This window comes from Eumetopias jubatus, unplaced genomic scaffold (genome assembly GCF_037043125.1).
Source record: "Eumetopias jubatus isolate StellerSeaLion01/CBP00866 unplaced genomic scaffold, mEumJub1_p1.0 scaffold_8, whole genome shotgun sequence".
Taxonomy (NCBI): domain Eukaryota; kingdom Metazoa; phylum Chordata; class Mammalia; order Carnivora; family Otariidae; genus Eumetopias; species Eumetopias jubatus.
In genome coordinates, this window is record NW_028274814.1 from 78534922 (window position 1) to 78778147 (window position 243226).

The 243226-nt window shown below is 43.4% G+C and overlaps 4 protein-coding genes and 2 non-coding genes across 9 annotated transcripts; 2 read left to right on the plus strand and 4 right to left on the minus strand.

Annotated features, from left to right (window-relative positions):
• The first annotated feature begins 13174 nt into the window (after nucleotides 1-13174).
• On the plus strand, nucleotides 13175-162506 carry SPATS2 (spermatogenesis associated serine rich 2). 2 transcript variants are annotated; one of them, XM_028125719.2, is made up of 13 exons: nucleotides 13175-13335; nucleotides 91145-91413; nucleotides 128288-128367; nucleotides 132230-132338; nucleotides 133459-133508; nucleotides 135331-135592; nucleotides 137334-137513; nucleotides 140511-140646; nucleotides 150739-150797; nucleotides 155475-155584; nucleotides 158668-158770; nucleotides 159992-160206; nucleotides 161252-162506. In XM_028125719.2, the coding sequence occupies exons 2-13, from the start codon at nucleotides 91389-91391 to the stop codon at nucleotides 161561-161563; spliced, it is 1641 nt and encodes a 546-aa protein (XP_027981520.1). In that variant the 5' UTR covers nucleotides 13175-13335; nucleotides 91145-91388; the 3' UTR covers nucleotides 161564-162506. The 2 variants fall into 2 exon arrangements, with proteins under 2 accessions (XP_027981520.1, XP_027981519.1); XM_028125718.2 differs by having other exon boundaries at nucleotides 13175-13331.
• LOC114225893 (U6 spliceosomal RNA) lies at nucleotides 48541-48648 on the minus strand. The gene has a single exon (XR_003612628.2). It is a non-coding gene; the product is annotated as a U6 spliceosomal RNA (small nuclear RNA).
• Nucleotides 98877-98983, minus strand: LOC114225894 (U6 spliceosomal RNA). Its single transcript, XR_003612629.1, has one exon. It is a non-coding gene; the product is annotated as a U6 spliceosomal RNA (small nuclear RNA).
• An 8489-nt stretch (nucleotides 162507-170995) lies between the features above and the next one.
• On the plus strand, nucleotides 170996-188256 carry KCNH3 (potassium voltage-gated channel subfamily H member 3). The gene is made up of 15 exons (XM_028125628.2): nucleotides 170996-171071; nucleotides 172580-172813; nucleotides 173290-173424; nucleotides 174494-174627; nucleotides 175065-175308; nucleotides 175688-175845; nucleotides 175932-176139; nucleotides 179906-180187; nucleotides 180473-180672; nucleotides 181109-181358; nucleotides 184780-184997; nucleotides 185737-186068; nucleotides 186455-186561; nucleotides 187154-187230; nucleotides 187348-188256. The coding sequence occupies exons 1-15, from the start codon at nucleotides 170996-170998 to the stop codon at nucleotides 187945-187947; spliced, it is 3255 nt and encodes a 1084-aa protein (XP_027981429.1). The 3' UTR covers nucleotides 187948-188256.
• Nucleotides 188257-188261: 5 nt separating this feature from the next.
• On the minus strand, nucleotides 188262-197429 carry MCRS1 (microspherule protein 1). Of its 3 annotated transcripts, XM_028125630.2 has the most exons (15): nucleotides 197322-197429; nucleotides 196016-196135; nucleotides 195344-195482; nucleotides 194838-194976; nucleotides 194065-194223; nucleotides 193805-193914; nucleotides 192755-192863; nucleotides 192370-192508; nucleotides 190179-190254; nucleotides 189865-189893; nucleotides 189650-189742; nucleotides 189444-189526; nucleotides 189199-189286; nucleotides 188825-188952; nucleotides 188262-188706 (listed from the first exon to the last, which is right to left on the minus strand). In XM_028125630.2, the coding sequence occupies exons 2-15, from the start codon at nucleotides 196023-196025 to the stop codon at nucleotides 188620-188622; spliced, it is 1389 nt and encodes a 462-aa protein (XP_027981431.1). In that variant the 5' UTR covers nucleotides 196026-196135; nucleotides 197322-197429; the 3' UTR covers nucleotides 188262-188619. The 3 variants fall into 3 exon arrangements, with proteins under 3 accessions (XP_027981431.1, XP_027981432.1, XP_027981430.1); XM_028125631.2 differs by lacking the exon at nucleotides 196016-196135 and having other exon boundaries at nucleotides 197322-197427; XM_028125629.2 differs by lacking the exons at nucleotides 196016-196135; nucleotides 197322-197429 and adding an exon at nucleotides 195684-195931.
• Nucleotides 197430-211204: 13775 nt separating this feature from the next.
• FAM186B (family with sequence similarity 186 member B) lies at nucleotides 211205-227700 on the minus strand. Its single transcript, XM_028125403.2, has 8 exons — nucleotides 227605-227700; nucleotides 226545-226770; nucleotides 221955-222137; nucleotides 218115-219783; nucleotides 217418-217610; nucleotides 216405-216583; nucleotides 215367-215552; nucleotides 211205-211748 (listed from the first exon to the last, which is right to left on the minus strand). Exons 1-8 carry the CDS (start codon nucleotides 227698-227700, stop codon nucleotides 211661-211663), a joined length of 2820 nt encoding a protein of 939 aa, XP_027981204.1. The 3' UTR covers nucleotides 211205-211660.
• Between the last annotated feature and the right edge of the window lie 15526 nt (nucleotides 227701-243226).

Sequence of the window (243226 nt, forward strand, 5' to 3'; positions counted from 1 at the left end):
TTTGAACTAAGTGTCATAAGAAGTATAGAGTGTGGGGCGCCTGAATGGCTCAGTCGTTGGGCGTCTGCCTTTGGCTCAGGTCATGGTCGCAGGGTCCTGGGATCGAGCCCTGCATCGGGAAGCCTGCTTCTCCCTCTCCCACTCCCCCTGCTTGTGTTCCTCTCTCTGTCAAATAAATAAATAAAAATCTTAAAAAAAAAAAGAAGCATAGAGTGCACTGGAACATTGGCGAAGGGGCAGATGACATTGTTTTATGGGGACTCATGGGAAAATTCATGATTTTATATCTCATGTGCCTTTATGAGGACTTTGGGGAAACTCTAGGGAACCAGCAGCTTGAGCATCTCAACAGGGTCTTATTTAGAGCCTATGTAACCAGCCAAGTGCGGAAGAAACAGTCTAGGATACACAGGGATAATGGAGAACAGAAACATGATGTTAAAATTATATACCTTTAGGGCGCCTGGGTGGCTCAGTTGGTTAAGCGACTGCCTTCGGCTCAGGTCATGATCCTGGAGTCCCAGGATCGAGTCCCGCATCGGGCTCCCTGCTCGGCAGGGAGTCTGCTTTTCCCTCTGACCCACTTCCCTCTCATGCTCTCTATCTCTCATTCCCTCTCTCTCAAATAAATAAATAAATAAATCTTAAAAAAAAAAGAGAAAGAGACTTAAAAAAAATTATATACCTTTACTCTAGCTTTCTTGCTCTTCTTTTGTGTTTGTGTACATCCCTCAAGCTTTTTTTTCTTCTTTTTATTTCCTGGAAATTAACTCTGAGTGGTATATATATATATTTTTTAAAAGTAGAATTATTTTGGCTAGTATTCCTTGCAGATTAAAACAAAATATAGTCTTATCAATGGAGAAGAATGAAATTTGTAGATTTTTTTCTTTGTATTCATGTATTAAAAAAATTAAAAATTTTTTGCCAATGAATTTATATACCATGATTTTAAGACCAAATTAACTTTTACATCTTTTTAAAGTTGCCAAAAATTGATATACACTTCTTCTGAAAAACACTTACAATTTGTCAGATTATCACATGGAATTTTAATGAGGCATTTTCATAGGCTATTGATTAGTAACTTATTAACATGATATGTAGTAGTATTTCTGCAAAATGTAAATATATTAAAAATAGTCTATAAGGAAAAAGACACAAAAGAATGATTAAGGGCTTTACTTGATTTGGAAAATTATTTTACTGTTCTCAAATTTTGTTATGAGCTTTTGTTACAAAAATATAGCTATATTTTGATTTATTCAAATAGGAACTATTGATGAGCAGTTTCTGTTGTTTTAACATGAGCAATGCTATAATAAATATCTTTAAATGTGTATGTCAGTGCTTTTTGTTTTTTGATGCTAGATTCCAATAAGCATAATGTGTGTTTTATTTTATTTTTATTTTTAAAGTTTTATTTATTCATTTGAGAGAGAGAGAGAGAGCATGAGCAAGGGGAGGGGCAGAGGGACAAGCAGACTCCCTGCTGAGTGCTGACTTGGGGCTCAATCCCAGGACCCTGAGATCATGACCTGAGCCCGTCAGATGCTTAACCGACTGAGCCATCCAGGCATCCCCCAGAATGTATATTTTAAATTTTCACTGATACTGTATCAGGTTACTTCCAGAAAAGATTGTAGCAATTTACACTTCCACCAGCAATGTAAGAAACTGGCCCTTTCCTTGTAACTGGAATGGATTGTCATCACTCTTAAATTTTTGCCAAGATGATAGGTAAGGAATAGTATTTGATGACTTTAATTTGCCTTTCCCTGACTCACAGTAAAGTTCAGCATCTTTTCAAATTTTTCTCGGGTACTTGCATTTCTTCTTCAGTGAATGCCTGAATGTATTATCTCCCTTTTTTAAAAAAAAAATTATGTTTCTGCTTATCTTTATGAAATCTATTTTGTTGGTATCCTTGCTTGTTAAGAACCTTAACCCTTTGTCATAGGCGTTATAGATATTTTCCCCCAGTCTATGATTTGTCTTTTGACTTTAAGCATAGGTTTTATGATCACAAGGATTAGTATTAGAATTTGAATCTGGTTCCATTATTTTCTAGCTGTTTGTTATCTTGGGTTTCTTTAGTCTCTGAGAGCCTTAGTTTCCCCTGAAAACTGAGATACTAATTTGTACTTTTTTTTTTTTAATGAAGTGGGCTCCATGCCCAATGTGGGGCTTGAACTCATGACCCTAAGATTAAGAGTTGTGTGTTCTACTGACTGAGCCAGCCAGGAGCCCCCATAGTATGTACTTTTTTTTTCTTCCAAGATTTCATTTAAATTCAAGTTAAACAATAGTATATACTTTTAAAGGATTGCTGGGATAAAGAAGCTACCATATGTAGAGTGAGCAAATATAACTTTATTTTTTTTTTTAAGATTTTATTTATTTATTTGAGAGAGAGAGAGAACGAGAGATAGAAAGCACGAGAGGGAAGAGGGTCAGAGGGAGAAGCAGACTCCCTGCTGAGCAGGAAGCCCGATGTGGGACTCGATCCCGGGACTCCAGGATCATGACCTGAGCCGAAGGCAGTCGCTTAACCAACTGAGCCACCCAGGCGCCCAGCAAATATAACTTTAATGTAACACTTTCCCCTTTTCAGCCCATGTAAGGAAATAGGGCTTGAGTGTCTAGGGAGTTAACTGGTATGGAATGAAGGTTCTACTTGTAAGGCTGCATTTTCTTAGGGTGTATTAGTGTATTTTCTATTTTTAAGAAAATTTCCTCTTGATTTCTTGAAAATCACTGTAATGCTTACAGATAACAGTTAGAAGTAAATAGGAATGATGGATTGGTTGTGTTGTGGGGGTAGGGTTGTCAGTGGTCCCTCTCCCTCACCCATTCTTTCCTAGACTCTCTCGTTTTTTTTTCTTTAAGATTTTATTTATTTGAAAGAGACAGAGTGAGAGAGAGAGCATGAGCAGGGGGGAGGGGGAGAAACAGAATCCCCTGCTGAGCAGGGAGCCTGATGTGGGACTCGATCCCAGGACCCTGGGATCATGACCTGAGCTGAAGGCAGTCGCTTAACCGACTGAGCCACTCAGGCGTCCCTCTCTCTTGTTTTATAATTAAGAAAAATTCCAGCCTTTTTTTTTTTAGCTGTTTATGGGGAACCAGGGAAGTGGTTTAGGTTTGGCTGTTCTTAGGCTGTAGTTGTAAAATGGGGCAGAACTCTGGGCCAGTTGTGATAGCAGAAGTCCTCAGAATGAGACAACTCTGAGGGTAAGATGAATCTCTGGGAAGAAGCTGGGGAACTGCTAGTAAGATGGCCCTTTTCACCTGCAGATTCTCCTTGCAGAAATCTCTTGTCATCCTTTGGCAGGTTCATTTCGATTAGGGAGGCTATTCCCCGACATCTGGAGTCTCAGTCCTTCTATGCAGAACAGAGAGGTAGTTATACTCTCTGAGGTGCTACAGCATGGTGGTCTCACACCCAACTCTTAGCCAGGCCACACTGGTCACTTTAGTGTGGATTGGTTTTACACAGGAGAAATTTTTGTGGGTATGGGCTGGGGCACTAGGTTAGAAGTGAGGAAGAAGTTAAAGAATGTTTACCTCTTAGTAGGAAAGACTGGTTAAACCATATTTGGATTTCATCTTCCTTCTTGTCCTGGCCTGTGAACAGGTACTGAAATTGAGTCCTTACCAGGATTAAACTACCTGCACCTCTCCCCTCCCCCGACTCCAGGGACATCTGTTCATATGCCTAATAGCCAATGGTGTAGCCCAGCCATTTTTTGAAAAGAAAGAAATGGTACAAAGTCATGTGACTTGAGAACTTCTGGAAGGGAATTCTGCTTTGCCACCAATGCGGGGACATTGTAATCACTAAGAGACCTTTCTGGGGATGTGCTTCCCAAAGCACCTGACATAGCAAAAATCAGCTGAAAGTAGAAATTCATTATAAAATAATTATGTATTTATATAAACCTAAGACATTAGCAAGTGTGAGGTCTCCCTTATTCTCTACCTGAGCAGATTTAATGAAATTCAATGATTTCATATTCTCCCGCTCCCACAAATAAAAAAATGTATAGACCCTTTAAAGAGTTGGAAAGGAATTGAGAAGGCCTCTTTGCCAAGTGCTCGTTCAGTGCAGAATCTTGAGAACAGCTTACCTCAAAGATTTCCATTTCAGCTTTCCCTTCAGTTGGAAATCTGCTCCCTGTTTCACCTTTTGGGCATCCTTAATTGTTAAGTTCTTTTATTGGACTGAAATTTGCTTCCCTGTAATTTCTTTCTAGATCTGCCATCTCTTGTTACAAAGAACAAAACCCAACAAAAAACCCTTTCCTGATAAGAACCTGCCCTTCATCTCCTATCCCTCTAAATCTTCCCTTTTCTGGCTAAAACATTGCCTTGTTTGCAGAAGCACTGTAGTTTAGTAGAAAGAGACGGAGAAGTGAGGTGATGGGCTGCTCCCTCCACCTCTTGTGGGAACAGCCTGCTGCTTTACCACTCTGGGCCTCAGTTTTTCCTTTGTAATATGAGGAAGCCAGACTTAGATGACCTTTGATACTGCTTTCCACACTAGATGCTGGGTTCTTAACTTTTCAGCTGAGGCTTGTGCTAAATGGTTCTGTTTTGTCATCTTCTGTCTGCCCTCTTGTGGACACTGTCTTGGGAAGAAAATAAAATATTCAGTTGCTTGAAGAACCATATAAAGGCCACCCACCCCCCCACAAAAAAATTCACCTACATTAAACTGTTTTCATGTATTCATGTTCTATTCTAGTCCTCATCCATAAACGTACATAATTAATTTTTACATGATTGAATCATATCAAGGACACAATTTGGTGCGGCTTTTTCCCCCTACTGAATCATATGCATTATATATATTATTATGAAGGCATATATATGTATATATATATATTACTATGAAGACATACATATATTTAATTGAGATGTAATTCACATACCACAATATTCATCCTTTTAATGTATACAGTTTAGTGGTTTTTAGTATATTCATAAGGTTGTGCAACCATCACCACTATCTAATTCCAGACGTTTTTGCCTTCCCCAAAACCAACCCCATACCCATTAGTGATCACTCTCTGTTCTCCCCTCCCCTAGTCCCTAGCAACCACTAAGACTTTCTGTCTCTATAAATTTACCTATACTGGACACATTATACAAATGGAATCATACAACGTCTCCTTTTGTGTCTGGCTTTTTTTTTTTTCACTTAGCATAGTGTTTTCAGGATTCATCCGTGTTGTAGCATGCATTATCATTCTGTTTCTTGTTTTATTTTTTCAAATAGCATATCGTTATATTTTAATGCTGTATAATATTCCCTTTTGGGGAGACATTTAGGCTATTAATATATATATATATATATTTGTTGTTATAAAGAATGCTGCATCAATATCTTCATGTTTCTAATTCATCTGTTCTCTGAATTATTTCAGAATAAATTCCCATGGGTGGAATTACTGGGTCAAAGGGTATGAACATTTTTATAGGTCTTGTCAATACTGCTCTTAAATTGTGCCCAGAACTAAATGCAATTCTCAGATGTGTTCAGACAGAACGGGGTACTGTGGGGCTATTAAGTTCTCAAGGTCTGGACAATATATCATCCTTTAAATCAAGCAGTCTAAGAATTTATTAGCTTTTTTTGGTTGCTCATTGAGCTTATAGCCAACTAAGGCCCTTAGATCTTTTCCTAGGTACTGTGTCTTAAAGCTATGCTCGCATCTACTCTAGGACCCAGGAGGCTTTTTAGGACTCCCTGACTTGAATTTAGTATTTCTTTGTTTTCTCTTTTGTTTATCGGTAAGTGGTCCTAACAAGCTAGCTGCAACTTTGGGTTTATTGCAGTCTTAGCTAAGAACTGCAGATGGCGCCTTAAGGCTGTCGCAAGGGTCAAATAGGTCCCTTCACTTTTTTTTAAGGATCTGTTCGTGGTCCTGCTTTAGCAGGTTCATTACCATAATTCAGTCCTCCCCTTTTGTTGGGAAGGAAAGAGCAACTGTGAAGTTGGATTTGGGTGTTGTTCAGGGCAAGCTCCAAATGAAGCGTGTTTCCTAAATGTCTTTTGATCTCCTGGGGGACTCTGGGGCAGTCTGTCTCATGTGAGAGCTTTGCTTGAACACACATTTCATGCCACTGAGTTTTTGGCTTTTGAAGTTCACACCCTGAGAAGCTGATTTCTTGGTTTCTCTTCATATTCCTTTCCATCTTTCTCTTGGTCGCTGTAAAAGATTGGAACATGTTCAAGTACCTGGTTTTGTTCATTTGTTTTGTTAAGGTGGGTTTTGAACAACAAAAGGAAAAAATTTACATAGGGTCCTGCTAAAAGGGACTTCATTTCAATAATTTGTTGCTCTCTTTATTTTCATTTTCCTTTTCTTCCCAATTCTCTTCTTTCTCCTCACCTCTCTTCCACCCTTTCCATAGCTCATATTTGCTTATTTGCAAACGATTATAACTTTTAGCGTCACCTTTGATTTTTCCGGATTTAAACCTCACTGACAAGTTTCAACAGTGCCCTGTGTAGGAAAGTTGGAAGGGAATCATTTTAAATCCATTCTGTACCCGACCTTAGTCCCATTTCTGGACTGAGAAAAGTTGTGGGGAACGTTGTCCTCTGGGCAGTGGCTGAGTTAGCACAAGAACCTGGCTTGCAAGCACCACCTGAAGGGACATTTTTCCTAGCATCCATAGGTCAGGCACCTTTCAGATGAATTAGTATAAAGAAAGGAACAGGTAGGGCATGCGGGAAATATAAATAAATGTCTTCTAGGGGCACCTGGGTGGCTCAGATGGTTAAGCATCTGCCTTCGGCTCAGGTCATGATCCCAGAGTCCTGGGATCGAGTCCCGCATCGGGACTGCTAGGCGGGGAGCCTGCTTCTCCCTCTGCCTCTGCCTCTCTCTCTCTCTCTCGGACTCTCATGAATAAATAAAACATTAAAAAAAATAAATGTCTTCTATTCATATGTTTCCAAGGCATAGATCTGACGGCCAGGGAGGCTCCTTGTTACTCCTTTACCTCTCCCTCTATAGCCATAACCACCAGTTTGGACTTGGCTTCTCTTGATACTTTCTTCTTTTCACTCCTGGGGTCCATGGCAGAGAATGTAAATTTATTGCTTTTCTGTGTGATTTGGATTGGCAAGCAAATAGCTGCTCCATCTGGGCACATGGTGACATTTTATTTATATTCAGTGACTGGGAATTCATTGCCTCTCAGCAGTTGACTTTTCTTGCACAGTCAGAAGACTGATCATTCTAGACCCATGTCCCTTCCAACTCTAATTCTTTTCTATCAGTGCATTCCTTGTTCTCATGTTCATCCCTTTGCTAATGTCACCCTTCTTTCCTGTAATTATTTTTCCTCTCTGCTAATCCAAATCTTTACACTTCTTTTACATCCAGCTTAAGGTTTATTCCTAAATGATGCCTTCACTGATTAATTCCATCTCCAGTAATCTTTCCGCCTTGAGTTCCTTCAGCATTCTTGTCTAGTTTGGACCATTCTATCAAGCATTTTCTTACATGTTGCCATATAATCATTCTCTGTCTCCTGTTTGTAAGTCTTGTCTCCTTAACTATAGCAAAGCCCCTTAAGGGCAGAGACTGTCTTCTCTCCATGCAAATAACAGGACATTTAACAGTGCAAACAACAGGACATGTTATTTAACAATTTAAAGCCTCCTCTTTCTCATTTGTTACATGGGGATAATAATGCCTATATCACAGAGATGTTGAGACAATCAAATGAGACAATGTGTTGAGACTACTTTGTAAACCATAAAACATTTTACGGAGGGTAGACATTATCAGTTTTTTAAAAGATTTTATTTATTTATTTGAGAGAGAGCGCGCCTGAGTACACAAGCAGAGGGAGGGGCAGAAAGAGAGGGAGAAGCAGGCCCCCTGCTGAGCAGGGAGCCTGAAGCAGGCTTGGTCCCAGGACCCTGGGATCATGACCTGAGCTGGAGGCAGATGCTTAACTGACTGAGCCATCCAGCATTATCAATTTTTCAAACAATGGTCACAGACTGTATAAATGAAAGAGCATGCTTAAATTCCATGAATGAAGGTACAGTAAGGCAGTGTTAGTTATAAGTCTCACACATAGAAACAAAGTGACTAAAGATCAAATTCCGGGCTCCTGGCTTAGTTGGTAATCCATGCGACACTTGATCTCAGGGTTGTAAATTCCAGCCCCATGTTGGGTGAAGAGATTACTTAAAAAATAAAATCTTTTGGGGCATCTGGGTGGCTTAGTCAGTTGGGCGACCGACTTTTCATTTCGGCTCAGGTCATGATCTCAGGGTTGTGGGGTCGAGCCCCATGTGGGGCTCTGTACTCAGTGTGGAGCTGGCTTGGGCTTCTCTCTCTGCTCCTACCCCTGCTCGCTCACTCTCTCTCTCTCAAAATAAATAAAAAAGAGAGAGAGAGAATCTCAAGCCAACTCCCCGCTCAGCGAGGCAGGTAACATGGGGCTCCATCTCGAGGCCTTGTGATCATGACTTGACCTGAAATCAAGAGTTGGACTCCCAACTGACTGAACCACTCAGGTGCCCCATCTTTTCTTCTTTTTAAATAAAATCCTTTTTAAAAATGTCAAATTCAAGTTTTTAATGAACTTATAAGGCACTTTTGCTGAACTGTTTAAAATATGAGTTTTTGTTTTGACATTGCCACTAATTTTGTGATGTAACAATTCAACCTTTGATAATTTAAGGCCAGCCCCAGCCATAAACATCTGATACACAACTGAATTTGTCTGTTACTCATGTCTTTGGACCTCAGTTTTGTTATCTGTAAAATGAGAAATGCTAACCTAATAACCTAAACAAACCTCTTTTTTATTTTTATTTTTTTTTTAAGATTCTATTTATTTATTTGACAGAGAGAGACACAGCGAGAGAGAGGAAACACAAGCTGGGGGAGTGGGAGAGGGAGCTGGATGCGAGGCTCCATCCCAGGACCCTGGGATCATGACCTGAGCTGAAAGTGGACGCACAACTGAGCCATCTAGATGCCCCTAAACAAATCCCTTTAATAGAACTTTATTTTTTATTTTTTTAAGGATTTTATTTATTTATTTGACAGAGAGTGAGAGAGCACAAGCTGGGGAGCAGGAGAGGGAGAAGAAGCAGGCTCCCCATTGAGCAGAGAGTCTGATGTGGGGCTCGATCCCAGGACCCTGAGATCATAACCTGAGCTGAAGGCAGCGGCTTAACGAGCTGAGCCACCCAGGTGCCCCTTAATAGAACTTTAGACAATGAATGCTCAAAGAAACAAGAATCCCATAGAGAAGTCTCTTACGAAGAAAAACTTTCCTTGGGGGAAAGCTGCATACTATATAGTGCATTCATTTAATTATTAACAAAGCACATTACCATATTAAATACCCTGGGAAGTAAAGAAACCAGTTTAACTTTATTTTACACAGTGTTATCCACATTTATTTGGAACTGGGATAGTTTTTTCAGAACTATTTGAATTTCCATGAAATGAATTTTCTAAGATACACAATTTGGACTGTCCATGTGAATATTCTTAGGTATTAGAGGTGGGGCAATCAAAGGGAAAAGTACACCCTTATGAAATGTTCTCTGGTGGTCTTCGTGCCTATGGTGGTTTGGAGCTTCAAATTTAGACAACAGAGACTTCTAAAAGATCATGGTCCTTAATCACAGTATTCATTATCGTCTTCAAGATAATGAGTAAAATTTTTGTCTCTCAGACTAAATTCAGACCTTTTTGCCTAATGAAAATATAGAATCTGGCAATCAATCACTTCAGATACAAAAAGTCAACTCAAACAAACATATGAGAAAAATTCTGACCTCCAGGATCTATTTCAAACATATCAAATTAGATCTTATTAGTATTTGCAAAATATATCTGCCGAGGTGAAGATTATGTCATGATTTATCTTTAGTTCTAATTTTGCCACTAAGTCATTAGGTAACCTGGGATAAATTAATTCCCTTAAGGCTGAACTGAGATATATGGGTGTTATATCAAAATGATCTTTTGTAATCCTTAGCAGTTACTTTAATCATTTCAGAAATTTGGTTTTTTCTTTTTCTTCAAAGTATGTCACGTATTATATGTTGACTTTATTACAGCATTTCTTGTCCTCCAGTATAATTAGTAGATAGACTTTAAATAATTTGCAATCATTTCAAAGCAGGTAATTATCACTTTGTTTTATTGTGAAGTATGGCATATGAAATAGAAAATGTATATGTAAATAACAATGATAAAATTTAACTTAATAACTTAGGTCCGAAAGATATTTTTGAAGCATTTATTCAGTGTCTTTTTGGAGAGATAGAGTACAGCATGGAAAATGGGTCAAGGTGGTCCATGAGCTGCAGGATCCCTCTTGCAAACCTCACTTAGCAAGTCATATATGTGACACACCCTCCTTGAAGGACTATTATTTTTTGAGTAAAATTGTTTTTTGCAGAGGAATTTGTCCCAAATGAAAGAACAGAACAAGGCCATGGCTAGGAAAAACAAACACACACACAGAATTCTTTTTTGAATGCACCTACTGCCTCCCCAGGGACTTAGCAAAACGTTCCTTTTGATCACATTCAGAACTCTCCCTTAGAGACCTGTTAAATATGATATTCTTCATAGCATTAGATTTCCAGTCATGTTTTGACAGCTCTCATAGATTGGGCCTAGGTATGCTCTTTAATTCACCTCCCTTCCACATATCTACATATGGAATATCCACATATAAAAACTGTCTCCCATTAGACCACTGGCTCTCAGGAAAGGCATCAAGTGTCTTTTTTTTTTTTAAAGATTTATTTATTTATTTGACAGAGAAAGACACAGCAAGAGAGGGAACACAAACAGGGGCAGAGGGAGAGGCAGCCTTCCTGCTGAGCTGGGAGCTCGATGTGGGGCTCGATCCCAAGACCCTGGGATCATGACCTGAGCCAAAGGGCAGACGCTTAACGACTGAGCCACCCAGGTGCCCTAGGCATCAGGTGTCTTTCCCAACACTATAAGATTTCCAAGAATAGACTTTACTTTCCTCCCAAAGAAACTACGTTGGTTTTGCAGCAATAACAGGGCCTATAATGAAGGTGTTTCCCAAGCAACTTTGGTAGGTGAAATCTGTCATTACGGGAAAGATCTTAAATCCTATTGGTTCAGGTCCCATTCTTCCACATGAAGTTTCCCATTAACCAGGGCCGTATCATCCCATCCCTACTCTGTATGGGAAGGAAGAGAAATTGTGGAAGAATTAATCATTCATTCCTGTGTTCCTACACCACTTTGCACTTTTCTGTTTCAACACTTATTACATGCTATTTTAGTTAATTATTTAATGGCTTCTATCCTCCTTTACAGTTGGATACTCTCTTTGGGGATAATCTTGTTCTATTCTTCTTTATAAGTGACCCAAAACCTAAAATAATGCCTACCTCTCGACTGGGTACTTAAGAATTTAGTAAATGAAAAGAGAGCCGGTATTTGGACAGTTTGCTTCTATTTGAATCTTTGAGAAAATATTCAATAGTAAGCATGTATTTGAATCTTTGAGAAAAGATTCAGTAGTAAGCAACATATGGTATAGTGCCCTAACTAGCTGGATGACCTTGTCTTCTGTTTCTTTAGATCTGTAAATGATATGGTTGGATTAGATCAGGCATTATTAACCAGGGGTCAGTGGGCTCCAGGGTGTTTCGACTCTCCAAACTCATGCAAAGTTAAACACAAAGGACCAGATAACTTCAGAGAGATCTTACTCCATTACAGGTACTGGGACTTCAATAGCTAGCGAAAGCGTGGAAAACAAACATGTGTCTGTGGTGTCTAACTATACGCACTCATGTACACTTTCAGGCCTGTTGCTGATGCCAGTCCAGAGCCCCTTATGCTTTGGCCTCAAAAGCTAAGAACATGGGGACAGACTCTGATTAATCTTTTCAGTGTTAACTATCTAAATCCCCAGGCTCTGGCCGCTCCTAATCGACCACTGAGCAGCTGACGGTGGGGTGAGTACTTCACACATGCCCGACACTACCTAGAAAGGTGCGCTGATACTGGAGATGGTTCTGGCCCTGGGGAGGTTGGGAATCTGATCACGAAGCAAGAGGAGTATTTAACATAAAGATTCACCGGCGGCCGGACTGCCCACAGGCGCATGGAGGGAGGCAGACAGCTGAGCAGACCAGAAAACCGACTCAGAAACCGGCTTGGGCAGTGTGTCTGGCGGACGTGGTAGAGAATCCTCAAGTGGTTCTAGAGCTTATCCTGCCCCCGACCCCGCACCGGCCTCTACCGACTCCCAGAAAGCTGAGCGGCCGCGAAGTCCGGACGTCCGGGAATTTCCCGAAGTCGGTGGCTCTGAAATGGCCTTTTGGAGTCAAACTTAGGTCGGGAAAGAGGGCAAGGCGAGGGGCGGGGTCATGAGCCGCGAAAGGGAAGGCCGCTTGAGACAGCCGGTCCCTCCCGGGACCTAGAGATTAAAAGCCCTTTGCGAGGCTCCCCTCGAGGCGTCCGCCTTCGGCAATCTCCGGGGAAGTTTCGGCTCTTTCCGGCAGTTCCAGCTCGGGCCCTCCACTCTCCGAGCGCGCTGTTCCCCCTCCTCACGCCGCCCCGCTCCTCCTTGGCCTGGGCTGTTCTGCACATGGGCACGAGCTCTTGTCTCATCCGTCCCCACTCCCATCTAGTTTGTTCCCGACCCACTCCTCCAATCCCTACTGTTCGTCGTTATTCCCAATTCCTGGCGACGCCCGAGCTCCCTCAACTCAGGCGCGCAACCCGGCGGGCGGTGAGAGGCGCGAGGGACTGGGTCACGAGAGGAGCGGCAACCCGACGACTGGAGCCGGCCTCCCGCCCCGCGCCTCTCCACTCGCAGATCCCAGGCGCGCGGGCCGCCTAGCGCCCCGGCCTTCGCGCGCCGGTTGGCTGCAACGGCCTCGAGCTCGGCGCGCCGGGTTCGCGCCGGCGCGAGCACGCGCCCTGTGCGCTGGCTTGCTGGCGCGCACGCGCCCGAGCGGGCTCCGGGGCGGGGCTAACAGCGCGATCCCCGGCGAGGTCGGTGTGGATCCGCTGGCACTTCGGCCCCCAGCCGCGGCTGCGATCCCCAGCCCGCCGCCCCGCCGAAGCGGAGAAAGGGGTGGTGGGGGCGGTGGGGGCGGTGGGGGCGGGGCGGCGTCCGGCTCTGGGAGAGCTGGGGGAGGAGCGCGGCGGCGACGGCGACCGCTCTAGAAGAGGAGGAGAAGGAGGCGGAGGAGCTCCTTTCCTCTTCTCAGACCCTGGAGCGTCCGGGACGCAGAGCCCGGAACTGGAGGGACGCGGCGACTGCGGGGGCCCCGGGTAGGTGAGGCTGTGGGTACTGGGTGGAGGGGTTGGTGGGGGACAAGGGGGACACAAAGGTGCAAGAGAGCGGGCTTGAGGGAGGGCACGGGGGAGGGGGTAGTTGTTGGGGGTTGGGATGTGGAGAGGAGGGCGACTTGAGCCCTTCGGGACCTGGAGTACCCAGATGGTGAAAGGCTTCTGGGGTCAATGGGGCGGACCGAAGCACACGGGTCCGAGTTGGGGGGGTTTCCAGAGGCACAGGCCGGGGAAACAATGGAGTAAGGGGGGACTCTGGTGTGAGCGTGTGTGGGGTATTGGATTTTGAGAAACAACGAGAGATCGAAAAGAATGAAAGAATGGGTCATTTGGGATGAGAAATACAATGAATTGGGAATGCAGTGGGGATGCGTAAGGTCATCTGCGTGGGTGTCCGAGGTCCTCAGGATTTGGGGGCAAAGTGGGATTTGAAAAATAAAGACATAGGCATTTTTGGAATGGGGAGGGGAGGACGGAGAGAAAATAAGGTAAAGGGTAGCAGAGAAATAAAATAGATGTGGTTTGGGCTTGAATTAAAGCGGAAGAGTAGATCTTTGAGAGTATAGGGTAGGTGGACTACAGTGGCATCTTTCTTCTAATTTATCCAGGATGATTGGGTTCTTTTGGAAGGTGGATCTTTCTCAGGTTGGTCCCTCTGCTGAGCAGTACAAGCTGTTCTTTTAATAATTCGGTTATCACTTATAGTCCGTTTCATTGATGAAGCATGCCTGTAGTATTTATTTCTCCTATGATCATCAGGTTACTCTATGTAATTTACCTGTGGTTAATGAAGCAGGGGAGAACATATCACCAACAGTAGGCATCTTGCTTTGAGTTAGGTCAGTGATAATGCAGAGTTTAGGGTGTTTGGGGGGGAGAACCAAGAGTTGTTTTCATTTAGACTAAAAGGTGATGAATAGCCTTGATAAAATCGAAGTTATCTATACTTTGTTAGAATTGCAGTTTCTCACTGAGAAATGTTCATGTACCATCTGCTACTGGTTTTATGCTCCTGGGAGAGTTTGGGTTCTGCCTCAAGAAATTCTTGATGCTGGTACCAAATTATCAGGTTGCTTTATACCTTCCAGTTTGAATAAAGGTGATTTGAAAATACTGTGGGAAAGTATTTCTGGGGTTATGATCTTTGCATTGATCTCCTTGATACTTGGATTTCCAGACCAAATATTGAGTGGTACTAGACACAAGATTGCTGACTTTGAAATTGTAGTTACCAGTAAGTGTTCATAAATAGTGTTAATCTTTTTATTTATTGGGTATTAAGTTTTGCTGACTCACCTAAGATTTCTGGGAATTTATTCATTTATATTTCTGGCTAGGTCTTGGATGGTAGCATTAGACTACTTTATAAAGACCCAAATATAATGATCTAAATTGTCACTTTTCGTATATCTTACAAAAACTGAACAAAGCAAGGAGTGTCTTCACTGGTGATAATGTGGCTCTTTATTGACCTCTTACAGTGGACTAGGCAAGGTGCTAAGTTTGTTTTGCATGCATTATCTCATTTAACTTAATCCTCACAGTTATCTCCTATTTTATAATTAAGAGGTTAAATAATTTACTAGGGTCACAGAGGTAGTAACTAAAGCCACATTCAGACCTAGCTCTGTTGGATGCCTTCTTTAAATCTTCACTGCCTGGTTGTTGTACCTGCTATATCCCTCCTCCTAGTCTTGGTTGTAGTACAGGCATCATGAATTGGTTGAAACTTGGGTCTGATGTGATAATGGTGATTTATTTATTTATTTAGTAAAGATTTTATTTATTTGAGAGAGAGGAAGGGGAGAGGGAGCATGAGCAGGTGGAGGGGCAGAGGGAGAAGCAGGCTCCCGGCTCAGTGGGCATCCCAACTCCCGGCTGGATCCCAGGACCCTGGGATCATGACCTGAGCTGAAGGCAGATGCTTAACCCACTGAGCCACCCAGGCACCCTGATAAGGGTGATTTATTTTTTATTTTTTATTTTTTTTTTAAGATTTTATTTTGACAGAGACACAGCGAGAGAGGGAACACAAGCTCCGGAGCTGATAAGGGTGATTTAGATGAATATTGGGTTAGTGGGCTACATCTGTAGAGTTTATAAATGTTTATTGCTCCTGTGATTTAACAAATCTTCTGGGGTCCAGATAGTAGAGCTAATCTTGCTAAGGGTTTGATCTGTGAACACTTAATTTTCCCTTTGGTCTAGTGTACTGCTGAGTACTGTGCCTAGGTGGCGCTCTCCCTTGTAGAAGTCAAGGCAGCCAGTTGTGGAGTCAGAACCAATTAACTCTGAAAACAATCGAAAACTGCTGAGAGCTCAAGTGCCCTCCCAAGCACCTGTTGAGTCCACAGTTGGTACGGGCATTATTTCTAAATATAGACAGGATCCTCTTAGAAACCAGGAGTGAAACAAGTAGAACTGAGAGAAACAGCTGGGGCCTGAGGGAGGAGCCATAGGTTGCTGGCCAAAACATCAGCATAGCGCTGGAGGGTTGATCCAGGAGTGGCAAAGGGCCTCAGGTACTAGTGCATGGCAAGAGGGGAGGGAATTTTTATTTGTTGAGCATTTATGTATTCTAGGCACTGAACTCAGTGTTTTATATATATATCACTTCATAAGATCTTCAAACAACCCTTACAAGGTAGGTGTAAGCATTATCCCTATTTTTCAGATGAAGCTCAGAAAGGTTAGGTGACTTGTACAGATTGTTTAATAAAAGCAGTGAAGGAAGTTTGTATATATTATTATTATTGCTGCTTGCTGTTTCCCATTATAGAGCTAAATATTAAACACGGGAACTTTAAGTCAGTCTTTAGGATCCACTCTGCTTCTTGTTAGTACAACTGATTATTTCAATCTTGTTATTTCCATTGGAGACTGGAAGGAAGAGCTTTGTTTTTTCTGATTTAATTGTTGGGAAGGGGAGCCCATTCACTATTTAGTAAATGACCTCTTGTAGAATATAATTCATCTTCCTCAGTTGCTTGGTATAAATCTGTAGCAACATGAAAATGTCCATTTTCATTTTGAAAATGGCAGGTCCATCCCTCCTATTCTGAGGTCTTGACTTTCAGGTAAGTCTCTGGAGGATGACGTAAAGCATGCCTGTTACAGACTCTTACCACTTCATATATTTTTTCCACAAAGGTTTGACCATCATTCTTGCTCGGTTACTTTTAAAAAGTTGTGGTAAAATATAGATAACATAAGATTTACCATTTAAAGCATTACATACAGTGGTATTAAGTACATTCACATTGTTAAACAGCTATCACCACCATCCATCTCCAGAACATTTTAATCTTCCCAAACAAACTGTCAAACAATAACTCCCCATTCCTCTCTTTCCTCAGCCATTCCCCTTTCTGTCTCTATCAATATGACTACTCTAGGAATCTCATATAAGTAGAATAATAGTATTTGACCATTTGTATCTGGCTTATTTCACTTAGCATGATGTCTTTAAGGTTCATCAATATTTTAGCTTGTGTCAGAATTTCATGCCTTTTTTTTAGGACCGCATAATATTCCATTATAAGGGTATACCACATTTTGTTTATCCATTTAGACACTTGGGTCATTTCTACCTTTTGGCTGTTGTGAATAATGCTGCTGGGAACATTGATGTACGAGTATCTGTTTGAGTCCTTGCTTTCAGTTCTTTTGAATATATACTAAGAAGTGGGATTTCTGGGTCATATGGTAATTCTGTTTAATTTTTTGAGGAAGTGTTACATTTATTTATTTAAAATATTTTATTTATTTATTTGACAGAGAGAGACACAGTGAGAGAGGGAACACAAGCAGGGGGAGTGGCAGAGGGAGAAGCAGGCTTCCTGCTGAGCAGGGAGCCTGATGTGGGGCTCAATTCCAGGACCCTGAGATCATGACCTGAGCCGAAAGCCACCCAGGCGCCCTGAAGTGTTACTTTTAAAGATTTATTTATTTATTTGAGAGAGAGAGAGAGAGAGAGCGCAAGTTGGGGGGGAGGGATAGAGGGAGAGAATTTTCAAGCAGACATCTGCTGAGTGTGGAGCCTGACTCAGGGCTCCAACTCACAACCCTGAGATCATTACCTGAACCGAAACCAAGAGTCGCATGCTTAACCGACTGAGCCACCCAGATGTGCCCTGTGAGGAATTGTTACTTTTAAATGGTGGTTTATTTGTGTTCACCTGAAAGTAGCACCTGGCCTTATGTTTGAGGAATGATGTTTCCTATACTGACTTTTTCTGTACTGTTCATAGGACACTTGTACTGGAAGTGATTCAAAAGGAAATGATTTACCTAGTTTTCATGGCTCTCTCTTAGCTTCTGCCTATTTATAGTTATGTATCATGACATCTGGCAAGCATATTAAAATACATTTCAACTTAGCAATAAAGTACTTTTGAAAATCTTTCAGACAATTCAGCTGATGAAGAAAATGGGAGTATCTGTTCTAAAGTGTGAAATATATCCAATGTGGAAGGAACCATTTGTTATATATAAATCTTTCTAGTCATACCTGTAAATGTGGGTAATCATCTTAAAAACATTATCTGTATGTGTATTTGAAAAATGTCAGTAGTATAGAGCATTTTCAGTTCACTTTGCTGCCTTTGAAATCCAGGGTACTTTTTTCATTTAAAAATGTTTTTACATGTATGAGCTGCTGGTTACTGCTTATCTTGTGCATCTCTTCACTGAAAAAGGTTTGAGTGCCTGCTTTGTGCTTTAAATATTTCAAGAAGGTCGCTGTAATGCAGGAAGTAAAATTGGCTCAAGTTGTTTATTTGACTCCATTTTTCCTCTATTTGTGTGTGTATATGTATGTTTATTTATATACACACTCATATAAATATATATATATATGAGTTCTATAGTACCAAGTATAGTAGATTGGAATAGCTGCAGACTGATAGTGGACTGCCTCTTAGGACATGTCTAACCTCCCAATTCATTTTTTCTAAATGTCACAAAGATATTAATTATCCCTGCATCTTGCTTCTTGAGATTATTGTGTTACAAAGGGACTTCAGGCTCACATGCCATTTTCTGGAAACTTCGTAAAAGAGTTAGCCCACACTTACCTTGGAGGTGGTCTGTTGGTTCTGAAATAGGGTTGACCCTTGAACAGTGTGGGAGTTAGGGGCACTGGCCCCTGTGCAAGTGGAAAATTTGTGTATAACTTTGGACTTTCCAAACACTTAACTGTGTATTATATATTGTATTCTTACAGTAAAGTAGCTAGAGAAAAGAAAATATTAAGAAGGCCGGAAGAAAGAAAATAAAGGCCGTAAGGAAGAACAAATACATTTACAGTACTGTATTTATCGAAAAAAATCCATGTATAAGTGGACAAATGCAGTTCAAACCCGCGTTGTTCAACGGTCACTGTATTTCTAAAGATTTAAAGTTTGTAAACACCTTATGTTTAAGTTACTGGATATTAAGGATTGGTCAGAGGCCAGCATTTTGCTCTCCATGTTCAAATCTACCATAGTCGTCTTTGGGGGTGGGTGCGTGAAATATGCATCATCTCCTACATAGATTCTGCAGGGTTTGAGGATATAGCTATTAGCTTAAAGGCAACTTCTACAGTCATTATCCTATGATTCATTTGTGGTTAGGGGTTACGTAGCGATTCGTACTACTTCAAACCCTAAATAACAACATTGGATTACTGGTAAGAAGGAGGGATTTTTAAATATTACTTAATTAGCAAAATGACATGATTACTAGTTGTGGAGTGTGTGTGTGTGTGTGTGTGTGTGTGTGTGTGTGTGTGTGTGTTTACAATTGGCTAAAGGATATTTGGCCTGAGGAAAAGATTTGTGATGAGGCCATTATATGATTTAGATGAGTCATGATAGGTAAGTGAAGACACTGCCAGTGGTATTACGTCCCATTAACCTGTATAAAGGCCTGGAAAGACCAAAGTGTACAACTTGCAGTCTTCTCCTCTCTTGAGTACATGTGATATGTCCAGCAGTAAATTATTTGCTGCTGTTTTAAGGCTACCATCAGTAGTAGAGCAATACTTGTCTCTAAATTATCCTCTTGCGGGGCGCCTGCGTGGCTCATTTGGTTAAGTGTCTGCCATCAGTTCAGATCATGATCGCAGAGTCCTGGGATCGGACCCCACATCTGGCTCCCTGCTTGGCAGGGAGTCTGCTTCTCCCTCTCCCTCTGCCCCTCCTCTCCCCCGACTCATGCTCACTTGCTCTCTCTCTCTCTCTCTCAAATAAATAAATCTTAAAAAAATAAATTGTCCACTTGGTCTCTGGTATGTGTCAACGTGGTCAGCTCACTGTTGGCTCTTCCTGGTTATCTTCTGTTAGCATTGATTTGAAATGTGCATTCGTGTGTAGTCGCCGTGACTCTTCTGCTTACTTTGTTTGGTCATCCTCTTAATCTTTATAGTAAATTGCCTTCATTGCCTACCTGCATATCCTGCACAAGTCCTCAGCATAAGGATTTCATCATGAGAAGCTCTTTCATATTTGATGAAAGCAGTGAAATGCATCTATAACTAAGATGGAATTACAGGAAGCTAAAGTATTGTACCTGAATGGCAGGTGATACAGAACCACTACAGACTAAATCAGCTAAAGCTTAGATGCAAGCTTGATGTTTTGTTGTATCTTACTGGTCAGTACACACTAGGTTTCTTGAGATGGTTATCTGATTCCTTGTTGACAATGCTTTAAACAAAGCTTAGTTGGGTAATTTTTTTCATCTCTGTCACTATGCAAATGTTGTATATTTTATGTTGGTTTTTTGAAAGTTGATATATTTGGGGCACCTGGATGGCTCAGTTGGTTAAGTGTCCAACTCTTGATTTTGGCTTGGGTCATGATCTCAGGGTTGTGAGATCGAGCCCTGTGTTGGGGCTCTGCACTGAGCACGGAGCCTGCTTGGGATTCTCTCTCTCCATTTACCTCTGCCTGTCCCCCCTCCCCTTTTCCTCCCTCCCCCACTCTCATGCATGCGTGCTCTCTCTAAAAAATATATATAATAAAATAAATAAATTAAAAGTTGATATTGGGGGGCACCTGGGTGGCTCAGTCGTTAAGCGTCTGCCTTCAGCTCAGGTCATGATCCCAGGGTCCTGGAATCGAGCCCCTCATCGGGCTCTCTGCTCGGCGAGAAGCCTGCTTCTCCCTCTCCCACTCCCCCTGCTTGTGTTCCTGCTCTTGCTATCTCTCACTCTTGTCAAATAAATAAATAAACTCTTAAAATTTTTTTTAAAAAGTTGATATTTGTCATTTGTCTGCCTGCTGATACGTAAATGTTATGATGATCCTATAAGTTAGACTACAAGGCATCATTATTATTTCATGTTATTGTGATTTGGGAGCACAGGAAACAGTGCAAAACAATAGTGATTACCAAATTTGTTTAGGCATCTAACCTGAAGAAGTAGAAAAAAACTGAAAATGGAGGGATATTTCGTACCTTCATCCTGATTACTTGTTACCTGAAATCTTAATATTTAAGTAAGATTAGAATTATATTCAATTTTTAAGTGATTACATTTTTGATCGGGCAGTAAAGCTGAGAACACATGATCCTTTCACACTCTACTGGCTAATTATTTCCATTGTGAAATAGCCCTAAGCATATTATTAAACTTCCTGGCAGTTGAACTTTTTGATGCCTGAAATGTGGATCTACTGAATGGTGTTGGTTATGATCAGGCTAATACTGGTAATTGTAACATTTCCATGTATTATTTTTCTTATTAAAATAGGGAAGCTGTATAACATGTTTGTTAAGAGTGCAAACTGTTAGTTTTATCGCATAGGAGTTGCTAATATGTTGGATTATAGATAGCTGAGCATAAAATTAATTGTTGGTGAGAGGGGCTATATTCTGTCAACACCAAAAAAAGAAAAAAAAGAGGATCATAAATCTGGCACACAGATCCGGCTTTGAATCTCTCTTCCTCTACCGTCTGTGGACTTGGTCATCTTTTAATGTCTCTGAGCCTGTGTTTCTGAATTGATAAAATTGGTGCAGTAGTAATCCCATGGCAACAGAGTTGTCATGACTGTTGACTATTTTTAGGTGAAATTCACATAACATAAAATTAACCCTTTAAAGTATATAGTTCAGTGGTATTTAGTGCATTCACAGTGTTGTACAGCCATCACTCTATCTAGTTCCAGAACTTTTGCCTCACCCCCAAAGGAGACCTCATACTCATTAAGCAGTCACTCTTCATTCTCCTCTTGTCGTGTTTCTTGGTAACCACAAATGTGCTTTTTGTCTCTATGAATTTACCTATTCTGGATGTTTCAAATAAATGGAATCCTATAATATGTGATCTTTTGTGTTTGGCATCTTTCACTTAGCGTAATGTTTTTGAGGTTCATCCATGTTGTAGCATGTACCAGTATTTCATTCCTTTTTATAGCTGAATGCAATTCTCTTGTATGGATATATCACATTTTGTTTATGCTTTTATCTGTTGATGGACAGTTGTGCCATTCTCACTTTTTGGCTATTGTGAATAATGTTGCCATGAACATTCATATACCAGGGTTTGATTATCTGTTTTCAATTCTTTTGGGTCTATAGCTGAGAATGGAATTGCTGGGTCATATAGAATTTTTTTTTTTTTTTAAAGAGGGAGAGAGATGGGGGAGGGGCAGAGGGAGAGGGTCTCCGGGCTCGATCTTACAACCTGAGCTGAAATCAAGAGTTGGATGCTTAACTGACACCCCCATATAGAATTTTCATATTTAACTTTTTGAGGAACTGCCATGCTGTTTTTCACAGAGGCCACACCATTTTACATTCCTAGCAGCAGTGTTTGAGGGATTCAGTTCTCCACATCCTTGGCAATACTTGGAATTTTCCTTTTCATTGTAGTGGTCTTAGTAGGTGTAAAGTGATATCTTATTGTGAATTTGATTTGCATTTCCTTAGTGACTACTGATGTTGAGTATCTTTTTATTCACTTGTTGACTATTTGTGTATCTTCTCTGGAGAAATGTCTATTAAGTCTTTTGTCCAATTTTTAATTGGATTGTCTTTTTGTTGAGTTATGACCATTGAATTTTAATGGGCATAAAATAGTTCAGTAAGTGCATGTAGTATGCACTCAATAAATATTAGCTAATAATGTAGTTAAAAGTATTTTTGCTACTTGTGGCCTGAAGGGGACTTTGCTTAGCTTTTGCAAATCAGGGTGCAAAGGCAACAAAATCTTTGTTATCAATAAAGTTTTGACTGTGTCAGTGTTCGTGCTTTGCTTTTAACTGATGCCCCCAAATCAAGAAATTAGAAACACTTATGCAAAAATCAGTTTATCTTTGTCAGAAATCAGTATATCATCAATGTTTAATTTATTCCTAAGAATTTTAAAACAGTAGTGCCATCTAGTTATATCTGAGATTTAGATCATCTTTCTTCATTCTACCATGTATGAGACATTTGTTATGAATGCCACAATCAAAATTTTTTGAAAACTGGGTCAGGGAAACCTTCTTTTTGTATTTACTGCTATGGGTTTTCCCTTTTATCTGAAAGTAGACATTCTTATGAAACTTTTTTTTAAGTCTACATGGCATAAAGTGAAGAAGCATTTACCATTAATTTATATGGAAAATTTTTCTGCATTTCCAGACCCAAAAATAACCTCTCTTAGGCTTTTCTGCTACCTTAGGACACATCTTGCTAATGGATGCACAGAATAAATCAAGATAAAGCACAGATGCTCACAGACACAGTTCAAAGCTGTGGCAGCTTGATGTTGAGATGCTGAGTGTAGTTCCCAGGGAAGGAGCTTAAGGGTGCCCTTCTCACTGCTGGTCTGGGCGCTGCTTTTCTAAGAGCTTGCTGCAAAACAAATGTTGAATGCTGTGTTCGCTTTTCACCTTTTTTTTGTAAAAGCGAAAATACTCTTCGGATTTCCTTCAGTTAGTGGAAACAGGTACTAACATAGATCTTTTGTAAAAGAGATGTGGTGTAAGGCAAACTTCCAAAAAGCAAGGGATTACCTGTGTGTAGCTGATGCATTATCATTGTTTTTATGTTTATTGCAACTTGGCTTTATGGGCTGGTCAAAAGAAGATAGATGAGAATAGGAGATCAAAGTAATTAATTTAGGATTACTGTCCTGTCAGGATTGTACCATCTTGAACTGATGAATATATTCTGGCAGGTTTATAGTAGTTTTTTTTTTTTTTTTTTTTTTTTTTTAGTATTTTATTTCAGTATGTCATGATTTGGATTGGGGCAGTCGCTTTAGGCAGAACATACTGAAAACTGTGTGCAAGTCTAAATATGGTTATTTTCTTGGGAAAGATAACAAAGGGAAGTGTATGCTTTCAGGGACCGGTGATTATTCACATCCCCCCTAAGGCACTCACCCGCTGTGCTCTCAAGCTTTATGTTCTATTTGCTGCAGCTCTGAACCCTCCTGTCTTTTTTTTTTTTAAGATTTTATTTATTTATCTGAGAGAGAGAATGAGAGAGAGAGAGCACATGAGAGGGGGGAGGGTCAGAGGGAGAAGCAGACTCCCCACCGAGCGGGGAGCCCGATGCGGGACTCGATCCCGGGACTCCAGGATCATGACCTGAGCCGAAGGCTGTCGCTTAACCAACTGAGCCACCCAGGTGCCCCCTCCTGTCTTTTTGATTGACTCTGTGCCTTTGCCCATTCCATAAACGCTGCCTGGAATGCTTTCTAAATAAATCCACTGGTGACTCTCCTAAGTCTCTCAGGCAGACTAAACACCCCTTCTTTTGAGCTTTGCAATCTGTTACATACTTTCATAATAACACTTGTCGTAGTGTACTTTAAAAAATGCACACTATTTATTTTATTATTGTTATTATTTTTTGTTAGAGAGTGGGAGCGGGGGACAGGGGCAGAGGGAGAGAGAGAATCCCAAGCAGGCTCCATGCCCAGTGCAGAGCCCGATGCGGGGCTCGATTTCACGACCCTGAGATCATGACCTGAGCCGAAATCAAGAGTTGGATGCTTAACTGACTGAGCTACCCAGGCATCCCTAAAGAAATGCACATTAAATTTTAAAAAATTTCTTAAATTTTAAACAAAATTATTAAATAGTACAGAGGTAAATGGTGAAAACAATTTCTCCAGTTCTCTTCCCCAAAGGCCATCATGGATAGTACTTTTTTTATATATCCTTCCAGAGTTTTTCCTGGGCTGACACAAGACTTTTTGTAGTATATGAAATGCTTATTTATCTCCTTATTTTTTATTGCCGAGTAGTTTAGAAATATAAAAATTCAAGTATTATAGAAATATACAGACCAAAAAATGAAAGGTTCCTTTATTTTGATCCTTAGCTCTTGTCCTTACTAAAGAATAACTCTCCTCTTCAAGAACATTCCTCTCTCCAGAGGCAGTCCTGTCATAAGCCTATTGAGTACTCTTTTGAATTGCTCCATTTACATTTATGTATTTACATAAAAATTATTTTAGGTATGTATTGTTTTTATGTTATTTTATATATTCTATAGCTTCTTAATATATCTTGGAGATTTTTTTCACATCATTATATACAGACCCATTTTATTCTGTATGGTGTTTATTCTATAATATGCACATGTATTTTATGTAATCATTTTTCAGTTGATGGATAAATTGTGTGTGTGTGTCCCCCTTGCAGTTTTTTTTTAAGATTTTATTTATTTATTTGAGAGAGAGAGTGAGCACGAGCAGGGGGGAGGGGCAGAAGGAGAGGGAGAAGCCGACTCTTCACTGAGCAGGGTGCTGAATATGGGGCTTGATCCCAGGACCCTGATATCATGACCTGAGTCAAAGACCTATGCTTAACCGACTGAGCCACCCAGGTGCCCCTCCCTTGCAATTTTCTAACAATGCTTCAATGAACACTTTTTTATTAACTTCTTGTTGGACCTATGTGAGTGTTTCTCTAGGTTGCTAGAGGTGAAATGCTGGGTAAAAGGGTATAAAAGGGTATATTTTTCTAAAAATTTTGGTGCATCCTGTCAAATTGCTTTTAAAAAATTTTTTTTGGTTTGAAATAATTTTAAGTTTGCAGAAGAGTAAAGATAGTACACAGAGCTCCCATATACTCTTCCCCCAGCTTCCCCTAATGGTAACATCTTTCATAACCATACTACATGTATCAAAACTAAGAGATTAACATTGGTACAATATTATTAAATTATAGAAACTATTTGGATTTCCTCAGTTTTTCCACTAATGTCCTAAAAAGTTCTAGGATCCAGTGCAAGATCCCACATTGCAGTTAGCCAGCATGTCTCTTTATTGTCCTGCAATCTGTGACAGTTCCTGTTTTTTTCTTGTCTTTTTCACTGTCTTGACACTTAGAAGAGTACTGGTCAGGTATTTTGTAAAACATCCCTAAGTATAGGTTTGTCTGATGTTTTCTGATACCCAAAGGTTATGGGTTTTGGGTCAGAATACCACAGAGGTGGTGTGCCCTTCTCATTGCATTGTATGGGGGGGATAGACGATATCAACATGTCTTATTATTGGTCATGTTAACCTTGATGAGTTGATTAAGGTGGTGTCGGCTAGGCTTCTTCACTAGAAAATTTCTGCTTTTCTCTTTCCATACTCTGTTGTTAAAAGCAAGTTGCCAAGTCCAGCCCACACTCATGGGGAGGAGTTTTAAGTTCCATCTCCTGGAGGGAGAAATATCAAAGAATTTGGACACATGTTTAAACCTCCACAGTCATAAATAAATATTTTATGGAGATACTTTGAGACTATCCAAATACACTGTTTCTCTTTAAAAGTTCCACCTATTAATTTTAGCATTCCTCAGTGGATCTTGCCTATAGCAGTTATTACTATGCTATTGAAATGGTTGTTTTCTATTTCTCTCATTACTTCTATATTTATTAATTAGAAATTTTTTTGTAAGGAGACTTGTACTTTGTCTCCCATTTATTTATTTAATTTAATTGCATTATTATGGATTCAGGAATTTATTCTTTGGATTATAACATTTACTTTGTTACTCACTAAATTACTTAAAAAAATCTTCCAAATTACACTCCAACCAATAGTTGTAGATAACAAACTTACACACTTAGAACATTGGCTATTTGATGAATGAAAGCATTTTTTCCCCAATTAAACGTGAAGTTGAGTGTGTTTTATATGTTTATTGACTATATTTCTTTGTGAATTGTCTTTTTATACACTTTGCTCATTTTTAAATTGGGTTTTTTGTTTGTTTTATGGAAGTTTTTTACACTCTTGATATTAATCCTCTGTTAAATACAATTTTTTTTTCCTCTTGAGAAGAAAATGCTTTCCTTTTCTTTCTCTCTCCTTTTTTAAAGATTTTATTTAGGGAGAGCCTCCTTCTCCCTCTCCACTGAGCAGGGAGCCCAGTGTGGGGCTCCATCCCAAGACCCTGGGATCATGACCTGAGCTGAAGGCGGACGCTTAACTGACTGAACCACCCATTTGCCCCTCTTTCTCTCTTTTTTAAATTACGAAAGTATTATGTTTGTTGTAAAATGTGTAAAGTGAATAGCAAAAGTCTCCTCACCCTCTCTTCACTCTCATTCCCCATGCATATTACCTTTCTTAGCTCACAGGCCAACAGTTTGGTATTTTTCCTTCCAGATCTTTTTCTATAGAGCAGAAACATATATATATGTATTGTGTGTGTGTGTGTAAGTGTGTATATACATACAAAAGGATACACTTGATAAAAATGGAATCATAGAATATTCTTCAGTTTTGCTTTTGTCACACATTTAACAAATTATGGAATCCTAATGTGTTGAAATGTATGTTTCATTGTCTTTCACTAGATTACAAGCCCCTTTATACAGAGACCATGATTCTTCCCACTCTACAGGTATAATTTTTCTGGGGGCTCCTGGGTGGCTCCTCCGGTTGAGCATCCGACTCTGGGATATCATCAGCTCAGGTCTTGATCTCAGGGTTGTGAGTTCAAGCCCCATGTTGGGCTCCATGCTGGGCATAGAGCCTACTTAAAAAAGAAAAAAAGAAAGGTATTCTTTTTCCTGTGTAAATGACGCCATTTATCCATTTGCTCATGCTAGAGACATTTCATGTCTTTAATAAAATTTAATGAATGTCTATTTCTCTGATACACAGGAGTGAACTGAGCATAAAAATCCTTGCCTTATTTTAGTTGCGGAAGGCAGATACTAAGCAAAGGATTAGAATGTTTAGTATTTAAGTTGGTGAAAATTAGTATTAAAAACACCCCCCAAATAAAAAAAAGAAGAAAGGAGATAAGGGACACTCTCTAAGCATGTGACTCTATGTGTGTGTGACAGACAGACACTGAAGGTGGTAGGGAAGGCCTTGTTGAGAAAGTAATATTTTAGCAAATACTTAAAAGTCATCCTTGATTCCTTTCTCTTCCTCATACCTCACATCAGATCCATATCCAAATCTTACTGATTACATCTTCAAAATATATCTCAGACCCACCCATCAAGTAGGTGGATTGATTTGGTAGTAGAAGTTTGTGAAAGTTTTCTTCTGATTGTTGTCATATTCTCAGTGAATTAGGAAATCAGAGTGCTCAGCTGAGAGTGAGGGTGGGGTGGAAATGATGGAGGTTTGTGGAGAGAGGAGAAGGTGTGAATGTTCAGGAGAGTGGGAGAATGGCTGCAACAGGGAAGTAGTGTATGATTTCCAGGTGGCATGAAGGGGCCTTTGAGTCTTGTGGTCATGAATTTAAAGTGAGATTAGTGAGTATGTTTTTTTTCTTCCAGCCATATTGAGCTGAAGGGGTGTATGTTTGGAGTGGATTTAACCAGAGAGAGATTTTTACCAAGATAGTGGAATAAAACATGAGAACGTCAAGGGAATAGAGCATATATGTAAGGGAGTGATTATGATAATATACTCATTTAAATTGTGGAATTTAAACCAGGTAAACAGGAAAGGGAGGACATGAAGTGGCTAAGAGGTGGTGAAAAGATGGTAGAATCAATGAATTGAAGGTCCCATTGAGATTCAAAGATGTTGGAATTTGGGTATGTGAGAGACAGAGCTGTAAAGATAGCTATAAAGGTTGTAGGTCATGGTCAGGCAGTAGGATACAAAAATAGAGATCATGGAGGCATTACCATGCATGGGCTTCGTGGGTAAAGGACAAGATCATTGGAATCAAGGAATTCAGAGACATGGGGTATTAGAAAGATCATGTGTGTGAAATCACTGAGACTTAAGACAGGATCTGTGTAGTGGAGAGTCAGAGTATTAGGGTTCTCCAGAGAAAAAGAACCCATAGGATCGATCTCTCTCGTCTGTATCTTTATATCTGCATTTTTATCTGTATCTCTCCAGAATGAGATTTATTATATGGATTGGCTCACATAATTATGGGGGCTGAGAAGTCCCATGATCTGATGTCTGCAAGCTGGGGATTCAGGAAAGTCGGTGGTGTAAATTCCAGTCCAAGACCAAAGGCCTGAGAACTAGGAACACCAGTGGTGTAAGTCCCAATCCAAGGGCAGAAGACTGATAGGTAGTTTAGTTCAGCATTCAGGCAGAGACAGAAGGAATTCTTTCTTTCTCTAACTTTTTATTCCATTCAGGCCTTTGATGAATTGGATGATACCCACCCACATTGGGGGGGGGCCAGCTGCTTAACTCAGTCTGCCATTTCATATGCTATTCTCATCTAAAACACCCTCACAGACACATGCAGATATGGTCTTTACCCACATATCTGGGTACCCCATGATCCAGTCAAGCTGACACACAAAATTAACCATCACAACCAGGTAAGGGGTAATAGAGTTTTCACATGATATTCAAAGTGGAGGGTTTTTTTAGGGAAAAGGGAAGGAGACTGATTTAGAAGCATCAGTGAGGAGCAAAGAGGGCACTTTCCTTACCCCCAGGTCCAATGGTATATAGGGTTTGGGAAAGAGAACTTTCACTACTTGAGGGCAGCGAGAGAAGTATCGCCTCAGAGAACCAGGTTTTATTCTTTTTTAATTTTTATTTTTTAAAGATTTTATTTATTCATTTGCTAGAAAGAGACACAGCAAGAGGAGGAACACAAGCAGGGAGAGTGGGAGAGGGAGAAGCAGGCTTCCCCAGATGCGGGGCTCGATCCCAGGACCCTGGCCAGGATCATGACCTGAGCCAAAGGCAGCTGCTTAACCCACTGAGCCACCCAGGCACCCCGAGAACCAGATTTTATTTTATTTTTTTTTAAAGATTTTTTATTTATTTATTTGAGAGAGAGAATGAGAGATAGAAAGCACGAGAGGGAAGAGGGTCGGAGGGAGAAGTAGACTCCCTGCTGAGCAGGGAGCCCGATGCGGGACTCGATCCTGGGACTCCAGGATCATGACCTGAGCCGAAGGCAGTCGCTTAACCAACTGAGCCACCCAGGCGCCCCCCGAGAACCAGATTTTAATTAGAACAAGAAGTAGAAGGAAATGTTGAGAGTAGAAGTTGAAAATGTAGTGGAAGAATTTCAAAATTTGGGAAGAGATGTTTGGCACATGGGGACAGAGCAGAGGATGTGTAGAACTGTGTGGGGATTAGAATATGGGAGATGAGAGGTCTGAAAGTCTGGGGCTTCTTCTTTTTTTTTTTTTTTTTAAGATTTTATTTATTTATTTGACAGAGACTGTGAGAGAGGGAACACAAACAGGGGGAGTGGGAGAGGGAGAAGCAGGCTTCCTGTGGAGCAGGGAGCCTGATGCGGGGCTCGAGACCAGGACCCTGGGATCATGACCTGAGCCGAAGGCAGATGCTTAACGACTGAGCCACCCAGGCGCCCCTGGGGCTTCTTTTGATGGGACCACATAAACAGAGATAAAGTACTTGATGGCAGATTCTGAGGTAAGGGTTGAGTGTTGGGAGGGAAGGAGGGGCAAGGAGTCCTGTATCCTAGGGAAGAGCATGCTTATTTTAAATTTTAATTAGTTTTTAAAATGAAAATTGTATTTAAGGTGTATATCATGATGTTTTGATATACATAGGACAGTGAAATGATTACCATAGTCACTACCATTTTCTCACATAATTACCTTTTGTGTGTGTGTGATGTGAAAACCTGAAATCTCTGAGCAAATTTCTGGTATTCAGTATGGTGTTATTAACTTTAATCATCATACTGTACATTAGATCTCTAGGTTTATTCATCTTATGTAACTGCAACTTTGTACCCTTTGACCAACATCTCTCGGTTCCCCCCACCTTCCTGCCCCTGGTAACCACCATTCTACTCCCTGCTTCTGTGTGTTTTTGACTTCTTTAGATTCCATGTGTAGGTGGGATCATGCAGGGTTTTTTTGTTTCTGGCTTATTTCACTTAACATAATGTCCTTCAGGTTCATCAGTGTTGTTGCAAGTGGCAGGATCTCTGGAAGGACATTTTTGTTCCAAGTACTTAGACCCTCTTTTTAAGTATCTGTGAATGGGACGCCTGGGTGGCTCAGTTGGTTAAGCCTCTGCCTTCAGCTCAGGTCATGATCTCTGGGTCCTGGGATTGAGTCCCACATCAGGCTCCTTGCTCAGCAGGAAGCCTGCTTCTCCCTCTGCCTGCCACTCCCCCTGCTTGTGCTTTCTCTCTCTCTCTCTGACAAATAAATAAAATCTTAAAAAAATAAAAAAAATAAATATCTGTGGATGGCAGGGAGGGATGTCTCACTCCAGAAGTAAGTAGTTTTCTTGTGATGAATCCTGTGGGCTCTCTCCTGATGACTACGTGTTAATGATTTTTGCTTTAAATCTTATTTTGTCTCATATTAATATTAATAATATTGAGATTTCTTTTAATTAATATTCGTGTAGTATATGTTTTAATTTCCCAAATTTCTGGCTCACTTTGCTTTAAGCTTACCTTGGTAATCTGTACATAGTTGGATTTTTTAAAAAAATCAATCTGATAGTCTGTTTTTTGTTAAGTTTAATCTTTTCTTAGTGTAATTACTGATACTTTTAGACCTTTGCCATTTTAGTTTATTTTTTTAACCATCTTTTTTTTTTTTTAAGATTTTATTTATTTTTTTGACAGAGAGAGTGAGAGAGCACAAGCGGGGGGAGTGGGAGAGGGAGAAGCAGGCTTCCTGCCAAGCAGGGAGCCCGATGTGGGGCTCGGTTTCTGTTACACATATATAGAGAGAGCCCTTTTTCCTATCATCTTCTTTTTTTTTAAGATTTTATTTGAGGGGCACCTGGGTGGCTGAGTCATTAAGCCACCTGCCTTAGGCTCAGGTCATGATCCCAGGGTCCTGGGTTCCAGCCCCACAACGGGCTCCCTGCTCAGTGGGAAGCCTGCTTCTCCCTCCCCCACTCCCCCTGCTTGTGTTCCCTCTCTCGCTGTGTCTCTCTTTGTCAAATAAATAAAAAAAAAGATTTTATCTGAGAGAAAGAAAACACGAGCGGGGGAGGGGCAGAGGGACAAGCAGACTCCTTGTCCAGTGGGGAGCCTGATGCAAGGGCTCCATGCCAGGACCCCGAGACCACAACCTGAGTGGAAGTCAGATATCTGCTCAACCAACTGAGCCACCCAGGTGCCCCAAGAGCCCTTTTTTCTTTTATTGATTTTGAAGTTGAACATCGTATTTCTCTTTTTAGTAATTAACTCTTTAATTTTTAACATGCAGACATACTGATCTCTAAAATTACTATCCCTGCCTTTCTGAATAATACAAGAACCTTAGAATGCCTTAAATCACATTCCTTCCCTCCATCCCAGTCTGTTTTTATTGTTTGGTATTTTAGTTTTACTTTAAATCTTGCTTACTATAAAGTATTTCCAAATGCACAGATTAAAAATAAAGAATAATATAGAAACCCCTGTGCTTTGTCTCATTTTATGCCAATTTGCTTCATATCTTTTTTTTCAAGTTGACTTATTTTATTGTGGAAATTTTCAACATTCCACACATGTGGAAAGAATATAATGAACTTCCATGTATCCTCATCTAGCTTCAGCAATTATCAACATTTTTTCCATTCTTAGTATCATCTATCCTTCCCACTCCCTTCTTTTGATCAGTGGGTTTGAGTACTGTCAACATGATCCATCCTCTTCTTAATGGTCTTTTTTTTTTTTAAGATTATTTATTTATTTATTTGAGAGAGACAGACAGCGAGAGAGGGAACACAAGCAGGGGGAGTGGGAGAGGGAGAAGCAGGCTTCCCGCGGAGCAGGGAGCCCGATGTGGGGCTCGATCTCAGGACCCTGGGATCATGACCTGAGCCGAAGGCAGACACTTAACGACTGAGCCACCCTGGCACCCCATGGTCTTTTATCTAATGTTTTTTTTTATCTAAAGATTTTTGCAGCCACTGATGGCTGTTACCTCGATCCATTCTTTTATTAAGGCTTGCAAAATAGCGATTTTCTAATGCTATTATTATTCTGTATTTATGAGCTGGAATCCTTCTATAAAGTGGTATTTTCTTCCATTAACTCTTTGATTACTCTGAAATGTGGTTTATACAGAAGAGGCAGAATAAATGCTTTGGTTCTTTCTCTTCATCAATATTTAGAATAATGAAGTGAGTTAGTCCCTACTAACCTCCAAAAGTGAGCAATGAGTTTTTTGTTTTAGAGTATGATTATGAGTCAGTGGATTTTTATATATTTCATGTATTTCAGGCACTATAGATATTATTCTTATTGGTGTTCACATTGTCCTATCTTAGTGTAGTGGGACCCATTTAAAGTGACTTCTGTGTTCTTTTAATGAGACCCCAATAGTTGTTGGATAGCTTTCTTGCTTTTAGGTACAAGAAAATATCCCAGTTTCATCTGTTTATTTCCTTCTATAAACCTGGAATCAGCCATTTCTCTAAGAAGTCCTAATATCTTTATTGGGAAATGGTATTTAAAGACCACAATTTGGGGGGTGCCTGGGTGGCTCAGTCGTTAAGCATCTGCCTTCGGCTCAGGTCGTGATCCCCGGGTCCTGGGATCGAGTCCTGCATCGGGCTCCCTGCTCCACAGGAGGCCTGCTTCTTCCTCTCCCACTCCCCCTGCTTGTGTTCCTGCTCTTGCTGTCTCTCGCTCTCTGTCATATAAATAAATAAAATCTTAAAAAAAAAAAAAAGACCACAATTTGGGCATCAGATTTTTTTTTTTTTTAAGTATGCTCCCTGCCCAGCACAGAGCCCAGCATGGGGCTCGAACTCATGACCATGAGATCAAGACCTGAACTGGATCAAGAGTCGGATGCTCAACCGACTGAGCCACCCAGGGTGCCCTAGATTTTTTTCTTTTTAAAGATTTCATTTGGGGCACCTGGGTGGCTCAGATGGTTAAGCATCTGCCTTCGGCTTGGGTCATGATCCCAGGGTCCTGGGATCGAGCCCCACATCAGGCTCCTGGCTCGGCGGGGAGCCTGCTTCTCCCTCTCCCTCTGCCTCTCTCCCTTCTCATGCTCTCTCTCTCTCTCTCTCTCTCTCTCTCTCTCTCTCTCTCTGTATCTCTGTGTCTCAAATGAATAAATGAAATCTTTAAAAAAAAAGATTTCATTTATTCATTTGACAGAGAGCACAAGCAAGGGGAGTGGCAGACAGAGGGAGAGGGAGAAGCAGGCCCCCTGCTGAGCATGGAGCCAGATGCGGGGCTCAATCCCAGGATCATGACCTGAGCTGAAGGCAGACACCCAACTGACCTAACTAAACCGATTGTTTATTTATTTATTTACTTATTTTTATTTTTTCAAAGATTTTATTTATCAGACAGAGAGAGGGAGAGAGTACAAGCAGAGGGAGCAGCAGAGGGAGAGGAGAAGCAGGCCCCCCGCCGGGCAGGGAGCCTGATGTGGGGCTCGATCCCACGATCCCAGGATCATGACCCGAGTGGAAGGCAGATGCTTAACCAACTGAGCTACCCAGGTGCCCCACCTTTTTTTTTTAAAGAAAACATGGCAGTTATGTTGCCCTCCTTTCCCCAGAGGCAGCCACTATAACATATTCAGTGACAATCTCTTGCATGCTTTTAAAAATTTTACTATGTATATGTACACAAACTATACAGAAGAGTATTTTGTTGGTTCTAAGATGCATATTTCCCCAACTCCCCATTTAATCTTTGCATTTGTGATGTATTTTTACAACTGATTAACTGGAGAGTTTTTTCTTAGTGGTTTGTCAGATAATAATGTGTCTTATCTGTGGCTTCTTAGAAGGAAAATAGTATTTTAATTTTTTAATTTTATAAATGCAGTATCATATTGTGCTTATCTTTTGGCAGTTTGTTTTTGTTGCTCAGCATGGTTTTTGAGATTTGTTCCTTGTTAATACATGTAGCTCTAGTTTATTTTAAGTTTTCTGTAGGTGTTTGGTTATGTGGCTATACATTTTATTTTTAAAAAATTTTAAGAAGATTTGAGAGGGAGAGCGCATGTGTGTGCAAGTGGGGCGGAGGGGCACAGGGAGAAGGAGAGAGAGAATCTCAAGCAGACTCCCTGCTGAGCACAGAGCCCTACATAGGGCACTATCTCACAAGCCTGAGATAGTAACCTGAGCTAAAATCAAGAGTTGGACACTTAACCGACTGAGCCACCCAGGAGCCCCAAGTTGTTTTGTTTTTTTTTTTTAAGATTTTATTTATTTGAGAGAGAGAGTGAGCACAAGCAGAGGGAGGGGCAGAGGGAGAAGGAGAGGGACAAGCAGATTCCCCGCTGAGTGGGGACCCCGACATGGGGTCGATTCCAGGACCCCAAGATCACAACCTGAGCTGAAGTCAGATGCTTAACTGACTGAGCCACCCAGGTGCCCCCCACCCCCTTAACCAATTTTTAACCATCACAAACAGTGTTGTAGTGTGAACCTTCTACATGTTTCCTTGTGCTGATGAGTGAGAGTAGAATTTCTGGGTCTTAAGGTTTATGCATATTTAATTTTCTAGATATCATCAAAATGCTTTCCAAAAAGGTTGTTTCAATTTATACACTCATCAGTAGTATATAAGAATTCATTTTACTCTATGACAATCCTGAGTTTTATTGGTTCTTTATAACTTTTGCTGATCTTATGAGTGTCATACTATTTTATGTTTTAATTTGCCTTTCCTCCATTGTTAGTGAGTTTGAACATATTTCAGTTTGTTTATTGTCTTTTAAGTTTCCTCCCTTGTGTGTTATTTGTTAATTGCCGTGGCTTATTTTTCTATTGAGTTGTTTGTTTTTGCTTTAAACTGATTGATAAGTATTCTTAATACATTTGGATACTAATCCTTTATAGTTGTATGCATTGCAAATGTTCTTCTAATCTGTGGCTCTCCCTGTCTTGTTTTTTATAAACCAACTTTATAACAATAGGTGTTATGTTTGAGGTATAATTGACATAGAATAAACTAATGTATTTACAGTGGACAATTTGTTAAATTCTGACATATACTGTGAAACTATCGTTGGGGTCAAGATAATGAACATATCTAGGGCGCCTGGGTGGCTCAGTTGGTTAAGCGACTGCCTTCGGCTCAGGTCATGATCCTGGAGTCCCTGGATCGAGTCCCGCATCGGGCTCCCTGCTCAGCAGGGAGTCTGCTTCTCCCTCTGACCCTTCCCCCCCTCATGTGCTTTCTCTCTCTCTCAAATAAATAAATAAAATCTTAAAAAAAAAAAAGATAATGAACATATCTATAACCCCCAAAAGTTTCCTCTCCTCCACTTCCCTTGCCCCCCATAGGCAACCACTAATTTGCTTTCTGTCACTAGTTTAGTTTGTATCTTCTATTTTAAATAAATGGAATCCTACTTGTATATTCAAATGGATATGATAAATGGATATCCAAATGGAGTTGGTCATTAAGTAATATGGGTAATATGGAGCTCAGTTGAAAAGGTCTATTTCTATATCATTCCCTACAATTTCAATTAAACAACCTATTCTGGCTTTTTTTTTTTTTTTAATCTTAGGCTGTTTTAGCATGCTTTGTGTCCAGTCCTCCTTGCTAAGCTGTTCTTCCCTTTGTTTTTGTCCTTTCTCATTATTCTGCCCTTGCTAGATAGACTCAAGGGCTTCCTACCTTCTGACCCCTGCTTTTTTTCCCCCGTGTCCACATACGTTTTCCTCTGTCCTCTGTTTTTCTCAAAGATTATTTAATTTTTTTCTTTTATTTAGGTTTTAGGGTTCATTTTTATCAAAGTTATATGTGTATATAGTTTGTAGAATCAAACAGTTCTATAGAATCTGTTTTAAAAAAAAGCTTCTTTCCTCATTTATTTCACTTTCCTCAGAGGCAGTTTTAGCTTTTATAGTTAACACTTTTTTTGTATTTATTTCTATTTCTGTAAATAATATGCTTGAATTGCTATTTTGGTACTATCAGTTGTAAGATGCATCACTATTTTATGTACTACTAAAAAAAGAAAATAGGCCCAAGATGGGTAGTCTCTACAAGGCCTTACATAAAGCTGGGAAACTACATGAAAATGTAAATGAGAAATAAACCCACCACATAGAAAGTGACAGAAGGCATGTCTCAATCCTGGTGTTGTGTAGGAGGGGGAAAACTTTCTTAGAGATTTGAAGTGGTTCTCAGTCAGAATTCACACTAGATACTCAAGTGGTACAAAACACTCAAAGAGAGATTTTAATTAAAGGTTGTTTTGGGTTGGTAGTGTCATAGGTGGTTTGAAGAAATATAACAATTGAAAGATGTCATCAGTTGTGTCTGGATTTCAGAGATGTTAAAATATGGGGGGAAAAGGCATTTTAGAATCAGTGGAATATGTATGGAACATGTACTAGACACTGTTCTTAGTGCTAGAAAGAGAACTGTGGACAGAAGAAATATCCCTATCCTTATTGAGCTGACGTTCTGGAGAGGGTAACATTTAGACAAAATAAGAATTTGTATGGTGTGCCAGATGTTGCTGATATATAAATGATGAAAACTGAACATTGACCATTGGATTTAGCAATTTGGAAGTTGTTGCTGAACTTGATAGGAGAGGGTTCGGTAGAATAATCAGGAAATAAAAGCTCATTGGGGTGATTTTGAAAGAGAAAGGAGAGGAATTTGGAGATAGTGAGCATAGACAGCTTCTTCTAGGAGTTCTGCTGTCATAGAGAGCAGAGAAATGGTTACATAACTGGAGGGGAAATTGGGGTTGAAGAGTTGTCTTTTAAAATGGGAGAAATAGGGGCGCCTGGGTGGCTCAGTTGGTTGAGCGACTGCCTTCGGCTCAGGTCATGATCCTGGAGTCCTGGGATCGAGTCCCGCATCGGGCTCCCTGCTCAGTGGGGGGGGGTCTGCTTCTCCCTCTGACCCTACCCCCTCTTGTGTACTCTCTCTCTCAAGTAAAAATAAATCTTTAAAAATAAATAAAATGAGAGAAATAATTGTACACCTGAAACAGCTATATTATGTATCAATTATACCTCAGTAAAAAAGAATAAAAATAAATTGGGAGAAATAAGAATGTTTTTATATAATGCTGTTGGACAGGATCCATAGAGAAGGAAACAGCGCTGATGCAGAGGTGGGAATGGGGAAAGGCTGGGCAATGGGGAATGGGCTTGGGATCTGGTATCCAAGCGGAGGCATTGGCCTTAGGAGCAGTCGGTTCTTCCACGGTAAGTAACAGGGAAGACAAGGCAAACAGGAACCCAGGCTGGTAGCGGTAGTGAGTGCTTCCTGTTTCACTGAGAAAATGGAAGGAAGGGCAGTAGCCAGGAGTGAAGATGTAGAACAGGTGTTGATGGCTTGAGGAGAGAGGAAATGACATGAAATGGACCCATAGGGGAGTGGAGGAATGAATGGATAAGGCAGAAGTCGTACGATTGTCATGTTGAGCTGAGACACCATTTTAAGTTAGTGATTGTGAATTTTAAGTGAGACGGTTTAGTATGGATGTGTGGGCATGTGTTTTTGTTTTTTTCATTTCAAAGCCACGTTTAGCCGCATGGTATAGGCACAGAGTAGTGAGACAATTGTATTTTTTGTTTTTAATATGTTATGAGGGAAAACTTTAAATACACAAAATAGAGCCATCATGTACTCGTCACACAGCTTCAGTAAATATTAACTAAGTGCCGATCTTGTTTTATCTGTACACTTATCTACTTCCACCCTTGCACATTATTTTGAAGCAACACCAGACATCATATTTTATGCACAAATATTTCATATTTCTAAGAGATATGGATGCTTGCAAAAAATACCATTATCATACCAAAAATTTTAATGATTCCTTAATATCCAGTTTCCTGGCAGTTTTCAAATTTCCATTTGTCTCTGGAATGTCCTGAAGTGTTTAGTTGTTTGACAGCGCGTTATATTTAATAAGGGTGGGTGTTCTGCCAGGCAAGTATGATGAAGTGAGGGAGGGGGCAGGACACTTGAGGTGCGTGCAAGAGAGTGGACCTCAGTCTAAGCTGTAATGGACTTTGAACTCTAAGCTAAGGCAGGAGATGAAGACCTGAGAGGGGAGTGGAATCAATGGCTTGTAATTCCTGGTGGGGTCAAAGTATTGTTGGAGTTGGGGTGCTAGAGGGAGCAACCTGAAAAGATAGGGAGTGGTGATTGGTGGGTGGGGTGCAGATGAAGTAGAGATTATGGAGAGACTGTAGTTACTGTGCTGGCACGTTCTAGGCCAGGATATTGATTGAGGGAGGGAGTGGCTACCGTAGGGTAGAGGGCAGGGTTGTTTGCCTATGAGGAGGTCAGGAAACTGAGAAGGTCAAGTATCGCAACAGTCACCCAGGTGAGTGAGTGAATGACTTGGAATTATGACAGGCCAGTGAGATAGGAACTAAAATGTGGGAGGCTTGAGAAGTGATCTAGGCATAGCCAGATGAATGCAACAGAGGGGTGGGAGGTGGTAGCATTATCTGACAGGGAGCTGTTTTAGGAAGGAAGGAAGGGGAATAATCTGGAAGCAGAGGTGAGGGACAACATGAATACCTCCTCTTCTGCCCGAGGCCCAGTAGTAGAAGGGGTGTGGGAGAGGAGCAACCACAGATAAGACTGTAGAGTGAGCAGTGGCCTCAGAGAAACTGATTTCACTTGGAGCAGAAATTGAGGAGGAGTAGGAGAGGGGAGCTGTTGATGAAAGGGGATGTACTTAGCCATGTGGGAATGAGAGCTTAGGGATTTGGAATGACCCAGAGTCCTGGGATTCCTGTGGTAAGTGATATAAAGAAGGAATGATCATAATGAGATGAGTCTTGATGTCTCAGGCAAATTGTAGCGTAAGCAGGTGAGGAATAGAGGGTGAAGGGGTCCCTTCACTTCCTTGCTGGTGCTGGTGCAGAGGCTGGGGGAAAGGCAGAGGAGCCACAGCTCCACTACTTGCTCTGCACTCCTGGGGCTAGCATGGTCTACAGTAAGAGACTGTTCATGCAGCTAGTCAAAAATTAGAATTTCCTCTTCTTCTTCTTTTTTTTTTTTTTAAGATGTTACTTATTTATTTGACAGAGAGAGACACGGCAAGAGAGGGAACACAAGCAGGGGGAGGTGGGAGACGGAGAAGCAGGCTTCCCGCAGAGCAGGGAGCCCAATACGGGGCTCGATCCCAGGACCCTGGGACCACGACCTGAGCCGAAGGCAGACACTTAACGACTGAGCCACCCAGGCGCCCCTAGAATTTCCTCTTCTATTCCCTGTTGTTTACCTGCCCTGCCTCTATTTTTTCCCCTTTCTTATTGAAAACTTAGAGTACAACATCTAGATGTTTTCAGTACCCTATTCTTAAATATCCTAGGTAGTCTGGAAACTGGTAAATGATGCTGTTACTAGTTTGCTGGGGAAATGACAGCAAAATTACAGTAAGGAATTGGAGTCTCACCATCAGGATTAGAAAGGGAAAGGAAGGAAGAGATTTCAGGGAGAGTTAGCTTTAGATTCCTTAAATCTGGCCTAGGAAACGGAGTTAGAAGAGGAAAGAGTTTGACCTGTGTCCTGGGAGGGGAGAGTAAAGTTCTGTCTTGAAGGAGGGAATCTGCCCAAGGATCTGTGTTTTTGTTTGTTTGTTTTGTTTTATTTATTTATTAGAGAGAGAGCACACAAGGGGGCTGGGTAGGAGGCGCAGAGAGAGAGGGAGAGAAAGAATCTTAAGCAGGCTCCATGCCCAGCAGAGAGCCCGTCTTGGGGCTTGATCTAACGAACCTGGGATCATGACCTGAGCTGAAATCGAGTGGAACACTTAACCAACTAAACCACCCAAGTGCCTGCAAGGATTTGTGTTTTGACAGGTTCCTGAAAGAGCTGTTGCTGGATGGGAGCCTCAACTATTGTTAGATTCATTCATTTCAGTGGATATTTATTAGTACTTACTATGTGCCCGGCACTGGGCTAGATGTTCAGGATATCATGTTGAGCATGTAGAAAGGTTCCCATTTACATGGGTTTACAATCTAGCAGGAAAGACAATTAAACCAGAAATTATAATTTAATGTGAAGGCTTTGTAGTGAGGGTTCTTTGGAAGTCTGTAGTGAAAGCCTCAGGTTAGTCTCAGATCGGGTAGGGAGGGGGGAAGAGTGCAGGTTCTGGAGTTAGTGACACGGGAGCAGAGACCTGAAAGATGAACTGCAGTTAGCTAGGCAAAGAGAATAGGGAGGAGAGTTACATGTCCAGCAGCCACAGCTCGACTCTCTGTGTCTCTCCAATTTCCAAACCTTTCTTCCCAGGAAATAGGGAACAGAATCATCTGTTCTGATCACCATATTCACCCCCAATATTCCTGTACACCAGGGGTTGGCAGACTACTGCTCATACATCGGTCAACTATGGCCTGCTACTTGTTTTTGAATGGCTGGCAAGTTAAGAATGGTTAGCAATTCAAACTGTAAGCTAAGAATAGTGGCAAAATTCAAACCCCGATATCTTAGTTCAAAGTCTGTGTTCATTCCACTGATCACATTGTATTACAATTAGTTGTTTATATTTCTATCCCTCAAGAAGAGTCTTGAACTTGAATGACAGGTTGTTTTTTCTTATATCCATCATTTCCAGCACAGGGTGAGTCCAAAATAAATGTTTATTCAGTGACTTTCATGTAAGTAATTTCATTTGCTCCCTTGCAGTAAATCCTATGAAAATAACACATACATCAAATTTTCAAATAATTGATATTAACTCGTACATACCATTTCTTTTTTTTCTCCCCCCAGCTTTTTTTTTTTTAAGTTTGTTTATTTATTTATTTAAGTAATCTCCACACCCAGCATGGGACTCGAACTCCTGACCCCAAGATCAAGAGTCGCAATGCTTCTCTGACTGAGCCAGCCAGGTATTCCCCTGCACCGCCAACTTTTTTTCTAAGATTTTATTTTTTTAAAGTAATCTCTGCAATCAGTGTGGTGCTCAAACCCACAATCCCAAGATTAAGAGTCACATGCTCTACTGATTGAGTCAGCCATTTCTTTCATTTATTTTTTATTTATGTAGTTTTTTAAAGATTTTATTTAAGAGAGAGCAAAAGTGATCACAGAGGGAGAGGGAGAAGCAGACTTGCTGCTGGGTGGAGAGCCCGATGCAGGGTTTGATCCCAGGACCCTGAGACCACGACCTAACCAACTAAGCCACCAGGCGTGCCCCCCCCCCTTTAAAAGATTTTATTTATTTATTTGTCAGAGAGAGAGAGAGAGAGGGAGAGCACAAGCAGGGGGAGTGGCAGGTAGAGGGAGAAGCAGGCCCCCTGCTGAGCAAGGAGCCCAATGCAGGACTCAGTCCCAGGACCCTGGCATCATAACCTGAGCCGAAGGCTGACGCTTAACTTACTAAGCCACCCAGGCATCCCCATTTCTTCCATTTATAATAGCAATATTTAAAAAAATGTATTATATCATTGAAAAATTGATTTCATTAAATGTAACTAAAGATAATTAGAAATATTTTGTGCTATAACAAAAGGCCTTCAGGGACTACTGACTTACTGACATTTATGTACAGCTGTTTGTTCCTATAGTAAATAATCTCAGAATGCTAGATACTTCTAGTTTTTGTCAGCTTTTTGTAATATCTTTTTTATTTTTTAAAGATTTTATTTATTTATTTATTTGAGAGAGAGAGAGAATGGGAGATAGAGAGCACGAGAGGGAAGAGGGTCAGAGGGAGAAGCAGACTCCCTGCTGAGCAGGGAGCCCGATGTGGGACTCGATCCCGGGACTCCAGGATCATGACCTGAGCCGGAGGCAGTCGCTTAACCAACTGAGCCACCCAGGCGCCCCAGCTTTTTGTAATATCTATTCCTTTGTCAGCTGTCAGTTATAGTTGCTTCCCACCCACTTTAAGTTTGCTGCTTCTGTCTTTTATAGATTCAGAACCTAGAAATCTGATCTTAAAGATTTTTTTTTTTTTAATTTAACAGAGATAGAGCACAAGTAGGCAGAGTGGCAGACAGAGGGAGAGGGAGAAGCAGGCTCTCCGCCGAGCAGAGAGCCTGATGCGGGGCTCGATCCCAGGACCCTGGGATCATGACCTGAGCCGAAGGCAGCCGCTTAACCGACTGAGCCACTCAGGCACCCCTTATTATTAGAACTGTATATAAAGTAGGAGCAGATAGTCTTGAGGAGGATAATACTTGTGAGTAAAGTGATAAGTGAGGTGTTTTTGTTCTTAAGGAATTGGTACCTGTTGGAGAGATCGAACATACTGGGAACAGTCATAATGTAAAAGTATCAACTTCAAACTCGTATACCTCACCGCCTACTTAACATCTCTACGTGGATGTCTAATATGCATCTCAAATTTAATGTTTCCCCCAGGCTTCTTCCCACAGCCATCCCCATATTAGGACATAAAGACTGTCCTTCCATTACTTGAGCCTAAAACCTGGGAATCATCCTTGATGCCTTCTGTCTCTGTAACATCTCACATCTGATCATGTTTGTTTGTTTGTTTGAAGATTTTATTTATTTATTTGACAGAGAGAGAGAGAGTTAGAGCAGGAACACAGAGGGAGAGGGAGAAGGAGGCTTCCCGCAGAGCGGGGAGCCTGATGCGGGCTCGAATCCAGGACCCTGGGATCATGACCTGAGCCGAAGGCAGTCGCTTAACGACTGAGCCACCCAGGCGCCCCACATCCGATTATGTTTTACCTTCAGAATACATACTGAATCTGATCACCGTTTCTGCTGCTACCACCAAGATTCAAACTGCCATTCTCTCTTTCCTGGATTATTATTACATTTAGTCTTTTGACTTATTCCCCTGCTTCTGCCCTTGTCTCTGTACATTCTGTTCTCAATAGACATCCAGAATGATCCTCTAAAAAGTCAAATTAGATTGTCACTCCTTTGCTCAAAATCTTCCAGTGGCTTTCCATCTCAGGTGAAAGACAAAGTTCTGACAGTGGCCTAAAAGACTGTAGAGTCTGTTCTCAGTTTACCTCTCTGGCCTAATTACCTATGATCCTTTCCTCTGTTCATGTCCCTTCAGTCGCAGGGACATCTTTGCTTTTTCTCTAAGATCCAGGTTGTTCCTTCTTTAAAACCTTTATACTTCCTGTTATCTCTTCCTGAAATGCTTCTCCTATGTTGGCAGCATGGCTTTTCTTCTTTCTTTAGGTGTAAGGCTCAGATGTCACTGTATCAATGACGCCCTGGCTCTCTTTATCTCCTTTACCCTGCTTTATTTTTCTCCATAGCGTTTATCAGCATGCGATAGGCTGTGTGCATATGCATGTGTAATTAATTAATTTTAACTTTAAATTTTTTTGAAGGTTTTTTTTTAAGATTTTATTTATTTATTTGACACAGAGAGACACAGTGAGAGAGGGAACACAAGCAGAGGGAGTGGGAGAGGGAGAAGCAGGCTTTCCGCCAAGCAGGGAGCCCGATGCGGGGCTTGATCCCAGGACCTTGGGACCATGATCTGAGCCGAAGGCAGACGCTTAACGACTGAGCCACCCAGGCGCCCTGTTTTTGATTTTATTTGAGAGAGAGCAAGAGAGAGTGAGAGAGAGATCATGAGCATGGGGAGGGGCAGAGGGAGAGGGAGAAGCCGACTCCCTACTGAGCAGGGAGCCCGAAGTGAAGTGGGTCTCCATGCCAGGACCCTAGGATCACGACCTGAGCCAAAGGCAGACGCTCAACTGACTGAGCGACCCAGGTGCCCTTAATTTTAATTTTAAAAATTTGTTTCACTGCTGTCTCACCATAGGTGTAGAATAGAGACAGGTAAGCCAAAAATGACCAGCTGCCTGTTTTTGTAAATAAACTTGAATTAGAACACAGCCATGCTCCTACATTAGTATATTGTCTGTGGCTGCTTTCACACTCCCAACAGCAGAGTTGAGTATTGTGACAGAGACCATATGGCCTGTAAAGCCTACAATATTTGCTGCCTGGCCCTTTATTGAAAAATATTGTTTGCTGACCCTTGGGCTAGAACGATATCTGGCACATAGTAGGTGACTGAATGAACATAAAGTAAATGCTAAGTGGCAGGGTACAAACTATAAATTGCTAGTGAGGATATGGGTTAATATTTCAAAAGTTGTTTTTAGATTTTAATAATTAGGATAATTTGGGAATATGTCAACCGTAATAACTTATTCAAGCTGCAGTTCTTGAATTTATTGCAGGCATTACTACCTGATAACAGAGATAGGCCAACTTTTTGAAGACTACACCTAAATTGGAGATGATAGTTTTTCAAAGGCACAAGATCCTTTTAAATATCAGCTTTTATATGGTGTTACAGAAAGAACTCTAAATAATGAGTTGGTGGTAGTTGTTGGTTGCATGCTGTGAAAAGCATGAACCTAAATAAATGTATAGAGTTCTCAATCACTTATGCTAAAGGATGGACGTATAGAATAGACAATAATACATTGTGTTTGAGTTTGAATATATTTTTGGATTGCAATGGATTAACCTCACTATTCCAGGTACTTCTTTATTATTATTTTTTTTAGAAAAAAAATTTTTTAAAGATTTATTTATTTATTTGAGAGAAAGAGTGAGAGAGAGAGAGGGAGCACATGAGAGGGGGGAGAGTCAGAGGGAGAAGCAGACTCCCTGCTGAGCAGGGAGCCTGATGCGGGACTCGATCCCGGGACTCCAGGATCATGACCTGGGCCGAAGGCGGTCGCTTAACCAACTGAGCCACCCAGGCGCCCTATTCCAGGTACTTCTGAGAGTGTATTTAAGTAGCACAGTAAAATTAAACTGCAAAACCCAGCTCAGAAGAATCTGGAAAATTGTATTGCTTCTGGCATCCTGTCTTTGTCCAAGTCGTATCTTTTTATTTTATTTATTTTTATTTTTTAATTTTTTTGAGAGAGAGCATGATGGGGGGGCAGAGGGAGAGAGAACGAATCATAAGCAGGCTCCCCACCCAATGCAGAGCCAGACACGGGGCTTGACTTCACAACCCTGAGTTTATGACCTGAGCTGAAATTAAGAGTCGGATGCTTAACTGACTGAGCCACCCAGATGTCCCAGTATTCTAGTTTTAAAAGGCCTTTACTATTAATTGAGCTGAGTATAGAGAAGGAATGTTGGACTATTTACTACATGCTTAGAAAACAAATATAATTTAAGCAAATGAAAAAGAATTATGGAAGCAGGGCTGGAAGAAACTTCATTCAGTATATATTTGAATGCACCATAGCAACTTTATTAGACTGGGTTACAGAGGTATTGAATAAGACAGAGTTGTTGCCCTCATGAGACTTAATGTCTAATCCTCCTCCCCAGTCTCCACCTCACCTCATTTTATGTTGTGTATTGGAATCTAAAGCTTGAGAGAGCAAGTACTTTCCCCAGGATTGTGTAGATTGTTACTGGTAGAATGGAACTAGAATGCAAGTTTCTCATATGGGCGGTAAAGGCAAAATATTGATTCATTTATGCACAGTTTTGTATTTATCCCTGTACTAAGTACTGGAAGATAGGGTGGTAAGTAGAAGGGCACATTTTTTTGATGTAGAGCTTCAAAGGAATTTTTTTTGGGGGAGAATCCAGAATGTTTTCTACTATGTTGCAGTATACTGTTTACAGTCTTTAATCTCATAGGAAGGTTAGGGGCTCTCATATATGATTCTTCAGTGTGACTGAGTTCAGTAAGTTTAGTGTTTTTCTGACACCTAAAGTCCGTTTTATTGAAATACTGGGACTTTTGCATGAGGAAGGAAGAATGAAGTAGTTATGGATTCTCTGTGGGAAGGGACCTTTATTTATTTCAGAATTTGTATAGAGTCTAAACTTTTGCCCTATGAGTAAGAAAGAACCTTTTTTCTTTTCAATGGCTGTGCTGTCAGAGGTCTCAGTGGTCATAGAATCACATCTAAAGCAGAGCACATATTTATTCTTTAAAATTTCTTCTCAAACTGATTGAGATTATATTTGATTTTTTTTTTCTCAGTGCTTGTTTGCTAAAAAAAATCAAACATTTGACAGTCTAGGGAAGATGAAAAAGGTTAATTAAACTGTGACTAAATAATTTAGGATGTTTTAGTTATTTGGTGGCATAGACGATTCAGGCTTTTTTTTTTTTTTTTAAAGATTTTATTTATTTATTTGAGAGACAGAGAGAATGAGAGAGAAAGCACATGAGATGGGGGGAGGGTCAGAGGGAGAAGCAGACTCCCTGCTGAGCAGGGAGCCCGATGCGGGACTCGATCCCGGGACTCCAGGATCATGACCTGAGCCGAAGGCAGTCGCTTAACCAACTGAGCCACCCAGGCGCCCGACGATTCAGGCTTTTTTCCTTAAAATGTCTAATTGGGAATGCTTTTACAATGGAGAATTTTCAGAGTAAGTTATCTTCACCTCAGGCCTCCTTGCTGTTCCTGTTCCAGAGTATCTTCTTCCATTCTGCTGGGACCAATTAGTTCTTGGCTCAGTTGTTTTAGTTTCTCTTTGGAAGGTGAACTTAACCATGTTTATAATCTGTGAACATTAAATTCTCTGCCGGTGATCTAAAACACATTGAATTGGGTATCTTCAAATGCAGATAATTTATTTTCTCTGAATTTGGATCATAGCATTTAAAAATGAAAAGACCTGGGGTGCCTGGGTGGTTCAGTTGGTTGAGTGTCTGACTCTAAATTTTGGATCAGGTCATGATCTCAGAGTCATGATCTCAGGGTCATTAGATGGGGCTTCGTGCTCAGCACAGAGTCTGCTTGAGATTCCTTCTTCTTCCTCTGCCCCTCCCCATGCTTGTGCTCCATAAACAAACAAACAAACTCTTAAAAAAAAATGCCTCTTTAAAAAAAATGAAAAGACCTTAGAAACAGTGGTTATTATATATTAGTGATGATTATTCTAGTTCTGTTGCAGGTATAACCACATTTTGAGACACTACAAATTAGTGTTATGTTGTAGAGGAGGTAGTATGACTACCAGTCTCAAATTAATCATTCCAAAAATATTTATAAAATAACTGAAATAATATGCTAATAAGAAGCATGGACTGTGGTATAAATATAGGTGATTTCAAATAACACTTAAAGCTAGAATGGCATACAATTTGAAACATATTGTCACATTTTAATTGTGTATGTGTTAAATCAATCATAAAATATCTTTTACCATGATCAAATCAAATATTTCAGTGTGTTCTAGAGAGAAGGAGGAGGAGCTGGATGAGTGGAAATGTTGTTTGATGTCATTTGGTTAGTATATATGGTATATATATAGCAAGGCAGGCTAAGTTTGACCTTCCAGCATTTCAGGCTGGGGTCTCCAGGCATGCTGTTGCAGTTATCTATTGCCAAGGAACAAAACTACATCAGACTTGGCACAGAACTCTCAAGGTTCTGGGTGTTGACTAGGCTTATCTAAGTGATTCTTGCACAAGTTCTTTCACATGCTTGTAGTCTGATGGGTCTTGTGTTCTCTCCTTCTAGACTCACAGGTCTGGCACTTGAGCAAGGAAGTCCAAATAACTAGGATCTGGAATAACTCCTTGAACGTCACTATCTCTGTTTCTGTGTAGTCCCCGCAAAAGGGCTTCATAGTAGCCAGAGTTCTTACATTGGAGGCTTAGGGCTCCAAAAGCACTTGTTCTGAAAAAGAGAGCCAGAAGGGAGGTGTATTGTCTTTTATGACCTAAATTCAGAATCAGTGTCATTTCTATTGCATTTTATTCATTAGAAGTGAGTCAGTAAGGCCAACCCATATTCAAAGGGAAGGGAATTAGACTCCACCTCTTTCTGGGAAGAGTGTCAAGAATATGCAGACATATTTCAAAGCCACTTTGGTTGTTCTTCCTGCCACAGATTATTCACATTACTCCGAAGTGCAAAACACACTTACCCCTTCTCAGAGGGGTCATTTTTTTTTTTTTTTAATATGGAACACTTCACGAATTTGAGAATTTGTGTGTCATCCTTGTGCGGGGGCCATGCTAATCTTTCTCTGTATTGTTCCAATTTTAGTATATGTGCTGCCAGAGCAAGCACAGAGGGGTCTTACCTGAAACATCATCATGCTCAGGCTTGAGGTCTAGGATCTTGTCATCTAAATCAGATCCAGGTGCAGGTTAGGCTATTTGGATATTGTTCCTTGCGTATAGCTCCCGGGGTACCGTTACTTTCACTTTGAAGACCTGTAAGCTAAAGAGATATGTTATCTCTCCCTAGCCCACCCAGTATGCAACAGTGGACAGGCGTAAGATAACCACTATGGACATTGCTGTTAAAAAATAAAAATGTAAGGAACAGAATAGTTGTTGGTCCACAGCAAATCTGAAATCCAGCCAGGCCCATATCATCACTTCTGTGATTAGGGCTCGGCTATATTGCCTAGGAACCATCCTTCATAGCTCTTGGTTTTGCCCTCTGGATTAGCCTTCCTATTCCATAAAATGTATCCTTTGTTTGCAGCTGAGTAATTTCCTAAACCATAGGGTTTGAGCATGAAGGGGGTGTTTGTCCCAAAAACCTCTTTTCATTTTGTACTGTCTTGTTTAGTCCAGAATGACAGTGTTTCTCAACATAGAATTCTCTGAATCTTTTTGAGGGGTTTACTCTGTTAGACAAAAGCCACACTTACACAGTGATATAAGCCTTTCTCTACCTTAGGCTCTGTAGAAGAGGAAAAAGTTTTCCTTGACCTCTTAAGATCCCTGGCTGTGTCTGAAAATTAAATTGACAAAGATTAAAAGGATACACATTTATTTAATGTAAGTTTTATGTGACACAGGAGCCTTTATTAGTAAATGAAGACCTGTTTATTTTTTGAGTTTTTATTTTACATTCCAGTTAGTTAACATACAGTGTAATATTAGTTTCAGGTGTACAATATAGTGATTCAGCACTTACATACATCACCCATTGCTCGTCACAAGTGCATTCCTTCATCCCCATCACCTATTTCCCCCATCTCCCCACCCGCCTCCCCTCTGGTAACCATCAGTTTGTTTTCTGTACTTAGGAGTCTGATTCTTGGTTTGCCTCTGTTTTTTTCTCCTATGCTCATTTGTTTTGTTTTTTTTTTTTAAAGATTTTATTCATCCATTTGACAGAGAGAGAGAGAACACAAGTAGGCAGAGAGGCAGGCAGAGGGAGAGGGAGAAGCAGACTCTCCATGGAGCAGGGAGCCCGACGTGGGGCTCGATCCTAGGACCCTGGGATCATGACCCGAGCTGAAGGCAGCCGCTTACCCGACTGAGCCACCCAGGTGCCCCTTGTTTCTTAAATTCCACATATGAGTGAAGTCATATGGTATTTGTCTTTCTCTGAGTGACTTATTTTACTTAGCTTAATGCTCTCTAACTCCAACCACATCATTGCAAATGGCAAGATTTCATTCCTTTTTATGGCTGAGAAATATTCCATTGTGTGTGTGTGCGCGCGCGCGCGTACTACAACTTCTTTATCCATTCATCTATTGATAGACACTTGGGCTGTTTCCATAGTTTGGCTATTGTAGATAATGCTGCTATAAACATTGTGGTGCATATATCCCTTTGAATTAGTATTTTTGTATTCTTTTTTTTCTCTGAAATTTTATTTGTTTTTATTTTTTTGCTTGCTTCCTAGGGCTTTATTTTTTTATTTAAATTCAGTTAATTAACATATAATGTATTATTGGTTTCAGAGGTAGAGTTCAGTGATTCATCAGTCCCATATAACACCCAGCGCTCATCATGTGCCCTGCGTAACGCCCGTCCCCCAGTTGCCCCATCCCGCCAGCCCCTCCGCTCCAGCAGCCCGCAGTTCGTTTCCTATGATTAAGAGTCTTTTACGTTTTGTCTCCCTCTCTGGTTTCGTCTTGTTTTATTTTTCCCTGTCTTCCCCTATGATCCTCTTTAGTTTCTTAAATTCCACATATGAGTGAGATCATATGATAATTGTCTTTTTCTGATTGACTTACTTCGATAGTTCCAGCCACGATATTTTTGTATTCTTTGGGTAAATACTTAGTGGGGCAATTGCTAGATTGTAGGGTAGTTCTATTTTTGACTTGAAGATATGTTTAAACCTGAGTATTTTTATGCTAGGTTTAATGAAGAGTAGGCAGTTGTGGAGAAATGTGGTAAGACAGAGTATGAGTAAAGTATAGTAAACTGGGGGAAATTTAGCAAGGCCTGTTTGTTAGGATTCTTCTCTATGTCCCTTTGCTTTGGAGATAAGATTGCTCCCTTCTTCCAGGTACAGGGAAGGCACCTCTCATATGAGAGTTTTATGACCTGTTTCAGGGGAGAAGAGCAGGGGAAAGGTCACAGTGACCTTCCTGCTTCTGCCATTTTCTCAAGCTCCTTCAGCTTTTATAAAATACTCAAATGTACCTTATTTTGGGGTAGCGTGTTCTGAACCCTTTCAGCTCCATTTAAGGTTTTTGTGGGACAATACCTTTAAGATTCTTAGAAGGCTTTTTGTTTGAAAGGAATTATGAGGCACCACCTTAAATTAAATCTCTCTTTTTTAAAAAAGATTTTACTTATTTAACAGAGAGAGACACAACAAGAGAAGGAACACAAGCAAGGAGGGTGAGAGAGGGAGAAGCAGGCTTCCCCCAGAGCAGGGAACCTGATGTGGGGCTGGATCCCAGGACTCTGGGATCCAAAGGCAGATGCTTAACGACTGAGCCACCCAGGCCCCCAAATTAAATCTCTTTGGAGTCTACACTAGGGTTGGTCAACTATTGCCAGTGAGCTAAGATTTGTTTTTACATTTTTAAAGGGTTGTAAAAAAAAGAATGTTCAACAGAGACTGTGTATGGCCCTCAAAGTCCACAAGACTTAATCTTTCCCTTTATAGAAAAAGTTTGCCAATCCTTGGTCTAAACAAATGTTTAATCTTTAGGCCATGAGTCCCTGACACTGCCTTGGATTTGATCTTTCTCTAGAGGGTATTTCTTAATTTTTTAAAAAAGATTTTATTTATTTATTTGTCAGAGAGAGAGAGAGAGAGCAAGAGAGCACAAGCAGGGAGAGCAGCAGGCAGAGGGAGAAGGAGCCCAATCAGATGTGGGCCTTGATCCCAGGATCATAACCTGAGCCGAAGGCAGATGCTTAACGACTGAGCCACCCAGGCACCTCTGGGCATTTCTTAATTTTTTAAAAAATGTTTTCTTTGATTATTTCTATTTTTTTCTTAAAGATTTTGTTTATTTATTTGACACAGAGAGAGAGAGACAGCGAGAGAGGGAACACAAGCAGGGGGAATGGGAGAGGGAGAGGCAGGTTTCCTGCTGAGCAGGGAGCCCGACTTGGGGCTGGATCCCAGGACCCTGGGATCATGACCCGAGCCGAAGGCAGATGGGGCATTTCTTAATTTGAGAAATGTTTGCTCTATGGGAGTAAGAAACAGTTTTATTTTTGGACCTAGCAAGTCCTGACTCCTTTATATTTCCTCTATAATTTTTAAAAATTATATAATTCCTTCTTTTTCTCGTCTCTCTCTACCTGTACTTTATGATAGTTAGCTGAAAAAAAATGACACTTGATATTCTGCCTGGAAATTTCTTTACCCATATTAATCAGTTCATTGGTTATATTTTCTTTTTTTTTTTAAAGATTTTATTTATTTGACAGAGAGAGACACAGCGAGAGAGGGAACACAAGCAGAGGGAGTGGGAGAGGGAGAAGCAGGCTTCCTGCCGAGCAGGGAGCCCGATGCAGGGCTCGATTCCCGGACCCTGGGATCATGACCTGAGCCGAAGGCAGACGCTTAACGACTGAGCCACCCAGGCACCCCCATTGGTTATATTTTCTATTTTCTCTCTCTTTTTTTTTTAAGATTTTATTTATTTGAGAGAGAGAGAATGAGAGAGAGCACGAGAGGGAAGAGGGTCAGAGGGAGAAGCAGACTCCCCGCTGAGCAGGGAGCCCGATGTGGGACTCGATCCCAGGACTCCAGAATCATGACCCGAGCCGAAGGCAGTCGCCCAACCAACTGAGCCACCCAGGCACCCTATATTTCTATTTTCAACATTGTTTCAGATGACAGCTTTGCTAAACTTTCCACTTATCTAATAGGATTTTCCTTTCCTTCAGTGTTCAGTAACACTTTTCTTTCTTTTAAGCCAAGGATCACCAACTTTATTCTGTCAAGGGCCAGACAATACATATTTTAGCCTTTGGGGGCCATGTCGTCACTGGCACACCTACTTAACTATGCTGTTGTAGTGAGAAGGCACTTGCAGACGATATGTAAATGAATGGGTGTGGCTGTGTTTCAGTAAAACCTTATTTAGCAAAACAGGTAGCAGGTTGAATTTTGTTGGTGGGTTGTAGTTTGCTGACCCCTGTTTTAAGTCTTTATCGACAGCTTCCTTGAGGCTTTTCCTAACAGTGACAGTTAAGACCCTTTCAGGCTCTCACTAACACTGAGCCACTTCTGACTTTCTCCTGCTATCTAATCCTGAAGCCAAACATTTATATTTTTGGAAGCAACCCTATAACCAAAATCTGCTTTGGTTTTCTACTGCTGTGCAATATACCATTGCAAATCTAGTGGTATAAAACAACAATCCTTTTTTTTTTTTTTTTTTTAATCTTTTATGATTCTGATGTTTGAACTTGGCTAGGCAGTTTCCTCTTGGGGTTTTTCATGAGGATGCAAACAGGTGATAGCTGGGGCTGAAATCATTTAAAAGGCTTCCTCTCTCACACAGTGGGAGGCAGATGGTACCTGGGCCTGAAGTCATCTTCAAGGATTCCTCATTCACATATCAGGTGACTGGGCTAGGAAGACTTAACCAGCTGGCACTTCTTGGACATCTCTATAACCCTGTGACATCTCATCCCGTACTCTGTCCAGTATGAGGGCTTTAGGGGAGCTGGATAGCTTAGATGTGATTCCGGAGTCCAAAGTTGCCTGTCCTCAGGGAGTGCCAGGCAGAAGTTTTATCACCTTTTATGACCTAACTTGTGAGGTTACTCAGTATCACTTCTGCTTCATTCTCTTCATGGGGAGGAGAATTAGAGTCTACGTTTGGGAGTAGGATTGAAGAATGTATGAACATGTTTGGTTTTTTTTTTAAGCTTTTTTTTTAAATATTGGGTATTTTATTTCTTCCTTTTAAGTATTTTTATTTATTTATTTATTTGAGAGAGCGGGAATGAGAAAGAGAGAGAGCACATGACATGATAGGGGGAAGGGTCAGAGGGAGAAGCAGACTCCCCACTGAGCAGGGAGCCCGATGTGGGACTCGATCCCCTGGGTGGCTCATTCGGTTAAGCGACTGCCTTTAGCTCAGTCATGATCCTGTATGAACATGTTTTAAAACACAAAATGTTCCACACATACACCTATCAAAATTTTGGAAGCTAGAATATAGAAGGTTATACTTTGTTAGAGCAGCCTTTCTTTTCCCCATTTACTGGGGTAGAGTTAGGAGATCCCCTCCCTTCATTTAATGTTCAAGAATGGATGTGTGCGGGAGGCCTGGGTGGCTCAGTTGGTTAAGCCTCTGACTTCGGCTCAGGTCATGATCCCAGGGTCCTGGGATCGATCGAGTCCCGCATCCAGCTCCCTGCTCAGCGGAGAGCCTGCTTCTCCCTCTGCCTGCCGCCCCCCGCTTGTGCTCTCTCTCTCTGACAAATAAATAAATAAAATCTTAAAAAAAAAATGGAGGTGTGGAAGAGCTGTGGAAGGAGACTTCACAGCAACAAACACCTCTTTTCTTTAGAGAAAGAAACAAACTCTTTTCTTCTAGAGATAGGTCCTGGAAGCTTTGGACTTGGCATTCTTTTTCCTTTTGTATGAGAGTAGGCATAATGGTGCTTCCATCCCACAAGAGAAAACAAAAGAAACAAAGAAAAGAAAAACTATCAAACTGTAGAAAATTCTACCCTTTATAGATTTGTTTGAATCTCCGGGTAACATTTTTGTAAGGGTTAAAGAGTAGGTGTGCCTGTTTGTCATTTCCAATTTCATTTGAATTAGTTCAGCTAGCTTTCTTAATGCTGACAGGGATACTTCTAAGGGAAAATTTGAAAAGTGGGTAGGTGATAGAAATGATTTTAAATTTGAGGACTCCAGAGCAAATTGGAAAGCAGGTTATAAGGAGCTTCGAATAGCATTAAGGAATGGTCTCCAGAACTGCTCTACTGCCTGACCCCATCTGAAAAGATTTTGCTCACCTTTATGTATAATGATCTGGCTCTGGAGGTAAAATATTCAAAAAAGTTGGGGTATTTTATGGTATTTGTTTATAGAGGCTATTGTGTTATTTTTTCCCCTCTTTTCTCACTAGATGAAAGGAGGGTGGCAGTGAATATGTTTTGCTGTATTTATTTATGGTCAGACAGCCAATGTGAATATTGCGTTTTTGTGTTCTTTTCATTTTGTTTTCTTTTTCTTCCTCTTTCTCTCTGGATTTGTACATCATGAGAGATTCACCCAAATTCTCTGATGATCTGAAAGAAGATAGCTTAGTGAATAGGAAGTTGTTACAGAATTAGCTGCTTGCCATACTCTTCCCACTTCCGGAGAACAAATGCCTGTATTTAATCATTTACCTGTTTTATCTTTCTTGGTTTCCAGATTTATATACGTTGTTGAAGTGAGGGTATGGAGAAAAAGCTTTTATTTTAAATGATTCAGTTATTTTTTTACTTGGAACTTGAAAGATACTTTTACAAAGCTTTAATAGACTCCTCTAAACACATGCCAGTCGGTGGTGGTATAAGAACCTTCGGAAGAGTCAGGAAAGAAAATTTTGGAATAAATTACATTCCCAAGAAGGAGGAGAGTACATACCTATCTTGAACTGAAAATGTAAAGACTTCTCACTATAGTCCTTTAACTTCAGTTGCAACTTGGAAGAGGGAACATCTCCTTTTGGGATTAGCCTTTTATAACTCACTTGTTTTGTCTGCATATCCCCTTTTCTTCCTAGTTGGCATATATTACCAAATCAAAGGTATCTGGGAGTAGAGGTGAGGAGAAGAAAGAGTTAACTTTTCATGCTTTTAAGTCCACTAATATTACTTAACTAATTTCAACTAGATGGAAACTTATCTTTTAAAGTATTTAATGTATGATACGCTGCATGCATTATGCATTAATTTTGAGAATTATAGTAGCATGGATTTATGAATGACATGGACAGCAAATTATTTCCAACCTAAATTGCCCTGTTCATTTTTGGACAAATAATTACTTGCTAGAGCAATATTTTTCTGGCATATTATAAGCCAAGAAAGTAGTTTGGAAGGATCTGAATGAATGCTGAGTATAAAGATTTTTGGTACAAGTTGATTTTACTCTTTCTTTCCTCAGAGTGTCAGGGGATTAGTTTGATCCTGCGTGAGGAAAAAAGCTGCTTTGTGAAATCCGTAATTCCAGAGAGACTAGTACTATTAGAGATATTTTTAATTTGGGTCTTAGAAACCCAGAAGATCTGAGCTTTAATACACCTTTTCCTAATGTATTAATGAGTCCAAAACATGTTGTTGATTTAATGTTTAGTTTGGGTATTGATTTCTGGTTTTGTCTTTTTAAGCTGCATGTGTATATTTGAATCAAGTTAGTTTTTATTTAATCATTCTGTCCTTTAATGCGACACACACCGATAGAAGACAACTATTATTTTGAAAACAATAGATGTAGTTAATATTCTTATGATTGTACAGATGTTGGCTGGCAAAAAATCTTTTGGATTAGAAAAAGCATTGTCAGATGTAGATTTTTAGTTCAGTGTGAAAATGTACCATCTACTTTACTGGTGACTGTAATTAACAGAAGTAGTTCAGACAAAAGATTCTAAGTATTTCTGAAATGTTGAAGCTTCTGTTTTTTAGACAGTGCTGTATTTACACTATGCATCAGGGGGAAAAGTTGAGAATGTCATTCAAATAATTTTTTTGTCAGTTATAAGGTCTTTCAAGAATGACCAATAACAATGACTGGTTCTTAGAGTCTTAAAATTTCAGAACTGAGAAGTGACAAGGCATGTTTTGTCTGGCTTTCCTTAAATATATATATATATGTGAGTGAAAAGGATATTTCCCTTCCTCGAGCTTTTGCATTAAAATGTTCATTTTCCATGGTATCTACTACATATTGTATGAAATTCATTATTAAAGGATTAAAAATTAGGCAAATAATGATTTTCACACAAATATAAAATGTACACGTGTAAAAGATGTTATTTAACTCGTTAATTAATTGGAGAACCTGTAAGATGCTAAAAGTGGTTCAAAGAAGAATTCAAGTACCACACATCTATAGGATCAAGAATGCTGAAATGAATTTACAAATTGATGCAAAACTGGCTTTATTTTACAGGGACATGAGGGAAATCATTCCTCCCTCCACTAGACAGAATTTATTTGCATGTGTATGGACAAGAATCCTTGGCATTGCTATCAGTTATCTATAAGTTACAGTTATATAATAGCTCAAAGATCATGGAGGATGCAAATCTGATAGAATCAGTTATCTAGGAAAGGAACACATTACACAATGCCTAGTTTTCCATTGAAGATACCTAGTGATCTTTTTGATCATTTCAGTCCTTTGCAGTTTGTCATAAAAGAACAAAAAAATGGGTCTGTATTCTAGTTTTTGACAACAATTCTATGTCTGTTTGTATTAGGGCCTTACTGTTATTCCTTGTAAATAAAGTCACTTTTCAAAATGAAAGAAAATTAAGTTATTCTTAGGTTGTCATTTTCTGATATTTTGATCAACATTAGAGTACTTCCTTAGATTAGTGTTGAATTTTGGACTTTTTAAAATTGAGGTATAATTGACATGTAACATTATATTAGTTTCAAGTGTACAACATGATTTGATATTGATATATATTTATATTGTGTATAAATATATACAAATTGTGCATAAATATATATACACACTGCAAAATGATCAGCACAATAAGTCTAGTTACCCACTATCACCATACAAAGTAAAAAAAATTTCTTTTCCTGTGATGATAACTTTTAAGATTTATTCTCTTAGCAAGTTTCAAATATTTGCTACAATATTTTGACTATAGTGAAATTTGAACTATTTACAGATATTTAAATTGTAGCTTCAAGTGGTTAGGTAGCAAGTCCTATGACTACCCAGTGCCTAATATTTTGTAAATATTCAATAAATAAAGAACATTAGTAATAATTTGAAGGGAGGTAGAACTCACCTGCCCTATTATAGTTTATTTATTTTATTTTTTATTTTTTAATTTATTTTTAAAAGGATTTTATTTATTTATTTGAGTGAGAGAGAAAGAGAGATCATGAGCAGGGGGGAAGGGTAGAGGGAGAAACAGACTCCGCACTGAGCTGGGAGCCCAATGTGGGACCTGATTCCAGGACACTGGAATCATGACCTGAGCCAAAGGCAGACGCTTAAACGACTGAGCCACCCAGGCACCCCTAGTTTTTAGTTTTTAAAAAAGATTTTATTTATCTATTTATTTGAGAGAGAGAGTGTACACGTGCCTGAGGGGCGTGGGGAGGAGAAGCAGGGCAGGGCTCCATCCCAGGATCCTGAGATCATGACTTGAGCCAAAGGCAGACGCTTAACTGATTGAGCCACCCAGGCACCCTTTTATTATAGTTCTTAAAAGTACATATTAATTTATTGCAACTCTAGCAACTTCCCATTCTAAATACTTTTTACTTGGGTAGTTGACCCCACAGAGGGGAGAGCATGGAGTTGGCATTATCCACTCCAAATTCATGCTAATTTAACTGGACCTTTTCAGCCTCATGACTTTTTATTCCCTTGCACATTCCTGATTTTGAAGCAGCAGTGTGGTATAGTAGAAAGAAATAGCATTTGTAGTCTTATAGGCCTGGGTTTGAATCGCTACCATACCACTTACCAGCTGTTAGATCTTGGGAAACTCTCACAATCTCAAATTCTTCAATTAAATGAATAATAAATACTAAACAGGATTATATGGAATTTACGTATAAAGGATGTAACAGTGCCTGGCACTGGTAGGCAATAAATGTTAGTTTTCTTATCTATTCCTGTCAAGCCCTTCTGCTTTCTCTTCTGTTTCCATTACTAAAATCACTGGAGTCATTTGGTGTGACCTTCCTCATCCTTCTATCTCTGTATTTCTGTCTTTTGTTTCAGAAGTTTGTTTAGCTCACAAGGATGTTGTGAGGATTAAAGAAGATAATGTGTATGAAATTGTTTAGTGCATTTTCTAGAACATATTAGATTAACTGAATCTGAATATAAGGTTAATTTTACTTCTGATATTTTTTACTTCTACAAGTATTACCCTTCTCCCTAGTATGTGTGATTGTCTCTTCTTTCAAAAAGTATTCCCTATTTTTGGGGGGGAACCTCTTTTGCCTGGCCTTGCTAGAACTCTGGCTAATACCCTATTTCTTCCATTCTTTTATTGTCATACTTTTCAGCTATTTCTTTTATTGTCACACTTTCAGCTGAATAGATAAGGGGTTTGGCCTCCACTTTTCCACCACCTGCTCTCACATTAAACCCCTGCATTCTGATATCCCATAATTTTCTCCTGCATCTGAAACAGCACCCTCCCACTCAGGCTCCCACAAGGCTTAAATGTAGTAGGCATTCAATGAATATTAGTTGAATAATGAATGAAATGAGAAGCTTTAGAGTGCTAACACTGAGAGCTCTCTAATACTTTCAATAATGGGTTTTAAGGAAATCTTAGTAAGTAATTCAATTTGAATTCAATTTAACTGGTTGTCCATGTATAATGTGCATTTTATTGTTTTTCTGAGACCCCATGGTTTGTATCAGATTCAGAAAAAAATTTTAAATACTACGTTTTAGAGAAAACTTAACTCTGTCAAAAGTTCATAAAAAAACAATAAAATCAGCAATTCATTGAAGTAGTAATTAGTAAAAATTTACTGTGCACACACCGAAAAGACAGTTTGCAAATTGGGAGCACTCAAACCAAAACATGGAATTGAGGCTCAGAAATGTATTGTTATAAAGCAGCTTATATAGTATGAAGGCAATGAGTGTTCTTTATAGTGATTGGTTACAATATTAGAATTTTCTCAAATGAAAGGGAGTTGGTTAGTGGTTATCTCATATCAATTTTGGGGAACTATTTAAGTTTTGCTTTTGATTTACGACGGGATAACCAAGAAATGACCCAGGTCAAATTAATCTTGCTTGTCTTGCAAAATAAGCTAAATTAAGCTTTGCTTATATGACTGACTGGTTTTGTCTGCTCAGGGAATTTTCAAGTCTGGTCTCCATGTGTGTTTGATTTTAATAATTCCCTCCCTTTTGGTTATTCTCTCAGCAGGCTAAGAGCATGACCAACCAGTAGTGTTAGTCTCAGTTACCATTGTTGATGTAGTCAGGCCAAAGAGTCACATATTCACTGTTTCCATTAAATGAGTCGTTAGGCTGGAGGCCACGTAGTCGCCATCTTCATCATTTATAGTTACTGCTGATTTCATCCAGTTGCTTGATCCTTATGGATACTATTTGGTGTACAAGTGGCTGCTTGTACACTTGGAGAGCATGCAACACATGAGGGAGGCTTAATGTAATGACTATACAGAGAAAAATAGCCAAGGATTGAAAAATTCCCAGGAGCCAGGGTTTAACAGTAGAACAGGTCTGTGGAAGAGGTGTCACTTATTTGATGAAAATTTTTTATCAGGTGTTTAAGATCCTTTACATTTTGGATAACAATTCCTGATTTGTCAACATAGAAACAATATTTCTTACCAGTTCTAGCACGTGCACCTCCTTGTTGAGCAGTGAGGGCATCAAGGGCTATCCTGTTTTGGAGAACCACTGGAGATAAACCATTTATTTCAGATTGTACTGCCTAAAGCAGTTAGGGTATTGTTAAAGCTTTTTAAAAAATAGTTGGATAAATACTAAAAAGTGATTTTTCTATTTATTAACTCTCAATTGAGGAAAAAATATTCTGACAAACATGAAAACCAGAGCTTTTTTGAAAATTAGGATTCAAAAGTACATGGGAAGCTCACTTATGAGGAGTTACTTTATATATATCAACGATCCTAAGTTTATATAATCTGGCTAGCTTTCAAGGAGTCATACTTAGTCATTTGGGGTATAAAATATGCTATACCACATCATCCAAACCATTTGGGTGAGAAACCTTTGTATATTGTGTTATTACCACAGAATTACTGTGTAATTACTGTGTGAATTACTCAGTATTATTAAGAGAGAGAATTAGGGTGGCCCCCGTGACCCACCAGGCGCAATGTGGACATCATGGTTATTCTTTGTCAGGCATCAGTGTACTGTGCTGATGAATAGCTGTGAATAGCTGTGGCTTAAATTTAGATAGGAACAAAAAATATTCCTATGGATTTGTCTTAGCAGTCCATGTATCATGTTTTTGTTGATAAAGGATTGATTTCCTATCCAGTGGTGCCTTAAATATTGGTTTATCCAGTAAGTGAAACTCTTACTTTATATAATGGGGTTTTGGAGGCATTCCATTTGCCTACAGATTTTTTCATTGAAGCAGTGTACAGCTTCAGTAATTTCTTTGGTGTAATAATTAAAGGTATCAAAAAAAAGGAAATAATTAAAGGTATCATCATTCTCTAATTTTAAATCTGCGTCATTACACTTAGAGGACTCTAGTCCCCTTCATCTGAGTCAAACCAAAGGGTTTGATTACAGAGTGAGTCTGGAACACGTCCCAAATCCAGTACCATTAAGGTTCTGTATGCATAGGAACAGGTTACCAGCAATGAAGTTTACAGTGGTTACAATGAAGAAGCCAGGCTTTTGGCTTCTAAGTCTTCTTCCCAGTGTCAGATTAATGGCCATAAGTATTAGTTGAATGGCCAAGTGAAGGATATCAGACCTTTTCATAAAGCCATGTCCTGAAATAGTCTAATTCAGGCGTGTATAGAAGCTGGTTCTAATATTAATTGGGAGTCTTCCTGAGCATCTATTTATTTATTTATTTAAAGATTTTATTTATTAGAGAGAGAGAAAGTGAGAGAGAGCACGAGGGTGGGGCAAGGGGCAGAAAGAGAAGCAGACTCCTCCCTGAGCAGGGAACCCAAAGCAGGGCTTGATCCCTGAGATCATGACTGAGCCAAAGGCAGATGTTTAACTGACTAGCCACCCAGGCACCCCTTCCTGAGCATTTAAATGGCTGCATAATCAATGATCATTTTGATTCTTAAAAGAAAGTATTTGTTGGATGGTGGACTTTAGTAGGTATTTAGTTGGGTGGGGAAAATTTCCAACACAAAGAGAAACTTAAGTTTAAACATTTTGAGTTAATTTTCAAGGTAGTAATACACAACAGTTGTATATATATATATATATTTAATATTTATTCATGAGAGACAGAGGGAGAGAGAGAGAGAGAGAAGCAGAGGGAGAAGCAGGCTCCCAAGGAGCAGGGAGCCTGATGCAGGACTCGATCCCAGGACCCTGGGATCATGACCTGAGCCGAAGGCAGACGCTTAACCATCTGAGCCACCCAGGCGCCCAACAGTTGTTGTATATTAAGTCCTAGAAATAAATGAGAATTCTGCCGAATCTTGTTCTGTGATCTTGGGCAGAGGCTATCTATGCCATGCTGTTGTTTGCTTCAGGGGAAGACTTTCTCCTGGAAATCCTTCATTTTTAGTCACCTTCATTACTGAAATCCTTTCAGTAGGCTGACAAGTTCCAAGAGTTGGGGGAACTCTATTTAATTGAGAGTCGTAGATGCATGTTCAATACCCTGTAATTTAACTGCTATTTGAGAAGTTAAGGGCCCTGGTTGGGCCCTTTCCATTGAGATTCAGTTGCTGTTTTTCATTGATATCTCTTCGAAAAACACGCGTCTCCGGGTTCCAGAGTGTGGAGGTACAAAGTCATCATCGGGTAGAGGGTCTCTAAAAGCTTCCTTGACCTATTGAAAATAAGCTTTTGAATATTGTATTAGTGCTTTACAGTTTTGGGTCATATTAGAATGTGCATGGGGTCCTGTCATCAAGAGCATCGGTCATCCAGTGATGATTTTATAAGGTATTCATTTGGTTTCCCCAAAAGGCGTTGACCTTAAAGTCATAACGGCTAAGAGTAACACTTTAGGCCGTGGTAATCCTGTGGTTTCAGTTTTACCAATTTGCATTTCAGAATGCCATTGGTGTATGTTCAGCTTTCCCTGAAGACTGAGGATGGTATGGACAAGATAGTGCTGCAATGTCTGAATAACCTTGTTTTTTTTTGTTTTTTTTTTAAATGTTTTATTTATTTATTCATGAAAGTCAGAGAGAGAGAGAGAGGCAGAGGCAGAGGGAGAAGCAGGCTCCCCGCCTAGCAGGGAGCCTGATGCGGGACTCGATCCCAGGACCCTGGGATCATGACCTGAGCCGAAGGCAGACGCTTAACCATCTGAGCCACCCAGGCGCCCTGAATAACCTTGTTTAACTGTTTTACAATTTGTCCAGTGGAGTGAGTGCCTTGATCACTTGAAAGATTGCTTAGAATTCCCCGTAGTGGGAAAACATTTTCTTTTTCTTAATTTTTAATATATTTTTTTAAGGTTTTATTTATTTGAGAGAGGGAGCACAAGTAGGGGAAGCAGCAGGCGGAGGGAGAGGGAGAAGCAGGCTCCCTGCTGAGCAGAGAGCCTGATGTGGGTCCATCCCGGGACTCTGAGATCATGAGCTGAGCTGAAGGCAGAGGCTTAGCCAACTGAGCCACCCAGGCATCCCTCTTTTTCTTTTCTTTTTTTCTTAAGACTTATTTATTTGTTTGAGACAGAGAGACAGAGAGCATGCCTGCGCATGAGCAGGGGGAGGGGCAGAGGAAGAGGGAGAGAATCTCAGGCAGACTCCTTGCTGAGTGCAAAACCCAACACAGGGCTCCATCTCACTACTCTGAGATCATGACCTGATACGAAATTAAGATTTGGAAGCTTAACCAACTGAGCCACCAGGTGCTCCTGGGAAAACATTTTCTAATGATTTCTTTGCTCCAGTAACAGCATCAGCTTTCCAACAGGGGATGACTTCAATCCATCTAGAAAATAGATATAAAAGGTACATGTTGTTAACCGATAGAAAGAGACAATTCAGTGAAGTCCAATTGTAAATGTTGTAATGGTCTGGATGGTGGGGGAGCAACCCCCAAAGCTACTTTAGTAGTTTTACTTGGGTTATATGATTAACAGGTTAAGCACTGATTATAAACCTGTTGTGCCAATTTAGAACAATCACACCACCAATATTTTTTCATAATTTGAGTCATTTTGTCAGTTCCATGGTGGGTAGTCAGGTGCAGTGCTCATAAGAGTGGTAGTTTGAGAAATTCAGGAAGACAGCCATTTGGGCCTTCCGGTGTTCTCTTTTTTTTTCATGAAACTCGCATCCTTTATGGTGCCATTTGTATTTTCTATTATCTGACACAATTTTCTGTCTGTCACACAAGTTGTCATAAGTAATGTGATTTGGATCTATCTTAGAAAGCTTATTTAAATTACAGAGTTTTGCTACATGAGGAATTTTTTGAATTAATAGCATTAGCATGAAAGTTAATCATAACATTTCCCTGATATTCAGGGTGTGATTGGTGGGTCTGAGCCTCAGTTTTGATAATAGCAATTTGTAAAGGCAGTAACAGTGCAGAGAGGAAATCAGCAATGTGAGATCCATTTTTTTTTTAAGATTTTATTAATTTGTTTGACAGAGACACAGAGAGAGAGGGAATGCAAGCAGGAGTGGGAGAGGGAGAAGTGGGCCTCCCGCCGAGCAGGGATCCCACTGCGGGGCTCGATCCCAGGACCCCGGGATCACGACCCGAGCCCAAGGCAGACGCTTAATGACTGAGCCACCCAGGCGCCCCGTGAGGTCCATTTTTTATAGGTGTACCATTTGATGTTAAAAATCCTCTGTTTTCATGATATGAGGAATGTGAGAAACAAACAGAGGATCATAGGGAAGGAGGAAAAATAAAACAAGACAAAACCAGAGAGGGAGACAAACCATAAGAGACTCTTAATCTCTGGAAACAAACTGAAGGTTGCTGGAGTGGAGGGGGGTGGGAGGGATGGGGTGGCTGCGTGATGGACATTGGAGAGGGTATGTGCTGTGAACTGTGTAAGACTGATGAATCACAGGGGTGCCTGAGTGGCTCAGTCAGTTAAGCGACCGCCTTCAGCTCAGGTCATGATCCCAGGGTCCTGGGATCGAGCCCCTCATCGGGCTCCCCGCTCGGCGGGAAGCCTGCTTCTCCCTCTCCCATTCCCCTTGCTTGTGTTCCTGCTTTCACTATCTCTCTCTCTCTCAAATAAATAAATAAAAATCTTAAAAAAAAAAAAGACTGATGAATCACGGACCTGTACCCCTGAAACAAATAATATGTTATATGTTAATAAATAAAAAATAAACTCCTCTGTTTTCAAAGCATGCTAAAGTCATGGACCACTCCAAAAACATATCTACTGTCATTGTAAATATTTGCAGTTTTTCTTTTTGCTAATTTACATGCTAATATGAGGACAAATAATTCTGCAGGTTGGGCTGAGTTAAACTGAGGAAGGACTTCTCTTTCTGGTAATTCATATTGAGTAGTTGCAGTATATCCAGCTTGATATTTCTCTTCAGAATTTTTTGGCATAAGAGCCATCAACATAGAGTAAGTACTAAATCTGGGTTGGCTAATGGAGTTTCTTATAAATTTGATCTAGGAGTCAGATTTTGAGAAACCAGTTCAGTGCAATTATTAGTTTTTTCTTTATTACTTTTCAATTATTTTTCTTTATTAGGTAAGGGTAGAAGGGTAGCAGGATTTAAGGAGTTGCAGTGAAGAAGGCACAGATGAGAAGGACACAGGAATAGAATCTTATAACATGTCAGTCTACTGGCTAAGGAATGCTGAGTTTGCTCAGTTAAATTTTGTATATCGTGAGGAACTTGCAGATTTAAAATATTTCTTTGATCAAGTTCTGAAGAGGATTCTACAATTTTAGCAGCTGCAGCAACTGCCTGTGAACGATTTGGATATGCCCTGGCTACTGGGTCCAGTTGTAAACTATAAGCTACCAGTCTGTTTTTTCTTCCATGTTCTTGTGTAAGGACTCCCAGTGTCAGCATTCATGAACAATGTAAAAGGTTTGGTATAGTCAGGGAAGCCAATGCGGGCTTGTAAGGGCTTCCTCGTGTTTTGTTTCCTAAGGAAGTTGTTCCTGTATTACTTTTAGTTCATAGAGTGGAGAACCGAATAAGGAAAAATTATCCTGCAAGTCCAAGGAGGCCTCTGAGTAGTCTCTTAGTCATAGGTCTGGAGTGATTTTGGATGGTACTTACTCTTTCTGGAAACAGAAAGATTTCTTTTTATAATAAATCATGACCAAGGTAATGTACCTTTTCTTGTGAAAACTGAAGTTTATCTCAAGAGGCTGTATGGCCCTTATAAGCTAGTTGTTGCAGTAGATATTTTGAGTCAATTTCAGTTCTCTCTGGATGAAGAGCAAAGAAGTAAATCATCTACATACTGAATCAGGGTAGAATTTCTTGGAAATTGTAGTGTACTTAAATCCTGATGTAGAACTCATGAGAAATGTGAAGGGGCCTCAGTGATTACCTGATGCATAACAGTCTAAGTATATTGTTGATTTTTCCAAACAAATATCGACTTTCCTTATCTACTGGGATGCTGAAGAAGGCAGGACATAGATTGCAACCATAAACCATTCAGAATCGGTTGAAATGTTGACAATAGAGTGTTTGGTTGGGTACTACAGGAAGCCTTGGAATAACAGTTTTATTTATAACACTAAGATCTTGTACAAATCTCCATCCTTGGCCCTGAGGCTTTTTTATGGGTAGGATAGGAGTGTTGGAAAGAACTGGTGCAAGGGAATAATTAGTCTTTTATTTATTTTTTTAATTTTTATTTTTTATTAGTCCTTGATTTATTAAATCATCTGTTATGAGGATGAGCCCTTGTAAGGCTTAGGGTTTTAAGGGATATTGGGGGCAATTTTGGAAGAACTTTCACGGGATCAACCTGCATTTTAATAGGGAAAGCACTGTTAATTTTTCCTGGATCTGTGGAAGAAGAGGCCCATAGGGTGTTAAGGGCTTCAGAGAGGTCTACAATACTTGCTTCATCATGGAGTTTGTTAGCTTCTTCAGGACAATTAATTTGAGCTTATAGAACACATAATGTTTTGGGGTCTGGTGAGTCTGGAAATTCTAAGGTTATTTTTCCTGAGACAAAATATATTTGGTCTCCTAATTTAGAAAGTAGATCTCTTCCCAGGAGACTTAGAGGGGCACTGTCACATAAGAAAAAGGGATGATATTCAGAGAAGGGGCCAAGGGTAAAGTTGTGGGCTCTGATAAAAGAACCCTTTGAACTTGATTGGACAGTGTCACCACTGAAACATTTTTATTACTTTGAGGAAGTTCCTGATGTATCATGGTGGAGTTTGGAGTGGAAGGAGTCTCCTGGCACAGTACAGTTTTCTCCATTTATTTCAGATTTCATTTCACCCTGATGATTCATAGGAATTACTGGGAGTAGCTTACTCAAGATTATTATCTTGAGGATTTGAAGGTTGAGTGTTCTCTTTTCTTGGATAATGAGGTTGTTTGAGGGGACAATCCCTTTATCAATGTATTTCTGTTTACAGTATTGACAAGTATGCTTGTCAACAGGGGCAAAACTTATTCTAAAGTTAGTTCTATAGTTGTAATTGTAGGGCCATGAGTTTATTTGCTTGATAACCCTTTTTCTGTTCTAAAATTCTTTCAAAATGCTCAGCAGAATGTTGGAGCTCAGGAAGGAGAGAAATCTTCCATTCTAATTTATGTTTCTTTAATAAATCATTAAGCTCAGGGCAAAGCCCATTAACAAAAAGAGCAGACAAGGTGATGTTAGCTTCAGAGTCCCTAAGACCAGGATGCTGTCTAAATATTTCTTCTAAGTGAATTCAGAAGTCTGCAACTGATTTATTTTCTATTTACAGGAGTGTATTAAGGCTCAATCCATTCTCACAGGAAAAACTCTGGGTATAGCTTCAAGGAGCAATTGACCTACTTTTCTCTCTCTTTTTATTCCATCTTTTCAGGCATACTTGGTAGGGTCTTCAAAATCATCTTTTTTTTTTTTTTTTTTAATGGTCCTCAAAGTCTTCAGAAGGGTCTTTCCAGTCTGTTGCATGGAACCACCTTTAAGTGTCTCCTGGACTTGGCACCGTGTGGACAAATTGCTACAAATCCAGGAGCCCAGATCATGACCCCCAAGAAGTATCTTAAATTCTTCTGTAAATTTAGTTTGATTCTTCTTTGGGTATGGAAAATTGTTTATAATGGTTCAGAGCTCAGCTTCAAACCAGGGTTTAAATTCTGCTGTGAATGGGACCCCTGATTCATGGTAAGATCTTACTCTCAAGGGCATTAGGAGCCTAGGAGGTTCGAGGGAAAGGGTTAAAGATCAAATAGATTGTTAGAATCAGGATAGGCACAGAGGGGTTATTTTCAGGGTCATTCAGGTCTTTAGACTCAGGGCTTTCATCATAAGTTTTTCACTGTCTTATTGTAATGAATCTTTTCAAGAGGCTATTTTGAGTCATTCTTCCTTCTCAAGTCCTCTGTAAACCAATCAAAGAATGCATTTCATTGTTTTGGGGAGATTTGGGATCCTCTTTTTTAATGGGTACCCCTAAGATGTATGATCTTTTTTTTTTAAATGGTAGTGTCCCCAAAATGGCCATTACAATTCGAAATTATCCTTTGTAAAGTCCCAGTTTTTTTAGAAAGGCTCAAGACTCTTATACTGGGAATACATATAAGAGGTAGGAGTTTTTTAAGGGAGGAGAAAAAGAGGATTTAGACTAGTCGCAACCCATCTCTGCTTTTAGGCTATCTGAAACAAATAATCTATAGGAGTCTGGTAATTTTATCATTGCCTAAAACCCAAGGAATCATGTGCTTTTCGTCTTACAGACAGGAGGGTAGCTTACCAAGAAGTTTCAAGAAAGACAGCAAATGTGCACGAAAAGTTGGAGAGCTCAGAACTGAGAGAGTGGAGCTCAAATCCTAGAGAGACTTAACCAAGAACTCTGTAGTCTGAGAGAAATCAGTGAGTGCACAGTGCTCCATGGGTACTGCCATGGGGTTTGCTCACCAGCCTCTGGACAGGGGATCGTTGGCTAAAGATCCCACTTCTGACACCATTAACTGTCAAAAAAGTTCATTTAAAAAAAACAATAAAAGCAACAAATCACTGAAGTAGCAATGAGTAAAATTTTATTGTGCACGTACTAAAAAGACAATTTGCAAACTGGGAGCACTCAGATCAGAACATGGAATGAGGCTCAGATCATATTGTTATACGACAGCTTATATAGTGTGAAGTCAGGGAATGTTTATTCTTTACAGTGATTGGTTACAATATTAGAATTTTCTTAAAGGGATTTGGTTACTGGCTACCTTATATCAATTTTGGTTAAGAGTTTAAGTTTTGGTTATGATTTTCAGAGGCATAACCAAGAAGTGATCCAGGTTAAGTTAACCTTGCTTGTCTTAAAAAAAAAAAAATTAAGGTCTGCTTATATAACTGACTAGTTTTGTCTGCTCAGGGAATTTTCCAGTCTGATCTTCATTTGTGTTTTAACAACTCAAGGCAAATTTTAGCAAAAGCATCTTTTCTGTTTCTCCCATTGAGAGAACACAGACCATTGTTTTTCCAGTTCTGTGATACTCAGACCTTGGTTCTTGAGCTCTAGGTGGTCCTTTCAGCAGTCATCTTCTTCTAAGACCTCTTTTGTATTAACCAGACTATGCTGGGATAGGGTTACCCTTTTGGTTAATGATAATAGCTAATATGGCACCAGAGGCATATTTTTTTTCCATAGGATTGTTTATATTTTATTTTTAATTTAATTTTATTTAAAACCAATTAATTAACATATAGTGTATTATTACTTTCAGAGGTAGAGTTTAGTGATTCATTTTGTTCAGTTGCATGTAACACCCAGTGTTCATTACATCAAGTCCCCTCCTTAATGCCCATCACCCAATTATCCCTTCCCCCTACCAACCTCCTCTCCGGTAACCCTCAGTTTATTTTCTAGAGTTCAGCATCTTTTATGGTTCACGTCTCTCTCAATTTTCATCTTATTTTATTTTTCCTTTCCTTCCCCTGTGTTCATCTGTTTTGTTTCTTAAATTCCACGTATGAATGAAATCATATGGTATTTGTCTTTCTCTGACTTGTTTTGCTTAACATAATACCCTCTAGTTCCATTAACATGGTTGCCAATGGCAAGATTTCATTCTTTTTGATGGCTGAGTAATATTCCATTTTATGTACACATGCACGCACACACACACAACCACATCTTTATCTCTTCATCTCTCTCTCTTTTTTTAAGATTTTATTTATTTGAGACAGAGAGAATGAGAGAGAGAGAGAGCACATGAGGGTGGGAGGGTCAGAGGGAGAGGCAGACTCCCTGCCGAGCAGGGAGCCTGATGCAGGACTCAATCCAGGGACTCCAGGATCATGACCTGAGCTGAAGGCAGTCGCCCAACCAACTGAGCCACCCAGGCACCCCTATCTCTTCATCTCTTGATAGATATCTGGGCTCTTTCCTTATTTTGACTGTTGTGGACATTGCTGCTATAAAGTTTGGGGTGCATGTGCCCCTTTGAATCACTATGTTTGCATTCTTTGGATAAATACCTAGTAGTGCAGTTGCTGGGTCATAGGATAGATCTGTTTTTAACTTTTTGAGGAAACTCCATACTGTTTTTTAGAGTGGCTGCAATTCCCACCAACAGAGTAAGAGGTTTCCCCTTTTCTCCACATCCTTGCCAACATCCGTCATTTCCTGAGTTTTTTATTTTTAGCCATCCTGACTGGTGTGAGGTGATATCTCATTGTGGTTTTGATTTGTATTTCCCTGATGCTGAGGATGTTGAGCATTTTTTCATGTGTCTCTTGGCCATTTGGTTGTCTTCTTTGGAAAAGTGTCTGTTCATGTCTTCTGCCCATTTCTTGACTAGATTATATGTTTTTTGGGGGTTGAGTTTGATAAGTTCTTTATAGATTTTGTTACTAGTCCTTTATCTGATAAGACATTTGAAAATATCTTCTCCTATTCTGTAGTTGCCTTTTTGTTTTGTTGACTATTTCCTTTGCTGTGCAAAAGCTTTTTATCTTGATGAAGTCCCAATAGTTCATTTTTGCTTTTGTTTCTCTTGCCTTTGGAGACATGTCTAGCAAGATGTTGCTGCAGCCAAGGTCAAAGAGTTTGCTGCCTGTGTTCTCCTCTAGGGTTTTGATGGATTCCTGTCTCACATTTAAGGTTTTTTGTCCATTTTGAGTTAATTTTTGTGTATGGTGAAAGAAAGTGGTCCAGTTTCATTCTTATGCATGTGGCTGTCCAATTTTCCCAACACCATTTGTTGAAAATAGTGTCTTTTTTCCATTGGATATTCTTGCCTGCTTTGTTGAAGATTAGTTGACCATAGAGTTGAGGGTCCATCTCTGGGTTTTCTATTCTGTTCCATTGATCTATGTGTCTGTTTTTTGTGCCAATACCATACTGTCTTGATGATTGCAGCTTTGTAGTAGAGCTTGGAGTCCGGAATTGTGATGCCTCCAGCTTTGGTTTTCTTTTTCAATGTTCCTTTGGCAACTCGGGTTTTTTCTGGTTCCATACAAATTTTAGAATGTTTGTTCCAGCCCTATGAAAAATGCTGGTGGTATTTTGATAGGGATTGCCTTGAATGTGTAGATTGCTTTGGGTAGCATAGACATTTTCACAATATTTGTTCTTCCAATCCATGAGCATGGAATGTTTTTCCATCTCTTTGTGTCTTCCTTCATTTCTTTCATAAGTGTTCTGTAGTTTCCAGAGTACAGATCCTTCACCTCTTTGGTTAGGTTCATTCCTAGGTATCTTACGGTTTGTGGTGCAGTTATAAATGGGATCGATTCCTTGATGTCTCTTTTTTCTGCCTCGTTAGTGTATAGAAATGCAACTGACTTCTGTGCATTGATTTTATATCCTGCGACTTTGCTGATCTCCTGTATCAGTTCTAGCAATTTTGGGGTGGAGTCTTTTGGGTTTTCTACCTAGAGTACCATGTTGTCTGTGAAGAGTGAGAGTTTGACTTCTTTGCTGATTCGGATGCCTTTTATTTCTTTTTGTTGTCTGATTGCTGAGGCTAGGACTTAAGTGTACTATGTTGAATACCAGTGGTGAGCGTGGACATCCCTGTGGTGTTCCTGACCTTAGGGGAAAAGCTCTCAGTTTTTCCCCATTGAGGATGATACTTGCTGTGGGTTTTTTGTATATGAGGTATGTTCCTTCTATCCCTATACACAGAGAGTTTTTATCAAGAAAGGATGCTGTAGAGGCACCTGGGAGGCTCAGTCGGTTAAGCATCTGCCTTCGGCTCAGGTCATGATCTCCAGGGTCCTGGGATCGAGCCCCGTGCCAGGCTCTCTGCTCATCAGGGAGTCTGCTTCTCCATCTCCCTCTCCATGCTACTCCACCTGCTTGTGCTCTCTCTGTCAGATAAATAAGTAAAATATTAAAAAAAAGAAGAAAGGATGCTGTCCTTTGTCAAATGCTTTTTCTGCATGTTTTGAGAGGACCATGTGGTTCTTGTCCCTGTCCTTTCTTTTACTAATGTGGTTTATCACATTGATTGATTTGTGGATGTTGAACCACTCTTGCAGCCCAGGAATAAATCCCACTTAGTTGTAGTGGATAATTCTTTTAATGTACTCTTGCAGCCCAGGAATAAATCCCACTTAGTTGTGGTGAATAATTCTTTTAATGTACTGTTGGATCCTTTTAGTTAGTATCTTGGTGAGAATTTTTGCATCCATGTTCATGAGGGATATTGGTCTGTAATTCTCCTTTTTGGTGGGATCCTTGTCTGGTTTTGGGATCAAGGTAATGCTGGCCTTATAGAATGAGTTTGGAAGTTTTCCTTCCATTTCTGTTTTTTGAAACAGTTTCAGAAGAATAGGTATTCATTCTTTAAATGTTTGGCAGAATTCTGCTGGTAGGCCATCTGGTCCTGGACTCTTGTTTGTTGAGAGATTTTTGATTACTGATTCAATTTCTTTCCTGGTTATGGATCTGTTCAGGTTTTCTATTTCTTCCTGTTTCAGTTTTGATAGTTCATATGTTTCTAGGTATGCATTCATTTTTTCGAGATTGCCTAATTTGTTGGCATACAATTGCTCATAATATTCTCTTCTAATTGTTTGTATTTGGTGTTGGTTGTGATCTCTCCTCTTTCATTCATGATTTTATTTATTTGGGTTCTTTCTCTTTTCTTTTTCATAAATCTGGCTAGGGGGTTTATCAATCTTATTAATGCTTTCAGAGAACCACCTCTTAGTTTCATTGATCTGTTCTGCCATTTTTTTTATTTCTATATCATTGATTTCTGCTCTAATCTTTACTATTTCTCTTCTGTTGGATTTAGTATCTTAAAAATAAAATCTTAAAAAAAAATTTGTTACCTGAATTTTCAAATGTATTGACATGAGGTTTTGTGTATTTTTGTCTTACATTTTTAATGTCTGTGAGATCTATACTGATTCTTTTTTAAAATTCATCATATTGGTATTTGTGCTTTAGTTTTTTTCCTTGACCAGTATTTCTGGGTCAATAAATCATTTTTTTCTCATAATTTTTTCTTATTGCATTAAAATTTTAAAATTATGGTAACATACACATAACATAAAATTGATCATTTTAACCATTTTAAAATGTACAGTTCAGTGGCATTAAGTACATTCACGCTGTTGTGCAAACATCGCCACTGTCCATCTCCAGAACTTTTTCATCCTCGCAAACTGAAACTTTGTACCCATTAAACACTACACAACCATTCCATTAACCCCACAGCCCTGGAAACTATCATTCTACTTTTACTCTATGAATTTGACTAGTCTAAATATTTTTTAAATTTTTTTTTAAAGATTTTATTTATTTGAGAGAGAGAGAATGAGAGAGAGCACGAGAGGGAAGAGGGTCAGAGGGAGAAGCAGACTCCCTGCTGAGCAGGGAGCCCGATGTGGGACTCGATCCCGGGACTCCAGGATCATGACCTGAGCTGAAGGCAATCGCTTAACCAACTGAGCCACCCAGGCGCCCCTAGTCTAAGTATTTTATATATGTAGAATCACAGGGACGCCTGGGTGGCTCAGTCGGTTAAGCGGCTGCCTTCAGCCCAGGTCATGATCCCAGGGTCCTGGGATCGAGTCCTGCATCGGGCTCCTTGCTCAGTAGGGAGCCTGCAGCTCCCCCTGCTTGTACTCTCACTCACTGTCTCTCACCTGTGCTCTCTCTCTCTCTAGCAAATAAATAAATAAAATCTTTAAAAAAAAAAAGAATCACATAGTGTTTATCTTTTTGTGATTGACTTATTTCACTTACTGTAATGCCCTCAAGGTTCATTCATGTTGTAGCATGTGTCAAATTTCCTTCCTTTTTAAGGCTGAATAATGGTCCATCTTTCATAATTTTTTATTTCAAGTATGAGCACATAGTAATTCATGTTAAATACTTATTAATTTGTTAGTTAATATATTTTTTAAGTTAGCAAGGGTATTAGAAATCACTTTTTCTATATGCATGGAATCTCCTTTTATGGATTAGAATCAGTGAATAAAGTTGCCCTTAATTGCCTTGTTTTGTTTTTGCCTAATAGCTGCCTCCATTCCCTTGAGCTACTTGCACATCTGTGCTTTGGGGAGATGGGAGGAATGGAGTTTCCATGTGTCGGGGGTGGGGGGTGGGGATGAAATGATCAGTATTGTTTAAAACCATTACTGAAGAATTTATACAGCTGAGGATAATTTGGCTTGATTGGGTTTGGGTTACAGCCACCTGCATGAGGAGGAGAGTACAGACAACTCTAACCACCCAGCTGGCAGTGAAATGGGAAGAGACAAACATATATGTATTCCTGCTCTACTCCTTTCGAGTCCCCTCTACTCCCACACTTACAGCTGCCTCTGATGACTAATGTTAAGCAATTTGGAGGGTCCTGTGTCTTTTAATAGTAGTAAAGAGGAGTTGTATCACATGGTCTCTGATTTTCCACTTAAAATGTGTTTTAAATTTCCAGAAATTTGGGGTGCCTGGCAGTTGGAAGAGCATGCAGCTCTTGATTGCAGGGTCATGAGTTTGAGCCCCACCTTGGATGTAGAGATTACTTAAGTAAATAAGCTTAAAATAAAATAAATTTCCAGAAATTCTATTTTGTTCCAATATCAAATTCTATGTTGTTCCAAATTGAGGTTTTAATTTTTTTAAAAAAGAATTTACTTGTTTGTCTAAATGAAAAGCTCATTTTCCAAAATAAAATTTATGGTGATCAGGCCTTATGGTTATGGGAGAGTTTTTAGATTAGAGTGGCATATTGATTAGAAAGTTAGTGCCAATGAGTAGACATTTGTTAAGAAAACAGACTTACGGAGAGGTCTTACATTCACTTTTTTGACCTGAGGATATCATTTTTGTTTTTAATTATTTTTTAGAATATATCAGTATATTATTTTGGGTCTCCTTTTTCATATTCATATATAAAGCTAATGCGAATGATATTTATTGGTAAACTGATGACATTTTGGAAGAGGTTACTTTTTGCAACCAAAACCCTTTAAATATCAGAAAAAAGTTTTTATTTGGAACTTCCCATTTTCTTGTTTTTGGTTGGTTATCATTATGCAGGTCTAGAGAGTTAAGTGTTTGTAGGTTCTTATTGACACATTTCTTTTTTCTTTTTCTCTTTTTAGATTTTATTTGTTTACTTTTAGAGAGAGCACACAAATGGGGAAGAGAGCAGAGGGAGAGGTGTAGAGAGAGAATCCCAAGTGGACTCCATGCTGAGTGGAGAGCTAGAATCGGGGCTTGATCCCATGACCCTGAGATCATGACTTGAGCTGAAACCAAGAGTTGGCTGCTTACCCGACTGTGCCACCCAGGTGCCCCTTGACACATTTCTTGAACCTGTTGATTGGGTTACTGAGTTGGAATAAATATTTAGATTCAACTGAGGGTTTTCAGCTTTGATTTAATTTACTGTAAAGGGGTCATTAAAAAAAGGTATTAAAAATTTTCAAAGAGATGTTTATACAGTTACAGTGTCAAAATATTAAAGATTTGAAAACTTAGTTTCCTATTTTTTTGTTTCCATTCCTCAATGGATCATCACTGTTGCAAGTTTCTTTTTATTCATTCAGATCTACAATATTTATGATTATGCAATACAGTATAAATATAGTCTTCTCCATCACATTCCTTTAACAATATATTTTACTTATAATAATAATTTAAAAAAAACAGTCCCTACCCCTCTCTCCAGCCCATTCCCATTTCTAGCTTTCCATGGATGTTCATTAGCATTTCTTCTGGTATTAACCTCCGTATTTCTGAATAACATGGTTATACTGACTTTTTAGTCTTTTCAGGGGCAATCCTGTTATGGAAGATGAGGATTTAGTTTTCTTATATTTTCTTCCTTCCTCACCTGTCCTCCCTTTTCCCTTGGTTTTGTTGACAGATAGATTTTGTAACAATCTGTATTTTAAATTCAGACTAATTATAAGTACCTTCATGTATAGCCCAGTTAATCCTTTGTTAGTCCTTATAATGCTTGCCAATGTGAAAAGTTACTTACCCCAAGACTTGAAAATTATACCCACTCTCTTTAGAGTGCTTCAGATCATTCCAGTTTCCTAATTGCACATCATCCAAATTTAATGGAGTTACCGTTCTAAGGCTCTAACTACACCTGTAATTATGACCTGTTGCTTGTAAAACCATAGTATTAGTAAAGTTTCCATTTGTTTGTTAAGTAACTTGTATAAGCTAGATTCTTGGAACCTTTTAGTTTTAGGGGACACATCTTTTGTTGCAGTTAATGTCAGCCAGTGTTTATTGAGTGGTTTTCAGTAAGTATTAGGCATTGTTCTAGTGCTACATCTGTATGAACTCATTTAAACCATGTAACAGCCCAGTGAGGAAGATGCTAGCATTATTTGCATTTTGCAGTTGAAGAAAGTGAGACATGGAGAAGGTAAGCAGCTTGCTTGAAGTCATTTAGCTAGGAAGTGGTGGAGCTATGATAGAAACCCAGGCAGTCTGGCTTTATAGACCTCACTTACCCACTGCTACTGCTGTATTAATGATATACTGCTGTATTAATGATATACTATATTAATGATAGACTGTATTAGTGATATACTCAACCTCAGCAGTAGAGCATGTGCTTCAGTTGGGTTTTCCACTAGTGGTGATGGATTATGCTAATCCATCCACGTTTAACATTTCTCGTGGTTTGTTTTTCTTTCCAAATCACTATATTTCTGAAAATGTTAAAAATAAATTTATTTTTAATTGTGGTAAAAAATAATATAAAATTCACCATCTTAACCATTTTTAAATATATGTTAGTACTGTTAAGTATATTCACATAGTTGTGCAACAGATCTCCAGAAATTTTTCATGATGCAAAACTGAAACTCTGTACCTACTAAACAATGTCTCCTTTCCCTCTTCTTCCCTTGGCAACCACCATTCTGCTTTCTGTTTCTATGAATTTGACTACTTTAGATACCTCATGCAAGTGGAATCATTACAATATTTGTCTTTCTTTGTGACTGACATTTCATTTAGCATAATGTCCCCAGTCACCATGTTGTGGCGTGTTGACAGGATTTCCTTTTTTTTTTTTAAGTTTTATTTATTTTAAGCAATCCCTACACCCAACACAGGGCTTAAACTCACGACCCCAAGATCAAGAGTCACATGCTGTTCCGAGTGAGCCAGCCAGGCACCCCAGGATTTCCTTCTCTTTAAAAGCTGAATAATATTCCATTTTGTACATATGCCACATTTTGTTTATTCGTCCATCATTGGATATTTGGATTACTTCCACCTCTTGGCTATTATGAATAGTGCTGTAATGAATATGGGTATGCAAATATCTCTTTGATAATTCTGCTTTCAGTCCTTTTGGTTGTATATCCAGAGGTGGGATTGCTGGATGATAATGGTAGTTCTGTTTTTAATTTTTTGAGGAACCTCCATACTGTTTCCATAGTAGCTGCACTATTTTACATTCACATCAATAGTGAACAGGTGTTCCTTTTTCTCCACACCTTTGCCAACAATGATCTTCTGGGGTTGTTTGTTTGTTTGTTTTGTTAGCAGCATTCAAATGGGTGTGAGATGATATCTCATTGTGGTTTTGATTTGTATTTCTCTAATGATGAGTGATGTTAAGTAATTTTTTCATATATCTGTGGTCCTTTGTTTATCTTTGGAGAAATGTTCAAGTCCTTTGACCATTTTTAAATTGGGTTGTTTTTTGTTAAGTTGTAGGAGTTTTTAAAATATATTCTGAATATTAACTGCTTATCAAATATATGACTTGCAAATATTTTCCTCCATTCCATAGGTTTCCTTTTCACTCTGTTGATTATTTACTTTGAGGTACAGAAGTTTTTAAGTTTGATGCAGTTCCATTTTTTTTGACTGTACTTCGGATGTCATACATAGGAAGTCATTGCCAAATCCCATATCATGAAGTTTTTCCTCTGTGTTTTTTTCTTCTAGGAGTTTAGGTCTTATGTTTAGCTTTTTAATTCATCTGAGTTAATTTTTGTTAATATAGTGTAAAGTAAGGGCCCAATTTCACTCTTTTGTATATAGATACCCAGTTTCCCCAGCACCATTTGTTGAAGAGAGTGTACTTTCCCTATTGAATGATCTTGATACCCTTGTTAAAAATCATTTGACCAGGGGCGCCTGGGTGGCTTAGTTGTTAAGCGTCTGCCTTCAGCTCAGGTCATGATCCTCGGGTCCTGGGATCGAGCCCCATGTCTGGCTCCCCACTCCGCGGGAAGCCTGCTTCTCCCTCTCCTGCTCCCCCTGCTTGTGTTCCCTCTCTCACTGTGTCTCTGTCAAATAAATAAGATCTTTAAAAAAAAAATCATTTGACCATATATGAGTTTATTTCTAGGCTCCCTATTCTATTCCATTGGTCTAAATGTCTGTCTCGGGTGCCTGAGTGGCTCGGTTTGTTGGGCGACTGTCTTCGGCTCAGGTCATGATCCTGGAGTCCCAGGATCGAGTCCCACATCGGGCTCCCTGCTCAGCGGGGAGTTTGCTTCTCCCTCTGACCCTCCCCCCTCTCATGCTCTTTCTCTCTCAAATAAATAAAAATCTTTAAAAAAAAAAATAAATGTCTCTATGCCAATACCACTGTTTTGAATACTATAGCTTTGTAATATATTTTGAAATCAGGAAGTGATTTTTCTTCTTTTTTAAGATTGTTTTTGGCTGTTTGAAGTCTATTTCTGAAATTGAAAATATATATGCAAAATATAATATTTGTTATTTTAACCATTCACAAGTGTACAAATCAGTGGCATTGAATACATTTACAGTGTTCTAGAATTATCACCACTATCCCCAAACTTTTTTTCATCATTCACCACAAAAACTTTGTATACCCATTAAACAATAACTCTCCCTTTTCTTCTTCCCCCTAGCTTTTGGTAACTTCTGTTGTAGTTTCTCTATTTCTCATCCCTTTTTAACCCATGTTCCCATTCTGATGAATAGAAAAACCTTGTGCTCTCTTTTGTTGTGATTTGAAGTGAAAAATAAATATAACAATAAGTCAAAGTAATTGGTTTTAAAACTGTGTCCACCCTCTTCCCATTTTTCTACCTTGAGAGCCACTGTGCTGTACAGGGTGCCTGCAAACCAGCAGCATATGTCTGTATAGCTGGGACTAGGGGTGTGGTCTGTGACAATGGACTTCTTTAGGAGGAGATGAAGATGAAATCTGGTTTGTTGGTTTTCTTAGCTTTAAGCTGTAGCTAATCCAAGACTGACCATTTTGAATTTGCTTTTCTATTTAATAAGCAGCAATAAATTAATATAAACATCCAGATTTAATGTTTTAAAATTTTCTTTGATTACTAGTTTTCCCACATTTCAAACTAAATATAATATGATATTCCATGCCTCTTGTTCCCATTTTGGATTTTGTTTTGTTTTGTTTTGTTTTTTAAGATAGCATGGTGGGGGTCAAGGGGGAAGGAGAGGGAGAATCTTAAGCAGACTCCACGCCCAGCATGGAGCCCAACCTCACAACACTGAGATCATGACCTGAGCTGAAATCAAGAGTCGACACTTAACCGCCTGAGCCACCCAGGTGCCCTTGACCTGAATGGTTTCTTGTGTATAAATGACTAGCTTGGCACCTGGGTGGCTCAGTCGTTAAGCGTCTGCCTTCTGCTCAGGTCATGATCCCAGGGTGCTGGGATCAAGCCCCCTTGATCTCCCTCTCCCACTCCCCCTGCTTGTGTTCCCTCTCTCGCTGTGTCTCTCTCTGTCAAATAAATAAAATCTTAAACAATATATATTCTTTGGGTTTTTTCTAGTTTTTATAGAAAAAAATTATGTTTTTGAGGTTTTCATAAGGTAAAACACACAAATCTTAAGAGTAAAGCTCAATGAATTTTTACATATGTATGCACCCATGTGAGTACCACCTGGATCAAGATATAGAACATTTTCCTTCTCAGAAAGTTCCCTCATGGTTGTTTTCAAAGGGACACCCTCCTTCCAGAGGTAACCATTCTTCTTCTTCTTCTTTTTTTTTTTTTTAAGATTTTATTTATTTATTTGACAGAGAGAGAGACAGCAAAAGAGGGAACACAAGCAGGGGGACTGGGAGAGGGAGAAGCAGGCTTCCCGCTGAGCAGGGAGCCCGATGCGGGGCTCGATCCCAGGACCCTGGGATCATGACCTGAGCTGAAGGCAGGTGCTTAACGACTGAGCCACCCAGGCACCCCGGTAACCATTATTCTGATTTCTATCACCAGATATTATTTTTCCCTGTTCCTGTGCTTCATATAAATGGAATCATACAGTATATACTCTTTGGGTTTGGCTTCTTTGCTTAATGTAATTCCTATGAAATATATCTGTGTTGTATATAGTAATGGTTTATTCTTTTTTTCTTATTGCTGAGTAGTATTCTGTTTTATTAATATACTAAAATGTATATTTTTCTTTTTTCCATATTGGGGCTATTATGAATAAAGCTGCTGTTGATATTCTTGTTTATAGACATATTTACTTATTTCTTTTGGGTATATAAGCCTAGGAGTGAAATTGCTGGGTCATAGGGTAAGTATATATTTAAATTAGTTAGTGATTTACAGATAGTTTTCTAGTGTTTGTACCATTTTATATTCCTACCAGCATTATGTGAGAGTTCTAATTGGTCCACATCCTTACCAAACTTGGTACTGTTTTCAATTTTAGTCATTCCACTGTAATTCTTTTTTTTCAAAAAAATTTTTTTATGTATTAGAGAGAGCATGAGTTGGGGGGAGGGAGAAGCAGACTCCTTGCTGAGCAGGGATCCCGATGTAGGACTTGATCCCAGCACCTCAGATCATGACCTGAGCTGAAGGCAGATGCTTAACCATCTGAGCCACCCAGGCGACCTCCACTGTAATTCTTAATTTTGCATTTCTCTGGTGAATAACATTAAATCTCTTTTTAAAATAAACCTTTAAATATAATACATACAGGAAAATGCACACATTGTAAGTATACAGCCTAATGAATTGTTTAATACAAAGTGAACTTGCCCATGTAGCAGTCATGGTCAGGGGTACTCTTCATTCAGTCAGCCAACAAACTTTTTTCATATCTACTGTGTGTTAGGTATAGTTCTAGGCCCAGAGATACAAGAATGATCAAGACAGGGGCGCCTTTGTGGCTCAGTCGGTTAAGTGTCTGCCTTCAGCTCAGGTCATGATCCCAGGGTCCTGGGATCCAGTCCTGCAGCGGGATCCCTGCTCAGCAGGGAGCCTGCTTCTCCCTCTGCCTCTCCCCCTGCTTGTGTTCCCTCTCTCTGACAAATAAATAAATAAAATCTTTAAAAAAAAAAAAGAATGATCGGGATAGTAAAAATTGCAGTCCTCACGAGGTGTACATTCTATTGGGGAAGAAAGACAATAAAGAAATAAATGCTAGGTGGTAAATAAGGTGTAGAAAAAAATAGGACAGGGTAAGGGAACGTGAGTGTCAGGAACTACTGTTCTAGTTAGGGTGGTCAGAGAAGGCCTCCGTGCAGAGATTACTCACCCCCCCAGGCTTATTAGGGTGGTCAGAGAAGGCCTCCGTGCAGAGATGACTCTCCCCCCCAGGCTTATGCAGACTGTTGGCAGAATTCAGTTTCATATGGTTGTAGGACTGAGGTTGTAGGACTGTTTCCCTCCTGGCTTTTGGCCCCAGTGTCATTCTTTTTTTTTTTTTTTTTTTTGCCCCAGTGTCATTTTTTTTTTAACTAACATCTTTTTTTTTTTAATTTTAATTCAGTTAGCCAACATACAGTACATCATTAGTTTTTGATGTAGTGTTCAATGATTCGATAGTTGCGTATGACACCCAGTGCTCATCAGATCACGTGCCCTCCTTAATGCCCATCCCCACGCCCCCCTCCCTTCTGCAACCCTTAATTTGTTTCCTGGAGTCAGGAGTCTCTCATGGTTTTTCTCCCTCTCTGATTTCTTCCCATTCAGTTTTCCCTCCCTGCCCCTATGATTCTCTGCACTATTCCTTATATTCCACATATGAATGAAACCATATAATTGTCTTTCTCTGATTGGCTTATTTCACTTAGCATAATACCCTCCAGTTCTGTCCATGTTGATACAAACGGTAGGTATTCATCCTTTCTGATGGCTGAGTAATATTCTATTACACACACACACACACATACACACACACACACCCCACATCTTCTCTATCCATTCACCTGTTGAAGAGCTCTAGGGACCACCTGCATTTCCTGCCTCATGGCCCCTTTCAAAGCCAGTAATGACAGGTCACATTACTCTCACACTTTAGATCTCTCTGACATTTCCTTCTTTCACATTTCTCAGATGTATCTTTCTTTCTTTTTTATTTTTAAAGATCTTATTTATTTATTTATTTGAGAGAGAGTGCGTGGGAACACGGGAGGAACGGAAGGAGAAGGAGAGAGAGAATCTCAAGCTGACTCCCGCTGAGTACAGAGCCTGATGTGGGGCCCAATCTCACCATCCTAAGATCATGACTCAAGCCAAAATCAAGAGTCCGAGGCTTAACTGACTGAGCCACCCAGGCGCCCTTCTCAGATACATCTTTCTGAACTCCAGCCAAAGAAATTTCTCCCCTTCTAAGGGCTCATGCAATTAGATTGGGCCCACCTGGATAATCTAGGTTCATTTCCTTATTTTAAAGTCTGTGACCTTAATTACATCTGCAAAGTCCCTTCACAGCAGTACTTGGATTATATTTGATAGAAAAACTAAGGGAAAGGAATCTTGGGGAGATCACTTTAGAATTCTGCTTAATACATAGGCCTTATTAAATTAATTAGGGAGTATTCTTTCCTCTACTTTCTAAAAGAGTTTGTGGAGAATTGATATTTCTTTTTAAAATACCTGATAGAAGTTCTCTGGCCTTGTGCTTTGGAGTGTGGCAGGAGGAGGTTTTAAATTACTGTTTTGGTTTCTTGCTACGGGTCTGTTGAGATTTCTATTTCTTCTTTAGCTAATCTTGGTAATTTATGTCTTTCTAGGAATTTGTTCATTTTATCAGAGTTGTCAAATTTGTTGGCATAAAGTTGTTCATAGTTCATAATCCCTTTAATTTTTCTAGGGTCTGTAGTAATGTTCATTCTTTTATTTCCAATTTTGGTAATTTGTATCTTTTTTATTCTGGTCAGTCTATCTAAAGGTTTGTCAGTCTGGTTGATCTTTTTAAAGGAACTAACTTTTGGGGGCACCTGGGTGGCTCAGTCGTTTTTTAAGTGTCTGCCTTTGTCTCGAGTCATGATCCCACGTTCCTGGGATCTAGTCCTGGGATAGAGCCTGCTTCTCCCTCTGCCCCGCCCCCCCACCGCTTGCTGTGCACTCTCTTGCTCCCTCTCAAATAAATAAATAAAATCTTAAAAAAAAGAGAATGAAACACAACCCTGGATGCTCTGACTTTATGGGTCTCTATTTTTCCTCCAGAAAATAAAAAGAACAAAGTCACCACTCTCACAATAACTGGAAGAAAACTCAGTAGAAACTCAACACTCTTTTTCAATGAGAAGTACCTGATGTATATTTTGTTTAATAAAGACTGCTAATATCTGCTTAGTGTGTCTATACACTAAGCCAGTTTAAGAATGTGATCTGTAATTTGCAGTCTTAATTACATGGAGAAAAAGTGAATGGGATTATTAATGCTGTGAAAAGCAACAGCGACCTACCCACCAAGTGGCAAGGTGGAGATAATTAATCTGGTCAATTAAAAAGAAATATATAATTTAAAATGCAGAGGCTTCCAGATGGTGAGTTAGTCTCTTAGTTGCCTGCTCTGGACATTATAAAATGCATCTTAACTTATCATAGTCTGCTTTAATACGAGTTTAATTCTATAGGTTAGCTTCCCCCCCTTGTACAATTGTTGCCAGATATGTTACATCTATATTTGTTATAAACTGAAAAATACAGTATTGTTATTACTGCTTCATACTATCTTTTAAATAAATTAAGAGAAAATAAAAATATATTTATTCAGTCTTTTATATTTACCAATATATTTACTTTTTCCAGTGCTCTTCATTTCTTTGTGTAGATTTAGGTTACCATCTGATGTCATTTTCTTTCAGCCTGTGAGATTTTTGGTAGTATTTTTTGTAAGTCAGGTTTGCCAGCAATGGATTCCTAAGTCATTGGGGTGTCTTTATTTCACTGTCATTTTTTTCACCTTCATTTTTATTTTTTTTCCTTTCCCCTCCACCTTCATTTTTTAAAGATGGTTTTGCTGAATATAGAATTCTTGCTTTTTTCCATTGCATGTTTTTTCCTGCTTTGTTGAAGATTATTTGACCATAGAGTTGAGGGTCCATATCTGGGCTTTCTATTCTGTTCCATTGGTCTATATGTCTCTTTTTGTGCCAGTACCATGCAGTCTTGGTGATCACAGCTTTGTAATATAGCTTGAAATAGGGCAACGTGATGCCCCCAGCTTTGTTTTTCTTTTTCAACATTTCCTTGGCAATTCGGGGTCTTTTCTGATTCCATACAAATTTTAGGATTGTTTGTTCCAGCACTTTGAAAAATGTCATTGGAATTTTGATCGGGATGGCATTGAAGGTATAGATTGCTCTGGGTAGCATAGACATTTTAACAATGTTTATTCTTCCGATCCAAAGACAGTCTCTTCAATAAATGGTGCTGGGAAAATTGGACAGCCACATGCAGAAGAACGAAACTCGACCATTCTCTAACACCATACACAAAGATAAACTCAAAATGGATGAAAGACCTCAATGTGAGACAGGAATCCATCAAAATCCTAGAGGAGAACATAGGCAGTAACCTCTTTGACATCGACCACAGCAACTTCTTCCAAGATACATCTCCAAAAGCTAGTGAAACAAAAGCAAAAATGAACTTTTGGGACTTCCTCAAGATAAAAAGCTTCTGTGCAGCAAAGGAAGCAGTTAGCAAAACAAAGAGGCAACCCACAGAATGGGAGAAGATAGTTGCAAATGGCACTACAGATAAAGGGCTGGTATCCAAGATCTATAAAGAACTTCTCAAACTCAACACCCAAAAAACAAATAATCAAGTCAAAAAGCGGGCAGAAGATATGAAAAGACACTTCTCTAAAGAAGACGTACAAATGGCTAACAGACACATGAAAAAATGTTCATCATCGTTGGCCATCAGGGAAATTCAAATCAAAACCACATTGAGATACCACCTTACACCAGTTAGAATGGCAAAAATGGACAGGGAAAGAAACAACAAATGTTGGAGAGGTTGTGGAGAAAGGGGAACCCTTACACTGTCGGTGGGAATGCAAGTTGGTACAGCCACTTTGGAAAACAGTGTGGAGGTTCCTCAAAAATTTAAAAACAGGGCTACCCTATGACCCAGCAGTTGCACTCCTGGGTATTTACCCCAAAGACACAGATGTAGTGAAAAGAAGGGGGCCATATGCACCCCAATGTTCATAGCAGCAATGTCCGCAATAGCCAAACCCTGGAAAGACCGAGATGCCCTTTAACAGATGAATGGATAAAGAAGATGTGGTCCATATATACAGTGGAATATTACTCAGCCATCAGAAAGGATGAATACCCAACTTTTACATCAACATGGATGGGACTGGAGGAGATTATGCTAAGTGAAATAAGTCAAGCAGAGAAAGTCAGTTATCATATGGTTTCACTTATTTGTGGAACATAAGGAATGGCATGGAGGACGTCAGGAGAAGGAAGGGAAAAATGAAGGGCGGGGAGAATTGGAGGGAGAGATGAACCATGAGAGACTATGGACTCTGAGAAACAAACAGGGTTTTAGAGGGGAGGGGGGTGAGGGGATGGGTTAGCCCGGTGATGGGTATTAAGGAGGGCACGTACTGCATGGAGCACTGGGTGTTATACGAAAACAATGGATCGTGGATCGCCACATCAAAAACTAATGATGTATTGTATGGTGACTAACATAATATAATAAAATTTTTAAAAAAATTCTTGCTTGACAGTTTTTTATTTCAGCATTTTGAATATGTCATTTCACTGCCTTCTGACTTTCCTTGTTTCTGATGAGAAATTAGCAACCGGTTATATTGTTGCTTCCTGGTAAATGAGCTGTTTTTTTTTTCTTGCTTCTGTCAAGACTTTCTGTTTTAGGTTTTCATCATTTTTACTATATGTCTCGGTATGGATCTCTTTGTGTTTATTGTAGTTGTGGTTCATCGAGCTTCCTGAGTCTGTAGATGACTATTATTTTTATTTATTTTTTTTAGAGAGAGAGGAAGATAATCTTTTTTCTTTTTTAAAAATTTATTTATTTGACAGAGAGAGAGGCAGAGGGAGAAACAGGCTCCCCATTGAGCAGGGAGCCGATGAGCGGGCTGAATCTCAAGAGTCTGAGATCATGACCTGAGCTGAAATCAAGAGTCGAACACTTAACCAACTGAGCCCAGGAGCCCCTGTAGATTAATTTTTAAAAAAAATATCAGTTTGTGGGGCACCTGGGTGGCTCAGTCAGTTAGGTGTCTGACTCTTGATCTCAGGGTTGTGAGTTGAAGCCCTGCATTGGGCTCCACACTGGAAGTGTTGGGCTCCACGTTGGGCATGGAGCCTACTTTAAAAAAAAAAAAAAATCAGTTTGCATTGTTTTTGGTCATTATTTCTGTCCTTTTTCTCCACTTCTGGAACTTTAAATTGGAACTCCACAATTGTTATACTCGCTGTTGTTCCTTGGGTCTCTGGGGCTTTGTTTTTCTTTATTCTTTTCTCTCTTCAGATTAGATACCAGTTTTTCTGATATTTTTTTCTTCTACTCCAGTGTTCAACTCTAGAATTTCTGTTTACCTCTTTTTATGTGATTTCCATCTTCTTGTTGAAATTTTCTGTTTAAGGCACTGTCCTCATATTTTTCTTTAGTCCTTTAAAGCAATTTGAAGATTTTGTTTAGTTTGGCATTTGGGGCCTACTCACAGATATTTTTCAATTCCATGATAGTTTTTTCCCCCCTCTTCAGTTTGGGTCATACTTCCCTGCATCTTTATCTGTCTCATAAATTTTTGTTGAAACTAGACATTTTACATAACATATTGTAGCAACTTTGGCTGATTTGTTTTTCCCTTGGAGGGTTGTTTTGTTTTGTTGCCTGCACTAAATCTGTGGAATGTTTTTCCTGAGTGTGTGGCTGCTAATATCTGCTTAGTGTTTTGCATTTTTTAAATTTGTTTTTATTTTTAAGTTTGTCTTCCTGGAATCACACCTGTGTCTGTATAGCTTAGTGGTCAGTTAGCCACTTGTCAAAACTTGTGCTGAACACATTGACCTAGTAGAGTTTCCACTTTCTGCGGGTAGAGCTTTGTGTGTGAAGGGGAGCGCCTTCAAAATTCAGACATTTTAAAAGTCTGCTCAGACTTGTACTTTCCACTGGGCCCTCTCCTGTTTTTTCTTCCTGTTTTTGCAGGCTCCTGGTGGATCCTCTCTGGTCTCTCTAGTATGGATGTGTGAGCACTTATCCTTTATAGTCTTGTTTCCAGATTTCCCTTTAAATTCTGTCTAGTCTGCTGGCCCATTGCTTGTACCAACTATGACAGCATCCTCAGGTCCTTTGTCTTGCTTGTTCATTGCCATCAAGAATACACATTGTTACTGACAGTGACGATGGGTGTGGGATTCTGTGCTTTGCTTCAAATTAAGTCATCCGTCTCTGTGAGTGAAGCTGCTGGTGTTTATGGCTTTCCCTACCTTTGTAGAACTACCTTTCCCACTGACCTGGGGGTGATGGGAACAGCCTTGGGCAATAATGCCCCAGAGTCCTGCTCTTCTTACCCCAAATTCAGTAGTTTTTCTTGAATAACCACAGAGCAAGTAGCATTTGAGAAAAGACCTGAAGGAAGTGAGGAATTATTTCATGTAGATATCGAAAGATGAACATTCCTGGCAGAGGGAACACCTTAAGGGCCTGAAGGGGAGAACATATCTAGGGTATAAAAGGGACAGTAATGAGGCCAGTATGGCTAGAATGAAATACCTGAGGGGGAGAGTAGTGGGAAATTATGTCAGAGAGGTAAAGAGAGGCAGATGAGACCTTTTAGGCCACTCCCTGTAAGGACTCTGGGTTTTACTTTGAATGAAATGGGGAGCTGCTGGAGGGCTTTGAGCAGCAAAGTTGAGACAGTTCATCTTATAATTTTAAAAGCAGCTTTAGTGAAATGGAAGCTGAAGCGTGGCGGGATAGAAGACTCAGGATGCCAGTTAAGAGACTCTTACAGTCCTGGTTATAGCAGTGCAGGGGAGAAACGATCATGGCTTAGATGAGGATAGTAGCAGGAGAGGTAGTAAGAAGTGGTCCAGTTCCTTCTGGTAGATTGGAGGTGGGGAGTGAACAGATTCAGATCCCTTATTTCAAGGGAATTTTTCTGCATAGTATCTTTGAGGGCTTTTTTTTTGTTCCTTTTATTGAGTTCTATATTTTTGAGCCCCTATATTGATTCTAATTATGCTCAGATTGGATCATTTTAATGCTCTTGCAATCTCTTTTTTTTCTTCTGAAGGCTTTCCTCCATTCCATTCATTCTATTTTTATCTTTCTTTTTTTTTCTTTTAAGGAGGCTCCATGCCCAGTGTACAGCCCAATACGGGGCTTGAACTCACAACCCTGAGATCAAGACCTGCGCTAAGGTCAAGTCGAACGCTTAACTGACTGAGCCACCCAGGTGCCCCTCATCCTTTCTTTAAGCTGAGGACATGAGGGTAGAGAAGAGCTTGCCATTGAAGAATTTAATCCGTTGTGATAGATCTATCTAAATTCTGTTCTTGGGGCGCCTGGGTGGCTCAATTGTTGGGCATCTGCCTTCGGCTCAGGTCATCATCCCAGGGTCCTGGGATCGAGCCCTGCATCGGGCTCCCTGCTCAGCAGGAAGCCTGCTTCTCCCTCTCCCACTTCCCCTGCTTGTGTTCCTTCTCTCGCTGTGTCTCTCTGTATCAAAAAATAAATAAAATCTTAAAAAAATAAATAAATTCTGTTCTTGGCGCCTGAGTGGCTCAGCTTGTTAAGTGTCTGCCTTCAGCTCAGGTCATGATCTCAGGGTCCTGGGATCGAGCCTGGCGTCATCATGCTCCCTGCTCAGCAGGGAGTCTGCTTCTCCCTTTCCTTCTGCTCCTCCACCCACTTGTTCTCTCTCTCTCCAATAAACAAAATCTTTTTTTTTTTTTTAAAGATTTTTTTATTTATTCATTTGCGGGAGAGCCAGAGAGAGAAGAAGCAGGGGGAAAGGCAGAGGGAGAGGGAGAAGCAGACTCCCTGCTTAACAAGGAGCCCGATGCGGGACTCGATCCCAGGACCCTGGGATCATGACCTGAGCCGAAGGCAGACGCTTAACCATCTGAGCCACCCAGGTGCCCTCCAATAAACAAAATCTTAAAAAAACAAAATAAAATCTCATAAAGTGTTTTTATCAGATCCACTCTATGCATTGGTAAATTCCATGTAATTCCATAGGCTTTGGCTGATTCTCCCAATTTGGCTCAATTCTCTGAAAGATAGTAAGCCCCAGAGGTTCAGCCTGTCTTTCCTCAAGTCCCATAGTGGTTTGTAGAGAATCTTACTCTTGGAGTATAATTGATACAACATATTAGTTTCAGGTGTACAATCTAATAACTCAGTATTTGTATATATTGCAAAATGATCACCACGGTCCAGTTAATATCTCTCACTATACAAAAATTTTTTTCTTGTGATGAGAACTTTCACGATCCACTTTCCTAGCTACTTTCAAATATGGAATATGGTATGAACTAGTCACCTTGCTGTATGTGACATCCCTGTGACTTACTTTATAACTGGAAATGTGAATCGTTTGACCCCCGTCACCCATTTTTTCTACGCACGCTGCCTTGGGTAATGACCAATCTGTTCTCTATATCCACAGAGACTCATTCTTGGTGGATTTTTTTTTTTAACTTTACCAGGGCTGTCTACTTATTCATTCTCCTCCATTCATATTGGAAAGTATTATACATAAGGTTGCTCTCATTTCCTTCTTGGGTTGCACCTATCAGGTGTCCAGATATAAGAGTCCTTTGATCATGCTTTCTTTACCCAGAAATCTTGGTCATATATTTTTTAAAGTTCAGTAATATATGGAAAAAAATAGCATTTGTATCTTTACAACTTGCTTCCTGTACTAGTGACTAATTGAAATTTTGCTGTTTCCAGTTTTTCTTATTAAAATTCCTTTGTGATCTCCCCATTCACCCACCCCCTTCCCCAGTTTTCTTGCAGCTGTATTTGAGCTGGGAAATAGGAAGAGAGGTTAGATACAGGATATCCTAGAGGCAGAAAAAAGACCCTTGATTTGGGCAGGAAGAGCAGGTGGTAAGAAAGTTCTTAGGGAGTGATAAGAGGTAGTACTTTGTGAAGCAGAGTTGGGGATAAGATTTTTGAGCTAGATACAAAAGATAAGAGTAAGACAATTTCTTTCTGAACTAAGAAGATGGTCTGATTTTAAGATTAAAATTTCTCTTTTAATTCCAGTATAGTTAACATACACCGTATGTTAACTTTAGTTTCATCACATTAGTTTCAGATGCATGGTAGAGTGATTCAACAATTGCATGCAACACATGGTGCTCATCACAAGTGCCCTCCTTCATCCCCATCCCCTATTTCATCCGTCTCCCCCACCCACCTCCTCTCTGGTAATTGGCAGTTTGTTTTGTATAGTTCAGAGTTTGTTTCTTGGTTGGGTCTCTTTCTCTAAGATTAAAGTTTCTTATGGAGCAAAATAATGCTTTTAATGTGACTGTATTCTTTCTAGAGTACTTTCCTTTTAATAGCTAGTTTTGTTTAGAAAAAATACAAAGTAAAACCTGTGGGTATCTGTTAGAAATTTTGTACAGATAGCTGTTACTGTAATAGTGAATGTGTTTGTGTGTTTTCCCTCCAGAATCTCCCTGGAGAAAGAGACATGAATATCTGCAATGATATTTCCTGACAAGAAGTTGATACAAAAGAAGGAAAGGAGATCAACAGCAAGTGAGCAGAATTTCAGATAACCACAATTTGGTATTTACCACCTCCAACTACAGACTTCCGTTGCCTACTTTTAAATCAGAGATAACTACGGTCAGAACTCAGACAAAGCAGAAGGATACTTTTCATCTATATTTTTTGAGATCAAAGAAACCACAATGTCTAGGAAACAAAACCAGAAGGGTAAGACTACATGCGGGCATAAATTGTAACAGCATAGTTGTGAAATAATGATCTGTATATTTTTAAAAGGTTCTCTTAATGTGTTTTGAATGGTTATATTTTCCCTTTCCCAGGGCAGTACTACTGATAGGTATGATTTATCTCTTTGTCTTGACTGCAGTTAATTTTAGAAGAGTATAGGACATTCACAACTTTATCTGTTGTCTCTTTAATTATCTAAGTATTTGTGGATATTAGATTATAGTTTTGTGTGTTACTAGTTTGGGAATTAATTCATATAACAATTGCTTTTCTACTTCTATAAATGTATTAAATTGGAATATATTTGCAGGAAAGCCAACTGCATCTAGAAAATGCACTCTCTGGAGTGTGAACATATGTTAGGGGGCATGGCGGGAGATAACTTATTGCAGGATAGTCTATATCCTGTGCGTTGATGTTTTTTTCATTGGAGACAGGAAAAGAAGCAAGAGTAAATGTTTTCAGCTTTAGATTCTTTCTTTAGCTTTCCTTCTGGGATTATTACTCTAGCTTCTTGTCTAAAGTAAAATATAAGATGCAAAGATCAAGAAATACCAAGAATAGTTACAAGAAGGGCAAAGACAGTAAAGACTATAAAATCACTTTTTCACCTTTTTTAGAATAGCTACAAAAATGCAAAGGGACAAATTTAATGGTAGCACTAGAACTATTATACATAACTGGAATATAGTTGTTAAAAGAATGACCATAGCTATCCTAGTTTTTTTTCCCTCATTGAATTTAATTTTCAATTTAAAGTTAATGTTCTTTAATTCAAAACAAAGGTGTAGATCCAGGTGTCATGTGCTAAGTATGAAGGGAAATGCTTTTAAACTTAATTTTGACTTAGTAGTTCACAAACCTTATTTTAAGAAAAATAACGTACCAGAGCTGCTTGTGGTTTTGAAAGTATGTGGTTACTATACTCATTGTATAGTAAGTCTGTATAAAGGAAATCTGAATTCTAGGGAATGGTTAGATTACTAAAGAACTGTTTTATAGAATGAGATTATCAACTGAAAAGCTTTTATAACCAAAGTTTTTTTCTTCTTAGTCATCATGATTCAGTTTGCTTTCTTCCCAGTTATGTTTGAAATGTTGAATATGTTTTCCTCCTACAGATGAGAAATACTATAGTAAAAATAGCACTCCAGATTTTAAAATAAAACAATTTCATCTGAAAAGTTTAGTTTAATTTTTCCTTAAAAAGTTAACTTCAGAAGATTGCTTCGACCTTGTTAAAACTAGAGTCTTTGTTTAATTCATGTCTGTATTTTGCCAGAACTGTAAGAAGGATTCATTGCTTTTTGTAGTTGGTATTTAATTACTATAAAATGAATTTGAATTTTTGACCATATCATAGGCATTAAGTGCTAACTAATTTTGATTTGAACATAGCCAGGATTTACATGTAGTTGGAAACAAAAGAAAGCTTATTGGTTGTTAGGATTTTCTCTGAAATAAATCTATATGTATAATTTGTTGAACAAAAAAAGCACAAAATACTTATAAAAGCTTGGAGAGAAGCATTTAGTCTCTCACTGTTAAGTATGATGTTAGTTGTAGGGTTTTCCTAGATGTCCTTTATCAGTTTGAGAAAGTTCCTTTCTATTCCTGTTTTGCTGAGTTTTTACATGAATGGGTGTTGGGATTTTTGTCAAATGTTTCTTCTGCATTTATTTCAGTCCTCCTCAGACAGGGATAATTTTGCCCCTTAGGGGATATTTGCCAATATCTGGAGATGTTTTTGGAGGTCACAACTTGCAGGGGCAAGGTGCTTCTGGCATCTAGTGGGTATAGCTCCAGGATGCTGTAAACATCCCACAGTGCACAAGACAGCCCTCCACAACAAAGAATCGCCTGATCCAAAGGTCAATACTGCTGAGGAAACCCTGATCTATTAATATAATTATGTAATTTTGTCCTTTATTAATATAGAATATTAATTTTCAGATGATAAACAATTCTGCATTCCTGGTATAAATCCCACTTGGGGGGCACCTGGGTAGCTCAGTTGGTTAAGCGTCTGCCTTTAGCTCAGGGTCCTAGGATCGAGTCCCGCATCAGGCTCCTTGGTCCGCAGGGAGCCTACTTTTCCCTCTGCCTCTGCCTCTCTCTCTCTCTCTCTCTGTCTCTCATGAATAAAATAAATAAATAAATCCCATTTGGTCATAATGTATGATCCCTTTTTTATGTTACTGGTTTCTGTTTGCTAATATTTTGGTATAGAGTTTTAAAACTAATATTCATGAGGGCTATCAGTGTATAGTTTTCTGTTCTTGTGATGTATTTGTCTGGTATATGATTTGTCCTGGAACATACCATGTATGCCTGAAAAGAATGTGTATTGATCTATTGTTGGGAGATTGTTCTTATATATGTTAGATCAGGTTGGGTGATCATGATCTAAATTATCTATATCCTAATTTTCTGTTTAATTGTTCTGTCATTTACTAAGAGAAAAGTATTGAATCTTCAACTACAATTGTTGAATTGTGTATTTTTCCTTTCTGTTTTGTCAGTTTTTAATTTACGTATATTGGGACTCTGTTATTAAGTATATACACATTTATGATTGTTTTATCTTGATAGATTTATTTTCTTATGAAATATTCTTTATAGGAATATGTCTTTGAAGTTTTAGTTTTTCTGATATTAATATAGCAAATCCAACTCTCTTATAATTACTGTTTTCAGGAATTATCTTTTTCATCCTCTTTTTTTTTTTGGTGGGGGCTGGTGCTGAAACCCTCATCCTTTGGTTCCAGTCTATTTGCGTTTTGAACTTAAGAGGTGTCTCTTGTAGACACCATATAGTTGGATCTTGCCTTTTTATCCAGTCTAACAACTCTACATTTTGATTAGTTAGTCCATTCAACATTTAATGTATTTATGAGCATGATTGGGTTTATGCCTGCTATTTGCTGTTTTCTACATCTTATTTTTTTGTTCCTCTGCTACTGCTTTATTGCCTTTTTTATATATTTTTTATATTTTGTATATTATATATTATTTTATATTTTATACTTAGTGTATTAATTCCTCTGATTATTTTAAAGCTATTTCTTTTTTTTTTAAGATTTTATTTATTTATTTGATAGAGAGAGACACAGCGAGAGAGGGAACACAAGCAGGGGGAGTGGGAGAGGGAGAAGCAGGCTTCCCGCTGAGCAGGGAGCCCCATGCGGGGCTCAATCCCAGGACCCTGGGACCATGACCTGAGCCCAAGGCAGATGCTTAACGACTGAGCCACCCAGGCGCCCCTAAAGCTATTTCTTAAATAGTTATTTTATTAGTGGTTGCTCTAGGATTGCAATATGCATCCTTAACTTGTCACAAGCTACTTCCAGTTAATACTGAATTCCAGTTAAATAGGGGCACCTGGGTGTCTCAGATGGTTGAGCGTCTGCCTTCAGCTCAGGTCATGATCCCAGGGTCCTGGGATTGAGCCCCACATCAGGCTTCTGGCTCAGTGGAGAGCCTGCTTCTCCCTCTCCCCCTGCCTCTCCCCCTGCTCATGCTCTCTCTCTGTATCTCTGTGTCTCAAATGAATAAATAAAATCTGAAAAAAAAAGAACTCTAGTAAAATATAGTAGCTTTGTTCCAATATAGCCTTGTTTCCTCTCCCCTGCTTTTGTACTATTATTTCACATATATCACATCCATATATAACCACAACAATATGTTGTTATAATTATTGTTTTAAACAGTCTTACGCTTTTTGAAGAAATTTGGAGAAAAGAAAAAAATATACGTTGTCTTTATATTTACCCAAATATTTACCATTTTGAGTACTCTTGATTCCTTCCTCTGGATTTGAGTTACTGTTGGTTTTCCTTTCAGCCTGAAGAATTTAGTTTTTCTTGTACACAAGTCTGACAGGAATGGATTCTTTTAGACTTTTCTTTTTTTAATCTGGATATCTTTACTTTACCTTCATTTTTGAAGGATAGTTTTGCTGGCTATAGAATTCAGCACTTAGAATATGCTTTTCCACTGAATATGTCATATTGTTGTTCCTCTGTTTGCAATGAATCATTTTTTCTTGTTTTTGTTCTCTTGTTGTTTTCTTGTTCTCTTTGTCTTTAGCATTTGGACTGATGCAATTTGGTATGGATTTCTTGGGAATTTCCTTAAATGTTCGCCATTATTTCATCAAAAAATGTTTTTCCTGCTCCTTTCCCTCTTTCCTCCCCTGCTAGGAATCCTGTGATGTGTATATTGGTAATCTTAATGTTATCCCACAGGTGACTGAGGAACATTTTTCTTTTGTCTTCTAAATTTTTTTTCATATTGTTCTTCCTTTATTTAGATTAATTCCTATTGATCGTTTTTCAAGTTCACTGATTTTTTTCTTCTGCTATCTCAAATTTGCTATTAAGTCTATCTGGTGAATTTTTCATTTGGGTATTGTATTTTCAATTAGAATTTCTTTTTAGTTTTATCTTACAGTTTCTATTTCTCTATTGAGATTCTCTATTTGTTGAGTCAGTATGACTATATTTTCCTTTAATTCCTTGAATATATTTTTATTAGTTGTTTTGAAGTTTTGTTGGTTAAGTCCACCAACTTGTGGATGCTTTCAGAGTCAGTTTCTGTTGACTGGTGTTTTACCTATGTATGAATCTTTTTTACTTTCTTGGCTTTTTTTAAAGTGGATAGTTAAGGTAATATATTAACTCTGGGTTCTTAATTTATTTTCTTGAGGGTATTTTAAAAATAATTAGCCTGGACATAAATTGAGGCATCTACCTGTCCCCATGTGTACATCACAAAGGTACCTGCACATTTTTTTAAATTCTGATTTTTATTTTTTATTTTTGCTTTTTAAGGATTGTCCCTGTGTCTGCAATGTTTATTGGTCAGCCAGTGATTTGGACTGTTCTGTTAAACATCTCAAATGCATAAGCTTTTATCCTCTGCTGATTGAACTATGCAGGTTGAGGAGGACATTCAAAATTCAGGCAGTTCTTAAGTTTGTTTTCACTTTTACTTTCCACTGGCCTCTTGGGTTTCCCCGTGCATGTGCATAGTTTCTCATTTAGCTAGGGATTTGTAGAGAGCTAATCTAGCTTTTCTATGGTTCTTTCATTTCCAAGATTTTCCTGTTAAATTTCCTATTTGTTTACCACTCACCTAACCAAGACTCCAACTTCAGGCTAGCAAAGCAGCAAGTTTTTTAAAAAAAATTTTTCTGAGTTCTCCACTTTAGCCTACTTTAGACAAACCCCCTCCTCTCTAGTTAGCCTTCTTTGGCAATAAAGCTGCTGGTTTTTATGGCTAGCCTTGCCCTGGTAAAGCTGTTGTCCTCCACAGAGCTGGAGATATGAATGGGAGCAGTCCTAGGCAAGAAAGGTAGAAACTTCATTGTTCTTACTTAAGGCTCTAGCAGTTTCTCAATAATTTGTTGTGGCCTTTGATTGATTTCTAGAGCCCTGAAATGGTTGTTTTTGACAGTTTTGTTCAGCTTAATACTTGTGTTTTAAGGAGAGGACTTGCCCAACCTCTTCCCACCACCCTCAAGCCCAGTTTTATTGTTTTATAAAAGCACTGGTCTTCAAAGATTAGAAATTAAAACAATAAAAACAACAACTAGTTCTTTATACCTGGTGGTTTGAATAGCTCTGAATTAAATAGTGGCAACAGGGGGCAGGTCTTTAGACTTAAGTAGCCTACTGGTTCATGTGGCTTACTAGTTAATTAGGTAAAAAATGCTTCTGCCAAAAAATCTCTTGTGGGCCTTACCCTTGGATTACTTGAACCGTTTGTTGGGCACCCAAATGTTGAAAATCAAATAAGAGAACTTTTGAGTAGAACCCATAGCAGGTATTTGGGAACCTATGAGGTTCAGGATATGAATTTATAGTGGGATAATTACGAATAACTTTTTTTCCTGACTGATGTCTGAATTCAGCACTAGATAAAAGAAAACCAACTCTGGAGGTAATCCAAGGTTGGGAATAGGTTTAGTTCTGATTCCCACAGATTACTAGTGATCCTAATTTTCTCTCTAAATAGTCTTTAGAGACCAGAGAAGGATGAGACCAAACGATTGTAATTTTTAAAATTTTAGGTGCCCTGGTTTTGGTCAGGTAATCTCTTTCTCTCAGACTTGACTGTATCTCAGAATCATCATGGAAATTAAAAAAAATTTTTTTTGGGAATCACCATCTCTGGGTTTGGTACACTAGACTCTTTTCAACAGTCAGATTTGCTAATATTTTTCTAGACGTAAAAACCGTGTTTGCCTGTAAGTGTCTAACTCTATTTATCAAGTTACAATGATAAGAGCAAGTTCACAAGTACTGTACTTTTTTTGTTGACTTCATTTTGCACTTAACTTTAGTTCTCTCTCTTCCTCTTTTCCCACTTATGAAGCTATTCAGCTACAAAACACCTTCACATTTGATATTTAAACCTCTGAAACATTAAAATAGCTGACTTAAATTTCATAGTTGATCATGCATTAACAGTTTCTCTATCTCAGTACTGTGCTATTGCTTAATTGCTTCACTACTTCTTGTTTTATATAGATCTACCTAAATGTTTCTCTCTTCTTTTCCTCTGCCCTCCCCAAATTTTTTTCATTTCACAAAACTGAAACCCTGTATCCAATAACTCCCTACTCTTATCCTAATCCCTGGAGACTACCATCCTACTTTCTGTTTTTTGTTTCTGTGAATTTGACTATTCTTGATAAGTCATACAAATGGAATCATATAGTATTTGTCCTTTTATGACTGGCTTATTGCACTAAGGATAATGTGTTCAGAGTTAATCCATGTTGTAGCATGTGTCAGAATTTCCTTCCTTTTTAAAGCTGAGTAATATTCCATTGTATGTATTATCACATTTTGTTTATCTGTGGATGGGGCACTTGGGTTGTTTCCACTTTCTGACTGTTGTAAATAATACTGCTGTGAACATGGGTGTACAGATATCTTTTGAGATCCCTGCTCTCACTTCTTTTGGGCTTATAGCCAGAAGTGGAATTGCTGGATTAATGGTAATTCTGTTTAATTTTGTGAGGAACTGCCATTTTGTTTTCGGTAGCAGATGTACTGTTTTACATTCCCACCAGCAGTACACAGGGTTCTAGCTTGTTTACATCTTTTCCAACACTTGTTTTCTGTTTGTTTGCTTTTTAAATAGCTATCCTAATGGATGTGAGGACTTCCTTTTAAAGAAAAGAGCTACAACCTGTTTTTATTTTTAAATTTTAATTAAAGAATTTTTTCATGGAATACTTCGTGAATTGTTTTTTTAAAGATTTTATTTATTTATTTGAGAGAGAGAGAGAATGAGAGATAGAGAGCACAAGAGGGAAGAGGGTCAGAGGGAGAAGCAGACTCCCCGCCGAGCAGGGAGCCTGATGTGGGACTCGATCCCGGGACTCCAGGATCATGACCTGAGCCAAAGGCAGTCGCTTAACCAACTAAGCCACCCAGGCACCCCACTTCGTGAATTTGCATGTCATCCTTGCCTGGGGGCCACACCAATCTCTTCTGTACCATTCCAGTTTTAGTATATGTGCTACCAGTGTTAGCACTACAGACTTTTTATAAAGTCATAGAATTTTTAAATTTAAAGGAACCTTAATAACTGTCAGAACTGACCTCTTTATTCTTTGTGCCTCCCAGTTCATCTGTGATACCTACAAACATTCACTGTATGCCTGTCTTTCTTTGCCTATTAGACTCTGAGCCTGTTGGGATAATAACTGGGTTTTATTCTTATATGTCTTTCCAACAACTAGCTCATTACTTTGATACACTGTAGATTGTCTAGAAACAAATTATGTTAGTTTATAATTTAAAAAATATTTGATTTTTTTAAATTAAATTTTTTAATTGAAGTATAGTTGATACACATTGTTACATTAGTTTCAGGTGTACAACATAGTGATTTGAAAACTATATATAATGCTATATGTTCACCACAAGTGTAGCTACCATCTCTCACCATCTTCAGATGGGGAGATTATCCTGGATCATCCAGGTGAGCCCTAAATGGCAGTCACAAGTATCCTTACAAGGGGGAGGCTGAAGGAGATTTCAGGTAGAAGAGAGGGCATTATAACTATGAGGGCAGAGATTGGGGTGATATGGCAAGCCAAGGAATGCTGACACCTACCAGCAACTGGAAAAGGCAAGGAACAGATTCTCCTTTAGAGCTTTCAGAGGGAGTGTGGCCTTGCCATTACCTTGATTTCAGCCCAGTGAAACTGGTTTTGGACTTCTAGGCTTTACAACTATGACAGAATAAATTTCTATTGTTTGAGCCACCAAGTTTGTGGTAATTTGTTATAATGGCCATGGGAAGTTAATACAGAACCAAAGCAAGTCTTTGGGCCTTTTAGGTTCATTGTTCTCAACCACATTCTTTTTGTTGAAAGTCATTTACTCACTCATAATACACTTTTTTATAGAAATCTCTTTTTAGAAATTCAATAAAGAGGATATTTTATTTTAGGCCGTAGCTGACTGTTCTACAAAAGATAACTGGAAATAATTGGCCACATATTTCTCTTTTTTCTTTCCTTTTAGGGATAAAATATCTAATATATCTAAAATATCTAATATAAAGGTGAGAAACAAGTAAGTAAATGTGGCTTATCTTTCTACCCTGGGCAATTAAAAAAATAGGTTATTCTTAGAACCAATTTAAGTTGTTTCTTATACTGCTCATTTATGTGCTTACTACAAAAAAAAGAAAACAACAACAAAAACTCCCCCCACATTTTTCAAACGTGCATTTTTTTCAAAATTAGCCCAGAAGGGTTTGTTTGGTGCATGCAAGAATCTGTTAGACCAAAGATAGGGAAGGTAAACATTTTGAAGGGAGAATAACATAGGCAATTACTTGGGTGAAACAAATAGGCTAGAGCAGTTGAAAAGCTGAATGGTGACACATTCCTGGAGCCAAGAGGACAGTGATGGATGTTCAAGGCCTTCTGGGATGTGAGCGGGGACTGGTGACCATCCCCCTTTGCTCTTGCATAGGACCCCAAGAGACTTGAGTCCTAGTAATAAAGATGAGTGGAAATAGACTCGCCCTTGTAGGAATTGCAACTTAGCTTCAAATTATTTCAATACCTGAAATTGGTTTGAGGTAACATAAGTGCCCTGGTACAAGTAAACAATCCTCTCTGGATATCCTCACAGATTACTTTCATTATCAGTTTTTTAAATAGGTTGTTTAGTACACAGTAAAAAAATAATTAGAAACCTGAGGGGATGAAACAATAAGAATATGGAACAAGAAACATTAGACAATAGAACAAATACACAGGAGGTCCAAATATTGGAGTTATCAGATTTAAAATAACTATTCTTAAAAGGTTCAAGGAAATAAAAATAAGTTGGGGAAATTCAACAGATAACTGGCAAACTATTTTTAATGCATATTTTAGATTTGAAAAATACGGTAATTGAAACTGAACTCAATGTATGGTTTTAAAAACGGGTGTCTGGGTGGCTCAGTCACTTAAGGGTCTGCCTTTGGCTCTGGTCGTGATCCCGGGGTCCTGGGATTGAGCCTCGCATTGGGCTCCCTGCTCAGCGGGGAGTCTTGTTCTCCCTCTGCCCCTCCCCCGCTTGTGCTCTCTCTTGCTCGCTCTGTCAAATAAATAAAATCTTTAAAGAAAATGAAAACAGATTGATAGTATCTGAGAAGAATCACTGAACTGCATTATAAGTTAGAAGAAACTAAATCATGCATGAAAATTCAAAAGATTAGGAAATACAGAAGAGTAGGTGAAAGACTTAGAGAAAACAGAGATTAGATATGTCATATGTGTAATGGGAACTCCAGAAGAAAAAGAATAAGGAAGAGTATTTGAGGAGATATTGTTGATAACTTTCCAAAATTCATGAAAACCATCAAGCCACAGATTCAAGAAGTGCTACAAATCGGGGCACCTGGGTGGCTCAGTCATTAAGCGTCTGCCTTCAGCTCAGGTCCTGATCCCAGGGTCCTGGGATCGAGCCCCGCATCGGGCTCCCTGCTCAGCGGGAAGCCTGCTTCTCCCTCTCCGACTCCCCCTGCTTATGTTCCTGCTCTTGCTGTGTCTCTCTCTGTCAAATAAATAAAATCTTAAAAAAAAAAAAGTGCTACAAATCACAAGGAGAATAAATGTAAAGAAATCCACACCTAGGAACATTATAGTAAAATTTCTAGGAAACAAAGAAAATCTTAAAAGCAGCCAGAGAAAGAAAATATACAATTTTGAGGGTGCCTGCGTGGCTCAGTTGGTTAAGCGTCTGCCTTTGGCTCAGGTCATGATCCCGGGGTCCTACAGTCGAGCCCTGCATCGAGCTCCCTGTTCAGTGAGAGCCTGCTTCTCCCTCTCCCTCTGCCATTCCTCCTGCTTGCACTCTCTGTGTGTCAGGTAAATAAATAAAAGCTTAAACAAACAAACAATTTTGAAAGGATCACAGACCTAGAGCTAACTTCTCAACAGGAACAATAGAAGACAGAGTACAGTGGGATGATATCTTTAAAGTTCTGAGTTAAAATAACTGCCAGTCTGCAATTCTACACACATCATATACAGTGAAAATATCCTTCTAGAATGAAGCGAAATAAAGTTTTAAAAAACAAAACACAAAAATAAAACCAAAAAGAAGTCGACACCATTGGAATCCCACTGAAAAAAATCCTAAAGGTGTTCTGAAAGATGACCCAGTTGGAAGGTTGGAGATGCAAGAAGGCATGAATAGCAATGCAAACCACAAATACATGGTCAAGTCTAAGTGAATATTGATTGTATAAAACAATAAGAATGTTTTATTAGGATGTTAGAATTTTAAAACACATAGAGAGGGCGCCTGGGTGGCTCAGTCAGTTAAGCGTCTGTCTTTGGCTCAGGTCATGATCCCAGGGTCCTGGGATCGAGTCCTGCATAGGGCTTCCTGCTTAGCAGGAGTCTGCTTCTCCCTCTGCCCCTCCCCTCACTTGTGCACTCATGCTCTCTCTCTCTCTTACAAAAATAAATTAATTAATTAAAATACATCTTTCATAAAAAAACCACACACACACATAGAGAATGAAGGAGCGCCTGGGTAGCTTTGTTGAGTGAATGTCCAACTCTTGGTTTCGGCTCAGGTCATGATCTCATGGGCTGTGAGATCAAACCCCATGTCATGTTGGGCTCACTCCTCAGTGGGGAGTCTACTTGAAGATTCTCTCCCTCTGCCCCTCCCCTGACTCCCTTTCCCTCTCTCTCTCTCTCTCTCAACTTTAAAAAAACACATAGAGAATTAACATACACAGTAGTCATGGCCTGTACATTAGGAGGGGCCTAAGCTCCCTTGCTTTATCAAGGAAGAGGGGTAAAACTGCCAATCAATAGAATTTTGCAAGTCAAAAATAGGTGTTATAATCTCCAGGGAAGCTGTTAAATTAAGAGAATAGTCACGACATGCTGCAGCCTGGATAAACCTTAAGAACATTATGCTATGTAGTGATCCAAAGGGCCACGTGCACCCCAATGTTTATAGCAGCGGTGTCCACAATAGCCAAACTATGGAAAGAGCCTAGATGTTCATCAACAGATGAATGGATAAAGAAGATGTGGTGTATATATATACAATGGAATATTATGCAGCCATCAAAATTTGAAATCTTGCCATTTGTAACGACGTGGATGGAACTAGAGGGTATTATGCTAAGCGAAATAAATCAATCAGAGAAAGACAAGTATCCTGTGCTCTCACTGATATGAGGAATTTGAGAAACAAGACAGAGGATCATAGGGAAAGGGAGGGAAAAATGAAACAAGACGAAACCAGAGAGGGAGACAAACCATAAGAGACTCTTAATCTCAGGAAACAAACAGGGTTGCTGGAGTGGAAGGGGGTGGGAGGGATGAGGTGGCTGGGTGATGGACACTGGGGAGGGTATGTACTATGGTGAGCGCTGTGAATTGTGTAAGACTGATGTATCACAGACCTGTACCCCTGAAACAAATAATACATTATATGTTAATTAAAAAATTTTTTAAAATTATGCTAAGTGAAATAAGCCAGTCATAAAAATACAAATACATGATTCCACTTATAGAAGGTATCTTCAGGAGTCAAAGTCACAGAAAGTAGAATGGTGATTGTTAGGAGTTGGGGGTTATGGGGTATAATGGGATATGGGGAGTTTAATAGATACAGAATTTAAGTTTTGTAAGATGAAAAAGTTCTGGAGAGTAGGTGTATAATAATGTGAATATACTTAACACTACTGACTATATACACTTAGAAATGGTTAAGATGGTAAGTATTATGCTGTGCTTTTTTTTTTTTTACCAGAATAAAAAATAGAATTAGACACTTAACAAAAGAAAACTGTTCTGAATGTGGATATATTAATATTCAGCCAAAGTAGACTTTAAGGCAAAAAAACATGATTAGGGATAAAGGAGGGGCACTTCATAATGATAAACTATTTAATTTAACAAAAAATAATTTTAATAACAGATTTAGATTTTTAAAAATTATTTATTTGAGAGAGAGCACAAGTGGGGGGAGGGGCAGAGAGGGAGGAGAAGCAGACTCTCTGCATAGCAGGGAGCCCAATGGGGTTTGATCCTAGGACCCTGAGATCAAGACCCTAGCCAAAGGCAGACCTTTAACTAACTGAGCCACCCAGGCACCCCTCTAATAACAGATTTAAAACAAAGATTTACAGAACTAAAAGAGAAATACATAATTATAGTAGGAGATTTTAATACAGATCTCTCAGTAACTGACAAAACAATCAGATGAAGAATTAATAAAGATATAAAATAAAATATTTGAATGATATGACTAGCAAATGTGATGTAATTGTCATAATTAGAACAGTATATCCAACAACTAAGTATATATATGTTTATTACTTTTTTTTTTTTTTTTTAAGTAGACTCCATGCCCAGCATGGAGCGCAGTGTGGGCCTTGAACTCACAACCCTGAGATCAAGACCTTAACTGAGATCAAGAATTGAATGCTCAACCGACTGAGCCACCCAGACACCCCTGTTTCTTACTTCTTAGGTGTGTCTAGAACATTTTCAAAAATTAACCATATACTGGGCCATAAAGCAAATTTCCACCATTTTTAGAGAATGAAAATCATACAGATTGTTATTTGACCACAGTGCATTTAAGCTAGTTATCCAAAAGTTGATTTGAAAATCTCCAAATATTTGGGTATTAAGAAATAATACGTCTAAATAACAGATAAAAAAATCAAAATGGAAATTAGAAAATATTTTAGCTAGAGCAATAATAGAAATTTATACAGAAGAACTTATAATGTGCAGCTAAAACCATGTTTAGAGGGGTTTTTAAAGTTTTTTAGGTTTAAATGTATATATAAGAAAAAGAAGATAGGCTGCAAACCAGTGAGCTAAGTTCTAAGGAAGTTAGGGAAAAAACAGAAAATTAAATCCCCCAGAAAAATAGAGAGGAAATAAAATGATTCTTGGAGAGTTGGATTCCAGTATTTATGATATTCTTCCCTTTTCCTTGCTTTGTTGTAGTTGTTAGATTTCCAGTTGTCGAGAAGTAATGAAGCAGAAGAGTTAACTATGCGAGGTGATGAATGTTAATTGTTTTGGTCTTGGTCATTATTCCAACAGTAGATATGTATATCAGCTCATTACATTGTACACTTTAAATATATATAATCATATTTGTCAGTTATTAGTAAGGTTGGGAAGAAAAAAAGTAATGAAGCAAATATTTTGGTCTTGTTTTCTGGCCTTAAAGGAAAAGGTGTAAGCATTCACCATTACATTGATGCTTGCTGTATGATTTTTGTAGATACCCTACATAGAAAGCCCACAGAATATTAACCATTAGAATTAGTGATTTTAACAATGTCGCTGGATATAAAATCATTCTACAAAAAACAGTCACACCTACTTATACCAGCAGTAAGTCATTAGAAAATGAAATTTAAAAACAGATGCCATTTACAATTGTACCAAAAGTATAACATAGAAATAAATTCAATGAAAGATATGTAAAAACACTATTAAAAATGATAAAGCATCATTGGAAGAAATGAACACTTAAATCGAAGGGTATACCATATTCATGGATCAGAAGACTCAATATTTTGAAGACAACTGTCCTCCGAAATGGATTTATAGACTTAGTGCAATCCTAATAAAAACCCCAACATTATTTTTTTTTAAGTTTTTATTTTTTTTACTAGTAATCTCTGTACCCAATGTGGGGCTCAGACTCACAAGCCCAAGATCAAGAGTCGCATGCTCTTCTGACTGAACCAGCCAGGCACCCCACCACCAATGTTATTTTTTTGTGGAACTTGACAAAGTGATTCTGAAATGTATATGATAATGCAAAGGGCCAAGAATAGCTGAAGAATTCTTAACAGCATAGTCAGAAAACTTGCCGAATTCGATACCAAGACTTATCGTGAAGCTACAGTAATTAAGACAATATGGTATTACCATAAGATGGAAATATAGATAAATGAAACAGGCCCGAAACAGAGCTATTCATATATGGAGATTTTATTTACCTAAAAGGTAGTACTGCAGAACTTTGAGGAAAAGGTTATCTTTTTTCACTTAGAAATCCATATGGAAAAAAATACAACTCTTTTCCTTTACTTCATACCTGTAAAGCAATTCAGGGTTTAGATGATAGACCTAAATGTGAAAGGTAAAACAATAAAGCTTTTTATAAAGGATAATTTAGAAGAATATCTTCAAGACCTCAGAGAAGGAAGTATTCTTGTGTTTTTAAACATTTCTTATTTATTTATTTATTTATCTATTTTAATGATTTTATTTATTTATTTGACAGAGAGAGACACAGTGAGAGAGGGAACACAAGCAGGGGGAGTGGGAGAGGGAGAAGCAGGCTTCCTGCTGAGCAGGGAGCCTGATGTGGGGCTCAATCCCAGGACCCCGGGATCATGACCTGAGCTAAAGGCAGACGCTTAACGACTGAGCCACCCAGGCGCCCCTGTTTTTAAACATTTTTTAAAATGTCTTAATGGAGTTTGTTTTTTAGAACAGTTTTGGGTTTACAGCAAAGTTGAGGAGAAGGTTCAGATTTCCTGTATACCTCCTATGCCCAAACATACGTACCCTCCCCCATTATCCATATCCTCCACCAGAGTGACACATTTGTTACAGTGGGTAAACCTACATCGACACAGTATTATCACTCAAAGTCTATAGTATACATTAGGATTCTCTCTTGGTGTACATTTTTTGCATTTGGACAAATGTTTAAGGACATGTATCTGCTATTATAGTATCGTACAGAGGAGTTTCACTCCTCTAAAAATCCTCTGTGCTCTGCTTATTAATCTTTTATTCCACTTAACCCCTGGAAAATACTGACCCTTTGACTGTTGCTATAGTTTTGTCTTTTCCAGAATGTCACATAGCTGGAATCATACAGTATGTAGCCTTTTCACATTGACTTATTTCAATTAGTAATAAGCATTTAAGTTTCCTCTGTGTCTCTTCATGGCTTGTTAGCTAATTTCTTTTTAGCACTGAATAGCATTCCATTGTGTGGATGTGCCACAGTTTATTTATCCATTTACCTACTGAAGGACATCTTGGTTGCTTCCTATTTTGGCAATTATAAATAGAGTTGATATGGGTATTAAAGAGGGCATGTGTTGTGATGAGCCCTGGGTGTTGTATGCAACTAATGAGTAGTTGAACACTACATCAAGAACTTATGATGTACTATATGTTGGCTAACAGAACATAGTAATAAAAATAGATAGGTAGATAGGTAGAGTTGATATAAACATCCATTTGCAGGTTTTTGTGTGGGCATTAGTTTTCAGCTCCTTTGGGTAAATACCAAAAAGAGTGATTGCTGGATCTTATGGTAAGTTTTGTAAGAAACTGCCAAACTGTCTTCCAAAGTGTCTGTACCATTTTGCTTTTTTACCAGCAATGAATGAGAGTTCCTGTTGTTCCACATCCTTGCTAGCATTTAGTGTTGTCAGTGTTCTGGATGTAGGCCATTCTAAGAGATGTATAGTGGTATCTCATTGTTTTAATTTACATTTCCTTCATGACATATGATGTGAAGCATCTTTTCATATGCTTGTTTGCCATCTCAGTATTTTTCTTTGGTGAGGTGTCTGTTAAGGTCTTAGGCCCATTTTTTAAATTATGTTGTTTCTTATTGTTGAATTTTAAGAATTCTTCGTATATTTTGAATAACAGTCCTTTATCAGATGTCTTTTGTAACTATTTTCTCCTAATCTGTGGCTTGTCTTTTCATTCTCTTGACAGTGTCTTTTGCAGAGCAGGAAGTTTTAATTTTAATGAAATTCAGCTTATCAATTCTTCCTTTCATGGATTGTGCCTTTGGTGTTGGATCTAACAAGTCATTGCAAAACCTAAGGGTATCTAGATTTTATCCTGTTATCTTCCAAGAGTTCTGTGGTTTTGCAGTTTACACTTAGGTCTGTGATCCATTTGGTGTTAATTTTTGTGAAGGATGTAAAAGTCTGTATCTCGATTCATTTTTTGCATGTGGATGTCTGGTTGTTCTAGCACCATTGTTGTAAAGACTTTGTTGCATCCATTGTATTGCCTTTGTTCCTTTGTCAAAGATCAGTTTCCTTAAATCCATGTCAGTCTGTTTCTGGGCTCTCTATTCTGTTCCATTGATTTTTTTTTTTTTTTGGTCTATTTTTTTTCCACCAATACTACACTGCCTTGATTACTGTAGCTTTATAATATGTCTTGAATACATGTAGTGTCAGTTCTTCAACATTGTTCTCCTTCAGTATTGTATTGGCTATTCTTTGTCTTTTGCATCTCCATATACATTTTCGAATCACTTTGTCGATACCCAAAAATATGTTGCTGGAATTTTGGTTGGGATTCCATTTACTCTATAGACCAAGTTGGGAGGAACTGACATCTTGACAATATTGAGTCTTTCTATCTATAAACATAGAATGTCTTTCATTTATTTAGTGCTCTCCTTTTTTTCCTCAGAGTTTTATAGTTTTCCACATATGGGTCTTATGCATACTTTGTTAGATTTATATGTAAGCATTTTGGGGGTGCTAATATAAATGGTATTGTAGTTTTCATTTCAAATTCAAAACACTTCTTCGTTGTTTTTATATGGGAAAGTGATTGACTTTTGTATATTAACCTTGTAGCCTGTAACTTTGCTATAATCACTTAAAAGTTCCAGGAGTTTTTAATAACATTTTTTAAATTTGTTATTGAAATTTTTAAGCTTATAAAAAATAGAATAATATAATGGACTACCAAATACTCATAACTCAGGTCCAATAATTAACAACATATGGCCAATCTTTTTTGTCTGTACTTTTATCCACCCCCAGTGGATTATTTTGAAGCAAGTTTCTGACATCATCTCAGGGCAAGAGTTTTTAAGTAGACATAAAAAGCACTAATCATAAAGGAGAAGATTTAATATCAATGCAGTATTACATTAAAATTAAGAATTAGGGACGCCTGGGTGGCTCAGCTGGTTAAGCATCTGCCTTCGGCTCAGGTCATGATCCTGGGATCAAGTACCACATCGGGCTCCTTGCTCAGCAGGGTGGCTACTTCTCCCTCTGCCTGCCATTCCCCCTGCTTGTGCTCTGACAAATAAATAATTTTAAAAATAAATAAATAAAATCTTTAAAAAAATTAAGAACTTCTGTTCATCAAAAGGTACAGTTAAGAGAATTAACAGGCAAGTCACAGAATGGGAGAAGAAATTTGTATCATGTTTAAATGATAGAGAACTACTACAGATCAATAAGAAAAAGACAATTCTCCCTCCAAAAACTGGACAAGAGTAGGAAAGAGAATAATGAAATGGCAAATAACATACTGTGAAGGCGCTCAGTCTCTTTACAAATAAGTGAAATGCAAGTTGAAACAGTGAGATACTATTACTCTTGCACTGGAATGGCTAAAATTTAAAAGATTAACGATACCAAGAATGTGAGTATATGGAGTAATAGAAATTTTCAAAAACTGCTAGTGGAAATTTAAATTGGTACAGCTACTTTGAGAAGCTGTTTGACATATGTGCTAGAATTAAAGATATGCATACCTTATGACTTAGTTCTGTTCTTGAGTATTCAATAGAAATGCATTCCCAGGTACACCAGGAGATTTGTACAAGAATATTCTAAACAGCATTTTTTGTGTTGGCCAAAAACTAGAAGCAACCCAGTTGTCCATCATTTGTCTAGCAGAAAGCCCAACTGTTCATCATTTATCCCTCGGTTGTCTAACAGAATAGATAAACAATGACATAATCATACAATGAAATATCATTCAAAAATATGCATGAATCTTACACAGTGTTGAGCAAAACAATCCGTGCACCAAAAATAAAATACATACAGAATTATTCCTAAGATAAAAGTAGAACTGTACCTTAATATTTAGATATATCTTTTTTGGTGGTATCAACTATGAAGAAAAGAAGTTTGGAGGGTGGTACCTTTGGCGAATAGGGAGATAAAATGAGAGGGGGGCAATGAAGAAGACTTCTGGGGTACTAGCAGTTTTATTTCTTAACCTGAGTAGTAGTATTTGACTGTTTGTTTTGTGATAAATTATTAAGCTGTGATACTTTGTGTGTGCGTGCTATAAATATTACATTTCACAATAAAAATTTTTACTTTTTATTTTTTAAAAATATGTATTTATTTATTTTAGAGCAAGTGTGAGTTGGGGAGAGGGCATAGGGAGAGGAGAGAGAATCTCAAGGAGACTCCATGCTGAATGTGGAGCCTGGTGCAGGGCTCGATCTCATAACCCTGAGATCATAACCTGAGCCAAAATCAAAGATTTGGATGCTTAATCGACTGAGCCACCCAGGCACCCCCACAATAAAAAATTTTTTTAAAAAGATGTTTTATTAGGACAGAATGAGCTTAAGTGTATTATTTAGGTAACAGGTGCCTTACCTTCACAAGTATAACACTTAAAAGCTAGTATCTGCCTTGTGGTAATTGTAACAATTATTTGGAAATAGAAATATTTATAATCAAAGTAGATAACTGATACATTTTTTTTTTCAGTTTAAGAAAGAAGAAACAGACAGATTTAATTCTTATTTGCATGAAGGCTAATGAGTAAAGAGTGACAGATTTTGCCGTGCTGTGGTTTTTTGAGACAGGTTGTTTTGTTAGAGATAGGTTATGCAATTAGAATTACTTGTTCATTTCTGTACTTTGAAGCACGGGGATTGGGATGGGCTGGAAAGGGAAGGTATTCACTGTTTTACAGTGCTAGCAGGAACATCTAAAGCAAGGTCTTTTACAGTGACAAAAGAATATCTCTCAGATCTAACTGAAATTAGTTCTACATATGAAATGAAACACACTGTTTAAAAAATTATTTCCTTCTCCTCGCTCTTCTTCAGATTCTCAGGAATTCTGCCAGCTAGTCTGTACTGAGCTTAGTAATTAAAGATTTGTTTGACTTTTAAATAATCATGGCTCTTAAATATTTTAATTACATTGACTTATTGGAATTGAGTTTCTTTCCTAAGATAGCTGTTGAATTCTTTTTTTTTTTTTAAGATTTTATTTACTTGTTTGACAGAGAGAGAGCACAAGCAGGGGGAGTGGCAGGTGGAGGGAGAGGGAGAAGTAGACTCCCCGCAAAACAAACAGTCAAATACTACTACTCAGGTTAAGAAATAAAACTGCTAGTACCCCAGAAGTCTTCTTCATTGCCCCCCTCTCATTTTATCTCCCTATTCGCCAAAGGTACCACCCCATGAGCAGGGGGCCCGATGTGGGGCTCCATCCCAGGACCCTGGGATCATGACCTGAGCCACAGGCAGATGCTTAACCAATTCAGCCACCCAGGCACCCCAAGCTAGTAGAATTCTTGAGAATCTGAAGGACAGTGAGGAGTAGGAACTATTTTTTTTTTTTGATTGTACATTCAGTTCACCCAATCCATCTTAAAGCCCAGAACTATGGCATATATGGTAATAATATACAGGAATTAACAATCTCATTAAATAGAGAAATTTTATTGAAATCTAAAAATGAGGATTTGACTTGTAAAAGAGACAGAAAATAGGCCATTGGTAGCTAAAACTATGTTTTTCTTCAGACTTAAGTGACCAGCTCACACAGAGGCATTTTATAAGACTTGATTCATTTGCAGACTGATTTTCTAATTTTTAGATTATCCAGAATCCTTGCTTTCTCTTTTTTCTCCTGTTTTTACTGGCTGTTCATCTTTTAACCATGTCACTACTTTTTTCTTTAAAGATTTTATTTATTTATTTGAGAGAGAGAGAGACAGAATGCTTGGGAGGGGTAGATGGGGAGGAAGAGAATCTCAAGCAGACTCCACGCTAAGTGTGGAGCCCGATGTAGGGCTCAATCCCAGGACCCTGAGATCATGATCTGAGCCAAAACCAAGAGTCGGCTCCCAACCAACTGCACCACCCAGGTACTCCACAATTTATTTTTCCCTTTCCCCAAAAGCAGGGAGAGATTAGCAAGTAGAAACATAAAACTCCTGACAGTCTTTCTCGCTACTTGGAAATAAAGATTTAACTAAATATTTAATTTTTATTCTATTTTAGTGCCCCATTCCATTAAAAAGTTTGCAAGTTGGCTGTAAATAGATATCAAAATAATCATCATGTGGCTTCATAATTTTTTAAGTAACTTTGAATTCATGTAATCTCTGGAACTATATATAAGATATTGTGAATAAGACATTAGTTCAGAGATGATCTAGAATCAACAAAGAATGTGTAGTGATCTCAGTAATTGATGATTTTTTTGTGTTGTTTTAAAAAAAAATCACAGTTCTCAAATGCTTTAATTTTCTTAATTTATGAAATTGAGTTTTTTTCCTGGAAAAGGTGGTAGAATTCCTGAGAATCTGAAGGACAGGATGGAGTAGGAAAGAATTTTTTTTTAAGCTATGCATTTAATTTTATATGTGGGTGAACTAATTCCAAACTAATGGAAGATGGCATTAAGATGGAAGAGTTTGGGTGTTAAAATCAGTATCATTGCCCCCTGGCAGTTCTCTAGAGTACATTACTAAGAAGGTTTTTGAAAGGTGGATAGAATTTCCTATCCAATCACCATTCATGGAGGAATTTATTATTTGAACCAGTAAACCTTTTAAACAAGACCCTCAAGAATTCTTGGAACTTAAAAAAAAAAAAGAAGCTTATTCTGTTGCACTTGATGGAAACCTAGGAAAATCTATTGGTGAGAGTAAGATAGGCTTCAGTTGCTTGTTTGTGTCTTTAATAAAAACCCTGACTTTCCAGCAAGCTCTACCTGGAAAAATCAAAACTCATTCTAGAAGTTTGGAAATTTCCCAGTGTAATTGCTTTGTCTTATAAGAAGAGTCACAACATCCTTTAGAATGTAGTTGAAGAAGCACTCAAAGGGGCAAAGTAAAGAAAAACATTAACCAGCTGTTAAGGCTGTATGACAAATAAAGGAAAATAAAGCAGGAAAATAAAAGGCCACTTCCTTTCATTGAAGAGCCACTTAGCAGATGACTGGTAGTTGAAGTGTGGATTTTTCTGAACATGTAAAACATAGCAGTAGTCATCTGAGATGCCTAGGAAGGCCAGTTGATAAAACTGTAAGTCTGTATCCTTGCAATCTACTGAGAAGATTGTGTTTGGCCATCAGCAACCAAGATGGAAATTTTTTTAAAGATTTATTTATTTGAGAGAGAGAGCGCACGCACGCACGCATGAGCCAGGGGAGGGGCAGAGGGAGAGGGAGAAGCAGACTCCTAGCTGAGCAGGGAGCCTGACACAGGACTTGATCCCAGGATGCTGGGATCGTGACCTGAGTTGAAGGCAGACACTTAACCTACTGAGCCACCCAGGCGCCCCGCACAAATAAATTTTTTAAAAATTTCTGATTTTTCTCTCTGTCAAATAAATAAAATCTTTAAAAAAAATTTCTGATTAAAAATGATGTTAAGAAAATAACTTTTTCTAAGGTAAACTTAAAAATTTTAAATAGTAGGGATCCCTTACTGAGATTCCAAATTAATTCCTGCAATAAATATTTGGTAAACACCTACTGTGAGCCAAGTTAGGCATTGAGAATACACTGGTGAACAAGACAGCTATGGTTTCTGCTCTCTTAGAGTTTTATAGTCTAATGCAAGAGACCAGTAAAAAAAAAAAAATCATCTCAGTAGGATAGCAACTGTGCATTTAGTTTATTAAATTGCACAGTACTAAATACATATAATAGCCCCCCACAATTACCTACTATGAGGTGGAGATTATTAAAAGCTCTACTACTTAGGGTCCTAAAAAGGTTTAGCAGAGCTAATATTATGAACACACAGAGAGGCTCTTTGAAAGTACTGAAGTGAATTCAATCTGATTATGAGCAGGTTGTCTACTTTGTTGAAAAAACCTATCCCCAAAATTCCAGGTTGCTTACAGTAGAGAGAAGTATAGAGGGGACTCAAACCCAGGCATGGATTCTTACAGGAGCTACTGAATTTGTATCTTTGAATTTAACAACTAAAAATTTACAATTTTAGATTGCTTATGTGTTTTTCCATTAACAGATGATGGAAAATTACTGTACTACCCCTTCTGACAAAGTAAAAAAAAAGATGGAATTATAATCCCTCCCAAAATACTTTAACTTAATTTTACAGTTATGAAAAATCAGTCATGGTACCATTTCTTACCCAAAGTCACACAATAAGAAACCTACAGCAGAATCAAGGATAGAGTCCAAGCTTAATGCTATATAACCTTAGTGCTGAACTCACCAAACATACTAGTTCTCAAGTTGCCATTATTTTAACAGTACGTTAGTATATCACCTTTCTTCTAAGGATCTCAGATTCTTGTTATTACTCACTGATACTCCTTACACATGCACAAAACAAGCTGGATAACAAAATTATTCATATTTCACCATGGTCAAAGAGAGGCCATAGAGGTAAGATCCTCCAATTAAATGCAAGTAAGCCCACAGGTAAGAAAGCCTAGATGTACAGATAACCTAACAGGGGTGATGATCACTTGTCATATTTTCTCGAATTGTATCAACTTCCTCTTAAAAATTAAAAGGTAGACTCAAGAGAAGAGGTTAAGTGCCAATTCTTACAGAAATGTATCTCATGAACAATTAAATAACTCCTTTAGCCTGAACACAGCCAATCAATACTCAACCACCTAAAAGAAAATAAACAGTCTTTTTTGTTTTGAAGGTTTTATTTATTTATTTGACAGCGAGAGAGACAGCAAAAGAGGGAACACAAGGAGGGGAGTGTGAGAGAGAGAAGCAGGCCTCCCGCTGAGCAGAGAGCCCGAAGCGGGGCTCGATCCCAGGACCCCGCGATCATGACCTGAGCTGAAGGCAGACGCCCAACAACTGAGCTACCCAGGTGCCCCGAAAATAACCAGTCTCTTGAAATTGTTTTTTCTCATGACAGTTTTGAGAATAATCCACACATAAATCACGAATAAAATGACAAGTGGAGTTCAGTTTCTTCATGTGCACTAATGACAAATATGGGGACAGGGGTTATATTATATAAATGTGAGTGCAAGGAGAAGAAAGTTACTGTCACAGACATGACTAGCTAAAGTTTAGAGTGTATTCACAACTTTGAAACTGAAGAGGTCACCAACTTCAGTTTCCTAGGTCACAATTTTCTCTTCTGCCAATTTACCACCTAAACTTGGAAGAATTGTGACTGTTTTTGTAAGAAAAAAGATTCATATATATATATAATATATATATATATATATATATATATATGATAAAATGTGTAGATAATGAAGAATCAGGCTTGGAAGAAGAGCAAATCCTAGATGGGAAATTTAGAAAAACAACTATGTCAAAATGCCGTTTTGTAAGATGTCCAGTACGGGTATAGCCTTCTGGAATGCTAACACTTTTTTATATTTATTTCTTTAAGTTATTTAATAAACTTCCATCTTGGGTCACCTGGGTGGCTCAGTCAGTTAAGCGTCTGCTTTTGGCTCAGGTCATGATCCCTGGGTCATGGGATCGAGTCTCAGCTCCCTGCTCAGTGGGGAGCCTGCTTCTCCCTCTGCCCCTCCTCCCTGCTTGTGCTCACATACTCTCTCTCTCATTCTCTGTCTCTCTCAAATAAAATCTTTAAAAATTTTTTTAAATTATTTGTGGTAAAACTTACATAAAATTTACCATTGTAACCATTTCTTCATGTACAGTTAAGTGGCATTAAGTACATTCACATTCTGTGCAACCATCACCACCATCCATCGCCACAGTGTCTTCATCTTGCCACACTGAAACTCTATACCTATTAAACAACAGCTAACCGTTTCCTCCTCCCCCATCCCCTAGCAACCACCACCCTACTTTTAATTTGACTATTCTAGGTATATCATATGAATAGAATCATACCGTATTTGTTATTTTATGACTGACTTATTTAGCATGATGTCAAGGTTCATCCATGTTGTAGCATATGCTAGAATTTCCTCCTTTTTAATGCTGAATAATATTCCTTTGTGTGTGTGTGTGTGTGTGTGTGTGTGTACATAAACACGACATTTTCTTTATCCATTCATCTATTTATGGACACTTAAGAGTTGTTTCTGTATCTTGGCTAATGTGAATAATTCTGCTATAAACATAGATACATAAATATGTGTTTAGGTTGCTGCTTTCAGTTCTCTTATGTATATACTCAGAAGTGGAATTGCTTGATCTTATAATAATTCTATGTTTAATTATTTAAGGAACCACCATATAGCTTTCCACAGCAGCTATACCATTTGAAGTCCCCACCAGCAGTATATGAGAATTCCAATTTCTTCACGTGCTTGTCAACACTTGTTCTCTTTCTCTCTCTCCCTCCCTCTCACCCTCTCTTTTTCTTTTGTTGATGGTCATTCTGATAGGTATGAATATAATCAGAACTTTTAACCAAATGAATTATAAAACATTTAATACAGTATGGTCTTCAGGTTAAATTATAGATTATCAACAGAATCAGACTGTGTTTCAAAGTTTGTAAAGATAATGTATTTAAAAAAGACACAGGTTCAGTTCCAGAGAAGACTTACAGATCGATGGTCAACAGGTACATGAAAAGGTGCTCCACCTACTAGGTATCTACTCCAAAAGATAAAAATGTAGTGATCTGAAGGGGCACCTGCACCCTAATGTTTATAGCAGCAATGTTCACAATAGCCAAACTATGGAAAGAGCCCAGATGTCCATCGACATATGAATGGATAAAGAAGATGTGATATAGGGGACTAGGAAAGATGGCGGAGAGTAGGGGACCCTATTTCAACTGGTCCCTGGAATTGAGCTGGATATCTACCAGACCACTCTGAGCATCCACGAAACCAGCCTGAGATGTAAGAAGATCTGGATCTCTACAAACAGAATATCGCAGGCGGTTGGTTTCAAGGTACGAAGTGGGGAGCCGTGATTCCGCGGGCAGATATCAGAGGATAAACGGCAGCGGGAGGGTGCCTGGCCATGGGGATCCTACACTGCCTGTGAGCGACAGCCTCGTGCGCTGGGGACGGGGCACAGACTCGCAGACCAGTAGTGGCGGGGAAGGACTTTAGGGCAGCCCCCGGGGCGGAAACCCAGAGGGGCGGAGTGACGCGTGCGAACTGGGAGCAGCTGGCAGTTTTAGAAGCACAAAGGGCAGAGACGTGCCCCAACCTGGAGGCAGGACTGGGGGCACTGCGGAGGGGCACACAACCCAGGCCGCTGCAGTTTATGTCAGCATGGACAGAAACAAAGACAGTGTGGCCTGGAGAGCTCACTGAAGAACAGACTGCGGTCTCTGTGCTCTGAGGCAGAGGGCTGGAAACGGTCTCTTCTGCTCTGACTCGGGGAAGAGACGCGGGAAGCCGCCAGAGAACAAAAGCCCCAAAACTGATTCCCGCTGAGCCCATCCCCCGCTACAGGGGGGCAGGGCAACTCTGCCCAAACAGGGTTGCCTGAGTAACAGCGCAGTAGGCCCCTCCCCCAGAAGACAGGCTGGGAAAACAAGAGGCCAGCAACCCTAAGGTCCCAAGAAAACAGGTGCATCTTGCTTGGGTTCTGGTCAATAATTTGGACTCTATACATTCCCTCAAACACCCATCAACAGAATGACTAGGAGGAAGAACCCCCAAAATAGAAAAGACTCAGAGATTATGACTTCTGCTGCAGATTTACAAATGGATGCAGATATAACCAAGATGTCGGAGATGGAATTCAGGCTAGCAATTGTGAAGACAATGGCTAGAATGGAGAAATCAATTAATGGCAACATAGAATCTCTAAGGGCAGAAATGAAAGCTGAATTGGCAGAACTTAAAAATGCTATCAATGAGATCCAATCCAATCTAAATAATCTAACAGCTAGGGTAAGTGAGGCAGAAGAACAAATAAGCGACCTGGAAGACAATATAATAGATAAAAAGGGAAAAGAGGAGGCCAGGGAAAAACAATTCAGAATCCATGAAAATAGAATCAGAGAAGTAAGTGACACCATGAAGCGTTCCAATGTCATAATAATTGGAATCCTGGAGGGAGTGGAGAGAGAGAGGACTAGAAGATGTATTTGAGCAAATTATAGCTGAGAACTTCCCTAATCTGGGGAATGAAACAAACATTCGCGTCCTAGAGGCAGAGAGGACCCCTCTCAAGATCAAGGAAAACAGGCCAACACCCCGGCATGTAATAGTAAAACTTGCGAATCTTAGAACCAAGGAAACCATCTTAAGGGCAGTTAGGGGGAAGAGATTCCTTATGTACAGAGGGAGGAACATCAGAATAACGTCAGACCTATCCACAGAGACCTGGCAAGCCAGAAAGGCCTGGCAAGACATATTCAGGGTACTAAATGAGAAGAACATGTGGCCAAGAATACTTTATCCAGCAAGGCTTTCATTTAGAATGGATGGAGAGATGCAGAGCTTCCACGACCAGCAGAAACTGAAAGAATATGTGACCTCTGAGCCGGCCCTGCAAGAAATATTAAGGGGGGTTCTATAAAAGGAGAAAGACCCCAAGAGTGATATACAACAGAAATTTACAGGGACAGTCTATAAAAACAACGTCTTCACAGGCAACATGATGACAATTAATTCATACCTTTCAATAGTCACTCTCAATGTGAATGGCCTAAATGCTCCCATAAAACGGCATAGGGTTGCAGATTGGATAAAAAGACGGGACCCATTCATATGCTGCCTACAAGAGACTCATTTTGAACCTAAAGATACATCGAGACTGAAAGTGAAGGGATGGAGATCCATCTTCCATGCCATTGGACCTCAAAAGAAAGCTGGGGTAGTAATTCTTATATCAGACAAATTAGATTTTAAACTAAAGTCTGTAATTAGAGATACAGAAGGACACTATATCATTCTTAAAGGGTCTATCCAATAAGAAGATCTAACAATTGTAAATATCTATGCCCCCAGCATGGGAGCAGCCATCTACATAAGCCAACTGTTAACCAAAATAAAGAGTCATATTGATAACAATACGTTAATCGTAGGAGACCTCAATACTCCACTCTCAGCAATGGACAGATCACCTAAGCAGAAAATCAACAAGGAAACAAGAGCTTTGAATGATACACTGGACCAGATGGACCTCATAGATATTTACAGAACATTCCACCCTAAAACAGCAGAATACTCATTCTTCTCGAACGCACATGGAACTTTCTCCAGAAGAGACCACATACTGGGTCACAAAAATCAGGTCTCAACCGATACCAAAAGACTGAGATTATTCCCTGCATATTCTCAGACTACATGCTTTAAAACACAAGAAAAAATTTGGCAGAAATTCAAACACTTGGAAGCTAAAGACCACTCTGCTCAAGAATGTTTGGGTCAACCAGGAAATCAAAGAAGAACTTAAACAATTCATGGAAATCAATGAGAATGAAAACACATCGGGCCAAACCTATGGGATACTGCAAAGGTGGTCCTAAGGGGGAAATACATAGCCATCCAAGCCTCACTCAAAAAAACAAAAATCCCAAATTCACCAACTAACTCTACACCTTAAAGAACTAGAGAAAAAGCAACAAACGATGCCTAAGCCATGCATTAGAAGAGAAATAATTAAAATTAGAGCAGAGATCAATGAATTAGAAACCAGAAACACAGTAGATCAAGATCAACGAAACTAGAAGTTGGTTCTTTGAAAGAATTAATAAGATCGATAAACCACTGGCCAGACTTATCCAAAAGAAAAAAGAAAGGACCTAAATTAATAAAATTATGAATGAAAGGGGAGAGAGATCACGACTAACACCAAGGAAATAGAAACAATTATTAGAAATTATTATCAACAACTATATGCCAATAAACTGAGCAATCTGGATGAAATGGAGGCCTTCCTGGAAACCTATAAGCTGCCAAGACTGAAACAGGAAGAAATTGACAACCTGAATAGGCCAATAACCAGTAACGAGATTGAAGCAGTGATCAAAAACCTCCAAAAAACAGGAGTCCAGGGCCTGATGGATTCCCTGGGGAATTCTACCAAACATTCAAAGAAGAAATAATACCTATTCTACTGAAGCTGTTTCAAAAAATAGAAGGAAAACTTCCAAACTCATTCTGTGAGGCCAGCATTACCTTAATCCCCAAACCAGGCAAAGACCCCATCAAAAAGGAGAATTTTAGACCAATATCCCTGATGAATGTGGATTCCAAAATCCTCAACAAAATCCTAGCTAATAGGATCCAACAATACATTAAAAGAATCATCTACCACGACCAAGTGGGATTTATCCCTGGAATGCAAAGGTGGTTCAACATTCGCAAATCAATCAATGTGATAGAACACATTAATAAGAGGAGGGAGAAGAACCATATGGTCCTCTCAATTGATGCAGAAAAAGCATTTGACAAAATACAACATCCTTTCCTGATTAAAACTCTTCATTTTGACAAAATACAACATCCTTTCCTGATTAAAACTCTTCAGAGTATAGGGACAGAGGAAACATTCAAGTTCATAAAATCCATGTATGAAAAACCCATAGCGAACATCATCCTCAATGGGGAAAAACTGAGAGCCTTTCCCTTAAGATCAGGAACACGTCAAGGATGCCCACTCTCGCCACTGTTGTTCTACTAGAAGTCCTAGCAACAGCAATCAGACAACAAAAAGAAATAAAAGGTATTCAGATTGGCAAAGAAGTCAAACTCTCTCTTTTTGCAGATGACATGATACTTTATGTGGAAAACCCAAAAGACTACACCCACAAATTACTAGAACTCATACAGCAATTCAGTAATGTGGCAGGATACAAAATCAATGCACAGAAATCAGTTGCTTTCTTATACGCTAACAACACAACTGTAGAAAGAGAAATTAGAGAAACGATTGCATTTACAATAGCACCAAAAACCATAAGATACCTCGGAATAAACCTTACCAAAGAGGTAAAGGATCTATACTCTAGGAACTACGGAACACTCATGAAAGAAATTGAAGAAGGCACAAAAAGATGGAAAAATATTCCATGCTCATGGATCGGAAGAATAAACATTGTTAAAATGTCTATGCTACCCAGAGCAATCTATACCTTCAATGCCATCCCAATCAAAATTCCAATGACATTTTTCGAAGTGCTGGAACAAACAATCCTAAAATTTGTATGGAATTAGAAAAGACCCCGAATCGCCAAGGAAATGTTGAAAAGGAAAAACAAAGCTGGGGGCATCACATTGCCCGATTTCAAGCTATATTACAAAGCAGTGATCACCAAGACTGCATGGTACTGGCACAAAAACAGACATATAGACCAATGGAACAGAATAGAGAACCCAGATATGGACCCTCAGCTCTATGGTCAAATAATCTTTGACAAAGCAGGAAAAAACACGCAATGGAAAAAAGACAGTCTCTTCAATAAATGGTGCTGGGAAGGTTGGACAGCCGCATGCAGAAGAATGAAACTCGACCATTCTCTAACACCATACACAAAGATAAACTCAAAGTGGATGAAAGACCTCAATGTGAGACAGGAATCCGTCAAAATCCTAGAGGAGAACATAGGCAGTAACCTCTTTGACATCGGCCACAGCAACTTCTTTCAAGATACATCTCCAAAGGCTAGTGAAACAAAAGCAAAAATGAACTTTTGGGACTTCCTCAAGATAAAAAGCTTCTGCGCAGCAAAGGAAGCTGTTAGCAAAACAAAGAGGCAACCCACAGAGTGGGAGAAGATATTTGCAAATGACACTACAAGATAAAGGGCTGGTATCCAAGATCTATAAAGAACTTCTCAAACTCAACACCCAAAAAACAAATAATCAAGTCAAAAAGCGGGCAGAAGATATGAAAAGACACTTCTCTAAAGAAGACGTACAAATGGCTAACAGACACATGAAAAAATGTTCATCATCATTAGCCATCAGGGAAATTCAAATCAAAACCACATTGAGATACCACCTTACACCAGTTAGAATGGCAAAAATGGACAGGGAAAGAAACAACAAATGTTGGAGAGGTTGTGGAGAAAGGGGAACCCTTACACTGTCGGTGGGAATGCAAGTTGGTACAGCCACTTTGGAAAACAGTGTGGAGGTTCCTCAAAAATTTAAAAACAGGGCTACCCTATGACCCAGCAGTTGCACTCCTGGGTATTTACCCCAAAGACAGATGTAGTGAAAAGAAGGGGGCCATATGCACCCCAATGTTCATAGCAGCAATGTCCGCAATAGCCAAACCCTGGAAAGACCGAGATGCCCTTTAACAGATGAATGGATAAAGAAGATGTGGTCCATATATACAGTGGAATATTACTCAGCCATCAGAAAGGATGAATACCCAACTTTTACATCAACATGGATGGGACTGGAGGAGATTATGCTAAGTGAAATAAGTCAAGCAGAGAAAGTCAGTTATCATATGGTTTCACTTATTTGTGGAACATAAGGAATGGCATGGAGGACATCAGGAGAAGGAAGGGAAAAATGAAGGGCGGGGGGAATTGGAGGGAGAGATGAACCATGAGAGACTATGGACTCTGAGAAACAAACAGGGTTTTAGAGGGGAGGGGGGTGAGGGGATGGGTTAGCCCGGTGATGGGTATTAAGGAGGGCACGTACTGCATGGAGCACTGGGTGTTATACGAAAACAATGGATCGTGGATCGCCACATCAAAAACTAATGATGTATGATGACTAACATAACATAATAAAATTTAAAAAAAGATGTGATATATTTATACAATGGAATACTATTCAGCCATCAAAAAATGCAATCTTGCCATTTGCAACCGGTGTGGATGGAACTAGAGGGATTATGCTAAGCGAAATAAGTAAATCAGAAAGAAAATTATCATGTGATCTCACTCATATGTGGAATTTAAGAAACTAAACAGAGGATCATAGGGGAAGAGAGGGAAAAATAAAACGAGATGAAATCAGAGAGGGAGACAAACCATAAGAGACTCTTAATCATAGGAAACAGACTGAGGGCTGCTGGAGGGGAGAGGGGTGAGGGGTGGGGCAACTGAGTGGGCATTAAAGAGGGCATGTGATGTAATGAGTGCTGGATTTTATATGACTGATGAGTCATATGAACTCTACCTCTGAAACTAATAATACATTATGTTATTTAATTGAATTTAAATTAAATTTAAATTAAAATTTTATTGGGAAAAAAAGGTGCTCAACATTACTAATCATCAAGGAAATGCAATCGAAACTACAATGAGATAACACCTTACAACTGTTAGAATGGCTATTATTGAAAAGACAAGAAATAACAAGGGTTGGGGCGCCTGGGTGGCTCAGTTAAGCATCCGCCTTTGACTCAGGTCATGATCCCAGGGTCCTGGGATCAGGCCTCATGTCAGCAGGGAGTCAGCTTCTCTCTCTCCCTCTGCCCCACCCCTCCCCCTGCTCGTGCTCTCTCTCTCTCTCTCTCAAATAAATAAATAAAATCTTAAAAAAAAGAAAGAACAAGTGTTGGCTAGGATGTGGAGAGAAGGAAACCCTCACATACTTTTGGTGGGAATGTAAATTGGTATAGCGACTATGGGAAACAGTATGGAAGTTCCTCAAGAAATTAAAAATAGACCTACCACGTGATTCCACTTTTGGGTATTTATCCCACAAAAACAAAAACACTAACTTAAAAAGATATATGCACTCCCATGTTTAGTGCATTATTATTTACAATAGCCAAGATATCAAAACAACCGTTAAGCGGCCATAGACGGATGAGTGGATGAAGAGTATGTGTACACACAGATACACACAATGGAATATTATTTAGCATTAAAAACGAAGGAAATTCTGACACAATGGAATATCATTTAGTCATAAAAAGAAGGAAATCTTACCATTTGTGACAATATGGATGGACTTTGCAGGCATTATGCCAAGTGAATGTCAGAGAAAGACAAATACCCTATGATCTCACTTATATGTGAAATCTTAAAAAGCAAAACCAAGCCCATAGGTACGGAGAACAGATTGGTGGTTACGGGGGGGGGGAGGGGAGTGAAACGGGTAAAGGGGGCCAAAAAGTAGACTTCCAGTTATAAAAAAATAAGTTGTGGGGATGTGATATACAGCCTGGTAACTCTAGTTAATCTGTGTTGCATGTTTGCAGGTTGCTAAGAGAGTGGATCGTAAGAGTTCTTGTCACAAGAAAAAAAATTTTGTAGCTATGTATGTATGGTGACAGATGTTAACTACAGTTATTGTGGTGATCATTTCACAATATATGTAAATAGTGAACCATTATGTTATACACATGAAACTAATATAGTGTTTTATATATATGTCATTTATACCTCAGTTAAAAAGAAAAACTTGTTCACGTTTGGTTTGACACATGGTATTATCAGACTCAGATATTTCTGTGTCATCCTCAGTGCCTAAAACAACTTTTGTCTGATTTTTTAAGCCAGCAAAAACAATAATAACAAAGCCTGCAGCATTTGCAAATGTCAGTGATACTGTAAATAACATACTTTTTCCAAAATGTTCTTAAATGTGTTATTTGAAATAATTCCAAGAAATTTCCGAGGTGGTTCCTAATAGAGTGAAATAAATGCTAAGAAAGTTCAGATTTCCTTGTATCCTTTATGAGCCTTGTGTGAGAGTAGTATTTAACTGAATTGTTCTTTAAAGATTTATTTCTTGGGACACCTGCGTGGCTCAGTCGGTTAAGCGTCTGCCTTCAGCTTCGGTCATGATCCCAGGGTCCTGGGATTGAGCCCCATATAAGCTCCTTGCTCAGTGGGGAGCCTGCTTCTCCCTCTGCTTGCCACTCTCCCTGCCTTGTGCGCTCTCTCTCTCTGACAAATAGTCTTTTAAAAGAAATAAAAAAGATTTATTTCTTGCAGAGTATACGTGCTCTCTGTCATAGGATAGATATCAAAGGTTGAGACCCTGTCTCATTTCCTACCAATGGAATTAAGTAAATCTTAGGCTTTCTTTGCATGAAAAAATAAGAAAATTGTTAAATTACTAAATATTATTGATGGGAACAAAAAATGACTTTATCTGTAATGCTGAGAGGCACTTAAGCACCAGTTCATTGAAGCAAGGTTTTGAATGTACTTGAGTTGTTGGTTTTAAGTTGAAAGAGGCAATATTAGCTGGTGAGTAGGCAAGTTAAGATGTTGAATTACTGCTTTACCTTTTTGGAGAACTTGTGATTTAGACTATAAATATGAAATTGGCATTTGTGCTGTGAGAGGCTGACCTGTATGCACTACCTCAATGGCTCTCTTTTGGACTTCTAGTTGGGTTTGGCCATTAGTCAGGCAGCAGAAGCAGGAGATCAGAGGCAGGGAGGAGAGTGAGGTAGTGGTTTTACTTCCCAATCTTTCCCTGAGGGAGGTCACTGTGGGCTTACCTTGTGCTTTGGCCAAAGGTCATAGCTATGGTCCTGTGGCCCGTTCCATACCAGATGAAACAAAGATGAAAGAGCCTTGTATATTCCAGGAATTGCTTTCTCCTTACACCTCTTTAAAACCTCAGAGTAGCAGGGTACATTGCTATTATTAGCCAAGGGTATTGCACTATATCTTTTCGTTTCCCTATTCCTACTAGCATCTTTGAAAATAGTCCCTTTATTAAACTCTCCTCAGATTTCCCAATTTGAGTGAGCCATTTGTTTCCTTCTGCGATCCTGACTGCTTTATATATTTTTAATCATTATCCTAACCGGTATGTATGCCAGATAAACCTAATAATACTTATACTAATTGGGGGGCAACAGCTGAAGGTGTTTATAGAACTAACCTTTGTTTTCCTGGTACTTTGTCTAATCTAATGTGTTGTTAAAGGAAAAAAATAAAGTGTTAGATGATGTGTAAGAATACTAATAGTTCATTTAAATACAGACCGAAAAACAAATAAATACAGATTCCAAAATGCTGTTTTGCTTCCACCTTAAAAGAGGTTGATGGTTTGATTCTTTATTTTTATTTTTATTTTTAAGGATACACTTTTTTAATGACAAAATTTGTCTTAGGTATTATGAAATAGCTTTTCCATTGCATTAGCAACTTTCAAAACAATGTAGATAAATTATTTTAGAAGCTAGATTCTTTAATAAGATTATTGACATCCTTTTGTATCATCTCATTGCTCATTAATTTGTCTTTAGGGGAGAGTACTTATAACATCCAAGTTAAATCATTTGGCTATATATGGCTATATCATATAGCAATTCAGTAGGTTGCTGGATAATATTTTGACTATATAGGATTTTTGACTATATAGGATTTTCAAAATGTATCTTTTTTCAGTTAATAAAGATAATTGAGAGTTAACCATTTTATGTAGTCATCTGGAAAACTCAGACTTAAATACTGAGTGTCTTAAGTGCAGCCAATTTTTAATTTAGGTAACAGTCTGAAAACTGCCAGTATTACAGAGGTTAAATCTAAATTAATTCACAGTTTTGGGGCGCCTGGGTGGCTCAGTCAGTTAAGCGTCTACCTTTGGCTCAGGTCATGATCCCCAGCGTCCTGTGATCGCAGCTCTCTGCCCAATGGGGAGTCTGCTTCTCCCTCTGCCCCTCCCCCTGCTCGTGCTCTCTCTCTCTCTCTCTCTGCTCTCTCTCAAATAAATAAAACCTTAAAAAAAAATTCATGGTTATATTGGCAATTGGCAATCACAGTTTTTCTTGGAATGACATTGACTCTCGTCATATCCTCTTTAACACTTTTAGTACCAAAATGCTGTTAACCATTCTAGCTTTTGAACTACCAGTCTTCCATAGGAACTAGGAAGTATTTGAAAACCCAGGATTAAGCTGTAAAAGAGTCTTTATTTATTATTTTTTGATTGAAGTATAGCTGACACGTTACATTAGTTTCAGGTGTACAACATAGTGATTTGACAACTCTATACATTATGCTGTTCTCACCACAAGTGTAGCTACCATCAGTCACCATGCAACATTATTACAATACCATTGACTATATTCCCTATGCTGTACCTTTTATCCCTGAAAAGAGGCTTTAATTAAAACACATCTATAATAATAGCAAAAGAATTTGGAAAATGTACTAGAATATTACTGCATTTTTTATACCCCTGTTTTATTCTGTTCTAGCTGCCATAACAGACTGGGTAGCTTATAAACAACAGAAATTTATTTCTCACACTTTGTGAGGCTGGAAGTCTGAGATCAGAGTGCTAGCATAGTCAGGTGAGGGCCCTCTTCTGGGTTGCAGACTACTTCTCATTGCATCCTCCCCCGGTGGCAGGGGCTGGAGAACTCTGTGGGGTCTCTTTTATAAGAGCACTAATCTCATCATGAGGACTCCAGTCTCATGACCTATTCACCTCTCAAAGGTCCCACTCCTAATACCATTATGTAACACTAAAACTTAAGGATTTCAACATACGAATTTAGTGCTGGGTGATGGCAGGCGGGAGTAGGGGATGGGCACACAAACATTTAAACCATAGCAACCTCTTTTCTTAAAATTTCTCCTTTTGCTTGCTTTGTTGAAATTCTAACCCCCAAGCTATTCCCAAGTATGGTGCATGGATCAGCAATGTCGACACCACTGGAGAGTACAAATCTCAGGCCACAAGCCCAAACTACTGAATCAGAACCTGCATTTTAACCTGAGATTCCCCAGATGACAAGTATCCACATCAGAATTTGAGAAGTACTCTAACCATTTCCTGCCATTGCATCTCATTAGATTAAAACAAAGTTGTCAAGTGTTAAAGCTGAGGTAATTTATGGATTACATAGTCACAGGTAAAGAAATTGATTAAATTTACAGATAGCCTTTTCTTTGTAAGCATAAGAAAGCCAAACTCTTTTTTGTAATCAATCGCATTGTACTGTTTTCCCGTGTTGTGCTTGTAGTGTAAGCTCAGGTACGTTGCTTTGTCAAGCATTATGTTGGGGATACAAACATGAATGTATTCAGGGATTTTGATAGTCTAAGAACGTGCGTGGTGCAGTCTAGAAGATGGAAATTAGTTTCATGTGTTATTATTAATAATGGTACAGAAGCTCATATTCACATTTTCAGATTCATTAGTGTTAAATTTTACCTTGGGGAACTATTGTAACATTTCTAAAGGGCCTTTTAAATTAGGATAGTTAACAAAGATGTCAAGGATTACTGGACAGTCTAATATCGTTGATGTATTGTCTTTCTGTAGCTTGTGACAGTTTCTATTAAAATCAAATTTTATAATTTTAACACAAGTGTAGTTACCAGTTATATATAGAATAGAATTTACAAAATAGCAACTAAGTTGTTCACTGTTTATGAGAGGAAAGCAGATGGTGTGGCCCTTCCATTTGGGGAATGGATCACATGTTAGTTTTGGATCTTGTTGAATATATTTTTTCATTCTTATTCTTGCAGATACATCAGGATTCATTTTTGATTTGCAGTCCAATACTGTATTGGCCCAGGGAGGAGCTTTTGAGAACATGAAAGAGAAGGTATGACTAGTTACTATGGATAGTAAGCTTGAATGTCACTAAAATTTAGATGCTAATACAATCAGTGGCTACACAAACTCATTAAGAAAGTGAAATATGATTTTGTTTGCATAACTAATATCATAAATATTAGTTAATATTATAACAAATAATATATATGTGGCTAAGTGTGTATCTCATTTGGCAACGTTCTTTAAGGAATAAACTGAGTAAGATCATTCCATTCATTTGGAGAGTTCAGAGCAAGAAGAGAAATAGATCTTCCAAGTAATATTCCTCTGGAAGAAAACGAAGTGTTTTTAGTAGTATAGCCCTTAATGAGTTTTATTGAGAAACACATAAAAGCTTTATGTGCTTTCTCTGTGTTATTAAGAAAAGTGTATTATTGATTATGGAGTCACAGATATACCATATTGGTTGAATAATATAAACACTTTCACATTTTAAGTTATCAGAATCTTACTTTTATCATTGAATCTGTAAGTTTTGCCTAAAGTCCATTTTGTAGTGATCAGTACTAAGTTTTTTGCTCATCTCAAAAATGCGTATTACCAATTAGCCCTCTTTGGATTATACATTATATACCTTCCCACTTTGTATGGTTTTAAACCTTATCATTGTTCAGGTAAGCCTGAAAAAAAAAGGGTAGAATGATATAAAAGTAAGTGTACTAAAGAAGACTTAGATTCTGGGCGCCTGGGTGGCTTAGTCATTAAGCGTCTGCCTTCGGCTCAGGTCGTGATCCCAGGGTCCTGGGATCGAGCCCCACGTCGGGCTCCCTGCCAGGGAGCCTGCTTCTCCCTTTCACACTCCCCCTGCTTGTGTTCCCTCTCTCTCTGTGTCTCTGCCAAATAAATAAATAAAATCTTTAAAAAAAAAAAAGACTTAGGTTCTAATACAGACTCTGCTTATTACTTAGACAAGATACTTTATCTCTCATCATATATAGAACTTCCTTTTTAAGCAGTATGGCTAACTAAAGAACCTGGAAACATTCCTGTTATAAAATACCTAGAAATACAGAATGAAAAATAACATTTATCATTTAAAATGCATATACCGTAACACAAAAAGTAAAGGATATCTCTAGGGACTAAAAATATAGAGGGCACTAAAAACCAGAGTGGTAAGCCTGAGCTAGGTAACTCTGATGTGTTTTACCAGTCTCAATAAAAATTGGGTTTTACCACGCAGGGCCCTGAAGCCCAAGACTTGTCCTGGGTTAGGATTTGGGGCTAAGGTCTTTTTTTTTTTAAGATTTTTTTTTATTTATGTGAGAGAGAGAGAGATCACAAGTAGGCAGGCAGGCAGGCAGAGGGAGAGGGAGAAGCAGGCTCCCTGCTGAGCAGGGAGCCCGATGCGGGGCTTGATCCCAGGACACTGGGATCATGACCTGAGCGAAGGCAGACGCTTAACCAACTGAGCCACCCAGGTGCCCCTGGGGCTAAGGTCTTATATAAAAGTGAGATCCTAAAAATATTTCACCTTCAGGGAATGGGTGAAGTAGAACAAATCTTCCCACTGACTTTTGAACACAATATTCTTCTGTATGTGTTTAGAGGGATATTTTAAAAGACAAAAAGAATTGCAAATCTTTAATTGTATTCAGTGTTTTATCATTAGTAATATGTTGTAGTTTATTAGTAATACTTTTTGAATATTATAGAATAAAGCAAGTTAATAAAAACTTATAGTATACAGAAAAGAAATACATGTTTAAAATTATTTAAGAAAAAGCCTTTTAATGTTATATTTGAATTGAAGATGTTATTATGAACTCATGTTGTAAAAAACAAAATCTCCTACCTCTATCCACTGAAAAAACCTAGAAATAATGACTCCCCAATAACAATAAACACAACCAGCTCCTAGATTTTGGTTTCAAAGTACTACTCCCCACCAAAAAGAGCCAGGAGAAATAGTCAATTTCACATTATGCAGTGAGACGAGAAATGAAAATTTTAAGGACTGGAAAGAAAGAAAAAAACTGTTATTATTTATAGACAATACAGTTATTTTCTATCTACATAGAAAAACCAAGAAAGCAAGAAATTATAAGAATTCATCAAGATTGCTGGATATTAAATTGATATACAAAAATGAAAACAGAATATGCAGTTATGGGCGCCTGGGTGGCTCAGTTGGTTAAGCGACTGCCTTCGGCTTAGGTCATGATCCTGGAGTCCCGGGATCGAGTCCCACATCGGGCTCCCTGCTTGGCGGGGAGTCTGCTTCTCCCTCTGACCCTCTTCCCTCTCATGCTTTCTATCTCTCATTCTCTCTCTCTCTGAAATAAATAAATAAAATTAAAAAAAAAAACAATATGCAGTTATTCTCAAATCACCCAGAGCAGAGGTGGGTGGGGGGGAGAATGGGTGAAATAAATAAAAAGTATTAAGAGTACACTTATCTTGATGAGCACTGAGAAATGTATAGAATTGTTGAATCATTATATTGTAATTAATACAATGCTGTATGTTAATTATACTTGAATTTAAAAAAAAAAACCTTAGGAATAAATCCAGTAAAATTAGCATATCTATTTTATTTAAAAAATTTTTTTTAAAGATTTATTTTATTTTAGAGAGAGCATGCACGAACAGGGAGGCATAGAGAGAGGGAAAGAGAGAACCTCCAGCAGACTCCCCACTGAGAGCAAAGCCTGCTGCGGGGGGCTAGATCCCACAACCTGAGACCATATCCACATCTGAAATCAAGAGTCCTCCAACTCAACCAACTGAGCCACCAGGCGCTCCTTGGCATATCTATTTTAAAGAACAACTTGGTGTTATGTAACGAATTTGTAGATGCCCTAATATTCAAGAATTCTAGTGGTTATACACACTGGAGACATTCTCTCACTCTTCACAGAAGATGTGATTTTTTTTCTTTTTTAATTGCTTACAATGTGATAAAGTTGTTTTAAGCACTGACGATTCAGCAGCAAGTAAGCATAGGAATGTTCATTCCCGCATTTTTCATAGTAGCCAAACATTGGAAACAATGTAAGTGGCCATCAACAGGAGAATGAATAAATTGGCTATTTTCATACCATGGAAATGTTACGTAGCAGTTAAAATAAATAAGAGATGCATTTATCAATGCACAAAAAAAATCTAAAAAAACGATGTTATGTGAAAAAAGCAAATTGAATACAGATAAGTATGATAATGATATTTATGTAAGGCAAAACAATAGTATATATTACCTATGGATATATATATATACATCATAATAGTGCAAAAACATGTATCAAGATAAACCAAATTCAAGGCAGAAATCTCTGTGAATAGGAGGGGATGGGATTTATGAGGGACTTCATGGGGGCTTCAACTGCCATCTATTTTATTGTATTAAACCGACTATCATGTAGTGAGTGTTCATTATGTTTTATATGCCTGAAACAGTTTATAATAACTTAAATTATAGTGTTATATTACAATTAAATGTTATGAAGTAAAAATTTTTTTTGAAGTAAAAATGATTTGAAAAATACTACTGAAAAGTGTAAGTTGTTACTGTTGGTGCTTCATTAAACTTTCTACCTTTCTCAGTAGGCTAAGATGAGGAAATATTGATGCTAAATTAATACCTGATACTTAATTAAACCACCCTTTCTTGAAATAAAATCTAGCACATACCTTCTATTTCTAGAAATGTTCTGCTTTTCTAAATTTTGAAATTAATTTTTTATGTGCTGTTATCACTCGTGTATTAATCATTCCCAGTGAGATGGTTGTATGGACTCTCACTGACACTAAAGAGTGATACATACCATTTTTTCCGTTACTCTCTATCATAGACGTCAGTTGCCAACTGACAAACTGATGCCAGAATTAAATGATCCTGTTGTCTTTTCCAGATAAGTGCGGTGCGTGCAATAGTTCCCAATAAGAGCAATAATGAAATCATCCTGGTTTTACAGCACTTTGATAATTGTGTGGACAAAACAGTACAAGCGTTCATGGAAGGTAATCCTTGTTCGATTTTTAAATAAGTTTGTGTTTGTTCAAACAGAAGTTCCTTCAGACTTTTGTAACATTCATTCAGCAATCTGGTGTTTCATAGATGATATAGCAGACCCCATGATGACGTGGCATTTTTTTTTAAAGATACCTCTTAAAGATACCTCTTTCAGCCCTAGAAGTAATTCATTCATAAGCTGTATGATATCTTAGAATGAGACACAAGCTGAGAAAACGCCACCATTTTATTCAAAATGTTCTCTATTGGTTTTAAGAACAAATTGTGTGGCTAGTGGTATAAGGGACTTGATTGGAATTGGGTTGAATAAGAATTTAAGAAACTCCTAGTGACAAACCAGTGATCCAGCGGCCCAGCAACAGATGACAAATTCAGGGATTCAGCATTCTCTTCCAGGATCCTATACCATTTAGTTTGGTTCCTGCAAGTGACTAGAATGTTTAGGGTTTCAGTTTCCTTATCTAACATATAGAAGAATAGTGTGTTTAGCCAAGCTTTCAGTTTATAGAGTTGAGGAGTGTTTTATAAACTTCTTTCTACATAACTTGTTTGGGAAAAACTTTGCCTGAAGCTATTGCTTCACTGAACAGCAGCACCAGATTAGGTCTTCCTGTTTCTGTTCTGAATTTGTCCATGTATAAGAAACAGACCCAAATACTGTAAGATTTTTCTTTATCATCATCTGTTTTCTTTATCATGTTAGTATTGGGGTCTAGGGTAGTGTATAGCTCTCTCTAAAACAACATAGCCAAGGTGATATGTGATCTTCTAGAGGGGAGGGGATGGCATATTTGGGCTGAAACCAGTTATCTTTGTATTTGGTCTAAACTATATAAATAAAACAATCTTCAAAATGTTCAGGCTACATTACTCTCTTCTTAGAAGAACTTACTAAGGAAATTACATGGAGAACGGGGATCTAAATGGACAGGTGTTCCATAAGTATAGTGTGATTGTCTTACTACATTAGCTCAGAGCCTTGAACCTTAATCTTTCCCTATTAGGAACTTTGGAAATTGTCCAGCAATTACAAAATGCAGGGACACTAATTCCTGGTTGACCATGCATGTGGCAGGAGAGAAAATCTGTAATTGGTTTCTTTTACAGGTAGTGCCAGTGAAGTACTCAAAGAATGGACAGTAACAGGCAAGAAAAAGGTAAAAATGAATTAAATTTAAAACCATGATATTGGCATTTGTATTATTAAAAAAATTTAGGCCCTGCAAAAATATTTGAAAGAAAAGATTTACCTATGCCACTTCACTTCATCTGGTTTAAAAAAGTCTTCAGTGACACTGAAACACAGCTGTGTACGTAGAGTACCACACAGTCTCTTCCATGTGATTTAAGGCTTGAACTGACGACCCTGAGGTTGAGAGTCATGCTCTAAAGATTGAGCCAGCAAGGCCCCCCTCTGTTCACTTTTCTTCCATATTTTTTCTTTCTGTTCCTCAGACTTGACAATTTCCATTCTCCGGTCTTCAAGTTCACTGAGTTTTTTCTTTTGTCTGCTGAAATCTGCCTTTGAATCCCTTTAGTGAATTTTAAAATTTCAGTTACTCTACTTTTCAGCTCCAGTATTTCTTTATTAATTTCTTTTAGGTTATCTATCTCTTTATGGATACTTCCATTTTGTTCATACTTTGTTTTCTTGATTTTCTCCACCATCTTCTTGTAGTTTTTTGAGCAACTTTAAGACAGTTATTTTCTTTTCTTTTAAGTTTTCAATTAAATTCCGGTTAGTCACCATATAGTGATTCGACACTTCCCTACAACTCTCAGTGCTCTCATCACAAGTGCTCTCCTTCATTGCCATCCCCTATCTCACCCACCTTCCCTCTGGTGACCAGCAGTTTGTTCTCTATAGTTAAGAGTAAGACAGTTATTTTCGTCTTTAATGTATCTGCCAAGAGATCTTTTTCAGGGGCAGTTTCTGTTGATTTTTTTTCCCTTTAAATAGGCCATACTTGTTTTTTGTGTGGTTTTTGTGCCTTGGGATTTTTTGTTGAAAACTGGACATTTGAATCTAACAATGTGGTAACTTTGGAAATCAGATTCTCCCCCTTCCTCAGGGTTTGCTTATTTTTTGTTATTGTTAGTTTTCTGGGGCACTGCTCTTTGTATTCCCCTGGCAGTCACTCAGCCCAAGAGGGTGGGGCTTGCAACAATGGGAGGAGGTCCAGCTGTGGCTGCCTGCCTCTTTGTCTGCACCTCTGTAATCAAAAGCGGTAGTCAGTGATCAGAGCCTAGATCACCAGTATTTGGAGGACGGGGTTCTTTTTGTCTACCCTGGCTCCCATAATTTGTGCAAGTTGCTCCAAGAACAGGTGTGCAGCTGCTTGTCCCCTAGGGTAACTGCTTCTATACTAGGAGCTGATACTAACTGAAATTAACCACAGTTTACTATCCAGGTCTTCACCTGCAAATTGCAAGCCTTCAGTAGACTCCAGAGTTCCAAAATAGTTACATCAGATGGGTCCTGCCAGCGTGGTTGTTGTCTAGGGAGACAGATTACTGGTGCTTCCTCCTCTGTCATCTTCCCAGAATCCTCTGCAGTGCAGTTTTAATTTATGTCTCTTACTAGACTGAGGTTGCACTTCGTTCCGTATGTTTCTATCCTATACCATTTTTTTCTGTTGGGTTATTGTTTTCTTTGTTTTTTGTTAGAACTCTGTATAAATTTAGTTCTTTGTATATAGGTTGGACATTGTTTTTCACATTTTAAAATTTACGTTTTGATTTTGCTTATGGTAAGTTTTACCATGCATAAATTTTTGTATTTATGTGTTTGAATTCATCCAAAGCATTTTACATAGTTATTTTAGTCAGTAGCTCAACATATGCAAAAATGTGTTCAATTTCTGGAAGAGCATATGAGAAATTGGTAACATTGATTATCTTTGGTAACTAGAGTTACCTCTCTGAATTGTGGGCGTCTTCTTTTTCTTTTCTTTTTTTCAAATCTTTAATAATCATTAGAACAAAAAGAAGAAAAGCAAACCCAAGCCTGCAGCAGAACCAAGTAACAGTATCCCAGATTCCGGTAAATCAGTATCCATTCAAGAGGAACAGTCTGTGCCTTCTTCAGAGAAAGGTGGTATTAATGGTTACCATGTCAACGGTGCCATCAATGATACTGAGTCTGTGGACTCTCTCAGTGAGGGTATGGAGATACTTTCAGTAGATGCCAGAGAATTGGAAGATCCTGAGTCGGCCACACCACATATGCTGGATAGAACAGGTGAGTTTATTAACAGGTCTTGGAAAGTTGCCTTCTGTTGAAAAATACAAGGGCTTCCTGGTTGAGAAAGCAATCAATAAATTACATTTAGTTTTAGTCTTTTACTTTTTAGTTTTTGTTGCCTTTTATGTGAAAGAGTCTCATTTTGTACAGTTGATTCTTGAACAACATGGTTTGGACTGTGTGGGTTTACCTATATGTGGATCTTTTTTTTTTTTTTCAAAAAATACAGTACTGTAAATATATTTTCTCTTCCTAATGATTTTCTAAATAACATCTTCTTTTCTGTAGCTTACTTTATTGTAAGACTACAGGATATAATACATATAAAGAATAAAATAAATATGTGTTTATCAACTGTTTATGTTACTGGTAAGGCTTCTGGTCAACAGTAGACTATTAAGTTTTGGGAGAGTCAAAGTTATATACAGATTTTCAACTGTGGGGGGCTGGGAGGGTCAGTGTCCCAACGCCCATGTTGTTTAAGGGTCAAATGTAATTATCAAAGGCCAAGAAAAATATAGGTTTTATTACATTGTCTCATATTTTAATTTTAATTTAAGTCAATCTTGTGGACATCTTCTAACTTAATAATCCCTTAGTAGTTAGAGATTACAGAAGGTGACCTTAAGATTTTTTTAATTGTGTACTTACTAAGAAAATGATGATGATGAGATGATGTCGATGGCGTTATTCTAAGACTCAACACAGTGAGGAATGTATAATAATAACTGCAATCCCATGGCTTTCATGAGAAGTAGATTGTTGGTTTTTATAGTCCCACATTTGTTTTCTAGTAAGGATTTAAGATTAGTGTTGTAAATTCACGTATCTTGCACATTTATTAATTATTTTGAATGTTGGGAAGATATTGGGAATATCTCTTTTATTTTTTTTTAAAGATTTATTTATTTGAGAGAGGGAGTGCACACATAGAAGAGGGGCAGAGGGAGAGAGAAAGAGAAACCTAAGCAGACTCGTGCTGTGCTTGGAGCCCAACATGGGGCTCGATCTCATGGCCCTGAGATCAGGCCCTGACCTGAAACCAAGAATCAGATCCTTAACCGATTATGCTACCCAGGCACCTCAGGAATATCTCTTTTAAAATTGGTTTTTTAATTACTTATTTGTTAATCTCTTGCCCCTTGCTCTGTTGCTGCTAGCCTTATTAGTGTAATGACAATTTAAGAATTATTCCATACTTCTTAGATGTTCTTTTATTGATTAGTTTGCTCATACAAAAAGACTTAGAGAAAGATATAGCACCTATGCTGACCTCAACCAAACCAAAGATAGTGGCTTCCTTTTTTTTCTGAGCTGGCTCTCTTCTTATTTCCTCTTTGCCCTTTTCCTAAAACATTTAAAATTCTTCGTTCCCTGGAACAGTGTAAAATTCTTTTTTCCTCAACGTAACTTACAGAAGCTATCAGAAATTAGTGCTATTGACTCTCTTCACTTCCTTGTGCCCAGAGCTACCAAGATAGAGGGAACAAGCTAGCTTATCTAGCGATGTGTCATCTTCATTCAGGATGCAGCTTAGGGCTGAGCCAGATGCTACTTGTAGCCTCGTCCAACTGCTTCTGTTCTTTGTTCTATTTTGTCAGTTGTTTTTGTTCACAGCCTTTAAGAGGCGTAGTTTTGCCTGAAACATTTTTACCTTCCTTATTTGTTTATACTTAAGACTGCTTGATTGATATACCCTAAATTTTACTCTAAAAATACTGGCCTCTTTCTTTGACAGGGTCCATGCTGGAGAATGGCATCTCTGATTTTGAGCCCAAGTCTTCGACTACGCAGTCTACTCAGAATTCTCAACAAAATAGGAATGCTGCCAAAATTCTTTCAAGACCTACCACAGCACCTCAGTTTTCAAATCTGGGGATGGAAGATGTTCCGCTCTCCTCCACCAACAAAAAGCTAGGTAAATCAGAAGCCTACCTTTGAAAGAAAACAAAAAAAATCTGTTTTTGGCTAGCGAGGGCAGATTATCTCCTTGTTGCCACAGATAAGGTCTCAAAATGGTAGCAGGTAATGCGTTTTCTGTTTTTAAGGCAGTAACTACCCCTCTCTAACTCCATGTGCACAGTTGGAGTTTGGTACTATTTTAGATGTTCTACAGTCTTGTTACAATGACAGAGATCCTTTTAGTGAATGAAAGTCAAACTCTACTGGTCAGGATGACTTTTCTGCTAACATTAACTTGTTTCTTTTATTTGCTTTACTGCAACATTTTTGTACCGTTTCCTTCCTTTTTATCTCCTGGTTGACTTAATAGTAAAAAGATCTGCCATCTCTGACATGACATTTTAAAAAAATATTTTCATTTCTCTTCACAACTTCGTGCTCTTAGTAATATCTGTCAGACTTTAGCTTTAAACAAGATCATTTCCTTTTAAGTAAGTACTCAGCATTGACTTGTGGTAGCTCTTTGCCTTTTTTCTTTAACTGTAATAATCATTTAAATAATCAGCCAATAATTAAACAGGTAGAGATGATAGAGTGTCATACATCTAAGCAAGGTGGTCCACTCCACTAAACAAATGAAACATAGAAATGTAAGACACTTGTAACCTGTAGCGCTTTATTGAATTATTTATTCCACACGAGCTAAATTTAGTGAAGCTTTCCTTTTAAATCTAATGTAACCCTCAGCTTGGTGCAGAAAAGCACATCAAAAATATTCAGTCATACAAAAAGAAAAGGATGATGCTTGAAAACTTTTAAGTAGATTTGGAAAGAAATGAAGAGGAATTTAAATAAAAAGTTGAAAATCTGTATCTTGGTACATTATAAACTTCTTAGATCCATGATCCCACCTATCAACTATATATATAACTTTGACATTAGTGAATATAGAGAGGTCAGTAGAACTCTTAGAAACTGGTTAGAATGTGTTGGGTAGGTAAATATATTTCATCTTTATCTACAAAGTTGGCTTATCCACATATAATGCTTCAAACTGTACTACAGAGAGAGAATTTTATTAATTTTGTAGTGTCTACATGGTGAATTATATTCTACTGAATCCTGTCACTTAGAGAGTTTTGAAACTTTGGTACCTATTCAAATACTTATATTTTAGCCTTTTTTCTATGTTTTATTTCATTTTGAATAGTTTTTGAAGTTGCTATCTTCAAATTCATTAACCTTTTTTTTCAACAGTTTCTAATCTGCTGTCAGTCCCATCCAGTGTATTTTTCATCTGAGACATTGTCTTTTTTTCATCTCTTAGAGGTTCAGTTGGGGTTTTTTAAAGTATCATCCATGTCTGTCCTTAACATGTTTATGCTTTCCTCTACCTTCTTGAACATATGATACCTGATTATATAGCTGTTTTGATGTCCTTATTTACTTGATTCTACTACATCTGTGACATTTCTGCATCTGCTTCTGTTAGTTGATTTTTCTCTTCACTATGGGTCATATTTGTCTGCCTCTTTGTATGCCTAGCAATTTTTTCTTGGATACCAGACGTGAATTTTTCTTTTTTGATTGCTAGAAATATTTTTTTTTTAAGATTTTATTTATTTATTTGACAGAGAGAGACACAGCGAGAGCGGGAACACAAGCAGGGGGAGTGGGAGAGGGAGAAGCTGGCTTCCTGCTGAGCAGGGAGCCTGATGTGGGGCTCAATCCCAGGACCCTGGGATCGTGACCTGAGCCAAAGGCAGATGCTTAATGACTGAGCCACCCAGGCGCCCCATGATTGCTAGATATTTTTGTGTTTTATTCAGGTGTTCTTTTTTTTTTTAAGATTTTATTTATTTATTAGAGAGAGAGCACAAGCACAAGAAGGGGAGCAGCAGAGGGAGAGGGAGAAGCAGATTCCCCACTGATCAGGGAGCCCAACTCAGGGCTCCATCCCAGGACCCTGAGATCATGACCTGAACCAAAGCCAGACGCTTAACCCACTGAGCCACCTAGGCGCCCTATTTTAAGTATTCTTATGATTTGTTCTGGACTGTTATTTGGTAACAGTTTGAGGCTTGCTTTTAAGTGCTGTTAGGCAGAACTAGAGTAGCCTTTAGAGAGAATTTTGCCTCATTACTGAGGCAGTACCCTTCCAAGTGCTCTACTGGTGCCCCATTCTGGCTGGTGTGAACACGAACTATTTGTGGTCTGGGTGAGGTCTGGGGATTGTTCTACCTGTTCCTTTCTACTGGTTCTTTTTCCTGTCTCAGTAGTTTCCTCACACCGATGCATTCAGAATTCTCTGTAGATTCCTGTACAATTTTCTCATCTTTGTATAGCTCTCTCCTCTCCAGTATTCTGCCCTTAGAATACTCGCCACCTTGGCCTCCCCGGTTCTCAACTCTGTCCCCTCAATTCAGGATTAGGATTTCTCCTCCTTGCACTGCAGCCTGGAAACTTGCGGCAGTAGGTTGGGGCAATCATAGGCCTCACTTCGTTTCTGTTTTCTCAGGGAAAAAGTACTGCCTAATGTCTGTTTTATGAAAACCCAGTTTCATATGTTTTGTCTGTGTGTATGTGTTTAGTTGTTTAAGACAGGAGGATAAATCCAACTCCTATTACTCCATCTTGGCCAGGATACCTTTTTTTTTTTTTTTTAATTTTATTTATTTACTTGAGAGAGAGAGAGCATGAGAGGGGGGAGGGTCAGAGGGAGAAGCAGACTCCCCGCTGAGCAGGGAGCCCGATGCAGGACTCAGTCCCGGGACTCCAGGATCATGACCTGAGCCGAAGGCAGTTCCTTAACCAACTGAGCCACCCAGGTGCCTCACCCCTCTTTTTTTTAAATCTATGAAAACATCAATTTTTTGTCGAGGAGGGTGGCCACTTAGGGAACTTTCTTAGTCCATGTGACATGTGTTACGTTACATGCGTGGGTGTTCATATCCACCTTTCAAGTTACCTGTGCTCCTTTTTTATATTAATTCTTGGGGCTTTTTTCCCCAAGGTTCCAATATTGAAAAATCTGTGAAAGACCTCCAGCGCTGCACAGTGTCTCTTGCACGGTATCGAGTTGTAGTTAAAGAAGAGATGGATGCTTCCATTAAGAAAATGAAACAAGCTTTTGCTGAGTTGCAGAGCTGGTAAGTTAAGTTGCCTTTGATCACAATGGCACAAAAAGGATCACTTATGAAGATGGTCAGCCACTCCCAGGTTCTTTAATTCCTGACTCTTAACTGCTCTATATAGTAGGGAGAAACTTAGAAGTCCTATGGTATATTTAACTTTCTGCTTCATTCAACTCCTTTTGGTTGCAGTGTGGGAATGGGTGGTACAAAGAACTCATGTTCTAGGAATGGGCCTGAGGTTGATAGTGTTCGGAAAGGGATAAATAATTATAGAATAGATCATGCATCCTTACTTTAGGGTCTGTCTCTTAAACCAAGAACCTGCAACAAATGACATGATGTTTTTGAACAAAGTTATGAAGTAGAAAAGATCTGTTTTTGCTTTCCTACCTCCTGTCATCCTTCCTAATTGAACCTGCCTGAATTGTCTCTTCTGTGCCTTATTATTAGTCATTGACTTATTTTAATTTTGTGTTTTTCAAACTATGTTCTAAAAAATACTCGTATCTTAAAATATATTAATATGTGTTCTATAGGGGAAATAGGGTTTGGTAATTAAAGAGATTTGAAAACATTTTACTACTGGACTTCTTCAGTGCTTTTCCAATGCTGATGTGCACTGCAAAGCTACAAGAGGGAGCTATACTGTGCTGTTTCTCAGGTGTATTTGATTATAGAATCTTTTGGGGGGAGAAGTATATTCTAATGTTTTTGAACACTGCAGCTGTTTTAACTATCAGATATTAAGGTGTTAACTAATACTGAAACCATAACTCCTTTCTGGGGAGGTATTTGTATTTTATAAGGGACTTTTTTGAAAACAGAAAAGCCCTGAGGACCGAATTCAGTAAAGTGGTTGAAAGACAAGCAGCTAGGTTGATGTTTGGGGATTTAAGACTGTCTACTCTGCTTCTTTGTAAAATATACCTAGATCTGAAATGTGAGAGGACGGGTTCATGAATACAGAGAACCCTACCCCACTCTTCCTCCCAACGCTCCATCTATTTTCTTGCCTGTCTGTAGTCATATTCAGCCATGTCTCTGTTCATAAACTTAGTTTGGTCACTTCATGCCACAGAAAACAAGAGATAGAGGAAATGTAGATAGCCTCAGTCCTCCAGCAGAATTGAAGATGGGGTGAATTAACGAAGATGTAGAATAAAGCCTCCAAAAAGTTGCTGACACCTACTTTTATCATTTGCAAAATGTAGAATGGTCCACTAAATCATCATAACCAAAAAGTACTTTTAAGATAGATAATTCATCTGTTGATCTACCCATGCTTTGTCCCGAATCCTGAGTTTTCCCTTTCAGGTTTTATAGCTAGAAACTTAATGTTATATCTTCTGTTTTTCTTACATACATGTTTACTTCAGCCAGATTACTTGTCTCAAGACTTAACATTCACATTTCCTCTTCCATATAATTGTTAATGCCCCTTTTCTATCCTAATATGTTCTTCTATATCTTTATACTTCTCTAAATCCAACCACTTCTCTCAAACTTAAATTAAGCTCTAATTCTTCTGGAAATATTTCTAAGTAATTGGCTTCTACTCTTTCTGAACCATCTGGGAGGAAGCATCATGCCCTTTGACCTGGATTATTATCATATCAGATATTATTGACTCATTTTGAAAAGAATAAAGAGCTAAGAGTAGGTCATCACAACTTTGCTTTGATAAGCCTCTGGTCTCCATCATTGTTTAGCTTACTGATTATTTAGCCACAGGATCTGATTCTATTCAGAACCAGCCTGAACCAGGAAACACAATTCCGGGAGAGAGATTTGTGAGTTCCTGTTGACTTGGAACCCAGCCAGGAGGAGCCTCCTTCAATAAATGACAAATGAAATGGTTTCCTGTCTGGAAACTGTGTATTTAGGATTGATTAGCAGACTTGGCAACCAGGTCAGTTTAACTTGAGGAAAGAGATTTACCTGCCCTTTCCTGCTGGTGCCCTTCTCTCTGGCTGATTGGGTTTTATACTACCTTATTTCAATGCCCCTTGTAGTTACTACTTCGAGACATAATTGGCAGGTGAGCTAACTCCATTTGGCACCGAACCAGAGCTTGGACTTATTGTCACTTAGGAAGCCATTTTTTTGTATTGGTTATAGTATAAAAGAAAAGTAAAGTGTTTTTAACAAATTTGCAATGATAAGATTCCATTACCCCGATGAGGCACTAGGGGAATTATATGGATAACTGCTTTCATTTTGGGGCCCAATGAAAGCTGACACATACCTGTAGGATGGTAAAATCAGAGGCTTTCCAGTATATAAAAACTATAAAACTTAAAATCTGTTTGTTGGTGATCCAGTAATAATCTAGACCCAAGTTTACTTTTCTTGTTCATTCATAAAATTTGTCTGACTTACCTTGTTGGAGCTATTAGTTGACTTAAATTTAAGGCTATTAAGGAACAGGATATGGAATGGAACATGAAGCTAAAGTAGATAAATTATTTTTTTTAAAGATTTTATTTATTTAAGAGAGAGAATGAGAGAGAGAGCACATGAGGGGGGGAGGGTCAGAGGGAGAAGCAGACTCCCCGCCGAGCAGGGAGCCCGATGCGGGACTCGATCCCAGGACTCCAGGATCATGACTTGAGCCGAAGGCAGTCGCCCAACCAACTGAGCCACCCAGGTGCCCGTAGATAAATTATTTTGGATAGTTGTCATGTAATATGTTAGTGAAAATGCTAACAGGAAACACACTCAACTTGCCTTTTAAATAAAAACTTCTATTTTATTGAAAGTCAAAAGACTCATTTAAAAGGAGAAAATGCATAAGAAATTTGAAATTCTACAATACATAAAGTCAATGTAAATTTATGCTTAAGATGGAAATTTTTCCTAGCTGATTCCCCATTTATCTTAGAAAAGTTACTTCCTTTTATTTGAGCTTCCCTTTTCCTCTCATATTAAGCTACCAGTAGTCTTACTTAAGGCTTTTAGATGCTTAAATCTAAAGTCCATATAAAGATGGTGGAAATTTAGGTATCATTTTATGAACCAAAGCATTTTCAAAAATGTCTAAAAAGCATAGAAATAAAGGAATGGGCTGATATAATAATGTGTTACCAAAAAATGTCCATAGCACTCTATAGGTTTAAATTATTCTTCAGTTTTTGCATGTTTAGTACAATGATACCTTATTTCTATTAATACTTGGCCTGCATGGTTTTCGATGTTCTTTAATTTAAAATTTTAACTTTTTAACCATCTGTGAAAATAACTAGTAACATGAAAATTACAGTTTACCAAACATATTCAGTCATATATGATTTATTTATCTGGATTTCTATCCTGCAAAGTAGGAATTTTAAATTTAGCTCTACTGTTTAAAAGGGATTTGAGTCTTAGGTTAAACAATTTGTCTAACGTGACATCATAAGTTGCAAACTGAGTGTTTGAATCTCTGTATTCTAACTCCCAGTAACCTGTGATTGTCATCCCATCTATCACTGATAGCCCACTTCTCACTAAAGCTTGTAAAGAATGCTAGAGACTTGGTACTTGTCATATATATTATTTCCTTCTCAGCTTTTATAAAGTCTATGTGATAGAGAGAATGTAGGGACTAAGGAATTTTGTTATTATGGAACAGGGTAGAATGAGTAGGACCAAGATTTTGACTGAGCCTGTAAAAGCCTTTGTAAGTATTTTTTTAGTTCAATAAAATAAATCTATAAGAAGGAATAGTCCATCCAAATACTACTTTGTAATTCAGAAGCCCTAAATCACTCTTCTTAAGTCACAACTTAAAATGACTTATGATTCACATATCCTTCAGGTTGGATCCTAGTTGTGGGGAAGGTATGAAGATTAAGGGAAAGGTAACTATGGAGTGGGGTCAATTAGAAAAGATTTCTAAAAGGAAATGAATCATTATTAAGCCTTGAAAGACAGGATTTACGTTGGCAGAAAGGATGGGACTAGAACACTGCATTTAGGAGGCCTGATCTAAGCAGAGAGAGGCACAGACGGGACATGTAGGGACTCTGTATCGTGTAGCTACTGCTAAGGGACATGTAGGGACTCTATACCGTGTAGCTACTGCTGAGGGACATGTAGGGACTCTATACCGTGTAGCTACCGCTGAGGGACATGTAGGGACTCTATACCGTGTAGCTACCGCTGAGGGACATGTAGGGACTCTATACCGTGTAGCTACCGCTAAGGGACATGTAGGGACCCTATACCATGTAGCTACCGCTAAGGGACATGTAGGGACTCTATACCGTGTAGCTACTGCTAAGGGGGCAGTAGTTGAAAGTAATAAGGGATGAAGTCAGAGACCAAGGTAAAACGAGAGCATTTGATGAAAGAATCTGAATTTTGTGTTTCTTTTTTTTTTTTTAAGGTTCCATGATTCCTTTTTATGTTTACTGTATATCCCATCATTATAACAGTTTTTAAAAATAGAAGCAAAAGTCCTGTAACTCTACTAACAACACGTAATTAATTTTTTACTTTCTGTGTTTCCTTGTGTTGCCCATCTACATGCATACATAATCTTAATAATTGTAATCATAGTGAGCATAATTTTGTAACATATTCTTTTCACTTGAAGTCATCTTTGATTCACCTCTCTATAACTGCCTACACTGTGCTAGTGTGTGTGCATGTTCATTTAAGAATTTCTAGACAATGGATCTGGAAAGTATAGTGATTTACCAAAGTTAATATGAAAGCATTTTACTGAGTAGATATTCTGCTGAAATTGAGGAATCAAGATGAGTACAGAAATTAGACTAATAGTTGCTGCTGCCATTTATTGAGCCATTATTGTATGTCAGAAGCTTTTAGGCACATATTTCTAATCTGTTTAACAATATCACTTACAGTATTATGCTCACTTTATAGATGAGAAAAGATGGGCACAGAAAAAAATAATCAGCCCAAAGTCATACTTGGTATTAAGTGACACTTTTCTCCTATACCCTGCTTCCTTTTTCTTTGTCTTACCAGGTATCTCTGTTTGCCTTTATTTTTCAGTCTTTGCCTTCCTAAGCTATACCTGTCTCCCTTTAGACATTGCTATCATAATTTGAGAGAGAGGATTTAAAAAAAAACATACAGCCATACCATTTCACATGAGGATTTAGTCAGCTACTGGCTAGATGGCTTAACACTCTAACCATTTTTCCTTACCAGCCAGAAACTTGAACAATAAACTCCTTGGTAATCTGGTTTGCTACTGGTTCTTTTTTTCCTAAATATATTGTAAAATATCATTGAGTTATATGGTCTGTAGTATTACTTTAGAATTGAGACACTTTTTACCACTGGAAAAGATGAGAAAGAAAAGTTATCCATTGAGGTCCTGTTCCAAATGAACAGCTTGTATTCATATCCTAACTTCTTAAAAGCTACTTCAGATGGTTGAAATATGAAATCGCATGTCTACATGCTTTGTAAAGGACTCCAGACAAAGAAGAACCCACCACAACTTTCACAAGATCCAAATTTGATTTAGTAAGGTAGTTCTTTCAATTAATTTTACCTATTTTGTTCAACTCAGTATGATGACCTGGCTACTTAGCTGGGGTTTTTTGTTTTTGTTTTGAGCCTACATGTGTGTACCATACTCCACCAAGGCCAGTGCTTGGGAGTATGGGGTTCTACAAAATCTATGAAACAATCAGTTTTCTGCTAATAAAAACTACTGACAGTTCTCTCGATTGTTTTTATGAGAAGAGGGAAGTGTCTTTGGAGAAATAAAGGTGTTTGCTTTGACTTCTGCTTTGATTGGCTAGTGGAGTTAGAATAAACAAGTTTTAGGTTTTCAGCAAATATAATCAAGTACAAATATTTTCTAACATTATTGAGTGGTTTAGAGTATTGTCCCTTAAAATAATTAGCTGTGGAACTGCCAGAGATGTGTTTCCATTATAACATTGTTTTCTAATGTAACAACCATAAGCAAATGATAGTTAACAATTTTTTGGTACCAAGGAATACCAAAGGCAATAGCTAGAATCAGTAATCTACATGTTAAATATATTAATCAAAGGGTTTGCTTCAAATGATGGACATACAATATATCTGAGAGATATGAATGGTAATACTACAGGAAAAACTATTCTGAGCAACTAAATAAATTACATAAAAGCTGTAGAATAAATTGAGCAAATGGGAAGATAGTAAAAAGTCTTGGTAAGGAGGGAAGGAGATACAGAACTTCAGACATTTACCAATCTTTTCCCTTAGTAACAGTGACAAATCATCTAAAACCATTTTTCATGATTGAAGAAAAGATATGGAAGTTCTCAGCACTGTTATGAGGCTCGGGCTTAATAAGACCTGCTGTCTTTCTAAATAAAGTTCCAGCCGTATTTAGCTGAATTTCATTAGCAGTTTCAGAATCCAGTGTATCAGATGTTTATTGTGGTGTGTTTCCATTCAGGAGAACCTTGAGAGAACAGTTGCAAACTTAGTGCCCTCATGTATTGGCAGGAGCAAGGTAACAGAAAGTCTGACCTTCTGAGTGAGCCTCTCATCACTCTCTGAGAGGACTCCTTGCTTGCATTTATGGCCTCTAAAACTGTTACCTCAAACCACAGGTACTTTTGAATCTCTTGGCCACAGATCTATTCAGGGACTACCGTTTAGCTTAGGAACAGATGAAAAACTTGAGCTTAAGTTTCCACATTGTTAGAAAGCTGTATTACAATAAACTATAGTTTTTAATTCTTAAAAAAGCCTCTGATATTTATCTTTATGCTTAACATACTTTCCACTTTTGAACTCTTCCCACCTTCCCTGTTTATTTGGTAATGTACATATTTCCCCAACTTTTTTTTTTAAGAGTTTATTTATTTATTTGACAGAGACAGAGAGAGAAAGAGCTTGTGAGAAAGCACAAGCAGGGGGAGCCACAGAGGGAGAGGGAGAAGCAGGCTCCCTACTGAGCAGGGAGCCAACCAGGACCCTGGGATCATGATCTGAGTCGAAGGCAGACGTTTAACCGACTGAGCCACCCAGGCACTCCCTCCCCAACTTTTTATTATGAAAACTTTCAAAGATACAAAAAGGATGAAAGGATAGTACTGTGTGTGTTTGTGTGTGTTGTGTTTTTGTGGAACCATTTGGAAGTTGCAGACATCATGACATGTCACCTCTAAATGCTTTAGCCTGGATGACCTAAAAACATGGTCATTCTACACAATTGTAATACATTATGTGATGTACTTTTAATTAAGTTGTTATTATATTGTTTTGTGTTGGTCTCAGCCTATCTGTGGTGATGCTGTCAGCTAGGAATGCCTGGGGGGCACTCACCTGGGTCCCACATTACTTGTGATGAGCCCGTATTTGAGCTAGTATTGTGACTGGATCAGCCCTGGAGGTTCTTATGATTGCAAGACACACCTCAGCAACAGCCATCAGGGAACTTTGAAAAAAAAAACACAAGGTTTATTACTTACATGTCCTAGAGGGTGCATGGCATGCCCAGGGCCACGTGGCAAGGTATGCTAAAACAGAGCACAGATTGGGGTTGACAGTGGGTTGCCTAAGTTTTTGTGGGTTCACTCTTTATTGGTGAATTTAAAATATAAGAGCAAGATTTAAAGAATGGGAAGAAAAGTAGGGCCACTCAAGTTATGTGGGTCACTCAGGGCTTTCTAAAAGAGGAGCTTCATGTGTGGGGCAGCCTGGCTGTGTTGTATAGTTGGCAGTCTGTTTATTTGAGATGTCTTTGAAATGGAGGTCTTGGCAATCAAAAGCTTTAATGTCAGGCGCTTACATCCAATCAGAAAAGCTAACTGTCAGGCATTTATATTTTAACATTGATTCATTTTTATATATTAAAGACTTGTGAAAATTTTAAGGAAAATTGGAATTTTCATCAGGCTTTTTTTTTCTGAGAAAATATCCCAACAGCCTGAGTTAATGAGTAGATTTCTCTGTTTAATTCTTGGCTGACATCACAGGACCTCTCAATAAATGTTATCAATAGATGGCAAGACATTACAAACAACAAACAAGCAATAGAAGCGCTTATTCCTTTTCAGTGGGGGGTTTTGGCATGAGAAAGTTAAACTTTTTTTAATGGCGTGGTTGGATGGTTGTCTGTGCAACTGCCTCTGGATTTCTTATGATCACCAGTGAGTCAGTTGAAAAACAGAGTTTATTTAAATGGATACTAGTCATTCCTGCAGGGGAAAAAAAAGCCAACACGATGTACTTCCTAGCTCCTACTGCCACAGAAAAGTCTGATTGTGACGGTGCAGAACTTTTTTCTTGCTAAATGTGTCACATGACATTCTACTTTTTCATAATAAAGCTTGTAAGCTGCAGAAAGCTTACTTGTTTGCTGAAGTCTTTTAATAAATATTTTACAAGCTTTGCCAGAGACATATTTGTCATCTGGTGGACACAGTGTCTGCATCTTAAGGTGATTCAGCAACAGAAAAGAAGTGGTGTCAAAATCGAGGCCTGGCAACTCCTGTCTCCGTTGTGCTTTTGTTTTGCTTTTAGGTATTCCAAATGCTGCTAGAGTTCTTGGAGCAAAATATTGTCAAGGTGTGGGAAGTGCTTTCTTAGCAGAGTATTGCTACCCTACAATAGTCGCATCTTCTCTCCAGTCTAGTGCTTTTGGATTAATATGCCCACCAAATCTGTTTCATTACAAGTCTGTTTATTAACATCATGCGTAATGATGATCAAACCTATGTTCTCTGGCACTTCACTATAAAGGATTTTGCTCCTTGAGGGGATGACCCCGCCTTATCCTTTTTTTGTGCCTCACACTGTAGTCTCTGTATTAACTACTTTGTGCTAACATCACTACATATTGAGCTAAGTTGAATCAGTGTTCATATGTATGTGTTTATATATATGTGTGTGTGTTTATGTATGTGTGTGATTAGTTTTACAATGAGAAACAAGAGTACAACTTTTGTTAACCCTATAGATATATTCCTATTCAAAAGGAGAAATGGGAATGAATAGCAAATTTGAAGAGAGTTGGAACATTTCATGTCTATGTAGGTATTAAAATTTTAGATTTTTTTCACCACTGATAAAACCTATATGGTAAGGAAAATTACTTGGTTGAAAACTAGGGCAGACTATTGCCTCTCTATACGTTGAAGGTGGTGGGCTCTTTTATAAAGACATAGAAAGCTTTATGTGCCTGCAAACCGTTTACATTTGCAGTGGAGAAAATTCTAATTACCCATTTAATATTCTTTTTCTGTAAAAACCTACCAGAAACCTTTGATTTCCTCTTTTCTGGATTACTGTTAAATGTTGACCTGGAACCAGCACAATGTATATATACCTTTTAATTATTTTTTCTTCTAAAGACTAAAGCACCAGAAACAAAACAAATGAGCAAAGGGAAAAAAATAGAGGGAGAGAGAGACACACTCAGAAACAGACTCTTAACTATAGAGAACAAACTGATGGTAACCAGAGGGGAGATGGGGAGGAGAGGGGGTGGCTAAATGGGTGATGGGGATGAAGGAGGGCACTCGTAATGAGCACCGGGTGATGTACGGAAGTGTTGAATCACTATATTGTACACCTGCAACTAGTATTACATTGTATGCTAACTCACTGGAATTTAAGAAAAACTTTAAAAAAACAGACTAAAGTGCCAGTGACTTGGCACAACTGTGGTAAAATGTTGAGAATATACAGATTCTTATTGTGAATAAATTTACCATGCCCCAGAAGGGGTATTGCCTTGTAAAATATATTAGAAGCAAAGCTGTCCAATTTTATAGACCAAAATAAAAAATATGTGAGCACAAATGTGGAAATATGTAACTTCCATAAGGACTTTTGCTTTAACACAAATTTAGTGAGAATTGTTCTGTAGCTTGCTACTGCCACCTATTGGTTTTCAATTCTTGGTCTTCACCTACTGGTTTACTGTAATACATAGAGATAAAAGGAAATTAGGTCTATTTATTGGAATCCTTAAAATATTCTTTGCTTAGGGCGAGACAGAATTTTTATGTGGTCCACACAGGGTTTACTTGGTAGTATGCTTTTAGTGAACAAACTCATAAGTCTCTCTCCACTGTTAACAATGTGCTATTTCTGTTTGAGTTTCTGACAAACCTTTTTCCCTTTGTCATCTTTTCCTAGTTTAATGGATCGAGAAGTGGCATTGCTTGCTGAAATGGACAAAGTGAAAGCTGAAGCAAGTAAGATTGATCTGTAGTTAAAGCTATTACCAGTTAGTACGTATTTGCCTTTTGACCCTCATAACAAAAGCTCAATATAAATGCCACTAGAAGAGTTTATATATTTATTTAAACAATCTTGAGCAGTTGTACTGCCCTGGCATATGAATCCTTTCAGGTGAAACAACCTTACAAGAACCTGTTTCTTAATATTTTTTAATTTTAATATTTTGAATGTAAAATTCAATGTCTAAGGGAGTACTTCATGGTTTCTGCCACCACAGCACCAACTTAGGAAAATAAAGTATCCTTGCAGGTGCCTGGGTTTTGTTTTATTTTGGTTTTAGCTTCCAGTGATTGAACAATTCCATCGGGTTTTTTTCTACTTGGCAAAAAACGTTTGGCATAATCAGAGGAGACTTGACTGGGTTACCTACACGTTAGTATAAACATTCCTGTCATTACCTATCTCCGAACTTTCTCTGTTTTCTCGGTTTTAGAACAGTCTTCACTCAGTGGCTGTGATCATTAGGTAGGGGAATTCAATGAAATTAAGTTTTAGGATATCATGACTAGGGTTCCTTGAAAGCCTACTAAAAGATTCTGGAAGAATAGACTCTAACTTGGGTAATTTGTGGGGTTTTGTAGCAAAGAACCAGATACGTTTTTTGTCCTTTCTGTTAAAGGTTAGGTAAAAGATACACAGCTGTAGGGAAAGAAGCGCATGTCAGTTGCAGCTTCCACAATGGCACTGACTGGGGCTTTTCAGCAGTGGGTTTTACCTCCATGTGCTGAATGCTAGATTTGTAATTAGGAGGGTGTTTCTTTTAACCTGCTCTCAAACTGGTAAGAATGGAAATGGGTTGAGATGATGACTCACAATTAAATCATTTGTGTTTATGGTCATGGGCCAGAGGAGACACGGAGCTGAGTTCAGTTTTGATCTGAAATGTTGAACAGGTACTCTCCACTGTTTTTCAGAAGTGAGATTTCATTTAAATCGAGTGGTATATCCTGAAATGTCTAAATGTGACAATTTCGATCCATTCATGTACCTTTGTGTTCTATTTTGAAGAAGTTTCAGATAAAATAAAACTAGTGAGAAGACATAGTCCTTTTGAGAAGGTGCTTTTTAAAAACAGAACTTTTACAGAAAATTCCAAACATATTTCAAAGAGATAGGCTAATATAATTGACTGCCCTCATCCAATTTCAACTAATTATCAATTCGTGACCAATCTTTTTTTATCAAATTAAGAGCTACAGAGTTTTACTTAATTTCATCAATTGTATATCTGTATCTCCTTTCTCTCATGCTAAAAATCCTGGTTTTCTCTCTTTTTTTTTTTTTTTTTAAAGATTTTTATTTATTTGACACACACAGAGAGAGAGCACAAGCAGGGGGAGTGGCAGGCAGAGGCAGAGGGAGAAGCAGGCTCCTCACCAAGCAGGGAGCCTGACCTGGGGCTCGATCCCACGACCCTGAGATCATGACCTGAGCCGAAGGCAGACGCTTCATTGACTGAGCCACTCAGGCGCCCCAAGAAACAGTTATTGTTGCAGTGCCCTTCCACAGACACTTAGTACGACAAAATCTTTGGTTAGGGGCAGCCGGGACAACCACACTGATCAAATTAATTATATAAACTTTGTCACCCTGATTTTCTACTTTGATATACAGCAGGCTGGGGTGGAGTTAAATCCAAGTGTCCCCTTACACACTCTTGGATTTTCAACCTCTGCAGTGATAGCACAGTCCTCTTCCACAAGTTACGTTCCTGCCCATAGAGCCCCTTCCCTTGTAGCCCGCCCTGCTTCGATGGGCTCATCCTGCCTGGGCAGTGCGGCTCCTCCAGTAGGCCGTGCAGAGCCTTCTGGCTGCACCGATGACCGTGCTCCCTCGGGGTTTCTAAGCCCGCTCTCCCCAGTCTTCTTGTTTCTCTGACCAGCCCTTCTCCATCTCCTGAAGTTCTGCCCTCAAGCCTCTGCTCTTTCCCCTACACATTCCTCCTGGACCATCTCCCTCCTGTTTGAAACCCTCCCACCAGCTCCCCATGACCATGAGGACAAACAGGAACCTTTTCTTCCTGTGCCCTAGAAGACTCTGCACACCTGATTCCTGACCCCTCACCAGTCTTCTACACGTCACCTTTAAAAATCCTCGTTCTCAGGGCACCTGGGTGGCTCAGTCGGTTAAGCAGCTGCCTTCAGCTCAGGTCGTGATCCCAAAGCCCCAGGATCCAGCCCCGCATCGGGCTCCCTGCTGAGGAGGGAGCCTGCTTCTCCCTCTGCTCCTCACCTCTCTCATTCTTTCTTGCTCTCTCGCACTTTCTCAAGTGAATAAATAAAATCTTTAAAAGAAAATCCTTGTTCTCAGTGTCACTAAATGTAATTACTCATTTACCAATACTTTCAAGAATGTGCTTCTTTTTCTTTTTTACACATAATCGTTTTATTAATTTATATGTTCACAGTACTTCACAGTTTTAGAGTTTTTTCACTCATTCGTCTATGATCTTCACATTAACCTTATGAGATAATTGGGTTTTCCTATTTTTGTTTTCATTTAGTAAACGAAGAAACTAGTCCTTTGGAAAAACTGTGACTGATCCCAGGTTATGTAATTAGGTCCTCCCATATGTGTGGAGATCTTGACTTGACACATTTCCTCCATGTTGAGATCTATGCTTTTGTCTTAGAATCCTAGAGTGTAGGAGCTGAGAAGCAAGTGAATTTGGCAGACAGGTTTTATCTTGGGAGCCAGATCAAGTAGATCATTTGTAACTGTTGGGCTTCGGTGTCAAGAAACTTTTGTAGGCACATTCCTCACTTACTGGGAAAGTTCTTACTGATTAACTTGCTGTGGATAGGGGTACCCCATAGGTGGCACACATGTGGCAATCATGCTCAGTAAAATTGCTAAAGACATTCAGCTCTCTGGAATACCTGATGTAGCTCTTGGAAAATTCTATTTATTTTCTAACACAAATTTGGCTAATTTCTAAGTAGGTTACAGGATTCTATGTATAACAGTTAGGAACTGAGTTTGACTGCATGCAACAGAGTGGCCTAAATAAATGTGAGTTTATTTTTCTCTCATGAGATGAAAGGTCTGGAGGTAAGTGATCAGGGCTGGCAAGACATCTCCAAAATGACACGAGGGACCCAGGCTTCTTTGTCTTTGTACCCAGCCATCCTTAGAGTGTGCTTATGGTCAAAAGATACCTCCTAAGGCTCCAGTCGAGGAGAGGCAAAATGTTACCTGCTGGCTAAGACTCCTTTAAAGAGATGTCCTGTAAACCCCGCCCCATGAGTTCTGCTTAGATCTCAGTGACCAAACCATGTGATAACATAACCAAGTCATGTGATAACACAATTATCTTATCTGTAGCAAAGCCAAGAAATGTAGATTTTTACCTAAGCAGATTGGTACCCAAAACATTGGACTTCCAGTAGGAAGAAGAGGAGAATGGATATGCAGTGGCTAACAGTCTTTGCTCCAGTCCACCCCTCAACTACCCGACATCCTTCTTTTTTAAAAAGTGGGAACACACTCACCTCCTCCTCAATGGCAACACCTCCAAAGACTCATCTAGTTAGAATATTCAGCTGAAAGTCCAGGACTGCTGGGTAATTTCAGATCTTTCAACAGGTCTGAATATGGCATGTTGTGGTCTGGGGTCCCATAAGTTAAAAGACAAGTTAAATTCCCCCTCCTCCAATGTTATACAGATAGAGAAAGTAGAGGATAATTATAGTAAAAAATGCCCACCTGGAAAAGCAGTGATCCAATCTTACTGGACAGGAATAGCAGAGTCCCTGCCCTTCTAATAGAGAAAGTTCCTTGGTTCATATGGCAGCTCCTAGTTCTGCTTCCTTGGAGGATTTCTTTTGCTCACATCCTCTGTAGCCCCTGGTTCTCTACTCAGAGATTTTTTCCCCCCATATTGTCTCTTGTCCTCCATGGCCATATCTGAGTTATATATCCAGGAGCATGCCAAAGAATATACTTCTTACGAGGCTGTAAACCATCTAAATATCCACCATTAGGGGACTTGGTAAATAATGATAGTATAGCCACATAGTAGAATACAATGTGGCTGTTAACCAGTGAGGGAGATCCAGCATATTAATAGCGAATGGACTTTGAGATATGTTAAGTAAAAATAGCTAAGGTAAAGGAGAGGACCATGTGTATGATATACTCCCATCCATGAAGAGGGGGAAAAGGGAAGAAGATTTGCTGTGTGTGCCTAGAATACATCTGGAAGAATGCATACGAAATTGTTAACATTGGTTTCTATTGGGGAGGCAACTACAAAGTCAGAGGTAGGAGGGACACTTTTACTTTTCGTCTTACACCCATTTATTCTAGGTGAATTTTTTTTACCCTGGGTACATATTTCTGTTTTAATTCATAGGTTTCTTGATTAAAAGAATTTTTTTTGACTGGGAAGAGGAGAAAGAGAAATGACAAATGATATATGAGTCTTTATGATTCATAAAAAGTGTTTACCATTTAACTGCCTTCAGAGTCCCTCAAGAAGGTGGAAACTGGACCTTTGGTATTTTCATTTTCTGGATGGGTGGGCAGCTAAGGCTTTGGCTGTCCAAATACATACTGCAAGGCCCATATTTCCAGTTCTTCTTTATCCTACTTAGCAGAACATAAAACTCATACTCTCCTTTTCTCCACAGTGGAAATTTTGTTGAGCCGACAAAAGAAAGCTGAACTTCTAAAGAAGATGACTGATGTGGCTGTTCGAATGTCAGAGGAGCAATTGGTTGAGCTGAGAGCTGATATCAAGGTAAAACTTTCTTCTCCTCTCTGCCTTTCTTCTTACCCTCGGGGACTGAAGCAGCAGATCTCCATAATTCATGGCCATGTCTCATATATTGAACTCAAGATCTTCCCTTTTCAAACCTGGCCCTCTCAATGTTCCCTTTCTCTGGAAGCGGTACTGTCATCTACCCAGGTGTCCAACCTGGAAACCTTAGAAAATTTCTCCTTTCCCACATTATATCTATCAGCAGACCCTGTCCATTTGACCTCCTACCAAATCTCAGCTCTGACCTTTTCTCCTTATCTCCACCACCACCGTCATGGTCAAGCCACTGTTATCTCTCATTTGGCCTTCTGTCATAGCCTCTTAACTGATTCCACCCAGCCACTTTGCCACTGCCCCACTTTCCCCAGCCCTCTGTTCCTCACACCATAGTAACCTGCTTCAAACCTTCCATTGCTTTTAGGATAAAGACTGTAATCCTTAACATGGCCTATAGGGCTCTGCAGGGTCAGGTTCTGCCACCATCTTATTTCACACCATGTCCCCCCTTGTTCTCTATATATGCTGGCCATCTTTGCTTCTCCTTTCCACAAACATATTCTGTTCCCTCCTGCTAGAGGGCTACTGCATATGCTTTTCAGTCTGTACAAAACACACCCCCCACCCACTTCCAGCACACAGATAACCAGGACCTACTCATGCTTCCTAACTTTCCTGTCATATTCCCTATTTTGTGCCTTCCTAGCATAGTTACCATTTTGTGTTCATCTGACTGATCTGTCTTTCCAGCTAGATGGTGAACTTTACAATGGCAGGAACTGGCACGTCTCCAGCACCTAGCATAGTGCCTTGGCACATAGTAGATAATCAGTAAATATATATATTTTTTAAGATTTTATTTATTTATTTGACAGAGAGAGAGACAGCGAGAGAGGGAACACAAGCAGGGGGAGTGGGAAAGGGAGAAACAGGCTTCCTGCCGAGCAGGGAGCCCGATGCGCGGCTCGATCCCAGGACCCTGAGATCATGACCTGAGCCGAAGGCAGTCACTTAACCAACTGAGCCACCCAGGCGCCCCATCAGTAAATATTTAAATGGTTGGTTGATTCTGATTTTTTTTTTTTAAAGATTTTATTTATTAGAGCACAAGCAGGGGAAATGGCAAGGAGAGGGAGAAGCAGGCTTCCTGATGAGCAAGGAGCCCAATGCGGGGCTCGATCCCAGGACCCTGGGATCATGACCTGAGCCAAAGGCAGATGCGTAACTAACTGAGCCACCCAGGTGCCCCTGATTCTGATTTTATAAGAAAAATGAGCAGTTTGATTACATTGTAATCTGTTTATAACGGTGACCGAGGTTCAACACTCATACATTTTAAATTCTTGTATAAAGAGCAAGTGTTTCTGAGACTAAGGGTGGAAACGTGAAAGAGGTTGAGGTGTTCATGGGTAGTGGTAGACATTGGCTTTCTAAATGATAACCTGTGAGCTGTGGGAACAAGGGGAGTTGGCCGACCCTCTTCCTAAGCCCTTAACCTCTGCTCTTCTGGAACACGTGAGACTTTCTGCCATCTTTAAGAGGGGCACTTGCTGTAGAGGCTGTTTCACAGTCTTTGTAAAGTGAAAACAGGTGGAAGATCAAGTAAGCCCTTCCAGGTATCCTTGTCACCATTCTGAGCCAGTCTTTCATTCCTTCCCCCTTAAACTCTATTGGGGTGAAATAGCAAAACAATGCCAATATGAAATTACCGTTTCTGATTAACTAGAACTATATTACTAAAAATTATAGAAAGTCATCTTCACATTGATGCCAGTCAGTCTCATTCAACTCTCTGGGAGAAGCCGGAAACCCCTTTGGAATTAGATGAGAGTTCTGGCTCTCACAGGCTTCATCTGTTCTCCTTCCCACGTGGTTAAAAAGCTGCTAGAAATATTTCTGCAGGCTGACTAAGGATCTGTTTCTCTCCACGTTTTCAGTGTACCGAAGTGGGTGTGGTGCAATTTAAATGTCTTATTTCCAGATCATTTTATTTCTGTCATTCCTGTTATGTCTCTGGCTCAACAAACCCTAGAATTTGTTTCAGAATTACTCTCCGACTAATATTACATGTCTGAAGGCTTTATGTCACAGAGGTTCATGTTTCCTAAGCCACAGTGTACTCTGAAGCTTTAGGACTTCAAGGCTCAGAGGGAATTTTGATGTCTCCTTACCCATTTACTGCTTCTAGATCCATCCCAAGGATTCTGATGCATTTGATTGTACCCCTTGAAAATACAGAGTGGAATTAGACCACCTGCCAGAGGGCTGCTCTGAGGAGTTCAGTTCTTGTAAATTATATCTAGGCCTTTAACTTGTCTTTTTCACCTCCTTTTCATCTGGGGAGAAAAAAAAAAAAAGATCCCAGGCTACCTTGGAGATTGTTTACTGAAAGACACCCCCAGAAGCACTTTATTCCTGACATGTTTCTTGTCCCACAGTCTCTAGTTAGTTTTGACCCAAGGGGTTGATTACTTTTCAGCTCAGTCTGCTCAAAAGGATTAAATTACTTGCAGCACAAACCCTTCTCATTTGCAAGGTTGGCTTTTCACATGAATGATTTTCCATCTCAGGAAGTTGTCCCCATTTTGAGGACTATAACAAATCCTACTTCATAAAGGGATGAAGTGGATTTCCTAAGGAAGTTCCTATTAAAGAACACCAAGCCATCTGTTTACATGGAATCACTGTTGTAACTTATGAGCATTTTTGCTGCCTCTGCCTCTGTATAAAATGGAACAGAGTAGTCAACAGTGGAAAGATGGCCCTCTACTATAAACTTTTTCTTCTATCTCTACAATTTATTTCTCTTGATTATACCTAATGGGCTTTGGCCATCATGGAGCATTTCATAAAGCTCCCCAATAGATTTCTCTTTGGGCCTTAAGAAAATGACTGGATTTCGTCGGTCACCCAGCATAGGTAATATGATGGCCATTTTGCAAAATTTGAAGCAAAAAAAAAAGGCAGCAGGAAATAATTCGATTTCATCTCTATATAGCAAGCTGTGGTTTCTGCTTGTCTTAGCGCTTGTCTCACCTGGAGGTTCTCCTTTGTCCTTTCCCCAGCACTTTGTCAGCGAGCGTAAATATGATGAGGATCTGGGACGAGTAGCCCGGTTCACCTGTGACGTAGAGACCCTAAAGAAGGACATTGAGTCATTTGGACAAGGTAAGATGGTGAGGGATTCTGGATGCTAGAGATGGTGATGAGAAGACCCTGCTTGTCAGAGACTGAAGTTGTGGCTTCTCCACTGATTCATCTTTAGTGCCTCTTGGGTTTTTATTTGCTTGTTTTTGTGAAAAGTAATTCTGAGATACCTAAGAAGTCACCAGATGCAGAGTCTTTGAGCTCAGAAGATGGGCGTTTTCCAGCTCTCTAAATCTGCAATGTTAGGGGGCTCTGGAGTCAGACCAAGTTTGAATCGTTGCCTTTACATTAACCTCTAGAGCTTCACTTCACTCCTCTCCCAAGTGGAGATAACAATATCTGCCTGGCCTGGCACAGAATAGGTGCTTAAATAATGGCTGTAAGGGTAGGGGGAGCCCTCCCCTAACTTGAGAGCTTATAGGGACACATCAGTCAAACATTGAGCTCAGCTCCTTTATTCTTTCTGTGTCAGTAGAAAAGTGAAAGGTTGGACCTAGAGCAGTGGTTGTGAACTCAGCATCAGTCCAGGCTTAAAACCAAGAAAAAAATGTAAGAGGTAGTTTTAAGTCATTGAATTCTGACAAAATTTGAAGTGAAAATATTCATATTTTTCAGTTACATTAGTATTTTGAATTTGGGATTATTTTTGCAGAAAGAACCTTGGGAGGATACATGTTTGTTATAAAGACTAGTTCTGTTCATGTTTAACTAATCTTGATTATTTATATCTTGCATCATACAAATTTTTTTAGAAAACGATTTAGCTTTTTATTCAGCTTTTTCTTTCTTTGTGAAGTCAGTACTTCAGAATGTTCCCTCATAGGAAACTGAGCATATGGCCCATACTATTGTTCCTAGGCTTAGTCAGCTGCTGGAGCCATAACCAGGAGTTTAGTAGGAGATGCTGAGAAGTCATTAGTTGGTGGGGGAACGATTACTCTGCTCTTACACTGTTCTCCTGTCTCTGAGCGTTCCTTTACAAACCAATGGGGATTCACTAACCGGAATTTAAATAAAAACTTGAAAAAACAAAAAACAAAGCAGTGAGGATTTGGAAGGAGTGGAAGAGGGCAGAAGGGAGATTTTGCTTCCTGTTACCCATTTTATAAGCTTACCTTTACAACTACTCAGGTAGACAGTTCTTTATCTTAAATTGCTTATTGTGAAATGAAGAAATAGGGAAAACCTTACCCATCATGCTCATCCATCATATGACAGCATACTCCTCATGTTTTCATTCAGTGTCCCATCCAAAGAACAGCTATTCAACCAGATCCCGATGCAGCTCAGTTACATCTGTGTCCTTGAGTAGCCCGTGTGACGCCTCTGCTGCTTCCTCGTCCACCTGGGCCTCTGCTCCCAGCCTTACAGGTGCTAACAAGAAAAATTCGGCACCAGGAGAGACTCCTGCAGCCACGGCAAACTCCAGTGGCCGACCCTTCCAGCCTCATCGAGAGGTAACCCAGCTGCCCCACTAAGCCAGTGATGGAGAAAAGTTACCAGATTGTCACCATTTAAATGCTGACAGCTCAGTCCATTACCTTCCTCTCTTGATGCCCATTCCACACCTATTTTGAATCCCTTCAGCCCCAGTTAGTTCCAGAGAAAGCATTTGGTATGTCTGTTCCGAACCACCAGCTAGCTTAGATTTCCTGTTGCCAGGACTGCTGACTTTCTCAAGTTGGTGGCAATCCTAGCTATTGTAGGTAGTATTGCCTGGTAATTAGCCGTGCCCCCATCTCAAGGTGGAGGAACAGCATAGTGGCAGGCTCTGCAGAATGTGTCGGCGGCAGCAGCTCTCTGGAAGCACAGTGTGGAGTATCTCAGGGAGAGAGCGTGAACCTGGTGGTGTGGGGGGCGAACACCAGGAAGTTGAAACATAATCCGTAGTTTCTTTTCCTGGTTTGAAGAAGATACACAAGAGCAATCCAAGGCAGTGCTGTGCAGAACTGGGATTACATTGGAAGAGGAGGACAAAAATAAAACCCTGGGCCGTAAGCCTTCTGGGTTGTAATGTGAAAGATGTCCTAAATATCACAGCAGCAGGATTTAATCTATGGCTGGTGATGTATAGCAAAGCAGATTATAATGATGTTTCTTTTATTATTCCAGATGTTCATTATCCCTACAAATGGCTTGTGATCCACAGAGTTCAGCCATGTGATAAGATCCTTGCCCAATTGAGGGTTGGAACAGCCCAAAGAATGTTCTTTCTTCCTTCTTAGCTTTCTTCTTGTGCCCAGCTAAAGAAAAGTGAACTCTCCTTTCCAGTGGACAGCCTAGGGGTGAAAGGTGGGGCAAAAGTAGTGAAGGATTTCTTAATTCTGGGGTAGTGGCTAGGTTGGATTGGCTGACACAATTCTGGGAGTCTTGAGAGGTAACTGAGTCCCAAGTGTGGGATACCACAATTTAGGCTTTCAGAATACTCCTGTAAGCTGAACTGGAACAGACAGGGTGTCATAATGCCAGAGTGTTTTGAACACTGTAATCTTTTATTCTCAGGTATTGCCGGGGAACAGACGAGGAGGACAAGGCTACAGGCCACAAGGCCAAAAGTCCAGTGACCCCATGAACCAAGGGCGACATGACAGTATGGGTCGTTACAGAAATAGTTCATGGTATTCATCTGGTTCCAGGTATCAGAGCGCTCCATCCCAGGCATCAGGAAACATTAGTGAACGGGGCCAGGCCCACTCTGCAGGGACCAATGGAACTGGAGCCAGCATGGAGCCCAGCCCACCCAAGCCCTCATTCAAAAAGGGGCTCCCCCAGCGCAAACCTAGGACCTCTCAGCTTGGGGCTGTGAACTCTTGAGGTTCCAGCTGGCCTCTCTCCTCTATCCTACACAATTCAACTTGGTAACTGGACTTATTAGGAAACTTATAGTTAGATGTAATAATAAAAAGAAGTTTACACATATCACTTTTTATGCCATTCTAAATATTTTTGGTTTTTTCTCTCCTCATTTCCTCTTTACCATTTTTGGAGGGGAAGCTGTTTCTTCCCTTGACCTTTCCCAATGATATGGATTGATTCTGATTGGTCATTTCCACCCGGAATCACAGGCCACTGATGCCAGGTTTCCCAAGGGTCAGCAGTGCCTTTCCCGGTGCACAGGGCCTTTCAGTTGCTGGAAGAGGCCTTCCTCAGCACCTTCCTGCTGTTCAGGCTCTCAGGAGGAGGAGGTGGGTCAGAGCTCGTCCAGCTGCCTCTCCAGGCTAAGCAGAAGCCACACGTTCCTGTCAGGTGCCCTCTACCTGGCAGTGTGACCAGGAAAGGCAGTGAGGGGATTGTGTCCTGCACTGAATTAAGCCAGAGAAGGGGACATTTAATTGGTGAAACGGAAGGAACACTAGAAAACGTTTGAGAATCTGCCTCCGCTCTCAGAACGTACCTGAGATTGACCCTCAGGTCAGGGTTCCAGTCTCTGGCTTGGCCCCATAGCTTTACCCGCTATCTCTTCAGAATGCCCAAAGCCTTGTTTTCCTATCGCCTTAGACTGCAGACCAGTCTAAGGAAATCGGTGGGAGAGTAGCATTTAATTAAAGGAGAAAACAAGTATTTCTTGGTTTCAATGTTTGAAGATTTTTGTTGTTATTGTTCTCCCTTGTTCCTGAATCCTCTTCTGATCCTCAACCACATTTATAGCAATATAATTAGTGTTGATCTAAGGTGTTACCCATCAGAAAATTGCCGCAGTCTTTATAGTTGAATAAATAAAAACAACTGCATAAATGTTCCCACCTTTGTCTCACAACAGCGAATGCCTTCATTTCATTAGCCGGGTTTCTTTGGGCCTCGTGGGGCAGAAGTCACTCGGGCAGCTTGTTTGGGCCTTAAATGAGGGTGGCTGATTCCTAAGTCATTTGTCTACCGCCTAGCTTCGGCACCAGACGAAAATGTGAAGGCCAGCATGAGCAAATGCAGCTGTTCCCTGTGGGAAAGGATTCGTGTATAGGGAACGGTGACTTTCCAAAGGAAGCTTGCCAGTTGAGAAAAACCCCACTGCCAGCAACTCTCCTGGGCAACCCCTCTCCTCCGAGGCCTGCCTGCCCCTTGACAGGCATAGCAAGTGTAATGGTGTAATTGAGCGCCTGCATGTAGCAGGTGGCACTGGGGCCAGACCCCTCCACCCCACACCACCCCCAGCATCTATGATTGAGTAACAGCAGAGCTTTTCCTTCTCCGGAGTCTGCAGGCCGGCCTGCAAGCGGCAGTGGGGCAGAACTTAGCCGCCTCAGGGCTTCCCTTGGCTCTTTGGCTGCAGCTCAGCTGCCAGAGTTCAGGTTGGTTGAACAGATTGAGAGAGGAAGAGAGAGAGAGAGAGAGAGAGAGAGAGAGAGAGAGAGTGTGTGTGTGTGTGTGTGTGTCTTTCAGTAAAAAAAACAGTAGTCAGGGAATACTGGGAAGCCATTTTCTTTCTTTTTTTTTTTAAAGATTTTATTTATTTATTTGAGAGAGAGAGAATGAGAGAGAGCATGAGAGGGAAGAGAGTCAGAGGGAGAAGCAGACTCCCCGCTGAGCGGGGACCCCCCCCCCCATGTGGGACTCAATCCCGGGACTCCAGGATCATGACCTGAGCCGAAGGCAGTCGCTTAACCAACTGAGCCACCCAGGGGCCCGGGAAGCCATTTTCTAAAGGGCTGATCACCTCATTTGGGGGAATTTGTCCAACAACACCATCAGCCTGCTGGGTGTCAGGGAGAAGCCTTCCTTTTCTGATTAATTGCTTCCCTTTCTATACTTGATAGAAAATCCAGAGATTGAAGTGACCTTGAAGGATTATGAGGTCTTTCCCTGTATCCAGGCAAGACTGTATTTAACCTCCTAGGTGGATGAGGGGCCTCATGTTTGTCAAAACCACCTTGAAGAGGGGCACTGGGCTGGCTTAGTTGTAGAGCATGTGACTCTTGATCTCAGGGTCGTGGTGCCTGGCTGGCTAAGTTGGTTGGGGCTCCTCCAACTCTTGGTTTCGGTTCATGTAGGTGATCTCATGGGTTGTGGGATCAGGCCCGCATTGGGCTCCTTGCTCAGCGGGAAGTCTGCTTGGGGATTCTCTCCCTCTGCACGTCCCCCTACTCTCTCCCTCCCTCTCTCTAAAATAATCTTAAAAAAAAAAAAAAAAAGGCGCCTGGGCGGCTCAGTCTTTAAGCATCTGCGTTCAGCTCAGGTCGTGATCCCAGGGTCCTGGGATCGAGCCCCTCATTGGGCTCCCTGCTCCGCGGGAAGCCTGCTTCTCCCTCTCCCACTCCCCCTGCTTGTATTCCCTCTCTCGCTGTGTCTTTCTCTGTCAAATAAATAATTAGAATCTTTAAAGAAATAATAAAATTTTAAAAAATTTTTAAAAAGAATGTATACAACTTAAATCTCTTTCCATGTCAGTATTCATAAATATACCTTGTTCTTTCTGTGGCTACATAATATCCCATTGTATAAACTTAACATAATTAACCAGTCCCTAATGATGGTTTTCAGTTTTTTGTTATTGTAAGTATTGCTGAAATGAGCATCTTATAATACGTGTATAATTTTTACTTGTGAGTATATCTTAAGGGTAGATTTCTAGGATGGAGTTGCTGGGCCATATAGTTATTGAAAAAGGCCTTTTAAAGATGCATGGATTTACACTCTTCATCAACAACGTTTGGGGGTGCTTTGTACAGCTGCTAAGCTGGAAGCTAAGGAGAGGTAAAGATAAGTAAACTACAGCCCTTCAAGGGGCTGATACCCTAGTTGGGGCGACTGACACATTGAATAAGATACTAGGAGGTAGTAGTGTTACATGAAAGAGCCCCCCTGTCTGGTGTGAGTACAGTGGAGGAAGCACTGTGCTGAGGGCTGGGGCCTGTGCTTACAATAGGACTAGACCAAGGAATGGTCAGGCCTTTGTTCAGTGACTTAGAGATACGGTGACCTCATATTTCAGAATCCCAAGCCAGGGTGCAGTCATGTGAGTACGAATGTATGTATGGGGAAAGGCAAGATAAACTATTTTAGGTTGGGAGTGACCTGGAGAAGCCAGCCAGCAGTGATGATTACCAGTCTGTGAACGAACCTGTACTTTTGGAGATCAGTGAAGTAATGACATGCTGCCCCCTGGAAATTCTGCCACTTGATCTAACAAAATGAGGATCTGTCTTGCCTGATTTATAGGGTTCAATCCACCTTCTTATCCCACCCGGTGGGGTTATATCTATAAGGCAGCACAGTTCGTGGGAGAAAAAGTTGTTCAAATCAGTACATATTTGGAGGTCACCCACCAAGAAGCTCTTGTCACTGTTTGGCCCGCTCGGAGTACCAGAGCAAATCCTGGTAGCCGGAACAATGTGACTGTTCAGTCAGTCAGGCCCGACTTCTGGTTGCATTAGCCACCTGAGCACATTCTTTCCTTCAAACATTGGGGCACCTACTGTGTGCTGGGCACTATGCTGAGTTCTGAGGCAAAGATAAATGGTTCCAGCTTTTTCCTCAGCCACTTTGCCAGTGAAGGAAACAGAGCTCTTAGCTCTTTAAACTCTTGGAAGCCATGGGGCGCCCGGATGCCTCAGTTAAGCGTCTGCCTTCGGCTCGGGTCATGATCCCAGGGTCCTGGGATCGAGCCCCGCATTGGGCTCCCTGCTCAGCGGGGAGTCTGCTTCTCCCTCTCCCACTCCCCCTGCTTGTGTTCCTTCTCTCGCTGTCTCTCTCTCTATCTCTCTCAAAATAAATAAAATCTTAAAAAAAAAAAAAAAAAACTCTCGGAAGCTGTGCCTGGTGGCTACACAGTGTGGTGGAGGTGAAAGACACGGGACTTCTGAGACATACACTTGGATTTTAATTCTGGCTTCCCAACTTGCTAGCTATGTGACCCACTAGCCTTGGGCAAATTACGGCACATCTTCCTGAACTGTAAGTGGACACAATGGCAACTACTTCCTGGAGGGGCAGGAGGGGTTCGCTAACAAGGTGCTGCAGGTCAGCACCCTGGTGCCTGAGCTAACCAGTGACAAACTGAACATCCACTCAGCAGAACTCCTTTGCTTTTCTGTCTCTCCTGCCCTGTTAAAAAGAGTATGAAAGACTTCCCCTATCTCCAGCCAGACAGACCTAGTAAAGAAGGTAAAGAATGACTCCGTTATCCTATCCCTTCTGTAGTTTTTCTCCTGGGTGCTTACCCCCCCAGCACGGTGTGCTCTGTACCCCTTTTGTCTGTCTGCCATACCCGTCAGAGAAGCCCGCCGTCACCTCCTGTTTCCGAGCTCTCAGGGGGCTGGGGGGTGCATGCCAGAGACCGACGGTGCTGACCTGGGTAAACAGCAGCATAGCAGTGCGTGGGAGTGAGGCAGGAGCTGGGGCTGCCCAGCGAAGAGCCAGGGAACGTTCTTTCCGTCCAGGTGCTGAGGCCGCCTTGTTACCCACTCTACTCCTCACCCAGGGGGAGACGCTATCTGACGATGTTACTGGGGAAGGAAACTCACCCACCATCACTGCCACCAGCACAACCATTCCCCAGCCCGCCCGCCCCTTCACTGCCGTCAAAACAGCAGGAACAAATACCACCCACTCTGATTCCTCAGGGAAAAGTCAGGTCTCCTTTTTATGTCTCTCTTCAACTTAACCCAGTTAGGCTTTCTCTATAACTTGATTTCAAACAAATCCGTTTTCTGGTGTTGCTAGAACGCGCAGATTGAGATTGAGATTTCTCAGACTCACTCCGTTGCCCGCCACAGGTGGGACTGCTGTAGACTCCCCTCCCCACAGGGCTGGGGAGCCAGCAGTCAACCACAGTAGCTCCCCATGGTTCAGGGGGGTGGGTTGCTGGGCACTGTGGGCACTCACGACAGGTCACTATCTGAACGCTCGTCAAAATGACCATGCTGTCCCCTTTGAATAGGCTTTTTGCCAAAGGAGAGGACAAAGCACTCCAGCAAGATGGCACAGTAACAAACTGTCAACATAGTCAAATCTTGATTCAGATCTGGTTCCTCCACTTACTAGCCGTATGATATACAGCAGCTTCCGTATATGTAAATAAAACCATGTATCTTCCAGGATTCCCTCGTTTGAAAATGTATTATGGTTTACTCACCCTAGCTAGGATCCTCCACTAACAGAAAAGGAATGACCTAGAATGAGATCACCAAGGAGTGGCCAAGTACTGGAGGCCTCAAAATTTTCCAAAATGTTTGTTTTGGTGGAAATGGGGAACCTTCAGTGAGGCTTCCTCCTGAGCTCATTTCTGCATTCCCAGCACCCACAGCCAGGGCAAGCACTTAGGGGGACTTTGATAACAATCCCAACCATCTACTAAGCTCATCTCAACAGTCCTTTGAGGAGAGATCATTTCACAAATGAAGGAACTGATGCTCTTGGAGATTAACACCCACCTAACTCATATCCCCATCCAAGGTCATCAGTGGCAGACGTAGAATTCAAATCCAGACTCGCCTGACTTGGAAACTTGAGATTTTCCCACCGTTCAACACAGCCTTGGAAGCAGAGCCTGGCCACATTGGCTGAGAGAGCCAGGCTGGAAACAGACCTGGGGACCTCCAGAAAGGAGGGAGAAAGTGGGAAGAGGAGAGGGGAGGGGCCCAGGGCTCTGTTCCTCGACAGCCACCTGCTCTCACCCCTGCACACAGTGACTGACTCCGCCTGCGCTTTGGGGGATGGGGTGCTTTTTCCATCTTTTGTGTCTTGAGCGGTTTTTCCCTTGCTTTGCTCTTCTCTCTCTCCTAGTTCCTTTTGTAGATAATACTCCCACAGGCCTCCCACGGCAGCTCCAAAATGCAGCCTCCTGAATTTCTTCTTTTTGATAATGGCTTTGAGCTGTCTCTGAATAGGGCTCCCTCAACCTTCCCCTCCCTGTGACTTCCCACTATGGCCCAATGAGTCAAGAGTTGGGGAAATGGAAGAGGAAAGGGGCTTACTGTGCTCCCTGACCTCCCAGTACCCCTGTTCACTTCTCAGCTCCTCCTCAACCCCCATCTGTCCGTCTCCTAGACGTGGGTCCCCACCCCTCATTGTATATGTATGGTGGGGGGGGCATGGAAGGAGGAGGCAAGGAATCCATTACTGTTAGCTGAGGGGGCCTTAGGCTAAGTCCAGCAGGAAGACCTGAGAGACTAGGTAAAGTGGAAGAGGGAGGAGAGCAGGAGGCCCTATGCCTGAACACTTGCCTCTGGGCCAAAAGGTCACCTTAAATCAGGTCAGACTGAAGGACTTGGGCAGTGTCCACACCCCCATCCCATACTCACATTCCCACAAATTCTTTGAAGGGCAGTGGGGGAAGGGGTTTAAAGTCCAAAACATAGTTTCATTCTGGTATAAGAAGAGTGATCGTAACATTCAATAAAGGTTAGTATGTTTTCTAGTATATTTGGGACCAGGGCACCAAATCAGTGATTCAGGCATTGATTCTGGAGCTGCTGGAGGAGGCAGTGCATCTTATTTAACCTCTCAGCCTCAATCTTTTCATCTGGAAATTGGCAATTATAACAGTAAATGCTTCATAGAGTTATGAGGAACATTAATCCAAATAAAGCATTTAACACAGCACTTGGCGCAAAGTTAATGCTCAGTAAACGTAAACTATAATTCTTTGCAGCCCCTCTCATTCCATCTACCCCCTGCTCACCCCGACCCGAGGTGTCTGCTTTGGGTTTGTCTAAATATCTAAACCATTGTCTCTAATAACCCAAGTCAGACTAGGCTGACAAGCTGGAAGCCTGAAAATCTGAACGCTTAAATGGGTGACTGCAGGGCCACCCGGATCTGGTGCACAGTCCTCATGAGTGCCCACACAGCTAGCCTGAGGTTCTGGGTCCCCGGTGGGAGATGGCTGTGCTAGAGTGAGGCCGACTCTGGACCTGGGGGTGGAAAGCTGTCAGGGTTGGAACCCTAGTTCTGCCAATTACCATCTTGGTTACCTTGAACAAATACCTCCCCTTCTCCCATTCTTTCTTTCTCTCTCTCTCTGCCTCTGTTTCTCATTTGTGAATGGAGTGTAAGTAGTATCTACCTTGCTTATTTCAAAATTCAAAATCAGATGACAAACTTTTACATGATGCAAATGCCACACGCTGTTCTAAGTCCTTTACTCATGTCATCTTCGCAACAGCCCTCTGAGGTAGTTATCATGTATTACCATCCCCATTTCACAAAGGAGAAAATGGGGCCCCAGAAGGAAAAATCACACAGACAGCAAGTGGCAGGGCTATTGTCAGACTAAGTTGGGCCCTTTCAACCACTGCCTTGTCTGGTCTCCAAGTGAGCTGACTGCTAAACTGCACCCTCTCCTAGTAGAATGTTTGAACATAGTGGAGGGCACGTTGATGGGCTCGGGGGGAGAGCTGACCTTGCTTGCAGAGGTGGGCTTGGGGAGCATGATCTGCAGCTTCCTTGGGGTCATTCTTCCTGGGAGCAGGATTCCGGGATTCAGAGGGTTTGGGTAGGAGAACCCTTCCTCCCCTTTCTCCTAAAGTACCAGCTCGTTTAAATACAGGTGTCTGGGGTTTTGGCCCTTGTAGCAGCTGGACAGAGGGGTGGGGCAGGTGACACTCCTTTCTTTTCAATGCTGGTGGCTGTGGATGTGTCTTCTAGAGTGGTGGTGGTGCTGGGCCTCCCGCTTCCCTCGGGGAACAAATTGCTGTGTTGGCCCGGCGGCTCCTCTGGGCGCGGGCGGTAGCCGCGCTCCCTGGCAAATCGTGGGAGGGAGGAGGAGCGGCGCTGGCAGAGCGAGGCTGGGGGCACCGACGCAGCGCGGAGACGAGCTGCAGACTGTCGCCGCGGCCCCGCACCACTCCGCCCCGCCCGGGCCCTCCCCTGAGAGGGTCCCTGCGGCCACCGCGCCCCCTACAGCGCGGAGCCCAGTTCCCCGGGACTGGAGGGGGTGGGGCAGCGGAGGCTGGGTCCCTCTCACTCCCCGCTCGCAGGCACCCACGCACGGGCTTAGGAAGTTCTCCCAGTGTCTGACGTCCTACCCGTCCGCTCTATTTGCAACCCTGACCTTCTGGAGCAGCGTGAAAGAGGCCAAAGGTGACAAATAATAGAAATAGAGGGGCGGGACCAAGGACCTAGGGCTACTCCCCTCTCTCCCACACCCTTCTCTCTCTCTCTCTCTCTCTCTCTCTCTCTCTCTCTCTCTCTCACACACACACACACACACACACACACACACACACACCGGCACTCACGGAGAGCGTCTCAACCCTACTTCCAGGGCTGCCCACCCTCCAGTCTCCTGACAGTTCCTGCCTGCAGCTGTACCTCCCAGTGATGAGGGTCAAGTTGAGGCTGAGCATGGCCTGGATGCCCAGAGGCTGTGTTTAGACACCGCCCTCCCCAACTCCTTTTAGACTTTTATGTACAGTTGGGGCCCCTCCAGGGGCCGCAACCTCCGCCAACTACCGGCCTCCCCCACCTCCGCCCAGTTGCCCAGCCCCCCTTTCCCACTATATTTTTCCTCGGGGAAAGCGTCTTCTAAAACACCCCCCACCCCAGCCGCTCACCCCCCGCCGGAGCTCTCCTCTTGTCCCTCCGGGGGAGGAGAGTCTGCGAGGCTCAGTGCGAACCCCCATGCTGCAGAGAAAGATGCCTCGCCCCTGCGCTGAGTCAGCCCGAGCGGGACCAGGCGCTCGCCGGTCTTCTCCGAGGGGCGGGCGGGGCCGCTTGGGGCGGCTCGGGCGGCCGCCGCGGCGGGGGGTAGAGGGACCGCCGCCTCCCCTGCCCCCCACCGAGGTCCCGAGGGGAGGAGATCCCTAGGCGGGAGGCCTGTCCCTTTAAGGAGGCGGCCCTGCCTGGGTGTGCCCGTCTCCATGGTTACCCCGGTGCAGGCGGCGGGCGCCGGAGGGAGGGAGGGAGGCTGCCGCCTCTCCCCGACAGACGGAGGGAGCTGCGGGAACCCGGCGCCGAGCGGAGCCCGAGCGGGAGCCGACCCGCAGCCGAAACAGGAGCCGCTGCCGCTGCCGCCGCCGCCGCCGCGAACGGAAGGTGCAGAGAGCGCAGCGCGCGACGAGCTCGGAGCCCAGGATTCGTGGGCGGCCAGGACGCGAGAGGCCGCGCGCCATGCTCCGGGCCCCGACGGCGGGGACGCCCCCTCGCGCACCGGCTGCTGGCCGGGCCTGCGAACCCGGGGTGGGCTTCGGCCTCCGACGGCTTCACTAGGGGGCGCGGGGCCGGGCGGGGGGCGGCCGAGCTGGGCGCCCTCCCCCGGTGCTGAGCCCCCGCGCCCCGGAGGGATGGGGCGGGCGGCTACGGCCGCCTAAGATGCCGGCCATGCGGGGACTCCTGGCGCCGCAGAACACCTTCCTGGACACCATCGCCACGCGCTTCGACGGCACGCGTGAGTCTGACCTTCGCCCCACTGGCTCCCAGAAAAGCCGTTTCCTGCCAGGGTTCCCGCAGGTCCTGCACCCCGACATCTCGGCCTGGCGCCCTCTGTTCTCAACTTCCCTCCCCAATGCCCCGCTTTTAGCCGGGACCACCATCTCCTTACAGACGCCGTTTCTCAAAGGTTCAGGGTCCACTCTGCCCCAGGTTGGGCAAAAACAGCCAGAAGTCTCCGGGTTTGGGGCCCAGGATGCCATTTGTTGGCGAGGGCGCGAACCCCGACCTAGTCAGTCTAACTGACCCCATCCCTGTGTCTGGCGCTATCCTACCGACTACCATGGAAGTGGCGGGGCGGGGGGGTGGGGGGGGGCAGAGGAGCGGTGCTCAGGGATACCCGGAGGGTTCAAAAGACGGATTTAGAAAAGAGGTTTGCAAAAGGAGAGAGTAGGCGGGATTCGGAGCGCAGTGTTAGTCCAAGCTCACCTCACCGCCTAAACTCACCACCCAAACCTACAGAGCCCCTCTAGACCCAAAAAGCTAGGTTTGGGTACTCCCACCAAGACTGGGGAAGTTTGGAGTAGGTGACCAGAGCTTCTGGATGCTGGGTTCCCAGGGCTCTGAACACCTGGAAAGTGGTGCAAACCCCCTCCCTTCTTCTTCTCCCTCACACTCACCCCCCAGTGGGGCTTCCCAGCTCTCTGCCTATCCTCCTCTCTGGTCTTGCATTTCCTGATAGGGGGTGGGAGCCCATCACTGAGCAACCCCTCTACACACACACACACACACACACACACACCACACACCACACACCACACACCACACACACCACACACACACACACACAGGCTTCTCCATCTGCTTTGCCCTGCGCTTGGCTCCTGCAGCCTGCTGATTCAGTGCCCTCCACTCCCCAATACATTCCGGTTCCAGGCTGTGCTGTTCAGCTACCATTCTTACACCCCCATTCTCAATCACATCCACTAATTCCTGAGCCAGGTCTGGCAGCTGGGGTTCACACAGGGGGTGCAGAATGGAAGGTGGCCTGGACTGCCTCCCATCCAGGTGGGTCCCAGTGAGAGGAGCCAGACAGCCACCCTGGGTACCTAGCTGATGAGCAAACCTGGCAGAAGTAGGAGTAGGGCTGAGGCTGTCTAGAGCTGGTTGTGCAGTTCTCCCTGGGGCATCTCAACCCTACCCTTACCCCAAGCTGCTCAGGACACAGTCCAGAGGACACAGTTCCCACACAGGGCTCTATTCACCAACCTCCGTGTTCACATGTGTTGAGTCCGGAGTGCACACATACACATACTGCTAGGAGTGGACTCTGTACATAGGTGACACACTGATTCCTGTTTATAAACAGTGCCTTCCCGAACCCCCAGGCTCACACACACACACACACACACAGGGTTCTTGGGCTTTGTGACACCCACCCTTTGCTTGCAGGCATTTAGGAAAGGAGGGGTGGTAGACCCTGGGCCCCTTCACCCCATGCCTCCTCTGAGAGGTGCTCTCTTGCAGACAGTAACTTCGTGCTGGGCAATGCCCAGGTGGCGGGGCTCTTCCCCGTGGTCTACTGCTCTGATGGCTTCTGCGACCTCACGGGGTTCTCCCGGGCCGAGGTCATGCAGCGGGGCTGTGCCTGCTCCTTCCTCTATGGGCCAGACACCAGTGAGCTTGTCCGCCAACAGATCCGCAAGGCCCTGGATGAGCACAAGGAGTTCAAGGCTGAGCTGATCCTGTACCGGAAGAGCGGTGAGGGGCCACCTGGCCAGCCCACCTCACTTTTGAGGTCTCACCCAGCCTGGCACCTACTCCATCTATGGTCCCTGTGTTCCATCCCCATCATCTCTATCTCCCCATCTCCCCCCATCTTCCCACTTACCCATTTCCTTCTCCACCCCATCCACTGCCCCTGGCTTCTCTCTTCCATCCTCACCTTAGCCTCAGCCTCTACTCAATTTCCGATCTTGGGTTTCTCACCCGAGCAGAGAAATGTCCCCGTCTCAGCAGGACAGATCTATGGACACACATGTCTGATGGTCATCTCTGCTCTCCTTTGCTTTCCCCGACCCTGTTCCATCAAGCCCCGTCCTAAGTGGAGCCAGGCTGCTGCCCACCCCAGGAAAACCCTGATCCTGCCTGTGTCTTGGCCAGGGCTGGCAGTGGGACCTCTGTCACCTCGGGCAAGGTGACGATAGGAGCTGGGCTGAGTCTGTCTTTGTGCCCAGGGCTCCCATTCTGGTGTCTCCTGGATGTGATACCCATAAAGAATGAGAAAGGGGAGGTGGCCCTCTTCCTGGTTTCTCACAAGGATATCAGCGACACCAAGAACCGAGGGGGCCCCGACAACTGGAAGGAGACAGGTGGGTGCCTGTGGCGCTGTTCATTTAGCTGCTGTGGCTGGCTGGCTGGCATGTTGGGCACCTCAGGCCTGGGCGGGGCCTTGGCACCCAGCTCGAGCTTGTGGGTCCCCCCACCCTGTTGCATTCATTAACTCCCGCTTTGCTGGGTGAGAGGCCTATGCTGCCCTCATTTCCAGGTGCCCAGGTATGGAAAGCTTGTTTCCAAAAGTCCAGTTGAGACAAAGTTGGGAGTTTTAAAGTCCGCTTTGCTAAGAAACTGAGAGCAAACAAACTCCCCTAGTGCCACTGAGGTACCATTTTCTGATCAATTCTTGGGGCTGAGCGCAGATCCACCTGGTTCCTTTCCCTCCCACAGACCTGACTGGGAGCCCCAACCAAAGCCTGCTTTTTTTTTTTTTTAAGATTTTATTTATTTATTTGTCAGAGAGGGAGAGAGCACAAGCAGGGGGAGTGGTAGGTAGAGGCAGATGGAGAAGCAGGCTCCCCACTGAACAAGGAGCCGGATGCGGATTCAAGACTCAGTCCCAGGACCCTGGGATCATGACCTGAGCCGAAGGCGGATGCTTAACTGACTGAGCCACCCAGGCATCCCTAAAGCCCGCCTTTATCCTCCTAAAAGGCATCCTAAAGCCCTCTTGTATTCTCCAAGGGCTGGCAGAGGCCTTTGACCAACTCAGAAAGCTGTCATCAGAAGCTGGCTTTGCCACTGGGGATGCTGGGGGTACTCTCCATTCCCCACTCCCGACCCCCAGCCCTGGGAACCATCTCCCTACTCCTCTCTCAGGCCTTTCCCTATGGAGATCCTCTCCTGCCTTTGCCTTGATCCAGACCTCCTCCTGCTGGAAGCAGGCATGGGGAGGAGTGTCTATAAGTACCCACAGGACTGCCCATTGCTGGGGCTGGTGAATGCCCCTAGAAATGAGGATGCTGGAGCCCCCAACTCTAAACAGACTAACTGGTCCATGAGTCAGACCAGCTCATGGGCCAGCAACTGGTGTCCTACACCCAAGACCCTGGCTGGGGTGTGCAGGCACTCCCGCCATCATCCTCATGGGCCCCTCTTTTGCAGGAGGTGGCCGGCGCCGATATGGCCGGGCAGGAGCCAAAGGCTTCAATGCCAACCGGCGGCGGAGCCGGGCTGTGCTCTACCACCTGTCTGGGCACCTGCAGAAACAGCCCAAGGGCAAGCACAAGCTCAATAAGGTGGATTGCGCACAAGGGTGTGTGTTTGGGGGGCAGGGTAGGGGCAAGCTGAGGAGATGGAGGAGGGGAACAAAGCCCACCAGAGAGAGGATGTCCAGGGGACCACCCAGGCCCCACCAGCGCTTTGGGGGTTGTGAATGGGGGAGGGAAGGAATGTCAGATGCCTGATCCATCAAAGATACAGTCTTGCCCTGGTGGCAGATGGGCCTTGGATCAATATTGGCTCCTCCCCCAAGCAGTGGTGTGACCTCAGCTAAGTCTGGCCTCCCCGATCCCCAGTCTTCTGATCTCTAACATGGGGACTCTAATGCCTGTGTCAGAGGTAGCTTTGAGTATGCAGGGAGAGAAGGAAGGTGGATGCCTGTCCCAGGCCCTATCCAAACTCAGCCTCTGCCAATTTCCTGTCCTCCCGGCCGGACCTGCCCTGCCTCACTCAGGGGGTATTTGGGGAGAAGCCAAACTTGCCTGAGTACAAAGTAGCCGCCATCCGAAAGTCACCTTTCATCCTGCTGCACTGTGGGGCACTGAGGGCCACTTGGGACGGCTTCATCCTGCTCGCCACCCTCTACGTGGCTGTCACCGTGCCCTACAGCGTGTGTGTGAGCACAGCCCGGGAGCCCAGCGCCGCCCGTAGTGCTCCCAGCGTCTGCGATCTGGCCGTGGAGGTCCTCTTCATTCTTGGTACGTGTGCCCTGTGCCTCCCACCCCATCCTGTACTGGGCACCCCTCGGGCTCTGATGGGGAGAGTCTGCATGGCTTCTGTGCCTGCTGACGAGTGTCCCCCATGCCCTCCCCGTTTGAGACCTGTGGGCTTTGACATCAAACCTAAGTTACAAACATGTCTCTACTGCTAATGGGTTATAGGACCCTGAGCTGATCGTCGCCTCTCCAAGGCTCAGCTTCTCCCTCCATCAAATAGGCACAACAATGTCCACCCTTTAGAGTTCTGTGAGAAGGAAGATGGTCGGGGGCCCAGGACAATGTCAGATACTGAGCAGATGCCCAGTAAAGTGTGGCTCCTCCTCTACCCCATGCTAAGTCCCACCCGGACTTCCTGCAGACATCGTGCTGAATTTCCGCACCACATTCGTGTCCAAGTCCGGCCAGGTGGTATTTGCCCCAAAGTCCATCTGCCTCCACTACGTCACCACCTGGTTCCTGCTGGATGTCATTGCGGCGCTGCCCTTCGACCTGCTACATGCCTTCAAGGTCAATGTGGTCAGTGCGGCCGGGCTGGGTGGGCTCTGGGGCAGGATAGGTGGGGCCGGCCCTGGGGTGACCTCCCCGCGTGCCCCCCACCTCAGTACTTTGGGGCGCACCTGCTGAAGACGGTGCGGCTGCTGCGCCTCCTGCGCCTGCTCCCGCGGCTGGACCGCTACTCCCAGTACAGCGCCGTGGTGCTCACCCTGCTCATGGCGGTGTTCGCCCTGCTCGCCCACTGGGTGGCCTGCATCTGGTTCTACATCGGCCAGCGGGAGATCGAGAGCAGCGCCTCGGAGCTGCCGGAGATCGGTACTGGAGGCCTCTGGGGCGGTGGGGAGGGGGGCTGTATGTCCGTGTCAGGGGAGCATGTCTGCTCAAGCATATACGTCAGGAAAACGTGAGTCCAAGTGTGTGTGTGTGAGCTGATATGAGCAGTCAGGGATATGTGTGCCAGTCTGCCTCTGCGGGGGTATCTGGGGCATTCGGGCAAGTGCGGATGTGTTTGTGAGGGGAATGGGGGCCCGGCGCGCACGCACGGGTGTGAGTGTGACAGCCACCCCCTTGAGGCAGGCCTGCTCTTCAGCAGTTGGGTGTAGTGGGGAAAGCCCAGTGGGCTGCCCAGGGGGGTCCTGTTCACCCATCATGGCCTCCTTGTGGCCTTAGCATTCCCCAGGCCCCTGCCCAGCTGAGAACCGCACCCCTCTCAGGAGAAGGCTGTGCGGGGAGCCGCTGCCCTCCTGGGTGCCTCTGATGCCTGGTGCTTTGCCACCGCCCTCTCGGAATCTCAGCCCGCGCGCCCCGCTGCTGAGGCCCGGCCCTGGTCTCGTTACCTCTAGGCCCGTCTCTCTCAGCTGCTTCTCGGCCCTCCCCCAGGCCTCAAATGCAGCCTTTCTCTGCGTCCCGCTGGTGTCTTCACTCTCCTTCACTTCACCTCCACTGCCACTCTCCCTCTGCTCGCCTCCCACTCACATCTTAACTCCTGCCAGGAAGGCTCCCACCCCCACCTCTCCACCCAAAATGGCAACTGGCAGGTCGCAGGGACCTTCTGGGGCCAAACCCTCATCTCCTTGAAGTCCTGTGGTACCCGACTCTGCTAACCACACTCCTTTGAGCTGCTCTACTTCTCTGCCCTGAGCAACGCGGCCCTCGCCAGCCTCGCCCGCGCCGGCCCTCACCTTCCCCTCACCTAGTGCCCTGTGATCCCACCGGAGCCCCTGCACCGTCTCGGCTTCCGTCCTCCCCCTAACTCCAAACCCTTCTGTTCCAGCCTGTTCTACTTCTGCATACCCTGAGGCCCCAAAACCGAACACACGTCCTTCTTCCCATGCCCTCCAGCCTTCTGGTGGCTTCCCAGTAACTGGCCTGTGGTGCCCGTTCTAGTCAGCAGGCAACAGGCCAGCTGCTCAACGGGCCTGGCATGACCATCGGCTCCTTGGTGGGATCATCAGGAGCGCAGGTGGGCCTTAGAAATGTGCTCTGATCGGTTCCCAGGGACGAGGAGGCTCCTGCAAATCCTCTCTCCCTCGCCAAGCCCACGGGGATAGGTGTGTGGCCCAGAGGCCCAGTGCATATTCCCCAAAGCTCTAGTTGCTGAGCACATGGAACCGGGATGCTCCGGGCAGTGTCAGCTCCTTGGCACCTGCCCTTCCCAGAGGGAGGCTGTGGTGGAGGCGGCTCTGGGGTCAGATGGCCACCCAGCAAACACGGTCAATGGGCTGGAAGATAAATTGTGATGCAGGACCCTGATCCCAAAGTGGGCTGAGACACCAAATCCCCAGGTCAGTTTGCTCCCAAACAGGACCCAGATGCTCTGAGTCATGCATCCGTGTGGCTCCTTGTTCTGACCCCCTTACAGGGGCTGCTCAGCTGACATGAAGAGTATCTTTGGCTCCTGGAGGGGCTCTGAGTCCCACCATGAAGAACATGGGCAGGTGGGAGGCAGGCTGTTTTGCAGATACACATGTTAATTCTAGCACCCTTGAACCCTAAGCTTTCAAGTGATTTCATTCTATTTTGGGCTGATTTGAGCTCACATTAGGGGAGTTTCCAAGTCCTTCATATCATCGGCTCCTCTTTTCTCCAGAGAAACTACTCCCCAGCGAGGTCAGAGCCACACCCAGACCTCCCAGAGTCCAGCCCCAGAAGGGATGTCTGGAGGGCGAGTGGCGCCCCCTCCTGGTCCAGCCCTGGTGGGAGGCGCCTTCTCCTGGCTTCCCTGCCTTGGTTCTGCTGCTCCTCTGGCCATGGTGTGGACACAAGAGTCCCTTCCCTCCATTCCCATTAGCCCAGTGGAGATGGGCTGGATTTTCAAAAGACGGTACTAAATACTGAGGGAGATCCCTCAGGGCATTTCTCAGTACGAAAGCCACCGGCCTCCAGAACAGCCTCCCCACACCACCAGCTCCAGGAGCTGCCAGTGCCCCACAGCCAAAACAGAGAGGACAGCCCCCTCTGCCACCCTCCCCTCATCCTCCTGCTTCTCACCCCTTGCCCCCGACCCTCCTCACCTGGCAACTGGCTTCAGGTCAGGGGCCCAACTGAATAGCGGCTGAAGAGTTTTGCACAGGAGGACGAATCCTCACCTTGGCTCAGGCCTTAACATATCTTACCAAATTCCGAGAATTTGACGCCCCCAGTGTGAACCCCACATTCTAGCTAAGTGGAGCGATTTGCCTGCACTTGTCTCCATCTCTAGGGTTGGCCCACTGTGGCCTTTCCCTAGGTCAGGAACAACCTTCTCTCAGTTTCTTTGAATCAAAACTCTACCCGTCCTCTGAGACCAAGCACCAGTGTCCCCTCTTTCGGGAAGCCCTCTAGCCCTTACCCATAGCATGTCAGTTTGAGCCCTATCATATGGTCCTCAGGTTTGTGCATAGGCACGTGTTTGTGAGACTGCTGAATGAACGGCTCCAGGGGTGAGGAGGGCTGTGGAGATCTCGGGGAGCAGAGTGTGTAAGGTGTTCGGGAGAGTGTGGAGCAGGGAGGCTGGGTGTGTGCAGGTGGGAGGCGGCAGAGTGCATGCAGAGAGGCGAGTTCCACTGCAGCCTGAGGTCCTGAGCCCACCTCTGCACTTGCCCTCTGTTTCTCCACTCTAGATCTGCCCTCTCTCCCTTGCTCCCCTGACTCCCGGCTCTGCCAGGACCCCTGGGACCTCTGTGGACCCCAGGAACCCCCATCCAACACCCAAGAATTCCCACAACCTTCTGGCTAGGCTCCGAGTGACTCTGAGTAGCCAGAGCTCCTGAGAGGCCCCAGTACACAGCCCCACTTCCTGCCAAGGCCAGGCCAGGGGACGTGGGATTCATGGCGAGACTGGAGCAGATGTCCCAGGCTGGCCCGTGTGCGCAGGCGTGCTCAAGAGCCTCTGTGGGTGCACAGGTGCCTGCCTGCCGGTGGCCTTCGAGTGTGCTCACCTGTGTGCTCGTGCTCACCTCTCCTACCTGGGTGTCCGGGCGCAAGCACCCGTGTGCCCTTGTCTCTCTCCCAAGGGTGCACAGGCTTTTTCCGTGTGAGTGGCTGTGCCCGTGCACCTGTGAATGTGCTCACACGTGTGTGTCCTCCTCCTCGCGACTGTGCCGAGCACGGCTGTGGCCTTGACGGTGCGCATGCACGCGTCCACGTTGGCGTGCCTGAGAACGCGTACGTGGGGTTGGGTGCTTTGTGTGGTTGTGGGGACGGGCGAGGGTGAAGCGGCTCTCAGAGCAGGTGAGCTGAGAGAAGGAGCAGGAGGGGTCTGGGTGGACGAGGTGGAGGAGGTGGCTTCCAGCTGGGCCTGTTTCCTGGGAGTCGTGCCAGCCACGGGGGACAGGGTGTGTGCTCCTTGCTCCGCATCAACAGACCCCGGCCGAGGAGGCCGCAGCCTCGTGCTCACGTGTTTGCCTTGGGGAGGGTTGAGGGGGTGGGCAGAGCTGTGCTGGACTGGCAGAGGAGGCAAGCGGCGGGAAGACATGGGCAGTGGATCTGCCATCCACGAGTCCCCCACGGGGCTGGGGCGGGGGAGGGGACGGCGGGCACCCCGGGCCTGCAGGGCAGGCAGTGCGGCCATCGGCTCAGGCACGCCCGTCCCCTCCCCCAGGCTGGCTGCAGGAGCTGGCCCGCCGCCTGGAGACCCCCTACTACCTGGTGGGCCAGAGCCCCGCCGCAGGGAACAGCTCGGGCCAGGGTGACAACTGCAGCAGCGCCAGCGGGGAGGCCAATAGGACTGGCCTGGAGCTCCTGGGCGGCCCCTCACTGCGCAGCGCCTACATCACCTCCCTCTACTTCGCGCTCAGCAGCCTCACCAGCGTGGGCTTCGGCAACGTGTCCGCCAACACGGACACTGAGAAGATCTTCTCCATCTGCACCATGCTCATTGGCGGTGAGGCCCGCTGCTCTCCCGGCCGCCCCCCTCCCCCCCCCCCGCCCACTCTCAGACCTCTGGCCCCAGGCGGCCTCCATCCCCACCTCCCCCAGGGTCCCCAGGTCCTTCCTAGAGGTTCTTCTGCTTTGGGGGACCCGAGGAACACAGACCCAGGGCCGGGGGAGCCCCCCTGGACTACAGGACTCCGTGCCACACAGTGGCCTGTGGGGGCGGGGGGAGAGGACAGATGTGCCCAGCGTGGTGTCAGGCCTGGAGGTGACCCCCTGTCGCCACCCTCCCCAGCCCTGATGCACGCGGTGGTGTTTGGGAACGTGACGGCCATCATCCAGCGCATGTACGCCCGCCGCTTTCTGTACCACAGCCGCACCCGGGACCTGCGCGACTACATCCGAATTCACCGCATCCCCAAGCCCCTCAAACAGCGCATGCTCGAGTACTTCCAGGCGACCTGGGCTGTGAACAACGGCATCGACACCACTGAGGTGCGCAGGCCTCCTGGGGGGCCCTGCCAGCCTTCACTCCTTGGAGGAGTGTGCGCTTGGCCTAAAATCCCCAGGAGTGGGCTGGGAGGCAAAGAACACAGAATTTTGGCTTCCAGCGCTACCCGGGGAGCGGGGGGAGACAGTAGTACGAGGCAGAGGGCGGTCAAGAAGGCTTGCAGGCCTTTCTCCACCCTTGCTAGGCCTGAGGGCTCTGCTCGCTGACATCCAGTTGCGGGCCCGGAGGAGGAAAGCCGAGCTGCTCACAGTGGGCTAAAGTGATTGGGAGGGAGGCCGAGGCGGCCCCCCTCACTGACTGTACCCCGTGTGGAGCCTCGGGTGGCTCCCGAGGCCTGCAGGGATGTAAAGGAGCTGGCTGGAGGCTGCCCTCCATTCTGCCACCACCGACCTCCCCGCGCCCCGCCACCCCCCCCCCCAGCTGCTGCAGAGCCTCCCGGACGAGCTCCGCGCAGACATCGCCATGCACTTGCACAAGGAGGTTTTGCAGCTGCCCCTGTTTGAGGCTGCGAGCCGCGGCTGCCTGCGGGCACTGTCCCTGGCCCTGCGGCCCGCCTTCTGCACGCCTGGCGAGTACCTCATCCACCAAGGGGACGCTCTGCAGGCCCTCTACTTCGTCTGCTCCGGCTCCATGGAGGTGCTCAAGGGGGGCACTGTACTCGCAATCCTAGGTGTGTGAGGGCGGGAGGGGACGCAGGGCCTTGTGGGAGGCGGGTGGAACCGGGGCCCCCTCGGCAGAAACACGGAGAGAGGACACAGGTAAGGCAGCCCTCGGGAAACAGCCAGGATGGAGTCAGGAGGAGCCGGGGAGCCCCGGGCAAAGTTCACAGCGGGCCCACTGACCACCAGGTGGCAACACAAGGAGCTGGAAACTGTGCTGCAGGTGTGCGAGACTCCCTGAGTGAGTGCGGGCCCAGCCCGGAGCCGAGCAGGGGGTGGGGGGATCAGCATTTCCCCGTCAAGGAGGAAAAGCAGTGCTGGAGAGAGAGCTCAGGCAGGGCTGCGAGGGGGCAGTGAGAGCTCTCCTGGCGGGGCCCGGCCACGGCCGGTCACAGAGCAGGGCCCAGGGCGCAGGTGGGTGACGGCAGGGCTCAGACTCCACCTGTATACTCCCCTTCGTGGCCAGAGAAGGAGGTGGAGATGGGTCAAGTCCCTGGACGAGGAAGAAGAGCTTGCAGGTGTGGAATGGATGTTGTAACAGTGCTGACCCTTAGGTGCTTCCACTCACACAGACCTCACAAAACCCATGGCAGGGGCGCTCGTGTGCCTGTTTTGCCTGGAAGGAACGGAAGGCTTGGAAAAGTTCATGAATTGGCAGGAGGGGTTAGAGCCTCATCTGCCAACCCTAAACCTCAGGTTTCATTCACTGTGCTCTCAGGTGCTTTGCTAAAGGGAGAGCGGTGTCCCGAAGAAAGGGCACGATTTCAGGGTGGCAGGATGCACACACAAGGCTTTAGGAAGGCAGGTGCAAGCACTTTGGGAAACAGGGCTGCATAGCTCCCCAGCCATGGGAGGCTCTCAGCAGTGAGCCCAGGAGGTGCGAACTCTGGGATCTGCTTGGGTCATGGGGGACCTCGCCCAGGAGATGGAAGGGAGATGAATCCTCAGCCAAGGACTCGTAGACTCACTGTGGAGATGGCTGACCCCTGGAGGGGCTGAAGTTTGTCACTAACCTGGAGAATTAAGAAGACCAGACACCCGGCAGCTACTGTGTGTCCCTCTCCTCTCCCTTGAGGAGGGTGATCTTCCAACAGGAAAAAGAAACACCATAAAGGGGGTCTGGGAGGTAAGAGAGGCCAGCGGCGGCCACACCTTTCACTTTGAGTCTTTTGTGAGTTTGGCTTCTGGGCCTAGATGCCCCTCATGCCAGGACTCTGAGCAGATGGAATTATGGCCACTCACGTATTGCTGGCATCGTTAAGAAATGAGGGAGAACCGGAGAGATTCAGAAGGGCAAACAGATTTTGACAATCGCAGACTGGTCAAGACTGTCAGGCGGATTATTAAACAGATGGTTTTCAGCTCGGAGCCGAGGAAGCCGTGAGGCTGGGAGCTGGCATTGGGCCTGCAAGAACGATTCTTCCCTGATGCCAGGAACCAGGGTGCAGAATAATCATGTTCACTATTAAGACGGAGCCCTAAGGATGTCCCCCGCCTGCGCCCCAGGCCTCTGCCTCACTGCCTGTGTCCCCAGCACCGGAATTTTGCCACCTTTGATCCCTCCTGTCCCTGCCCATGTGTTCCAGCCGAACTGTTTCACCTGTTGACAAGGGTCTGGATACCCTGGTGAATCCCTGGTTCCCCACCAGCCAGTTTTCTGCTTTGCCTTCACCCCGCCCCCACCCGCCTCCTTAGCCCAGACATCCAGGGGCTTCCTGCCTGCTGCTGGCCGCGGAGGCTCACGGCGCAGTGAGCGGCGTCGATTCTGGCCCCTACCTCCGTGTCTGAATTGACAGCTAAGCACGCACAGTCGGCTGTGGGGGCAGGAGAAGAGGCGGACTGGGTGCCGGCGCCAAGAAGACCTGAGGGGGCCGGAGAGCTGAGAGGTTCCAGCTGAGAGGCCAGCCTGCAGAGCCGTCTCTGGTCTGAGACCAGTGGCACGGAGCTCTGTCATTGGTCTTGTCCTGTTTCTCAATTCTTTCTCACCTTTTGGATGAAGACAAAAAAATACACACTTCTCCTATTTCCAGATGACACACACGAGGAGAGAGAGCTCATTCATCAGATGAGCACATGGAGATCCAAACAGCTCTCAGAAGGAACCAGAAGGATGGCCCCAAACCAAGAAAATACGATTTAACAGCGATGCCTTCTACACTTAAGTTTGAGCAAAAGTCCACGCACATTTACAGGAGGCTGCTAAGCTCGGTTCTGCAGCAGGAGGCGGCCCGCGGCAGGGGGTGGCAGTGATCCATCTTTTTCCTTGAGGGTAAGGAAAGGCTTTCCAATCTTGTGAGCTCGGACAGTGGGTTGAGCTGCCTCGTGAGGGCAGTGAGTGGGCTCTGCTGCAGCGCCCACAGCATGCCAGCCCTGTTGGGAGCCGTCTGTAGGGCACTCTTCTCCAGAGGGCGAGGAAGGAAAGGAACTTTGATTGGCCGGCTCTGTGTCAGGCACTTTACCTGCACTAACTCGTTTAATCCTCACGTGTCCCTGATTGGAGACACCCTAGTTCATTGATTTTTTTTTAAAGATTTTTTTTTTTTTTTTTTTTTTTATCTGACAGAGAGAGACACAGCGAGAGCAGGAACACAAGCAGGGGGAGTGGGAGAGGGAGAAGCAGGCTTCCCGCTGAGCAGGGAGCCCGACGCGGGGCACGAGCCCAGGACTGTGGGATCGTGACCTGAGCCGAAGGCAGACGCTTAACGACTGAGCCACCCAGGCGTCCCTAGCTCATTGATTCTAAGATGCACATTTCTTCCCTACAATTTAACCTCTCCGAGATGGGGATGCAGACTCTAATTGATGTCATTTTACAATGCTGTCAGCCAGGTGGCAGCCTCAGCTGGGTGGTGGGAAAACCCTCCATTGACACCTTCTGGTAAGATCCAGAAAGCACCACGACTCAGTCCAACACAAAATCAGTCCTGCAAGCACCAGGGCTCAGGGAGAGGAAGTCATGTGGCCGCCTGACATCGCTGTGCCGCACGGGCACTAACCTCCGGGTTCCCTGACAAGCCCTGCCTGAATCACCTGTGAGGCTTGAACAGTATCGGATTATGGGTCTCCTGTAGATACTGTGGTTCCGTAGGTAGAGATGGGGCCTGCGAGTGATTGGCTTAGCTTTCGTAAGGGATTCGGAGCTCCAGGCAGCCTGGGGACTGCTCAGTTGTCTCAGAGCTAAAATTCAAACGGGTCCAGCACAGTGCCTTCGATCCCAGATGTGCTTGAGCACCTGGGTCTCAGTGCGTTTCACTCCAAGTCTGCCCGAGGAGCCGGGGGCAGGCAGCAGGGGTTGGCCAGGGCCTGGGCAGCCTCTCTCTGCTGGCTCTCAAGGCCCCACTGAGCTCGCAGGGGAAGCTCAGCTGCCTCTGCTTGACTCCCCTGTCCAGGGCCTGAGGGGCAGGGCTCACTGACCTCTGCTTCCGCTTCCAGGGAAGGGTGATCTGATTGGCTGTGAGCTGCCCCGGCGGGAGCAGGTGGTCAAGGCCAATGCTGACGTAAAGGGGCTGACCTACTGCGTCCTACAGTGTCTGCAGCTGGCTGGGCTGCACGAGAGCCTCGCACTGTACCCCGAGTTCGCCCCACGCTTCAGCCGGGGCCTCCGAGGGGAGCTCAGCTATAACCTGGGTGCCGGTGGAGGCCACGCAGAGGTGGGAGCGCTGGGACTGTGTGCAGGGGGGGCTGGGGTGCCAGGGGCCTGAGGAGGTGGGCAGAGGTTGGGGTTAGGAGGCACCGTGTGAGTGTCTGGCCTGGTGTTAGCAGCCCCACACGTCGTGGGGCGTCTACACTCTCCCGTCTCCTGCCCCTTCACACCCACACTGCCCTTTGGATCCCACCAGCCGTCGTGGCTCCCCCTGGCCCATCTGAGACGGCCTGGCCGGGTCCGCAGCGAAGTCTTAAGGGATGGAGGCTGAGGGCTGCACATGAGGGATGGGGACCCCCCGGTAGGGCCAGGCGCTTGTCCTCCGGGCCGCCTCTGAAGGGAGCCCTGTGGCTCCCCCTGCTTCTTCACCATGAGAGAGAACTGTTCTGAGGCGCTTTGAATTTTCCTGGCTTGTATCATTACTTCCAAACCTGTTTTTAGCACGGTGTTCTCCTGGATAGTTTGGTTAGCCTGAGGGACCAAGTAGAGGGGTGGTGTATCCACACTGGGCGAGAATTTTGAGAGGCAGCAAATTCCTTCAGGGCTTGGTGGCTTTGTGGTGGCAGCAGAAAAAGTCTCCCCCGCCTCCCAATACACACCTGAGCCTCTTCCTCTGAGGGTGGGAGATATTGGGCATCCAGTTTAACAAAGATGGCTCCTTCTAGGAAGAAGAGGTCGGGGTGGGGCAGGTGAGTGGGGCACAGTAGGGCTATCCATGCCGCTTCCCTGTCCCCCACTGTCCCCAGGTGGACACCAGCTCCCTGAGTGGCGACAACACCCTTATGTCCACGTTGGAGGAGAAAGAGACGGATGGGGAGCAGGGCCCCACGGCCTCCCCAGCCCCAGCCGATGAGCCTTCCAGCCCCTTGCTGTCCCCCAGCTGCACCTCCTCCTCCTCAGCTGCTAAGCTGCTATCCCCACGTCAAACGGCGCCCCGGCCCAGGCTAAGGGGCAGGGGACGGCCGGGCAGGGCAGGGGCTTCGCAGGCTGAGGCTGGCCCCTCTGTCCACCCTCGAAGCTTAGAGGGTCTGCAGCTGCCTTCTGTGCCATGGAACGTACCCCCAGATCTGAGCCCCAGGTAGGCAGGCTCTGGGCCTCTGTACTCTGGCAGAGGTGGTGGGGATAGGGCTGGGGCCTCAGCCGGACACAGTCCTCCCCATCCTTCCATCCTAACCCATCCCTGCCTCCTCCAGGAAGCCTTCTTGGACTCCACCTTCCTGTGCCCCCCCCCCCCCGCCCCTCCCACCCCACCATTTGGTGCCTGGCTATTCACTGCTTAGAATTCCTGCTGTGTCATGTTGCTCAGGTTTGGATCCCTAGCAAAACTGCAAGCTCTAAGGAAAGGGCCCAGGTGTTCCCTGCCCTGGGCCCTGAGCTCCAGGCTCCTGCAGCTTGTGTGTGTGGTTGCCGGGTACTGCAGTGGCTGCCTGTGGACTGATCTGTCGCCCTGGCCCGTGTCCACAGGGTAGTCGATGGCATTGAGGACGGCTGTGGCTCCGACCAGCCCAAGTTCTCCTTCCGTGTGGGGCGGTCTGGCCCGGAGTGCAGCAGCAGTCCCTCCCCTGGGCCAGGTACTGGGGCCCGGGTTCCAGCGGGGCTGGGGGAGGTCGGCAGGGCTGCCTCTTGGCCCTGTAAACCTCTGAGAAGCTGACAGGGTCCAGACTTCTTGCCCTTCTCAACCCACACGGTTGGGCGGGGCACTTCGGTGGTGAAGACCAGCCCCTTGCTGTCGGAAGGCCGCCGGGGACGCGGTTTGGATCCCTGCGGTCAGCTCTCCGGCAGCAGGGTCTTGGTTCTCGCCCCAGCTTCTGGTCTGTCATACGGTGGTTGTGCGTGTGAAGTAAGATGAGGTTGCTACGACCCTGGGGGGGACAGAGGGCTGTGAGTGGCCCTGAGAGTGGACCAGGGAATGAGCGCCCTGGAGTGCTCCCGTGTCTGGAGAAGAGGCACAAAGAGCAGCTTCCCGAGGCGGGAGAGTGCCGGGCAGCGTGCCCGAGGCCCCCCTGGCGGTTTGGGCAGAATTCCGCAGCCGGGGCAAGGCTGGAAGTGGCCGCTGCTGGCGTCAGGTCCCGCCAGGCCACAGCGGTCTGTGCTAACTGGGGCTGGACGCCGGGCCATCCCCTCTTCCCGGTGCCGGCTGGTAACTCATCTTCCTGTTCGCAGAGAATGGCCTGCTCACTGTCCCCGTTGGGCCTGGCGAGGCAAGGAGCACAGACACCCTGGACAAGCTGCGGCAGGCGGTGGGTGAGGGGTGAGCTGGAGGCAGGGCGGGGGTAGGGGCGGGCACTGCTCTCCGTGTGAGGTCCGGACTCAGAGCTCTAACTTCGAGCTCTTTCCTCCTCCCTCGCTCCCCAAAGGTGACAGAGCTGTCTGAACAGGTGCTGCAGATGCGGGAGGGCCTGCAGTCACTTCGCCAGGCTGTGCAGCAAGTCCTGGCACCCCATGGGGGGGCCCCTTGCCCTCGAGCAGCAGGAGAGGGGGGGCCATGCCTAGCCAGCGCCTCTGGGCTCCTGCAGCCCCTGTGTGTGGACACTGGGACCTCCTCTTACTGCCTGCAGCCCCCAGTGGGCTCCGTCTTGGGTGGGACCTGGCCCCACCCTCGCCCAGGGCCCCCTCCTCTCGTGGCACCCTGGCCCTGGGGCCCCCCAGCATCTCAGAGCTCCCCTTGGCCTCGAGCCACAGCTTTCTGGGCCTCCACCTCTGACTCCGAGCCCCCGGGCTCAGGAGAACTCTGCCCCGAGCCCAGCACCCCTGGCTCACCACCTCCTGAGGAAGGCGCTCGGACTGGGCCCCCAGAGCCCACGAACCTGGCTGAGGCTGCTAGCACTGGAGAGCCCCCACCAGGGTCAGGGGGCCTGGCCTTGCCCTGGGAACCCCACAGCCTGGAGATGGTGCTTATCGGCTGTCAGGGCTCTGGCACAGTCCAGTGGACCCAGGAAGAGGGCACAGGGGTCTGACTGCCAGCCCCGGACCTCCGTGTTGCCAGACATGCTGCCATCTGTGGCCCGGCCTGAACTCGGGGCAGAGGAAGAGGGGCAGCCACCACCCCACCCCCCCGCCACCCCCGGCTCAGGGTGGGGAGCCGGAGAATTAAAGAGCCTCAGGGGCAGGCCCCAGGCTGGGCATCTCTGGGCCCCTCCTCAGCCTACTCCTGTTTCCCTCTGCAGGGTGGGGGACAGAGGCCTGAGGCCAAGGAGGGATTTTGCCACCCCCTGCATGTGTCCCTGCCTTACCAGTTTTTATATTAAAAAAAAAATAAAATAAAAGGAGCTACTTTGGAACTTGGTGCTTTTTATTTACAAAAGAAAACTAATTAATAAAGGAAAAGTCTGAAGCTAATCAGCTGGAGACAAAGGGGCAAAGGTGGGAATCTGAGGGGAACAGGAGGGTGGCCTGCGGGGGGGGGGGGGGGGGAGGGGCCCTGGCTCTAAGGAAGCCGGAGGGTTCCAGCCTCTAGGGGCTTCCCAAGGACCAGCCCTGCCTTCCCACAGAGGCTCGGATCAATGGGCCGGCAGTTGGGTCTCCTCCTGCCCGCTGCGGTTTTTCCAGGAGCCTGAGTTCCCAGCTCCAAGGGGCTGGGATGGCAGGGACACAGGCCAGAGAGAGCACACGGGTCCTGCCCCCACTCCTCACTGTGGCGTGATCTTGGCCGCCTCGGCCCGGATGAGGGCAATGAGGTCCTGGTTGATGAGGAAGACGAATCTGAGGCTGGCGATCTATGGGCGGGAGAAAAGAGTGGCCTGAGGACAGAGGTGGGATTGGGGGCCAGGCCCACGGCCCGGGTCCCCACGCCCCTGGTCTCACCCTGACCTCTCCACCTCCCTCTCAGCTCACCTCCACCACGGAGTTGTTGCTGAGGCGCCATTTGGAGCCACACAGCACAGGCCGCCCATCAATGTAGATGGGCCGCCGGCCCTCATTGGCAATGAAGAAATCACCGTTATTTTTCAGCTTGATGACTCCTGTGGGGATGGAGGAGCAAAGGCGGATGAGGAGACAGGGAAGGCCTGAACACGGCCTCAAGTCCCCACCCACACTGCTTCCCGGGGACAGGCCAGAAGGCCCCCATGACCCCCAAGTTAGAGATCTTGAAATACCAGCTGCTCAGCCCCAGCTGCTCCATGAGGGCTCCCAGGGAGACCAAGCCACAGGGCCGGAGGGCAGCGAGAGGCTGGGAGGAGCACCCTCGCACTGCTTCCTGCTGGTACCTTGCTTCCGGGAGATCTTCCAGGCTGGACCCTCCAGAGACAGGTCCACGTCAATCTGGTTATCCTTGGTGGCTCTGCCCAGGGTGATCTGGGGAAATGGGGCAGGTGAGGGCTGGGACCTGAGGAATGGGTCTACACAGGCCAGGGAAAAATGAGAAGTCCGGGACCAGAACCAGGAAGGTCGGCGAGGGCGAGCCCGGCAGAGGAGGGCAAGCTGCGGGAGCAGACGGCCTGGGCCCGCTTACCTCTCGAGAGCGCATCAGGTACCGCACCATGCGGCCCCGCAGCACCGCCAGCGTCTGGTTGTCGAAGTCAGGAGAGCTCATGCCTGGGGGAGGAGCAGAGCCCGTGTCAGGCAGGGCCCAGGAAAGGAGGGGGCACCCAGCCACGCAAGCACAGGGGCCCAGGGTGGGGCGAAGGGAGGGGAGGTGCGGCCTCCCCGCCTCCTCACCTGTGATGCTGTCCACCAGCACCTGCCACTTATGCAGCTCCTGTTCCAGCTGTCGGATCTCTCGTTTCTGGCGCCGGTCGGCCACGGTCAGCTCTGGGGGGGGGGGGGAGGGGGGCCGGTAAGGAGGGCTGCTCTGCGGTCACCAGCACCTCGTACTGGCCCTCTGTGCTGGCACGGGCTTCTACCCCCTAACCGTGCCCCCGGGGTACACTCACCATGCTCCAGGACCTCATCTCGCATGTCCCTGTGGGGGAGAAGGACGAATCAGGATCCACTTCCAGCTCACCTGCCACTACCAGCAGGGCCTACTTGGCTCATTCGGGGGTCCCCCAGCCCCTTAGGAGGCTGCTCCTCTGGCCTTGGGCTAGCCTCCTTCCCCAGGGGTGGGGGGTGGGGGGGCTCGGCAAGGAGACCAGGTAACGAGCGGAGCATGGGGCTGAGAGTGGGCTGGGCGCAGTTCTCTGCAGCAGGAGGTAGGGCCGGGCAGCCCCGAGCGCTTTGTCCCCTGCCTGGGGCCCCAGCCACTCACTTGAGCTTACTGTCATCAATCAGGTCCTCTGCGTCGGAAAAGTTGAGCACTTGGTCCCCCTTGGGCAGCGGCTGCACTGAACAAAGGACGGAGAGCTGGTCAGCGCCGCCGCTCCCACTCTACCCGACGCTGCGGGCAGTGACTGAACCAAGGGGCCCAACTGGGAAGACTGGGCCTGTGGGGACAGTTCTGCGCCGAGGGCAACAGGTAACAGGGCACAAGCCCTATCAGGCAGCGAGCTAGTTTGACACAGAGCGTTCCTGACGTTAGCTAAGGGCAGAGGTGCTTCTAGAAAGAAAAGGGAATTAAAGTTGACCTCCTGTGTGTGTTTTTCCGAGCGCAGAGGCTCTGCATGGCCGTGAACAAAGGAGGCCAGGCTCTGCTGTTCGCACCCCTGAACCCGTGACCAGACGCCTACAGGAACGAGCGCTCGCCATGGACTTGGGCCAGGACAGACCCAGGATTCAAGCTCTGCTCTCCTGATTCCAAACCCACACGGCTCCTCTAGCCCATCACACGCTCCCCGACACTTTCTGCCACACGCGGCGGGAGGAGAGGCGCGGCCCAGCCAGCCCCACCACCCAAGTGCCTCCCGCTGGCCGCTGGCCGCTCGCCAACCGCGGGTCAGGGCGTCTTAGGGGTCACGAGATGAGTTGTCATTTTTTCCAAAAATATGAAATGGAATAGAGTATCAGAGTCCATCAGATATGTCGAGGATAGTTTCATGCAAGTTCTTCAGGTTTTTCACTGACCAAACTATCAAGGGGCTGGGGCCCCCAAACTCTGAGAGCCACTGCTAGCTGCTCCCAGGACCGCGGTGACAACTAGCTAGTGGCCAGGACGCCACCGGTTGAGGAGTCTGTCAACCCTGAGGGTGTCATCACTGCCTGCCCGGGAAGCGAGGGGGGCTGCACAGGAACCACAAGTGCTCCACCTGCCCCCAAGCTCCCTGAGGTCAGACCGTGTGGGAGACAAGGGACTGGGGTGCTCCCCGCTAGCTGGCTCCCCCCGCCCCCCACCACAGCTGCCTAAAACCCCACTAACCTAATGCTCAACCGACTCGAGAGCGAAGCAGCGTATATGCCCGTTCTTAGGGCCTCCCGGCACCAGCCAGCCAAGGAGAAACCCAATACCCACAGACAAGCCTCGTGAGGAGAAAAATTAAATCTCTAAGTTACACGCACCAACTTTCAAAGAAGCTAGCTCTAGCAGCAAAAAATAGACTTTATCCAGCGGCCACTCTGTCTGCGGGAATGCAGTGATGCCTGCCCTGAGGCCGAAGCAGAGACGCAGAAGTCGCAGGAATGAAGAGAGCAGCCCACTAAATGCAGAGATCCCCAGGAAGAAAAGACAGGGCCCTCCCTGAGAAGATTTCCTAAAATCCTCTTGCAGGAGTTTCTTTGAATAACCAGGAGCAGGAGGACCCAGGGAGTAGGTGGAGGGCATAGGCACAGCCTCATTTCCAGAACAGCGGGAACAACTCTGGAGATGCTGACGGGCAATACCGTCCAGAAGCGAGAGCAGGCAGCGTCTGCACTACGACGTACAGTGAAAGGCTGGCCCCGAGTCCCAGCCAGAACTGAGGAGTTGCACCCAGTTCCGTCACCTGCCCTTCCCAGTACCTGTCGTTGGGAGTGAGAGCCCGCTGGTGAGGGAGGGTAAGCAGAGGGCCTTCGGGCCCCCGGGAGGAGAGGAAGGCAGAGGGCCTGGGTGTGAAGGCCTAGTGGGGATTTCTGAATGGCTCCAAAGCAGCGAGAAGGAACAATGAATGTGGAAAGAGGGAAGGGGCAGAAAGACTTAGAAAAAGTACCATCTCCAGGATCCTAGCATCTCTAGGGAGGGAAACGGGGAAGGGTAAGGAGTGAAGGAGACTTTCACACTTTATTCATGTTTCAGTGTCATTACGTAATAGTAAAATAGGTCAAAAATGACAACACACACAGGAAATGGGATACACCTCTGCCATTTGGACTTTTTGCTCGGGATTCCAGGCAAGGCTACCCTTACCATGCTGCTGAGTATCATTCTAGCCACCTTCCTTCCTTCTGGAAGGCAGTGGTTTTGCTGCAGAGAGGTGCAAAACACCAGGGGCCACCGAGGGATCCGTTCCTGGGCACCTGAGGGAAGCCAGGCCCAGACAACCTCACGCACACGCAGTGCACCCACTCTGCCAGCTCCCGGAGCCAGTTACCTGTCTGGTCCTCCAGCAGGTAATACTGCTTCATGAGCTGCCAGTGGGCCTGCAAAGCCTTGGCGGTACGGGCCAGGTAGAAGGCATCGGGGTGTCTGTGCAGCAGGTCCTGGAACGTCTCCAAGGTGGGCTGGCTGGTCTGGAGGACAAGGAGCCTGTTCTCAGCATCTGGGTTTTCTCATTCTCGTCTCCGCCTTACCACCCCCACCCCCTGCCCCCACCAGGAGCTGGAAGAAGAGGGAGCCAGTCTTGGCTCTTCCTGAGGACCCCATCCACAAAGGCCCCTGCAGACGTATGAGCACCTGCAGGGCATGTTTCCAGGCAATGGGGCCTCCCCGCATCAGTAGTCTTCCCAGTGGTCAGGCCCCTACCCTGTCAGCCTTACCGATCCCACTTTGCTCAGCAGCTGTTCCTCAGCCTTGCTAAACAAGGCCTTGCTCTGGATGGCGGCAATGGCTTCTGGGTGCAGCTGTCTCATGGCTTGGCAGGCCAGCCTGGGGGGCGCGGGGGGGGGGTGGGTTGTGAGAAAGAGGGTAGGTTTGAAGGGAGGGTGTCTAGCAATCTGGGGTTCCTGCAGGCCTTTGAGATCCAGAACTAGAGACCAGGCCCTCAACAGAAAGAGCCCAAGGCTTAGCACAGCGCCTGTGGCCTCATGGGTTTGTTGAAAGCATAACACACACACGCAACTCAGCCAACTGAGTTTCCAGTGTTCACTCCCTTGAAGAGACTCAAAGGCACAGCCCGCAGGGGCCAGTTGAGGGAGACCCTGAGACCAGCTGCTGCTCCCTCCCCAAGACCTTCCTCTTTATTTGGCCAAAGCTACCACCCACTGCCCACCACATCCTCTTTCCAAAACTGAGCCCCGCCCACTTCCTGGCTGTCAGGACTGAGGCTACAGCTTAAGTGGCGCTAGGGACTGCGGAGCAGAAGACGGGTGCTAAGCATCCGACCAACTCTGACGATGATAAACGAAGTGGCTGAGCAGGAAGAGTGCACACTGCATGGGCGCACAGGTTTACTTAGAACTTGGACTTTTAGGGGCCTTCGTGTTCTTTTGTTCCAATTCCCTCTCATGGAGAAAGAAATTATGGGAGGTCAGTGTGGAAAGGTTGGGAAGAGACCTGCCCCAAACCACAACGCATACAGTGGTGGAACCAGGGCTCCTGGCACTCATTCGGGTGTTTTTTCCCATGCTACTTCTTCAGCTTCCAGAGCCCCTTGCCGCCGGCATCAAGCCAGGACCAGCAGGGTTGGCAGCAGGAAGAAGCTTCCCTCCCAAGCCTGGCTGGTTTCAGTATCATCCCAGAGGATGCAAGGTCCCATGAGCCCTGCTTCCCAGGTCCCTCCCTTGGCCCTTTGTGTAATTCTGTCTGTTCCAGGAGCCAAATTCTGCTGCTCCCAGTACCTCCCTGCTGCGGGAGCCAACCCCACTCACTTGGAGATGACAGGATCGTAGAGCAGGGCGTACCAGCGCTCCTGGACCTCCCGGAGGGTGAAGCGGCAGCTGAACTTCACGCCCAGGTGGACCGACGTCAGGTCGTTGGTCTGCAAGGCCCCCGATGGGTTGGCCCCAGCCTGAGAGCTGGGAAGAACCCTTCGCTTGCTACCCCCAGGGTGCTGCTGGGCTAGTCTGGGGGCTGGGGACCGCAGGCTGGGGAAGGAGGGGAACGTGCAACCTGCGCTGGGAAGCACTACCTGTAGCACGGCGTTGATGAGCAGGAGGTCATCCGCCGGCTTCCAGCGGCCCAAATCCTTGGTCACCTGAAGCGGCTGTTTGCTCTTCTTCACACGCTTGGTAAGTCCGGGCGTTGGCGCTGGGCTGGGCGGCACAGGAGTGCTAGGGGCCTTGGACACCTGGGCAGAGGACAGGAAGAGACCGCGCTCAAAGCCAGCATTGGGGCAGCTTGGGCTTCAGGCCCGGAGCTTCCCATACTGCGTGTGGCAGCCCAGCCCTCTAGTCCCCCCCATCCCCGAAATACTTCTACATGGTCCTTGACCTTATGGGGTCTTCTCTTTGCTCATGGCACCCTCAACCCCAGAGTGGAGGGTGGGTGGGGAGGATACCAGGAAACCACGCTGACTGGTATGGTGTCTAGGGCCAGAGCAATGCCACCTGGGGGTTATTTTTACACCCAGCAATGCTGGGAACAGGCTGTCTGCTCCCAGAATAGATGCACACTCTACGCCTCCTACACAGAATGTGATACAAGACGCACTGACAGGGTGGGTGTGTTGTGTGTGTGTGTGTGTGTGTGCGTGTGTGTGTGTGTGTGTGTGTGTAGGGGGGCATGCGGCAAGAAAGGGGGAGTAAGGAGAAGAGACGGGCTCCCAGAAAGGAGGGAGCTGAGGATGGGGCTGGGGCCACCGGATGTCCTCACAAGTCTCTTCTGCAGGGCTTTTGCCAGCTGGCAAAGGTGGTGGGGAAATACAAAATCTGGCCCCCACCCCCATACCTCGCAATCTCTCACCTTCTTCTTCTCACTGGAGGAAGGTTCACTCCCTGAACAGCGCCCTGGTTCCACCCCACTGGCCCCCTTCGCCCGGGTAGAGGACTTAGCCAGGCTGCTCTCCACCAGCTCATCATCAAACTTCTTCCTCTTGATGAACCTGTGGAGAGTCCAACCCAGTGAGCATCCCGTGTCCGTTCCCCTCGTACCCACACACACACCTCCAGCCTCTGAGACAGCGCGGGGTTCTGGCTGGCTGCTAACTGCCCCAGCGCAGTGGACGGGGCACAGAACTGCTACGCTCCTCCCCTCTGAGATGAAAGGGTGCCACACCACAGATTTCATGTCAGAGACCTAAGATCTCCCTCCCGTGCCCACGTCCCACAGAGAGGGACTTGGCAGGAAAAGCACAAAGCTCTGCCATCACTTAGGCCCCACAGGGGCTCAAACAGCCATTCCCAACAGTGGCTAGGGCATGCAGCACCTAACGTCCTTGCCCAGGCCCTGGCCCTCTGAACCCTTCCTACCTGGAGGAGCTTCTCCGTTTAGGGATGGTGCCCAAGGCCTGAGAGGAAGCCCGCTTCTGCCCTGCCAGCGACTCCTCATCCTCTGAGCGGCTGGCAGTGCCTGATGCCATCAGAGATGAATCTAGCAGTCCCTGAGAATCTAGAAAAAAAGAAGTGGTGAACTCAGGTCTCCTAAGTGCCCAGCAGAGCCTTGAGCCTCTGAACATGGGACCCCTCCTCTGCCCCTCCCTCCCCACCCCCAGCCCTCTACCAGCCCTCCTGGCCCTTCCCCTGCTTCCTTGACATTTGAGGTTTTATGGTGGGAGTTCCTTGGCCATCCAGATCCCATCTGGGCTCAGACCTGGCCCAGACCTTCCACGCTGGGCAGTTCTCCCGGTGCCACGTGTCATGTCGTGCAGCACATGGTGCTCAGGTCAGACTGGTGATGCCGACACACCGGGCTCTGGGCATAACTGCTCCCTCTGCCATCAAAATGCAGCCATGCCAAAGAGCGGCAGCTCAACAGCAAGTCAGTCAATTGCGGCCTCTGCCGAGAGGTACGTGGGTGGTGCTGGCCCAGGGGGAGGTGGCAATGCCCAGCCAGGATGAAAAGACATACGTGCCAGGCACGGGGTGGAATCAGCAGATGCTTGGCGCCTGAGCGTTTGGGGAGCTGGCCCGGCCTCATACTACCTTTGTCCATCCTCTTACAGTCCCAAAGCCACTGGTTCCAAACCACAGGGCTAGGAGGAAGGGTCCCACAGGCTCATCCAAGGATTCTGACCAGGTGAGCTTAGAGGCTGAGAGGAGATTCTGCAAAGGAGAAATGAGGCTACCTGAGGCTCAGGTTTCCAACGGGCCAGCCTCACCTCCTTATACTGGAGCAGCTCCCCCCAGGATCCCATAAGCTAGGGAAGACACAAGAAGAGACACAAGGTTCTGTTCTGCCAATATGACACTGATAAACCAACAGCTTTCTAAAGGTCACCAGCATCTTTGAGAAAATAAAAGCTATGCACTCCAGAAAAATGTACAAACACATAGCATTTTACGGGGTCCACAGACCTCTATGATTCTACTCCGAGTCGCTAGGTGAAGGGCCTCGACTATAAACGAAAGCACGAAACAAGGGATTACTGGCTCACTTCTTATCGCCCGTCGCTGCCCACTCAGTTCAGTAGCACCCCCCTTGCCCTCCCAAGCCAAAGCAGGGAAACGGAGATAGAACTCCGATTAGTCCATCTCTCTCTTTTTTCCATTTGCAGCTTTGGCTGAAGATTTAGTGGGTGGTTCCGCGTGGAAGCTAAAAAACGCGGTCTGGGAACTGAGCAAGTATCAACCGCCCTGGGGCGCCTGCTCCTAACCCCGGGAGAACTCAGGTACTGGGGACTCTCTGGGGCGTGCCGCTTGCGGGCCCCGCCCCTTCAGACCAGGGCGGCTCTCAGCACAGCCTTCCCGCCCTGCCCCAGGTGCGCTAGTCACGCCGCTCCGCTCTGTAGGATACGGCTGGATATCCTGACACCTGGGGAGCAGGTGAAGGGCCTGATTACGCGGGCCGAAGGAGGCTAGGTCTGCACCCCCTGCCTTCCCCCACCCCCGTTCTCCCCCGAGTGCACACCCAAGGTGGGGGATTAGTGCAGGTCTGTTCTGGGAGCTCGGGATGAGAGTGGTGAAGTCAGCCCTGCAACTCAAAAGCAAAGCACCGAGTGCACCCCGATGCTTTCGCAGCCCTGGTTTAAGCCCCACAGGCTGGTGGAGAGGGAGGGGGACTAACTCCCAGGCCAAGTCTCACCCCACCTTCGGTTTGCCACCTTTGCGCATGCGTAACATCTCGGACCAGATTCTGGCCCTGTCCGGCCCACGCATGCGCAGATTTTCAGGGCGCTACCGGGGCGGGGCCCCAAACACTGTGGGGGGTCTTCCCCCGCGGCACTCTGGAAAACTCCATTTCGTCCCAAACTCTGCTCAGAACCCTCGGAAGCGAACCGCGAGGTCTCACCATTCCTAGGCTGCCAGCTCCAACAATTTCTCCGCGGCGACAGCAGCAGCCGCAGGGCCAAACCCGGCTTCCGTGAGGCACATCTACTTCCGGGTCTGCGAACTAGGGGCTGCGCGATCCCTTCCGGTTCGCCCCGGGAACGTGACGAAGGGGGCGTGGTCACCGCAGTGACCGGATCACCGTTTTGCTAACAACCGAAATTAAAGGTTTTCCCACTTGGGACAGCATAGGGGGAAACATCAGGGATTATAGGCCCCAGAAAGATTACTCGCTTGGAGAGAGCGATTAAAGGGAAAGACGAGTCTTGGGGAGGGATAGGCTGAGGGGCGGGTCTGGGGTAGGGCTGGGCGGGACACTCGACTTCGGTTTCTGAATTCCCACGGGATATAGGAATCTGGTAGTTCAGGAGCTGTTGTGCGTTGATTCCCCCAGCGATTTTAGAGAAATTACTCTGTGTTGGGCTCTGTGCTACGCACAGCACGGGGAGATGATGTGGAGCTTGCTCCAGCCCAGAGAATTTTGGCGTACTGAAGGCGGGGAGGTTGATGTCTAAGGAACGGATGGAGGGTCGTGGGCCCGATTCCTAGAGGGAAGAGGCCCTGAGGAAGGCCAGTGTCAGCCAGATCCCACCAGGACTGCTAGAAGCTGTTGTGGACCCCGGTAGGTAAGAAAGAAGTGCAGAGGAGAATAACCTGGAGGGAAGCTTGGGATGGGAGAACAAGCCTACCGGAAAAGTTTGGGGATGAGAAACCAAACAGACCTCTAAAAGAGGGTTTCTGTTTGTTTTAGGTTTCCTTGGAAGGGCACAAAAGTGTAGTAGCTCCAGAGAATCATTGCAGCTCGGAATGAGGAAAATCCTAATTCTAAAGCTGTCCAGCAGTTAGGGCGGTCCTTTCAATGGAGGTGTCAACCACATGTCCCCTGGACATTGCCAGTGGATGCAAGTGTCAGGGAGGAGGCTAGCCCTTCTGGCCCTGACAGTGTATGATAGCTCTTTGCTTCCAAAATCCCCAACTAATTTACTGGCCTGTGATCTTAATAACCTATTTTGTCTCCCCTGAAAGACTGAGTTTTCTGATAAGAGGCGTGTAGACTATGCGAGATATCAAGATATTGTATGGTATCTTTACTAGATGAGAGTTATCTAGGAGGTTTCTAAGGAGAGGACAGTTGAGCTGAGATTTGACAGTTGATAGGAGGTCAGTCATGCAAAGAGCTTGGGTACCATGACCATAAGAGGGGACAGCATAGCTGCAAAGCAGAAATGAATTTGGTGAGTTTGAGACACAGGAAGGAGCCCAGTATGGCTGGAGAAGGATGATCAAGAAAAAGAGGGCTGGAGATGAGAACAGAGGTCATCAGGGGCAGACCACAGTAGCTGTTGTAGTTCATGCATGGATTTGGGCCTTTCTTCCTAATGCTTTGGAAAGCTCTTAAAGGATTACAAGGCATCCTTGCTGTGGTATTTAATTTTTAAGATGATTCCTCTAGCTTTGGAGAAGGATTTTAAAAGAGGAAGCAGAGAGATCAGGTAAGAGGCTATCTTGGAGCAATCCACGTGAGAGGTAAGTCCAGGTAGTTAGCTGGGTTGCAGGGGCAGTGGAGATGGACAGAAACAGTGACTCTGAAGTACTTTTTGGAGCTAGAACCACAAGGACTTGCTGATGGATTGGATATGGGATATGAGAGAAGGGGAAGAATCAAGGATAAGACCTAGGTCTTTGGCCTGAGAAGCTGGGTGGATGCTGGAGCCCCCTTTAGAATATATCCAGAATCTGGCCCTATCTCATTGGCTTGCCCACTCTCTCCTGACCCAAGTCCCCGTGATGCCGGCTGGCTGGGCCTGAAGACCCAGAGGAGATCCCACAGGACCAGTCAAGAGGATCCTTGGCTTTGCACAGGATAGAAATCAAACACAGCTGAGAGGAAATGAGAGCTGTTTATTGAAGATAAGAGTGTGGGTACACACACAGCATCCAGGAGACTCAGAAAGCAAAGAGTGAATTTCCTTACTTAGGGCCTGGGGTTTTTATTTGGGGTGGTGGTCTGGTATTCCCGCATCCAGGAACAAAGGCAAGTGTTTAGGTGTCTTCCATAAGTTACTTATGCCCTGGAGCTAGGGGTCTTGATGAGTCAGTGGTCTTGGGAAGTGTTCCTGACATCCCGCCCAGTCACACCTTAGATGTTATCTATTGTGAACTCGTTAAATTCTGGACCTTTACAGGGAGTGTCGTGTCTCCGATCAGAGCTCCCCCCCTCCATGAGGGGTGACCAATCAGGTGGAAGCCAGAGGGGTGGCACAGGCAGAGAAAGGGATTCACCCAAGATAGAACAAAAGAGATAAAAGTTGATTGAATACACTGCAAGCAAGGGGGGGGGGGCAGGATAGCAAAGGAGAGACTCTGGATTGAGGCGGGGGGGGCTGTATTTAAAGGGGGAAGATGAGATTTGGGGTTCTATGGAATTTCCCCTTTTTTGACAACTTGCCTGGTTGTAAGTAGCCCATTGGTTAGTTAGGGCCTGTGGCTATTTTGAGGTGGATCACCTGATGGACCTGTCTGTATTCCACCAAGGGGTTGCTCTGGGCCCTTTTTACATTCTGTTGCTCAAGCCTGTTCCCTAAAAGTGGCCTCTACTAGGAGGACATACATTATCTGTCCTATATGTATAAGGCAGGGGTGCAGGTCCTAGCGAGGACAGGAGGAGGAAATGGGACAAAAAAAAGCAGTTTTTCATGGAGTCTCTTTAGTTTCCCTGTCTCACCCTGGATCTGTCATCTCTCACCTGGACCATTGCAGGAGCTGCCTACCTGGTCTCCCCACATTCAGCCTCCTGCCCCTCCCCCAATTTCTAGCTGCTAGGGTATTCCTATTAAAATGGAAATCCCCTCATGTCAAGCCTCTGTTCAAAATCCTCCGTTGTCTTTGGGTTAAAACTTCTGGTCTAGCCTTGTTACTCTAACCTCATCTCCTGCTCTTCTCACTTGCCCCTTTTAAAAAATTTCAGTCCCCATCCCTTGCACTCTCTGCCCCTTCCCTGCTTTGTTTTTCTTCTTGATGTGGGAAACAAAGGCAAAAGAAAAAAACTACATTTCCTTGCTACTTAGCAGCTCATTGACAAGTCCTTGAAATAGGCAGAGTGAACTTCCTCTAGGAACTCCGCCGCCTCAATGTTAATACTTTGCTGAGGGCAAAAGGCGATCTTAGCTTAACATTACCCTGACCCTGCAGGCTCCTGTGATTCTACTTTAAACATAGAGAAATTCCTTTGGAACTTCCTCTATCTCTACTCCGCAAGATATATGTTAGCAATCATTCTCCAAGCATATGGCCCACTGATAGGCATCTGAAGGGTCACACGACTGAGGGTTTACTAAACAATAGTAAATGACCACTAAAGGTCCTGGAAACCTTGTTTCCAAAATTCCTTAGAGACTTAACGCTGTCCCTAGCCCCCTCCCAACTTAAAAGTATATAGTCAGTCACCAGTCACAACCCCAATGCAGTTCTTTCTGCCTATGGGTCCTGTTCCCGCCCTTTAATAAAACCACCTTTTTGCACCAAAGACGTCTCAAGAATTCTTTCTTGACCATTTGCTCTGAACCCCAACATTTCACATCATGCTTAGCCCTTATCTTCTAATGCGTGATGTAATTTGTTTTTTCCAATTTATTGTATGTCTCCCGAGAGTAGAATGTAAACTCTATTAGGGCAGAGGTTTTTGTTTTATCCACTGTTACAGTAGGTGCTTAACAAATATTTGTTGACTGTGTTAAATAAACTCACAGTAAAGGGGAAGTCAGTGGGAGGAGCAGGGTCCTGTAGGGGTAGACAGGAAGAGTTCTGTTTAGACATGTGAAGTTTGAGATGCCTGGGAGGTGTTTTGGTGGAAGTGTTGAGTGGGTAGGTGGACACACCAGTCCAGGGCGGGGAAGAGGCCTAGCCTGGAGGGACACAGGAGGGAATCATTATCGTGAAGATCTAGATATTGTGCCTAGGAAAGAGCCTAGACAGAGAATGAGGAAGGTCCAAGGCCAGTGCCTGGGGCACTCCAATGTTTAAGGTTAGGTTTGAGGAGCCAGCAAAGGAACACAAAGAAGAGTGTGGATAAAAAGAAAAGCTAATTGGGCGCCTGGGTGGCTCAGTTGGTTGGGCGATTGCCTTCGGCTCAGGTCATGATCCTGGAGTCCCAGAATCGAGTCCCACATCGGGCTTCCTGCTCGGCGGGGAGTCTGCTTCTCCCTCTGACCCTCTTCCCTTTCATGCTTTCTATCTCTCATTCTCTCTCTCTCTCAAATAAATAAATAAAATCTTTAAAAAAGAAAAAAAGAAATTTCATACCAATTTAAAAAAAAAAAAGAAAAAAAAAGAAAAGCTAACAATAGCACCAATCATCCAGGCCCCAGTTAACCGTCCCTGGCTCTGGAGTAGTCTTTCACAGTTCGGCCTCTTTCCCTGCTTTACAATGGAGACCACACTCCTGATTTCCCCTGGATCTTTTTTCAGCTGCTCAGGGCCCCAGGCTGCTGCTCCTGGGGATTAGAATATGGTGGCTGAGAACACAGGCTCTGGAGTCAAACTGCCTGATTTTAAACTTCAGCTCGGGGCGCCTGGGTGGCTCAGTCTTTAAGTGTCTGCCTTGGGCTGAGTTTGGGATTGAGCCCCGCATTGGGCTCCCTGCTCGGCGAGAAGCCTGCTTCTCTCTCTCCCACTCCCCCTGCTTGTGTTCCATCTCTCACTGTGTCTCTCTCTCTCTCTCTCCGTCAAATAAATAAATAAAATCTTAAAAAACAAAACAAAACTTCAGCTCTATCAGCTACCAGCTTGTGACCTTGAGCAAGTTACATTGCTTTGCCTCAGTTTCATCATCTGTGGGGAAATAACAGTCCCCACTTCATAGGAGCGTTCTGAGGAGTAAATTACTATTTAAACAAGCAGATAGCATATAGCAAGTGTTTGAAAATGTTGCTTTCAAACAGTTGCTACCGTTCTTAGGGCTTGGGTCTTAGCGTCACCTGCCAGGTCGTTGGTGTAGGACCCAAACTGTGATAGCACAGCCTATCCCCATTCTGTCCACTAGAGAAAGTCCAGTTTCCCTCTCACCTAAAGCCGATACCTTCTGGGCACTCAGAGGACACAGGATCTATCTGCTATTGGCTCAACTGTAACGTCTTAGGAAGTCAAGTTTAATAAAGCTGTCGACCAGCAAAAAGTTACCTTTGGATTCACAATGCATTTGAAGTCAGCATATACTTGATATCTGCACACGTTTTTGTCTCCAAGGGAAGAGAAACCATCTGCCAAGGAGGAACCTTACACACAGACTGGAGGCTTCTGAAACAGCAGTTGCCAGGGCAGAGAACCACAGACACACTGTGAAACACCCAACTTCACGAACAGGACAAGGTGTACGCATCGCAGTCTAAAAGCCAGAGTCACACTTAATGAGAAAACCTAAATTATTCCCATTAAAGTTAGATATGCCACAGGGATTGCCCCTGTGACAATTTTTATTTAATACTGCTTTGGAAGTACCAGCCTGCTTAACTACAGAAGAGAAAGAAACGAGGTAAAAAAACTGGAAAAGAGGTCAAAGTATCATTATTTATTTATGAAATGATAACCTACCTGGAAAATCCAAGGACAACAACTGCAAAACTGATACAAGTAAGACATTTTAGCAAAGTAGGTACAAGTTAATATACAAAAAGCCAGTGAACAACACCCAATTAGAAAATATAGGGGAATAAAATATATCCTTTACAATAGCAACAACAAAGTAAACTAACCAAGAGTAATCTTAATGTGCTAGATCTAGGTGCCCCAATACTAAAATGCTAGCAAAGAACACAAAAGGAGGCTTGAATAAATGGAAAGGCATATTCTATTTTGGGGTAGAAAGACTCACTACCATAAAGATGTCAGCTCTCCATAAATTAATCTATAAATTTAACACAATCTAATAAAAATACCAACAGACTACATAATCTGAATATAAAGTTCACATGGAAATTTCTGCATCATGAAGAGCCATGAACATTCTGAAAAAGGTTAGTGAGAGAAATAGTTCTACCAGATATAAAACCATTAAAAGCTACAATAATTAAAATAGTATAATCCAGGGGACATTAGCACATACACAGGCAATATGATACAGAGAACCAAACAGAGAATCCAGAAATAGACTCAAGACATTTAAAATGTTAGTGTATGATAAAGATGGCATTGTCTATCAGCAGGGGAAAATGGATTATACAATAAGTGGTATCAAAACAATTGTGTAACTGCCTGAAAAAAAAAATGTATCTCTGCCTTGGTTTTTACACTAAAATAAATCCATATGAATCAATTGTGTTTTAATAAATGTAAAAAGATACAACCATAGATGTATAATGTCATGGTGGGGAAAGCATTTGTCAGAATAGCATAAAATTTCCCAAAGCATAAAAAAAAAAGACAAATTCTGTCAACATGAAAATCTATAATTTCTGCAGAGCAAAAAACCACCATAAATAAAGACAAATGGTACGCAGGGGGAAGTATCTGCAACTCGTATCATAGACAAAGGGACTAATTTGCTTAATATATACAAAATCCCCTCAAATCAATATGAAAAAGAACAAAAATCCAATAAGAAAATGGGATGGTTAACATAAAAGGAAAGATAAATGGCTCTTAGACATAAGGAAAAATAGTCAACCTCACAAGAAAATTGAAACTACATTTAGATAGCATTTTTAAGCTACAGATTGGCAAAAAATCCAAACATCTGATAATATACCCCTGGCATTGTTGTGGGGAAATAGGCCCTCTTTATGTGTTACTGGCAGAACTGTAAATTGTTGATACTTGTCAAAATTAAAAATGCATATAATTTCTGATCCCATATACTTACACATACAAGATAAAGTATGTACAAAGTTATCAACTATAGCATTGTTTAGAGTAGCAAAAGTTTACAAACAACTCAAACATCTATCACTAGAAGACTAGTTAAATAAGTTATGGCCTTGGGGTGCCTGGGTGGCCCAGTCGGTTAAGCATCTGCTTTGACTCAGGTCATGGTCCCAGGATCTTGGGATCAAGCCCTGCCTTGGGCTCTCTACTTGGCGGGGAGCCTGCCTCTCCGTCTCCCTCTACCTACCACTCTGCCTACTTGTGCTCTCTCACTCTGTCAAATAAATAAATAAAATCCTTAACAATAACAACAACAAAGTTATGGCCCATCCATACAATGGAATATCATACAGCCAGGCTGAGGAGCTGTCACAAAAATCTTTGTAGGCCATGATTAAACCCATGAAGAGTCATTAAAGAATTTCTTTGCAGGGGTATGGTATAAGATCTGGATTTGAGAAAGATCTCTCTGGCCTAGTATGGAACATAGCTTGCAAGAGTAATACTACAGACAGGGAGGTCAGTCAGTGGCCTCAACTAGGGTGGTCACCAAAGACAAGACATATAAAATGTAGACTGGTTAGGGCTTGGGGATAGACTGGGTATAGAGGTGCAAGAGATGAGGCACTGATGAGACCCCAGTCTCCAGCTTTGGGGGTAGATAGAGAGCAGTGGTTACACATTGAGATATGGAGAGCAAGTGGAGAAGTTGGTTTGATTGGGGAGGAAAGATGAGTTTTATTTGGAGGACTTGAGTTAGAGGTTTTAGTGGGCAACCAGTTGACACATTCAGTTGGGTGTTTGGGTATACAGCTCTAGGACTCAGGAGAGAGACTGGAATTATGGATAAGTTTGGGAGTCGTGATCATACAGTTGATGTTCAAAGCCATAGGGGAGGATAAAGTCATTTGGGGACATCCTGTGGCATGAGGAAATGAGAGAGTCCAGGTATTGGAGCAACCCACAGAGTATGCTGGCAGAAGACAATGAGTTTCTAGAGGAGCCACAGGAGTATAGGGAACATTGGAGGGAAACCAAGTATCACAGGACAGAAGTCAAGGGAAGAATGTAGAAGCATTTTTGTGGTCTTTGTCTCTTACTTGATTATAATATCCTTGACATAAACTGGATTTTATTTTTCTTTGTTTCCTCCCTGTCTGTTCCATCCCTATCTTCAATCAGTACACGGTCTTGCACATAATAGATGTCTGTGAACAGTTAAGGGCATAAATGAGTAAATCCAATCAAAGCTGGTTTTTATACTACTTGGGTTGAAACCTTCGTTGTTGCTCCCCTAGTTGGGTTTCCCAGCATCCACTGTGTAATGTCTCCACATTGCCACAGCTGCCTCTTGAAAGCACAGATCTGGAACTACCACTCCTTGCCTTGAAAATCATCAGCTTGGCCTTCAAGCCCATCCAAACTCAATCCCAGTTTAGCTTAGCTCCTACAACACCTGGTTTCTACCCAACGAACCACAGCCACAGGGACCACTTTCTGCCCCATAAACATGGTCTAAGTAAGCTCACAGTGTTCTGTGCCCTTGGATTCCCCGATTCCCCCACTCCTGCCACCCGTGGTAGTTCTACGGTTCTTCCCTTCAACATTCTATTGAAATCCCACTTAGCCCTGAAGGCCTTTCCAGACCTTTACTGCAAAGAACATCTCCTTCCCCTGTTCTCCATTTTACTTTGCACCTGTACTACTGTATCACTTGCCCTGAACTGTGTTTGTTGTATGTGCCAGCTCCCCACTATTTGCTACTCTGTCTCCACACCGGAGTGTGAAGAGGGATTGTGTCTCAAGATCATCATTACCCATCCAGCACTCAGGGCAGTACACTCAGTACTTGCTAAATGAGTGATAGATGGATGAGTGGATGGTAAGTCCTTGGTGCAGTACAAGGACCTAATTCTATTTGAGCATGCCAGTGCTTTGCATATGGTCTGTATCCTATGTTTGCAGTGAGATCCTGGGAAATTTGCTTTATTCACTTTTATACCCTCACTGCCTAGTGTAGAGCACAGCCCCACAGCAGGTGCTCAATGTTTAAGGACTCAATAAATAATTACTCATTTAATTTGCTCTCAGAAGCCTCCAGAGAGACCAATGGCTTTGGCAAACGATGTTTTGTATGTGCTTCCTGCCAGTTCTGAGAGCCTGCCTTTGCAGGGCAGTGACAAGTGTGTCTTGTAAACATGGCGCTACTGAGGGACTGTGAAGTGTGGCCGACACACCAAATTAGGGCTGTTATATTGGTAAAGAGTTTAACATGAATATGTGGCTCTCTGGGCAGAAACACAGCCCAGAAGAAAAAGTAGGTAGCTCAACTAAAGAGGGATGGGATCACTTGTTCCTTAGGGAGAGTCTGACTTGGTTTCTGTGTGCACAGCCCTCTGTGCTGGGAGAAGCTGTGAAAGCAACTGGGCATCTGCTTTTCCAGAGTCTAAGGTCTGGTGGGGCTGAGGACAGGGCCGTCACTAATCCCAGAACAAAGGCAAGGTTGACCAAGGCGGGGTGATGCCTGAATAAAGGGGGTCTTAGGGAGGATTAGGAGGGGCTTCCTGGGCGGAGGGCATTTGAGCTCCCTTACTAAGCTTTCCTGAATGGGATGGGAATTGTTTTTTGTTTTTTTTTAAGATTTTATTTATTTGACAGAGACACAGCGAGAGAAGGAACACAAGCAGGGGGAGTGGGAGAGGGAGAAGCAGGCTTCCCGCCGGGCAGGGAGCCTAATGTGGGGCTCGATCCCAGGACCCTGGGACCATGACCTGAGCCGAAGGCAGATGCTTTTTTTTTTTTTTTTTAAGATTTTTATTTCTTTGTCAGAGAGAGAGAGAGAGAGAGCACAAGCATGGGGAGCAGCAGAGGGAGAGGGAGAAGCAGCTCCTCACTGAGCAAGGAGCCCGATGTGGGACTTGATCCCAGGACCCTGGGATCATGACGTGAGCCGAAGGCAGATGCTTAACGACTGAGCCACCCAGGCGTCCCCAAAGGCAGATGCTTAACGACTGAGCCACCCAGGCGTCCCCGAAGGCAGATGCTTAACGACTGAGCCACCCAGGCGCCGCTGGGATGGGAATTGTAATAGCTTCCGACTGGTCTCCCTGCTTCCCCCTCCCAGCCTTCATCACTGTTCTCGTCACTGTAGCCAGAGTGATGCTTTTGTCCCCCACCAGTTTGGTTTTTTTTTTAATTGAAGCATAATTGACGCACAATGTCACATTAGTTTCAGGCGTACCAGAGCCATACTCTTGAAGTGTTGCTCAGATCATGTCATTCATTTGCTCAAAATTCGGCAGTGGTTCCCATTTCATTCAAAATAAACATGGCTCCTGTTCGTTCAGAGTGAAAAAGAAGTCCTCACCGTGGCCTGCAAGGTGCCGATCACTGCAAGGCCAGTCATCTCTTCCTCATCATTCCTTCTCTTCTCCCACTCATTCACCTGGCACCAGCCACACCGGAGACTTGCTGGAACTTGAGTTTGGTGGACATGCTCTCACTTCGGCTGTTCCCTTGCCTGGCATGTTCTTCTTACCCCATGGCTCACATCTGACCTCTGCAAGACTACTCAAATGTCACTTCATTGAGCCCTGACGGGACCTATTTTAAATGGTAACCCCTTTATTCTGGTACCTTACCCTCTTGAAACGTGTTTCTCCGTGGCCTCTTTTACCATCTAATATAAGGTGTATTCTATTAATTTTTAATTTCTTGTCTGTCCCCCACCGCAAAGGAATGTAAACTCCATGAAAGCACTTAAACATTTTTTTTTCTTCAGAACTGTATCCCTCATGGCTAGAACAGTGTCCAGTATTAAGTGGCCAATAGATATTTGTTGAATGAATGCGCATGTGATGCAGGTTTGAGGAAGTCTACGGGAAGGGCCTCCTGGCAGAGTTCCTAACAGACAGTTGCCTGAAGAATCATTTGCAAGGAAAGCTCTCTGAACTGCAGAGCTGAGGACCCTGCAGGGGTGCTCAAGGGAGGAGGTAGTGGCCCCCACTGAGGGAGAGGATTCCGGCTACCAGGAATTATCTGTAGGATCCAGACGTGCAAGGTGGGTCAGGAGTCTCTTGTCTCTTTCCCCTACCTTTGCCATACTTGCTCTCCACACTCAGCCGAGCACCTTCTCAGGGGAAGCCCACCGGCTTCACTTTCAGCAGTTGCCATATTTTAAATCCAGCCCCTCTGACTCCAAGCCAGCTGAGGCCCTGAAGCAAGCTCTTTGCCGCCTCCCTGTGGCTCCTGTCGTAAAGGAACTCTCTTCTGGAAAGAGGCCACAGAAGGGGCAACACAGTGGGTGAGGGGGAGGAAACATGATTCTTCCTGATCCCATGGCGACCCTGAATGATTGGCAACTGTCCACCTCTCACAGACATTGCCACCCATGACGATGACCATGCACTCAGCAGAGCCCTGACAGGGGGCCTTTTGTTGTTCCAGGTTGGTCATGTTTGGGGAAAGGATTTGGAGGAACAGGCAGATCCCAGGGCCTACCATGATGGGCACTGAGGCCGGTCAACTAGCATGTCTAGCCTCTACCTACTCTGCCTTTTTTTTTTTTTTTTAAGATTTTGTTTATTTATTTGAGAGAGAATGAGAGATAGAGAGCACGAGAGGGAAGAGGGTCAGAGGGAGAAGCAGACTCCCCGCCGAGCAGGGAGCCCGATGGGGGACTCGATCCCGGGACTCCAGGATCATGACCTGAGCCGAAGGCAGTCGTTCAACCAACTGAGCCACCCAGGTGCCCTACCTACTCTGCCTCCTTCCAACTCACAGCCAATCAACAGTCTTTGAGGGGTGATGTGGCCACAGTCAGCTCAAGGTGGGGTGTGTGTAAAGAGGGGAGGGCCTGGGTGTGGCCTGGGGTGGGGAACAGGGGGTAGGGGGTTGCAGATTGTGAACTGGGGAGCTGGTGCCCTGCAGGATGCTGCTCACTTGCAGCCCACTGTGTTTTGCAGGTAACAGAAACCTGCCCAAGCTGCTATCAGTCTCCAAATGGGGAAACGTCCTGCAATGCTCCTGGGTTGTCCTGTGGACCTATAAGGCAGAGATACAGCCTCAGGAACCATCTGGTTGAGTTTCTAATAAGACTGTTTCTTATTTTTCTATGTAATTTGTTTTACTTTCTGGCTTCTTTCTTTTCCCTCCCTCCCTCCTTCCTTCCTCCCCCTCCCCTTTCTTCCTGCCTTGAGAGTCCGCAAGTGGGGTGGGGGACAGAGGGAGAGAATCTTAAGCAGACTTCCCACTGAGTGCAGAGCCAGACAAGGGACTGGATCTCATGACCCTGAGATCATGACCTGAGCCAAAATTAAGAGTCTGAAGCTCAACTGACTGAGCCACCCAGGCGCAACAGCTTTCTGGCTACTTTCAAGATGTTCTCTGATCTTTGGTTTCAACAGTTTGACTGTGATAGGCTTAGTTATGTTTTTCTTCCCATTTATCCTGTTTGGGGTTCTCTGAGCTTCTTGGAGCTGTGGTTTGTTGTCTTTTGTTAATTTGGGAGATTCTGAGTCATCATCCCTTCAAACATTTCTTCTGCCTCATTCTGTCTCCCCTCTTCTCCTGGGACTTCCATTACATATGTGTTCAGCCAGTTGTCATTGTCCCATACATCTTCGTGCTCAGTTTTGGGTTTGCTCAATTGTTAGTTTGCTTTTACTTTTTGTGATACAGTTTGGTTCATTTTTGTTGATCTAACATCAAGTTCACAGATTTTTTTTCCCTCTGCTTTTGTCCAGTTTGATAAACCTGTTGAAGGAATTCTTCATCTCTGACATTAAGGTTTTCATTTCTAACATTTCCATTTTTCCATTTCTTTTTTATAATTTCCTACTCTGCTCAAATTCCCCATCTGTTATGTATGTTGTCCACCTTTTCCACTAGACTATTTATAGTAAATATACCTATTTCAAAGTCCCCAATTGATAGTTACATGTCAGCCATGCTTTTAATTTATTGTTTATTTTTATTTTTTTTATAAGATAACACCTCCAGGGGTAGCTGGGTGGCTCAGATGGTTAAGCGTCTGCCTTCGGCTCAGCTCATGATCCCAGGGTCCTGGGATCGAGCCCCACATCGGGCTCCTGGCTCGGCGAGGAGCCTGCTTCTTCTCCCTCTGCCTCTCTCCCTGCTCATGCTTTCTCTCTCTCTCTCTCAGTATCTCTGTGTCTCAAATGAATAAATAAAATCTTAAAAAAAAAAATTTAAAAAAAAAAGAAGATAACACCTCCAATCATGGAGTCACAGTCATCCTTTCTCTGACTTTCCAAGTTGACCTCCCCAGTACATGGAAGACAAGACCAGGCATGGCTTTCCTCTCTCTGGCTCTTTGGCTGGGTTGTCTTCAAAAAGGTTTTTGTCCTTTCCACTTTACCAACACCTCCTTGCAGGTCACACTTAGGACTTAAAGCAGACCCTTTCCTCATGTCCCCTTCTCCACATTAGTGTTGGTTCATCATCTTGGAGGCCCCCAAGGCCACAGGCCACGCAAGCAGAGCTATGGCCAACCCCCAAATCTGGCTCAAAGAAATATGCCAAGAAGTATTCCTTCCCATGCCTTGGGCTTCCTGGAGTTTTTTGGGGGGTGGAGGCGATATCTTATTAGACCAAGTACATCAAGTTTGCTCTGAAAAAAAAAGTGAAGCTTATGTATAATATCAAAAACCTAATAACTAGAAATACACCATATATATTACATATCATCATAGAGAGACAGAGGTAGAAATGTCCCTCCTTGGTGTCCAAACCTCTTGGCTTCCCAGGTGGGACAATCCACAACTTCTTTGCCTTCAAGGAGATGAAACTGTCAACAAAGCAGAAGAATCTGTCAGACACTCAGCTCGCTTGCCAGGGAGCTTGCTAGAGGATGTCCAGAAAGTCAAAGTCTGCCATCACTAGAGCGGGTGTAGCCACTAGGCACCTTAAGCACAGTGCCAAGGGCCTATAAAAATGTATGAAAGCCCCGAAATGTCATTGGCTTCAAAATACAAACATGTAAAAATATTAATATGCAATTGTTGACAAAACGTAATACTGTCAGTTTCATTACCCTGTCAAATTTAGTATTAAAATATTCTCGTTCCATTTACAAAACTTGTTAGATTTCATCCCTATGCATGAAGATCGTTGAGAAGTCACAGCCAACAACATGTTAAAAAAAACTCAAGAGCCAGTTATTTCCAAAGCAAAGTTATATAAATCCTTTCAGATTATGTAAAGCAGTACATTTAGCGTGAGGGCATTTTATTACGTGGGATACAATTGGGGTGAGGCCTCTCAAGAAAGAATAAGCCCGGGACCTGAAAGGCCAGGAGCGGCATGGCCGCCACAGCTGTTCTGTGTAAGACCTGTGTCAGGAATGCCCCTCACCTTCCTCCCCGGCCAGGCATCCTTGCTGTATGCTAAGCCGTTGCTCAGTAGTCATTTTCTACTCTGACATCATCCAAAGGCCAGCTGTTCACGTCCCATATCCTCCTCTTCCTTCCAGAGTCTCGACCTTGAGTAGAAGCCAGGATGGGGACCATTCCTGATAAACAGAATCACTGGATTTCGGGTTTTCTGAGGACAGGGTCATTTCCTGACCAACGTCCCTAGGCCAGGTGTGGCTGGGCCAGTGGAGGAAAGGGGGAGGGACAAGGCTGAGTGCAAGATGGGCAGATGGCTGGGTGCCAGGGAGAGTGGGGTGGGCGGTGGTGCTCGTTAGCTGAATGAACTCATGGAAGTAGCGTTGTCACTGGATCGAAGACAATTGCCAGAGATGGCCTCCTTGGCCCACACCATCTAGATTTGGAACCTCTGTGTCTCCATTTCTTCCACCTGTGTCCTCACTCCTCAGAGCCCTACACGCCTCTGCCTCCTATCCAGTGGCACTGGCTAATCATCAGCACATCAGTTACTCATTTGTCCATGTCTCTGATTCAAAGAAAAGTTACTGGTGCCTACTGTGTGCCAGGCATTAATCGTGGCCGTCTCAGCTTGGTGGCTCCCAAAGGGTGGAGACACCACTGGCGTCCAGGTCAGGGGCCAGGTAGTCATGGAGCTGGTTCCAAAAACGAATTGGGGAGGTGTGGGTTTCAGCAACAACACAGAAATCTTTAAAAATACACACCTCTGTTTTATTAAAAGTGTAGTTTGGGGACTGAGGGAGGAAAGTAGTGTTTCTCAAAGTTCTAGGACTACTTAGCAATACCCAGGATGTTTGTGTAAAAACACCAGCTGGGAACCTGCATTTGAAACAAGCTTCCATGTGATGTTTAGTCACCCTGAAGTTTGAGAATCACTGACGAAGGGATGGAATGGGGACTGAGATTGTCTCAATCCTTCTGGCTTTTTAGGGTTCCAGGAAAGGACTCATTTGACTTTTTACAAACAAGCTCAGCTGACTCATCTGGGGCTTCCTGGCGTTCCTTTCTGTCAGCCACCAAGACACTGAAAGAGTTAATTCAATTATGGGTTGGAGAGCGCTGAGACAAGGCCCCAGGATGTGAAGGCCCACCCAGCCCACCCAAGAGCTTCCCTCATAGCCTCTGGGAGACAGTGCAGGGCGGTGCCCAGACTGGATCCGGACGTGGAGCTGCTTACTACCATAACACTTTTGCCACATCCGAGGGGCTCTGCTTCTCTTCTTGGCATCTGCCTCTTGGCTCACATCACAGAGTACTTCATCTTCCCTCCCCTCATCCTTCCCTGGTCCTTCCTTTCCATCCACATTCCTTCCTCTCCACTCCCCTCTAATCTCCTTCCCCAGGAACCAAGCTACCAGCCCTCTCCTCGGTCTGCAGCAGGTTGGAGGTCTGTGTGGGTCTGTGCTCACTGCGTCTTGGCCGTGCACGTGAACCACTGTATGTTAGCGGTGCAGGAATAGGCCACAGGCCACAGAGGGCAGAGCACTTAGAGTCGGGCTTAAGATTCTTCTGCAACTGCAGACAGTGTTTGGTGTGTGTAGGTTCACAGCTACCTCACCTGTCAGACAGGGAGCCCGGGGGGAGATGTGTATAAGACAAAGCAGAGACAGCTCTTGGAGGAGGGGGTCTGCTGGTTTTTGAGGGACAGGGCCTTTCTAGCATCCCAACCCATGGAGGGAAGATGAATAGCCCTTCCCCACATTCCGAGGGGACACCCCAGGGGCCTGTGGATGCGACAGGCTGTCCATGGCAGGCAGGAGAATGGGGCAGGTGGTGTGCAGCCTGTCCTACTTAAGAAACTAGATGGTGCTGTGACCTGGGCCTCGGGGAGCTGGTGAGGGTGACATGATCACAAAGAAGTGAGGGACCTGGGACCGCACAGCAGCTGGCTGTGAGGATCCTTGGTGAGCCAGGGGCAGGCAGCCAGAAAGAAGGCAGGAGTGGAAGCAAAGTGTGTCTCCATGCATGGAGCCCTCACAAAGAAAGCAGCATGGCCACCTCCCCGCCGCCCCCCAGGCAGCAGTAGCCTGGGCGAGTGGCAAAGAACTTTCATTGGAGAGCGGCAGATTCTCACACCACAATAATGGGGTCCCAAGACAACACGGGGAGCCCCTGCACTGAACCATCTAGGACCAGCCTGACACACAGGGAGGGGGAGCCCACCTGGGATGTGGAGCAAGACAGAAGAAGCAGGGCTTTGTCTCTACACCTGATAGTATGATACACTGAATAAACTTGTATGGAGTTAAGAAAGGGGGGAAGAAAATTGTATTCACCTAAATTCCCCTGGAAAGGGGAAGCTGTCTTTGCCAGGAACAATATTTTGATAAGTGCGTAAGCCTGAAGCTGAGATCCCAGTGGAGGCCTGGGTGTGGGTGGAACGGCTCTGCAGGAGATAGGAAGGAGTCTTTGAGTTTTGCATGTTATGCCAGAGAGAGGGGGAAGAAAGGAAGCTGTTGTTTTGTGCTGTTCACTGTGAATCCTTTTCCCCATCACCACCACCCCCCCTAAATTTTCAAGGGTCAAGTGGAGTGTGTATTCTTGATATTTATGTACACATATTTATGTGTGTGGGAAGAACAAAGGGGTTGGGGCCTTAGATTCAAACAGATGCCAAGCAAAGCCCAGGCCCTGGCAGGGATGCAGAGAAAGGAGGAGCTCGGAGAGAAGAGACTCTACTATGGCGGTGGGGGAGGCTTGGGCAAGTTTAGCCAAATCTTAGCGGGGCACAGCCCCAGCTGACCCCTGGGTTCCTGAGTTCTGCCACAGTGTTGTTTTGGTTACTCTCAATTAATTCTGTTTGCTTTCTCCAACTCAGTAGACAACATACACATATACAGACACACACATACCTCTTAATCATTCTCCAGGAACTGGAAACCAGGTGTCTATGTACTAGCTGGGACCCTCAGGCCCACTTCAGAGCAGAAGCAGAGCCAAGGACCAGGCTTGTTTGATGTTACCATGTCATCCTGTCTTCTCTATAAGTCCCCGTCTGGAGGACAGGACAGCAGCAGCATCTTACAGCCTTAGTTCTGGTTAGAGCTAGACTGGCAAGCATCAGTGCCCTCTCCCTGTCAAAGATCTGTAATTGGGGCAGGGCCAGGGCTGCAAGAGGCAGCTGGGATTGGTTCTAAAAATCTTAAAAGGCTCCTTGAAAGAGCCTTGAGTCTTCAACAAGTGACATCTTCAAGCCCAGAGAAGCAAAGGAGAGTTGAACCTTCCTAACTAGAAAAGCCTCTTGTTGGCCCACTGAGTCCCACCTCTTCCCCTCAGCTGCTCTTCCCGGGAACAAGGCAGTAAGGAAACGAGAATGCCAAAGACAGGCCCAAGCCCGAGCCTCAGGTTCATCACGGGATTCTTGGTCTCCCTCATCTCGCCATTCCTGCATCTGGTTCTCCTTGAGAACCACCTCCAGGCCTAGGGCAGAATTCACCTCCTGAGCCAACTCATGTGCAGCTCAGGCAACAAGTGGGAAGTTAAGACTTGTGCAGTGATCTTCTGAGATACTACGTGAAGTCCTCTGAGAGAACTAGAATGGTGGCATGGGGACCCAAGCTGATGGCTGATGAGGTAGGTGAGCATCTCTCTGTCTGATGTGGTACAATAAATGAGGTGGTTATGAATGTCTGGAAAGAGATCTCTTGGGCAGTTGGACAGAGACAGTATGCATTCTGCCCGCTGCCCCTGGTGGGAAGGTGTCCCCAAATCCAGACTAACCGTCCAGGCTTGCACCTTACCCGGCCTTGAGGGACCTTAAGCTTCTGCGGTAGGAAGAATGCACATCCAAGGCCAACAGCCGGGGAATGTCTGGGCACCCTCCTAGCTGGTCCCAGGGCAGGCTGTGGGGAGTCCTCTTTTCTATTGGGTGACTGGAGGAGGCCACGTCAGTTCTCCAGATGGCCTCCATCTGGTTCTCCTGTTGGCTGGGGTGTGGAGGTTGAAAGTGTAGAAAGAGACAAAGAGTTAGATACACAGAGGGAGATGGAGAAGCAACAAGCTCTCCAAAGCCGTAAGGCCCAAAACATCAGGTCTTGTTTTCGTTCCCTCTCAAATAGTCGTCACCACCGTCCTGTCACCTCTCTTCCCCTTCACCCTAAGCCTCACCTCCCTGGGGCTCCTCTGGCTGAGGAGCTGCTGGAAGAGTGCTGGGATAGCCTCTGTTCTTCCAGGCACATGCCCCAGGGCTGCCCTGCAGAGGGCCATACGAGGGGAGGATGTGGGTCTTCTTGACCACCCAAAAGCTCATGGTATCTCTTTCTGAGCCTGGAGGTTACACGGTGGGAAGGTATCAGGCTTATTTATATGGGCAGGTCAATAGCAGGTGCTGGACCAACAATGCTCAGGGCAGAAATGGTTCTAAGCCCTCGGCTGTGGGTCCTCAGAATCTTTCAGTTGCAGTTTGAAACCTACTTGGCCGGGCTGGCTTCTGAAGCCCACTTCATCTCATAACACACACACACACACACACACACACACACACACACACACACACACGCTGGCTTCTGAAGCCCACTTCATCTCATAACACACACACACACACACACACACACACACACACACACACACACACACACCCCACCCCCGCACCCCCCGCATCTGGACCAATGGCCAGAGCCGAGCAGGGCGGCTGAGGAGACAGGCGTCTTGCAACTCATGAGGTGAGCTCGGCCTGTCTGTGCCCTCACCAAGCTGCCAAGTCTCCCCAGTCTGGCCACCCCCAGTCTCGCTCCCTGTCTCCCATCCTGCAGGCTTCCCGTTAGCTTCCCGGCACATACCGGGCCAGGTGCAGGGGCACACATTCCCAGTGCTTGGATGTGAGGTGCTCTGGGGACGGCTTGCAGGAGGGGCCACAGGAGTGGATGCGCCGGAGAAAGGAGCGGGGCGCCTTATTTTTCCTCGACTTCGGGTTGGTGGTCACCGGAGTGTGCAGATGAATGTTCCACTCCAGCTGGAGCTAGAGGAACCAGCAGAGAGGCATCAGGGAGACAGGCATGTATCCCCTCTCTAGAGCATAGCCTGACCCAGGGCTGAGAAGAAAAGGTAAGCCCCAGGGAACCCCTCCAATCAGAGAGCCCTGGGACCCCCGAGTATCAAACTTCCTAAAAATTCCTTGAATTATTATTTGCTAGGTTAGTCCCTGTTTTCTCCTTTGCTGTGGAGAAGCTGGACAGGGAGCGAAACAGCAAGGAAATAAACTAAAGGAAACCAGAGCAACGGGAACTCGAGAGAGCACTCAGGGTTCATGACGTGAGGCCAAGTTGTGCCTAGAATGCTCTGGGTATCTTTTTCTGGCATTGTGTGAGGAGCTGAGGGAACCCTCCCAGCCACCCAGAGAACTGTCATAGGGTCCCTTTCCTTCTCACCCTCAAAACCAATGTAGTGAGACCCCAGCATGTGGGTGCAGAAGACAGCTCTGACCAAGCCGGGAGAGCAACCAGAACCCACAGGGGCAGGGGCAGAGGGACCCATGAAGGAGGGAGACCTTGAGCACGAAGCCAGGACTGCAGAGTCCAGCTGCCTCCCCTCTCCAGAAAAGTCTGTCTTCTATAGCTCTTTTTGAGGACTTCTCTCTCTCTCCCAGCCTCCCCCGTATGTGGAAACTGGAAAGCTGCCCTTCCCCCCACTCGGGTGCCTCCAGCCTTTGCCTCCTCCTGGCTCAGAGGCTTTCACAACTGTCCTCTTAGTTCCCTTCTGCTGCCCTGCCCCCAGTCCCACCCCACAGCCCCACTGGCTCACTTCCTGGCCCCATCCCTGCTGGGGGCACCGACCCCTGGCAGGGGAGGCCCACCTTGGGGAACAGGGTCGCCATGCTGCTCAGACACTCTTGGTGCTTCTCCTCCAGGTCCTTCTGCTTGTCTGCCCAGGGCTGCAGCCAGAGGTTCTGCAGGTGGTCGATGTTTTCCAGGAAGATGTGGAGGTTCTGGGCCTTGTAGGTAGTCCCAGTTTCTTGCATGACTTGTATGTGGTTGATCACTTCCTGTCTGGGAAACAAGGGAAGTGACTTAGTGGGTGAAAGAGCCTCCTGCTCCCACAAGTCTGTTAAGCAGGCAGGACTCTGTGCTTGTAATTCCTGACAGCAAGGAGAGCAACAGAGGTTGGTGAGAGCCAAGGAAAGCAGGAGGCAGAGAAGTGCGAGGTGGTGGCAGGTGGGGAGCCTCGGGGCCCGGCTGGAAACAGGAAGAGAGAGTAAGGCAAGCAGGGGAGCATAGTAGGTGCATTATGGACAGGGCGAAGGGAAGAGAGGAAGAAATAAAGTAGCGGGCTTAGAGGAAAAGCCCACAATGGAAAGAGCAGAGTGTATATGCAAGTGCCTGACCTCCCAAGGCCCCAAGGTCAGACACCCTTTGCCAGTCCCCTCCCTCAGGGGGCCTTGTCTGGGGTGACCTCTCCATCCCCATTTGCCCTGCGCTCTTCCTCTCCATTTGGGTGTTGGCTCTGCTCACACCCACACACGGCCGTGGGCGTGGGTGCCAGGGAGTACCTACCGGAGGCTCTGGAAGCGCCTGTACAGGATATACCTATGGCACAGGCACTGCAGCCGGAGCACGCTCAACTCCATGGTGGTGGTGGTGAGCTCCAGCACCTTGCTGCGCAGGGAATGGGGCAGCCCCAGCTCAGCCTCCTCACTCAGGAGCTGTAGGTTCTTCCTCAGGGCCTCTGCGTCCATGTGGTATACTTTCCCCTTAAGAGCTACCAGGGAGATTTGCAAAGGAGGCCGGGACACCTTTTGGATGGATGTCCCTGTGACAGGGAAGGAGGCTGATTTCTTGGGCTTCGTGAGACCCTGGGAGGCCCATGGTTTCTGGGTAGACTTGGCGGAACTCAGGTTCCTCTGCTTTCTGCGGGCAAGCTGCTGGGTATTAGGGGACCTGGGCCAGTGTGGCCTCCTGACTTGGTGAGCAGACTGGGCGCCGCTTGGGGGAGGCACCAGTGATGCCTCCGCCATGTCCTTCCACCGCCCGGTGGTCGTGAAGATCATCCCGTCCACGTCCTCCTCCGACCGCTCCGGCTCTCTCCGTGGGCCCCCCTGCTCCTTCGCCTGCTGGCCCAACCTCCGCTGCTGCTCCCTTGCCGCCTCCTCCATCTTCCACTGCTGCAGCTTCTTCTGGTGCTCCTGCTCGAGCAGGGCCCATTTCTTCTGCCGCTGCAGCCACATGGCCTCCTCCTCCAGCCACAGCTGCCTCTGCATCTCCCAGCTGAGTTCCTCTTCCCAGTGCGCCACCTTACTCTCCAAGGCTGCCTTCTTGGAGCTCTCTGGGGACAGCTGCATCCCAATATGGGACTTAATTTGGAGTTCTTCCTTCTCCTGGGCTGCTTTCTGGAAGTCCTTCTGGTTTTTGACTTGGTGGCCTGGGCTCTCTGCCACAGGGCCTTCCCATTTCTTAGGAAACTTGTGATCCACCAGGGACAGCAACACGGGCTGGAGACGTTCAGTGTCCTTGCTGCTGTACACATCTGCAATCCTTGAGTGTGTGGTCATGGTGGAAAGTGGCTGGGACGTTGAAGGCCTAGTACCACTGTCCCAGGCTTTGGCCATGGAACCTGGGGGCAGTGACAAAAACAACCACTCCTTCTTGGGTTCCTGTTGGGTTTCCTCCATGACTGTTTCTTTCTTTGGGAGGGTCTCTTTCTCAGGGGGCCCCAGGGAGTCGACCAAGATCTTGGCTGGCTCTTCTGCTTGATCTCTAGCAGACTGAGCCTTCTTCAGCTGGAACTCTAAGGCATGCTTTATCAGGAGAAGGTCATGGTATTTTCCCCCTAGAATTTCCACCTGCTTTAGTAGGGCATCCCTCTTGTTCTGGAGAACTTTGAGGGAATTCTGGAAGTAGAGCCTCTGGCTGCTGAGTTCTTTGGTCATCTCTATTTCCAGATTCCTGTATTTCGTCTCCAGGTTACTCTTCTCCTTGTGCTGGAGGGTCAAGGCCTTGTTGAGGTTCTCCACCACAGCAGACATGTACCTGATGGCTCTGACCTCCCCCTGGTTGAACATGGTGGAGTCCAGGAGCTCCTGCAGCATGGACGTCACCTCGGAGACCTTTGTGCACGTAGTATGCTTGTCCTGGAGCATCTGCTCTGGGCTCAGTGGCTGAGGGTAGGATGCAGATCTGGGGGGGCTTTGTTCCCACCAGCCCTGCCAGAAGGTGTGTTTGGGTACTAGGAGAGGTAGAGAGAACAAAGGCAACATCCCGTGGGTGCCACAGAGTATACTGATTCTCTACACCCTGCTTGGCCAAAGTCCCCATCCAACCCTCTTAGGCCTTTGGCAAGAATAAGGAGCTGAGGCAACACGTGAGGCCAGGGAGATGTTATCAGGAGAGGTCTCTGCCAGGCTCAGAGCTTGCCCAGAGCTTTCCCATTAGGGTCTGCCAGCTCCATGACACCTGCAGGGCCCACAGGGCCTGAAACTATTCAATTCAGTTCAACTCAGTTCAATGTACTTCTGATCCTACATATTTCCCTGAAGTAAAGTTACTTTTCTAATCATGCTACTTCCCAGCCTCAGTATCCATGTTTGGCTCCCTACTGCCAACTACCCAAACTCTGGAAGCCTACCTGGTACTTAGATTCCAGATGACCTCAGAAGCTTTGTTTCCCTTTCCTGTTACCACTAGACTATGTAGAGAATTTATCACATGGTTCTGCAACTGTTCACATGTTGGGTTTTTTAAGGACTAATATCTTTTTCCATTTGGGGGGTCATGAACTCCTTTGATACTTTGATGAAACTCCTTTGACTGGACCTCATCCCCAGGAAAATGCACATAAACACAGACTGTGCACTCTGTTCAAACCAGTTCATAGACCTCGGCTCCTCAGGGCTGGGTCATGGTCATAGCGGTATCCCCTTGATCTACATACATAGGGCTGCTAGAGTGATTATCTTGGATCATCCATTCACTTGCCCATTTGACGAACATCACTGACAGAAAAAGCATTGGCTAACTTTGGATGAGGGGCTAAAGGGTATATGAAATTAAGTGGTATTGAAGTCAAGCTAGCATTTAGCTAATATTGTCAGAGGCCATATGGCCTAGTGGTTCAGAGCTTGAATTCTGGAATCATATACCTTGGGCTTGAATCCCATCCTTACTACTTGCTTTAGGCAAGTTTCCTAACTTCTCAGTGCCTCTGTTTCTGAAAAATGGGGATAACCACAGCATCTACTCATAGGACTTCACTAGATCATGCATGTTTAGTGGCAAGCACAGTACCAGGTACCTGGTAAGTGCTCAATAACTAATTCCTAAGAAGAAACGAATAAAACACAGCCTTTGCCCTCCAGGAGTTTATAATCTAGCAGGGAAATCAATATACAAATAACTATATTTCAAGACTTGATGTGCTAAGGATTGTAGGAGAGACTGTCTCCTCCTTACCCACCCTTCCTTGCTTCTTCCCTCCCCCAATTACCGATCCTGCTTGATAAGGATCCTGGCTATGAGAATCAATGACAAAACACTAATGTGACCTACTACTTATTAAGCCCTGAGCATGTTCTAAGCCTGGTGTCAGATGCCTCAGGCCCAGTGGAACCCTGCACTTGGGCAGGATGCTCCTCACTTTGTATATGAAGAGAATGAGGTTCAGAAAGATGAAACAACTTGCTCAAAGTCACACAGCCAGAAATTGGCACATGGGATTCAAACTCAAGTCCATCTGACTGTGAAGCCCATGCTCTTGAGTAAGATTAAGAAGCCGGAAAACCTAAGTGTGGGGTCTGGTTTTGCCACAGTTTTTGTTTGTTTGTTTGTTTGTTTGTTTTGTTTTCTTTTGTGGTCCTTTCTCTTCTCTGAGCTTTAGTGTTCTCATCTACAAAATGTAGGAGGAGTTCAATAATCTCAGGTCCCTTCTAGTGCTGATATAAGTAAAATTTCAAGGTTGAGCTGTGTTGTTGACTGACCATTTCTGGAGCAGCCACAATTGAGAAGGTTCTGAAAGGGTCTCTGGCTGAGTCTTGCTAGACTTCTTGGCTCTGCAGCTGGATTTGGAGTAAGGAAGGGATGTTTTTCGGGCTCTAGCTACAAACTCCATCTAGCTTTTCTGGCTTTCTAGCCTTGATCCCCAGGACCTATATGAGGCTACAGCCCCAGGAAGCACCAACAGGGATCTGTCTCCACATTACTCCTCCCTCCACAGCTCAGAACTGCTCAGTGCTCAGCTTGGGTTCAACACCCCAACACCTCACTGTTGCCCCTCCATCTCAGATAAGGCTTTTCTTATGGAGGAGAGTCAGAAAGACCCCCATAGACCCCAGTATGTGACTTCTTCCCCTGAGATAGCATCCACTCCACCCAACCCCCCTCCCGGCTGCTCCTGCAACCTACTTTGTGTCCTTTTCTTTTGTCTTTCAATGAGAGTAGAGCAAAGGGAAATGAGAGACTCGATGCCTCCTTTGGTGGCAATGAGGGAGAGAGGTAACACCTTCTCCATCACCTCGATCCATTCATCCAGAGCTTTCTCTTCCTCCTTACCCTTCCTGTTCCTGAGCTCATAGGTCAGATTGTCACCTGGAAAGGGAGTGGAGGATACAGGCTGAGTGCAATCTGTCCTCTAGGGAGCCCCAAGGAGTCCCATAGCATGGGGGTTATACCAGCAGGCTTTGAGGTTGGATTGGATTCACCTCTTACTAGCTGTGTGATGTTGGGTAAGTTACTTATTTCTCTGAGCCTCAGCATACGTGCCTATAAAAGGGTTGGGTGGGGATTAAATGAGATAATACGTGTGAAATGATTAACATGAAGCCTGCTGTGTAGAAAATGTGCAAGAGACATTAAACTGTGTTGTTGTTTACTTATAAGGCCAGGGATGTGTCTGCCTTGTTATTGCTCTATCCCCATTGCCTGGTCTGGTATATGGACAGTTAAATGTATTAACTGGAGTGAACAACCCTGCTTAGTTCTTGGGGGCAGCTGAAGGACCACAAAACTGAGAGCTCCTTGGGGGCAGGGCAGTGCGAAGTGGGGTGGGGCACATCCCTATACCGTCTTACTCCAACATTGCTGTATCTGCCCAACCTCAGAGCAGGGTAAGGTCTTGTGAAGGCATAACTCTGATCTTAATGGGGGTAGCACCTGGCTCTAGGGCTGCGTATAGTTGGTCCACACTCAAGTGCCTATACCGATTGTTCACAGTTGGCATCAGTGCTATTTGGCCCAGTGCCCATGAAGTCAGGGTCATTAAGGACTTTGAATATCACCGGTGGGTTCCTTTATAAACTACCTGGTATGCTCCACCAAAAAAACTGTTATATAACTAATAAACAAATTCAGTACAGTTGCAGGATACAAAATCAACATACAAAAATCAGTTGCATTTTGGGGTGCCTGAGTGGCTCAGTCAGTTAAGCATCTGACTCTTGATTTTGGCTCAGGTCACAATCTGAGGGCTGTGGGACCGAGCCCCACATCAGGCTCCACACTGGGCATGGAGCCTGCTGGGGATTCTCTCTCTCCCTCTCCTTCTGCCCCTCCCCCCGTCTGCATGCACACATGCACACTCTCTCTCTCTCTCCAAATAAATAAATAAAAATAAAGTTCTCTTTAAAAATCAGTTGCATTTCTGTACGCTAACAATAAACTATCTGAAAAAGAAAGACAATAATCCCATTTACAACAGCATCAAAAACAATAATGTACTTTGGAATAAATTTAACCAGGGAGGTGAAAGATCTCTACACTGGAAACTGTAAGACGTTGATAGAAGAAATTGAAGAAGACACATATAAATGGAAAGATACTCCACATTCATGGATTAGAAGACAATATTGTTTAAAATGTCCATACTACCATCTTAGAGCTATCTATAGATTCAGTGAAATCTCCATCAAAATCCCAACAGCATTTTTCACAGAAACAGAAAAAACAATCGTAAAATTCATATAGAACCACAAAAGGCCCCAAATAGCCAGAGCAATCTGGAGAAAAAGAACAAAGCTGGAGGCATCATACTATCTGATTTCAAACTATGCTACAAAGCTACAGGAATCAAGACAATATGGTATTGGCATAAAAAGAGATACACAGACAAATGGAATAGAATCAAGAACCCAGAAATAAGCCCATGCGTTAATGGGCAACTAGTATTTATTTTTTTTAAAGATTTTATTTATTTATTTGAGAGAGAGAGAGAAAGCTTGAGCAGGAGGGAGAGGCAGAGGGAGGGGGAGAAGCAGACTCCCTGCTGAGCAGGAAGAATGGGCAACTAATATTTGACAAGCAAGCCAAGAATACACAATGGGTGAAGGATGGCTCTTCAATGAGTGATGTTGGTGAACCTGGACATTCATATGCAAATTGGACCCCTATCTTAACACCATTCACAAAAATTAACTTGAAAAGGATTAAAGACTTAACTGTAAGACCGGAAAAAGCTTCTTGACGTTGGTCCTGGCTTATTTTGTGGATGTAACACCAAAAGCAAAGGCAACAGAAGCAAATATAAACAAGTGGGACTACATCAAACTAAAAAGTTTCTGCACAGTAAAAGATAGGATCAACAAAATGAAAAAGGCAATCTACAGAATGGGAGGAAATATGTGCAAACTGTTTATCTGATACGGGGTCAATATCCAAAAGAAGGAGCTCATACAACTCAACAGTGAACAAAACAAATAATCCAATTAAAAAACAGGCAAAGGCCACACAGAAGCCATGATAAAGACCAAAGGAGAATGGCCTGTTCCCAGAGATCTTTCCCTCCACGATGCAAGCACACAGCTTCCAGAAGGTGGCCCCTTGAAAAGTGACGACAACTTAACTGTCCAACCGTAGCTACTCCGTGACTGTGCAAGCGTCATACCCACATACCTTTGATCAAATTTACAGCACTAGCTGCAGCACACACTCCAAACTGGTTTAAATGTACACGGCACAGAATCAGTTACTGGGCAGCCTATCGACTTGGGGAGAAAACTATGTACAGGTGCTAACTCTCAGCGTTGTCCTGGAGTTTCGGAAAGCAGGTGAATGTGTGGTCCCCCGCTGTGCTGATAAATGTGTCCATGCCAAACACTGGTCAGTGTGGGCCTGGCCAGGGCTGGACCAACTACTCTGAGGATGAGGAAACAGCTGTCCAGAAAAATCAAATGGCTTGACTAAGTTCACACATCTACTAAATGGTGGAGATGGATGCACATCTCCTCTACAGCAAGTAATTTTAACCACAAGGGTATGGTGTCTCCCGAAGTTGTAAAGGAGGTTTAGTGAAAGTGACAAGGGTCAAAGGCCCTGAAGGGAGGGAGAGCAGGAGGCAGGGGCCAACAGCACCAGACAAATATTAAAATATGTATCCTGAGAGATTCGAGGGCACACTAACGTTAGAGATGATGCATTTAAAAGACACCAATTTGGACACACTTCTTTTGTTATTTTTAATTTTCTCATTTGTAATATTAAGGATGAAGAGCCAGATTATATTTATGATTCCTTTCAACCCTATGATTAAATACGTACACGAAAGAAAAAAAAGGCAAAGGACCTGAAGAGACATTTTCTAAAGACGACCTACAAATGACCAACAGGTACATGAAAAGGTGCTCAATGTCATTCATCGTCAGGGAAGCACAAATTAAAACCACAAGGAGATACTATCTACATACCTGATAGTATGACTATTATGAAAAAGACAAGAGATAACAAGTGTTGGTGAGGATGTGGAGAAAAGGGGACCCTTGTGCACAGCCGGTAGGAATATAAATTGGTATGACTATTTTGGAAAACAGTATGGAGGTTTTTCTAAAAATTAAAAATACAATTACTATATGATCCCACAAACCCACTTCTGGATAGATGTCCAAAAGGAATGGAACAATACCTCCAAGAGATATCTGTATGCCCGTGTTCACTGGAAACATTATTCACAAGAGCTGAGATATAAAACCAAGCTAAGTGTCAGTTGATCGATGAGTGGTTAAAGAAAATGTGGTATATACAATGAAATATTTTATTTTTTTAGTTTATTTATTTAACTAATCTCTACCCCCAACGTGGGGCTTGAACTCATGACCCTGAGGTCAAGAGTCACATGCTCTTCCAACTGAGCCAGCCAGGTGCCTTTATACAATGAAATATTATTCAGTCATAACAAAGGAAATCCTGCCATTTGTCACAACATGGATGGACCTTGAGGGTATTATGCCAAGTGAAATAAGTCAGACAAAGAAAGACAAACACTATATGATCTCACTTACATGTGGAATCTAAAGCGCTGAACTCACAGAAAGACAGTAGATGGTGGTTACCAGGGGCTGGCGGGTGGGGGAAATGGGGAGATGTTGGCCAAAGGCTACAAAGTTTCAGTTATAAAATAAAAAAGTTCTGGGGATCTAATATACAGTGTGGTGACTATACTAACAATACCATACTGTATGCTTGTAATTTGCTAAGAGAGTAGATCTTAAATGTTCTCGCCAGAAAAAAAAAGGGGGGGGTGGGTAACTTGTGAGATGATGGATGTTTTAACTAACCTGATTGTGACAAGCCTTGCCCAACATATATGTCTATCAAATCATCACATTGTACACTCTAAATTACACAATGTTATCTGTCAATTACATCTCAATAAATCTGGAAAAATTAAAAATAAAATAAAACAGCATGGGCTCGAATTCAGTTTCAACCCTGCTAAAAAATGAGATGTCACAATGGACCTGGGACTTAGCTTCATCACACATGCAGCTAATGTCACAATCTACTATGTTCTGGACAATTACATGTTTGTCCCTCTGGGGAGTAGATGTGATTGCTGTAACAGGAGTGGGGGTAAGGTCTCAGTGGGGAGGCCCTGCACCTGCTGCCCCACATTCCCCTCCCAGGGAGAGCTGACCTGGGGTGGGGAAAGGAGGAGACAGGAGTGAGTGTGGAACCATTGTCCAGCGGGGAAGTGCCCGCCCTCAGGCACCCAGGCTGCAGACTCACCCCAGTCACCCAGCCAGCGGAGAATTTCGTACAAGTGCTTCTCTTTGGTCTTAGCATCTTTGGAGAAGGAAGCAATTTTCTCCAGCAAGATGAATCTGTTCTTGCCCTTTTGCTCTGTCAGGTCAGATTTTGCCTTTTCTTTTAAATCATATCCCAATTCTTCCTGGAAGCGGTTGATGACACAGTTGACGTTGTCCAAGATGTCTGAGAGCTGGGAAGAAATATCCTATATGGGAGGCAATAGATTGTACTGTTTAGGGGTGTGAACTCTGGCGCCAGATACCATGTCCTGGTAGTGTGATCTCAGGCAAGTCAGTTCACCTCTTGGGGCCTTAGTGTTCTTACTTGTAAATGGGATTGTTATGGTACCAACGTCACAGAGTTTTTGCAAAGATTAAATGAATTAATGTTTGTAAAGTACTTAGGACAGTGCCTGGCACATAAAATAAGTGTTAGCTCTTCTTAGTGTCACTTTGATGATTAAGACCAGGTCAGGAAGGGAGAGAATACTAAAAATCCAGAGCATATATTCCTTCAGAATTTCATAATTTTCTAGGGACTTCTAGACATCTCAATAGGATCCAGAAGCAACAGACTGAAAAAATGAGGACCTAAAAAACCCTTAGGATCAGAGGCTCCCATAAAAAATATGCACTAGAGGCTCACGTGAGGGTGATTTCAGCCTTTGGCCATTTCCCTGTAAGCTTCTAGGGCTTAGCGTGAAGGATTCTGACAGGTGGCCAAGAACAGACCTGAATCAGGAACTCTGGGCCCCTCTTCTTGCCCTGCTAAGACCTATCACTATGTGTCTCAGGGCCATCCTTATGGGCTGTTCCCTTCCTGAGCCCTGTCTCTCAGGGGTGGTTTCATTCCAGCTCGCCCTATAGAGGCCAAGTCTAGAAGATGGATATTTTGGATTAATCTGTCTGCAAACCCAGCTTGCTGAGGATCCCAGGACCCCTGAAGGCCCAGAGCTGGACACGTGCCCCAATCTGGGATCAGATTCCAGTCCCCACATCAGATCCCGATAGAAGGGTGACTCCTTCATTTCAGGTGTTACCTCCTGAGCCCGTGTTAGCTGGGCAGCCTCAATCTTTGAGATGATGGCTTTCACCGATGCAGGGGTCATCAACTGTGGGGGCCTGTCTTTCTCCATTTTGGATCACCCTGTTAGTTGCAAGGATGTCCTGTGTCTCTGGTACCCAGGCCTGGACATGTGATGCTAGCTGCTTTGGGGTTAAGGGCTCCAGGGCAGTTCCTGAGTACCCTTTTTCTAACCACAGCTCCCTGTAACTGCCGGGCATCAGGTTCCAACTGACCTTTTCTCCAGTGACATCATCAGTTTGACTAGAAGAATGGCTCCTTGTCAACTGCTTGGTTATCTAGCTTTTTTTTTTTTTTAAAGATTTTATTTATTTATTTGAGAGAGGGAGAATGAGAGATAGAGAGCACGAGAGGGAAGAGGGTCAGAGGGAGAAGCAGACTCCCTGCCGAGCAGGGAGCCCGATGCGGGACTCGATCCTGGGACTCCAGGATCATGACCTGAGCCGAAGGCAGTCGCTTAACCAACTGAGCCACCCAGGCGCCCAGGTTATCTAGCTTTTTATCCATTACCTAATATATATTAAGTCGACCTATTGTGGGTTTTTGTTTTTGTTTTTGTTTTTGTTTTAAAGATTTTATTTATTTGTCAGGGAGAGAGAGCACAAGCAGGGTAAGTGGCAGGCAGAGGGAGAAGTAGGTTCCCTGCTGAGCAGGACTCAGGGATCATGACCTGAGCTGAAGGCAGATGCTTAACCGACTAAGCCACCCAGGCATCCCGTGTTGACCTATTGTTTTTTTTCTTAAGTCCTTAAATGGTCTGCTACCAAACTAAATATTACTGGCTAAAAATAGGAAGAAGCAATTAGAAAAAGTTCTTTGCCCAGAGAAAAGGTTTTAAAAATTAGGGCCAGGGGCGCCTGGGTGGCTCAGTCGTTAAGCATCTGCCTTCGGCTCAGGTCATGATCCCAGGGTCCTGGGATCGAGCCCCGCATCGGGCTCCCTGCTTGGCGGGAAGCCTGCTTCTCCCTCTCCCGCTCCCCCTGCTTGTGTTCCCTCTCTCGCTGTGTCTCTCTCTGTCAAATAAATAAATAAAATCTTTAAAAAAAAATAAAAATAAAAATTAGGGCCAATCAATAACTAATGGTGATCTGTTTGCATTTGCACCAGGGACCAAGGCTCTTTCAGCACTTTTACTTACTGAAGGTGATCACTATTGCAAGATGGCTTTTAGAAACAAATGTCTAAAATGGACATTGTTGTATGCCCAGGACCTAGAACCAAGTCTGGCACACAGTAGGCACTTAATAAACACTCGTTGAATGAATGCATATGTAAGAACAAATATATATAGTTGCAAATTATTCTCCCATGCTACTTAAAAGTATTCCCAATTAACAGATAAGGAATTAAATATTGTCAGTTCAGTTCTCAGCAGTGTCATGGCCATTTAATAACTTGTCACCTGACACCCATCTTTCAAAAACCATCATTCATTCATATACTTGAAGTTAGCTCTTTTATTATTGCCTCTTTCACTCAATGAACACTTATTAGGAACATTCTACATGCTAAGCCTGGGCCTACATGCTAGAAATACAGAAATGAGTGAGACCTAGTTCTGTCCTTGAGGCACTCATACCCTGGTTTACAGACACCTCTCTATCTATACATCTGGCACTGGATAGTCCTTTAATCCCTTAAGATTTCAGAGCATGTTGTAGTTTACAAATAACTTATTCTTCCTTAAAAACACGGATGAGGGGTGCCTGGGTGGCTCAGTCAGTTAAGCATCTGCCTTCTGCTCAGCTCATGATCCCAGGGTCCTGGGATTGAGGCCCGCGTTGGGCTCCCTGCTCAACGGGGAGCCTGCTTCTCTCTTTCTCTCTGCCTGCCACTCCATCTGCTTGTGCTTTCTCTCTCTCTGTCAAATAAATAAATAAAATCTTTAAAACACAACAAAACAAAACAAAAACATGGATGAGCCAGCTAAGGCTCAGAGGAGTTACGAGATTTACCTAAAGTACAGAGCTGGAAAGTCAGGACTTCACCCTGTTTTCCTGATTTCCCTGATTCCTCTCCTTCCTCCGCTTCCTCCCTTTTTTCTTTCTTTTGAACCCAATCATACTGATAATTAGATTACCTATAAATGACCTAAGAAAGCTAATTAAAAGATAGAGATTACAAGGTTCAATAACGAAAAACCCGAGACTGAATTATGTGCTCTCTGTAAGAAACACACTTTAAATAAAAACACACACATAGGTTAAAAGTAAAAGGACAGAAAGAGATAAACAATGCTAATACTAATCAAAAAGAAAGCTGGAGTGGCTATATTAATATCAGACTTTAGAATAAGAAATATTAGCAAAGATAAAAAGGGAAGGACATTCCATAATGATAAAGGTGTCAATTAATAAAGGGGATATAATCTGGGGCGCCTGGGTGGCTCAGTCGGTTAAGCGTCTGCCTTCTGCTCAGGTCATGATCTCAGGGTCCTGGGATCAAGCCCTGTGTTGAGCCCCACATCGGGCTCCCTGCTCAGTGGGGAGTCTGTTTTTCCCTTTCCCTCTGCCCTTCCCCCTGCTCGTGCTCTCTCTCTCAAATAAAGAAAGAAAATCTTTTTTAAAAAGGATATAATCCTATATGTACCCACACCTAATAATAGAGCTTCAAAATATATGAAGAAAAAAAAACTTATGGAAGTGAAAGGAGAAATGGACAAATCCACAATTATAGTTAGAGATTTCAACACTTCTCTTGCAGGAATTGGTAGAAGTAGAAAAAAATAAGTAAGGATTTAGAGGTTTTGAAAAACACTATCAACCAACTTGACTCAATTGACATTTATAGAACACCTCATCCAACAACAACAGCAGGACACATGTTATTTCCAAATGCATATAGAACAATAATCTGAGGGGCCCCTGGGTGGTTCAGTCGGTTAAGCGTCTGCCTTTGGCTCAGGTCATGATCTCAGGGTCTTGGGATGGAGCCCTGTGTTGAGCCCCACATAGGCCTCCCTGCTGAGCGGGGAGCCTGCTTCTTCCTCTCCCTCTGACGCTCCCCCTGCTTGTGTTCTGTCTCTCTCAAATAGATAAATAAAATCTTAAAAAAAAAAGAACAATAATCTGAGCCTTAAAACAAATATCAATACATTTACAAAGACTAGAGTCATATAATGGGACACCTGGTTGGCTCAGTTAAGTGACCAACTCTTGATTTCAGCTGAGGCCATGATCTCAGGATCTCAGGATCGTGTGATAGAGCCTCATGGGTGCTCCTTACTCAGTGGGAAGTTGGCTTCTCTCCCTCTGCCCCTCCCCCTGAGCAAACCACACTCTCTCAAATAAATAAATCCTTAAAAATATATATATTCTCTGACTACAATGGAATTAAACTATAAATCAATAATTGAGAAATAGAAAATTCCCAAATATTTGTAAATTAAACAACTTCATATAATCCATGAATCAAAAAAGAAATCACAAGGAAAACTATGAAATATTGTGAACTGAGTGGAAATGAAAACATGACAAAATTTAGCTCTTGATTTCGGCTCAGGTCATGATCTCAGGGTCCTGAGATTGGCTCCACCATGGGTGTGGAGCCTGTTTAAGATTCCCTCTCCCTGTGCCCCTCCCCACGCCTTTTCTAAAAAGAAAAAAAAAAAAAAAGAGCCATGCTTAGATGATCACTAGCCTAGGAAAGATGTTTGTAAACCTTTTTTTATTATTTATTTTTTTAAAGATTTTATTTATTTATTTGACAGAGAGAGACACAGCAAGAGAGGGAACACAAGCAGGGGGAGTGGGAGAGGGAGAAGCAGGCTTCCGCAGAGCAGGGAGCCTGATGCGGGGCTCGGTGCGGGGCTCGATCCTAGGACCCTGGGATCGTGACCTGAGCTGAAGGCAGACACTTAACAACTGAGCCACCCAGGCGCCCCTGTAAACCTTTTTTAAAAAGCAGTCAACCTCCTTTTCCAAGCAAAGCCTTTTGTAGAACCTCACTATCTAAAACAGATAAAAGCAATATCTTGCTAGAATATATTAATATTATAAGTTCAGTTTCATGATGTCTCAGTATTATGAAATTATTCAATGTCAACAAGGCTGTTTTGATAAACTGCAAAATTTGATATGTAGGACATTTGATTAATTTGATTAATTTTTTAAAGTAATCTCTACACCTAATGTGCGGCTTGAACTCACGACCCTGAGATCAAGAGTCACACGCTCCACTGAGCCACAGCCAGGCGCTCCTTGAGTATATATATTTTTAAACTACTGTTTTAGAATCAGATAAAATATATTTGAAGTTTCTGGGTAAAAATGGTAGATTGAACACATGTATCTAATTTTGCTCTACTAAAAATACACTAAAACTATAGCAAAGGGATTTTTTTAAGCCCTAAATCTACAAAGACAGGGAACCAGGAGAGGAAACAGGAGCAAAATACTTTAGGAAGTTGGGAAGCATATGGATGAGGGGTTACTGACTTAGACTAGAGAAGGATGGGTCCTAAGGCAGCAGTGGGGCAACTGGATGGCAAACAGAATTGGTTGCACCAGACGGCTGGCCACCCCAGAAGGAAGACCTAAAGATGTTAGCATCAGAGGCTCCCTCAAGCAAAGCTCTTGGCTGACAAGCCCCACCCATATACCTGAGCTCATAGAGTACAGATGCTTCCAGTTGGCTTTTTGGTAACCCATCCTTTAATGTGAGCAAACAACCAAGGATTATAAGACCTCCAAGAAAAGAGTCTAACATGAAAGAGACCAAAACAACAGAAAAAGAAATTTAGAGCAAACAGATTATGCAGAAAGAAAAAAACTGAAACAAAACTACCATTAGTAGCTTCAGAGATAAGATAAACCATTGCGACACTGAAACAAAATAAGATGCTATTAGAAAGGAACACTCGGAGAATAACAGTAAAATGAGCATAATAAAAATCTTTACAGTATTGAAAAACTCAGTAGAAGAACGGGAAGATAAGATTGAGGAACTCTCCCAGGAAACAAAGTAATAACGACGGGAAGTAGGAGAGAGAAATAAGAAATTGTTAGAAGCAGTCCATCAGCTCCATCATCTGGATTTTAGGAGTCCCCAAAAAGAAAGAACGGGGAAAATGGAAGGGAAGAAATCACCAATGGGATGATTCAAGATTATTTCCCAGAAGTGAGAGGGCACTGAGTGCCCAGCATAATAAATAGCCTCTCACCAAGACATACCACTGCCATCCTAGAACACTAGAGACAAGGAGAGGTTCAAGAATGGGGGAAAAGTCACTTACAAAGGATAAGGACTTAAAAGGCTTCAGACTTCTCACGAGCAACAATGAAAGCTAAAAAGTAATGTCATAATGCCTTCATAACTCCAAAGAAATTCAATACCCAACCAACCAATCGATCAAGTGTCAGAGTAGAATAATGGCGATGTCAAACATGCAAAGTTTCAAAACAATTTACCTCTCCCTTTCTCAAGAAGCTTCTGGAAGATGGTCTCCAAAAAGAGGGAATAAATTAAACAACAAAAAAGACATGGAACATGGCAAATAAAAGATCCAACAAAGGAGAGATCAAAGACAATACCAGGAAGATGAGAGAGGAGAGGCCAGGTTGCCAGGTGTGCAGCAAGGGTCGGGGATAAACACTCGGATTGGAGCAGGTCAGAAGGCTCCAGCAGAGATCTCTTCAAGAAGATGAAGTTGATAGAGTATCTGCTGTGTCTAGATATTCCTTTTTTTTTTTTAAGATTTTATTTATTTATTTGAGAGACAGAGAATGAGAGAGAGAGAGCACATGAGAGGGGGGAGGGTCAAAGGGCGAAGCAGACTCCCTGCCAAGTAGGGAGCCCGATGCGGGACATCCAGGGACTCGATCCCGGGACTCCAGGATCATGACCTGAGCTGAAGGCAGTCGCTCAACCAACTGAGCCACCCAGGCGCCCTGTGTCTAGATATTCTGAGAAGAGATTCAGGCAACTAGGGGAAGATTTTGAGGCAGATTTTGTGATAAATACATAGAAAACTAAACAAATGAAGAAACAAGGTAAGTATTAATTCCAGGAAAAATCAAAAGTTGTGCAGGAGAGGAAGAGTCATCAAAGTTTTCTACATGGCTCAAATCTGAGTAGCAGGTGTAGTCAGTGCTGTAAAAACTGAAAACTGAACTAACAAAAATTATCACATTAAATTTGGCAGATGAGAATGAGGTGATCTCAGTGGGCTGGGGAGGAGACCTGGAGGAAAAAAGTTAAATCCTCCAACCTGCCCCTTTTATTTGTGGGAGCAGGGGCAAGACTACAAATGGGAAACTTACTCAAATATTTTAATGTTACAACTTAAGTTAACAAACTGTTAAATAAAATATCTTCTAAACTCCTAACTTTACCAATATACCTTCATAAGGACCTGGAAAGCCAGGTTCTAAATTAGAATTTTTGGAATCCTCAGAATCCACACTAGAAAATAGGAGCCCCCAGCCCCTGACTCTTGCTTCACCCGCTTCTCCTCTGCCCTTGCCTCTGTCCTACATTGAGAAAGCTGCACACAGGGTCCTGTGAAGACCCCAGCTTGGGCTCTTGCCTCTTGCTGCCAATAACTGCCCCTTGGCTATCCGTCAGGCCTAGCGATGCCCACAGGATCAGCAAGGTCTTCCTGGGGAAGAGAGATCCAAGGAGGCAAGCTGGGCAGGGAAATTCAGAGTCCCAGGTATTCAGAATATGGCCTATAAGGGGGTAAGTGGGCTTTGGATAGGCATATCCCCTTGACTCCTTTTATTTTTTTTAAAGATTTTATTTATTTATTGGAGAGAGAGAGAGAATGAGAGATAGAGAGCACATGAGAGGGAAGAGGGTCAGAGGGAAAAGCAGACTCCCTGCCGAGCAGGGAGCCCGATGCGGGGCCGATGCGGGGCCCGATCCCAGGACTCCAGGATCATGATCTGAGCCAAAGGCAGTCGCTTAACCAACTGAGCCACCCAGGGGCCCTCCCCTTGGCCTCCTTACCCTGTGGGGAGGGATGCAGTTGGAAGAGGGCCAGGGTAATGAAGGTAAAATGCCCAAAGAAACAGCTTCAAAGAACTGAAAATGGCTGCCTCCAGGGAGGGAGAGATGATGGAGGCAGGGCTCTGCTGTTTTTATTAACAAACCATATACAATTATTTGATTCTTTAAAATAGGTGCCGGGGCGCCTGGGCGGCTCAGTTGGTCAAGCAACCGCCTTCGGCTCAGGTCATGATCCTGGAGTCCCGGGATCGAGTCCCACATCCAGCACCCAGTCCCACATCCAGCACCCTGCTCAGCAGGGAGTCTGCTTCTCCCCCTGACCCCCCTCCTCCCTCTCATGCTCTCCATCATTCTCTCTCTCAATAAATAAATTTAAAAATATTTTTAAAAAATAAAATAGGTGCCTACGTAGGCTAAGAAATACCTCACTTGGAAAAGAAAAATTAAAATTAAATGTGACTGGTAAAAGTTTATGGAACCTCTGACCACTTCTGCTAGAGCCCAGGGGTCTCGGTAATAAAGTCTGAAAATCACAGGACTAGGCCTTCATTTGAGGCTATCTAGGTATTGTGACGAAAACCACAATGAAGTTTCTCTCTACAATCATCCCCAAGAACGAATCCCTCTTCTTTTCCTCCCATTTGTCCCCTTGAGGAGTTCTGCTTCCGGTTGGTTGCTGTCCTACCTCTCTCCCGGTAGACTCCAAGCCCCTTGCAAGCAGGGACCCGGCTCACGGAGTTCTGAATCTCCAGCACCTAGCAAAGCACCGAGAACAGAGTACAGGCTCAACTAAGTGTTGATGAATAAAGAAAAAAGGAAGCATCTTTACCCAGGCTATGGGGAGAAGGTGCTCGATCCCTTTCTGCACCCTGCACCCGGATCAGGAGCCCTGTCAGTTACTAGCCTTGAAACCTTCTGCATATTCATTAAATAATTTTGGGTTGTAATTCCCTAATCTGCACAACATAGTATTTAGCTCATATCTCTAACGCCTATAAATGATTGGCTCGCTTTCACCGCTTGGTGGAAACCAAATCTTAAAAGAAGTAACTTCAGGCTCACCTAAGAAGCACGTACGCCTCCGAGGGCAGGGATTTCGGAGGATCTGTCTGCTTTTTTTTTTTCAACTGCCGTTTGCCCAGCGCCTGGAACAGTTCGAGGCACCTAACAGACGTTCAACAAATACTTGTTTAATGAATGAATTTTTAAAAAGTGCTAAAAAAATAACTATGCAACGAATAAAAGAAACTCTTTGTGAGGTGCAAAGATACCCCTACATTCTGAATGAACACGTCGGTCCAGCCTCCGGGTCCTGGGAGCGAGCGCCCGTGCGCGGCGGACGCGCCAGCCGAGCCGCGAAAGCCGGGAAGCGGCGGGCCGGGGTCTGGAGGCGGCCGGCGGGAAGGGCAAGAAGGGCGGGAAGGCAGTAAAGTCGCCGACGCGCGCAGCCGGCCCGGGACGCGCGCTCAAGCCGCTTGGTGCAGCCCGGCTTCGGCGGCTGCGGCCGCCCGTCAGGAGCTCGGAGGCGCGCTCCGCCCCCCCGTGGGCGGGCCCCGGACCTGGCGGCGCGGGGGCGGGGCCTGGCTGTCCGCGCCGGGGGCGGGGCCGGACCCGGGCGCTCCGGGCCGGTGCTGGGCCCGGCTCGTCCGCGGGCGCGACCGGAGCCCCGGCCACCAAGGGGTGCGACCCCCCACTGGCCCCGCCTTCCCGGCTACGGCCCGGCCAATCAGAGCGGCTTTTACTGGCGGGTGGGCCGAGCCGGCCCAGCTGCTCGGAGGCTCTGGCATGGTAACGTCCCCGCGCGGGGGTGGAGGGGCCCGGGGCGGTCCCACAGCGCCCCCGGCGGCCCGGGCCGGGGCCGGGGGGGGCGGGGAGGCCGCCGGGGGTACCCGGGACCCCGGGGGAGGGCGAGGGGCATGAGGAGTTAGGGAAGGGAGCCCGGGAGGGGGAGGGGAGCGGGGATTTGGGGGAGAAGGGGCGGGGAGGCCATGATGGAGGATGGCGGGGGTGGGGGCAGTGGGGGGCTGAGGGGAGCGAGAGTTGCGGGACTGGGTGAGGAGGAGGAAGGGAAGGAGAGAAGGGTGGGTTTGTGGAGAAAGGTCAGGAAAGGAGAGGGGGCGGGAATGTGGGAACCGAGGGACAAGGGGAGAGCTGGGGGCCACAGTTTCCCCTTGTGGGGTATTTGGCGTGCACCACGCCCCTCCTCAGACCCAGTGCTTGTTTCCTTTGGAAGCCCTGGATGCCCCATAAGATCACTTGGAGATCCCCTCCTTCGTTTCCCCTGCATTGTCTCCTGAGGTGAGGAGGGGGCATTGTCTCCTGAGGAAAGAGAGGCCGCGGCCCCCATCTAGTCCTGGATAGCCCAAGAAATGAGAAAGCAGGGGACCCTTGGTCCCAGCTCTGGCTCTGCCATCAACAAACTGTGTTAACAAGTCTTTGTGACCTTGGGCAAGTCACTACCTTTCCTTGGGCCTCAGATTACCCATCGGTTTAAAAAAAAAACCAAGGAAAATGCATGAGAATGATACCCCAGATCTTTTCCAGCTTCAAAATGGGGTGGTGGTTCTTGAGGAAAGAGTTCAGGAGAATGGGTTCTAGGATGTGGGGGAAGCAAGGGAAAGCAGGCTGAAGATGGAGGCGAGGCCTTCAGCTGGGGCTGCAGAAAATCCCTAGGGATGTGGGGGATGGTAGGCACAAAGCCTGCAGGGCCGGGAGCAGGCTAGCCAGCGCCTCTGGCATCCTACTGGAGGGATGGAAGAACTCTGGAAGTGGTGGAGGAGGTAGACACCTAACCCAAGAAAATGAAGACCAGAATGAGGTCTTCATTCTGAGGAGATGGCAGGACAGAGAGAAGCAATGGAAGCTTATTTCCTAGTAAGACAGCCAATAACTTCAGGGAGAAGGAGGAATATACTAAGGCTGGTGTAGAGGAGTGGGGACTTGGATGGTCTTGAAAACAGAGGGGCTGGCACTGTTTGGGGGCAGCTGAAGCAGGGCAGCAGGTGAAGGTTGACTGCAGGGTAATCCTCTGGTCTCTTGGCCTCCATGGTGTTTTTCTTTTTGATGATAGGTACTCTTTCTGAGAGGTGTGCCTTCCAGCTTTCATTTTCCAACACAGATCCCTTTAGGGAGTGAGTCAGACCACACCATCCTTGGGATCACCTGGAGGATTTCAGGATTGTGTGTGGATTGGGGTGAAAAGAAAACAGGAAAATCAATTTGTAAGAAATAGCTGTGGCACCATCATCCTTGCTGGGAGACAGCTTTGTGGAATAGTTGAAAGCACAGGCTTTGGGGTCAGGCTGCGTGGATTCTAAACCTGCCTTTGCCGTTTAATCCTTTGGAACCTTGATCAAGTTATTTAATCTCTCTGAACCTCAGTTTCTTTATAAAATGGGGGCAATAATAGCCTTTTAGATGGTTACAAGGATTAAATGAGTGTTTGGCATGATATTTGGCCTGTAATAAGCACTCAGTAAATATTAGTTGTTAGCTATTCCCTCTTTCCATGCTCTTCCTTCCATCTCTTCATTCTTGTTCTTTTCCCCTTTTATTCTTTCTTCTGAATCTTTAGTTCTGAGATGCTGCTTAGATTAAAGGCTGAGAAGAATTGATTGCACCTTTAGGGAGGGGGGTTGGTGTCATTCCACTGGCCCAGGTGAGCACATGATGATAAGATGATCAGTTGTCTCTTCGTCTCTCTCCAGCCCACGGATGTGTTTTTATTCCAGGGAAGACACAGGATCTGCCCTCTCAGCCCCTTTCCTATTTCCCTCTGTCACATGAGTTCAGTCTCACCCCCAGGGTGTAATGAGACCCACAGTTGTCCAGGCACTGCAGCAAGTGAGATAGGGGCAGGGGTGTTTCAGGAAGAAAAGTATACACGTTGCACAGGGGAAGCTCAGGGAAGGGAGGGCTGTGGAAGTTCCATGGTAATTTATGTTCATTCCGTTGCTCTGTCCTCTGTGGGAACTGTCCAAAACAGTCCAGCGTCTGGATCCTGGCCAGGGGTCTCCATTCCAAGTTAAAGATGGTCAGTGCTCGCTTTGGCGGCACATATGCCAAGTGAAAGATGCTCATATACAGTGAGTTTTTTATTATTTAGGTTTGCCTAAATAATATACCATGCCAGTATTTGATTCCAGTTCCCTTTCCCCTGCCATACAGACAGCCTCTGCCAAGCTGTTCATCTCATTACAGGCCGCCTTTACCCAGAGAATTTATACAAATGTACCTGGGCACATGGTCGCACATGCACACATTTGCCTGTTTTAGGATATTCCCGTATGCAAAAACTGAATAAGGTTAAGGATGAGTCTGCATTCTGTCACAGCACTTTGTATGCAGGGCCCTGACTAGACACTCAAGAGGAGGCTTAAAAGGAGAAAACATAATCCTCCAATGTGGAGAAATCTCCCGTGTAGGGAGACAGGCAGTCCTGTGGGAAACACCCAGCAAACATCCACAGAGTAGCGTGTCATCAGTGTCAAGTAGTGCAGCATTTATCCTGAGGGGACACGAGGAGGTAGGAGTATGTGTGTGTGTGGAGGATAATCATAAAGGTAATCTGAAGGGGGTGAATATTGGATCATCTTGAGCAAAGTGAGAGGCAAAGGAGAGTAAAAGGAACACATGGTATATCCTAACAATTGCTGTGCAGGGAGGAAGAGGGAAGCCATTGAGTCGAGCTGAGCCAAGAACAGTAGATGGGTCCTGTTGAAAGGCTTTGAATGTTAGGTGAGATTCTGTAGGGGGAGTGATAGGGAGCCACCACTAGTTCTCAGGGAAGGGTTTGGATCCTTGCTGATTTAACCACATGGGTAGCCGGGAATATGCTAGAGTGAAAAAACAGACCTGCTTCCTGTGGCAAGGAGTGTGCTGAAGGGGGTAGGACTGGAGGGCAGATTGGATCCAGTCCTGGCTCTGTCCTGACTGCTGTGGAGCCTGGGACTGATAATTCCCCTTAGTTTTCTCATCTGAGAAAGGAGACTACCTTGGGTGGTTGCCAGAGTCCCCTCCAGCTCTGACATTCTGTGTTCCCTGAATAACTAGTAGGCCTTACCAGTGGCTGTGTTTTGTGGGACCTGCCAAGACCATTCAGTCAACAAATACTAACACCCGTGTTCCAGTGGGGGGGCAGCGAGGAAAATACAATAGGGGTAAGAGATCAGGGTGAGCCCAAACGGGCAAAGCCCCTGCCCCTTTAAATTTAAGATTTAGTGGAGGCAGGGGCGCCTGGGGGGCTCAGTCGTTAAGCGTCTGCCTTTGACTCAGGTCAAGATCCCAGGGTCCTGGGATCGAGCCCCGCATCGGGCTCCCTGCTCTGTGGGGAAGCCTGCTTCTCCCTCTCCTACTCCTCCTGCTTGTGTTCCTTCTCTCGCTGTGTCTCTCTCTGTCAAATAAATAAATAAAATCTTAAAAAAAAAAAAAAAGATCTAGTGGAGGCAGCAGATACTTCATTGATCCTAGGACTCCATTTAAAACATTTCTTGTCAAGACATCTTAAAATCGATGGAGTATCATAATTTAAGTGGTGGCATTTGTTTTTTATTAGTGGCCACATAACATAATGGGACAGTCAGCACTGTGTAAGTAACTGTAAACTTCCAGTGGGTAATTGCTAACGGGGAGGGTGCGTGGGACGCGAGCATGTAAAAGAGGGCTCGACTAAGCCTAGACCACTGGCCTGGGAGGAAGCCTTTCCTGAGGAAGCGATGACTGGTAGATGAAGACCTGTAGGCTAGGTGTATGGGGTCGGCAGGAGGTTGTGCCAGGCAAAGATGCAGGCCTGTTATGGGAGAACTGAGAAGGGGGCCGGAGCACAGACCCAGGAGCTCAGCATGGATGAGGCTGGGAAGGCAGTTGGGAAGGAAACCTCCCACAGCCTTCCAGGCCCTGGGGAGGAGTTTTGGTCTCTACCCTAAGAACAGTCGGAGCCATCGAAGAATTTTTTTTTTTTTTAAGATTTTATTTATTTGACAGAGAGATAGAGAGTACAGATAGGCAGAGCGGCAGGCAGAGGGAGAGGGAGAAGCAGGCTTCCCGCGGAGCAGGGAGCCCGATGTGGGGCTCGATCCCAGGACTCTGGGATCATGACCTGAGCTGAAGGCAGACACTTAATCGCTGAGCCACTCAGGCACCCCAACCATTGAAGAATTTTAAGCAGGGGATAACATGATCTGAGGTGCATTTTGATGAGCTTGTTGTGGATGTGGGGAGACTACTACAGAAGGTCAGATGAAAACAAGAGGGGTGGTGGGGCGGAGGAGGAAATGGAGAGAAGTGGACAGATTCAAGAAATGAGTACGAGGTACAATTAGCAGGACTCAGTGACGTATCGACAGAGGGAGGTGTGGAGAACGACTCACCAGTTTCTATCTTAGACAGCTGTATGGACTGTGGTGCCAATCTCAGAGGGGCAATTCTGGAGCCTGGAAGGACCCAGAGATGGTTATGTAGCATCTGGGAGGTCAGAGAGGATCCTGAGGCAGCTTGAGGTGGGCAAGTGTGGCACAGAGAATTGGATTTCCTCCCACGTTGATTAATTTCTGACTTCCCACGCTAAGGACAGTTTCGGGCAGGAGCAGATCTGAATACAGGGCCAGAGTAGTTGAACACTGAGAAAGCTGATTCTAGGTAGAATAGTGTGGCTTATCCCCTTCTCTCCTTAGGACAAGATGGGTGGGAAAGAGGAAAGACAGATACTATGAGAGGCAGGGATTGGAAAGCATCTTTAAATGCCAAGCCCTCTCAGCATAGGGCTCATGGGGGAAGTAAGGAAGTTGGGCAGCAGTGAGGTAGCGCCTCTTCAGCCAGCTACCACCTTTCCCTAGAACTCCTCCCTGGCACCCTCTAACCCTCAAGCAGAAGGAGGAAGGGCAGGGCCTTTTAGCTGCATCTCCAAGCCTCAGTTCACTTGAAAAGATTTTTTTTTTATTTTGAATGGGTAATATAGTCACATGGATGCATATTCAAAAGTTAGAAAAGGGCATACATACTGTGAGAAGTTTCCCTTCCCATCTCAGTCCTCCTTCTACTGATTTCTTTCTTGTATGTCGTCTTTAATCTCCAGTTTTCATACAAATGATCCCACTTTGCTGCACTTTGCATTTTTTTCTGCTTGTTAATGTATCTTAGAGATTGCTCCTGTCGAGACAATGAACTTCTTCATTCTTTTTTTATGACTGCAGAGTATTCCATTTTATGTTTGTGTATAATTTCATAGTTACTTAGTGATGGGTGTTTAGGCTGATTCCAATCTACTGTTTTTACAAATAATGCTGGAATGGAAACGTTGTATACACATCATTTTGGCCATATCTATAGGATGACTTTTTAGAATTGGGAGTGTTTGTTCCTTCATTTGTCCCTTCTTGCATTCGTTCAATGTTTATTGAGTACCCATTATGTGCCAGACACTGTGGCAGGTACCAGGAGTCCAGCTTTCAACAAGTCCGACACATCCCTGTCCTCATGGAATGTTATTACATGTTAGTAAGGGGAAACGTAATAATTACAAAACCGTATACACCAGGAAGCTAAGAAGGGCAATCAGATAGAGAATAAATTCAACACTCAGGAAGGCTCTTGGGAGCAAGTGGTATTTAAGCCAACAACTGCGGGATGGGATGTGGCAGCTAGTAGGGCGTAGGACAGGGAGATCTAGATTGTTCAAAGTCTCAGCCATAGGGAGAGGAGTTCGGGATCCATAGGGGAGGGGGAGTAGAGCCGTAGAGGAGGAGGTGATTAGAAGTGGGAGGTGTCAGAGTAAGCGAGGGAGGAAAGATGAGGCCAGTTGTGGGGGGGCCACAGTGAAGAGAGAGGGAGACAAGCACTTAAGAAGGCGTGGTGACTGGGTTTAGAGGGCTTTGGGATTGAATCTAATGGTGAATTCAGGTAAGGGGACGAGAAGAGAGGTCACTTCCTCCCTGGCTACTTTGGGAATGAGATACCCCTGTTTAAGGCTTGAGGGAGGCACAGCCTTGCCCACAGACGGGAGAATGGATGAAAAGCCTCGGGAAGAGCCAGACTGGGCCTGTAGGACAGCCGTCTCCCTCTTTTCTGTGGCTCGGGCACGACAAAGACGACCTGGAAGGGGCCCGGCCCGCTGGCTCCTGGCTGGTGGAAGAGAGCAGACCTAGCCAGGGCTTGGAGCTGGGCATGGGCAGGAAACCGGGCCAGGAGACCCTTCCTCTGAACTTTGTGCTCCTTTTTCATCCTCACCGCTCTGCTTCCCTTCTGCAAAAGCCCATCTCTTTGCCCGTCCTGGGTCCTATGACTTTTCTCTCCCTCAACAGTCGGTTCCCGATTCTGGTCCCCGGCCCCCAGCAGCGCCTGCCCCCTTCCCACCGGGGCCCCCCATGATGCCACCACCCTTCGTAAGTTTTATGTCTTTCCCTGGGCTTGGCTTTTCCAGCCTGCACCCCCATGTCCCCGGTCCCTAGCACCGCTGCATTGCCAGCACGGTTTTGTGTCCTGCCTCCCCTGGAAAAGGGGTGGTGTTGCTTGGGCATTGGGGTGGGAGGAGCTGCTGTTGAGCTCCCAGTCCCTAAAGTCGACAGCTCCCCTTTGTCTTTTTGTCCTTGGGACACACTGGGGCTGGGATAGGAGAAGTGGAAGGGAAAAGATCC

What these genes read in the sequence shown, in the direction of transcription:
- SPATS2 (XM_028125719.2), top strand. Translation starts at nt 91,389, where the DNA reads ATGTCTAGGAAACAAAACCAGAAGG. An exon ending in ACATATGCTGGATAGAACAG is followed by an intron (nt 135,593 to 137,333) that starts GTGAGTTTATTA and finishes TTTCTTTGACAG; the next exon opens with GGTCCATGCTGGAGAATGGC. An exon ending in CCTTCCAGCCTCATCGAGAG is followed by an intron (nt 160,207 to 161,251) that starts GTAACCCAGCTG and finishes TTTTATTCTCAG; the next exon opens with GTATTGCCGGGGAACAGACG.
- KCNH3 (XM_028125628.2), top strand. Translation starts at nt 170,996, where the DNA reads ATGCCGGCCATGCGGGGACTCCTGGCGCCGCAGAACACCTTCCTGGAC. An exon ending in CTGCACCATGCTCATTGGCG is followed by an intron (nt 180,188 to 180,472) that starts GTGAGGCCCGCT and finishes CACCCTCCCCAG; the next exon opens with CCCTGATGCACGCGGTGGTG. An exon ending in ACGGCATCGACACCACTGAG is followed by an intron (nt 180,673 to 181,108) that starts GTGCGCAGGCCT and finishes CCCCCCCCCCAG; the next exon opens with CTGCTGCAGAGCCTCCCGGA.
- MCRS1 (XM_028125629.2), bottom strand. Translation starts at nt 195,732, where the DNA reads ATGACACGTGGCACCGGGAGAACTGCCCAGCGTGGAAGGTCTGGGCCA. An exon ending in GCTGGTGGACAGCATCACAG is followed by an intron (nt 189,527 to 189,649) that starts GTGAGGAGGCGG and finishes CTCCTCCCCCAG; the next exon opens with GCATGAGCTCTCCTGACTTC. An exon ending in GCAACAACTCCGTGGTGGAG is followed by an intron (nt 188,707 to 188,824) that starts GTGAGCTGAGAG and finishes TCCCGCCCATAG; the next exon opens with ATCGCCAGCCTCAGATTCGT.
- FAM186B (XM_028125403.2), bottom strand. Translation starts at nt 227,700, where the DNA reads ATGGAGAAAGACAGGCCCCCACAGTTGATGACCCCTGCATCGGTGAAA. An exon ending in ACAAAAGAAAAGGACACAAA is followed by an intron (nt 219,784 to 221,954) that starts GTAGGTTGCAGG and finishes TACCTCTCCTAG; the next exon opens with TACCCAAACACACCTTCTGG. An exon ending in GTGCCCCTGCACCTGGCCCG is followed by an intron (nt 215,553 to 216,404) that starts GTATGTGCCGGG and finishes TCCACACCCCAG; the next exon opens with CCAACAGGAGAACCAGATGG.